This window comes from Telopea speciosissima, chromosome 7, assembly GCF_018873765.1.
Source record: "Telopea speciosissima isolate NSW1024214 ecotype Mountain lineage chromosome 7, Tspe_v1, whole genome shotgun sequence".
NCBI classification, from domain to species: domain Eukaryota; kingdom Viridiplantae; phylum Streptophyta; class Magnoliopsida; order Proteales; family Proteaceae; genus Telopea; species Telopea speciosissima.
The window spans coordinates 23,720,481-23,947,562 of record NC_057922.1 but is presented as its reverse complement, the minus strand read 5'-3'; the positions used below and the strand labels follow the sequence as shown (position 1 = coordinate 23,947,562).

General features: G+C 39.1%; 8 protein-coding genes across 16 annotated transcripts; 7 read left to right on the top strand and 1 right to left on the bottom strand.

Moving 5' to 3' along the window:
* Positions 1-21,786: 21,786 nt before the first annotated feature.
* Positions 21,787-44,305, top strand: LOC122667716 (transcriptional corepressor LEUNIG_HOMOLOG-like). 4 transcript variants are annotated; one of them, XM_043864109.1, is made up of 19 exons: positions 21,787-21,922; positions 22,065-22,188; positions 22,389-22,486; positions 22,767-22,876; positions 22,978-23,273; positions 23,373-23,448; positions 23,562-23,673; positions 23,765-23,814; positions 23,904-24,039; positions 24,130-24,218; positions 26,824-26,898; positions 27,062-27,289; positions 27,556-27,697; positions 27,771-27,880; positions 28,102-28,251; positions 42,246-42,404; positions 42,508-42,624; positions 42,772-42,969; positions 44,041-44,305. In XM_043864109.1, exons 2-19 carry the CDS (start codon positions 22,157-22,159, stop codon positions 44,182-44,184), a joined length of 2,322 nt encoding a protein of 773 aa, XP_043720044.1. In that variant the 5' UTR covers positions 21,787-21,922; positions 22,065-22,156; the 3' UTR covers positions 44,185-44,305. The 4 variants fall into 4 exon arrangements, with proteins under 4 accessions (XP_043720044.1, XP_043720043.1, XP_043720042.1 ...); XM_043864108.1 differs by having other exon boundaries at positions 24,130-24,220; positions 26,820-26,898; XM_043864107.1 differs by having other exon boundaries at positions 23,904-24,218.
* A 3,446-nt stretch (positions 44,306-47,751) lies between these two features.
* On the top strand, positions 47,752-68,059 carry LOC122669725 (E3 ubiquitin-protein ligase PRT1-like). 2 transcript variants are annotated; one of them, XM_043866566.1, is made up of 8 exons: positions 47,752-47,915; positions 50,531-50,559; positions 50,643-50,822; positions 51,650-52,009; positions 52,113-52,304; positions 54,838-54,956; positions 61,600-62,071; positions 67,719-68,059. In XM_043866566.1, the coding sequence occupies exons 1-7, from the start codon at positions 47,785-47,787 to the stop codon at positions 62,065-62,067; spliced, it is 1,479 nt and encodes a 492-aa protein (XP_043722501.1). In that variant the 5' UTR covers positions 47,752-47,784; the 3' UTR covers positions 62,068-62,071; positions 67,719-68,059. The 2 variants fall into 2 exon arrangements, with proteins under 2 accessions (XP_043722501.1, XP_043722500.1); XM_043866565.1 differs by having other exon boundaries at positions 52,113-52,319.
* A 20,745-nt stretch (positions 68,060-88,804) lies between these two features.
* On the top strand, positions 88,805-91,920 carry LOC122670033 (cyclin-dependent kinase inhibitor 5-like). Its single transcript, XM_043866973.1, has 3 exons — positions 88,805-89,400; positions 91,284-91,487; positions 91,592-91,920. Exons 1-3 carry the CDS (start codon positions 88,901-88,903, stop codon positions 91,659-91,661), a joined length of 774 nt encoding a protein of 257 aa, XP_043722908.1. The 5' UTR covers positions 88,805-88,900; the 3' UTR covers positions 91,662-91,920.
* Positions 91,921-99,202: 7,282 nt separating this feature from the next.
* Positions 99,203-105,136, top strand: LOC122667691 (inactive protein kinase SELMODRAFT_444075-like). 3 transcript variants are annotated; one of them, XM_043864074.1, is made up of 11 exons: positions 99,203-99,429; positions 99,533-99,687; positions 99,793-99,887; positions 100,304-100,501; positions 100,587-100,843; positions 100,922-101,527; positions 101,736-101,899; positions 102,070-102,146; positions 103,278-103,425; positions 104,025-104,174; positions 104,262-105,136. In XM_043864074.1, the coding sequence occupies exons 1-11, from the start codon at positions 99,237-99,239 to the stop codon at positions 104,682-104,684; spliced, it is 2,466 nt and encodes an 821-aa protein (XP_043720009.1). In that variant the 5' UTR covers positions 99,203-99,236; the 3' UTR covers positions 104,685-105,136. The 3 variants fall into 3 exon arrangements, with proteins under 3 accessions (XP_043720009.1, XP_043720008.1, XP_043720010.1); XM_043864073.1 differs by having other exon boundaries at positions 99,784-99,887; XM_043864075.1 differs by lacking the exon at positions 99,203-99,429 and having other exon boundaries at positions 99,548-99,687; positions 99,779-99,887.
* A 2,606-nt stretch (positions 105,137-107,742) lies between these two features.
* Positions 107,743-118,865, bottom strand: LOC122667694. The gene is made up of 5 exons (XM_043864077.1): positions 118,617-118,865; positions 118,388-118,509; positions 116,683-116,780; positions 108,187-108,338; positions 107,743-108,017 (listed from the first exon to the last, which is right to left on the bottom strand). Exons 1-5 carry the CDS (start codon positions 118,813-118,815, stop codon positions 107,980-107,982), a joined length of 609 nt encoding a protein of 202 aa, XP_043720012.1. The 5' UTR covers positions 118,816-118,865; the 3' UTR covers positions 107,743-107,979.
* Positions 118,866-121,863: 2,998 nt separating this feature from the next.
* LOC122667692 (zinc finger HIT domain-containing protein 2) lies at positions 121,864-129,049 on the top strand. Its single transcript, XM_043864076.1, has 6 exons — positions 121,864-121,970; positions 124,937-125,007; positions 126,095-126,167; positions 126,565-126,709; positions 127,733-127,774; positions 128,064-129,049. Exons 2-6 carry the CDS (start codon positions 124,943-124,945, stop codon positions 128,939-128,941), a joined length of 1,203 nt encoding a protein of 400 aa, XP_043720011.1. The 5' UTR covers positions 121,864-121,970; positions 124,937-124,942; the 3' UTR covers positions 128,942-129,049.
* Positions 129,050-131,539: 2,490 nt separating this feature from the next.
* LOC122670124 (protein ALWAYS EARLY 2-like) lies at positions 131,540-202,683 on the top strand. Of its 2 annotated transcripts, XM_043867090.1 has the most exons (19): positions 131,540-131,668; positions 132,509-132,607; positions 133,329-133,391; positions 135,854-135,931; positions 145,007-145,196; positions 153,315-153,580; positions 153,677-154,046; positions 164,132-164,209; positions 174,456-174,742; positions 175,006-175,068; positions 185,084-185,392; positions 185,479-185,657; positions 196,622-196,904; positions 198,198-198,434; positions 199,209-199,370; positions 199,917-200,060; positions 200,175-200,393; positions 201,355-201,657; positions 202,382-202,683. In XM_043867090.1, exons 1-19 carry the CDS (start codon positions 131,564-131,566, stop codon positions 202,544-202,546), a joined length of 3,600 nt encoding a protein of 1,199 aa, XP_043723025.1. In that variant the 5' UTR covers positions 131,540-131,563; the 3' UTR covers positions 202,547-202,683. The 2 variants fall into 2 exon arrangements, with proteins under 2 accessions (XP_043723025.1, XP_043723026.1); XM_043867091.1 differs by lacking the exon at positions 175,006-175,068.
* Positions 202,684-209,147: 6,464 nt separating this feature from the next.
* On the top strand, positions 209,148-220,716 carry LOC122670040 (BTB/POZ domain-containing protein At5g48800-like). 2 transcript variants are annotated; one of them, XM_043866983.1, is made up of 4 exons: positions 209,148-209,522; positions 211,363-211,429; positions 212,395-213,573; positions 219,922-220,716. In XM_043866983.1, exons 1-4 carry the CDS (start codon positions 209,449-209,451, stop codon positions 220,435-220,437), a joined length of 1,836 nt encoding a protein of 611 aa, XP_043722918.1. In that variant the 5' UTR covers positions 209,148-209,448; the 3' UTR covers positions 220,438-220,716. The 2 variants fall into 2 exon arrangements, with proteins under 2 accessions (XP_043722918.1, XP_043722919.1); XM_043866984.1 differs by lacking the exon at positions 211,363-211,429 and having other exon boundaries at positions 209,149-209,522.
* Positions 220,717-227,082: the final 6,366 nt, after the last annotated feature.

Sequence of the window (227,082 nt, the reverse complement as noted above, 5' to 3'; positions counted from 1 at the left end):
GCTTATCTCTTCCTGCACCTTGCTCTGGGCATCCCCCATAGGAAATGTAATAAGTTTCATGAGTAAAAGTTGATTTTCCAGGAATATGTTTTTAGTTCAAGCCAAAAAAAAAACTAGCAAACTCTACCCTTTCACCGGATTACTATATGTGTAGAGTTTGCTAGTTCAATATCTTTCCTCACCACATCAAACCATGTCCACTTTGCTCTTTCCAGTTCTCTCACAAGAACCCTCCAGCCAAACCATTGCCACCCTAATTAATCCATTTGAATTTTCAATGGTGGTGACAGACACACTGACATGGTTAGGCAGTGTTATGATTTGAAAATTAGAGTCAGGTGAAACTACACTTCATAGCTAAAGTGAGCAAAAAGTTAGAATGAAGTGAAACTACAATATTTCAAGGTCAAAGCTAAACAAATAAGCATACTGAACCAAGGTAAATAATTATCCAAAGAAAAAATTATTGTGAATTGGAAAATATGACTTGTGTCCATTATGACAGCTAAACAAATAAGAATACTGAACCAAGGTAAATAATTATCCAAAGAAATAATTATTGTGAATTAGAAAATGTAACTTGTGTCCATTATGACACTAGCCTCCTTTATTTGTAATAGTTTGAAGTAGGGTAACAACAAAGAGTAAGAAAAGACTATACTACCCTTGCATCCATATTACACCCATACTATAGAACCAATATTAGCACACATACTATATTACAATACTCGCCCTCAAGTTGGAGCATAGATATCACACATGCCCAACTTACACAAAATAGGATGAATGATTTTACTACTAAGCCCTTTGGTGAGGACATCTACTAACTGCTCACTAGACTTCACAAAAGGGGTGCAAATAAGACCCAGTTCCAGCTTCTCTTTGATGAAGTGGCGATCAATTTCAACATGCTTTGTACGATCATGTTGAACTGGTTTATGAGCAATACTGATGGCAGAATTGTTGTCAAGTACAACATCATGGGAAGACGAACAGAAATACCCAAATCGCAAAGAAGACCCTGAAGCCATAATAACTCACAAACACCATGTGCCATGGCACGAAATCCAGCCTCTGCACTTGATCGAGCCACCACAAACTATTTTTTACTACGCCAGTAACAAGGTTACTACTAATAAGAGTACAATATCCAAAGGTTGATTGCCTATCGTTAGGAGAACTAGCCCAGTCGACATTAGTAAAGGCCTCAACACGCATGTGATTATGAGGGGGAAAAAAAAAGAATACCCTTCCTTGGAGCTGATTTCAGGTACCGAAGAATCCGAAAAATAGCTTCCATATGAGAGGCATAAGGGTCATGCATGTACTAACTCACCAAGCTCACAACAAAAGCAATATCAGGCCTAGAATGAGACAAATAAAAAGTCTGCCGACTAAGCATTAATATCTTCCTTTAGCAACCGGTTCACCGTCCTTAGCCTTCAAATGTGAGTTAGCTTCAAGAGGGGTATCTGCACGTTTACAGCCAAGCATGCTTGTCTCTAAAAGAAGATCTAGAGTACATTTTCGTTGAGAGAGAAATATACCTCTAGTAAATCGAGCCACCTCAATACCAAGGAAGTAGCAGTAGCTGCACAAGGTCTTTGATCTCAAATTCCTTGCCCAAGTATGATGTAGATCCCATGGCTGACCAGAAGAAGAAGAAGAACCAACGCCCATCAAACCAGATCCAGATGGATTAGAAGTGAACCAAATTTTGAGCCAAGGATCCTTTTAGCAACCCCTATACTTGGCCCAAGTTTGATCATCATCACATGGCTAGTTTGGCTATAAGCCCTAACTTTCTAATTTTGAGTTTGTTCTCTTTTCAATTTTCTGTGGGTTTTTTGGGACTAGTCTTCTAGTCTTACATTAAAGTAAGCTTTCAAAGTAGTATTTTAGCAGGGTCATTTCTAGTGACCACTATGTCATCAACATAGAAAACTAGGATGGTGAGCTGATCACCTACCCATTTAATAAATAGAGTGTGATTAGCATTGCTTTGCTTTTAGCCCACTAACACCATAGCTCTATGAAATCGACCAAACCAGGCCATAGGGGATTGTTTCAGCCCATATAATCCCTTCTTCAACTTGAGTTCCCCAGGGAGAAACACATTCTTGACATTGAGTTGTTGCATTTCCCATCCAAAATTCACTCCACATGAAATGATGACCCAGATGGTGTTCATCTTGGAGACAAAAGCAAAGGTCTCCTGGTAGTCGATGCCATATGTTTGGGTAAAACCCTTGGCCACCAAACGTGCCTTGTATTGATCTATAGTCCGATTAGCAAGCTATTTAAAAGTGAACACCCACTTGCAACCAACAGGTTGTTTAATGGGAGGAAGAGGAACGAGATCCCATGTGTCATTTTTCCCTAGAGCGTGCATTTCTTCAAGGATAGCTTCTTTCCACCTAGTGTCTGCAAAAGCTTCCTGCCAATTCAAAGGAATAGAAAAAGAGGACAAGAAAGAAATAAAAGACATATATAAAGAAGATAAGAAGTCATATGAAACATGGTGAGAAATGGGATGTTGTGTGCAGGACCTAGTCCCTTTACGGACAACAATAGGTAATCTAGAGATGTATCATGATTAGATGGGAGAATCTCATCATGGGAAGGAAAAGAAGAAATATTACCAGGCAAAGATGTAGACACCGGATCAGAGGGAAACACTTGAAGTGGTACAGTGGCAATGGTATTTGTTTGAGGTGGTGTGACACCTGCATAGGTGTCTTCTTTAGATTTTTCCTAGAGAAAACACATAACAATCTGGGCTCCCCCTGAATGGGGGTTTCACTATCTGTCTTCCCATTCTTAACCAAGGGACAGCCTGCCTCAATAGGAGCAACTAGTGGCACATCCTCACGTAAAGCAGTAGACTCCCCCCTGAAGAGGGGCCATTCCAGAATAAAAGACCTCTGTGTCATGAAACACCACATCCATGGTTACCAGCATGTGGCGGGAAGGAAGATGGTAGCACTTATACCCCTTCTGAGTGGCAGAATATCAAAGGAATATGCAACGGAGACCACGAGGATCATTCCCATGAATGTGATGATTCTGGGCAAAGCAAACGCAACCAAAGACCTTGGGGGGCACAACAAAGGAGGAAGATCCAGTAATAATTTCCACAGGGCAGCGGGAAGCCAAAATCTGAGAAGGCATCCTATTAATCAAATAAGCAGCAGAGAGGACAACCTCACTCCAGTATTGGGCCAGTACATGCATCTCAAATACAAGGGAGCGAGCCACCTCAAGTAGATGACGATTCTTATGCTCCACTACATCAACACAACTAGTTTGATATATAATGCCCATGTTTGCAAGATATGATTGAAAGGAACCATCCAGGTACTCCTTCCTATTGTCAGACCAGAGGATCTAAATACGAGCATCATACTGATTTTTTACCAATTCATGAAATTACTTAAAACAAGCAAAAACTTCATTCTTCTGACGCATCAAATAGACCATAGTAAGGCGAGAATGGTAGTCAATAAAAGAAACAAACCATCGGTAACCAAAAATAGACACATAACGGGCATGGCCCCATATATCAGAGTGAATTAAAGAAAAGGGAACTGAACTTTTATTGCCCAAACTAAGGTAATTTGTTATAGTCTGCTTTGTAAAAACGCCATCACAAAAAAACTGGGAAGGATTACATCCAGAAAATAAACTGGGAAAAATAATAGATAAAGTGCCCCACGGAGGATGCCCTAATCATTGGTGCCATAAACGTAACTCAGACAAAGTAGCAGTAGAGGAGTCTGTGTGATGAGCTTGGGAAGAAAGAACCAGAGTACCACTATGATGCAGATTTATCACCAAACTGGGCTTCTTTTATTAGGAATAAGTCTAGGGTTGGGTTATATACATGTTGGGCCTTTGATCCCATGGGTTTTCTATGTAACAGGTCACTTTTATGGGACTAAAATATGGGTAATTAGGTTGCACACGGGATTAGTTGTTTTAATTCCATACTTAGTTTTATTTTGGTGTTTTTGTTCATAAATTGAACCGGTTCAACCTATGATTCAATTTAAGTGACTTTAGTAGTTTTCTTCTAAGTGTTTAATGGGGCTGGATTAGGACTCTGTTTTGAGTCTATTTCAGTTTCCTAGTGAGTTTAAGTTACCTAATATGTGAAGGATTGGGTTAGGCCTTTCCTTTTTAGTGTAGGAGTCTATTTTTTAGTTTTTTATATAAGGTTGTAAGGGGGCCAAGCATTGAACACAAAGCTTGTTAATGAAAAAGCTTTTTGCTTCTCTCTTCTGTTGAAGATTTGTCTTGTGTTTGATCAAGGCTGGTGGGATTGGTGTTTGATCCAATCAACATCTTGCAGTATGAAGCCCTGGTGGTTCGTTGGTGGGATTGGTGTTTGATCCAATCAACACATTGCAGTGTGAAGCCCGGGTGGTTCTCTTCAAGTTCTACTTTCTAATTTCAGTCACAGATTCAATTTTTATTCAAGTTCTTCCATCAACAAGTTGTTGTCAATAACTGTTTGCAACTACAAATTTGGAATAATCCCCATCCCCAATCTTTTTCTCCTAATCCTCTACATCCCCAAGGCCTTCTTAATCAATCAGGGAAAGCTTGTAGTGACATGACTATTGAGGAAAGGATTGGAACTGCAGAAATATAGAAGGGAATGCTCTTTTCAAAGATGAGAAACTTGAGGGGTACTTATGATTTATTACCCCAAAATCCTAATTTTCCCACCCATCTTCCAAAATTCTAAACAAACCATCCAGCTAACAACACCTTCACATAATTGGATCGAGTATTCTCCTGCACAATTGGAATACTCGAACCAAGCTGTTTTCCCATTACCCCATTCTAACCACAACATCCCACCTATTTCTGGAGATCATCCCATTACCCAAATTCTTCACAGATCAATCCAACCATCAGAAACACACCATACCTGAATCGAATTTCATTTCCTACATTAGGGATAATTGATCCAAACCCTAGCCCTAAATTCCCATCCTAAACCCTGGATCCCTCTCTTGTCCTCTTTTCCAAAACCCGAAACCCTAACCCTAACTTGCTGCCCATTCAAATTTACATACTTCCATCCATCAAAACATCCCAGGACTTTCACTGATAGACTCCCCTACCTTGACTTGACATAACCCTAACATCAAACCCTAACCCTAGTTTCACCAAAAACCCTATTTTGACCTAGACGATTCACCTGTTCATTATAGATCCTGGTTTACTGGCTCCTAGTTGGTCTCCTACCAATCTAGGACTACATTACACTGTCTAGGAGGTAGAGACCACCATGCACTTTACCACTACCAATCATTGCCTCGCCACCATGTCCTGAAAAATACAGTAAGAAGGAAAAAAGGTTACTTTGCAACTCAAAGCTTGGGTAATACTACTAATGGAAAGAAGGATAGTAGGAAAAGATGGGAACATGTAAAACAGAGGAAAGAGATAAATTAGAAAGTTTAACAACTCCCTTCCCAGAAATAGAAGAAAGAGAGTCATCTGCAATGCAAACTTTCTCCTTACCTAAGAATAAAGAATATTGAGAGAAAAGGCTGGGAGAACCAGTCATATGATCTGTAGCACCTGAATCGATTATCCAAGGAACGGGTGTCGTCGAATCATTAAAATAAAAAGAAATACCTGAATGGGTAGAATGGGACTCAGAGTGAACAGGTAGGGAAGCAGCTAGTGCAACAGACGACGGAGAAAGCTGAGTCATCATAGTACGCAGTATAGATAGTTGCTCTTGGGAAAAAGGAGAGTCAATGGCAGGAGCAGAACCGCCAGCTGTATTCTCCGTGTGATGGGCAAGGGGTGGTGTGCCATGGCCATGACCTCCAGTAGAACCACCATGCCCACACCCACGACCAGCAACAGATTCAGGGCACCCGTGAAGTTTCCAGCAATGGGCACAGGTATGGCACTCTTTACCACAATAATTACACTTCAAAATTTATTTCATGGGCTGGTTGCGATCTCCAGATCGGTTGGAAGAACTTCCCTCCATGAAATGGGGAGCCAGAAAGCAAAGCCGACCTCTCTTGGGCATTCAACTGTAGCATAGCAATAGGGTGGCTATCTTCAGACTAAACCAATGCATAGGCTTGGGCCAAGGTTGGGAAAGGTTCACGATTCAGGACATGTGTCCTAATCAGATCGAACTCAATGTTTAGGTCGGTATAAACATGATGTTTGTCTTCCCATTTCGTAAAAACAGCAGCATCACCAGGACAAAGGGGATGATAATCTTCATAAAAACCAGACTCTTTCCGCATACCGCGTAACTCGGAGTAGTCCTGAGAAAGTGTCATCTCCCGTTGTTTGGGTATTGCTGATTTTTTTGTTTCAACATTCCCTATCTGGGAATAAGTCAATAGCAACCTACCAAATCTGCACAACAGTATCAAGTAATAAATTGTTACACCCATGCCCCAACCAGTACTAATGTGAAATTGGTGTAGGTACTACACTGGCAACTGTTAACACCGGATGAGTGGTCTTAGGTAATCTAGCCGTGTAGCATTAACCTATCCATGCATGGTAGCTTACAACATTTGATGCATACTAAATATTACTATTTTGGATGTGTACGAGGGTACTGGAGAAAGTCCCGGCTCAATCGGAGCTAAAATGAACTCATAGGCAGATGCAGCCATGACGAAGCGGTTGATCACCTTGACCAACCGCATAGATCTGCCTGTCACCATAATCCACTATGAAAATAGGTCAAATGGTTGTGGGACCCACTGGGCTTTGTGTGGAACACATCCCAATGATGTGGAAGTTATGCCCATGTCATCACACCCCTTATGATGCCAGATTGGTGGACCCACAAAGCTCAGAAATGAAGTTAAAAGTGTTTTAGAATGGAAAATAAACACTTTGGCCAAATAGGCCTCAATGAGGTTTATGACTATAAATAAACATGACCTCTTCAACCTTTCTCACTTATCACAACACCAAAAACTGTGGAGAGGAGGAGAAGAAGGAGAAGAAGGAGAGCTGGAGCATCCCCCCCTTGTAGTCTCACCTTGGGTAAACCCTTCCCTCACACTCTCTCACTCCATTTCTTTCAATTTTGGTTTTGGGATAGGATTACTAATGGGGTTTGGGGGTAGAAACCCAGGTCTACTTGTTAGGTTTATATGGAGGACATTGAATTAGGGCTCAGAGACTCCACTCCTCATCCCCAACCTCACCCCATCTAAATCCAATAGCCATTGATGGGTTTGTGACCTAAGAATTTGGGGATTTTAGGCGGAGAGCTCAAATCCAATATAGCACCTATGGATACATAAGAAATGTATCGAATCAATTCTTTGAAAATTAAAATAATAAATCCATTCCATTTTGACAAAAGACCCACACCCGAGTTCTTTGGGTGTGGGATTGATTCCTACAAACCCCTTTTAGCTCATTTGTGCTTGGACCAAGAAGGAGCTCGAGCTCTTGTTGAAATATAGCATACTAGGGCTGCAACAGGGTCGGGTTGGGCCGGGCTTTCTAAAACCCTAGCCCAACCATGAGTCCCCATAGCTGGGCCCAAACCCGCCCTAACCCTGACTCAAGGCCTAAATACCTTGACCCTAACCCTGACCCTGACGGGCTAAGCCAGCCCAAGCCCGACCTAATTGGCCCTGGCCCTGTAATAATTAAATTAAAATAACAAGTCTAGGGAAGATGTGAGAGAGGAGGCTTGAACCCAAGACCTTTTGGTAGCAAGAAGTTTTCACACAACAAAAATTACCAAGTGTGCTAAGGACTTGTTTGGATAAATAATAGCTTCTGTTTTTTAATAGATAAAGAAATTTCTTCAGGGCCAAAATCAGGGTCAAAATCAGGGTCAGGCTGAGCCCAAGGTCTCAACCCTGACCCGACCCAACCCTGACTCAGGGCCAGGAATTTCTGGCCCTAACCCGCCCTCAGGGCCAGAAATCTTAGCCCAAGCCCTGTTCGGGCTCAGGGAGGGCCAGGGCAGGTTCGGGCCGACAAGGCCAAACTTACAGCCCTACAGTATACTAATCCAAGTGGCAGATCAATGATCAGCCACAAAAATCTACTGCTCAATCAGAAACCAGAGCTTGTTAGACTCGGTTGTATCAACTGCATGCTCCAGTGATCAACCGCTCCCCATACCGCTTGGTGCAAATCAGCAGTTATGGGACAGGTATTTTGGGGGTGTTATGTAAGGATGGTTTGCAACTAATTACACTATTAAAATCTGATATTTAGAGCAACTACAAACCTCCGATAAGGACGTAAGGGTACGCTAGGGGCACACGAAGTGTGGGATTGAATCGCCAAGTCTTAAGGACTAGGTGAGTGGGTTACATTGACTTAAATTGAGGAGTGTTTTTATGCATGTGGAACCTTGTGTGTTGCACCCATACATTCCTAGTTGATGTGTATACCCAACCCTCACTATGTATGCTTAGTTAATACCATTCATGATGCTCACTATGTTTGCCTTAGTTTAGTGCTATCTTAACTCTCACTATGCATGCTCATTATGTATTATTGTTTATATGCTTTGAATTGTTAATATTGTGATGGATGTGAAAGTTGTGTGGGAAATGGGATACAGGAGCCAAGGAGAATGTCAGGCCCATGATTGTTATATTGTAGGTAGTCACATTGCATTCTAGACTAAGCTTGGAAACGGGTTGCGGTGTGGCCAAGGGATAATTTCGGTATCGAATTCACTACTAATTGTTTTAAATTGATAATTGTTGCATTACAGATAATTGCTTGCATTAGGCTTGGAAACGGGTTACGGTGTGGCCGATGGAGAATTTTGGTACCATATTCATTGTACTTTTAGTATATGTATGTATATGTTAGAAGCGATGGGAGGATAGCGTGGCCGATGGTGGTTCTGGTACTATGATCTCGGCCTCTGAATATAGATGTACGCATGCGACTCATGTCATGTAGATGTATGTTGGCTAGGATGGAACAACCCAGTACTATGACCCCTTGCCAATAGGAGGATAGGTATTGGACAACCATAATGGTAGCCTTGATGAGATTTTTTGAGATACCATTTCCGCGGTACGATGTGATTATTGTTGGAGCGGATCGAGTTCGGGTGACCGATGGGAATTCCAAGACTGAACGCCAGGTCAGGATTGTTAGGGCCTTCTGGGTGACCCATAACGCATTCAGGGATTGTCAGGCTCCCGTTCACAACTAGGGTTTGAAATTGTTAGGTAACCGATGACGACGAGATCAGGGATACTACCTAATGTGTTGCAGTAGTACCTAACCCCCAAAACTAGAATTTGTTGCTTAAGTGGAAATTAAAATGAATCAATCCATGCATTCATGCACTTTTGCACTCATGGACTATGTGTGTATGCTTGCATGTTCTAATTTTCTCACTGAGCTTAGTGAAGCTCACATCACGTGGTGCCATTTTTTTAGACTGTGATACAAGACTTAGCGTGCCAGTGGGCACAGATGATACTCCCGTTGCTGTTGATTGTGGTGATGACTAGTGGACTTCAGAGTCCGAGGGACATGGAGCTGACTGTAGTTGCGATGAGTATGCTTATGGAGCACAATGATCGAGGATGTGGTCCTCATAACACTTTTTGATATATTTCAGTTTTGATGTAGTTGGTGGGCGTGATCCCAACATTCCCTTTTAAAGTACTCTCCCTTTTACTGTATATTTTGTGGATATTTAGTACTTACGCCCTGTTGAGAACTTTGAATTGTTTATGATGGATAAACTACACATGGTTACTTATATGGTATTACAAAATGGCTTCCAACTTCAAATTTATACCATTATATTCTATTCCACTGCTTAGATTTATGATTATGTGATTGTGGAATGTATGGCTAGCTATTGCTTCTGTGATCTTGGTGGTTCGGTAGAGTGTTTACGTACATCCTATTCACACTACTCTAGGTATAGGGAGAGGGGTGTGACACAAATACCCACAAGCAATATGAAGTTGCATCGAGTTCAAAAGAAAGGCCATAACAAGAGAGTTATCAGAATACCACTTCTCTTGGGCAACATCACTGGTAGGTTTCTCCAAAGCACCCGTGAGATATTTAGAAAAACCACGAGAACTGATAGAAAGAGAGCATGACTTAGACCACATTAAATAGTTGCTCCCATCAAGCTTAACAGAGTAGACAGGGATAGAAGGAAAATCATCACAGGTGTTTCCTCCATCCAAAGTAGGGGATACGGTTGAAGTCGCTGAAGTATCTGTGCCTTCCATGAGAAACCAAAAAATAAAGGCAACCACAAGAACAAAGGGTGTTTGAAGAGATCACCAAAGCATGCCACAAAGAACAAAGCATAGCATGAACACAAAAAAAATCAGATTTGAGAATAAACCATCAGATTTGGTTTAAACCATATAGGTCGGCAAAAAAGGACCCTTGGTGGGAGAAAAAAAATCACCGCTAAGGGTGGGAAAAAAGACTCACGATTCCAAGAAGGAACTGCGAGAGAGATAGAGAGGCGAGAAAAGGGAGCCGGCGGGAAGAGGCGGTGGCGGTGGCGGTGTCGAGTGGTGGTGGTTAGGGTATGATGAAGGAGAGAGAGAGAGAGAGAAAAGAGAATGGAGGCTAGGGTTTTTTCGGATACCTAGGTGGGTCTCTGCTCTGATACCATGTTGTGAATTGGAAAATGTGACTTGTATCCATTATGGCAAAATTCTCCTTTATTTATAATAGTTTGAAGTAGGGTTACAGTAAGGTTACAATAAAGAGTAAGAAAAGATTATACTACCTCTGCGGCCCTGCACCCATATTACACCCACATCATAGAACCAATATTAGCATACATGCTATATTACAATAAAAATGAATCAAGGTAAGTAAATGAACACTCACATATAAGAGTCGCCATTGGGCTATTCATAACTTCATTTGGAAGCTGCAGGATATAGTCTGGAATGGTGACACCCATTAAAAATTGTGCTAGTTCATTGGTAAAGTTGTTGCAGTTGTGAGTTAGTAAGTTGTAAGTCCAAACTGTGTAACGGGGGCTTATCTCCTGCAAATAATCCTCAAAAACCTCCTTGGGGATATGTGTAACACCCAAGTCCACCACACGGATTGGTGTTCCATATAGTGTCTTTCCAACTGGAGAATGGTGAATGCCTCCGCCAAAGTAGTATTCACTCCCATACACAACTATGCCAATGTGCCTGTCATCATCCACAATAGAAGAAATAAATACACTTGGATAAATTACCATACAAATCAAATAAAAGTCAAATTCCAAACATCTTGCCTGCCACGTATATAACTACAACATAAGGATTGTAGGCAACTCCTTGACTGCAACCACTATATTCATCATCACGTACTACATTCACTGGAATTTTTGCACGTTATTGAAGCTATTTGTTCGGTCAATTGTTACCACTATTAAGCAATTTTAAAGAATATAAAGAAGCACAAAACTGATTTAGAGATTATCAAAATAACTACACACTCAAATCATAGGTGCAAAACTTGGTGGTAAATCGAGCCACTATTCCATCCACATGTTCTTGGTCAAAGATTATATTGAATTCCTCTCCAGAACAGCATTTTTATGTCACATTTTCATCATCATTATCATCATAATAATTTGTTTTCTCCTTTGATAGGAAAGACTATGAGATATTTTATCAACATCCACTTCATAAAACATATAAGACTAGCATATAGTATAAACTCATTGTCACAGAATAGAGATTCGATTCCAGTATTATTTATAAAACTCTAAAACCCTCTACTCTCAACCATACTCTGTATGGTATCCTTACCTCCAATCCTGCTCCAGCCTTTCACAGTTTCACTTAATTCAAACTCTAACTCTAACTTATCGCTTTTCACTCCTTAATTTCTAAATTTAATTCAAAACCCATTATTTTAACCTCTCCTTTTCACATCTTGCCTGACTATTTTGAAGAGTCCATTAGTTTATCAGAACCCAAGCCCAAAATATTAAAGCACTGACAATAAATTTTTTTAAATGCCCGTATCCAGATCATGTACAAAAATACATGAGCTACTTCAATAGATATATTATAAAACACCTACTTTTTCAACCTAATACCATTTGCTCTAACTGTTAACACACGGCAACTGGAAGGTGCTCTGGCATTTGAATATCCCATCTAAATTATCAAATAAACCCCCCATAATGGCCCCATGTTATTAGCACAACTATTGTGAAAAATTTGGCCACTGCAAAATCAACTGCTGCTAGCAATATCTTAGCAAATTGTGCTGGATGCATTTATCACGCATAGTAAATTTCAGCATTCAAATATACAACTGCCAGAAGCATCGAGCCATTGGTGCACAAATTTAACTTACCATATGCCTTCTATAGATTTCCCCAAGAAGGTCGTAGACAGCTGGCGTGCAAGTCCTTTACTTAAATCATAAATATTCAAGCTCACTTTGTAACCATCCTGTAACAATTTAACTGTTGTCAGCATAAAGGGTGCATGTACAAAGGAAGACAAACCCTAGTAACCAAAGAGCAGGGGAAAAGTTACACATAACATATAGCCCGGGAATAATAGCAGATAGGTGTAAGAAAAATGACTTTATACCTTAACCATCTCCAGAAAGCCCAATATGCAAGTTCAGAGTAAGAAACGTTGGGAAGTGCTAAGGAAGGATCAGAACAACCTATTTCAATTGGATAAAGAAATTTGATAGATTCAGTTGCAGAATTAAGCTGAATAGCGTGATCATATCCATCATATAATTCAAACTAACAGCATCAAACGTTTGTTTTTTAAACGGCTTAGCCATATGCATTGCATATGCTCTTCATACCGGATAAGAATTAGGTCTCTGAAGACGCAACAAGCATCTACAAAGGGAAAAAAGATTTCAACAGATGGCACCAATTCTTAACCAACTAGCCTCGTACTCGTTCGATCAAACGAAACATCAAAATAATAACACAAACAACTTTCTGACGAATCAATTTCAAAATCAAGAACACTAATTTTTAACAACAAATCATAAACTTTTAATTAATTTTGGACTTCAAATTTGAAAGAATAATTAAATCTTGAACCCAAAAACTACCACACAAACTGAAATATATATGAGAAAAAGAACCAGGCACAAAAATGAACATATATTCTGCTAGAATTAGATTATATCCCGAAAATGCATATAAAACAAATCAAATATCCCCCCAAAAATATAAATTTGGAAAAAATATACATCAGCAGTAGAGATGGATAAGAATAGAAAACCAGACCTGTAGTCTATTGTCTTTCCGACTTCTCTTGAGAATGTTTGTGAATAAATTGCAAGTGAAATGAACTAACTCAACAAACAAAACGAGTTCGAGGGTGGACAAAAATAAAAGATTTTATGTTCTTCTTCTCTCATTTCATGTTTTATAATTAAATCATAATTAGTCAAATACTCAAATGTTTACCCAAAAAAATCAGAATTAATCAAATGGTAGACCAATGTTATGTTTGGTACACATTCTTGGAATACATTAATTAAATCATATAAAATACAGTCTTCATTTCAAAAATCCATTATACGATTTAAAACATTCTCAAAGTATTTAATTACGATTTAAGTTGAGATCTTCAAGGGATGGGATGCCCAAGACCCACAAAATGTTGAGATTGAGAAAATGAGATGACAAATATATGTTAAATAAATAGTGGATCCAGATGTTTAAGATCATTGGAACACAGACAACTTTCTGACGAATCAATTTCAAAATCAAGAACATTAATTTTTAACAACAAATCATAAACTTTTAATTAATTTTGGACTTCGAATTTGAAAGAATAATTAAATCTTGAACCCAAAAATTACCACACAAACTGAAATATATATGAGAAAAAGAACCAGACACAAAAATGAACATATATTCTGTTAGAATCATATTATATCCAAAAAATGCATGTAAAACAAATCAAATATCCTTCAAAAAATGTAAATTTTGAAAAAAATATACCTCAACAGTAGAGATGGATAAGAATAGAAAACCAGGCCTGTAGTCTATTGTCTTCCCGACTTCTCTTGAGAATGTTTGTGAATAAATTGCAAGTGAAACGAACCAACTCAACAAACAAAACGAGTTCGAGGGTGGACGAAACTAAAAGATTTTATGTTCTTCTGCTCTCATTTCATGTTTTATAATTAAATCATAATTAGTCAAATACTCAAACGGTTACCCAAAAAAATCATAATTAATCAAATGGTAGACTAATGTTATGTTTGGTACACATTCTTGGAATACATTCATTAAATCATATAAAATACAATCTTCATTTCAAAAATCCATTATACGATTTAAAACACTCTCAAAGTATTTAATTATGACTTAAGTTGAGATCTTCAAGGGATGAGATGCCCAAGACCCACAAAATGTTGAGATTGAGAAAATGAGATGACAAATATATGTTAAATAAATAGTGGATCTAGATGTTTAAGATCATTGGAACACAGACAACTTTCTGACGAATCAATTTCAAAATCAAGAACACTAATTTTTAACAACAAATCATAAACTTTTAATTAATTTTGGACTTCGAATTTGAAAGAATAATTAAATCTTGAACCCAAAAACTACTACACAAACTGAAATATATATGAGAAAAAGAACCAGACGCAAAAATGAACATATATTCTGCTAGAATTAGATTATATCCCGAAAATGCATATAAAACAAATCAAATATCCCCCCAAAAATATAAATTTTGAAAAAATATACCTCAGCAGTAGAGATGGATAAGAATAGAAAACCAGGCCTGTAGTCTATTGTCTTTTCGACTTCTCTTGAGAATGTTTGTGAATAAATTGCAAGTGAAACGAACTAACTCAACAAACAAAACGAGTTTGAGGGTGGACAAAAATAAAAGATTTTATGTTCTTCTTCTCTCATTTCATGTTTTATAATTAAATCATAATTAGTCAAATACTCAAATGTTTACCCAAAAAAATCAGAATTAATCAAATGGTAGACTAATGTTATGTTTGGTACACATTCTTGGAATACATTCATTAAATCATATAAAATACAGTCTTCATTTTAAAAATCCATTATACGATTTAAAACACTCTCAAAGTATTTAATTACGATTTAAGTTGAGATCTTCAAGGGATGGGATGCCCAAGACCCACAAAATGTTGAGATTGAGAAAATGAGATGACAAATATATGTTAAATAAATAGTGGATCCAGATGTTTAAGATCATTGGTGGAAGATTAATGTTGCATTTGGCATGATTTCTTGGAATGCATTCCAAGAATGCAGAAACCAAACGTAACCTTAATTTTTCAAAATGCAAACTATCGATGGGATACATGATTTTTTCTTGGGAGAGAACACCACCCGGTCGCACCAGACATGCCGCCCCTACGTCCTGACAAAGGGGCATGTAAAATGACTGTCGCACCCTTAATCATTTTTTAGGTTCTAAGGGGTGCAACGGTCATTTCGCATGCCCCTATGTCAAGGTGGCATGCACTACATGACTGTGTGACGTTCTCTTTCCTTTTTTTTTTTTTTTTTTTTTTTCAAACACAATTAAACAATCAATTAAAAGCAATCAAGGAAATATATGATTAATATAAATGTGAAGCTTGACAAAATACCAATCTAAATAATTCTTTCAAGGAAAGGGAATCACTACTAAGTTACATGGCCCTTGCACCAAAGCAAGAGCTAATGAAAGCGTACAAACACAGCCAGCAGGAATGACAATTTTCATTTCAACAGGGTGGGGGCAAGGGCAATCATTTTGTATCAGGGCGCAAGAACCACGTAACAGCCTGACAGACTTCTTTTTCCCCTCTTTAAGACAACGTTTGGTAACTCTCCAAGAGAACAGTTCTTTTGTTCTTCTGTGCTACGGGAACAAAAAAAACACTCAAAATGTGTACAATTACAACATCATCCACCCCATATGACATAACTAAATATTTTTAAGCAGAGGATATACTGACACCTAACCTGCTTAACTCAGTGGGTCACTCAAATTTTTGTAGTCCCATCTTTAAATCAGAGGATTTTTTTCTTTCTAAAGTATTCTACAACTTATCGACCAAATATACTACACAAAGCCTGGTCAATGCCGTGGACATGACCGAGTGGTTTCGTGGCCAGTTGGGTTTCGCCCCTTTTCCTTCTCACACCACTACATGGCTGATTTACTGACGTGTTGGATGGGTCAGCAATCACTGGCTGAGAGTTATATGGGCCCAATGTGCTTTTCTTGTTACTCAAGTTCAAGCCTAGTTGGATTGACTAGTCCGATACTTACTTTTTAAGTAATGAATTGACTTAGTCTGATATGAATTCTAGGCTGTGTTTGGCATGCATTTTAGGTAGATTTTGTATTCTCATAAAAACAATTGTTTATCGTCCAAGAATGTGAAATAAATTTGGAATGCATTTCAATAATGCATAGCAAACACTACCCTAATTTCTAACCCCTTGATTTCCCTTTACCAACAAAGGCTCCGTTTGGTCGAAAAGGGAATTTAAACTAAAGACGAGTAAAAATTTACAAACCTAATATTCAAATAAAGATTTAATTTTTATTTTACTTTGCAAATCTAACAATGAACTTAGATGCAAAATGAAGTGAAATTTAATAAACTAATATGAAGTGATCAAGAATTAGTAATATAATCATGTTAGGTAATCATTAAAAAAAAAAAAAAAATTTCTAGGTTTGAAATTTTCATTTTTCTTCCCTTTAACTTCCCTTGCAACCAAACGAAGCCAAATAAAGATTTATTGAGTGATACACTTCTATAAGGTATCTCTTGATAGGCATTTTGAAAATTATCTGATCATAATCTTAAAAAAGATTTGGCTCTCCTCCTCTTAAACTCGAGCGATCAAAATTTTGTGAAACTACATAAGGATGACAACTAAACTCTGACAATTGGTTTTTCAAATTCCAGTGAACAATGATCTAAATGTTGTGATCAAACTACGGTAATAGGAAATGTGCAACTATGAGACCTTTGTTCTTGTTTTTTTTTTCTTGTTAGTTTCAATAAACTTGTTCGTGGGTGATTTTTCTAACAAACGGTTTATCCCAAGGTTTAGGTTTCATGTTTAATATATCATGGAGCTTTGACGGCGTTTCTTCCACTAAACGGTTGTAAAATGATGGAAGAAAGCAAGGAGGAAAGAAAAAAAAAAAGGAGTTTTTTTTTGTTTTTTTTTTTTTTTTTGGGGGGGGGGGGGTTAAATCATAAGGAGATGATTCAATCGATAGGTTTTTTTTTTTTTTTTTTAACCTCGAATATTACCTGGAACCCAGGGTGGCCCCTGGGATTTTATTGATAAAAAGGCTAAAGAATACAAGGGGAGGACATAACCCGCCTTACCCCAATCGATAGTTGGTATTTAATATATCCCCTAAGAGATTTCGACCCTCCCCAAACTCCTCAGTGGCGGGAGCCTTGTGCACTGGGTATACTTTTTTGTACATTTTAGAAGTGCACCTATAATTTATAAAATAAAATTCTTTTTTTTTTTGGGGGGGGGGGGGAGAAATAAGCACATGATGTTGGAGTGTGAAGGAATCTGCATGCCCTCTTACATAATGACTCATGGGGCATACATTAACACTCTTTGCTCAATGAATAAATTGACCGCTTTATCGAATGATTCGTCTCCCCACACTCTCATTGGTGCGGTCTCCCAGTCTGGCGTCATGGGCAACTTTGCCCTTATTATTTTTTTGTGAAAAAATTACTTCATTCAAGAACAAAACACGCGGCGAATACAAAATATTATAACGATCATATTACAAAACATTAGAAATAAAAGGGCGGGGGGAGGAACCTCATATTACAAAATTATAGTGTTTGGGTGCAAACGATATTTACCAAAAAAAAATTGTAAAAGATGCTAACAAATCTGCCACACTATTGCTTTGCCGAAAGGTGTATGAAAGATGGGGTGACTATGTACAAATACATCCCTTAGTGTACGGGCAACAGATATGATTCTTGGATGAGTCACATCCTTTAGTGAACGGGCAAGAGATATGACTCTTGAATGAGTCACAATGCCGAGCATTGCCTATAAAATGTGACATTGTCAGGTTTACACATCAATAAACAAAAGGTTCAGTTCGACGAATTGTTTGTTCAACTCGACATTGAAGCATGTTCATGGATATGGCTTCACTGTAGAACCAAGCTTAATTGATGTTGATTTCTTGGATTGATATTGTTTTAGTAGTTGTGAACAGTGATCTATTTTTTTTTGGTAAACAAGTGAACTGTTATTGACTTGCATTTTTTGGTGAGGTGATGAGTTCAGATATGGCTGGTCGACATTTTTTTAGTGGGTTTCTTCTTAGAAGAATGGGTTCTTTCTTTTTCTAGCCATTTTTTTAAATGGTTAGACAAATTAATGAAAGTGTATGTAGTTCGTGTGTGGGTTTTGGTTATATAGAATTTCTGGTTGATATTTGTTGATTTTTCCAAAAAAACACCTTTTTTTTTTTCTTATCACAAACAATGTTACTACTCTATGTCACAAGAGCCTTACCGGGTTTGTTGGCTCAGACTTTCAAAATCAACCTTAGTTTGGATTTGATGAAATTAATTGGATCCAAATTCCAAATAAAATGTCACTAGATCCTTGTTTCGATGACCCAATATGATTCAAATACTTCAATTCTTTCTTTTTGTTGGTTAATAAAAAGATTTGGATTCCAAGCATCTTACTATATTAATATATCACTATTACTCATATATCTTTATAGTATATTTCATACTCTAATGGAAATGATTTGTAATATTTAAAGGTGATAAACATGAAGGTTTGATTGGGGTTTCAAACATGGCATGCACACTGCTTTCGCCACTAGTAAAAGAAAAACTAGTTAAGTATAGCAGTGCACTTGACCAACTTTATTTAGACTGAAACTTAAAAACCTTTGGTAATTTATTTAAAAAAAAAAAAAAAAAAAAAAACTCTGTTGGGTTAGTTGTTCACAAAATTTGCCGCAAAACACAGCTGTGTCACTATCCTTAGATGCCAAATGAATGGACCTATCGGTTGTCAATTATTTATCTTACTAATATAATAAGTGAAAGGCAATGGTTAAATATGATAAATTTCTGACAAGGTAAATGTTCTTGGTAGAAGTTGAGTGTATGTTTACTTTGCTAAGTTGGCATGATAGATCAAATAAGATACGAAAAACAAGAAGGTTGTCAACAATTTATCTTACCAACATAGTAATGTAAATATGATAAATTTCTGACAAGGTAAAGGTTGTTCGTAGAAGTTGAGTATATGCTTACTTTGCTAAGATTGTGAACTTAGTGGTGATTTATGCTATAGGTTTGCATTACTAAAATTGTTTATTATTGTCATTAGTTGTTTTTTTTAAAATATAATATGGAGGCTCACCAAGTAAGAATCAACCATCACGTAATGTTTTATTAGTGAATCCTCTTTTCTCTAGTGAATCTCTTAGTAGGATCTAAACCCAGATAAAATTTTGACCATCCGTCAGAGAAAAAAAACGAATTAGGTGAGATGACGATTCGTACCTCCAACTCTATTTATATCGATCAAATTGAGATGGAATGTAATAACCACCATAGTTTATATTAGGAACAAACACAAGAAAAAGAACGATAATAAGCCAAAAAATAAAGTTAAACGTGCCACCATAGAGACTAGTAATTATATATTATATAAGTGAAAGAGCAATCTAAGATTGAAAGTATCTCTCTCTCCCTCTATATATATATATATATATATATATATATATATACACTAGCTAATGGATCAGTTGGCTCTCCTTTGATCCCTTTAATATTTAGGTTAAAATTCGTTTAGACGGTCCGGTCCGTCTTGATAAGTTTTTCAGACATTTTATATTTTTGAGCAAAGTAGGGGTGTAAGTTTGGCCCTATCGACTTGAGCCCACCCTGAGCCCAAACAGGGCTTGGGCTAGATTTTTCAACTCTGAGGGCGGGTTCGAGTTGAAATTTTTAGGCCTTGGGTTAGGGTCGGGCTAGGCCAGGGTTGAGGCTTTGGTCTAAGCCCAGCCCAGCCCAACCCGACCTTATGTTAGGTTATGCTTTACAATTTATTGTTTAAATTTTACAATTTTAGTTTAGTATCTAATTATCTATTAAACAAAAATATTTACAATTTTTAGATTGGGTTAGGTTTTTTAATCCAAAGAAAAGTATAATTGAGTATGAAACAAACAAATGCCCAATCACATGTGTCTATTTTTTTAATGCATAGGACGATGTAAATGGCAAAAAATCAGGGCAAATCAGGGTTAATCAGGGCCAACCTGACCCAGCTCGGCCCAATTAGGATTGGTTTGGGTTGGACTGGGCTGAGAACCTAGGGCCGGGTTGGGTTTGGGTTGAGCGAAAAGGACTAAGGGTTGGTCTATGATTTTAAAATACCCGGCCTTGATTCTCCCCCAAAGCAAAGTAAATTATTTTGGCCAATTGATCCTCAAATCAAATTATTCATCTTATGGATTAAGTGACTTGTCAAGTTTCATACTCAAATTCAACCATACTCAAATTCAACTAGATAAATTTTTTTTATTGGTAAAATTCATTTCAACCAAGTATCATTCATGTATGTTCATGCATGGTTTGCTTTTTCAATCATTTGCATCCTCTCACATAGTCCCTAGATTTCTAAAACTCTATTTTACCACATGTCGAATTTCATTTGAAATGAAACCTAGCACACAGAGAGAGGGACCTTTGAATCTATTTGTCAACAAAAATTGAGTCCATTCTATAGACCATGTGACAAATATTTGCACTCAGAAACTGATTTGGATAATTTTGCCCTATAATTTATTCTCAACAGCTGACTTCTACAAAGAGTCAAGGTAGGGATTGAGGATTCAATCCAAGTACAGAATCAACCCTCAACTATATCCACCGCAGGCATTACCTTATGCAGCACCCTTCATAGAAAAGGTCCTTTTTTGTCTATTCACATAATAAACCCAAGCTAAAAGATTAGAATATTCTCACAAGTAACCTCTAAAATTTCTAAATTCCCTAAATACCCATCCCATAAAAATAATATATAAAATAACGTAGTTTCCCGGCTCGGATTATAAAGGGTGTAATCGTCATTTACAGCAAGGTTGGAGACCGAAAAAATCTAAACGACTGAATCTGGTAATTGTCCTCTACCAAAATCAGCAAATCACCCGCCAATTCCAACAAAATTACTTCGTGAGCCGTCCTGTTAAACCTCGAGCATGTTACGTCACTTCTCAGTGTCTGACGTCACTAATAGAAAGCTACCACGAGACCAACCGGCCGTTATCCTTCGCCGAAACTCGTTCGATGTTTACGATCTGTCTGTTCCGAAGCTACTAAAGTCCTACCTCGCTAACGAGCTTCGGGCCTTCGTAATATGCCTACGAAACCAAGCCACGTAGGTTAGCCACTCAGGTTCGGGCTTCGGACAGAGCTTGGCTTAAATAAACAGTTTTCTCCATTTTTGATTTTCTCTTTAGGCGGTGAAGAAGACGAAGAGAGAGATTTTTCTCTCCGTTAAAGGGCGAACAGTTCTACTTAATTCAGCTACTTCTTTGTCTGAATGAAAAACCCTAATTGTTGGTAAAAGATATGAAATTGCCTTCTCACAGTAGTTTCTGCGTAAGAATTTTGCACCAAAACATTCTAGTTATTGGTTGAGGTAAAGTCTATCTACAAAATTCTTGGTGAGTCTTTGTTCTTGTTCCGATGATCATGCGTTTAGATTAAAAATTTTTACCTTCTTTTTTTGTTTTTGGGAAAGATTTAGTGATTTTTAGTTGTTGGAGTGGATTTAGGGTTCGGGCTATGGAAATTGGTGTTGCCTGGAAGCCAGGATCGGTAATGTAGGCTGTGATCCGTCTCGTTAGTAGGATCAGAGGTCAGTAGTATGAAAGAAGTTGTTAAAGAAGTAATCTTTCTGCAAGATTTTCCCAATGCTTCTGGTCAATTTTCTTGTTTGAATTGAAGTTGTTTGAAATTCTTGTGTAATATATCTAACGCGTGGATGGATGTTCTTGCAGCTGCAAGGTGTGATCGTTTCAGCTCTTCTGATCTATTTTTAAGCTTTTTTCTTTTGACTTTTTATGTTCTTTGTTGGGTTGGAAATCTGGCCATGGCTCAGAGTAACTGGGAAGCGGATAAGATGTATGCACTAGTCTTACTCCTTTTTCAATAATTAGGATGAAAAATAAAATCCATGCTTTCTCTGATAAATCAGCGGTGAACTTGTTTACCTTTTTTGCACCCCCCGCCCAAAAAAAAAAAAAAAAAAAAAACTTTTTGCCCTTTTTAACCACTGGTGTAGTTCTAATGTAATTTTGATTTTGGCATCTAACTTTCACCAGGCTCGATGTTTACATTTATGATTATTTGTTGAAAAGAAATCTGCATGCATCTGCAAAGGCTTTCATGACCGAAGGAAAGGTTGCTGCAGATCCAGTTGGTAATAATGCTTACTGATGCTTAACAATTTTTAGTTTATATCAGATATATGAATTCCTACTTACATGCATCTATGCTTTTTAAAGTAACTGTCAAAAAGAAAATAAACTACATGATTGGTGTAAGGAGAGAAAAATTAAACCTTTTAAGGACAATTATGTGTGATAGAATTGTCTAGTGAAAGGTGAAAAGGAAATTAATTTACTGAAGGGGGTATTTAAGGGAGAGCAATGGAATCTTTGAAGACAACGTTTTGTCTAACTTAGAGCTTGAATATGCAGCAATTGATGCTCCTGGGGGATTTCTGTTTGAATGGTGGTCCGTCTTCTGGGACATTTTCATTGCAAGGACAAATGAGAAGCATTCCGAGGTTGCTGCAGCTTATATAGAGGTGCCTTTTTGAGTATACATGCCTCTCATGTTCCCTTTTTAGAAGGTTTTTTTATTTGAGTGTTGTAGTGCAACCAACCCAGATTTTTTTATGCTGCTCAGTCACAACAAATCAAGGCGAGGGAGCACCAACAGCAGATGCAAATGCAGCACTTGCAACTTATGCAGCAACGGCATGCTCAATTGCAACGAAGAGATCCTAATCATCCTTCGCTTGGTGGGCCGATAAATGCAATGAACTCTGAAGGAATGCTGGGACAGTCTAATGCTAGTGTCTTGGCAGCAAAATTGTATGAAGAACGAATGAAACATCCTCACTCAATGGATTCAGATGCGCCGCCACAACTTCTAGATGCTAGTAGGATTGCCCTCCTGAAATCAGCAAACACTCATCCAGGGTAATCTCTTTGGTAATAGAACTTTGTCGGTTCACATTCTTTTGTTACCTCAGGTTGGGATGAAGTTGTTCATTTCTTTTGCTATTCTTGCTGACACAGCCAGTTGGTCCAAGGTAACCCGGGAACTGTCTCTGCAGCACTACAGCAAATGCAGGCACGAACACAACAGACAACTGTAAATAAATGAACAATATCTTCTTCCCTCTGGATACTTGTCTATTCCTTTTTGGTTTGTTCATCTTCTTCAGTTCTTCATAGAACTTTAGTCATATTCTTTTGGCTTTGTAGGACATCAAGGCAGAACCTAACTTGGGTGTAAACCAAAGATCTTTGCCGATGGAACCATCATCGCTTTATGGACAGGGGATTATACAGTCAAAATCCGGACTAGGCAGTGCAGGTGAGTATGATTGATCATCTGGAAAGAGAACAATCTCATTGATTGAAAGAATTAACTTATGTTCTTCAATATGTATTCTCCTCCTATTCAGGATTGAGCCAAGGTGTCAGTGGTCTTCCTTTGAAGGGTTGGCCGTTACATGTAAGTTGTATAATGAGCTTTATCTGTCTTTTTTTGTTGCCATTTTTGTTGCCATCAGCGGTTTGACCAGCAGTCTTTTAATTATGCAGGGCATTGATCAAATACGGCCAAATTTAGGTGCACAAGTACAAAAGCCATTTACACAGAACCCGAATCAATTTCAGCTTTTGACTCCACAGCAACAGCAACAGTACTTGGCACAGGCTCAGGCACAAGGCAACCTTGGTAGTGCACCTAACTATGGAGATATGGATCCTCGAAGATTTAGGGTTTTACCTAGGAGTAACTTGAACTCAAAAGTTGGTCAACCTACAGGAAATGATGGATCTATAGGTTCGCCCATGCAATCAAGTTCACCAAAGGTTAGAGGGCCTTCTCAAGATCAAGCAGAATATATCATGAAGGTTAGCATTAAGGACACTTATGTAGATGACCTGGAACCTAATGATCAGTGTCACATGGAACTTCTCTTGTGCAGTTCAGATTTCATGTGCTAGTGCTTCGATGAGCTATTTAAGCCTAGTATAGGAAAAGGAATTTATTCTTAAATACAATTTGTAGGGTTGGGAGTGTTAAGGTGTAAGATTTTATACAAAAATATCTGCTTTGTATTTATTCTTGAGGATAAATGTTTTGGTATTGGTATCTTCTTTGATCAGATCAATTTAGAGATGACAATGGATGGTCTCACGATTGGATCAAGGTTGATATAGTAATCCTTGATATATGATTGAGCTTGAATCCAGACCTAGTTCAATTTGATCAAGTACTGATTAAATCCTAAAAACACTAGTGTGTGCTTTTGTATGCATGTGCATGGACCTTGTCTGACAAAACTACATCTTTTTTGGTATAGATTTTATACTAACATAAGTGGACATATGATGTGCTTAACTGGAAATTACGCCTGATATGGCAATTTAGCATGGTAGTGTAGCTACTTATAAAAAAATAAAAAAAAGTAGTGTAGTTAGCAAACCCTGAAACCTACCACTTTTCTTTCCTCCGCATCAGCATTAAGAGAGATGGCAGCTCTATCCTGTTTTTCTCTCATTTGCCACCTATTATACCTCATTTAAACTAAATCTTTTAAAATCTTGACAACCTAAAAACTCTCATTAATAACTACCAAAAATTGCCTTTTTTTAAATCCCCCCTCACATACCATTTCTTTAAGTGGATTTCACTAGGTCTCCTGAAATCCCTCCTTCAATCATTTATTTGTACTTTTATGATTTTTCATATTTGAGGTCTTCTTTTGTATGGCATATTATTAAATAAGGGTAGATAACATTTTCCTGTTCTTGTAACTGAATATAATCTCATAATTATTGCCAAAATCAAATAATAGTTAGGAAAAAGAAGGCTGCCGGGCTGCGTGGCACCTGAGCTCAGACACAGGAAGGGCGAAATAACCGCCCTGCCCCACGTGAAATAAAAAATCCCACCCTTGTTGGATGCCCACACGTGCGCTCTTATTGCGTGGGAGCCACACAGCCTGGCAGCGATCCCCCTCCCTAATAGTTAATGATCAAATAGTCGTTAATGGCTTTGTATTTGATGTCTGTTATATATGCAATGAATTTTCATGAACTTGGTAAACTGAAAATGATTGGCAAAATTAGAGAATGGAAAAAATACTCGTGTCAGGAATAATTATTAATGTTATTGTGTCATGGATAATGTATGATGGTTATTATTTCTAATGCTATAACTAGTCATAAAATATTAGATTATCCTATTAGTTATATATGTAATAATTATTTTAATTCAAAAATTTTATTAGATTTTAATTTGTATCATGATGTATAATTTTTATTTATGAAGATCTTCAGAAAAATCCAGTGAGAGTTTAGATTATTATTCTTCAAAATAATAATATTAATAGAAGCATTATTTTTTTAAACAAGCTTAAAAACTAATAAAGTGCCCATTCTGCGTTTGGGCATATTGCTAGTATTTGTTAAGGATGAAATTAATCTATAATTAAGGGGCTTAAATTCCCTAAGCACCATTCTGATTTGTCATGTTTGAATTTATAAAATCCCTTCTATTTAGATATGGTTGGGTTATAATTTTTTGTTTTGTCATGTTTCTTTCCTTTCTGGTTTTGATCTGTTTTATTTCTCTCTCACATAATCAATACGTGGGTTTCTTAGTCATGCACTCATGCTAGCCCTGTGTGTGTGTGTGTACAAGGAAGGGTTAGAAGAGAGCTTACTACTCTGTGTTTGCGAGTTCTTACTTCTCTTGAATCTGATGATGTTGTTCAATTGTCATGTTTTTCCTTTTCTGTTTTTGCCTGATTTTGAAAGACCTCGATTCTCTCTCTCTCTCTCACACACACACACACGTGGTTAACATCTGTTAATTTGATTGGATACGAATTCCAGGTTTTTAAAATCATTGGTGTTTTCTATTTTGAATCCTCATGTTTTAAGTGTAAGGGATTGAATTCAGAACTTCTATCCATTTGCAGCGCTAGTTCTGATGCTGGAATGACCAAGTAATTTGTCTTACACAGTTGCACCTCCTCAAAGAAACTTCTAATTTATTGAACACCACTTAGTCAAATTGGAAAAGAATCAATCCACATTAGTGGTGCAACTCGAGCCAGGACGAGTGGGGCAATTAATTAATTTTGAATGGCCTGGGGTCCACAGGTGGCAATGCATTTTATACTTCGATGTGAATATTTGGGTTGGCAACTCCTAAACATCCAAACTCCGTCTTCTGGCCTCTTTTGTCTCTAAACTCAGGCACTGGCAACTAGTTCTTTCTTCTTGATACTTAACAGTGGTTTCTTGGGTAGAGGTGTAAATAAGGATCACTGGATAGAAATTGTAATTAGATGCATAGTTTAGAGGAATGAAATAAATGGACAATATTTCATTGTGCCACTGGCCTAGAGGCCCTTAACTGCAATGGTGGCCAAGTAGTTGCTAGTTTAACTTGTATGTTTAGTCCTTTGCTTTGGAATCAGTACTGATTCCGGGAGTTTTCAAACAGATGAAAATGGCCCAGATGCAGCAGTCTTCCTCTCAACAACAGCAGGATCACCTACAGCAACAACAACTGCAACAGGTTAAACTGTAATATAAAATGCTGTTTTCCCTCTTCCTGAGTCTTCAGATGTTCCATTAAAAATTAATATTCTTGAAGGAGCAACAGAGGCAGCTCACAGACAAAAAGTATTTTCCCCCTAGACTATGCTGATCCATTTCATTTGTGATTTATTGTATAGCAGAATAACAGAAAAAGGAAACAACCAACTTCTTCTGGAGCTGCTAACAGTACTGGTACTGGGACTACAGTGGGCCCTTCCCCTAACTCCCAACCATCTACTCCATCGACTCATACACCTGGTGATGCGGTGGCTATGCCTGGTGTTCTACCGCATGTCAGCAGTATGTCAAAAAGTTTGATGATGTATGGTCCAGATGGGACAGGCCTTGCATCATCTTCAAATCAGCTGGTATATTTTTTTGCTCTTATTTAAGAGTAGCTGTATAATTTTTAACACCATATTAGCTTTTCCAATCAAGTGAAGAGGGGAAAAATGATGTGCCATGTGAAATGAAATTATTTAAGATATTTCCAAATATTCATGATCAAGTGTGTCGTCTGTTGGAATTAGTATATTGGGAATTCCTCTCCATATTGAAAGTTGAACATTTCTGTGTTATTGCAAGCATTTGTCATTTCCAGATAGGTTTTTGCTCACATGATTTCATATTACAGGAGGACATGGAACATTTTGGAGATGTTGGTTCATTGGATGATCATGTGGACTCATTTCTTTCGCCTGATGAAGGAGATGGAAGGGATCTTTTTGGCACATTAAAACGAAGTCCAGCTGAGCATAATACAGAATCTACTAAGGGTAATCCAGCTTCTTGTTTGTGATTGGTAAATGTAGACCTCTGTATGTGCAATGGTTGAATTTTTCCTATTAGGTTTTAGCTTCGGTGAAGTTGGCTGCATACGGACAAGCAATGGCAAAGTTGTCTGCTGTCATTTCTCATCAGATGGAAAATTGTTGGCTAGTGCAGGACACGAGAAGAAGGTATGTAGCATTATATGTCATGGTAATTTAAGCGAACTGTTCAAATTGTTGATTATCTGCATGTGTAAATGTGTATATTTCAGAACTATTCATTGGGTTCTATCTGAGGACCTTATGTAGGACATTCACTTACTTTATCCCCCCCACCCCACCCAATACCAAAAAAAAAAGTTTAGAAAAGGAAAAATATGTGCATACTAAGTTGTGTTTCATGTCAGTAGGCTGTTCTTTGGAACATGGACACTCTGCAAACGGAGAGCACTCCAGAGGAACACACTCTTATCATTACAGATATTCGTTTTAGACCAAATTCAACTCAGCTAGCTACATCTTCATTTGATAGAACTGTGCGACTTTGGAATGCAACAGAGGTAGTGGTTCCACCTCCACCTTCCTACACTAACCTCTTTTGATGATTTTGTGATTCCTTCACGTGCAATATTTTAGTGGATATCGTTAAGTCCTTTCTTAAGTTCTTTGTTCATTTAAACTTGTTCTCTCTCCTCCCCCCTTTTCTGTTTTTGTTTGTTGGAAGGATTGCGGTTAATTCCCGGTACCTCTCTATACTAATTGCATTTCATACATGTAGTGGCTAGTCATTTCTCACCATTCTCTGCCGTAGCATTAGGTCCTGATCTTCTACAGAGCCAATTGTACAAAAACCTGTAAATTTGCCAGCCACAGCACTGTGACTTTCACATGCATTGACTTTGTGCAGTTGTAATGCTGCTTCTTCATTGTTGTCTACCCCTTGCTCCCCTGTTTTTTAGTGTTTGCTTTAGCATCCTCCTGTGACTGAATGTCATCCGAGTACAATATGGAATTAAATGGGCTCTGTTGTCATTTTGGCTAATTGCACTCATAGTTTGAAAACTTGCCGAAATCTTGGCAAAATTTTGCTAATTTTGTTAATTTCGACATGGCCGAGATGAAGCAGCAAGAGAAATCCAGAATCGACACTGTTTTGGGCGAAATTTCAGACGTTCCCCCCCCCCCCCCCGGAAATAGCCAACTGAAACTCAAGGCAAAGAATGCACTGTTTCGGCCAAATTTCGCCAATTTCGGTCTGACCGAATGAGTTTTAGTACTATGATTGCACTCTAGTGTCTGACACGCTGTATCCAATTTGACTGTGATTGATCTGTCCGTCTCAAAGTTAAAACCAGTTGGAACCCACAGAGTAAATTGATGGTCTGATTTATTTTTTTTTCAGCTCAGCAGAATGATAGGCGTAGGATTGAAGAAATCAAATAGTAGAATAAATGACTGTGCTCAATACCCTAGTATTACATATACTTGCTCTCAATTCCTACTCCACTATTGCCTCTCTCTCTCTATCTCTTTTTTTTTTGGGGGGGGGGGGGCATCTCTTTTTTTGACCTGCATCATAAAAGGACAAAGATCCCTAAAAGCAAAAGCAATAAAAAGGATAACAAAATGCTTTGGATAAAGAAAAAACCAGGGAGTTTCTAAGATCCCTAAAAGCTAAAGCAATAAAAAAGATAACAAAATGCTTTGGATAAAGAAAAAAACAGGGAGTTTCATTCTGCTTTCACCCCTCATTTTATTTTATTTTATTTTTTAATCCATTAGTTGTAATTAATATGAAAAGCTCGTTGTTCATGTATTTATGGATATATTAATAAATCCTGGATTTATGGCCAAATAGTGGATCATGATCGAACATTAGTTCTGATGGGACTAGGCTCATTAAACAGCATGTTACACCCAACCCAATAACGGGACCGATGGGTAATGTGATATGGAAAGTATAACCCTTATTTATCCGTAACAACAGGAAATCGGAAAAACCCTTGATCGCTAGGTCAATACACTGTCAAACTGATGTAAACAGTAAATAATAATCCCAATATGAAATCCTCAAACTCTCAGTTGCAATAGATAACCAGAACTGAGATTATAAACTAGTTCCCGAAATATTAAGGAAGAACCAGCAGTAACAGTCTAGGTCACCAATGATGGGACTCAAATCACTGTCAATGGTAGGGAGTAAGGGTACCTTGAACACTTAAAAAATTCAGCCACTGATGATAGCTGGATTGCAAGTAAGGGCACTTGTTCAAAAATACAAACTCAAACACAGATTTAGTAACTTACATGATGCAGGTGTACTACCTTGGACCAATCCAAACTCGTTTGGGAACCTAGAGGAAGATGAACCGAGTACAGTTTGAGTTTTTGGAATCTAGTAGGATTTTTGGAAGTTTATTTACTTGGGAAAATTATGTAATCTTTTATTTTGGGTAGGATACATAGGCAGGTAACTTGGTAGTTTCCTAGTTGGATATGTTTCTATTTCTGTATTAGATTACGTATAGGGTTATCTTTTCCTATTTATATGTATGTTGGTACTGATCAAAGAATCAGAGATTTGAGAATGAATTGAAAGTTGAGCTTGAAGAGCTCGTGTGGCTGTGGTTGTGCGATCTTCTTCTCTTCCCCACCCTCTTCCTATGTGATCTCTTCTTTCCCTCCCTGCAACTCTGAGACCTCTCAGAATCTTCCCCTTCCATAACCGGCCCTCCACCAATTTGGCATTAGAGCCGAAGTATCCATCTCCTTCCTTGTCCATCTCTCTCATCCCATTCTCCTTGCCTTCTCTCCCTTCCTATTACTGTTCACCCAATATCAGCCAAAAAGAAAAAGCCTGCGTAACACTTTCCATCTCCCACTCCTCTCCTTCGGCCCCACTGAAACCCCAACCTACCCCAACTTTTCCTTTCCCTTCTTCTCTGAAACAGAGAACCCAAAAAAAAGAACTCCGTCAAAAAACAGAGAAGTTGAAACCATACCCCATCCCAAATCCCTCTCTAAAACAGAAACCCAAATCCCCCTTCGACTGTCATTCCCACCCTATCCATTCGATCCCCAGTGACACCCTTCCCACCACCTCCTTTTTTATTTTTTTATTTCTCACAGCTTTGCTCAACCCTCACTGCCCTCGATCCCTTCTAGGGTTCCGCCAGCATCCAAAATTCCTTTTTTTATTTTTTTATTTCTCACACCTTTGCTCAACCCCCACTGCCCTCGATCCCTTCTAGGAGCATCCAAAAAAAAAAAAAAAAGAGTGGAGGAGAGAAAACGAGAAGCAAAGAATTGAAAAAAAAATCTTACCTGGTTTTCTGTCTTTCACTCTGCACTCCAGTTTGTTCCATTGTCACAGTAAGAGATAGTGCTGATTTCGACACCTTATCGCACTCGGATCAACCATCGCAGTTCGTCGACTTCCTCATAGAGAGTCGATTCTCCATATCTGGAGTGGTTGGCGTGAGAATCGAGCCTCTCCTCACATCGCACATCTCCTCTGTCGCAGCAGCGTCATCCTTGCTGGTTTCCCTCTAGTTCGACAGTAGAAGACTCCAGGTCGAAGTCATCTACTCTTTCCTCGATAAGTCCACTTTTATCCCCAGCTTTCCCATTTTGTTCCCCCCCCCTACATAACTCTGTTGACACCCATGTTGGTGTACTTAAAGGATTATTTCCCTTTATGGTGATTGTCCAAAACTGCCCCTTTATTCCACCTTGTCCTTATTTTAGCTTCAATTCGTAGATTGCCCTCCATCTTTAATTCTTAACCTTATTTCATCCTTCCTTATTCTGATTTCCCAATAGTCCTTTGAGATTCTACTTATTTACAGCAGAGGCGAACCTGAGGCTATATCATGGAAGTTGATCGATATGATTTAATCCTTTCGATTAGAGATGGTTTCCGTAAATTTCAAACAAGACTTCTTGATTTGAAGACAGGTTGTCGGGAGCTTGACGAAAGTAATAACACCTTCTATGATAAGGTGTCAAACATGATACAATCTTCAGAAGACGGATCAGAGGTTGAAGAAAATGTGGACAACGAAAGCAACGATCAAACTGAAGTATATGGTTTGATCAAGGTTGCAATTGAAGAATTGATCAATGGTCTAACGACCATCACAAGATCGTGACGATTGATCATGAGATGCGTTGGATCATCGCCCCATCAAAGTCGATATTTGTGGGTGCTGATTGAATGGTGCTGATTCTCTTGTTATACAAAACTCGCCCACGAGTTTTTCTTAACAGTGGGGGAATTGAAGCAAGTGCACTACCTTGGACCAATCCAAACCTGTTTGGGAACCCAGATGGAGATGAACCAGGTTCAGTTTGAGTTTTTGGAATCTAGTAGGATTTTACGAAGTTAATTTACTTGGGACAATATTATGTAATCTTTTATTTTGGGTAGGATACATAGGATCCATGTACCAGACCCCATTTAGCTGAGATCCTACGGACTTGCTGGGCTGTGCTTCTTTCCTCTTACTTTTATCTTTCGTTAACTTTCTATTTTTCATCTTTCGTTTGTCATTTTCCATTTTTCATTTCTCATCTCATTTCCTATCCCTCTTTTCCCATCTCTTTATTCCCCTTTTTGTTTAGACCTTAGTTTTCCCAACCTTATTTTATTTGGATCCATGTAGCCGACCCCATTAAGTTGGGATAAGGCTGAGTTTGTTGTTGTTGTATACATAGGACGGTAACTTGCTAGTTTCCTAGTTGGATATGTTTCTATTTCTGTTTTAAATTACATTAGGGTTATCTTTCCTATTTATATGCTTGCTGGTACTGATCAGAGAATTAGAGATTTGAGAATGAATTAAAAGTTGAGTTTGAAGAGCCCGTGTGGCTGTGGAATCTTCTTCTCCCCACTGCCCGCCCCCCACTTCCTCTTCCTATGTGATCTTTTCTTTCAACTCCCTGCAACTCTGAGACCTCCCAGAATCTTCCCCTTCCCTAACCTGCCCTCCACCATTACAGCCACAGGGATTTCTAGCCAAGGGGTGGACTTGAAAACACTGTCGAATGGAGGCAGGGAGATGGCCAACATGATATTAGGAGGCCTTCAACTGATGGATGGATGAAGAGATACATTTATTTGAAGTTTCTGCCAGAAATCTGATGCTGCAGTATGATTCAACCTCAAATCTTCAAACCTCTGATGGAGCTCGATGGACAGACTGTGGAGCATCAACAGCATATCAGATAGCATTCATATTGTGGCTTGAGCTCTAGGGGCCCTTACAAATATGTAGTGTGCTGTAGGGAATAAACAAAATAGGGAAACAACTTAAAAGAGTCCCATACATAGTGTGGAGGACTTGTACAACCAGAAATAAAATAAGAAGGAAAGATCTCCTAATATCTAAGTATTATCTACCCAAAACTGAAAATAGGAACTAAAAAAAAAGATAGGAGCTAGCTGATGCAGGTGCACTACCTTGGACTGAACCAAACCGTTTGGGTATCTAGATGGAGATGAACTGGGTCCAGTTTGAGTTTTTGGATCTAGTAGGATTTTAGGACTTTTTGTTTTTGGGGAAGATAATGTCTTTTGACTTTATTTTATTCAGTTTATTTTAGAAGTAAGATACGTTTGCTTGTTTTAGTGTTTATTTTGGGTTAGGAATCTTAGGAGGTTGTTTCCTTGTTTACGGCTTTTATTTTCTTATTTATATGCTTGTAGCCAATGTATTGGATAAATTGAAAATGAATTGACGTTGAAGAAGTGGGGTGTGAGCCTGTGTGGCGTGTGTGAGCTTCCCCCCCTCTCTTCTTCCTACGTGATTTCTCCCCCTCTCCTGCAACTTTGTGACCCCTCTCAGGTTACCCCTTTCTTTCCTAATCCGCCCTACACCAATTTGGTATTAGAGCCGAAGGATCCATCATCCTTTCCCATTGATCTCTCTCTCTCTCCCATTCCATTCATCTTGCTTGCTTAGTTAACGATAGAATATTTTTGCCAAGAGCTGAGACAAAAAAAAATCCGTGTTATCAAAACCACCCTCTTTATACTTAACAGGCCCTCTCCCCACAATCCTCAATTTCCCTTTCCCTTCTTCCTCCGTTATGACAGCAAAAACCACAAAAAAGAGAAACAAAAAAAACCCACAATAAAGCCCCTACTTCCCTCCTGACACCCCAATCTCCCTCGATTTATACAGAAAACACCCCACCACCCCCTTTCCTTCAAAATTTTGATCCCACCCCCTATAACATAGTTGTCAAGGCGGTGAAGCAACCCAAGGCGCCTCCAAGTGTTATTTTTCATTTCCCCCTTTTCTAACATTATTTAGTATGCTACAATATATACTTTATATCATCAAAAATCAACATTAAGCCACATTAAGTCACATCAAGTCATCAAAAATCAATATTAAGCCATATCAAGTCATCAAAAATCAACATAGAACTAGAAGACTGCAAAACTGACGAAGCAAACTATTGGAAGTTTGAAACAATCAAACATACATTTGGTTTATATTAGTCTCACATTTGGTCTATACTATTCTTAGAAAATATGATCTTATCTGTAAGTAACTAAATTGTTCTCAGTTTAGAGAAATGTTCTTGTTCTATAAGAAGTTTGACTAGTAAGATGGTTTTATTTTTACATGAGACTTTTAGTATTAGGTAGAGCACAAAACCAGCTTTCCAACAAATCCAAAATTGCTTAAATCTGATTTATATTGAAGAAGTTATGATCAGTCAAACCTTATTTGGTATGCACGAATGCTGTCAAAATCTCTCTGAATGAAAATATTTTTTTAGATATCAAAGCAAATGAATATTTTACCGTACTTTTGGTTTTTAGCAATGTTTTACCATATTAAGATTTATAGAATTTTTAGATTTGAGAAAAACCTCAGCATAAGAAAGTTGAAATTTTCACCTACCGCCTTATCCTTTTGGAATTTTTTTTTTTAACTATTTTTATTGGATTCAGATAGGGGGGGTATACCAGTGCAAGGCGCCTTGCAATAAGGCGGAGGTCGCCTAGGCCCCAACAAAACCGCCTGGACGCCTTGACAACTATACTCTATAGGGCAGGCCAGTGAGAAAAAAACCCCTCCCACTCCCCAATCACCTGCTATCAAACTCTCCCCACGATTCCCAGAGGTCACTTCCACTGTCCTTCCTTTCTCCAATATCTTCGATTGATTCTCCCTCCCTGCTTTAGGGTTTCGCTAGTAATAACCCAAAAAAAGAAAAGAAAAGAAAGAGAGAGCAAAGAGAAGAGAAGAGAAAGCGAGAGCCAGCGAGCGAAAAAAACACGTACCTGGTTTTGAAACTTCCCGTTGTGAGTCAGTCTTCTTCTGTCAAAGTCGCATTCTCCTTGCCGAAGTCCTATTCGAACTCTCCAACTGCTGGTTCGACTCAAACTTCTTGTCGAAGTCTGAAGTCTTCTGCCATTCCCGCCACTGATTGTTCCGCTGGTAGAAGACATGTTCCACCCCTCCTTTGTCGCAGCACAACGTTTTCCTCGCTGGTTTGGCGTAGAAGACTCCAACTAGGAGACTCCACCATGGTAACCTGTTATACGAACACTCCTCCCCCTTTCCTTCTTTGTTCGACTGCATTCCTTCCCCCTGATTCCCCTTTATCTCTATTCTTTACTTTGTTTATTCCTAAACTGCCCCTTCCATTCTCCCTTATCCAAGTTTACCCCTCCCACCATACGTGACATTCCTTTTGTGTTTAGAGTAGAACTCCCCATATTCACGGTACTGCCATCCTTTATGACTTATTATTACCATAAACTTCGTTTTATTCAAGGGTTTTGCCACTATCTCCTTGATTTGAGTATCCTCTTATTTGTGTGGGCCCATAGCGATTCCAAATACAAGTATGGCCATGGATTCCTTTGTGTTTTGGTTGAAAGTTCGCTTGCCCAACGGAATGCTTGCTAATCTATTTATTGATGAAAGGAAAAGCAGCAATTTTGTCTCGTGCTCTGTGATCGAGATGCTCTCAAAGACGAACCAGATCATCTGAGGATTATGTGTTTGTTGAATTCTCTGTTTCTCAATATTGTGACGGTGCATATTGTGAAGTGTTTGATTCTCCTCAGTTCATTATTAAATTTGGGTTGAGAATGGTTAGAAGAACGAAAAAGGCATCATTGATCATGATAGAAACTTGTGCACCCTACAACCTTTTCACATGTGCCAAAGATTCATTTTTCATGGGTTAGTTGATGAAGTTTGCTCAAAGCTGAGAGAGGCAGCACCAATAATACAGACCCAACAGGAACAACTGATATGACAACAGAAGGCAAGAAGATTGACGAGCAAGTAATGATGGAAGCTAGTGAAGTGAAAGTCATTCTCCACCATGAGGTTGTTCTTCCCCACAATTTTCCAGCCATGGATACAACCCCAAAGCTTAATAATTTAGATTTTCTTCAAGTTGCAGACAAGGAGCTGATAGCCCCCACTCATGAGCTTTTATTTATACCGTTCTGCAAAACTCGTCCACGAGTTTCTCTCAACACCGGGGGAATTGATGCAGGTGCATTACTTTAGACCGAACCAAACCCGTTTGTAATGCAATAGTCGATCTTGAACCAGGGAAACCAACAGGAGATCGATTGCAGCAGGATCAATACAACAAAAAGAACAAAAATTAAATAACTAAAACTCTTTTATTGCTATTTTCTGTTTACATATGAGGAAGAACATAAAGGATAAGAAGGAGAAGAAGGGATATAGAAGGGGGGAAATAGGATCAGCTATCTCAGTCTCAGCCCATCATCCTCTCACCTAGGGCTTCTCACCCATGGTATCTCACCGTTGCTGCATCTCACAGCTTCATCAATAGCTTTTTTCTCTTCAATCCCTCTCTTTTTTCTATTCAGCCTCATATTTAGTTATAATAACCCAATTACAAAAGCAACCCAATTCTAATCCAAGGAAGAAACTAATTAATAAAACCTATAAAATAGAAACTAGATGTAGATTCTAATTAGGATTCCCAATTAGGATTACAACTCAAATAGGAAACTAAATAAGTGTCTAATAAGTAATAATAAAAAAACACCAAAAATAAATCCTCTAGGTCAGCAGTCCATATCATTCCCCAACTCATTGTTCAGGTGAACAGTGACTCGTGATACTGTTCATGTGAACAGTAACTCTCTCTCTCTCCCCCCCCCCCCCCTCTTTTGGTCTTCTTCAAGTTTTGATCTACATCAGTTTGGGTATCCAGACGGAGATGAACTAGGTCCAGTTTGAGTTTTTGGATATAGTAGGATTTTAGGAATTTATGTTATTTGGGGAAAATAATGTCTTTTTACTTTATATTATTCAATTTATTTTAGAAGTGGGATACGTTTGCAAGTTTTAGTGTCTTTATTTTTGGTTAGGAATCTTAGGAGGTTGTTTCCTTGTTTAAGTCTTTTATTTTCTTATTTATATGCTTGTAACCAACGTATTGGACAGATTGAGAATGAATTGACGTTGAAATTGTGTGGTGTGAGCCTGTGTGGCGTGTGCGAGCTTCCCCTCCCCCCCTTTCTCTTCTTCCTATGTGATTTCTTCCCCTCCCCTGCAACTCTGTGACCCCCTCTCAGGTTACCCCTCTCTTTCCTAACCGGCCCTCCACCACTAGCTGTCTCCCCCTATGCAAGAACTTATTGATTGATCACCCAATGGGCTTGAAGTTAGGCCCATGACTGGACTAAACTACACCCAAAAGGCTGGCCCAATACTGATGGCCTGCTGGGCTTGATGGGCCCACTTCTTTCTCTCCTCCTTCGAGCTACATCAAGTTCCTCTCAAAAAAGATTGTTGAAATTATTGAAAAGTGCAAAGAAGTTTCCTCCTAAATACCATGGTATTAACTAAGCTTACGTGGTAGATCTATGGATTATCTACCGATCCATAGACACATGGGAAGTTTTAATAAAAAATATGGGGAGAATTACACCCCCTACCCTTTGTTTTCAAAAATTACATTTGTACCCTCTAAGGCTGATGGTGTTAGGCAGGCATTAGTTGTGAAATGTAAAAGACCATTTTGCCCTTTTGTTCATCTTCAACCGAAACATTCTCATGCTCTCCCCTCAACCCTTTCCCGGCAACCCCGCCCCCACCCCTGCTGCCGTCTGCCGGCGCAACCTATCTCTCCTCCTCTCCCTTTGGTCTATCTGAGAGATAAAATTTGTAAAATCATATCCAAATATTGACAGTAGTTGTGATGTTCCAGGAAAATGGATGTCTTATTTCAAATTATGAGTAGATTCAAAAACCACATAGCTGAGAGCACAGATATAAATTTGTTATTTCGTGGCATTCTTTCAATGGAGCTCAGGTGAGGGTTGAGTAGATAACAAGAAGCAGATGGAATACAGGCCTAGAAGCAAGGGCCCATCGTTCTCTTCTTGTGCAAGCTTTAGCATATCAGTGTGCTTTAGCAATTCTAGCTCAAATCCATTCACCTCTTTCATCTTTCCCAAGAGTGATTAATGCTCGTGGCTAATCTTTCCAGTATGAACTTGATCATCGCATCCAGCCCTATCAGCTCTGCAGATTGCATTTCCAACCTAACTACCATTTTCTTCCTCTGTACCATATAATCACAAACATAAGGGGGAAAAATTCATGAAATTTAAATTCAGGGTCTTAAGCAAATATAATAAGGTGATTTCATCAGAAGAAACAATATGAATTCTCCCGTGACAGAACTTAAAATTTGTAAACATGAGTAGCTTTCAGTTGCACCTGTAACCACTTCTTAATTAGCTGAATCGATTGAGAGATGGCTGCTGCATTGGCTCTTCCAATCTCCTTAGTTCTCATCAAGCATTGGCCATTGAATAGCGATGATGCCGTCGATGGTTAGTCCATCAGAAGCCTTGGGTATGGTAGCGGCCTGAGAAATGAACCAGGTCAAATCTACTCATGTTTGTAGAGCGCACCATCTTTTATTTCTGCCTTTATCTTCTTGATTTCGATATTGTCCGGCAAAGCAATTCGAGCAATTCGTCTAAGGAAGCTCCCGTAGCTCTTTTCAGACATCTCTTCCTCCTCCATAACCTTTTCCATCATCTGTTGCACTGTTCAACAATCACATTCATTACAATTATGGTCATTCTCTTCTTCCACTTGTAAATTTTCGCAGTTATGCTATTACTTACCATTGTTACCAATGGGCACTCGCACTACAGGGGTGACTCTCCTCTTTTGCTGTTGGTGGTGTTGTGTGCTTTGATGCTTGCTTGCTCTCGGCATGTGATTGAGGTTGTCTCTTCCTTCTCCTTCTGCCATGGCCATATTATCGTTTCCATAACTTCTACTGGTCAGGCTGAGAAGGGACGGAGTTTCGGTGGTACAGGGAAGTTTAGAACCAATAGTTATCTCTGGTGCAAACGGATGAGGTTTAAGAACGATGACGAAAACAAGAGATGAGAAGGAAGAGCTTCTGAATTCTACTTCTAGTGTGTTGTGTTTGGTGAAACTGTGAAAGAGCTCAACTGCTCAATCATGGTTTGAGGCATCGTTATCGGATCTCTCGTATCGAACGATCTGTATCTGTATTGCAGCCTCTCGATTCTAACATCAGAAACACTCTTCTTCCCTGGCGGGGTAGATGGCAGCGTGGGGAGGGAGCATGAGTTGGGGGCAGAGAGATGGGTTGCGCCGGCAGCAGGGGTGGGGTGGAGAGATGGGTTGCGTGCAGGCTTTGCAGGTCATTGGTTAAGCTTACATCGGCAGTGAATGGAAGTTAGGAGGAAGAAGATGAAGCTTTCCCTAATTTTTGAATAAAGGGTAAAAAAGTAATTTTACACCATACAAGGGTATTTTGGGGATTAAATGAGTTAGCCCTTACTGACGTCACCACTTAAGGGAGACACAATAACGGATTGGGGCTGTTTGTAACATATTGTAAATTGTAGGGGAGGTTTGTGTAATTTTTGAAAACACGGGAGGGGGTGTAATTAGGGCATAGTTCAGGGGAGGGGGTGTACTTTTCCTAAAAATATGTTCTTCATTTCTGATATTAAAAAGTAAATCCGTAGAAAACTTTACCTTGTTAAACTGAAGTATTAGAGTGTTACATCTTGGACTTGGCTCCGTGAAAATTGAATCAACAAATTAATTTAATTTCTATGACAACAAAAAAGTTGCAAAAAATATTCTATTTAAATGTTTAGGTATAAGGCTAAAGTAGAACATAGAAGTTGTATGTATGGTATGGATCACCATTGAGCTTGATAGTTTTTCTTATAAACTTGGAACAATAATGTATCAAAATGTTGTCATTTCCAAAAGAAATATATCAAATTTCTAGATTATTTGAGACTAATATCTATGAACATGTTCTTAGATTTTGTGGCTTTAGTACTCTTGTTTATCTGCATTGACCTAGTGTGAAATATGCTAAATCATACATACAAGTGTGACAGTTATTCAGTTCCATTTGCCATTCTTACCATGGTGTCAAGCATCATTATTGGGTATTGTATCAGAACGCTAGTTTTAAGATTGTCTCGGAGACATATCGGAGAGATGCTAGATATGTTTTGATATGCACGGATATGCTTATGATACAATGTAACTATTAACAAGAAATACTTAGCAACAAACATAATTATATCTTATATATCACAAATCATTCAAGAGTTCCTAAATGTATGCCAGCTTTCTATTTTAACTGTTATACTTGGCAAAAACAAGCCCAAAAAAAAATTTTAAGATTTAGGCATATATCTATATTTTAACATACTTCAACCTGCACAGCTTTGATGAACTTTAGTGCAAACCTCCACCTAGGTTTTGGCAAAAAAGTCAGTGTAGGAAGAATTTTTTTTTCTTTCAAGAACTGGGATTTTTTGGGTTTTAGCAGTCTGTGTATCGAGTGTATCAGTCTATATAAACATACTACCATAGTTTGAAAACTCGTATCAGAGGGCCATTTCGGCTAGACTGAAATTTTGCCGAAACATTGAATATTTTTCTGTGAGTTTTGCTTGGCCATTACGGGGTGTAAAAGGCCAAAATGAACAAAATACCGAAATGAGTGACTGCAATTTCAACGAAACGGTGCATTTTTTCGCCCGAAATGAGCGAGATTCCGAAACGAAATGTGAAATTTCGGTTGAAACATTTGTCTGTTTTGGGTTTTGACGTTTCGTATGATGTTACGTCTAGGGGGGGTTCGAAATTACCAAAATATTCAAAATTTTGCTGAGTTTTTGCACTATGCATACTACTAAGTATTAAGTAACATTCATTAACCATACTACTACTCTGCTAGTAACATATTAAAAATACATGAAGTGATAACAATAAGTACTTAGCAACAAACATAATTAGAAGTCAAGATTATCCAATCTAGGCCAGTTTTCGGGTATAAATCTTATACTTGGCAGAAACAAGTGAAAAAAAACCCCAACATTCAAGGCAAAATAAATCAAACTTTTTCTTTTGACACACTTCAACATACAGCTTTGATGAGCTTTAGTGCAAATTTTTTTCTTGTTTAATCACTCCTCCTGTGTCGTTTTTGAGTGTTGATGGGATTCATTAGGTTTTGGAAAAAAAAAATAATTCAGAGTAAAAAGAATTTTTTTCAAAAACTGAGATTTTTGGGTTTTAGCAGCCTGTGTATCGAGTGTATCAGTCCGTATTGGTTGGTTCTGTACATACCATGGTTCTTAATCTGTAGAAGCTTCACATGACTTTGCCATATGTTTTTCTTATTTAGTAGGTGAGGTTAAATTTAAATTTAGCCTTGGCAGCTGACTATACAAGCTGCAATAACAAACTCAGCCTTATCCCAACTTAATGGGGTCAGTTTCATGGATCCAAACAAAACAAAGTAAGGAAAACTGCAGACTAAAAAAAAAGAGGAATGGGAAATGAGATGAGAAATGGAAAATGACAAATGAAAGATGAAAGTAAGAGGAAAGAGGCACAACCCAGCAAGTCAGGATAGTCTTAGCTAAATGGGGTCTGCTACGTGGATTCTTGCCCTCCAATAGGCCCTATATGAGGTCATACTTGGCTCAAGGCCTAGACTATACATGTACTTCCTCGCAACTTTTCCTATAGTCATTTTAGGTCTGCCCCTAGCTCTTTTAGCTCCTTCAATCAGAATCATATCACTCCTCCTTACTGGGGCATCCCTAGCCCTCCGTTGAACATGACCATACCACCTCAACCAACTCTCTCGGAGCTTGTCATTGATCGGGGCAACTCCTAAGTCAGCTCCAATGCGTTCATTCCTTACTTTATCCTTCCTAGTTTTTTTTGCACATCCATCTTAACATCCTCATCTCTACTACACATAGCTTCTCAATATGACACTTCGTAACTGCCCAACATTTTGCCCCATGCGATTCAGTTGTCCACTTTACAAACATCTTTTTTCTTTCTTATGTGATGAGTTTTTCAATGAAGTGTATTTCAAGCATTTGGCTTCACTGTCAACTTCTTGTGATCATATTTTTGTATTATTCTTCCATCCCAAATATTTTTGAGATATGGTTCCGCAGATATAATGGTTACACATTGACTTCAATTTCTTGCAGCCAAGCTACTCTTTACATACATATGCTGGTCATAATTCACATGTGATGTCACTTGATTTCCACCCGAAGAAGACAGATGTTTTCTGCTCTTGTGATGGTAATGGCGAAATTCGCTTTTGGAATGTCAACAATCAATATTCATGTACAAAGGTTTTCAAGGTTAGTTCTTTAACCTTCATATTACTTTCGCTTTGGTTCTTAGTGCTCTTTGGTTGTAGTTTCTTCTTGTTCCTTTCTAATTCTGTCATTTGCTGGATAGCAGGGAGGCATGGCACAGGTGAGGTTTCAGCCTAGAATTGGGCAGCTACTAGCAGCAGCAGCTGAGAATGTTGTGTCCATTTTTGATGTTGAGAGTGACAGGCAGACACAGTCCTTACAGGTATTCTTGATGTGTGGGCAGTCTTTGTTAGGGACTCCGAAGGGAGATTTTGAAGAGAAAATCGTAGTTATTGTTACCATTGAGTAATGTAATCAGATTCCAGCTCATTCTAGTTATGATATGACTCATTTATTTATTTATCCTCAGGGGCATTCAAAAGAGGTAAACTCAATCTGCTGGGATACAAATGGAGATTATTTGGCATCTGTGAGTCAGGATTGTGTGAGGGTGTGGTCTTTAACTTCAGGCGAGTGCATACATGAGCTTAGCTCCAATGGGAACAAATTCCACTCCTGTGTCTTTCATCCTCGTTATTCCACACTCTTGGTGATTGGGGGTTACCAGGTAATTCTTTACCGTTATTATGGTGATACATCTTGTTTAGAAGTTTTAATGAGAGCATAAACATTAAAAATGAGAAGTAAGCTTAACCTAAAAGCGTAGTTGTCAAGGCATCACCTAGGCAACCACCTTGGCATCCAAACACCTTGACAACTAGGGTTGCCTTGGTCGCCTGGACGGGTGGGTATCTTGGTCGTCTTCTTGGTGTCGGTTTGCGTCAAGGACCTTCCAATGCCTTGGGTCGCCTAGATGACTTGACAACTATGGCCTATAAAGACAGACATATCTTTGTAAAGTAGTGCAAACAAGATTTTGTTTCCTTTTCCCTTTTTATAAAAAAAATGGTGTAAATGTGTAGTTCAACCGTTGTTCCACTGTTTTTATTCATTATGTTGACAATGAATAGCAGTGGCAATTATGGTTAATTGGTTATTGAAAACACTCACAACCTATTGGCCTAATAGATAGTTACTTATAATTAATATATTGTTGGACTGAACTCAACTGAGCCTTATCCCAACCAAATCGGAATCAGTTACATGAATCCAGTTTCTTCATTCAACTCTATTCATTCTTAAATGCATAGACTACAGACACTTCTTCCACTTGTCCACTCACCCCTTTCTTTGCCCTCTCGACATGTATGCCTTTATACACCTCTGTTTAGCCACATTTTATCTTCCACTTGAAATAAAAACTATGAGTCAGACAAATACTGATTCCTCTTTTTGAGTTGTAATGAACTATTTGACCAGATGGATTGAATGAGCCATTGATCCGGACTAAATATCAACTGTCTTTCCACTTAGAAAGCTTCCATCAGTGGAGTCAATGGAGGGGAGGGCTGTAAATGTGAATTGAATGGAACAATAAAGATCCATTGATTTTATCCTGTTGTTCAAGTTTCATGTACCCATTAGCTAGTGGCTTACAGCACGCACAAAGCATACCACTTGAGAGACATGAAATAGGGCTAAACATGGCCAAGTATAAACCAAGAAATAGGAACTAGGAGTTGATTTTGAAAGGATTAGAGATTTGCTGATATCTGTATTTGCATATTGTTGTGCACAGTCGTTGGAGCTGTGGAACATGGCTGAGAACAAGAGCATGACGGTTCCTGCACACGAGGGCCTGATTGCAGCAGTGGCTCAGTCACCTGTCACTGGGATGGTTGCCTCTGCAAGTCATGACAAATCCGTTAAGCTATGGAAATAAAATGGTTGGTTTGGCCCCCCCACCCCCCCAAAAAAAAATATCCCCACGGTCTAAGAGCATTTGGTGTTGCCCAGTCAATTCCCAGTGTAAATTAGAAAAATTGCCAAAATGTATGATTGTTGTATTTTCCTTTTTCTATTATCATTTTCGTTTTAAATCAAATAAACTGGGAAATGAGGCCCCCTTCCTAATATCAAATGGTGGTTTGTTGAGAGAGACTGTATGTGAAAAAGGCTGCTATCGGTAGTATAAGTTGTTTGCGCCAAATTACAGAGGGATGGAATTATGAAGGAGAAACAGGAGGATAAAGTCCAGTTTGTTCATTGTTGTTGAAGGGTGAGCTTGTGCAGGGATATACAGCAAAAGTGAAGGAGGAGATCAAAAGGTGATTCTGGCTACTGCCTTGGGGATAGTTGGGAATTTGAAATTAGTGTTGGTTTCAGTTGTGAAATATGACTGGGATACCTAGTGATACTTCCCAAAAATTTTACATATTTAATGTATCTTAATCATCGTCTTATTTCAGTGCATCTGGATCGTTTGTTTTTCACTTTTTCACTTGTTTACTCTTAACATTATCTAGTTATTAGCTTTAGTTATTGCCTTATTGGAGATATAATTGTTTTTGGATTTGGTGCTCCTTTAATTTCCTATCCAACTCAAAACCGTCTCGTTTAGCCATCTTTCTCTTTTTAAATTTTTAAACCCTTTCGTAGTATTAGTAATCCTTTCCAGACAAAATAAAAAAACAATCCTTCTCGAAGAGAGATCAGTATCTAAAAAGAAATAGACATCATGGAGATGGCATGCGAAAAAGTAGATCAATTTAATATCTGCCTATTGTTTGATGATGATACATTTCTACATGGCATGATGGCCCCTTTTAAAAGATTAATTAGCAGAACAAAAGTCTCAATTTATTTATTGGGACAGTCTAAATGATCTGGATAATCCTTGTGTGATAAAGGTTTTTTTGTTTTTGTTTTTGTTTTTGTTTTTGTTTTTGTTCTTTTGTCAAGAGTATATGTAGTTTTTCAAAAATAAAATTTTCTCATTAGGTTATTATTAAAAAAATGGGATAAATTACACATCACCCCCTCGTTTTCAAACGAAACTCAAATCATCCCTTGATTTTTGAAAAAACTCAAATCACCCCCTCTACTGTAATGGTGTTAGTGTTCTGTTAGTTATTGGTGTGAAAGGATTATGTTACCCTTGTACTAAAACATTAGAATTAAATGTACAGTACTACCATTCAAAATCTATGTTTGGATGTCAAGGGTAGTTTAGAGATTTAAATTTATTTAATTGACTGACATCATCATTTAGCAACATAAAACTAACGGTAGGGACTAATTTGTCATATTGGGGTCTAAACCAGGGGGTGATTTGAGTGTTTTCAAAAATTAGGGGGTAATCTAAGTTTCGTTTAAAAATTAGGGGTGAATTGTAATTTATCCAAAAAAGTGTCATTGTTTTGAATCCATATGTTAAATGATAGTATTTATCTTTGGAAAGAAAAAAAAAGGGTTATAAAGTGAAGTTACAAAGTATTTGACTCTTTAAGGGGTGTTAAATTGTCAACAAGAAAATCCCTAATCTGAGCAACCTATTAATGTTTGTTCTTAGACAGCCCAATTAAATTGGATTTCTTGTACAAATCTAATATTTCTTGATATTAAGTACTTGTTATTCTTCTTGTATCCTGCTCTTTCCAGCACATTCGCATGGAGAATGATAGCATTGCTGACTCCCTGATCCGGAGGGCAATGTCCGTAGCGTTTGGCATATATCCTCTCCTTGGTTGTCTGATCTCTGTAATCTTGACACTTGGAATTGGTTAAGCTTCAGTAAATATATCTCATTTAATCAAAAAAAAAAAAGAAAAGAAAAGAAGAAGAAGAAAGGAGGTTGTGTTATTAGATAATAACTTTGTAAATAATTTTCAAAACATTGCAATAGATCCAGATTTCTGTCCGATTATACATAAATATTCTCTCTCTCCTCGATATTCCTCAATTAAGGGCAGTGGATTATATGTTGAACATATCTTTTGTCTATGATATGACACCATGAATCTAGAACATCGATATGTAGTCTGAGGGGATATCAACCATTGGTGCGCTAAAACCGTTATGTTATTGCAACGACAAGGACCTCTTAGGTCAAAGGGCAAACCAAATTCTACAAAAGAGAATCTCGTTCATCAACTACTGACCATAACACATACGAGACTCTAACATGATTTAGTTCAATACACACTTGTACTCACATCTTTTTCTTGGAATCACCATTCTAAGAAGCATATAATGTGATGATCGTATGAATAAGGTGTCCAACCTTATATTTAGTCGAGAACGTTTTACGTAAAAACCTAAAGACAACCATAGCCCGTTAATAATTTGTCATACATTAAATAATTAAATTAATTTAGTTAATTAAAACTCGGGTTTTATGGACACATAATTCCAACAATCTCTCACTTGTACATCACAATCAACTTCTCATGTACTTTACACCCATACTGTCTATATGTTTCTCAAACACAATAGGAGAGAAACCCTTTTTCATAGGATTGGACACATTGCTTGTAGAGTCAACCTTGGTGATGACAACATCACATTGTTGAATGATCTCTCTAATCATATGATACTTCTGTTGAACATATTTGTTCATTTGATGAGCTCTGGGTTCCCTTGCTTGTGTTATCGTTCCTTGCTAGTGATTCTCCTTTATGTATTTGAAAGTGGCTTTTGACACTAATTTTTTGGGACAAAGTGGTCATTTTTACTTTATAGTCTTTGGATAACCCATATAGAAGCTTCATTTAGGCTGAGGCAAAATTAAGTGTGTACAGAATGCCGTTCTTTAATTGAGGACACATTTGTGGATGTAAACCAAAGAAAATGATTCTTCATTTTGTCCCATCTGGTGTGCTTCCACCCTTCCCTTGAAGGTGCAGAAGGATGATTATTTTATAATTTAAAAGCGTAATACTTTTTATCAAAAAAAAAAGGCGTAATACCGGGGATGAAATTATGAATGACCAACATAATGTACATGGTCAAATGATATGTATGACAAACGTAATGCACATTTTAAGAATGGAGGTACAATGTACGCCTTAGACTCAAAGAGCCTTGTCCCTATATGTATATGGGAGCGGTTGAATGATACTTTTATTGGTGTACTTAGAACTTGATACCTCCTTTTTAATTGTCCATTGTCTTATTTTTTCAAAATTCATTAGAATAGGGGTATAAAAAGATTTTCAAAATAATTTGACAATGAGATTTCGTTAACTTATTATCAAAAGGTGTCATCGTCATGCATGTTTTTCTAGAATACATGTGAAATTATGCTTATCATGACAAAAAGGAAGAAACAATGACGTAGAAAATTCCATTCATATATATATATAAGTATTTGGGCCAATGGGAGAGTAAGCCTGGGTATCTACCTAGGGGCTGAGGCGTCATTTGATGGTGCCTGTGAGAGGGCATAGAAAACACTACCATATTTTTCCCTATATATATACATGAATTTTTATCCTCCCTCGTTAACTTTTGTTTGCATCTACTCCTTTCGCTCCGGTTCGCCATGGATGGAGAAAAGGAGCATAATGTGTCGCCTGTAACTTCTATTACAACTTCTCTCCATCATGAAATCCTAGATTTTGGCAATGAAGATGACGAAGAAATCTCTGAATCCTTTGTGTGTTGCGTTTGCCTGTAAGTCTTTTCTACCTTATCACCTCCATTGCCAATCCTCTCTCTCTCTCTCTCTACATGTCTGGAATCATGCTTCGGGATTTTCATTTCATGTTGTTTTTAATTCGTTTTTGGTTGGAGCAGCTGAATTGAATTGTTTGAGAATTTGGTGTTAGTTGCATTCTTTTCCTGATTCGTTTGGCCTTCAGCTTGGATAAGATGTTCGTATCGATTCATTGTTGGGACTTTATAGTAGTTGAATTGGCTATAAAATTTTATTCTCTTACCTTATTGGATATGGAGCTCGAATTCTTGGGAGAAAATTATGAAGGTGTTTTCTACTTAATTAGTTCCATGCGAAATTGGTAATTTGTTGAGGGGAATGTACTGTTACGGGCCTATATTCTTGGAGTTCAGTGATGCTCTATTCAGGTTGGAGCGAACTGGAACAGCGGTACTTACAAATAATGATATCTAGCAAATATTTATGTGTTTTCTCTTTTGCTTTATGGATACAATTTTTTTTTTAACTGGAAAGTTTGGGTTGGGGGGGGGGGGGGGAGGGTATTAGGTTCTAATCTGGACACTATAGCGTCAGAGTCATTAGTAAAGGAAACCTCCCAGGGCTCTGAATTATACCCTGTGAATGCTATGATCCTATCATATGCCACTATTAGGATCCAACGCAATCTCCAGGATAAGAGCTCTTTTTCTCTTTTCAAATTATTTATTTATTTATATTGTTTTGACAAAGAAAAGTATATCAAAAAGTCATCAGGCTTTGGGATGGAAAGATGGTTAGAGTTTTTTTAGGGGTACATCTCCTACAAGCGCAGAGCTGATAGCTTTAGAGACTGGAGTTGATCTCTTCATGGGCAAAGGGTAGCTTCATGCCATAGTGGAAGGGATTCAGCAAATGTGATTAGATGGATGACCGATTTAATGGAAGCTCCTTGGCGCTACAATCATCTAGTAAGGCCTATTTAGAAGCTTACAGCCCAAGACGATATTGAGTTCTGTTGGCAACCAAGAAGTGCAATGAGGTGGTAGATGATTTGGTTAAGCAAGGGATGGTCAGACTCTGAATCTGGTTTAGGGATTCTATTCCTTTGTGATATGTGAAAAAAAATAGATAGCTGTCCTGGTTTGGGGTTTAGTGGGTTGGCCTTTTGAGGAGGGCTCTAGCTTTTCTGTTGTATTACTGTTTTGTTTGGGTGAATAATATATTCATTACCAAAAGGAAAAGAAACAACAAGGGGGGCCCATAAGGGAGCAGGGCAAAAAAAACAATACTACAGACAAGAGAGAACCCTTATGGGTGGGGGTGGGGGTGGGGGGGGGGGGGAAGGGAAGAGGGGAGGCCCCAGGATACAACAATATGCCTGTTCCTTGGGGAGGGAATGCAACTAAGAGAAGTCCTAGGAACTTTATTGATGACATCAAAAAAGATGGAACCCCAAATCTGACGAAGAGTTATTGAGTTGGAGGTCCATCTTCTTATATTGCGCTCCATCCAAATCGAATAGTTGAATGCACCAAAAGCAAGTTTCCCAATTAAATCACAGATAGTATTTCCTGCAAAAGACATATCCACTCTCTGTTGAATCGAAGAAACCTTCGTCTTCTAGGCCGGCAATGGTCTAATACTCCTGCCCAAACTGATGAGGAGAATGGGCTTTCGAAGAAGAGGTGATTGACGTCTTCCAGGGTGTTCTGACAAAGGCAGCAAGTAGGAACAACTGGGATGTGCCGATGGAGAAGGAAAGATTGTGTAGGAAGACAATTGGAGAGAGCTCTCCACACACAAAAGCTGTGCTGAGAGGTGTGGCCTTCAAACCAAATGATCTTTCTCCAAGGAATGCTGTGATCCTATCATATGCTACTATTAGGATCCAACGCAATCTCCAGGATAAGAGCTCTTTTTCTCTTTTCATATTATTTATTTATATTGTTTTGACAAATGAAAGTATATCAAAAAGTCATATGATGTTGTATTACTGTTTATTCCTATGTATCCTATGTACTACTATGTATTTCTGCCTCTTTTTCAATAATCAAAACCTTCATATGGCACTTCTTCTAACTATTATTAAAAACAACTGAGGGTATCAAAGCTATGTCAGTCAGTGCATTTACTAATAGGAATTCTTTCTAGTTGATTTTCTCCCTCCACCCCGGGGCAGCCAAATGACAGTTACAAAAGTTTTGGTACTTGAAAACTGATACGACTTAAGAAGTCTTAATAAAAGAGGTGCTTGAACTCCTTGGACCCATTTGCACTGTGGAGATGAATAGTAAAGCGTTACTAAACAGAGGACAACTGCGCTAGCAGTTGGTAGGAACTTGGTGTGGTAGAGCCCAGGTTCCCAGAAGGTCTCGATTTTGAGTCTCCTGTTCCTCATCTTATTCCCCCTCATATCCCCCTTTGTCTCCCCCCTCGATCCCCCTTTGTCCCCCCCCCCCCCCAATCCCCCTTTGTAACATTAAAAAAAGCATTTACTTAATGGAATGAAGTTTTGGTTAGCTTGTATTTGTTTCTCATGTGAAACACTCATTTGCTGTTTTATGCTAGTTCTAAGATTTTTTTTGGTGGTGGGAAAACTATCCAAGGTAACATGTAATTTTTTTTTTGGCAGGGATCTCCTCTACAAGCCTATTGTACTTGGTAAGGATTAAGGATGATGATTGATGACCATAATTTGAAATGGAATTGGTCCTTTACTAATATCTATGTTTCTGTCATTACAGCTTGTGGCCACATTTCATGTTTCTGGTGTGTTCATAAAGCCATGGATGGTTTGGGCGATTCTCATTGTCCAATATGTAGGTGCCCATATAATTATTTCCCTAGCATCTGCTTGATGCTCCACTACTTGCTTCTGAAGATGTACCCGTTGGCCTATAAGAGAAGAGAAAAACAAGTGCTAGGTGAGCTTTAATTTTCTGGACTTGTTCGCTTGGCTCTCTCAAGTCTTTATGGAGGGTCATACCCCTGCTTCCCTTTCTTTTTTCTTTTTTTAATGAAACTTGTTTCTGGTTGGACACGTTTGAATTCGTATCGCTTTTGAACTTTTACTTCACCATTATGTGTAGACAGTGATGCTGCTTGTAAGTTTCCTGAGTTATTACATGAGCCATTCTATTTGGTAACTGTCTAACAAGAATAGTAGTATAACCATATAAAATGAGCCACTTCGCTTATAGACCATGTTGTGCGTACATGTTGGCAATGAAGTTTGATTGAGCTCCATAAGAGTGCGTGGAATGCAAGGAAAGATGGCAGTTTGCACTTGGAAAGGAAAATCCAGTTGTCCTTCAAGTTTACTGCCAACTAAAGTTTGAAAAAGAACATACCTTGCTTTTGTTTGGCATCCTCAGAATCAGTCTGAGTCAAACATGAAATGTGTTATTATCAGTTAAGAAAGTACCAGGCACATACATAGGAGATGTTTCTTTATTTGGATGCATTTGCATTCTAAAGTAGACAATTTTATCATGAGGGTGTTAGGAGATTATTTTCTTTTTAAGGAAAACTTTCTTCTGTTCTGCAGCAGTTTTACTTAAGCATTTATTTCTCAAATGTCATCCAATAAGTGTACATTACTAATTTTCTACAACAGCACCAAAAGCACTTCTTATGGAACTTACTGATGTTTTAATTCTATTGAGTATTGAAGTTGTTATTTATTATTTCATTCGGTTATTTTTAGTGGAACTTTATGAATCATATCATCATCAATCTTTGAATGTTGCAGAAGAAGAAAAGGAAAGTGGCTTCTTTTCTCCTCAGATTGATGACAATTTTAGCGGATCGCATACTAATGAACTGAATCTGCTCGGTCATTGTTCACATTCTTCCACGGGTTCTCTGCCTGACTTCTACTCGGACAGTTGCTCCACTGGGAAATTGAGCCCTTCTAAAATTGAAGAGCCATTAGAATTCAACAGTTCATGGCATGAAAGTGAAGGGGACACTGAAGCCACTAAAAAGTTGGCTGATGAAGAAATTGAAAAATATCAGGCTGCAACTTGCAGGCAGGTATCTGCCTTTGATGTACTGTGTGCTGCTTGCAAGCAACTGCTCTTTCGACCTGCAGTGCTTAACTGTGGCCATGGTAAGCTTTTGAGTTGTAATTTTTCATGGCAGCTGTTATCAAGACACAGCATTAGGAAAGTCCAAATCAGTGCATGCTCATTTTGATGTTTCTTTCTCTGCAGTATATTGTGAATCCTGTATTGCAACTCCGGGGGTTGAATTGCTTAGATGTCAAGTTTGTCAAAGTTTCCATCCAACAGGGTTGCCAAAAGTATGTTTGGAGTTTGATCATTTCTTGGAGGGACAATTCCCTGAAAAATATGACCTGAGAAGAGAGGCAGTTCATTCCTGTCAAAGTGGAAGACCATCAGCTTGTATGTTTCAACCATGTAATATGGTTTTTTCTTTGACAAATGATGATATAATTTATTATTTTCATATTGAATAAACTATACATGAATGCATGTGGGTAAATATTCTTGTTCTGGGTAATTTTGTAATCCAGGTCTCATTGAACAAAGTACCCAGTCACAAGGTACATAACCATACAAATTTTAGGAGATTGGTTTTGTTTGTTCGATTTGTATTGGTTTATTTCTCTGAAGTCCTTTGGTTTCTGTTGGGTCCTGATGTAGCTTCCTTTTGTGTGAAATTAAGTCTCCATTCCATTGTATGACTAGGAATGGCAACGGGTGGGATATGGAACGGATGTCATCAGTACCATACATGGCCCACTTACAAAAATGCAAAACCGTATCCTACTCTGCTCCATAAAAGATGCAAGGGGTTCCCTAACTTTACATTGTAATCGGGACAGGTGCCCTCGGGCTAAGGCAGGTGGAGCAGGGTAGGTACCTTGAGCTTTCAAATACCATACCCGACCGTAATCCAAGAGTGACCATACAATACTGATCACCTTTATTTATTGGTTGTTTTATATGGATGGGTGGTCATATTTCCTTCCTCTTTATGAGCTTCCTGAAATTTTCCTGTTGAAAAGAAGGCTGATATCATATTACCCCGTCCTGTGGTGTCTGGAGGGAAAGAATACTAGGTTTTTGCAAGACAAATTTGCATCGACTCCTAAGGTGGTACTCTTGGAGCAGGAATTGTTTTTCTTTTGGTCATCTGTTATGAGGTTGAGGTGGTGTAATTAGGGGTTAATATGTTTTTTTTTGGGGGGGGGGGGGGTTGAGGGGTGTTGTTATGTACAGCTCTTTCAATAGTCACTGTTTAAGGTGGGGCTATTATCAGGAAGTTTATGAGATTCCGAGGACTTTGAGAAAACAAAGGAAATATTTAAAAACATTATAGAAAATTGTAGGGTACTAGAAACAAAGCATGACTATGTACTCTAAAATTGAGAGAACGACTATTTGAGATATAGATAACATTATTAGTAGCTAAGAGATATGAATGGTCTGTTCAATCTAGATATCTGAAATATGCATTTATGTGTTGAAATGTTTTGTAAATCATGTTAATGAAGTTGTACATCCATAAGACAACCCCCATAGAAAAAAAAAGAAGATATGACATAACAAGGCAACACTGTTCAATACCCATCTAGAATTACTAGATAGCTCGACGTTCAAGGGCATCTCTCTCTCTCTCTGTTTATGGAAAAGGGCATCTTTTGGTTCTCATTGATGCAATTTAGGGTTGAGTTCTCTGATAATCACAGATGCTTGTTGATGTTCCCTCAAGTGAGCCTCCTTTTACAAGGTCAAATTTACTTGTTTTGTGGTGCTCCGAATACATGCTAATATTCAGAACAGCAGCATATGATAGTGTTAATAAAAGGAGGAGAAGAGATCTCTAGGCCAAGCCAAAACCACCTAGAGTTCCATTACTAATCATAAAATGTAATTTGATATTAAGTCTCCAAACATAGATCTAAACCTTCATTTTTCTTTTGCTGGAAAATTAGAGCAATTACTCCAGGATTATTTTACTCTTATTTGGGCCCACTACTTGTAGGATAGTTTCTCCCTAGCCTATCCTTGTCAGTTATTATCCTCTTCATTCGTAATTAATTTCACACTCTTAAGATATGTCTTCTGCTAGCTATGTAGCAATGATCAAGCTTCTTCTTCCTCCATTTCTTGCTAGCACCTATTGCTGCGGTAGCCATTAGGGTTCTACTTGTGTTCCTCCTCTGTAGAATACATCATTGAAGACCTTGCCTGGTCAGTGCATCCTGTCACCATCCAACAAGATAAACTTCCAGAAACTTTGTCCTCTTTCAACAATCTACAGAATTTCTCCCGGTTAGATCTTAAATTTTTTTGATAACTTAAGTGAGATCTTAAAAATTGTAAATTGCAAACATACATTTTGGGGAAAATAGGAAGTCAAAGCAAAAATGTTGAATTTGTAAAACTTGGGGAATCGGAGGCACACGTTCCTTGTGAACACCCCCACCCAGGGGTTGCCTCAACGTCTAATCTAAACTAGTGATTTTGATTTCTTATTCTTCAATTTTTTTTTGCTGTATGTAATACTGTTCATTTCAAACCTAACTTCAAAGTAACTTTGACTACTATTACTTGACAAAACCAGCTTGTAAACATTGAGAAAATAAAAATTCAGTAGAAAAAAAGAGTTGTCCAATATTTTAATAAACTGACCTTGAATAACTGGAAATGGTTACCAAATATCCCGAAAAATAATGTGACCTTCCACAGCAAGGGGGTCACAGAAAACAATGCAGATGTCATGATAATACTGTCTGTGCAGGCTGAACATCCCACAACTTCTATCCTGCTGCTGAACAGATACTTTCTATTTATATGACGGCACGCCACTGCTACAATTTGGCCCAAAAGGAATGCAGTTGGTCTTTATTTGATGCCACTATGTCTTAGCACCTTTGTCTCATTTACTAAAGTTTATGTGTGCTTTCAGCTGCAACACAAGATGTAAAGCAAGATGCAAAGTCGTCGTTTCCACACAAAGACTTGTTTAATTGGTTGAGAGAGCATGGGTCAAAAGTTCACATTGGATTTGGTTGTGATTCTTGTGGGGTATGCCTTTGATATTCCTGTTATTCTTTGCATATACTCTGATACCCATGTTTGGTCAAAGTCTGATCTTATCAGCTACATGCTAGGTACTTGCTTTTTGAATATGTGTGTGTTTATATTGGAGTAGAGCAATGTCAGATGCATCATTCCTTTCCATAACCATAAACTATTGTAGAATGTATGATATTGGTTCTTCTATGGCACCATTTCATTGTTGTACAGGTGATATCTGTCATGGTAACCAGTACTGCTTGCTGAAGGGAGCTAAATGTTCACTTTTCACTTTTGGGGTTCTAAATCATCTCAGGCTTAGGAATTCAGAAATCCCTTAGAAAACCAGAAATAGAATCACAGGAATTTAGGAACCAAAACCAGTTATGAGAGAAAATCATAATACATTCAAACAGGTCTGATGTGGCTAAGATTCTAATCGAGTAGCCTGTTCAACAGGATGAATGGTTCTGCAGAACAAGATCTGAATCCAATGGTTGGATTGAAAGTTATGGTGGTTTCCTACTGAGATTAGGGGGAAAATCCAGATCAGACAGTGAAATCGATTGCAGTACTTTCAGGAATCAAACCAGAGTATTATTTATGAATTCATAGTGGAATCAGCAGAGAATTAAACCAATAACAGAACCAGAATATTAACTGAAAACAGATCTCAGAAAATAGAGATTTTAAGAAGTTGACAAGAAGTAGGACTCTTGAGTTTGACCAGAAATTTAAGGTTTTTGTTAGCAGAATTGAGAGAACACAATGCTTGGATGGTTCAAACTCAATCCCAAGCCTTCTATTTATAATAATTAAAACTTGGAAAACAAGTAAACTGGAAACAAGAATTCCTAACCATACTAGACTCCAACTAGGATTCCTAGTAGGAGTCTACTGTAACACAATCCTACCCATACCAGAATACCCCCACGGTATTCTGGTTTACATATAATAAAAAAGAAAATAAATAAATAAAGTGTAAAAGGACCAGAATACCCCCACGGTACTCTGGTAGAACATAACAGAGAGAAAAAGACCAGAATACCCTTCTCGGTACTCTGGTAATAAACATATTTCAACAGTTTTCAAAACTGAAGTTAAATCAGATCCTAGAACTTATAACCAGAACAGCAAATTGAAGGAAAGAAAGGTAGAATTTTTAATGAACAGACTAATAACCAAGGAAAGAAAACAAAATTAAGAGAAGAAGAGGATATGTGTTAGCATCCCATCTGAAACACTACTTTGGAATCATCACCAGGTACCTCCTGACTCACCACAGAACCGATAGGCCGAAGCCAAAAATCCATTAAACAAATTGTTTGGAGATGTTAAGCCTTAAAATGTATTTATAAAATTGAAAAAGACAAAATTCAGACACACTAAAAGTCCTCCATTGACCAGCAGTCTTTTGGAAGGTATTCTAACTTGACTCAACCACCTAATAACAACACAAACTTGGTAAGATAATCTCTTCCCGTGTGCAGGTTAAGAGGAGAGTCTTTAACTGATTAAATAACTTGATAAAGGGAAAAAGATTGCTACACTGCCCTTGCACAGATTCCTTTATACCCCCCTCACATGTAAACAGTGGGACCCACTCTGACATTTCTATCCCTCTCCCCTATTCTGATCATGTGGCCCCATATGAATGATACCATTTTCCAACCCCTCATTGGTTGTAGTATGCAGATTCTTTCTTACACTGCCCTTGTAGGAAATTCTCCCCTATAAAGAAAGAAATAAAGACCCAACTGAAAAAGTATACTTCTCCGTCTGACAGACTTAAAAGAGAGGAATTCTAAGCTGAATAAACAACTGAGATAGTAATGTAAGACTGTATGCCGAAGGTAACAGTCCCAATAATAATCCTCAAACTCCAATAAACTTAGGTGAGAAAACTCACGTTTAGGTAGAAGAAATTAAACAATCAATTCTGAGAATAAAACTTTTTTTTTGGTGAATAAAAATTCTATAACCAAAACCCTAGGAAGGGGCGGGGAAAAGAAAGGGGGAGGGGAATATACAAAGGAGGAAAGGAAAGGAAAGAAAAGGGGGGGGGGGGGGGAGAAGCAAAAGCCGTAAGCCTCAAGCCTACCGAAGAAGAGGAAGGAGGCTGCAAAGAAGAAATATCTAAACCCCAGGATACAAAAATATGCTTGTTCCTTGGGGTATAAAAAATGGGCCTATGAGGGATAAGGCTGAGCTTGGAGGATACATAAAAAAAGATGGCTTTCCAAATCAAATCGGAAGATTGAGAGTTGGAGGTCCATCTCCTAAGATTCCTCTCCATCCGGATGTGGTAAATAGCGGAGCCAAACACAAGTTTTCCAACAGTGTCACAGATAGTGCAGCTAGAGAAAGTCATGTCCAACCAGAGCCATTCTCTATCAAAGGGCAAGGATCTCCTGCAATGAGGCCAAATGGTCGAAAGGGCTTTTTTCTAGATGGTTGAGGTAAAGGGGCAGGCAAAGAAGAGGTGGGCAATGCCCTCAGAACCATTCCAACAGAAGATGCATGAAGGGGAGAGATGGATGTTTCAAAGGAAAGGAAGGCTTGGGTTGGGAGGCAAAGGCTAAGGGTTCTCCAGGCTGTGAAGCTATGGCGAGGGATGAGGCCTTTGAACCTGGCTAATTTGTGCCAAGGGACAGACGGGCCAGGCTTTCGAACAAAATTCCAAACCGATCTAAAGCTAAAAAGGCCGTTGGAGGAGGGAAGCCAAATAACCTTATCCGCATGAGCTAGGGGGGGGGGGAGGGACGGCCAGATCTGAGAGAGAATAGGGATATGGAGGGTGGGGGGGGGGGACTAAGAGCCATGAGAAATGATGGAGGAGAGGGGGCAGATTTGGGAATGCTAGAGGAATATATCGACCTAACCCCAAAGACATTGTAGAGGACCCCTAGAGTCACCAGACTCAAGAAGAGTCAGAGGGGATTGGAAGAGTCCAGATGGAATCTTTTTTGAGAAGATGGGAGTAAACCCAGTTGACCCAGATGGAGTCATGTCTCATGTCTAGGTGAGATTTTCCAAATGAGCTTTAGGATACCCGTGGTATTGGAATCGCGGATGCGACGAATGCCCAAGCTCCCTTTAGATTTGGGGAGACAGATGGACTTCTAGCTAATTGGATGGAGAAATTTGGAAGCTTCTTTCCCTTTCCAGAGGAAAGCACAAAAAATGTTTTCCATTGCTTTGATGGTGGCTTTAGGGATACCATAAATGCCACACTAGTAGATATAAGAAGATTGGAGAACTGATCTAATGTACTCGAGCCTGCCAACATAGGAGTGGAGTTTGCTTTTCCAGGGCTGGAGCGGTTTGCGGATATTGTTAAGCATGGGAGTACATTGGTGACTAGAAAGCCTAGCTAGGATGAGGGGAAAGGCCAGGTATTTTATAGGGAGGGCTCCAATACAGAAGCTAGTCAGACACAGGAAAGCATCTCTGTCAAACTCGGGGATTCCAGAAAGAGATTTTGGATTTGAGGAGGTTGATGCGGAGGCGAGAGAGATTCTCAAAGAGTTGAAGGGAAGACATGATGGTAGAGATAGAAGAGGGGGAGGCCTTTGAGAAGATCATCAGGTCATCAGCAAAGGCCAGGTCAGTAAGGTTGAGGTGTTTGCATTTGGGGATAGGGGAGATTAGGTGAAGGTCAGTTTTGGTTTGGAGGCTCCTTGAAAGGACTTCCAAAGCCAAAGAGAAGAGGAAGGGGGAAAGGGGGCAACCTTGGCGAATACCAGCTTTGGAATGGAAGAATCCGGCGAGGGAACCATTAACAAGAACCGAGATGGAGAGGGAGGAGATGCAAGCAAAAATCCAGCGGACGAAAGAGGGTGGGAAACCCATTTGAGAAAACACATCGCAGATGAAATCCTATTGGAGGGAGTCAAAAGCTTTGTGGAGATCAATTTTCATAAGGGCCGCAGGCAAATGAGATTTACGATCAAAACCACGCATAATTTCAGAGCAAAGGATGATATTGTCCGCAATACTTCTGCCAGCAATGAAGGCAGATTGATTAAGACTGACTAAGGAAGGGATGACAAGCTGAATCCTGTTAGCAAGAATCTTTGCAATGAACTAGTAAAGAAGATTGCAAAGAGAGATAGGTCTGAAGTCAGACAGGGAGGAAGCTCCATCTTTTTTAGGGATGAGGCAAAGGAAGGTCTGATTGATCCAGGCAAGCTGGCTGGGGTTAAAGAAGAAGCTACAGATAGCTTTGAAGAGATCTCCTTTGATAGAGTCCCAGCAACTAAGGAAGAAACCCATATTGAAGCCATCAGGCCCAGGAGCCTTATTGGATTTATTGGAAAGAATAGCCTGGAAATTTCATCATTAGAGGGGATGGCAAGGAGGGAGTCAGCCAGGTGGGGGGGGCGGGGGGGACAAACGAATAAAACTTGAACAGGGAGATAAACCAGATTACTCACACAGTAGGGCTTCAGGGTAAGGGCAGCAGCAATTAGGAGGACTTAAATCAATAAGACAAAGATAGGGACCCTCATTGGCACAGAGGAAATATAGGATAAGCAATAGCAGGTCAAGCAGGGCCCAAAACTGGTTCGAATGAAGGGTTGCAGAAGCAGCAATAAGAGAAAGAGATAGGGGCCACCACAAAGATCGAGTGCCCTTCTCTAAGGGTAGAATAAGATCCCAAAACCCTGCAGAGAGTAGGCCCCAGATCAAGAAATTACCGAGGATCAAGTTCTGCAAAGGAAACCCAGGTTCAGCAAGATGCAAGTGGTCCAAACAGACTTAAGAATAGATCGCCAACAGCACCTTGTGGAGCCTTCTTACACAGCAACAGACAAACTCGATGGAACAGAAAAGATTCAAATAGTAGCAGCAAAAGAAAGAAACAAAGAAGAAGAGAACTCGAGATAGAGGTGGGTGATAGAAGATAAGAGAAAGGGGGTAGGGTTGGGCTTTCTCAGCCCTGGGTCTCTCACCCACAGCTATCCCAGCTGTTGAACAGGGAATGTTCTCCCATAACCGATGGCAAGCATGGCTTGAAATTTTCATTATTCAATTGTCATTCTTCCTTACAATAGGGGGCCTATTAATAGCTTAGGCAAGCTTACAAAATAGAAGGTAGAAAAATAAAAACTTTCAAAAAATAGAAAGTAGGGAAATAGAAACTGACTGAAAATAGAAACTAACTAGAATTAGGAACTACTAAGGCTTTATAATCCAGCCACATGCAAGAATAATCAAAATAGAAACTAATAAATTTCGTAACTAAATAACTAGGATTTGACTGGTCAAAGACCAGCATCCTTGTCACAATCGTGGGGCATCTTGGATCTTCTAGAAGGCCTGCTGGGCTGGCTCGATCTGGTCCTGCTAGACTGGCTCGAGCTGGTCGAGTTCTGGTCCATCTGAAGCTGGTTTGATGGGCCTTGGTTCTTCTTCTTCTGGCCAGTCGTGGGATCTACATCTGATAGAGTTCAAAACTGATCTAGAATTTATAAGAGGTATTCCAGTCTATCTAAACAACTTAAACACTAATAAAATAAAGGAAATAAACTCCTAAAAGCTAGTCCATGATTTGGAGAAGCTTGGTTTAACCAGAACTTGAATCTCCCATAAACCCATTCTAGGATTAGGTCTATAGTCCCAAAAAAAAACTAGAAAATGAAATTCTAACCCAAATAGGAAAAGGAATCAGAAAAGAAATAGAGAAGATGCTAATTTTTTGTTTTTTGAGAACATGAAAACTTAAAAGAGATATTGCAGTAGATATACCAACGCACATCAGAATTGCTCCATACTCTAAATGATTCTGCTGATCCTAACAGAAGATCTGACTAAAAGAAAATGGATGTCTCAATACTAAGATGGTATGACAGGTATGGTCTGGGTACTGTTCTGCAGAACAGAAGATCCAAGATAGGTTTGAGTGCAGGTGATTTAAGAGGTCTACTGGTGGTCGATATGATTGATAAAGTAAACAGTTGACGGAGATCAAAGTAAAGGTGCAATACAGGCTGGGCCTGGGTTCCCGCGGTCACTTACTCCAATCCCAGCCCGGCTAGGCCTCCTTTAACCTTGATCTGGGAATTCCCATACCTAGCCCTGCCTTTCTAGTTCAGCCTGGCCCAACCCTACATAGTCCAGCCTGCCAGGAAAAAAATAAAAAGAAGGAAGGTGGCCAAGCTTGGACTTAGGTTCTTAAGGCCCAACTTTCACACACCAGATCAAAGAGAGGGTTTAAAATGGAAGCCAAATCAAGCAAGAAAATTTCAAGTAAGACTGCTGGACAGAGAAGCAAGTGATGGGAAGACAGGGATCCTACTCTAACTAGGAATCCACCTAATACTTGAGCAACATAATTCAAAAGACCGAAAAAAGTGGCCCATGTCTGGGACCTACTTGTTATGAAGCTACCTAGGAGGATGCCCATGGCAAGCATAGGTTTAGCCTTCTTTATTTTTTGAATGTCCAGAACTTTTAAAAGTTCCTATGGTTGATTTTCCTGGCTTGATCTGACGCGTTACCTGAAACTTATTTCTGATTCAAAATAATTCCTTCTTAATTTGCTTACGAAATTTTTTTGGGCTAATTGACTGACTGTCTTGAAGATAATTTAGTCTATTTTCTGCAAAGGGCTTGGAAGTACTGAAAGTTTGTGGGTTCATCCCTGCAGATGTTTCCAATAATCGGAGAGAGATACAAATGCAAAGACTGTATGGAGAAAGCAGGCTTTGATCTGTGTGGAGAATGTTATAATACTTGCTCCAAGCGACCAGGCAAATTCAATCAACAGCACACACCTCAGCATACGTTTGTGCTTGTTCCACCATCACAAAAGTTTATACGGAGGATGCTGGCAACACTATCTACTGGTGGTCCTGCTTCTATTTTCTCTAGTGATTCTTCAGAGGATTCACAAGAGGCTTTCTCTGATCCTTTTCATGGTGATGCTCTGGAAGTTCCAGAAAATGGTTCTGTTGCTCCCATAAATTCCTATGATGCTCCAGAGGATCAAGAAGATGATTTGCCTGTTCCCATGTTCTATGGTGATGATCTAGAGGTTGCTGATAATGGTTCTGGTGCTCAAATCCGTTCTGATGATGCTTCAGAAGATCCAGAAAACACTCACACCACCTTGTAAAATTGTGAGTAAACTCAAACTTACTCTTAGAGCTTCTGGCTCTAATGATGGGAGATCATTATGTGAACATCTGAAATTGCATCCAAGAACTTTTCTTTGAATGTTGCCCCTTGCTGACAAATAAGCACAAACCACTGCACGAAGGACTCCTCATTCCCCTTTTTATTCAAACATTTGGTAAACAAAAGCTACCCATGTGGCAATACATACTTTGTATGATTGGTATAACTTTTTTTTTTGTAATAGATATTAGCCTTTTAAGCCAAATCAAATCTGCCTCAATACTTCGAGAAAACCTGCTGGCAGGACTGTAGCTTAATGGTGGTTGGGAAACTGATATGAATGAATAGTCTGAGCGAAATTCTAATGTCCACTTTCTGTTACTGCATTCTAGTGACTTCTGGATATTTTTTCAAGAAAAAATTATTACCCTTCAGTGATGTTGATATAGTTCAGTGAATATACTTTTCTGTTGTGTTAATTTGTTTTTATGTTTCCTGATTTCCATTCTGTGCTTTAGGTCTGTGTTGCTCTTTAATTAGATATTCCTTTGTAGCTAGTTTTGCTTTCTAATGTTGGCATGCTTCTCACTATGTGAATCAAGTCAGTATGCTTCCAAACCTTAGGTCACATATGTTGAAGAATCCCTACCCCACCCCAAACAAAAGAAAAAGAACAAAAAAGAAAAGAACACATGTATGTACTAAGGGATAAAAAATTAAGTCGTTGCCATTGTGACAAGTTCAGAAACAGAAAAACCAGTCCCTGTGCAGAGAAGAAGAAAAGAAAGAAAGAGAAAGAAGAAGATGAGCTGATTGATTAGGGTACGTTTAGATCCCTAGTCGACAGTAATAAGTATATTTATATTATGAATAAGATATCTGACTACAATAAAGCCCTCAGTATATGAGTAATTACTCATACATCCTTAAAACAAAAGAAATACCACAAGAATACCAAGAACACTCCTACAGTAGCTATAACTTTATCACTTCTCCTCAGACTGGAGCATAAATATGTCCTATGCCTAACTTGGAACAACCTTGAAGAAAACAAATTCGAAACAAGGCTTTCGTAAACAAGTCACTAAGTAGATTAGCAGAACTGATATAAATACAGTGAAGATCAACTTCTACATCACAACATTTCTCACAAAATGACAATCGACTTCAATATGCTTGATCCATTCATGAAAGACAGGATTACTAGAAATATTGATAGCTGCCTAATTATCACAATACATGTCAATAAGCTTGTTAACTGGAAAATCGAGCTCCTAAAGAAGAAACTTTAACCACATTAATTCAGCTGCAGTATGAGCCATGTTTCTATACTCGACTTCAGCACTCAACCTAGCCACTGTAGTTTGCTTCTTATTCCTCCGAGTAACAAGATTACCACCAACAAAACGTACAGTAGCCAGTAGTCAACCTTCTATCACCTTCAGCACATGCACAATCAGCGTCACAATAACCAACAAGATCAATATGGCTATGGGGTTTATAAATGAAACCCTTTCTTGGAGCACCCTTGAGATATCTCAACATGTTGCCTCCTAGTGAGCCTACTTGGATTTCTCCATGAACTGACTTATAAAACCAAGTGCAAATGATATGTCGGGCCTGATCACATCAAGTTAGATGAGTTTATCAACCAATCTTCTATATTAATGCTTGCCTACAGACTGCTTATCATCATAAAATCCAAGTTTCTAACATGGATCCATAGGGGTATCAACAGGGCTTAGAATCTAGCATCTTAGTTTCAAATAGATGATCAAAAGCATATTTCCTCTGAGACGGATTAATATCCTTCTTGCCACACAAATCCTCAATGCCCAAAGAATACCTGAGAGCACCCAACTCTGTCATCTAAAAGTGTTGTTGTAAGTCGACCTTGACGTTTTTCAATACCCTTTTTTTATGACATTATCTCTGTAGCAACGATTTATCTGAGACGGATTAATACCCTTTTTTGATGATATATGTGCTTGATCAAGCTCCTGGTGTTTTTTCATCTACAAGGTGACCACTTAGGCTTCGCCTAAGCACCGTAGGCATGCATTAATGACATGTAATATAGCAATGATAATTTTATATAATCATAGTTATATCCAACATAGAAGCCATATCAATGTAATATGATATAATTATGCTAGTAATGGCCTAATATGAGAAAACTAACATATAATAAACAAAGCATAAGATTTAATATAACCATATTCATTAAAAAAAATAGAACAACAACAATAACAACTCAGCCTTATCCCAACTAAATGGGGTCGGCTACATGGATCCTTGCCCTCCAATCAGCTCTATTCGAGGTCATACTTGATACAAGGCCTAATGTATGCATGTATTCCCTCACCACTTCTCCTAAGGTCATTTTAGATCTGCCCCTAGCTCTTTTAGTTCCTTCAATCTGAATCAAATTACTCCTCCGTACTAGAGCATCCAAAGGCCTCCGTTGAACATGGCCATGCCAGCTCAAACGACTTTCTCATAGCTTATCATGTATCAGAGCTACTCTAAAAGACCAACTATAATATGATCATTCCTTACTTTATCTTTCCTAGTTATGCTACTCATCCATCTCAACATCCTCATCTCTGCTACACTGAGTTTATCTATATGATGCTTCTTATTTGCCCAACATTCTGCACCATACATCATAGGTGGTCGTATGACTATCCTATAAAATTTTCATTTAATTTTTAAAGGAATATGCCGATCACACAATACTCCGAACGCACCTCTCTAGTTCATCCATCCTATTTTAATTCTCTATGAAACAACATCCTCTATATTACCTTCTTTATTTATGATTGAACCCAAATACCTAAAATAATCACTTTGCAGAATCCCTCTCATCAATTTTACCACCTCATTATCTGTCCTAATGTAACCAAAGTTACCCACCGTATACTCCGTCTTCGTTCTGCTTATCTTAACACCTTTTGATTCCAAGGTTGATCTCCATAAGTCCAACTTGACATTAATCCCTGTTTTTGTCTCATCCACCAAAACAATGTCATCAACAAAAAGCATACACCAAGGAACTTCATCTTGAATGTCTCTGGTTAAATCATTAATGATAAATGCAAACAAATAAAGGCTTAAAGCTGATCCTTGATGTAACCCAATTATAATTGGGAACTCACTGCTTTGACCCTTAGTTCTTACACTTGTCACCGCACCATCATACATATCTTTAATTATGTCCACATATTGACTTGAAACACTTCTCTTCTCTAGTACTTGCTAGATTAACTCCCTAGGGACTTTGTCATAAGCTTTTTCTAGGTCAATAAAGACCATATGGAGATCCTTTTTGCAATCTCTAAATCTTTCCATGAGTCTCCTAAGTAAATAGCTTATGTCATGTATCTTCATGGCATAAAACCAAATTGGTTCTCTGTAATGGTACTTTCTTGTCTCAAGTAGGTTTCAATAACCCTCTCCCATAATTTCATAGTATGACTCATTAGTTTTATGCCTCTATAGTTATTGTAGGTCTAAATATCACCTTTATTTTAGTAAATCGGAACCTCGATGCTTCTCCTCCATTCATCTAGCATTTTCCTTGTGCTTATAATCTTAGTAGATAACTTAGTTAACCAAGATAAACCGCAGATTCCTAAGCTCTTGCACACTTCTATTGGGACTTCATTTGGGCCTTGTGCCTTGCCTACTTTCATCCTCCTTAAAGCTTCTTTTATTTTAGACACCCTAACTTTTCGTATATATCTGCGACATGTGGTGTTTTGATGGGTAATGCAGTCTTCTAGAACACTATTACTTGAAGTGTCTTCATTTAGTAGGCTGTAGAAATAACCTTCCTATCTCTTCTTAATGTCCCCATCCCTTATTAGTACTTTACCATCTTCATTTATAATATATCTAACATGGTGGAGATCTCTACTCTTCGTTTCCCTCACTTTATCCATCTTCTAGATAGCTTTTTCCACATCCTTTGTGCTTAGATTGTTATAAAGATCTTCATATTTCTTCGCCCGTGTTTTTTCCACAATCTTTTTAGCTTAATTTTTGGAAAATTTATACCTTTGTAGATCCTCTACATCCTAAGTCCTTTGTCATGTTTTAAAACTAGTTTTTTAAGTCTTAATTGTTGGTTGAACCTCATCATCCCACCACCAAGTCTCTCTAGAGGAATAACGTTTCCTTTTGATTCATCTAGGACATCTCTACAACCTTCTTAATGCAAGGTAGTCATCTCATTCCACATCGTATTAGTGTTTACCTCAAAGTCTCACTTTCCTCCTTTGACCACTTCATCAGTATATGATTTCATAGTATTTCCTTTTAAGCTCCACCATCTTATCCTAGGGCAAATAAGCTCACCTTTCTTACGATTTTGTGTAGTGAGACACATATCCATGACCACTAATCTATGTTGTGTTGTTAGGCATATAAATCGAAGTAAATTCATGAAATGTCAACAAGGTGTGCTATTGTGTTGGACCCAAGAAAGAGCCTGGACGCCTAAACGACACCTCGACAACTATTCCCCTTGAGCAACATACCTGGAGGTTGCTCCATATAGACCTCTTTAAGTAAATCATCATACAAAAGAGTATTTTTTATCTCAAGCTAAAATAAGGGCCAGTCAAGATAAATGGCCACAGAAATAAGAATGCCAGCAAAGCATTATCAGAACGAAAGACCAGTCCCTACTGAGAGAAGAAGTAGAAAAGAAAGAAAGAAGAAGATGAGCTGATTGATTAGGGTATTTTCAGATCCCTAATCGATAGCTGTAAGTATATTTATATTAACAGTAAGGTACCTAATTATAATAAAGTCTCAGTATATGAGTAATTACACATATGCCCTTAAAACAAAAGAATTACCACAAAAATACCAAAAAGACTCCCTATGGTAGCTACAACTTTAACAGTCATAATGGTGTGCTTTATATGGTCCTGGTTTGACTCTGTGCAGTCTAGCGTTACTTCAACTACCATGGTGCACACCATCCTTTGTGCTACAAATTAAGATATCTAAATTTGGAAAGGTTTCTTTTTTTTTTTGGGTGGGGGGGGGGGGGGGTTGAGCTGTCACTCTGCAAAATTTTGAGATCAGGATGAGATACTCGTTATCAGTGCTGTTGCACCATGATCATTTCATCTTTTTGCTTAGTTGGGCTGGGTTATTATGGTGGTAATTTAGTTGGTTCTGGGACTAAATCCGATTTGCATGGTGTAGAATCTTACTGTCATCGGGGTTGAGCACATCAATACCTGTCTAAGCATGTATCTGCAACTCTGATTAATTGTGCATATTCTTCTACACATTATCTTGCCTATTACATTTTTTCTGATGAGTACGAAAATACTTCTCGTAATGTACTATTTTCTCTGTTCATATGCTCTTTAAAGCTCTAAACTAGATTTCTTTTTTAGCCCAAAAGCTGTATATTCCCTTTTAATGTTTTCTCCATGTTGAAACTGGTAACAGTGAGACTGGAACGCCTTCTCCCCCCCCCCCCTCCCCCCCTCCCCCACAACAAAGTCTCCACAACCAGAAATGTAGAAATAATTTTTTTTTTTGTTGGGGTTGGGGGTGGGGAGGGGTGTTATTTGTTGCAAAAATGAAAGATAGGACAACTGATTGAGCTTTACACCTTGGAAATAGAAAGAGAGGGGATTATGAAGCATGGCAGAGTTGGAGGCTTTAAAGGGCAAGAATCAACAGATGAACAGCAATAGAAGCGAAATTTTTGCATCATAGATTGGGTATTGGTGCTCAGTCAGCGGGACAGAGATGACTCAAGGACATGAAGTACAGAAGATTCTCGGTCATAGCTTATACCCAAATACAGATACCATCACATTATGCAAGTGGGTGTTCATATTATTTGTCTACTTACATTTGTTTTTCTTCTTGAAATTCTATACCTGCATGTATCACAAAAATGTCGTTTACTAAATAATGAAAGTAAAATAGTACTTTAATTTAATATAATAAATTACTTTACTGTTTTACTTTTACCTACATATTTTTGGACATTTATGTTTTAATAAGAATAATTTCAGGGACCTGTATCTCTGGGTATGTGTTGCATGGGTTCCAGTGTCCACTTGCTTATCTCTCTTTGTCTCTTCCTGCGAAGCACCAACCATCAACTTATGGGTTTTCCTTTCTTTTTTTCCCTGGTTAGAGAGAGAGATTATCAGATTATGTTGATATATCTATTTGAAACGTTAAAATATCCTAGTGTAATTTTTTTTTTTTTGGGTAGAATATATCCTAGTGTAATTCGATATTGGAAGTTCACAAGGCTCTATTTTAGTATGATTTCTATTTCAATTTCTGACTTATTTATAAGAAATCATTTCTGATAATAATTTATGGATCAACAATAGAAATGTTATGGTTACTAGATAGAATAGAATCTAGAATGAGAAATAGGTTTATAATGCTTACGTGCAAAACAAATTTTGTTACACTAGACCATCTGCAACTTCTCTCTCTCCAACCCATACACTCTCTGCAATTGCAACAAATCTCCACCATCCTTCTCTCGGGTCTAACTAAATTCAACCTGAAAATTTCTGAAAACTCACTAATACGCAGATTCAAATTGCAAGATCTCAATAGATCCCAACAGAACACAGGATTAGTAGACTAAAAAAAATAAAAATTGAACTCAACAACAAAGCAAATAACTTAAGAAATCAAAAGCATTAGAGAACTCTGCAGAATCTTCAGCTCACTTTCTAAAAATCACCTTCACACACTGGAAGAAACACTTACTCGCGAGAAATAAAACATAAAACCAAATAGCACAACTGATCGAACAAGTCCCCTCTACGAATGGATTGCCGGAATCTAGACATGGTCGTCTAGCATTTTCTTCAGTCATGTGGAGGGCTCTTTTGATCAAATAGACTGTTGGTTAGAAAGTCCCTTTAGATCATCGATCAATCATGCGTCAAGTTTGAATCACATATGTATCAGACTTCTGCATCTATTTTCAATAATTGAACCCCAAGTGTTACCCTAATGCAGCCAAAGTTGAATTATTAATCAAATTTAAAGTCTTCATAATATCCATGTGGGAGAATTAGATACTTTAAACTTCTCAAATTGATATACAATTAATGTAGTTAATCACAATATTAATTTGACTTGGACAATATTATTTGAATGTGGAACATAGTTAGTAAATCCATGTCATATATGCGTATAATAGGCGGATCCAAACATTTAATTCAAAAACGAGTGTTTTCTCATATAAGTCGTTGGAGTTGGATTTATATGTGGCTTTTATGGTTTGAAGTATTATACACGTATAAATAACATATAATACGTTCACGTTAAAAAAAAAAAAAAAAAAACGAAATTAAACCCAAAATGAAATAACCGTATATCCCGACCCTTGCCTTCTGCCCTAATCCCTTCGAATGAGTGAAAACCCCAAATCCATTATTCCATCTCTTCTTCTTCCTTTCGTCTGATTGACTGAAAAACCAAATCCACCCCTTCTTCCATTCTGTTCTGTCTCCGTTCCTGACGGCCGGCGATTCAATACCCCTTGCTCCCTTGCTTGGCGCGAGGGCGACATCTCCCTTGTTCTTCTTCTCCTTCTCCGTCCAGCCAATGAGTCTATTATCTGTGAGTGGAATGGATCTCTCTCTTTCTCTTTAGAATGGATGCAATCTGTGAGTGACTGTATGGCTAAATGCACATGTTGAATTCAATTTTAGCTGCCTCATTATTTGCTCTAATAAAAAGGGAAGAATTATTGTCTGCCATTTCCAGTTATGTTTGAACAATGGAAAACACTCGTACAAAATATTCAGGTTATTCTATGGTTTCCCGTGACTCTTGAAAAGAAATGGCAGATTATGGGTTATATGATGACATAATGTCAATGATGCTATTTTTTATTTGTTAAATGATTGTACACATGCTATTATTATTATTATTATTATTTTATTTTTTTTTCTGTCAATAATTGTTCATGAAAGCATGGGAGAGTAGAATTTAGTTGCAAACAATATCTATCAAAAAAAGTTGCAAACAATCAATTTTAGTTCATTCTTAATACTAGAATAAACCTGTATTTTTGTTCTTGGATTTTTATAGAGCAATTGTATTAAACATGTACCGTATCACTGTCGTACGTGTTTTACTGCGTCGACTTTTTGAAAAAGTGTCGTTGCTATCTGACCTGTTTAATTGTCGTACGTATCCATTCCCGAACTTACTAACTATGGTGTGGACACAAGATGGGATGAAATGACTACCTCGTTCCCATGAAAGGTGGAAATCCCACCCTTATTGATGCTTCATTGTACACTTTCATTAGCTCTTGTGCTGATGTAGGGACCATGGTCCAAACAAAGATCCGTGTATTTTTATTTTTATTGGGCGAGGGGGGGGGTTTGGAATTCTTATGTTTTCATTGACTTGGCATAGAAAAGCCATTATATTTTAACCCGTCCGCCAAATTGTTTTGATTGCTTGATAAATACAGTAGAAATAGACAATTTGACCACTGGGTCAGCCTTTTCTCTAGCCTACGCGGACTATCGTTGAGCTAGGAACCATATAACACTTGCGGAGGGAAGGGGGGGGGGGGGAGATCTGGCTCCTCTTTAGTGAGCCCGCTACCCAGAGAGTTCCCAATGAGACATCCAACGACTGGACTGATTGGCACACATCCTGAGCGCACGTTGAATATCTGGATAAAAAACCAACCTGGCCCAGCTTGAGCCAAGATATCTCAGTTTGACCTTGGTCTGGGCTAGGATGGGTTGGACCGCGCTTAGTTAAAGAGGCCTAGAATTGGGCTGGTGTTTTAAAAAACCCAACCCAAACTGACCCACTTGCACCCCTAATGGGATTACTCCTAGTTCTTAATATTTTTTTGAGTAAGAACATTAATCAAATGGTTGGGATAACTCAAAAAAGCAGATTTACACTGGATTATTATCCCCTCCAATGCCTTAAGCTTGGCAGTGCGATAGTGCTAGGTGAAGATGCTGACACATGGCAGTGCTTGGATGTGTATTGACGCATTGCCGAGCTTTAAGGAATTGAAGTGGATCATTTTCCTTTTACAGTGGCCCAAAATTACTTCATCTCCATTTTACCCAAACAAAAAAAAAAACTTCTGTCACAGGCAAATCCAAGTGTGTACGTATGAGGGACAGAGAAAAAAAACTTTTTCTACAGAAGGAAAGTAGTTGAGACTTGAGAGAGACAGAGAGAGGGGGAGAGCTCAGCAAAGATTTTACCCAAAAAAAAACCAAGAGAAGGCAGCAAAGACAGTACTGATTCTCACGTAGATGTTAGAGATGTGTCCGTTTGTTAGTTTTTAATAAATATGGAGTGACGAGGTGAGAAACAAAGCTGGGGGGGAGGGGATTGAAATACGACAAAACCAGTGACCCCTTTATTAATTTATTATTATTTACCAATCTCCACCAAATCGCCGATTCTTTTAGAACCCCTCAAACTAAATTACTCGCCTCAAAATTCTCATTGGATTCTTTTCTTCTTTCCTTTCCCCCTTCCCCATCCACTTCTTTTACTTCTTGTTGTTTTCAATGAGACTATCCTAACTTAATTACCACTTATGATTGTCTTATCTTCTTCCTTCCATTTCACCTTTTTTTTCTTTGAGGACTAGAGCGAATCAAACCTTTTGTCGCATACTAAACACATTGGTAGGATCCACATTTCCATAAATTCTTATCCCTTTCAAAGTTCTAACGAGAGAGAGAGAGAGAGATTTCTCTATCAAATCTTCGGACAAGATAAAAATAAAATAAAAGGGTTGGCGTTCTCTGTGCGGGAGCATGGCCCCTGTGCACACACATGTTCAATGAAAGCATGTGTTGGGATGGGAAGTGGGATTTCTATCTTTCATGGGGTGAAGTGGTCATTTTGTTCGTTTCTGTGTTGAACAGAATGGGTGGTGCACAAGTCCATATTTGGTTGGACATTTAAGGGTTTAGGGCTTACCTAGCCAGCTTCAACCCGACCCAACTGTGGATCCGACGGGCTAGTGCACCCACCTTTAATCCTAGTTTGTACAGCCACGTAGTTGCTAATTTAAACCCTGGGGTTTTGAACTAGAATAATTATCACCTCCAATTCCTCTAATAGAGGGAAGTGGACCCCACCTTGGGCAGTATTTTCGGGCAGGAGATAGGGTGGTCATTTCTGTTCCCATGTGAGGAATTGGAGGAATTGAAAGGAGCAGTGAATTGAAGGAGATAACGATTCGAACTAAGAGGATTGTTTTTTTATTCTTTCCTTTATAACCAATACTATGAGGTATTAGCCAGATTGATTAAGTGGTGCACACGGCTCAAGGCCTATATAAACACACTCCATTACAAAATGGGCTGTGCTAGGGCATGCCAACCCATACCCATTTAATAATTGGGCTGGTATGGGCCAGTGACATAGCCCTAGTAGACATGCAGCCTCAACTTGCTAGAACATGTCCTGTTGCCAACCCTACTTGGAATATTTTAAAGGAATTTTTTTTTTTTTTTTACATTCTTATATATCTTACTATTTATACCTTTTAAGGATCAAACTTTTTATACCCTTTTCAATATAACATTCAATTTTTGTTTAACTAGGGTAATCGTGTAATTTTATATGTGTACTCGAAAAATATGCATGACAATGACATATTTTCATAATGTCGTTATAATATATAATTTTTAAATTATTTTGAAAACCTTTTTATACCCTTATCTTAAAGAACTTTTAGAAATAAGACATACCAATTAAAAAAATGTGCTAATAACACTACCAACATGTACACTCTCTCTTGGCGCACATGCGCTTTTGTGTGCCTCTCCACAATCAAACACCATAACAATCAAACATGAGAGGTTTTCTTTAGGCTCTTTGATTGCAATGGAAATTAAAAAGAAACGGAGTGAAAATTTCAAACCTTAAAAAGAAACTTTTGTAATCATTACCCCATGTGACTATATTACTAATTTCAAATCATTCCATATTTTGTTTTTGTATTTTAGTTTATTTTACATTCAAATTCCTTTGATTTGAAAAGTAAATTAAAAATTACATGTAAAATGTATCATTACTAAATATGATAAGATATTTAAGTAGTTTATCCAATCACATGAGGTATCAATTACAAAAGTTTATTTTTAAGGCTTGTAGATTTTCGCTTTCCTTCCCATTAACTTCTCTTACCACCAAACTTAGTCAAAGTACCTTTGCGATTTTCACTTTCCTTCCCTTTAATTTCTCTTACAACCAAATGTAGTCAAAGTACCTTTGCCATTCGGGGAAAAAGCACTCAATAGAATTACAACACATGAACATGTGTATTTCTATGTCCTATGTCCCACCTACATGGTTTCAAAATTTGGATTGGAATCGATGGAATTGGTCAACCCCGATTCTGATTAATGCTGACTCCTACAAACTATGCTCTAATCAGTCATAAATGCTCTCTGATCTCCATTTTTGATCTTTTTTTTTTTTTATCTACTTTAATATGAAAAAGGCAAGAGATTGTTGTTTGATTGTGTAGGTCCCTACACCAGCGCAAGGGCCAATGAGAATGTGCACAAGGTCATTAACATGGATGAGATTATGATTTCAAGGGGGGTAGAGTGGTAATTTCATGCTCTTCTATATCAAGACGCGGAGCCACACGACCAATTAATGTTATTTTACCCCAAAAAAATGGGAGGGTTTCCCATGCTAAGGAATCTATATGATACCATCAATTAGTGGTCTAAAAAAAGTATCAATCCATATAGATCCCACATTTTCAAAATAAAACTATATATATATATATATATACATATGTGGGACATGTGGGGGCCTTCACCTTGTGTGAGAGGGCATGGGAAAGAATAAGTGTGCGGATCTTTTTTCCAAAAAAAAAAATACAGGAGAAAATTATTGAAACGTACCTGTGATAACAATATCTACAAGCTGTTTGGATTTTTTTAAAAAAAAATTCAAATTTTAATTTCTGAATATCTGATTCAAATAGTTATTACCGAAAAAAAAAAAATCTGAAGAAAATTTTGAAGAAAATTTGAACATGGGTAGAGGAGTAATAATGAGCATAGGATCCTAGAAATCTTTCTCTCCACCGCATGTGCATTCAGAGTGATAATACGCATCCATCCTCACCATTTAAACAATACCTTGATCACGTATCGAGCTCTGAAAATGCGTTGAACATTTTCCAACGCACCCATGCACCTTAGAGAAGCTCGATCAGGAGAAAAACATAAACTCTCTTTCCATCGGTGTCTGATCTTCATGGAGAATTACATATAGGGAAAATTACATGATTAGCTATTTTTGGGTTTTCATTTACAAAATTGTTCATTTTATGTTTGAGTTAACAAAAATACACAAAAACAAGTTAAGGTTTATAAAACTGAACAAAATAGTCTCTCCCTCTCACACTTACTTTTTTAGACATTTTTACCCATGTCATTGCCTTCTCGTCCAGGCATCCTCCGTTCCTTGCAACCCTACCTTGTCCCAACTACCGTCATTCTCTACTACCCCAAGTAATAGAGGGGAAAAAAAAATATTTTTTCAAAGGGGAACTGTCGAAGAAGGAAGGAGAATCGCTGTTTTATTTAATTTTGTAAAACTAAACTTGTTTTTGTCTATTTTTGTTAACTCAATCATAGGGTGGACAGTTTTATAAATGAAAATCCAAAAGTAACTAATCATGTAATTTTCCCAACAAAGAAACTGTTGAAGTGACATTTTACGAAGATGTAACACCCAAACAAGCCCTTCGCTCTAATCCACACTAACAATGATCCAAAAGTGGGAATTGCAAATTTCCCATCAACTTGATGTGATGGTGCCACGCAAAACCCCAATCACTACCCTTTGTTTTTTATAACACCCAATCACTACCCTCCTTGGCCAAAGGAAGAATCTCAAAACCTTCAATTATTCTAAACACATTATCCAATGGGAAAAGAGTGTACAATGTGGGTCCCATCCGTTGTTAACTTATTCTAATTCTACGGATGAAGGAAGGAGATAGATCCATGTGGGTGGGTGGGTGGGTGGGTGGGACCCGACAAGTGTTTTATTAGTAATTTAATCTGAATTTGACTTCGCCGATTATTTGGTGGACGATCAATTGGACGGACCACCTTGAGTAGAGCAAAGAATCTGAGAAGAGAGAGAGAGAGAGGGAGAGAGAGAAAGACAGAGACATGTGATTGGTTGATATTTTTGGAGGGAATCGTTAGAGGTGGTTTGGGCAGCGTGATGATTAGCGTAGACAATCACACGTTGGCCATGTACGGCGGCCTAACACCGACGAAATCGAGGTGAAAGGGTCCATGAAATCCGTGCCTTTTCCCTCGTCACCATGAAAAACCCTAGGGTTTTAATAGGGTTTCCAGTAGATTCTCTTCTCTCTATAAAGCTGACCCTTTTTTTATTGTTCTAGGGTTTTATGACAGAAGGTGGGGTCATTCATTTCCCACTCACGGACCCACACAGTGCTAATAACCCTTAAAACATGGTTGATGACGTGGCATGATCTTTGTCTTGCATGGACCAATGAGGATCTTATAGTTTTTTTTGGCGGGAAAACATTTTGAGAGAGAGAGAGATTCCTTTTACGTTACATTGGGAGAAGAGGCAGGAGGGCTTAGTAATTGTGAATTTTGAAACAATTGACTTGGTTATTGTGCTCTCCCACAAAAGAAAGAAAAAGCCCTAGATTTGGGGCAAAGATGGGGATGGGCTAATGGGCAAGGGCAATGAAAGGTATTTTAATTACTTGGTAACCCTATGTTTAGACTTGCTTAAGAGAGAGAGTTAAATAATTATATGGTATTTAATGATTTAGGTATTCAAGAATTGAAGAAAATTTTATAGAAAAATAATTGAATGAAATTTTGAATCTCAATACTTTTGGGCATAGAGGAAAGATTCTAATCTAACGGCCTACGATTGTCAAAACTAATGCATTTTGGTATTTTTTCTTTTTTTGGATAAACAAATTTTTTTTGGGGGAGGGGTGTTATATACAAAGTAACATTGATTGGTATGAACATAATAAATAGTATGACCTCAAAAAAAAGTGAGTTACCAATCAGTTATTTGTACTCTCCCATGTAGAAGATTTTCTTAGAGAAAAATTCAATGCAATAGTCAAGAATATAAATGCTAAAACTCAACTCATCAAATGGTTCAAACTTTTTGGTAAACAAATCGTTCAAAATTCAAACTATCTTCACAACCCATCGAGTTCCCCAACCTTGGTAGTAAATTCACATAGATTCTTCCTTCCAGCCTTATAATCTTTGCTTCAAATGATATTGTACATGAATTTTTCTTATTTTTCAGTGTATATATATATTTTTTGGTAAAGTAATTTGTATATGTTATTATTCACCTAAGTCGAGTTAAAAAAAATGGCAAAATCTGATCAAGAGTCATGGAGATTAGTTCTGCATAAAAAATCACGACATTCGGTTTGGGGGAGTTATTGTCTATCGTTGGCTTCTATGGGAGAATGAGTTGGGGAGGCCTGAGAGGCAGTGGTTTACCTTGTGGCAGATGTCAGCGATTCAAGTCTGCTTAACTCCAGCTCGTGAACTTAGCTGATACAAAGGTATATGATAGCACCCAATATTCCTACTTCTGCAGCTATAGGATTGCACTTTTACCTGATATGGGAAGTGGCATCCGTTGATGAATGGTTATACAATGGTCGTCCTTATGAGCTGATTGTTCTACACTTCTTACTTGGTGTAGATCCTTAATAGTCATTTGATCAGGACATAGCCATAATGATTTGTCCGAGATGTCTAGTTGTTCCCAAGCACATACGTCCAATGTCAAGGAAACTGGTTGTACTTCCAAGATGTCTATCTAGTTGTTGACTCTATTCATTCCTTCCAGGATTGGTCAGTAGAGCTTCGTTCATCTATCTGTCCACATAGTAGAAGGTGAAGAAAGAGGTTCCTTTCCAGGTGCTACGATGCGAGAACTTTCACCTCTTTGTTTTCTGTGCTAGTCCAAGTCACATGTGACTAGGTGTTTTTATCAAGTCAATGAAAATGCCTCCAAACCGTCGGTATCGGTTAGGCCAATTGTTGAGGATATCCAGTTCCTATGTTCATATTTTGATGAAGTCACTTTTCCTTTTATTCCAAGGGTGGCCAATGCTTTCGCGGATACCTTGGCTAAGAGGGCACAGTCCGTTGCGGGTAGGACTGTTTGGCCTACTTCTGATCCCTGTTTCTCTATGTCACGTAACACTGATGACAGACGTGTTTCCCATTTCTATTAATAAATGTTCTTTCTACCAAAAAAAATTGAAATTTGGCCGAGTTTGATCTCTCTCTCTCTCTCTCTCTCTCTCTCTCACACACACACACACACACACACACACACACACACACACACACACACACACACACACAGAGCCAGTGTTGAAGCCTCATTGATGGGTTGTTTGAGGGTAGACCATCATCTTTAGGCTAAAGACACTCGCTTCACACAATCGAAAGTAGTGTGAAGTAGAGTTAGCGAATAGACCCTGCAACTAACGCAAGCTAGGATGGTTGCGAAGTTTTCTTATCCAAGCAATGTCTTCCTTGCCTTCGACAACCTACTGAAACATCCTAAAATCGAGTACCCATGAGTGTTCATCCTCTTGGCAACCATAGTCCTTGACTTCTGTAACTCACACCCACACACGCATTGGAGATCTCTCTCTCTCTCTCTTTCAAATTCCTATAATGAGATCTTATTTCATAAGATGTGATTTCAATCGCCTGGCAATCATACCAATTAAATTGTCAATCAAACAACAATATTACTTAAATAAAAAAAATATCATGGAAAGAGGTAGGATCCCAATGGGATTCTATTTTGAATGGAATGTTAAATAAGTATATGGTAATTAATGATTTAGTTATTCAAGAATTGAAGAAAATTCTTTATTACTCAAAAAAATTGAAGAAAATTGTATAAAAATCAATACTTTTGGGCACCAAAGAAAATATTCTAAGCTAAAAGACTAAGATGGTCAAAACTGTTGCATTTTGGTATTTTTCTTCTTTTCATTCTTAATTTGGACTACATGGATCATTGTCCTCCAATCATCTGTATTTGAGGTCATATTTGATACACGGACTAAGCAATGCATTTCTTTCTTCACCATTTTCCCTGTGGTCATTTTAGGTCAGCCCCTGGCTTTTTTTAGTTCCTTCAATCTAAATCAAATCACTCATCTGTACTAGAGCATCCAAAGGTCTCCATTGAATATGGTCATTCTACCTCAAACGATTTTCTCATAGCTCATCATGTATCAAAGCTACTCCCAAATTAGCTTGAATATGATCATCTTTATTTTATCTTTCCTAGTTTTGGCTCTCATCCATCTCAGCATTCTCATCTCCGTTACACTAAGTTTGTCTGTATGATGTTTTCTAAATTGCCCAATATTTCGCACCATACATCATAACCGGTCATATGATTGTCCAATAAAATTTTTCTTTCCAATCACACAGTACTCAGAAAATCCTCTATTTCATCCATCCTATTTTAATTCTCTGTGAAACAACATCCTCTATATCATATTATCATCTTCTTTGTTTATGATTGAGCTTAGATACCTAAATAATGACTTTGAAGAACCTCACTCTCGTCAATTTTCACCCCCTCATTATCTATCTTGGTGTAACTAAAGTAACACACCATATATTTTGTCTTTGTTCTACTTATATTAAAATCTTTTGATTTTAAGGTTGATCTCCATAACTCCAACTTGACGTTAATCTGTCCTATCCACCAAAACTATATCATCAGCAAAAAGCATACACCAAGGAACTTCATCTTGAATGTTTTTGGTTAAATCATTCACGATAAGTGCAAACAAATAAAGACTTAAAGCTAATACTTGATGTAACCCGATTGTAATTAGGAATTTCTTCACCTCCACAATTCTTATACTAGTCACTATACCATCATATATATCTTTAATTATATCTACATATTTACTTAAAATATATATTTTTTCTATTATTTGGTAGATTAACTCCTTAGGAACTCTGTCATAAGCTTTTTCTAGGTGAATAAAGACCATAATGAAATCATTTTTGCAATAGTCAAATCTTTCTATAAATGTGCTAAGTAAATAGTTAATTTATCGATCTTCCTAACATAAAACCAAATTGATTCTCCATAATAATAGTTTCCTTGCATTCATTACTTTATCTTAAATTCTTCTACACTTCTATTAAGACCTCACGAGGGCTGTATCAACTTTCATCTTCCTTCCATTGATATGATCACATCTTTTAAATAGCTGTCTGTTTTTTTTTTTTTTTTTTTGGTGCCTTTAAATTATAGTTAATGAAGGATGTTAGAGAATTGTTAAATGAAAATTTCACTTCTTCATAAGTAAGAAGTGGGGCCGGGACACGTTTTCAATGATGGTTATGATGATGAAATCTTTCTGTCATTCATTCATTCGGGAAGTTCGTCCCATTCCAACACCAAATAACACGGCATCATCATTTCTTTTCTCTGTTAAAAATAAATAAATTGGCCTCTAAAAGGATTGTTAAATTTTGAGTTTCACCACCAAAGGCTCTTTATTCAAAAGGGCTAGTTTGTCATTCATCAGCGGAGATGTCTTATGGTAAAAAAGGGGCTTATCAATGGACGAGGCTCCCGGCCACTACGGGTTTGAGGAGGGGCATAATGTATGTAGTTTATCCTCGCTTTGTAGAGAGACTGTTCCAGGGACTTGAACTCATAATCATTTCGTCACAGTGGAGCAACTTACTGTTGCACAAAAATCCACCCTCAGGCCATGTGGCTGAGAGCAAACCTTCCCCCCCCCCCCACCTCCCAATAAAAAAACAAAAATCAAGTAGTTTTAAGTTCGGAAATGGTGACCAAGGTTTCAAACAATGGACTCGGGAATTGAATCAATCATTGTCGATTATGATTCGAATCGATTGAAATTGGTCAGAATTAGTCAAAAAATGGAGTAGAATTGGCAGGAATCGGCTGGTTTGGTCATGACTAAATCTAATCCGAATCAATAGATTTATCGATCTGATTCTCAATTCTTAAAACCGTGACGATGACATGAAACATGAGTGGTTCCTCCAAGTAGAAACAAACTCCTTGAGAGAGAGAGAGAGAGAATTAAATTTTCAAACAAAAGTAATTGCATCCACTCTTAGACTCTTACCATCAACATAAAAGGAATCAAACCCTGCATTATTAAGGGTGGGAAAAAAAAAGGGTTCTCTAATCCTTTATAAAACTAGAGAGAATGTGTGTCAAACAAAATTAATTGCATCCACTCTTAGGCTCTTACCATGAACAGAAAAGGAATCAAACTCTGCATTATTAAGAGTGAGAAAAAAACAAGGGAGGGGGAGGGGGGGGGGGGTTCTCTAATCCTTTATAAAACTCTGAGAAGGGATGCTTAGTGAAATCTAAAACCCATAAAGAAAAATTAATGGAATCTATAATGGACAATTTAGTTTTGATTTCTTTGTTGAAAAATTGTATGGAAGTGATTTAAGAAATAATTGTATTTGTCAACCCAACACTGATAACATGGTTGACAGATTTTAAAAAGCAGTGCCACCACTTCATGAATAGTCAATTGACTCATGCTGGCCCATTTTAGCAGTTCTAATACCACAAAAATTTCTATGCCAGTTTGTAAATATTCCATCCACCACTAATGGGTTTCTTTCTCTGCATTGGAAATTTCTATGAACTTTGAATCTATCAAACCCAAAATGAATAGGGCTTAACCTATAGTCTTTAATTTTTTTTTTCTTCCAAATCTTCCATTGTGAGGCATGAAAGGCTTCTTACCAACTAAATTCAGTAGGGATAGTACCCTTTGAAGGAGTTCCACCAGAAGGGTATAGTGACATAAGTAGGTTTATTAGCTATTATTATAAGCTTAGAGGAATGGTGGTAGTGGAGAATCTGGAGAGTGAACAATATTTCTTTAATGGGAGTTGAAAAAAAAAAACAGCATTCTCTTCCCACCTATCCATTAAGAGAAGGTATCCAATGACTTGGCTATCAAGTCATGGGCTTGACTGGTATGGTACTCATATCGCGAGAAATTGAGGGTAGCTTTAAAAAGAGTTATTGTTTAAAGGAAAAATCTTTAGAAATATCTGATTTGAAGGATTAGAACTAGGATTAGTTGTTTTCTTTCTTTAAGATTGTTATTTAGCAAGCTTCTTCTATTGTAAGCAAATTTTAAATGCATAAAATAGCGTACCCAGTGCACAAGACTCTCGTCACTGTAGATTCTGGGGAAGGTCATAATGTACGTAGCCTTACCTCTGCTTTCGCAGAGGAGCTGTTTCCAAACTTGAACCTGTGACCACTTCATCACAATGGAACAACCTTACCATTATATCAAGGGCCACCCTCGCAAATTTTAAATGCATGTTTTACCCAAATATATTTTTTAAATGCATGTTAACAATTAAAGTTTAGAAAAATAAATATATTTTGTATCAAGGAGGAGGGGTTCATTAAGATGCGAGAGTATAGTTAATTTTGAACCAATGAGGGGGGAGGGTTATGATTCGTCTAATAGGAGTGAGAATTTAATGAGGAGAAAAGGTGCGGAGTCTACGAGTGGACTGTGAGAAGGCGTGTGCAAAAATCTGCACACTGGCGTCAGTTGTTCCATAAAAAAATAAATATATTAATTATAGTGATCAAATAGCACATATCACACAATAATCAACTTAGGCCTATAGAAGAAGAAAAAAATCTTGTATGTTCATCCAATTTATGAGACAAATCAGCCATAAAATTATATTATTGGGATATACATAAGTTTGGTTGAACCCATGAAATCTATAATGGCCATTTTGGTTTTGATTTCTTTGTTGAAAATTGTATGTAAGTGATTTAAGATCTAATTCTATTTTGTCAATCCAACACTGATAACATAATTGACAGATTTTAAAAACGCAAAGCCACTTCAAGAAGGAAGAGTCAATTGACTCATGCTTTCATTTGTGAATTTCAACTTTCACAGGCTCTTTAGCACTTATTCTTATAGCGAAAAACTTATATGCAGTTTGTTAGTATTCCATCCACCACTAATTAATGGGTTTCTACATTGGAAATTTCTATGGTGTTTAGTCTTTGAACTTTGAATCTATCAAACCCAAAATGAATAGGGCATAACCTATGCATGCTTGCCACGTGTTATTGAACTCATAGTCTCTATTTTTTTAAATCTTCCACTATGAGGCATGAAAGCTTATAGGGATATTACCCTTTGAAGGAATTCCACCAAAAGGGTATATATATATATATAGTGACACAAGTAGGCTTATTAGCTAAGTTCATTTAAAGAAGTGATTATTATAAGCTTAGAAGAATGGTGGTGGAGGGTCTGGAGAGTGAACAATATTTCTTTCTTTAAAGGGAGAGGTTAAAAAACCAACATTCACTTTTTCTACCTGTTCATTAAGAGAAGGTATCCAATGACTTGGCCATCAAGTCATGGTCTTGATTGGTACTCATATCGCGAGAAATTGAGGGTTGAAAATTTTTAAAAGAGTTGTTGTTTAAAGAACAAATCTTTAGAAACATCTAATGTCAAGTAGGGAAAAAGTTCTCTGTCCGGGAGTGTGGCCTACGCCAGCACTGTCAGGAGTCTATCTCTCTCTTCTCCATGTGAAAAGATACCTCTACCCCCTTATTTTAAGGAGGAGAGAGATAGACACATGGGAGTAAAGTACAGAAAATTGCTTCCCTTTAAAGTATTAGGAATAGGATTATTTGACTTTTTATTTTCTTACAATTTTGTTTACACATTCATTCTTGTTATTTAGCAAGGTTTTTCTATTAGATGCAAACTTTATATGCATATTAACAATTAAAAGTTAAGAATAATAAGTACACTTTTAATAAGGAGGGTTTGTTGTGTTGCCGGTGTAAAATTTTACACCAACGAAGGGGGTGGGTTACGAATCATTCAATACAAGTGGGTATTTAATGAAGAGAGAGTGTGTGGAATCCATAGATGTGATGTGAGAGGGTGTGCGTAGGAATATGCATACTTGTGCCATGTTGTTTCTTTTCTCTTTGAAAAAAATATGTAGAGCTATGTCCAAATATTTAGATAGATAAACGTTTTGATTTTTATTTTTTGGGCGAAAAGTTATATGTACGGCCATACATGGTGCACAATCATACATATAATTGTGAGATGGAGAGAATGTAAGGGTTGAAATGACCAATAGTCACTGCCCCTTATTTGAAGAAGCTTTCAATCATCATATGTGACTGTGCATGCACCCCTTCAACCCCCACCCCCTTTTTTTTTTTGGCAATTTGAGATAAATAAGTCTACATTATATTTAGGGGAAGGGGTTCATGCATGGTCACACATGGTGATCAAACCATTCGTAAAATAGGGGGAGGGGGTTTTGATCATTTCAATCTCTTATTGTCCTCATCCGACGTTTTGTGTATGACCGTGCATGGTAGACAGTGGTGCATAAAACTTTTGGTCTTATATTTATACATAAATTTGATATATTTTTCATGGTTAGTTATCAAAACTATACGATATTTATTCTTTTGGTACTTCTTTTATATGCTGACTATGCTTGTGGTGTTAGAATCGTAGTAAAAAGTGTAAACCAATTCATACACTTGATTATGTTGAAACATATTTTAATAAAATGATTAAATCTCTTTGTACCATTGTTGTAACACCAATATTTCTAACTCTTGCCTTCAACAAAACAGTTAAGACAAGGCTTGTTGACAAAGGTCGACCCTAGACTTGTCCCAAATACAACATTAGTATAGACCTAAATTTTAGTATACTTATCATGGCCAAAAGGGCATCAACTGATAATTGTCTACCCTTAAGGTACAGAGTCTAAGATTTGTTCAATCAGAAGAAAAAATATATATATTGTCCAATCAAAATAGCAGCCGAATGTGACTACAAATCCTTTACCAACCCATGGTGGACATACTTAATCTATCAAGCATCAAAAGAGATGAGGCCATAACACTTTTCATTCATCCAAAAGAGTTTCCTCCAAATGATGAATTTTCATCCTCTCAAGTGCCAAGTGTGGTGCACTATCCAGTGTACCTTTAAAGTGCATCAGACGGTGGTCATTGCACTTGAGAAGATAAAAATCCAAGTCTCAAGTGTGATGCACTGTTCATCGATCATAGAAAATCCGAATGACATGGGTGAATCAAGGTGTTGATAGCAACCCAAATGAATTGGAATGGATATCAGATACCTTTCTTATTTAGGGAGCATTAATAACTTCAAAAATATTTTTCCCAAAGGTAGATTATATAGACCTCGAACCCTTCTTCATAGGAATGTTATAGGTGTTCTTACAAATGAGGTAGTTGTTGTGCCTTTTGAGACATTGGATGTTTATGTTTGTTGACATGCTAGTTTTGATGGTTCGTAAGTGAAAAGATCTTCTTTTTTTTTTTTTAATAAAAGTGTAATTTCACAAACCACATACCAATCCCAAAAGGTTAAAAGATCATTTTTATTGGTATATCTATTCTCTCTTAAGTTTCGTACCGTGTAGAATGGTTTGTATACATAGACATGATGAAGAGAAATCAAATGGTATGTGATGAGTCATAAAACCACCCCCCACTCAAGAGGTGACAAGTGGATGAATCCGGTCGAACCTGAGAACCGAGCCGAGCCGAGCCGAAGGGCACGGCACCCCGGAGGGAAGGACGACCACCCTGTTCCACGGCATGGCCGAGCACTATGGCCGAACATTAATTCCACTGAGCTCTGAGTTGAGCCCTCCCTAATCAGCCATAAAGCCAAGGACCGCCTAAGGAGAGCGCGAGCGCCGAGCCGAGCACCTGTGTGGTCCGAGGGCGACTGAACTGAGCACAACGCTTATGGTATCGCCGCCTGTGCCGAGCACGAGGCCAAGCCCCAACAGCATGGCCGCCCGAGGCCGAGGCCTCTCCAAAAGCGATAACAACGACCCGCCCAGGATCACGGAGCCACGTCAGCACGCCCCAACAATCATGGGATACTAATCGAGTCGCAATCCCGCGATGGAATCAAATCACACCCCTACAAGGACTCTTACCTTATTAAGAGTCCGACTCCGATAATAACTCTTCTGATCACTCCATATGGATGAGCCCAATCAAAAAAGGACTCTTACCATACAAGGACTCATCCGGTTGCTTCAACTCATCCTATAAATACTTAGGTATAGAGCTCAAACGCTCATCTCACTTTTCACTAAGTGGTTACGCTGTTGCGACAGAGACCTAACTTAAGCATCGGAGAGTCCTTGGCCGGAGTCACACCGGCTCTATTGTGCTCACTCGATTTTTGCAAGCTCATCCTTGGGCGAACCGGGTGACGGAGGTTTCCATACGCAACACTATGATCAAACTTCCATCAGTAAGACCCAGTGTTGAGATCGTCATATTCTTCAATTAAGTCTAAGAGCTTCAAGAAGAAGTCTTCATCAAATGGAAGTATCTCTTAGACTTAGGATTATTTGTATTATTTCTTATATATCTCTTTATAATCCTATGCATGTTTGTATTGTTATAACCCAAAAAGACCTAACCCTAGCCTATTTGGTATGTCTTATCTTAGACCTTTGGGTAAACGAGTCTCAGGTGGCTACATGGCCTAAATTGAGTATTTGTGACTTAAAACACATCAAAATTATATTTGAAAAATATGTTCTAAATACACATCCATAATCTGGCTAGATCTTTATCTCCTCCAGTTCCTTGCCTGACCTAGTTCCCCGGTTCCTCTAATAGGAGGTTGTGGACCCCATCTGGGTAGAGTGTTTGGGCAGGGGTAGGGTGGTCATTTCATTCCCCTTTGTTAGAGGAACTGGGGAACTTGGCCGGGCAGGGAACTGGAGGAGATAATTTTCCTAATCTGGCCTGGGGAGCATCTGGTCACTTTATCAGTTTGTTGGTTTGGTACCGGATCCATTACACTCGAGAGCTTTGTGGAGCAACCGGCCACTTCACCAACTCATCGGAATTCATCTGACAGCTAAAGCATTCAAAACCAAATCCACAGAGCCCATATTTCTCAAAACCATTTATGTCTATCATTTGTCAATAGTACCGAAAAATCTTTATTCTAATGACCGAATACACTAAAAGCAAAGTAATTCTGAAGTTATAAAAAATCTCGTATGTTCATCCAATTTATGAACAGATCACCTGTAAAATTATATGGAAAAAGAACGTTGCTTGATCATGTGGATCTTCTACTCAGACATAGGAGTGCACAAATTTTTCACCCAACCCCTCTTGAAACCAAAAAAACTCATTTGTGTTGATGCCTTGCAGGTGCTCTCATTGACTACCACATTGTTGTAGGGGCTACATGACCAAGGAGGGATCTCTTGCCCAAAATTATATTTTGGAAATTCATAAACTTGGTTGGATTATGTGTTATTCTCTATATACTAATGAAGTACCTAAAAAATAAATTTATCGATAGAAAACAAAGATTTTGTAATAACGAATCATTATTTATATATATACTTAGTGGTGTTTCTTATGTTCTCTCACAAGGCACTGTGAGATGACACCTCTACCCCCTGAGTATATACCCAGGTGTGCTCCTCCATTGGCCCAAACGCTTGTGTAGAGAGACAATGTGATCAAGTAGAGATCTCTTGCCCATATATATAATGCTAAACTACCTTATACGCATGCAAAACCTTAGTGAAAAACAAACGATAAGAGCATTCAATGAATTTTTTTCCTATTTGGTTCTCTGCCCAGTACGGTTGTCCAGTTCCTCTCATAGGGAGGCACCACACTCGGACAGTTTGTTCGGACAGGGGGTTAGGTCGTCATTGTTTGGCCTCTTATGAGAGGAACCGGACAACTGTACCGGATAAGGAACCAAAGAAGACATTGATTCAGCATTCAATAGCTATTTTACACAAAAGATAATTATAAGACATCGAATAATTAATTATAAAATTCACCATGAAATTCTATCTCTGTCTACCCAAGGTACATTTCATTTTCTTTTCCATATCTACTTGACTAAAATGGCAATTCACAAAAAACAAAGATTTTGTTTCATTAAAAAGAAAAGATTTTGTAATCAAGAAGCATTATTTAGCTAAAAATGCCCACCAACCTATGCTCATGCGGGATTGAAGAATGAATAATCAACAAAAGTGTCCCACAAAAATTTATGCTCTAATTAACTATTAGACATGAGATATCATTCAAGGAAGATTTGATTTCATAACTTGCTATAAATACAAACAAAATAAGATACCTTTAATTTTAGAGGAAGAGCGTTCTATGTGGGGGAGTGTTGGGGCCACACGAGTGTGGCAGCCAATGAGAGTGTGTGTGGCATCTCAGGGGTAGAAATTCTACCTTTCATGCGGGTGGGACGATCATTTGGCCCCACTGTATCCGGGTGTGGCCTACATCTTAGACAACAGTTTCCCAATTTCAAATTATATTTCTTCATTTAATCAAGGCATCTTATGTACCGCTGTGTAGTATATGATCAACCATTGGATGGGAAAGAAAGATATGCTGTTATTACATATTTACCCTCACCTTCATCCAATTATTGAAAGGCATAATTTATTTATTTACTTTTTTTGGGGGGTGGGGGTGCCGAGGGGAGGTAGAAAAACAATTCCAAATTGATATCTCATTTTCAATTCATTCAGGAGAGCGGAGCCAAAATGGTTTTAGTGCACGGTACCAAATAGAGTGTTAGTCACCTGTAAAATTGATATGATAATCGATACAATATCGGCATGGATCAGCCTTATCAAACCAAATTTGCTTCTTATTTTTCTTAAAATAAACATTTTTTTTTATTGGTATCCTTGTCCATACCAGATACAATATCAGAATCAATGATCAGTAAAAATATACCTGTAAAGGTGGTAGTATAATAGAAAAGTCTTCTTTTAATATATGACCATGTGGGTCTCCTTCATTAATGTGCCTAAAATATCATGTCTTCTACTCTTTTTTAGGGTGGCTCAATGTGACCGACTTAACTCAGTCGGTTGACAACTCACCATCCACCCAGTTGGATCGTAATACAAACCGATCCAAACTATAAAAGAAACTGTGTCTAACAAAGCTACAGGTATTTACATTTATTACTCTTTTCGTATTTCACACATATTTATTGTTGCCCAGTTTTGACTGAATCATCGGAATTACCACAAGTTGACCTCGGGTTCATTCGATCATTTTCCATCTTTCTTACAAATCACCCACTTCAGCCCAATCGTAATCAAACGGCAACAATTAGCAAAATCAATACACATCATCCGATACTGGCGATCCGATAACCACACATCAAACCATGAGTGGGGAGGGTTTTTTCTTTTTGGGTAAGAAGAGGGTTTTTTCTTAAGAAACCATGAAATTAGATTCTAAAAGATATACACTCTATGAAATATATATACAAAAATATCGCGAGAAATTGAGAGTAGAGAAGGTCCTCCAAAACCCCAATAAGTACACCAACCTTACTTTTCCTCTTCAACTGGTACAAATACAGCCCTCCTTCCCTTCTTTCCCTCCCTCTCCCTCCGTTCGATATCTAACCACCAAACCAACCCAAACCCGTTCCTTCCTCTCTCTCTCTCTCTCTTCCACCTGTGCATTTCTTGGCTCTGTCACTCTGTTTCTCCACTTGGGTTCTTTTCTCCTCACTCTCTGCAACTCTTGCATTTCATTCTCTGTAATTTTGCGTCTTCTATGAAAGCTGTGTAAGCTGAAGAGAAGAATAGATGGGGAAGTACATGAGGAAAGCGAAAATCACAGGTGAAGTTGCAGTCATGGAAGTCGCGCAGTCGTCTCTTGGGGTTCGGACCAGAGCCAAAACCCTAGCCTTACAGAGACTGGAGAAGTCGACGATGGCATCGACGGTGAGCTCTGGGGCTTCTTATTTACAACTCCGAAGTCGAAGGCTTGAGAAACCTCCTCTACTTGCGGCGAGTAACCATGAGTCGAAGAAACAACAAAACCCATCTCCATCCCCGACAGCAAAAGTGACCGCCAAATCAAACCCAAACCCTAACCCTAACTCTCGAACAAGTCCCAGGTTGGTGGTGGATTCTGAGTATTCTTGTTCTGTTGCTTCGGTGAGTTGCTCCAAGAATGAAGAGGAGTTTTCGATGAAGGAGGGAACTCCTGTCGCAGTCGAAGAAGTGTCTCCAGAGAGCAAGAACGATGTGGGTATAGAGGCTTCATTTGGAGAGAATGTTTTAGAGACCGAGGGAAGAGAAAGGTGGGTTTTGCTTCATTTCTGTATTAGAAATCTATTTGTCGTTCTTTTTGTTTTGGGCTCTCTTCTTCTTTGAAGAGGGAAAATGGGTTTCTTCTCAATCTCTGTATTTTGTTTCTGTCCCTTCAAGTGATCTCTGGCTCTACGTGCCAACCCTGCCTATTCTAGGGTTTAAGGAAGAAGAACTTAGGCTTGCTTCTTTATTTTGTTTTGGGCCCCTGTCTTAGTTGTGATTTCAGGCTTGATCCTAGAAGTTATGAGGGCTTATGCTTGATTTATCTCCCTATTTTTTTAAACTTTTCTTTCAAATTTCGCTGCTCTCTTGGCTTTTCTTTTTGTTTCTTTGCAAATTAGAAGATTTTATGTTTCTATTCTCTGTTCTTCGTGTTCCTTTTTCTATTCTTTCGTGTTTTATTTTTCTAATTGATGATATCAAGGAGCTCTAAAGCTGCTCTGCAAGATAGGGGGTATTTCAACCTGAAAAGGAGGTTTCTTTAGCTGTTTGTACTCTGCTGTTCTAAAGAACCCATTTTATTTAAGGATTCTTTGCTAAGTGGGCTGAAAGTTTTTACCCCTTCCTCCTTGCACCTTTCCCCTTTCCCCTTTCTTTCCTTTACTTGATCATAGCTTTTCTTTTAGTTGTTTTAGTTCCTTATGTGGCTTGTCTCTGAAACTCTACAGTGAAGAGAACAGTTGTGTATGGAAATTGATAAATATTTATTTTTCCTGAAGTAAAATTCCATCATGTTTGTTGCTTGGAAAGCATGCATGCTAATTACTTTTTTAAACTGTTTTTGAATCCATGGTAATACAGGAACACCTTTTTCATGACTGGTTCACTGGAAGCTCTTTTTATCCCCCCCCCCCTCCCTTTTTTTTTTGTAGACCAAAATATATTTTGCTGATATTTTCTATGTATTTATTTCTTCTATTTTGGTGTGCCATGTTTCTTATATTACTTGGCTAGTATCATAATATGGGCTAGAAGTTTGGTAGTATTTGTGTGTGTGTGCTTCTACCTTTTGTATGTGGTAGAACCATTTTTTTTTTCATTTGAAGATCTCTGGGTTTTTTCTATGCTTCTGTTTCTGGAACTTTTTTCCAGTGTAAAATTATTTTTTGTTCAAGGTTTAGAGGTTCTGTACCTGGTATGTGCGTGCCACCCCTATTTAAAGTTATTTATTTCTCGACTTGTTGCATCACTGCACTCAGGAAAAAATTTTGATTTAATGACCTTTGTACAAAAGATATCTACAGAACAGAAAAAAACAAAAAACGATTTTTAGAAGTTATTGAGTTGATATTGGGGGGGGGGGGGGGATCTCGGAAGCTACCTCTGTTTCTAGTTCTTAATTTCTGTCTAATCTCGGTTGAATGTTCAAGGATGGTAAAGCTCTGTTATTGCTGTCCGAACGAGCTTGGTTATATTAAATTTTTCTTCACCCTTCTCTGATTCTTTCTTTCTGTTTTCATCCTAAAGTAAGATTTTTCTAGAGTCCGTGCTGAAACTCCCGTGCTTGAAACTGAATTTTGTTTGTTCTCTCTCTCCTTGTGAGGTGGGAGTGTGTTATATGCTTTCTTGGATTTGCTGAGGTATTATTGACTGGTACATAAGCAGACTAAGGGCAGAAATTGCAGATAATATATTTCTTTTTAGATACATCACTGCTATATTTTTTGAATTCAATTTTTATCAGAGTTTGAATTATAGTCCCTCCCTCTCACCCCGCCCCACCAAACAAATAAATTTTTTTTTTTTTTTTTTTTTTTTTTTTGGGGGGTGTTAAAGCCTCATTGGCCATCGCTATTGTAATCTTGTTTTTTCTATTTATTCTTAAAACATGTTTCGTTTCTCTAAATATTAGTGTCTTTGTTTTGGTACTCAGGAGCACAAGGGAAACCACACCTTGCAGTTTGATAAGGAATTCAGACACCATAGGAACTCCTGGTTCTACAACCAGGCCTACCACCTCAACTGCAACAAATCGAAGAGTACAGAATGCAATTAGGAGAAACTTCCCAACATCACATGAGATGGAGGAGTTCTTCGCAGGTGCAGAGCAACAGCAACAGAGACGATTCACTGACAAGTACCAACTCATTTCTCAGTCTGTTTCATTAAAGCTGATTAACCCATTATTTATATTTTGATGTAATGTCTTCCACTTAACACCTAATTTCACTGTTTGTGTAGATACAATTTCGATCCAGTGAATGATAGGCCTCTTCCTGGACGATATGAATGGGTGCTAGTGGAACCATAAGTTGGGGTTGGTGTTCCATCAGGATTTCGTTTCCTGCAGCTTCTCGATCAATCTCTTGCAGAGGATTTTCGAAGCAGTAGGGGATGGGGTTGATCATTGATGGTCTTAATGGCTGCGGTCCCGTTTTCTGTCTACCATCATTTCTTGCTTTGTAAAAAAAGGAAGAGCAGTCAAATCTTCTGTGTAGCCTAATGATCTGTAACATAACAGAGCCGATGAGTTCCTTAACAAAATATAAATCCAAAGTCCTTTTGTTTAACCAGATCATTTGGAGGGGAAGGGAAATAGGGTAGGGTTTAGGTTTCTTTAAGGTAGTCCAGTGCAAGGGTCCAGGAAATTACCAGATTATTTTTTTTTTCCTTTTCTTTTTTCCTTTTTGTTTATACTGGTACTGATGGAACCTGATGAAAACTCTCTTGGAATAAACATAACCTATAGCCCCTATTATGTTTTGTCTTCTCAAGTGATAGCACTGTTAAATTTCAGTATTTGGTTGGTGATGGCCGGTTAACTTTGTAATCCTTAAGAGGCTGAAATGGGGTTTTTTTTTTTTTTTTTTTTTTTTCTTCCAGTTTTTAGAACTTAAAAATTGTGATGCTCACACTAAAATTCTAAGTGGCACTCATTTTTTTTTAACCTGATACGAGAAATGTGTAGTTTGTGGTTGTGGTGGAGTGCTCTTGTGTTGGATTTGACGAATCCTCCGGGGTTGATCTGATGTTCTCTATTGGCACAGATTGTTTTAACCTGTGGTGGGGGTAAGATTCCTCTCTCCTGGTTTCTGCAAGTGGGCATTGTCTCATTGACTGTTCATGATCATGAAAGATCATTACAAGTAAAATAGCTTCTTTCACATGGGATCTTTACAGTTGAATTATTTTTCTTTTACTGTCTCTTCTAAACATTGATGAACTTGGATTCTGTTCTGTTGAGAAAAGAACACATTTTCTTTCTTTTTCGTTAGGTGGTCAACCCAATATTTATGGTTTTTGGCCACTTGGTGGTGGTCTGTGGTGAGTCATTAAACTTGGACGTATGTGCCATGACAGTAAACAGTGTTAAGCACAGACTTTTGTGTCCTTACGCAGGTTAACGGATATAGGATTGTACACCAGTATATGGCTCTCTATGAACCATGCATCGAGAAAGGAATAAGCTTTTCTTACCATGAGGGAGGGCTCTGTAAACAAAGCATCATCCAAGCTCAAATTTTCAGAAATTGGAAATCGGTGAACTTTAATTTTGATTAATGTCGATTCCTATATAACATGTTTTGTAATCGGTCACAAATACTTTTTTATGTTTAATTTTCATCAATTTTTGTTTCCTTCTTTTAATCTCTGAAGTAATAGAAAATTTGTGAAACTTATCTCATATGACTGGTTGTTGGGATTTCTCAGTCAAAATTTCAATGCTGGTGTTTGTGATCTTTTCTATCTTTAGATGATATGGGTAATGGTTGGGAAGATTGTCGCTATCAAGTTCTTATCATGTTGTCCTTTGTGGGTTCCATCTTCCATGGGGAGCACAGGCATCTACGAGGGGAATATAATTTTTTACTCTCTCTCTTGATTTGTGCAAGATGTTTGGCTTTAATAATATTTGGTCTACTCAGTTTCACTCCTAGCAAGGGATGGCTTAAATGGTATAGAATTGTTTACTTTGATTTGCTCAAAAAAATTTAGAGAATGTTATGATCAGCTACAGAGATTATGATGTGAGTTTAAAACAAATCTTACTGATAGGATTAGTTTAACATCAACCATTAAAATAGATGAGGGAAGGTGGATGCCTGAAGTGTTTGGATCTCCACCCATTCAAGGATGGTTTCTCAAATGGGTTAGAGCATAAAAGCCCTTGCCACGGCTTCAAACTTCTCTCTACAATAATCTCACATTACCCATCGATTAGGAAGGTCTTTGGCATATATAGTGGGATAGTTCTTCTCCCTAATCGATTCATCTTTTGGGGTGATTGGATTAAAATGACACATGATATTAAAACCAAACCCAAAGACGTGGGCATGTGAGTGTAGGAGTATTGTGGTGTGGGTCCCCCTGAAGAGGGTGACCAAGTATTGAACGGAGAAGATTGTCATGGGCTTAAACTCTCCTTTCTAATAATCTCACATCCCCTACTTATGGAGAAGGTCTTGGGTTTATATAGTGAGATGTTTTTCCTCCCTAATAAATGTTTTTTTTTTGTTTTCTTTGGTGTAGGTGATTGAACGTGAAAGATTGTCACAGCATTAAACTCTCTTTCCCAATAGTCCCACATCCCTTAATTGCGGGGAAAACTTTTTGAGCATATACAGTGGGATTACTCTTCCGCCTAATAAATGTTTATTAAACTCCCTTTCCCAATAATCCCACATCATATCCCCTGGGGAAGGTCTTGGGCATATATAGTGGGATTACTCTTCCCCTTAATAAATGTTTCTTTTGATGTGGTTGGGTCAGACCATGACAACCTGCATCCAAGGTTGCCTCAAATCTATGTTCATGGCTTCTTTTTTAACTTTTTTTTTCAATAAAAAACTCTTCATAAAATGAAAAATTGTAGGACCAGGGCCAAGTATAGAAAATAGATATGTGAAGTATTAAATCCAATTGTCATGTTTCCTTGAGATATTATTACTTATTTGTTTTGGGAGGAGTAATAAATGACTCCATAATGTTGAAGGGGCAGGGGTCCTTCAGAATCTGATGCTTCAGACTTCTAAGAAACATTTACTCTGTGAAATGAATCTCTAAGGAGTTGAAATGAAGTGAAGAATAGCAACTTTTCAATCGGAATTGAAGGCATAATAACCCTGCAAAGCCCATTCATCTTCTGCCCTCCTTACCCTGCAACTGACAGAGAAATGGGAATATGAGACTCTCTCTCTCTCTCTCTCTCTCTCTCTCTCTCTCTGCCCAGTAATTATAAGTTTTTTTTTATTGGGCAGAGATGTTCATTTGTGATATCAAGAAGCTCCTCAGAGAAATCAGGAGGATTCAGAAAGATACAAAGTTATCTGCAGAAGGACTGCACCTATGCATGAAATGATGAGGAAAAGCAGGACAAATCAATCAGTAAACAAACCAAACTTTACCAAAAAAAAAAGATAACAAACCTAGCTGCTCTGGATTGGTCATTGGAGGAGGTAAAAGTTCAATACAGTAGATCAGTAGAGTGAAATGTTCCCTAGCTTTGGTGGGGTTTGATGTTGGCAGTGAAATCAAACACTCAATCAATGGCAGGTGGGTCACATTTTCACCTCTATATGTTCACTGTTTAGTGGTCTCAGCAGGTAGGGTCCATGTAGGGGTGTAAATGAATGGAAATCAGTTGTCTTCGTATCTGTTTAGCATTATCTGAATCCGTTCGAAAGCTAAACGAATGCGGATACGGATAGGCTATAGTTATCTAAAAAGGTGGAAAAACTATATTTACTTGTAAATGGATAAAATATTCGTTCCATATCCGTGTCCAAATCTGTTTAGCACTATTCGAATCTACCCAAAAGTTAATCGGATGCGGATGCAGATATAACACTATCCGAACTGAATCCGATCCGTTTACATCCCTAGGCTCATGTCTGCTCCATTGATAAGCAAACTCCACACCTTATAGTTACCCATCTCCCATCCCCTACTACCCATTTATATTTTAGTGGTCTATTTAATTTCTTAAGTGAATTTTTACTTGATTTGTATATTAAGCCTTTGGTAATTTTAGTTTGGGGTGAGGATACCAGTAAGAGTGCAAGGTATATACCTTGGAACAGCTATAACCATCACTTGGGGAGTTTGGTTAGCACTAAAGTTCATTTTTAATGTTGCTCATAATATCATCTAGTCATGGTTAAATTTTGAATAAAATCTTTCATGGATCATTGTAATGTTTTTAAAAATTATTTGAAAAGAAAAAAAAAAAAGGGTTAAATGGATAAACGAAATTGTCGAAAAAATAAAGACAAAAAATCAAGATGTATAGATCATATGGTTGAGATGGATCATTAAATTTGATATGTGACCAATCAGACAGATTCTTATCTATATGCACCATGCATGGTTGATTAAAATAGTCCAATTTGAATCGAAATAATTAAGGTTGACTTCGATTTCCACATACTTTGCATCACGAAAAATGAGCTTGTCAAAAAAGTAAGAAAATCTCATTTTCTAGTTTTTATCTTCTTCTTTTAATCACCTAGAATATAGAAAAGCGAACAAAAATGGAGTTGCAGATCTGATTTGTGGGTTTAAAGCGTGTATCGGTTGGATCAGCGGGCTTGGATTGCCCCACTAGATCGATCCACCTAACCTCGAGCTGGAACGATGGGAATTGGGATTGGTCGTGACTGATTCCAATCCAAATCAGACGATTCGATCAATCCGAACCTGATTCCTTAGACCATGGTGCTCTCCTTCTCAATCCTTGAACTTTATCTCTGGAGTAACAGTCAAGTGTCTTCAATCAGTTGAGGATAACCCATCCAAGGACAAAGAGTCTGCTTCAAATTGTTTCGAGCATCAGTTGTGCTACCTTGTCCATCCTCTCTCTCTCTCTCTCTCTCTCTCACAGCCAAATGATTAGGAATCCAGATCAGCCAATCCAGTTCTGATTCAAGTAGTACCGATTAGAATCAGTAGAAATTGGGATCGGTGTAAGCCAATTCCAATCCAAATTACCTGATTCACCAATCCGATTCCCAATTCTTGAAACCATGACCGTCACACCCCCATCTCATTGATGCACTTTGGAAGCACAGGGTGCAGTAGTGGCACAGCAATACTTCCCCTTCCCCCACCCCCCCCAAATAAAAAAATAAAGCACTATCGGCCGATAATTTTATTAAGAGAAGCAGTTTTTTGTCCGGGAGTGTGGCCTACACCAGCACTCCCATATGTCTATCTCTCTCCTCCTCAAAACAAGGGGCCAGATGTGTCTTTTTACATGGGGAGGAGAGAGATAGACTCATGAGAGTGTTGGGTAGGCCACACTCCCGGACAGAGTTCTTTTTTCCTTTTTGTAATTCCGAGAATCTAGTGTAAGATCATATTTCCCATATCCCCTACCTGATTCTTTTGAAAGAAAACCAAAAGACAAAAAAAAAAAAAAAAACATACAGAACAAGTACTTCTCAGCCCATTGGGCCAGAAAATGGGCTTTCTTATCCCATGTTTCCGCTCTCAATAGTTGAAGACTTTATCACTAGGACTTGGCTCTAGTCAGAACACCTTAAAGAGATGAACTTTTCCAAAAAAAAATATGAATATTATTTTAGGACTCAATTTGTATTTCACCCATGGTGAAGGGAGAATCTCTTAATACTAGGAATCTGAACTTTCTATTGGAATTGGATTTATGTAAATAGGGACCTGAGCTAGAAAATGATATTTACTATTCCAAGGATCTAATCATAGTGTCAAATCACCTTGGATGAAGAGATTCTCTCTCTTCATCGGAAGGGAAATTTTTCTTATGATGTTATTTTTACATGACTCAATATAGAAATAACAATGAAAGATAGATAATTTTATCAACACAAAAGTATGTAATATAATAATGATTATAAGCATTTTAAAATTAGTAATAAATTGAACAAAAAAACGAAAAAAATCGAGGAAGGTTATGGCATGCAACAATGTAGCATGGAGCCATCAGCCATAGACACTGTAATCACATAGTTGAGAAAAGGGAGAATAATCATGAGCAGTCAAACTGACTCATGAATCATAGTTAGTTAAAACGGAAACGGCTAAAAAAGGGGATACTATAGTTACAATCGATCCAATATCAATCAGAAAAACAAGTCCATGAAGGTGTAGAGCTATCTTTGGTTGTTGTGGACCAGATCAGATGGGATGCTACGGTGAGAGAAAAACTTGATAGGTTTCCCTTGGGGGAAAAAAGGAAATTATGGGCTAAGAAAATTTGTATACATTTGCTTTGATTTATCCTAATTAGAAGCATTATGAAACAAGTAAGCTAAGTTCCCAAATTATATTATTCTTTCTTAATTAAAGAGAAACCAAAATGTAATTTGGATAATGAAGAATATAGATTAAACCAGATCAGAAGTAGAGGCAACCATGAACTTTAAGAGCCATGTTTTTCTTGCAAACATGGATGTTAGATCTCTACAATTGACCAGGAAAATCGTTTTTTAAGCTCTCGGAAAAATGTAATTTTGTAAATTTTGGATCTAATGTAATTCGATACACTCACTAATTAATATATATATTTTTTCTCATAATAAAAAACAGATCAGAAGCAGTCAGATATATCTTCCAATTATTTCACATTGAAATAAATCTAAATCATTGAATAGCTCCGTTGTGTGCATTGGGTCCGTGGGTTTAATCCCACATCGGGTGTGTGTGTGGGATGTGTATTGTGTATATCTACTATTCTACGGTCCTAAAAGTCGATTAACCTTTTGAGATTGATGTGTACTTTGTGTGATTACACTTTCATCAAAAAAAAACAAAAACAAAAAAAAAAAAAAAAAAAAAAAAACCAAAACACTGAACCATTGAATTACTAGATTGAATATGATAGATGGACTTAATGTATGATCCCAACCAGCTACTACACAAATTCTATTTCTTAAGCTTAGAGTACAACAACAAAAAAACAAAGTTGGGATCATTCAAGTGGGTTTGTCCTTACATTGTTATATCATTCAAAGTGAATATTCTGTGGAGATGCAAATCCAATTAAAATAGTGCAAAATGAGAAGGTGCCCATGAAAATTTCCACCATTTTTGGGGGTTTCAGAAATTAACCAAATGATACTTTGTCTCCATTTGCATTCTGATTGTTTCAGGTCAGAAACTCTAGTTTTATAATGAAGAAAACAAGTAGAATCCTATGTCTGACTTCTGTAGTCTGTAAAGTAAACAGTCATAGGGAGTTTGAACTAGCAAAACAAGAGAAGAAAAATCAGAAAAACAGTCCCATCTGTGAGTTTCATGTCTTTTCTAGGGATACTTTTGATCCACTGTCCATGCAAAACAAATCAAACAAGAAAAGACAGAGAGAGGAGAATATTTATACCTATTCTGAGTTTTTTCCAGGAACTGATCCATTAACAGCGAATTAGAGACCTACTTCTTTGATGGTTTGAAGTTCCAAGAAGGAATCCAAAGCAGTTTTCGTTCTTCAATGACCCATCAAGGAGAAACCCACTTGATTGATTAAGAGACAGATCATGTTTGAAGGGTAACTGACCAAAATATCAAACTTACAGACAAGAGCTTCACATCCACTACGTTTGAAGGTAAAGGGTGGGCATGAAAGTTCCCAGGTGAGTGGACATCTCCCTAATTCCAAAAGAATACTGCCAGAAGAACAGATGAGAATGGCACCTTTCAGTGACTCTTTCAACCGCATCTCCCTAATTCCAAAAGAATCCTGCCAGAAGAACTGCTGAGTGTGGCTCCTTTTAGTGACACTCCTTCAACCTCACTATCATAATTCTTTGTTTTGCCTTTCCAGCAATACTTACTACTCCACCATAAATATTTCAATCCAAACAAATCGTCGGAGTAATGACATTGATGTTAGTTTCATAGTTGGATTCCGATGGGAGCTGAAGTGGTATTAGTGGCAATTGATGCAAGTAAAGAGTTGACAGACTATGCCCTAGAATGGGCAACGCAGAATGTGATCAAACCCATGGATTCCTTAATTCTACTTGCCCTTCTTCCTGCTTGTCCACATCCTTTTGCTTCTGGGAATTGGACCAATCAGGCTAGGTTTCAGCAGTTTGTAACTCGTAAGTGTTCATTGCTTTATAATTAATTTGGAAAGTTACTTCCTTTGATAGACTACTGTTGCACAAATCATTTATTTATGTATAATTTCTTTGATCATTCAAGGCCTGGTAAAGAAATGGGGTCTATATCACAACAGGGAAGATTCTTCCAGTCAGACCAACCTCATCAATGGAGTTGATCATGAATGGTCTAATAGAATGAATGAGACCTGTGAGAAGATGATAAAGCAAATATGTTTGAAAAACAGAGTTAAACAGGTAAGGATGTGTTGTATCATGATAGGGTATAGCAATAATTAATGTAGATTTTCTGTTTTTGGTTGGACTGATTTATATGGACTGTAATAAGTGGAGGCATTCCAGGTGAAAATGCAAGCAAAGGTTGTTTCCAATGCGCTGATGGGCTCAGTAGCTACAGAAGCTAAAGAACTCAAAGCATCATGGGTAGTTCTTGATTGGTATGTACATGGTGGATTAACCCACTCAACTAATTGGAAAACTAGAAGGACCTATCCTGTGGCAGAGCCGAGTCAAATAACTACTTAGCTTACTCGTTAAGACTAGCCATTATGTCCCAACTACAGTATATTATCATTCTGACTAGAACCAAATCAGCACCAAACTCAAGCACTTTTAGTTTTTAGTGTAAAAGAGAAATACAGAAGCCTACACTTTTATCAATTTCTATTTTTCTATACAATGACAGTCGGGTGGCCTTGTCTGGTTCATGTAATTTCTCTTGCTGGACAAATTCAATTTCCTGTTTCTCTGTGGAAAAAGGAAAGGAATTAAACACTCATCTATAGAAACTTCAGTTTTTCTCGCAGTTCCATTGTGCTAGTTCATAATGCTATGCGATGTATGCACACAACAGGCACTTGAGGAAGGAAAGTGGTTGCTGCTTGAAACAACTGAATTGCAACATCATTCTCATGGATCACGCTACCCCAAAAATCCTAAGATCAATTAACTTTCAATTGTCCAAAAGCATTGACATGCATGAACTTCAGAATGATCCCATGATAGCCTACAGGTTGGGTGTTGCTCCTGCTTATACTCTCAATAACAAAGGGTAGGTTTACACTTTTGACAACATAAAATGGGAAGTCTTGGCCTGGATAGTGTTCAATTACTGATATTTCATTCACTTTATCCAGTACGGAATATGGAAATTTTCACGGAGTCCCCACTTCCAGCACTGAATGTGATCCTGCAAAGACTTTTTCTCATCAGCACTTGCAGTTAATGAACCATGAAGTTGTATCTCAAGCCACATATTGTTCTACTCCTTGTATTAAATCACAACCACTGAATAAGGTATCTTTGTTCAATCCTGATGGAATGCCTTTTAAGTCCTTACCCAGCTTCATGAGGGGAAGAAGAAGTTACACTGGTCTGTTAAATACTGAGAGTGGTAAGTAAGCCTTAATTTTGTAGAATTATCTTCCAAAGAATGACTCATCCCCTGAAATTCTTTTTGGAAGTGCAGCAGCTAACAACCAAGGGGAAAGTGTTCAAGTGCCAGCAAGAGATCCTTTACCAAGTAGAAAGTCAACAGAATCACCACGTTTATGGCATAATTTTGGGAGACTGACTCAGCAAAAGAAACTTTTGATTAGTAGAAGAGGCTCCATGGATGAGAGTGAAAATTACACAACTGTGACACTCTCTGCTCCAGCAATCAGTAGAACATCAAGCATAAGAAAAGCTATGTCTCTATCCATCAGAAAGCCTGAAAATCCTCCACCACTTTGTTCTGTGTGTAAGCACAATGCTCCCATCTTTCACAAGTCCCCAAAGCAGTTCAGTTACCAAGAGATTGAAAGAGCAACAGATGGATTCTCGATTGAAAATTTCTTGGCTGAGGGAGGACATGGTCCTGTATACAGAGGTGTCTTGCCCGATGGGCAGGTTGTTGCAGTTAAACATCATGGGCTGGCAAGTGCACATGGAGCATCAGAATTTTCATCAAAGGTTGAAGCACTGAGTTGTGCACAACACAAGAATTTGGTGATGTTGGTAGGCTACTGCATAGAAAAGGAATGGCTCCTTGTCTATGAGTTTGCTTGTAATGGTTCCTTAGACAATCACTTGTATGGTAAGGTGACAAAATATTGCCATATTCTCAACCATCATTTTTTTTTTTTTTTTTTTTTGGGGGTGTGGGTGTGGGGGGTTACTAAACCATCATAAGTATTGGTTACAGATCAGATCCATTAGCATTGGTAGGTTTGTCAATTATCTTCTTTAGGAAGCTACAGTTCAATGAATGCATAGGCTTTAGTGGTGTACTCATGGTTTGGCAGGAACAAAGACAAATGAAGTAATGACTTGGGCTAAAAGAATGAAGGTTGCTATTGGAGCTGCAAGAGGTTTAAGATATCTTCACGAAGATTGTCGAGTGGGCTGCATTATTCATGGTGACTTCAGACCAAATAATATTCTTCTCACCCATGATTTTGAACCCTTGGTCAGCTCAGCTCTATTTTTACTACTTTCTGTTCTCTCAATTCTCTCATGCTACTCTTTGTTTTTTTTCTCTTAAAGTCTCTTGATATGTCTTTATGGTTCTGCAGCTTCTGCCACCTCCCAAAGCCATGAGATTTTAGTAGTGGTCAATTATATTTTCCATGCATGTAGGTTGGAGATTTTGGCCTAGCAAGATGGAAAGTGGATGGTCAATCTGCTAGTGAGACATGCATCATTGGTTCTTTTGGGTAAAATTGTCTTCTATCCAACTCCACACTTCTAAATTGAAACAGTCCATAGGTTTTCCACATAACTTAATAATATTTGTCAATGTAAGTGTAACTATTTTTTTCTTCTCTATTGAACTAATTATGGTAGAAAATTTAGAGCAATATAACTATCTGGGACAATATTCTTGTACCCAGTAGTGGTTCCTGGAACTGTTCTGATGTGATGTATATCACGAGGGCAATGATTCATTTTGTAGTGATAAGATTTCTGATTCAGTTTCCATAATCATTTCATATCCTTCACTTTTTACGTTCTGTTTATTGTGAGACATGGTCAGAAAATGGGGTTAACTTACTGCATAAGTTCAGAGTTCTGCTAATTTTTCCATGAAATCAGTTTTGAGGGCTGAGTGTCATGAACTGAATCATGAAAGCTTCCTGCAACATAAAAATGAACAGTTCAGCTGATTTGGTCATGAAATTAGTTTGTGGGCACCTGTGCCTGAAGCCTCAAACAACATAGAATTGAAGAAAATGGCGACAGCTCTCCTTTTTTACGCTTATGCATATCTGGATAGACAGCTCTTCATGTTGGACTTCTTAGCTTAACATGGGAATTTCTACATATCAAAACCAGCCAATGTCTATAACACCTCAACTTGTGAGATCTTTATGGCTGACATGAAGCTTTTATGAACTGGTTCAACCATGAATGTGATGAATTGACCATGAACATTTTCTCATGGCTGGCTTTATTTATAGAATACTGAATGTACAGTTAGGGAGAGGTTTACAAGGAAATATATGTAGCTAAACCAGTAAACAAGTCAATCACTATCCCTGTAACTGCACATAGGAAGACTCTAGAAGAGATGATGTAGCAATGCTGCTATCCTGCTGATGTGGTATGAAAGCTATGCTATTTAACCAACTAGTCCTTGGATAAATCAAACACCAACTAATAAATCACCAGCCTATCTTGATCATGGGCTCCAGGCTGGTTGCTCATCATTGATGTAGAGCACCTAACTGAAGATTGAATTACAATAGATTGATAGGACCTTAATTATATATACAGAAAATCTATAAACTAAATTAAATGGACTTTCATGTTTTGTGCTTTCCACTTACCACATAATATTTTTGTAGGTACCTAGCCCCGGAGTACAGACATACTGGACAATTAACAGAGAAAGCTGATATATATGCTTTTGGAATTGTCTTAATGGAACTCTTAAGTGGCCTAAACAACATTGATTCATCAAGAAGTGAGGAATACCGAATATTACCAGAATGGGCAAGTCTCTCTTTCATTTTTACACCACATTCTGTGAATGAGAGTAAATACCGCTAATGTTGATAATCTTCTTTTTCAATGTAGAAGTACACTATACTAGTACAAATATTGATCCTTTCAGTATACTGCTTTAGTGCAAATATACTCCATCTAACAGACCATTTTACCATTCTCCGTTCTGTTTTTGAACATAGACATTCATACTCTCAAATCCTAACCAGCATCCCTCATGAGTGGAACTGTTTCTTTTTATGACCAAACTGATAAACATGCTGTACTATGATAATGTCTTCCATATAAAGGAGATCACCTCTTAACAACTGTTAAAAAACGAAGGTACTTTCCCCAGGTAATAATCACCATATTCTCAAATTTAAATTTACAAACAGAGCATCCATCAATTGATCTTTCATAAAAGAATCTATCTTCCCTCTTCATCTTGTATTCCAACTGCTGAGGCTATGTAATGTGATCTAACGTTTTATCCACTTGAAGTTTGCCTGAACGACAGAAGTGGATCATTTTCTTTCTCAATATGACCCTGAGTAAGCTTGCATTGAATAATTTCTGGCTAACTTCTTCAAATATGCATGTGGCAGGGTTCTCCATGTATTGAGAAGAAGATGATCAGAGAGATGATCAACCCTTGCTTGGATGGTAACTTCATGAACAAGGAGGTTGAGTGCATGATGTATGCTGCCAGTCTGTGCATCTCACCCGATCCTGAAAGAAGGCCACCAATATCAAAGGTTCCTAATTCATGCGTCTCAAATTGATTATGCTATTTTATCTTTTATGGAAATTTTCTCTTCTCATACAAATGTAACAATGTGCAGGTATTGAAGATATTGGAAGGAGACATGTCTGGTGATATAGCTTATCAGTGTGCAGAATGGAACACTATTTTAGAACTTCAAAGGAAGAGTAATTATGCTGCAGATGCATCATTGGATCTAATTCAAGACTCCAGCCCTTCCTATCAAATGACTCCATCAGTGCATCATGTGAAGCTCTCTCCATCTATTCATGATGTGTATGGAGGCAATGGATGCAACAGCAATATTGACAGAACCTATTTGGAAGATGGAGATGGATTCTTGAATCAAACTCCGCGAATACAAACCAACAGTCCTTTGCATATGATTCAATCAGATGACCTTGAAATTATGAAGCTCTCACCATCCAGTATCAATGCATACAGAAGCAACAGTAGCAACAGCAATATCAAGCAAACATCCTTTATGAAATGGAGATATTAAGCAAAAGTTGAGGCTTGAACCAAATTGTTCAGCTTGTGGATAACAAACATAAAGCATGTCTAAGAAATTTATGGAGCTTGCTGATGAAATAAGAAGACAATGGAATTCACAAATCCATCAATTCCATTCACTCATTTTACAGGAATCAACCTGTAAAGCTATTAGAACATGCCTCAACAATGATGTTGGGGCTCTGGTTCTCCAAATTTTGGAATTAAACAGTGTCAGAGTGTTGAAAAGTGTATGAGCTTTAGAAATTAGGCTATGTCAGAGTTATATACAACCATACCCCTCATACTATAAGGGAAAGACCATGTCAACTTGATAACCATCTTTGACATTAAATTAAAATTTTAAATTTTAAATGTTTGTTGTAATTGGATATCATTGTTGTACCTTGTTTGTTGTAACTCCTCACATCAAGAACGTTTAAATACAGAAAATCTCCATACTAAAGTTACTGCAAGTTAGAGCATCCTAGTATCCAAGTTTTCTTTATTTAACTAATAAGGGAACGCTCCCCATCCATTACTGAAAATAGGGTTCCCTGTCAGAGGGTTGGAACTGATTTTTTTTTTTTTTTTTTTGAGGGGGGGGGGGGGGTGGGGCGGCGGTCGGGGGAAGGGGGTGTTTGGAATCCTCTAATCCTACACCTCATTTTTAACATAATTAGTACCTCTAACCTTAGCATTTTAGAGTTATGTTTATGTGCTTTATAACTTTGCATTTTAATGTTATAGATCATATACCTATCTTATGAAGTCCCTCTTAATCACTTCAAAAGGATGGCTTTCATAACCCTTTCATGATCAAGGCTGAAGAACCAATGTTTGATTCCACGTACATCAAATATTATGTTTTGCCTGTCTGGACTTTAAAGCCATTGTTGGTCTGGGCTAATGCTGTGGATCCAAATACTTCATCCCTTAAGTAAATGGAAAATTTTCTTGCCATTAACTTCGATTGCAGGGAGGAATCACAAGCTGGCAACAAGTAGAGCAAACTTTAAACAGCAAGCAGTAATGCTGAGCGACTCAGACAGTAGCTCATCTAGTTAAAGAAGCTGGCTAGCTCATGAACTAGAGTCCCAAGAGTGCCTTAAATGGAAGTACACACGGAAGCATCAAGCGGGGCGCGTGGGGGAGTGTGAGAAACCCTGTCCCTTAAATTTTGGGGAAGTTTTCCTGTGGGGGAACGTGGCCCCTACGCATATCTGGGGCTAATGGAAGTACACACGGAAGCATCAAGTGGGGCGGTCATTTCGCACTTCATGGGGGGCGGGGTGGTGGTCATTTAACACCCCCCCCCCCAAAATGTGTGGACGCAGGCACCACGTTCCCCATAGAAACCATTTTACCTTAAATTATATATACTTTGTCCCCAAAACTTTGTGTTTCTCCCAAACATCTGAAATTATTATCAGAAATTATGTGACTGTTATTACTTCCTTATAATTGGATTATATTTCTTGGGAAAAAGAACGCTAACCAGTCACATGATTCCACGTGACATTATCGCTCAACCCACCCACCCAACCCCTTCCCCCCCCCCCCCCCCCAATGAGCTAAAAATCTCATTCGGTCAAATGCTCCTGCTCGCTCCTTACCCATATTTCTTTAAATAGGCCTAAAATCTCAAACGGGGTTTTTTGAATCATTTTATTTATCTTTGTTGGTCTTTATATATCTTTCTTTCGGACAACTAGAGGAGGTAGGAAGGGGAGACCATGACTTCATGAGTGGTGTGGCGGTGAGTTACGGTTTTTGCTACTGATTGATTTGTTTAGGACTGGAAAGCTTGTTGCTTGGCTGCAGAACTGGGCCTTCACCATTCTGTCCCAACCTTGTATATAGTGTTCTATCCTCACCCCTATGCTAAGCATAACCTGGTTCAAAGGATTGGACTAAGTTTAAAACATCTCCTGCAGCTACTCAATTCAATGTCTACTGCTATAGCAGAAGGCACTCTCAAATACTGTAGAACCGATTTCTTTGTTTTGCAATTCTTATGGTGCAATGGAAAAATATCCAATTAGTGTTCCAATGTTTGGATATTTGCTTAGACCAAACTTGTACAAGTCTATTGAAGGTCCCCGTGGGCATACGGGATGAGAGGATCTGGATCCCCATGGAAAAGGATATTTTGAAAAAGGTATAATATTCTCTGTGCCGCAGCGCAAGCTGTGCCCAGGCACATGGACAGCCTGTGCAGGGGGGCAGGGTAATCGTTGCACCCACCCCCATGTGTGATGTGCCTGGGCGCTACAGAGAACAGCACCCCTTTGAAAAAATATATACATCCAATTGTAACACTATAACAAGCTTGGAAAAAAATCCTCTATTGAAGATGTTAAATCCAATGGTGCAAAGCTCGAGAATAAAGAAGACAAAAAAAAACCTGGGTCAATCAAACTAGACACCATTGGATTTAGCATCTTTCACGTGTCGAGCTCTCAGCCCTGAACTGCACCGCACTGCACTTTTGGAGAAGACTGGGACTAATGGAATTAGAAACGGGTTTCTAGACGATTAATTGTGACCGTCAATTACAGAACCAACTCATCAGCTATCTACTATTAGACAGAATGTGTGTTGGGCCGGCACAAATGAGAATGACTCAATTTGGATCAAATTATCATCCATCAATGAATGTTGCAATGCCTTCCACTGCAGTACTGCACCAACTAGTTCGCATTAATTTAAAAATCTCAATCTAAGGATCTGTCTGATATACATTCTCGGAATAGATTCTTGGTCAAGCACATATTTTGAAGCCTGATTCTTCTCTATTTTTTGCTTCACAATGCGTTTTAGTCCCAGAATCTATTCCAAGAATGCATACAAAACACAGCCTAATAGTCCACTCTTTCTGGGTAGCTTGCAAAAGTATTATAAATGATATTCGCAAATATTATTGAATAACATCTGCTTCCTGCAAAGTGGTGATCTAGAATCAGGTGACTATGCCATATGAATAAGCAAAAGGCGGAACGAGAGAGAGAGAGAGAGAGAGAACAACCAACAATGCACTTCACAATATTTCCGGAAGATATAAAGGATGAGAGATATAAAGTACTCATGCATTCAATGTACAAACTGATCATGCTGTTCAGTGAAAAATTGCAAGGAGAACTAATTAACCAGTGTAAGTTGCAGAGTCAGTTTGGAAAATCACAGTGTCTGGAGGTATATATGTCACAGATCTATCAGGGGAACCAGCCCAAGGGATTGAAAGATAGATTTGTCATATAAATTTCATCATGACTTATGTTCTGCAAAATGATTTCCTTCATAACTCACTTCTCCAGAACACCACCAGAGCTTGGAATCTCATCTAAGCAGGGGGGAGGGGGGAAGAAAGGGGGGGGGGGGGGGGGGAGAAATGCCATTAGTATGATTTGGTAACAAGTATCAAGGTAGTTGCAGTAAAATATCTGACTGGGCGCCACAAACATAAACAATTACAGAAGGAATTCAGCAATCGTAAAGAACAAATTTGGAACCTGAGTCATTATCCAAAGAAGCAGGAGGTGACACATTCATTACTTGATTTGCCTCTGCCATCTCCACTTCATTTGCTCTCGTGCTCAATGACTTCCCATCCTCCATCTCCATCCTCTTGAGTTTTGCCCTTTGTATTGCACGTATCTCATATCTGATATTCACCAAATGTCAAGAAGGTATATTTTCTGGAGAGGGAAGCAGAAAAGACAAACACACAGTACTGAAGAAAAGTAACCAAAAAAAAATACTGAAGAAAAGGCATATTAATTTGTGTCTCACAAATCAGAGGAAGTCAGTACTGTCTGATGATAAAAATTTAAAAAGTAGCAAAAAAGTTGTATGACAAATGGATGTAGTCTACTACTGTAAATGATTGATATTTTCCAAACGAAGTCCCAAGAAGACCATAAAGGTTAGCATCTCCAACACCAAAACTGGCGCATGTACTCGCACAAGCCATCTGTACAAATCAACTTCACTCTAGGTTATTCACACAAGCTCCCTCAGCTCAGACATTGGGCATGTCCGTGTGAGCTCTACGCCACAAGAAAGGTAAACTACATCCAGCTATCTTCCATGACATCCTTGACAGCAATCCCACGGTACCACAATTTGCATGCCTATTAGGTAGGGTCCATCTATATAGCCCACACACATCATCCCATATCACAAACTACAATATGTGGGAAAATAGCATGAACATCAAAATAATTGACCTAATAAGGATCCTGCAGCAAAGTCTTAAGTTGGAAACCTAAAATAAGCTTAGCAAGTGTATCAGCATCAATGACGTGACCTGTGACCTGCCAGTGGAGAGGAAGAGATGCCAAATCTTGTAGATGAATAATTTTCTTACTCATTTTATATGAGCTGAGTAGCAAGCCAGGAGCCGAGTCAGGAGGGGGGGGGGGAGAGGTAGAGTAACCAATTAAAAGCATCAAACCTTGAGGATGCCAAATGGCGTATATATATAGAAGGCTGCATTACTCATCTCGACACCACATGACGTAGATATATATGCAAAATTAGGGTGTATGAGGTCCCAATTGAGGTGTTGAAGAGCTTAGGAATTTGTGGTTTATCTTGGCTAACCAAGTTGTTTAACAAGGTTATGAATATAAAGAAAATGTCAGATGAATGGATGAGAAGCATTGTAGTCCCGATTTACAAAAATAAAGGTGATTTTCAAAGCTGCAATAGCTATAGAGGCTTAGAGCTAATGACTCATACAAAGAAGTTATGGAGAGGGTTATTGCAACCCACCTGAGAAAAGGAAACTACTATTTCGGAGAACCAATTTGGTTCTTGCTAGGAAGATCCACAATGGAAGCTATTTTCCTACTTAGGAGACTCATGGAAAGATATAGCGAGGGAAGAAAGGATCTCCATATGGTTTTTATTGACCTAGAAAAAGCCTACGACAGAGTAAATAGAGAGTAAATCTGGAAAATATTGGGTGCATTACATTTATTTTTGGGTAAAAGACACGTACCACGTTGTAATGCACCCAATATTCCTCGTACCCCCTTAAGCTTTTGATAAGTCCACATACCACCCCTCAATATTCCACGTACCACCCCTGCTTTACCCCCCTAATGCCAGACAAGTCCAAACCGTTAAGTTTAGCCGTTAAGTGCTAAAAACTTGACCATTTTACCCTTTCTTCGATTTTTATAAATTTGAAAAGACCTAATTGCCCTGACTTATTTGTTCATAATATGAATAGACCTTTTGGCCCTAACCTAAATTGAAAAGACCATTTTACCCCAACTATTTGTTCTTAAGAACCTAACCAAACCTAATATTATTGTTGCATACCCAGTGGAGAGAGAAACGAAAAGCTTGGGAGGAGAACCTGCAGCTCCAGCGAGGCGTCCAGCTCCCTGCTCCGAGACCATTGTTGCTCCGTCTACGACTTCCTTCTCCGGCAACGACAATCTTCTGCAGGTAACTTCTTCTCAGCTTCTCCTTCTTCTACTTCTTCTTCTATGCTCTTTCTTCTCTGCTCCTTCTCTGTTTCTTCTTCTGCTTCTTCTCTGCTCCTTCTTCTGCTTTCCTTCTTCTTCTCCTTCTTCTGCTTTCCTTCTTCTACTTTCCTTCTTCTGCGCCTTCAATTAACTGATTTGCTTCGTATGATTTCAATTTAGGATTAAATTTTAGGGTATCAATTTTTCTGCTTAATCCTCGATCTACTCATCAAACAGATTAAGCTAAGCCTTGTCCCAATGATTTGGTCTTGGCTAGCTACTGAATACTACTGTTTTGTTAGCCCATCTCTGTCAATTTTTCTCGTTGCATCAATTAAAGAGTTTTTATAGAATTTCTGAACAGCAAGAATGCTCAAGACCACTATGGAACAAGAGTACAAGATGCGCCATGATGTTTCTGGGCTTCTTCACCAAACGGGTCTCTCGCTGAGTCATCTAATTAGCAGCATTAATTAGTAGGACCCATTAATAGTTTCCCAAGTAGGGATATGGTGGTGACTGCACCTTTCAAATTGTTTGCCATTTTATTGTTGAGTTGGTGGGTCAATGGCTTTCCACTCTACATTGGCTCTGATTGGCATCTTAAGCTGGTTTAGTATAAGCTAGACATTAATAGAAACTCAATCTGCTCAGAAAATGTCCCCCTCCCCACTCTTCTCTTTTCGGGGTTGGAGTTGGGCGAAGTGGTTGAGGCCTTGTGATGTAGCTTTAAAACAAATGATCGGAGAAGATGAAGGGGAGCTCCAAGCTTCCCACGACTTCAACGATCGGAGAAGATGAAGGGAAGCGCACAACCTCCAACGAGTTCAACGATCGGAGAAGATGAAGGGGAGCTCCAAGCCTCCCACGAGTTCAACAATCAGGGAAGATGAAAGGGGGTGCCGCTGGTTGAGGGAGTTCAATCGTGAAAGTGAAAAGGCAATTAGGGTTGAGGGAGGTCGATCAAGAAAGGAGGGAAAGGGTAAAAATGGTCTTTTCAAATTAGGTTAGGGCGAAAAGGTCTATTCATATTATGAACAAATAAGTCAGAGCAATTAGGTCTTTTCAAATTTATAAAAATAGAATAAAGGGTAAAATGGTCAAGTTTTTAGCACTTAATGCCTAAACTTAACAGTTTGGACTTGTCTGGCATTAGGGGGGTAAAGCAGGGGCAGTACGTGGACTTATCAGAAGCTTAGGGGAGGTACGAGGAATATTGGGTGCATTACAGGGGGTTACGTGTATTTTACCCTTTTATTTTTTGCTGATGATTGCTTATTCTTTGCTAGAGCTGGTGGATTGTAGTACTATTTCAGATATCCTTAGAAGATATTGTCAAGCATCTGGCTAAGACATTAATCTGAGGAAATCTAATATTTACTTCAGTCCAACTACCAGACCTGGCAATAGGAATAATATTTGTGGTATATTTGGTCTGGCTGAAGTTTCTGATTTGGGTAAATATTTGGGAATCCTTCCTCACTTTGAGAAATCAAAAAAAATCAGTTTTTGCTTAGATTATGTCTCGAGTCCAAGCTAAACTTGCTGGCTGGAAAAATTCCCTTCTATCCCTAGCAGGAAAGGAGGTTTTGATTAAGTCTGTTGCTGCAAGTCTCCCATCATATATAATGTCAATGTTCTTACTTCCTTCCTCGGTATGTGCTGATTTGTCCAAAGTTGTGAACAGGTTCTGGTGGAAAAACAATGATGAGAAAGGTTTGTTTTGGGCTAAGTGGAATCTTTGGTGTTTGAATAAAGCAAATGGGAGTTCAGGATTTAGAGACTTTAGGTGTTTCAATTTGGCTTTTTTGGCAAGGCAAGGATGGGAATCATGAATAACCCAGATGCATTATGGGTAAAACTGTTCAAATACAAATATTTTCCTTCATCAGATTTTCTTAGTGCGCCTATTAGGAAGGGATGCTCTTGGCGGAGGAAGAGTATACTAAAGGGTAGGGAACTGCTACTTCAAGGTTGGAAAAAGAAAGTTGGTACGGGTGCATCAATAAAGATCCTTGAGGATAGCTGGGTCCCGTCTCTCCCTGCTGGTCGCATTTTAGGTCCAATAAGTGGTGGTTTAAATAAGGTCTCAGATTTGATCCTACCTCAGGTAAATCAGTGGAATGAATCTTTAATAAACAAAAAATATTTTGCTACAACTGATGCTAATGCTATACTTAAAATTCCACTTGGTTTGCATGTTCACAATGACTCTTGGATCTGGTACGCTGCTAGTAATGGAGAGTTTACTGTTAAATCTGCTTATCACTTTGAATTATCTCTGGATATGAATAGACAACCTGGTAGTTCTTGTAATGCAGCTGATCCTATTTGGAAGAGAATTTGGAATCTACCTATACTCCCCAAACTTAAACATTTCCTTTGGCGCTGCTGTTCAGATACATTAGCTGTTAAATCTTCCCTGTTTAAACGTTGTGTTGCTAATGATGCTATGTGTCCTGTGTGTGGTGGCACAGAGGAATCAGTTTTACATGCCGTCTTTCATTGTTCTTATGCTTCTTGTTGCTGGCTTGCTTCTCCCTTTAGATTGTCAATCCATAGCATTCAAGGTAATTCTTTTAAAGAGGTATTCTTCTTTCTTGAATCAATCATCTACATTTCCTGACAAAATTGATGTCTATATGGGTCTCTATACTGTAGCAGATTCGGAAATCTAGGAACTCTTTTCTTTTTCAGCATTCTGACCACTCTCTTGATAATATGATTCAAGCATTCTACCATACTGTTAAAGAGGGAAGGTTAGGTTTTTGCAGGGATAAACCATCTTATCAGAGATCCCCTGTTGCTATTAACATGAGTTTTCCTAATTCTAATTCTGTCACTTTAAAATTTATATAAATGGGGCTTGGAAGCTGGATTCATCTAGTGGGGAACAAGGAGTCATTATCAGAAATCATAAAGGATCTTTCGTGGTGGCAAAGTGTAAATTCAGTTGCAGCTTTCAGCTACCTCAATGGAGGCAGAAGCGATTAGAGATGGATTATTACTAGCTCTTAGTCTGAACTTGGATAGAGTTACTGTGTTTCTGATTGTAAATCTTTGGTTTCTTGGTTGAATGGATGTTCTGTATCCCTTGAATGGGCTGCTGCTGTAGTGGCCTCGGACATCTTGTTGTTAAGCCAAAGCTTTGGTTCGGTTGCTTTCTTGTATCTTCCTAGGTGTTTAGTTAAAGATGTCCATGTATTAGCTAAAGGCGCGTCTATTTTCTCTCTATCTTCTGTTTGGTGGATAAAGCCACCGTTTTTCATTGTAAATCCAGCTATTCTGAAAAGCAGGGACTTTGCTTCTTGTTTTAAATAAAGTTGAGGCCAAAAGGCCTTGTTCTTGACCCCAAAAAAAAAATGTGGACATTATTAAAGGTATGTATGATGGTGTAGTGACTAGCGTAAGAACTGTGGGGGGTCAAGGTAGTGCATTCCTAATTACAATTGGATTGCACCAAGGATCAGCCTTAAGCCCTTATTTGTTTGCGCTTATCATTGATGATTTAACCAGAGCCATACAAGATGTTCCTCGGTGTATGCTTTTTGCTGATGATTTTGTTCTGGTGTATGAGACAAAGGTAGGGATTAACGCCAGGTTGGAGTTATGGAGATCAACCTTGGAATCAAATGGTCTTAAGATAAGTAGAACAAAGATGGAGTTAATGAGGTGGCGAATATTGCTGAGAAGGAGATCCCACAAAGTGACTATTTTAGATATTTGGGCTCAATCATAAATAAAGAAGGTGATATAGAGGATGATGTTGCACAAAGGATTAAAATAGGATGGATAAGTGGAAAGATACATCCAAAGTGTTCTGTGATCAGTGTATTCCTTTAAAGCTTAAGGGAAAACTTTATAGGACCATCATATGACCAGTTATGATGTATGGTGTAGACTATTAGGCAGTTAAGAAGAGCCGTGTAGCGACTCCGTTGAATCTTCACTTACGCTACATAGCAGACGCGTAGCCTTGCAATAACTGGGTAACCTACTTTTACCACTTTTTAACTTTTTTTTTTTTTTGTTTTAATATTTAATCAGCCCACCCCTACTCTTCTTCGTCTTCTTCTTTCCAGACGAAGACCTCCTCCACCCACCCCCTCTATTCCTATTTTACCCCACCACTGCCTCCACCTCCGCAACCCCCCACCCCATCCCCTGCAACGTAGCCAAGTCCCTGCCACCATTGCGTGCTCGCTTTGCTCGCGTAAGGCCAAAGGCCTTACACTTTTACTATGGTATAAGCGATGGCTCCAAGTACTTAATTTATCAATCGTTCGTCACAGTGGTAGATCACCAAGAGGGCGGTGATTTTGAAGGAGGAAGATCTGGGGGCGGATTGGGAGGAAGATGGGGATTGAGGAGGAAAAACAAAGTAGGGGTGGGGGTTGGGATGAGGAAGAAGGGGGCGGGAGGGATACCGAAGAGAGAAGGTGGGAGCATATGGTAAGAGGGCGGGGTTGGGAGGAAGAGTAGGAGGTGGAGCGGGGTTACAGAGGGTGTGGCGGTGGTAAGAGGGTGTAACAGATTATGGGGGTGGGGCAGTGGGTTGGAAGGAAGAAAAGGGGCTGGGGAGAGAGATCAGGGGTGAGGTGGGAGGAAGATCCGGGGGTGGTGAGGGGTTGTAGGTCGTGTGGTGGGGATTGTAGATTGTGGAGTTATATGTCGGTTAAAAAAAATGAAAAAGCTAAATTAAAAAACAAACGCAAAAGAGAGAGAGAGAGGATTGAGATCGAATATTTAAAATAAAAAAAAAAGATACCGTCAGAATTTGGTGGGATTAACTAAAAAATAGAGAAAAGATAAACGATAGAAGGAAGAAAAAAAAAAAAAAAAAAAAGGAGAGAAGAAAGCAGGATGGTTGGAGGTACGGTTTTTCTCCTGCTACACGTCAGTTATGCAGCTTAAGTGAAGTGGACTCCCACTTCACGTAAGTGATTCACCGGACTCATAGATAAACTAAGTGTAGCGGAGATAAGGATGTTGAGATGGATGTGTGGCAAAACTATGAAGGATATAGTCATGAATGACCATATTAGAGCTGAGTTGGGACTAGCCCCGATTCATTATAAGCTACAAGAGAGTCGTTTGAGGTGGCATGGCCATTTCCAACAGAGGCCTTGGGATGCTCCAGTACGAAAGAGTGATTTGATTCAGATTGAAGGGGCTAAAAGATTCAGAGGCAGGCCTAGATTAACCATAGGAGAAGTTGTGAGCAAAGACATGCATAGCTTAGGCCTCGTATCTTGTATGACGTCGAATAGAGCTGGTTGGAGAGCAAGGATCCATGTGGCCGACCCCATTTAGTTGGGAATATGGCTATGTTGTTATTGTTGTTGAAACCTTGACAACTTAATTGATGGTCCATGATGTGCATGAAACACGGAAGAAATCCTAATTAAAAGGTTGTTGACTGTCCACCCGGTATTGGATGTAGGGTTCAGAGTATAGTGCAATCTCTACCAAGTGCTTCTGTTTGCATTAATCGCGTGCTCTGCGAGCTATCCCCAATAAGTAATGGAATAAACTGAGCAATATTTCCATTAAGATTTTCAATCCAAATGCCAATGTCAATACTACATCCACTTAACTTAGTTCAGATATGGTATACAAATAGGAATGCTCCTTATAATAAGCATCAGAAGAATTAAGTAAATAAAATGGAAAACAAACGATGCAGCAGTATCAGGACTCCATATCGTAATTCAGAAGTAGAAATCTCCTACAGGGGTGTGTTCATCAGGGTAATTGAAAACATAGTTAGAAAACTCGTCTTGACCAGGTCGAGATCTTGGCGAGTTTTTTTGGAATGAAGTTTCGGTAGTTGATTCTGAAACTTTAAAGGAAGCTTTATAAACATATTTAAATCTTCAAATTGAAAGGAAAAAAAAACACCCAATTTGGTGTTTTGGATTTGCACCCTTGGTTGGCAGTAAAGGCCAACCCATAATGTAATATTGTCTATTCTACACATTGTTTGAACGATATGAGACATAATTGGCAAGTGAAACAAGTCAATTATGCAATAATGGATGAAGACACATAATATTGAATAGTTGTTTAAGAAATAGTTACTTAAAGTAAAAACTACAAAGTAATGTAAACAATGCATATTAAATAGACACCCAAGTACAATGAACAATGCATATTAAATAGACACCCAAGTACAAATAGTATTATACTATGACTCTATGAGTACTGAGGAGGTCAAGATTCTCAAAATATTCGAGATTTCTCCAATATTCTCGAAATATTCAAAATTTCAGTCGAGTTATTCGAAACTGTTCATGTTTTATGCCTCGTATGTCATCCCGTCTCGAGGAGCTCGACATTCTCGAGATATTTGATTTCTCGCCAAGTTTTCGACAAGTTTTGGAACTATGATTGAAAAAACTGGCGTGGACAACTTCTCTGCTAATAGAATTCTTATTTTTTATTTTAAAAAAAAAGTCTATATGATCCCACAGGTTTTCTTCTGCTTTAAAATTTCATTAACAAAAAAAAAGAAAGAAAGATGCTTACGGAGCTACATAATCCTTGACAAGCTTGAAATATATTCTCCAAAATTGTCTCTCCTTCAAGTGGCGAGGGCAGACAATATATCTTAGTTGTGAAATTTCCTAGAATAACCAAAAAAAAAAATCATAAGGTAAATAAGCAGAGCACCACTAGTTATTTTCATGAAGTTAAAATAGCCACAACTGCTAAAGAAATGTAAATATTTTTCAAATAACTCAGATTGCATGAAAATAAATGGTGTATAGACTGTGCTAGTTCTTCTATATCATGTATGTATATGTATTTATGTATGCATGTATCACGTATATATATATATATATATATATATATATATATATATATATATATATAGAGAGAGAGAGAGAGAGAGAGAGCTAGCCAAACCAAATGCAAAGACAAGAACCACCCGTACTTCCTGGCTTCCATTTAAACAATAAATTAGATCTGCTAAACTAGATAGCAAAATGGAGCTCATATATCAAGCATAACGGCCAAGGCTCATCTAAATATACCTCAAAATTTATATCATCCGTCAAATCTCCCTCTATTATCACATGATTCAATGCCTTATTAGTCAATGAAGCCACCCATACCTTACAACTAAACTCAACTCAGCCTTATCCCAAGTAAATGGGGTCAGCTACATGGATCCTTTCCCTCCAATCAGCTCCATTCAAAGCCATACTTGTAACAAGGCCTTAGCTATGCACGTCTTTCCTCACCACTTCTCCTAGAGTCAATTTAGGTCTACCCTTGGCTCTTTTAGCCCCTTCAATTTGAATCAAATCACTCCTTTGTATGGGAGCATAGAAAGGCCTCCATTGCACATGTCTATGCCACCTCAATGACATTTTCGCCGCCTATCATGTATCATAGCTACTCCAAAATCAGCTCTAATATGATCATTCCTCATTTTATCCTTTCTAGTTTTACCACCCATCCATCTCAACTACACTAAGTTTATCCATATGATGTTTCTTTACTACCCAACATTCGGCTCCATACATCGTTGCCGGTTGTATAACTGACCTATAAATTTTTCCTTTAAGTTTTAAAGAAATATTGTCGATCATACAACACTCCGGACACACCTCTCCACTTCATCAATCCTATTAATTCTCTATGTAACATCATTTCCTACTTGATTGGCCATTTGCAACTAAGGAGTTCAATTGGATTGCTAGGTTTTTCTGCATGAATTGGAGAACTGTTGTTTAGGTGTTTGAGGTCCTTCTTTCATATTCTTCCTTTTGTACATCCCTCTGTATATCATTGAAAAGGAAGTTACAAACACATATACTACATGTATACAAGTTCTTTCGATATCAATAAATAATTGTCATTCTAAATCGAAGCAAAAGAGGAAAAAAAATAATAATATTGGAAACCAATGCTTCAGGATTTACTGATTGATTCCCAAAAATCTTAACTAGTTCGATCCCTACAGAACAGAAAATTTTCTCTTAAGTACGAAAAGTAGTCTGGATTCTCAAGGTCAAGCATTAATTCTATTGCTCTGGGTCCAATTCAACTGATTACATGCTCAATCTGGACTGTGTTGGAGCACGAATTTGCATTTGGATTACTTAATCACGTAAAATAGGCAAATCAACTACAAACACTTCATACGCGCAATCAGTCAGTGATCATAAAACAAAAAAAAACAAAAAAATTAAAAGAGTGGGTAGGAAAGCAACATCATCGCAACCTTGACTCTGGATAGAACGATGATTGCATGCCGCTCCTGCCACTCTGACAGATCCTGCCGAACATTAGAGGACGTCGTCGATGCTGAATCGCTGGCGTTGTTGTTGACAGTTCCCTGATCATCTGTCTGCACCAAATCCATTACAGTCCAAAAACAACAACTGAGGCAGAAAAAAAAAAGCAAACGATTTGAAAATTTTCAAAAAAATAAAATTGGAACTCCGAGACACCTTGGAGAGGGAAATTTTTGAACGTATCTACAGAGAAGGATTTGACGAAGTTCTTCAACTGCTCCGTCACTCCAAACTCTTCATCTTCTGTAAGGGCTTCTACTTCTGCAGTTTCCTTGTGACTAGTAGGATCTGTAGCTGCCTGTGATTTCTTCTTCTTCCATGACAGAGATTGACGAAGCCATGACGAGTAGCTCATCTCGTCCGCGTTCAACTAAATTGCTCTGGCCGATTGAAAAACAAAACCACCGGATTAATGAAAAGATATTGACGTTATCTACCAGAAATCTAAATGGCGTAGGATACGGGATCATAAGGTTGCTTTCGTGCGAGCGTTGTGCGTCAGTCGGGCCGATCGAAATTAACCGGTTCAGCCAAAACGGAATCGAATCAATTCCTTATATATATAAGAGGAATCTATTATCATTCTCTTTCATGTTCTCCTTTTAGTGCATATAATTAGCAATGGGAGCTATCGTTCATAGAAGATGGGATAGAGAGAAGACTAACTAATGGCTTCCTCTTATCAAGGATAAACCCCTTAATTTATGACTCAAATTCTCTTAAATAAGTAACTTTGACCTAAAATTGGTTCATCTTATATGGGTGTTCCTTTTTTTATAAGATTGGGTTTTGTCTTAAGTTTGGTTCATTTTATGATGGATGTGATGAGGCATAAAACACCCCACCTATCGAGGTTGCCACGTGGCCGACCCGACCTCACCCCGAGAACCGAGTTGGGCCGAGCAGAAATTGGGCCGACCCCATATCCGATAAGTCACCCGACAAAGCCGGTTGGAGCGAGCCGGCGGTGGATCGAGGCCGAGATTATACGGACAGCCAGGGACTCCTAGCCGACCTCATGGCCGAGACCAACCTCCTCTCGGCCGACCTCCATTGCCGACCCCACGGGTCGACCTCGTAGGCCGAGCCCTCCTCCATTGAGGCTCCCATAGCACCCCACCGGGATCTCCGGCCACGCCAAGACATCCCGAGAATCACGGGATAAGGACCGAGCCACGATCCCAGCCGCAAATACGTAATCACACTCTACATGGACTCTACCTTAATAAGAGTCCGACCTCGAAAATAACTCTCCACTCCGCTCTACGCGAGGAACCTTCTCAAAGAAGGACTCCTACCATACTAGGACTCTCCCAACCGTCTCATCTCCTCCTTACTCTATAAATACCCGTGCATGGAGCTCTATCCCGTCTCTCGGCTTTTTAATAGGTAGTTACGCTGCCGCGCTTGAATACCCGACTTGAGCATCGGAGAGTCCTAGGCCGGAGCCACACCGCCCTCGTGCGCTCATTGCTTGGTTTTTGCAGTTCATCCACGGCGAACCACTACCGGAGGTTTTCACACGCAACAGGATGTTTCTTTATTGAAAGACCAAGTTTTGGCTTTAGAGTGAGATGTATCTTTCTATATAAGTCCACACCATCGACTTTAGTATATCTTGTGCTTAAATGGATATATCTTTGATTATTATGTACGTTCATTCTTAATTTTAATTTTTTTATGTTGATTTCATATTTGTGGTTTTAGACATCTTATATTTGAGTTGGAATTAATGTGATGACTATATAAGTCAATGATCAAGTAGTAAGAATATATTTATTTGTGATTCAAGATGATATCACGTGCTTTGATATTTAACAGACTTGGATTTATCATATTGACTTGCTATGTAAGATCAGTTATGACTTTTAAGTTGCCTGTTTTTAAATGATTTATTGTATGCACTCATTATAAGACTATGTTTATAAGCATATTCTTGTTCTTCAATAGGGGGATGGGCAGTGGCAACGATCACAAATGGGGTTTTTTCCATTTTGTATATAATGGGAATGGTCATTTCAAGAAGTCTGGATCCTCATTGCTGCAATGAGGATCAGACGGCTAAAGCTATCTGACACGCACCCTAATGACAGCTCCATCCGTCCGATCCTTAGTGCACTCAATGGTATGCAAAAGAGGATTTTTACACCATTTGGCTTTCTCTAGTACTCTAGTGCAAACTGCGTGGAACCGAGCAACATTCTTTTTCCCTACAAATTGTCTGAACCTTTGTTAGCAAAAACAGTTTGTGTTTTTTACTGTTTAAAACGCCGTTTGCCATTTGATTGCGCAGTATACAAGACAAAACGGCAAATGACAGACCTCTCCGTTTTAGATGCGTATTTGTTTTTTAAAGGGCAAAAATTAAAATAAAATAATAAAAAAAAGCCCAAATCACAAAACCTCTAAAATTGACTCCCTTTCCCTTCGGTCTTCCACTCTTCTAACTCTGCACCGTTTTCTTCAACTCATCCCCAAATCAAAAGAAGAAAAAAAACCCTCAGATCTGAAGTCTGAACTCCGCGGCTCTGAAGTCTGAAAGCAATATTGTGAGAATCGTTGAACCATTGTGGCTCTGAAGGCAATTTGTGGCTGGTAACAGAATCCTCTGCAGCTTTGCTAGTCTACTCTCCTCTTCCTTCTACAGTATACTCTGCTCTCTTTTCATTGTACTTTTACGAGAAATGAGCATGTTTTATGGCCGAGAGATAGAGAGAGCCATGACATAACGTACTTGGGTTAGTTTGCTCTGAGTGGAGTGAGGTGTGAAACTGAGAGCTACCTCAAGTATTTTTTACTAATTTAGACTTCAGAGGCAGCAAGCAGCATAAGCTTGTGTTACTTTCTTTTCTTTTTTTTCTTCTTTTTATATAATATTAGTATAATTACAAGGTTGTTATACACTTCTACTTCCAGACATTACTCTTTTATTAATATATATGAAATTTAAAAGGAAAGAAAGATGGGGAAATATATTTGGAATTGATGTTGGATGATATTAGATGACATATATTGAAAGTTTGGATTTTAGAACTTATAATAGGTGTGGAATAAATTTCATTAATGTTGGATATTTAATTTTTTTGGACATTAGATGCAGGTGGTTAAGTAATATTTCCTTGGTTTATAGGAACATACTGGCATCATTTTTGGAAGCTACGCGTATCGTCCGTTTTTTGACCGTATCATTTGTTATTTAACACCGTTTGAAACGCATACCGTCTCCATTTTTTTGCCGCTCCCTGTTTGCTAACTATGGTCTGAAATCTGAATCACGCCAACCGCTGTTCTTTAAAAAAACCGAAAATAATTCGCAGGAACCGTATTTTATACGAATAATTCGGACATATAAAAAAAAAAAAAACGTTGGGGTAGGTTTTTCACAAAACTTCAACTCACTCTTCAACAATTCTTCATTCGTAGCAGGCTCGAGGACTCGAGAACGATTGAGAGAGACGAGGAGCCGACGACCGACCGGCCACTGCTGCAACGTGCAATCCGGCGGCTCAGGTAAGGCCCTGTTAGTCCATCCTCTGTCTGTCTCTCTCTCTCCCCCGTTCCCTCTGCAACTTCGCTTTCGGTTCCCTCTTCCCTGTTCTCTGCGAGTAGTCCAAATGTTAGGGACCTGCGTTTGAGAAATGCATTGCAATATATGGGTCTGCTTGTTGATTAGTTACACAGCATGTTCTCAATCCATCATCTCTTCAGTGACTCAGTAGCACTTTTTGTTGTTTTCCCCCACGGGAAATGGATCCAGGAGACTTATCTTTCTTCAGTTTTTGACATTACCCAGAGCTCCTGAAGCTGGAATTCATTTGAATTGGTGAAACTTTCAACCCCCTGTAAAATAGGGAGAAACAAAAATCAAAATATTACTTTGGTTTCTGTTAGTTTTAACTTTTATGGAACTAAGAAGCTGACTTGAATCAGCATTAATTAGAAAGAAATTACTCCTCAGCCTTTTAAGTGAGTGGATTTGATCTATCATATTTCAGGTTTCTATTGATTTGCCCCCTTTTCAAACACAACTCATGTAATTTTTTTTTATTTACATTTTTGGGTAAAATATCTTTATTGCAGTTTTTAGTTTTTATTTTTATTTTTATAGTCTGTATTCATGCTTTGTTTTGGTTGCCACCAATGGTGCTGCATGTCTAGAATTCCCTTGTTATTGGAGGAGTTGCAATGTTCTGCAAATTTCAAAACTTGAATTGTTGTTCATGGGCAAGATGAAACCAGATGAATTTTCATTTGAATGTCATTGTGACACATTGGTTAATGGACATCTGCCATTTTTTCCTGCTAAGATATGGAGACTTAGTTCGGAGCATACCACAAGTGGGTTCTTTGAAAGTTGTATGGGGATTTAGTAAACATCATCTTTTCTTGATTCAGAACCCCTTTGAACTGAGCCTACACTGTCTTCTTTTCATTTCCTTTATGTTGTATGATTCTTGCAAAATGTGTTTATTTTCCAAAGAGTTAGGTGGAAGTTTGCAACTTGCTGAACGCTTGTTTCCCTGCCTTTTTATTAATCCCATGCCATATTCATGTCCCTTTGCCTGTCTTGAAATGGTTCTTTTAACAAGCAGCAGGTGAAGGATGTAATCAGAAGAGCAAAAGTGAAAGGAATGCCTAGCCCTTCACTTGTCCTAAAAGTGCATTGTCACATTTGGTAGTAGCTCTAACTGCCTTTTATTAATTTTGCTTGTTGGACTGAGTCACCTGAGCAAAGAGATAAAACTAGTTAAGGAAATGGAAAACCCACAAAATATTCTTTGTGTCTCTCCCATGGGGTGCCACCATTCTTGATAACATAAGGTTGCTAGCTCTCTCCACGTGTTGTCGACTACTTGGCATGTAAACACCTTGTTCGTCCCATCTCAGCTCTAGCCTCAAGTTGTGGTAATTTTCAATCCCACTAGTGTAATTGCTATTTCAAATGGATGGTGTAGCCTTTAAAAAGACAGTTGGGCACCCACATTTTTTTTTTCTTTAATGTAATCTGTGAGTAGAATAACTATATTCTTGGCAGATGGTGGGATAAGTGTTGAGATGTGCCTTGCTGATATCATAATTTCTATCAATTATGCACATATGATAATTGATTGATAATGTGAAACATGTGCTACAAATATTTAAAATAACATCCAAATTTTTTTGCTATTTTTTTATGGGGGAAACGAATAATTCCCGAATCTGAATCTGTATTGTATTTTGCCCTTTTTTTTGGAACCGAATTCTTAAATTAACCAAATGAATTGTTCCGAATAGTTCTGCGTCCAAATATTCTGGAATCTGAATTTGCTAACTGTGCTCTGCTCTGAGCCAAGGCACTGAAGAAGAAGGTGACACCTGCAACAGTCGCTGATTAAGGACACAAAATAGCAAGGGGATGTCTACTGATTCTTTACCACTCAACTCAGTAATGGATCTCTCTCTCTCCATACAGACACACTCTGATCGTGCTTCTTGCTTCTTTTTTTTTTAGTCTGAGTTGGATGTCTTTGATGCATTCTTGATATGAACTGATATTTGCTGCTTGATCAATGGCATTCTCCAAATATTATTTCCTTGTCTGCAAGTTTAGTAAATTCCAGTTAGGGATGTAAATGGATATTCGAAAATCCGTATTCAATCTGCGTTTGTATCCGTTTAGGAGAATCCGAATCCATCCGAAACTAATCGGATACGAATATGATAATCCCCCTAACCGACCAATTATTATCCGATTCGTTTAGCAATCTGACGGTAATAAATATTTGAAATATATCTCTGTTTTTGTCTATCCTTTTAAGTTACCTTATTGGGTTTTGTTATCTTATTTTTATAAATTTATAAGTTTAGATAATGTGATTCTTTTTCTAGATTTGTTATTGCTTTATATATATTGTTTTATGCAATGTGATACATGGAATCACATATCTATTAAAATAAATACAAGATATAATCAAAAGTAAAAAACGTAAGAAAATCAAAAACCAAGAAGAGTAGAAGAAAAGGTAGTTGTTGAACTCTCAAGTCTCAACCCTAACCCTCATCATAAAAATGGTAAAGATGTCAACGAATAGTCGAAAATTCGTATTCAATCCATGTTCAAATCCATTTAGGAGAACCTGTATTCAAAAAATAACTATCCGGAAATTATCCGAATCCGTCCGAATATAATCGGATACGAATATGATAATGCCTCTATCCGACCGAATTCGATCTGTTTACATCCCTAATTACAGTCCTGATTTGTCTTCTAAAGTACTTCCTTAATTTTATTGATTTTTCTGTTCAGTCACACTTTAATCATGTTATTAATTAATTCCATTTCCATATTGTGCTATTTTAACTTAAATTGAATCTAATTTATGATATGTGAGAATAAGGAACTGTGATTGTTAGCATGGATAATGTGTCTAATATTTCAAACCACACACAACTTCCCCATCTCTATTACTGATCTTACCATTGTTGCAATTGCGCAGACAGTGATGACATCTGAGGAACCCACAATTTCCGCCCAATTGGCTCAAGCAACCAGGATTATCTGTCGAGTGTAAGTGCTTTTGCCTTCAATTTCTCTTTATTTTACTCTTTCTGTTTCTATGTTGGGTATTTCCTTGTTTTCATTGTCTGTTAATTGTGCTCAATGGTACATTAAATTGAAATCTGATCAAGTTTGTTTGAGACCTTTTCATATTTGTATGAGTATCTATTGAAGTTCAGAGATACAATAGTTTGTGCCTTCCAAAGGTTGTAGTTGTTCAAGTCCTTCAAACCCATTGCCGAATAGTGTTATTGCTGTTGTAGGTGATTTTTTTTATTGTCTCCCTTCTGAGCAATCATATGATTCCATTTTTGGGATCTAGAACAGTTGAATACTGAAGGATAATATAAATTCTTACTTCTCTTTGATTAGCCAAATGTTGTTATGGATTTGAATTCTTAGATATGTACATCGTTATTGGTTTGTGACTTTAACATGTTGATTTAATCCAATTTGATGCTTCATGGCATTTATTGGAGAATTATGCATGAAGAAAGATGGAATTACTTTTATGAAACTCCAGCCAAGGATGGTTTATCAATTAAGATCAATTATTGACTTCTCCAATGGACAATGGAAATATTCTAGAGAGTGTAGGCACTGGGCACTCATAGGATGGGTGGGGAAGCCCAAATCTGCTCCATTCGCTGTAACTTGTTTTAGTTTTAAATGAAATGTTAGGCTTGTCATACATAGTTTTGGGTTATCAGTTACCACATCAAGGGGCCTAAATCTCAGGGTTCCAGATTGATCATCTTGCTATATGTATGCACCTAATCTTGGAAGAAGATAAGGTGCTTCAGACAAAATTGGCTGGTTTCGTTTCGTTGATTTTTGAGCTCTTAAGTTTGTCCTTTATATTTCAGTCACTTCGACGGACTTGTTACAATCTGCATTGTAGTTTTCCCTTATTTATTTTGGGAGGGGGAGGGGTTGAGATTATTTGGTCTCATGTCTTGGTTTGTTTATGTTTCAGTGGATTGAGATTTAACTACTTTATCATACTGCTAGCCAATGTTTACATCATCATGCTTTTTGCCAACATTAATATCTATAGAATTGTTGATCCATTACAAATATTGTTTCTTTTATACAGATGCCAAAAGCAATTTTCAAAGTACACTTGCCCTCGATGCAATTCCCGATATTGTTCACTTCACTGTTACAAGGTGGGTGAAAAAAGTAGTAAGATCCTGTTACAGAGAACCAACGAAGTGGTTTCTTATGGTTTTAGGTGCATAGTGATTTCATGTGGTATTGATCTTCTTCTGTTTTAAGGCGATGCATTCTTAATGTCAACTGTTGTCGTGTATCAGCGTGAGCTATAGTGGTATATGGATCCTGAAAAAACTAGGATTTCTCAGTTTCATATTGTTTGTTCTTTATTCTGTTTGTGGGGCCTCACCAAGTTGCCCATGGTTATTGGATATTTGACCACTCACTTGTCAATGTCCATATAAAATATATAATGATCACTATGTACAAACATTTCCTCTGGAGATTACTGTAAGTAGTACAGGATTTCTGTGGTTAATTTGTCCTTTGATTTTATTATTTTTCTTCCAGGCTCATAGTCTCCGTTGCACGGAATCGTTCATGCGAGAAAATGTTGAGGAGGAGCTCCGACAACTGCAACCTGATGATGAAACAAAAAGAAAAATGCTAGACATACTCAAACGACATCACACAGAAGATGAGATGGATGAAGACGGTGTGTTACCTGAACTGCAATTTCTTTTACGTCAATTTTTTGCCTCTGGTTGTAAGGGGATAGATAAAACTTGAAACAGCTGTTACTCGTTCGATTCTTGCACCAACTTGTCTTTACGTTTTCATTCATTTTTGTAAGCTTTCTTAGAGAGAGGAGAACGAACATTAAGCAAGTACAGATAAGGAGATGCAGCCTAAGTGGAAATGCAAGGGATCAAAAATCACTAAAGACCATCCACCTCCCCCCTCCCTCACCAAAAGAATTTAAAAAAAGAAAAAGAAAAAGAAAAAGAAAAAAGGAAGAGAGAGAGGAAGCACACATGCATACACAGACTAGAGACTAATCTCACGTACCAAGATCAGTGCCAACATATTGAGATCTAGCTTTTTGCTATGTATCATTAATCCATCCAGATATCCAATGAGATGAGTTGTTCTTCATAGATGCAATAGACTGCTCCTTCCTATTAAGTTGTGCAGGTTTCTAGGGGAAACCATATAATGCCACCCTAGGAGCCTTGATGTTAGTTGCCAGCTTCACTTGTCTGCTTTTTTTTACCAAATTTTGGCTGCTTTCTTCAAATTAGGAAAGCAATGTAAACCCAAAATCCAACCTCTGAATATTCTAACTACGAACATGGCCATACCCAACTTCTTGGTGTTGGATGCACTTCCTTTTGGAAGTAGCATGTTGAATGGTTTGGCTAGGTTTTATGCTAGTGCCGGCTCGAGATTCTCCTCACTAAGCTAGGCTTGGGACCACCCAAAAAAAGGGTACTAAAGTCGTATAATTGGAAAGTTGTCAACTGCCTACCCAATTGTGAAGAGGGGGAAAAAATAAAGGAAAAGGAACAGGAGAGAGAGAATGGATGATACATTCTTCAGACCCTCATTAGTGTAGCGTTTCGATTCCTTACACTGGTGTCGTGGGAATCCTTCCCCATATAATTGCAAGTTTGCCAATTTTCACCTATTATATAAGATGCTGAAGAGGGTAGTTACTAATATTTTTTCCTTTTGGCAGACTCTCCTCTGTCTGAAGAGACCATTCAGAAGATTTTATCTGGTAAGTTCCCATCACTTTCTTGTTAACTCGCATTCTTCTTGTATTCTGAACAATACATGTCAGTGTACCCTTTCTGCAATTTGAAAATATTGCAGAAATCAATAATTTTTCTCTGCATTCCAACCCTATTGTCCTATTGGCTTATCCTTGAGTTTGGGGTTTTTGCGACCGTTGACCATCTTGCTGGGTGAACTAATTCTTGTCTCCCCCCCCCCCCTTCTTTATTTTTTTTCTTTTTTAAAATTTTCTTCCTTAAAGTTTATCTTAGTCTTTCTTTCACGATTCTCAGGAAATGAAGTCAGTTTAGATGAATTATCTGCAGAAGAAATGAAGCAACTCCAAAGAGCAGTTGCATCTGGAGAATTAAGCAAAATGATACAGCCTTGGGAACCCTGGTGGTTCAAGCATTCTGCAAGAATGATTTCTCTCAGCCGTGAGGGAACTAAGCTTGTTCAGCCACTTAATGAGGAAGATGTCAGAAAATCAACAGAAGATGATTCTGAAAGCGGCCAGTCAACTATTATACCGCCTGGGCCTGAAACTCCACTGCCACCCGTCAGCAAGCTGAGTTCCATAGCGCCATCCCCTCTTTTAGCAGTTCATCTGGTTGACACTATATACTCCTATTGCTTCACTCTACGTTTCTACAATGGGGATTGGCAATCTGATGCCCTTGGTGCGGCCATGGTGGTATTGAATGTCTCCTCTGTCTTGGGTGAAGGTGGACAGCCAGAGACAGTATCACAAGCACTTTCCCATTGCTTGGAGCAGACATGCTCACCTGCTTACAGGCATGCTGGTGGCTTGAGTTTTGGGATATGTCTTCTTGATGATTTAGTAAAGCTACTTTCTCTAGGTGGAGCTGCTTTAGTGTGCCTGCTCTGTGATCTACAGAGGCTGATTCAGGCTGGACAGAGGGAACTGAAGGCTGAAAAACCCAGGAAGCTGAAAAGGGTGGAAGTGGGGACTAAGCTTAAGCTTGCTGAGAAGAAGGTTTACTTTTTGATGTGTTGGGTTCATGAGCAACCAAAGGAATTTTGGTCTTCATTGATGACCATTGTTGGGGTGGAGAAGGATTTGATTGCATCTGTGGGACATGAAGGCAGTCATGTAAAAGTGGATGCGAAACCAGAATCCAAGGGTAAGGTCATAATTGAGGAGGTTTAGGGAATTCCTCATTGGAACGGTTTAATGTAAACCGTTTTGTATAGATGGTTAAGCTTATCATGTAACACATCTTACTCAATTGAGACGTGCATTATCCAATAAACATATGGGCAAGAGATCGCTGCCTGGTCGTGTAGCCCTTCATCAATGCGGGTCAATGAGAGTATGCACAGGGGCATCAATATGGATGAGATTTTTTATTTCATGGGCCCGGGATGGTATTTTCCCGTGAAATAAGTTGTGAATAAGATCGATCCAAGTCAGTAAGAAAACGCTAGAACTAAGGTGTCAGTTTCACTTAGCAAGTTTTTAGCTGGGTGAACCGGATCAATCCAAGTCAGTTGAATCAAATTGGGATCAGTCGATTTTGATTTCAATCAGGCAGTTCTACAGATTTTGATTCAATTATTAAAACCATAGCCAAAATCCAAACAAGACCACTCATAATAGAGTATTGCATTTTCTTTTTGAGTAAGCGAAAGTTTTCTTTCACTAGTGGGGGAAGAAGAATCCCCACAATAATGCGACTAAATGTATCAATTTTGGACTTGAACTAAGAACCGGATTAAATTGACCTGTTAGGAAGCAGAACTTATCCACAAATAGCTTATTCATTTGGTTCTGGTTTTACTGATTACATTATTGGCCTACCAAATGGTTCCAAAGCTGATAGACCAACTATGAACCATTGGGATTGGAACAAATCCACATCCTAACCCTATCTATTATATGGAAAAAAAGAACATTCCCTGGTTGTGTGGTTCTTGCGCCCAACATAGGAGCGTGCAGAAGTATTACCCCACCCCTCTTAAAATCCAAAATCCCATTCATGTTGATGCCCCAAGGCGAACTCTCATAGTCTCATTGCCCCCTTGTTGGTGTAAGGGTTATGTGATCAGACAACGATCTCTTGCCCATATTAAATAATTCTTAAACCCTAGGGTTGTGAGAGTTAAGGTTAATCATTTTTTTTAAGTCTTTCAATTTTGACTGGTTCCTCTTGTCTCATATAATGTTTTACCAAAGATTCGGTTGTTAATGTAAAGATGCATTTGAGAATACTAACTTAAGAACATGCCTTAAAATAATCTTAATTTGTGAGGGAGGCAATGTTTTTACTTATTAGTTGAATATAAACAAGAGGCACTATGCTACTATGGACTAGTTATATGATTTGAAGAAAAAAAACGATGGTGGGTTGCATATCTCATTTGATTGAAATTAGTGTTTTATTATTAAAAACTTAAAATAAAAGAAGAAATTAGAGTTTTAATAAAAAAAATGTTGGTGGTAAAAATATTGATAGCTGTCCTTGTACAAATTCCTTTAGACTCTCCTCATAATAAATAGTGAGACCCACATTGATATTTATCTATTCTATTAAGATCATGTGGGTCCCATATAGGCTCCATATGGATGATGCCATTTTCCAATCCCTCATTGATTATAGTGTGCATATTCCTTTCTACACTACCCTTGTAGGCACACTACCATTGTAGGAAATCATCTTCTTTATAATAATATTGAATAGGGAAAAGATCTCTACTTGGTGGTGTTTCCCATGCCCTCTAACAGGGCACTGTGTAATGATGTCTTTGCCCCCTCGGTAGATTCCTAGGCGTGCTCCCCCATTGGCCCAGGCGTTTCTGTAGAGACCATGTGACTAAGTAGAGATCTTTTCTCCGATTGAATATATGTAGTATGTGTTAAGGAGTTTTTTCTTTTTTTTTTGGGAAAAAGATCTCTATTTGGTGGTGTTTCCTACGCCCTTTCACAGGGCACCATGAAACGATGCCTTTACCCCTAAATAGATACCTAGACGTGCTCCCCCATTGGCCTAGATGCTTGTGTAAAGACCATGCAAGCAAGTAGAGATCTCTAACTTATGGGAAATCCCCTTAACGCATGATCTTTCTTTCACAAAACAAAAAGGATTAGGGAGGTTCTTATTATTATTATTTTTTTGGAGTACTTGGAATCGATTAAGAACTGAAATCGACCCATCTATTAGTTAATTAATTAAGGGTCCTCCTCAGTTTGAAACCGATTAGTTTATTGGGCCGATTCTAATCTAGATCTTTTACAACCGAAACCATCAATGAACAAGACTAATAGCCCACAACCAGACCAATTAACAACCGTTAGATGTGATCATTTGATGAGACTTGTTTGAGGTCGAAAGTAACCCTCCCCTTGGCATCCAATGGCACCGATGCCCTGAAATTAGCGGAATAAGCGCACGTGGATTTAAGTGTTTGGCGCGTATTTTGGTTGGATTGAAATCTTCAATTGGTCTTTTCCTTTCCCAAATCCCAAACCCAGCCATCCCCCTCTTTTTCTTTTGAAGGGAGCTCTGCAGTGTGGGTTTAGACCCGCGTTATCTTGTTCGGTAGCGTTCGAAGTCAATTGTTTTCCTCCTGTAAAAGACGCACAGACGATCAAATCTGGAAGCAGTAGATGAAAATCTACTAATTTTGCTTTTCATTTTGGTGGTGCAACCGTGGAGGAGTATTTCTTGCATTAGATTTTTAATTTGGTATTCGTTTTTTGTTTAGGAGATTTGTTGAATTTTAATTCTGTGTTGTACTTATGCCATTTCTCAGATTCTTGTGAAAATTATTCATGGCGCCTGCCAAGAAATCAAAGAGTGTGAAGAAGCGTTTCTTGAATGTTAACGAGGAGTCCCCTGATAAGGATGGAGGCAACGGGGGCAAAACTAAGCAACGGGTAAGTTTTGGATTCTCATGTTTGAAGTTCATATACAGAGTAAAATTAACTTTTTCTGTCTTCGTCATACTTAAGCTTCCTAATATCTCACTGTTGTCCCAATCTATTTTCCCTTTATTTGGTTATGATTGGAGGCAGCCATCTAGATTGGAGGCAAGTTGTTTTGATCTGTAAACAAACCCCGCCCTGACATCTAGCTTTGACGGGGGCATTTTCCGACTATGAAAACGGGTGAATAGTTGTGAATTTGGTCATGGTTGTTAACCTTGTTGCAGATTATGTTCTCATTCTTTCTCCCCTTATATATTTTTAATCTATGTTTGAAGAGTAATATAATCCTGAGGATTAAATATTTACTTCAAGGGTTTGATCATGTACTCAATAAGATTTCACTAGGTTTTTATGTGTGTTTGATAGAGAAAATATTTGAGACAAAAAACCCCCCTTTAAATATCCTTTTTTTTTTGGAAAAACCTTTATTAATTTTTGTGTGTATAAAAGTTGTTCATTGGGATGGTATATGGTTCCCTGGGATTTGATCATGAGTATATGACATACTGAGAGATTATTCTTGAATTATGCTTATGTGGTTATGCTCTCTTTCCCTGGTTCTTTTTCAGACACATTATCTCCCTGTCAGTGAGTCTATTGTTCATCAAGCTGCCTTAAGTTGCTGATTTTCTGTGGTGTTTTCATTATTTCAAATAAATTACATTTAAGCCTCTAGATATGGTGCAGGTTGTTATGCATTCCAGACTGAAAAATAGTAACTGAGTTATAAAGTAATAGTTTGACTTTATGAACATTCCATAATGTTGAGCACAATCCTTTAATGTGCAGAAGAGGAAATTTCCTGACATGTTAGGGTCTCAGTGGAGCAGGGAGGAGCTTGTGCGGTTTTATGAAGCCTACCGGAAGTATGGGAAAGACTGGAAGAAGGTTTGTTTCAACTTTCGGCATCTTGAATTGCATCAATTTCAAAGATAGGATTGCTAGTCTGTTTTCTCTCTCCAATTTCAGGTTAATTTTTTTTTTGTTTTTTTAATTTCTTATTATAAAATTTTCATTTTTAAGCTTTTAATTATAGATAGGCAAAAGTTTTTATGGTCCGGCTAGACTAGAGAGTATCTCATGACTGACACCATGTTTTGCCACATGGAAGGGTGATATGAGAATCTTGACTGTATGCTATCTAGAAAATGATTTAGATTGGTCATATGTCAAACTTCAGACCTAGATTCAACCATATACCCTCCCACGCATTGACATATTCCCTTGTATTTTCAGCCATCCATTTCTTTTCTGAAAATTTTCATTTTTCAGTGGATTCTCAAAGCCTTCTTTTACCACTTCGCCAACTCTGTTTTGGCTGAAGCTTGACATGTGAGTATGGGATTCGGTCCACCTGTCCACAAAATTTCAGCTCTATATTTGTGCCAGTCCAGAGAACTTCTTTATACCTGCTGGACTAGAAAACCTTCGTCCAGATAGATATTATATTCTGTTTCTGTAGAAGTACTCACTAATGATTTAAAAGAAAAGGTGACTATTGGACGTTTTATTTTACTTATATGTAAAGCTGGGATTATTTGTATTATCATGAATTAGTTATTTTAGCTCTTGGAATCTTTTAGTAGTCATTGTTAAAATTGACTTACAGGTTGCTGCTGCAGTACGCAATAGATCTGTGGAAATGGTGGAGGCCCTTTACAATATGAATAGAGTAAGCATGGTTCTTGATTTTTTTTCTTAAAATTGACGAACTAAATTTGACCATAATTTCTGTTATTTTTTTGTTATTCAAATTTTAGATACGACGATTGCTTGTGGAATAGTCATGTTTAATATTTCCTCTGACCTGTAATCAGTAGCTGCATCATGATTATTGTTGTAAGTTGTAACATATTTTTCTGCTTTAGTTTTTGTTGTTTTGTTGCTTCTCATGTCCGGTGTTCGCTGTAGCCATATTGCATTGGATGTTTTGCTTGTACAAAATGATTTTCTTGTCCCTTTTGCTTTATTGGATTTCCTACTTGTAAATTAGTTTATAACATATCATATAAGGAAATGGAACTGTTTTGGACTAAATATCGATGGCTATTGAATGTGGAAGATATGAGGTCTTTATTGTTGACAAGGGCTGCCTTGACAGCGTTAATTAGAATTTTCTTGATTTTTCTTATGGCTCGGTGTGTTTCGGTGTAAATTTTTTCATGTTGAAACATTTTCCAATGTTTGTTTCTAGGAGATAAAATATGATGTAAAAACTAAAATGTCATTGTAAAATTTTCCAATGTTTGTTTGTCATTTATTTTACATGGTAAAATTATTTAAAATAATTATGTAAGAAGCCATTATAACAAATTTACATTAGGCAGCCCATATTATATATGGTTGTAAAAACCATGTATCGACACAGGGCCCACAAACCTATATATGATCTTCAATACAACTCAGAAACATTAACCCAGTTCACATTACAAAAGAAAAGGAACAGTAAAGAACAAAGTGATCTTCGAACTGTCATGGAAAAGGAAAGCAAAAAAGAAAAACAAAGCGCATGTTGTCAGGAGAAACAGGAAAAAAGGTGAAGGCTATACCTTGTTCAGATTTCAGACAGATGCCACTTGAATTCGAGCTGCTGACTAGAGCTTCTCGCTATTCTTACCTATATAGAAACCCTAAAAGAATGGAAAATTTATTGATCAATAATCTGGAAATTAAAGACAGAGAGAAATATAGAGACAACTCAAAGAAGAAAAAAGGACAAGTCTAACTGAAGAAATCGAGATGTCTGCATTCCACCTTTTATCTATCCTTGTTAATGTGTTTTTATGGTTTTCTTCCATAAAAAAGGCTTGGAAGATGTGATCTGACCCCTGACAGTTTTGTTCATAATATATAGATCAGATTCAAGCATGAAGCACTGTTCAAAGGTTAAAAAACCCTCAAGAGAGAGGAAGAAAACATAGATCAGAGAAAAAATGAATGAAACCAAACTCTTACGGAAGGATGGAATGAGAGGAAACTGATGAGATCCAAGAGCAGAGGATGACCAGAGCTGTAGATGCACAAACTGTGGTGATCGTGAGTGACTGTGAGCACGAGGGCAGAACTCTGGTTATCGTGTTGAGCAACACCCAATATTTTTGAGGGAACATTTTATGGACAAATGGGCTGTAAAATTACCAAGGTTTAATCCAGAAAATGTATGATCTTTGTAAAATTTTCCCGAGGAAAATTTCCATATAACAAAACAAGCATTAGAAATTTTAATTTTGGAGTAAAATTTGTTTTTTTTTTTTTACTATTTTATGTCGAAACAAACGGAGCCTGGAAAGAAAGTGTTAAGTCACCATGAGAGGAAAAATTTAAATGGTGGATAGTAAGTAGAGAGGTACAACTCATTCTTACAACTGAAGCCAATTCTATTTCCTTAAGTATATCAAAACCATGGGTACATAGTACTTAAATAAAAGATAAGTTAATTCTATGAAACAAAGAAAATAGAAACTGAATTCTCCCTAATTTGATACTTGATACTAAACTTATTTGAACAAGTAAAGCCTCCCACTTTTGTAGCTTCCCTCTGAAACTTGCTTAGTAGTTCAGTTGGTAGAATCCAGATAACAGATTAAAAAAGTTTGAAAAATCCCCAACTCCTTAACCACTTAAGGAATTAAACACTTTTAAATATTCCAAACTGGTACGATATTCACAATTACCAACATACACTTGATGTTTTGAGCACTATAATGAATATGAAATCAGACTTTTCTTTTGCCCCTTCATGATAGTCACCCATACTTGGCAGCTTTTAGGAATTGTTTGAAATGTGGTTTGGCCCAGAAGGGTGCTGAACCAGACCAGTACCATGTTTGGCCTTATTCTTAAAGGGCCAGTGAGCCTAATTGTTCAGTTGTGAAAACAAAGGCTGGACACTTAAAGTTGAGCTCAGGTCACACTGAAGGAGTCAAACAAACTCCCCCAAGGCCCACTTTTCAGAATTTCCAAACAGCACTGAAAATTTGTTTTATGCCATTTTTGTGGTGGATAAATAACTTCTTTGTTTGGGCCTGCATAAAATTAATATATTATGGGTGGTACAGGAGCAGAGAACTTATCTATTTGCTATGCCTTTGGTTTATGATGTTTGAAAGCTTAGATTATGTGCTGTGTTTACAGGCATACTTATCACTTCCAGAGGGAATAGCATCTGTTGTTGGGCTAATTGCAATGATGACTGATCACTATAATGTTCTGGTAAGTAACAAGTCAGATCTCAACCAAGGCTTTTGCTGTTTTTTAGTGGTTCATAGTTTTATGACGTGCTTAATGCTTATGAGTGCAATTTTGAGGTATGCTAACTTTCTTAAATACTTGGTAAATGTAGAGATGATGAGTTGATGACCAAATAAGTGTTATTTTAGGGGTTTAATGCTGGATTAAGAATATGTAAACATATTACCTTCAATCTTGTTGAATTCCATGAATACTGGCTTAGTCAGAGTGACTACAGCTATTCTTAATTTATAATATGAAATAGAACAATCTAGAATAGGTACAAAGACAATATTACCCCTATGACAATTTTACCCATGAACCTGTATTACAAGTTACAACACTCCCCCTCAAGTTGGTGCATACATGTCAAACATGCCCAACTTGCCCTAATTACAGAACAAAATAACTTACTACTAATTCCTTTAGTAAGAACATCAACCAGCTGTTCACTAGACTGAACAAATGGAATGCAAATTACTCCTTGCTCCAACTTTTCCTTGATAAAATGCCGGTCAATCTCAACATGTTTGGTACGATCATGTTGGACTGGGTTGGTTATGAGTGATACTGATTGCTGACTTGTTGTCAGTTGTCATAATAGAATCGCATAGGTAGATCAACACCTATACCCAAATCTTGAATGAGCCCCTTGAGCCAGAGAAGTTCATAGATACCTTGTGCCATAGTTCTAAATTTTGCTTCCGCACTAGATCGAGCAACCACAGCTTGTTTCTTGCTTCTCCACGCAGTTAAATTACCTCCAATAAAGGTACGATATCCAGATGTTGACCTTCTATCATCAGGACTGCCTGCCCAATCTGCATGAGTATAGGCCTCTATCTGAAGATGACCATGTGGAGAATACAAGATTCCTTTTCCAGGAGATGACTTTAGGTACCTCAGTATTCTGTATGCTGCCTCCAAGTGAGAGGAGTCAGGAGTGAGGGTCATGCATGAACTGACTCACGATGCTCACTGCAAATGCTATATCTAGTCGCGTATGGGAGAGATATATCAAACGACCAACTAGTCTTTGATAACTACCGTTATCCACAGGGTCATCTTCCTTACTCTTTAAGTGTGTGTTGGGCTCTAGAGGTGTATCGGCTGGTTTACAACCAAGCATCCTTGTATTACTCAATACGTTAAGAGTATATTTTCTCTGAGAAAGAGATATACTTTTAGCTGAATAGGCAATCTCGATTCCCAAGAAATACTGTAATCTTCCTAAATCTGTGACTTCAAACTCAATACCCAGATAAGTCTTCAACTTCTGAATTTCTTGTGCATCACTACTAGTGATCACTATGTCATCCCCATAGACGATCAAAATTGTGATATGTTGTCCCACGCTTTTGACAAACAATGTGTGATCAGCATTGCTTTGCTTATAGCCATTAACAATCATGGCTTTATGGAAGCGACCAAATCAGGCCCTTGGTGATTGTTTTAGACCATATAAGGCCTTCTTCAACTTGCATAACTTTCCCTGAGTCTCTGGAGTATCAAAGCCTAGAGGTATCTCCATATAAACTTCTTCTTCCAATTTTCCGTGCAAGAAGGCATTCTTGACATCAAGCTGTTGGAGATCCCAACCGTGATTTACAGCACAAGAAATAATGACTCTCACCGTATTCATCTTTGCCACAGGAGCAAAGGTCTCTTGATAGTCGATTCCATGGGTTTGGGTGAACCTTTCACAACCAATCTTGCCTTGTATCTCTCTACTGTTCCGTTTGATTTGTGTTTCACAACAGAGACCCATTTGCAACCTACGAGTTTCATTCCTGGTGGAGGAACCACCAAATCCCAGGTTTTATTTTTCCCCAGGGCATGCATTTCTTCATTCATCGCTTCTTTCGCCTTCTATTCGGCTATTGCTTCCTGCAAATTGTTCGGAATAGTAACAGAAGACATGGAATGAAGGAGTTAAAGAATTATATGACACAAAATTTGAAATTGGGTGGTGTGTAAACTCCACTTTGGTTTTCGAATAGCAATGGGTAAATCAAGACTAGGATCAAGAGTAAGCTTACCAGAGAGATGACTAGGAGTAGGACTTGTAACAGGTATTGATTGTGTGGGAGCAGTGGTGGTAGTCTCTTTGTGCCAAGTTCCACGAGGAGGAAAATTTGTTCCACGAGAGAAAGTCTTCAACTCTTTCAATGTTCTAGACTCCCCCTAGATTATAGTCTACTCACTTTGTCCTTGCTCTTGTTCCTGACTTGTAATTCCATCTTCCAATTCAACAGATACATCTTCTATGGTAGGGATATTTACATCCAGAGGAGCAATCAAAGGTGCCTCTTCATCACTTAGAATCTCCCCCTGGAGAGGTACCGGCGGTGCAAAGTAAGCCTCAGACTCCCGAAAAACCACATCCATGGTGACAAACAATTTTCTAGTAGGAGGATGGTAGCACTTATACCCCTTCTTGGTAGCAGAATATCCCAGAAAAACACACCGAAGACCCTTGGGGTCGAACTTGCCATGGGCATGGTGATTTCGGGAAAATAGCATACAACCAAAAACCTTCGGAGAGACAACAAACATGGAGGAGTTGAGGAGAACATCCAAAGGGCAGTGACTAGTCAAAACTTAGGAAGGGAGCTGATTGATAAGATAAGTGGCTGTAAGCACTGCATCCCCCCCAAAACGGGGAGGAACAACCGTAGTAAACATTAGGGAGCGAGCCACCTCCAATAAATGCTGATTCTTTTGTTCAATAACTCCATTATGAGCAGGAGTGTCCATGCAAGAGGTCTGGTGTATAATGCCATGAGAATCCAAATAGGAGCGAAAAGCACCATCCATGTATTCCTTGCCGTTGTCAGACCGTAAAATCTTCACTTTGGCATCAAATTGAGTTTGAATTTTGAACCATCTTATGAAATAAGGTGAAACGATGAAAAATATCACTCTTATTGTGCACCAAGTAAACCCATGTAGTGCGACTGTAACAGTCAATAAAGGTGACGAACCACTGGAATCCAAAAGTAGAAACACACTGGGTAGGGCCCCACACATCAGAATGTATTAAACTGAAAGGAGTCACACTTCTACTATCAGAAACAGGATAAACATTCTGAGTTTGCTTTGCCAAAGTGCAAGCATACCAAGAAAAATTATTGGGATTACATTTTTTAAATAAACTAGGAAATAGAATTGACAAAAGACTCAAAGGGGGATGTCCCAAACAGCGATGTCATTTATTTAATTCCAGTAAAGCAGAGGTAGAATCAGAAGTCAAGGTTTGAGATTGCAATGCTGCTGGAGAACCATCAAGCACGTACAGACCACCAACCACTTTACCACTTGCAATCGTATGACCCGTGACTAAGTCCTGGTACACACAGTTGTTTGGAAAAAAATGTTACTTTGTAGCTTAGGTCCCTAGTTAAACTACTAATGGATAATAAACATGGTAAAAAATTTCGCGATATATCGCCGAAATTTCGGTAATTTCGACACTACCGAGACGAGAGACGAGATGGCCTTCCGAAATGAAAAAAGTTCAAATTTCGGCATATTTCGGCATATTTCGGTATATTTCGGTATATTTCAGTATATTTCATAGAAATACTGTGTATTGAGCAGTATATTTCGGTAAATTTTGTAAAAATACTGTGTATTGAGTATTGAACTATTGACTATTATGAAGTTTATGAGTTATGACTTATGCACTTATGACTTTATGAGTTTAAACTTTAAAGTTTAAACTAAAGGCTACATTTGACTTTATTTTTGTTTCATTACTTTGTTTAAATTTCTTATTATGTCTTTTAGTACTTAAACAATATGAATTTAACTATTTTATACAACAGGGTCCGACCGTACACAGTCAATCAAGGGTGCAAACCCAAAACACCACTTTGAGTTCATTTTTTTTGCAATATGAAGATTTAAATGTGTTTATTTAGCTTAAATAAGGGTGTTCATGATGTATCAGGCCTAGATATGGCCAAATACCCACCGAGATGGACTCCCGAAAAATTGCAGAAAAAATGCAATATTTTGGCGAAATTTCGCCAAATTTCGGATATCTCGGTAGGCCCGAGGTACCGATATATCGCGAGATATAGTACTATGATAATAAATTAGTAGAAAACTTAGGTACATGTAACACAGAGGAAAGGCAAAGAGAAAAAGTGCACTGAACAAATCCCTTGCCCGAGATAGAAGAAAAAGACCCATTAGCAACACGAACCTTACTATGACCAGATAAAGGAGAATATTGGAAAAAAAGAGTGGTAGAATCTATCCTATGGTTGGTTGGACCAGAGTCAATAACCCAAGAGTTGGGTATGAACGAGGTGCAATTCCCACCAAATAAATACTTGTGGAAGGAGTGGTAGAAGAATCAGAAGGCAGAGAAACAACCGAAGCAGCCAGTGAAGGAGATGCGGATGCCGAAGAAGATGTATCCAAACGAGTCGTCATGTCCCGAAGATGTTGTAGTTTAACCACTACTTGAGAAAGTGATTGGTCAGTAGACTGCTCCTCAGTAGAGACCTGATTTGCACGGGCATTGTTGGAACGATTCGATCCACCCTTCCCACACCCACGGGTATCTGTGTAGGTCGATGCTACGGTCCATGGGATCATGGTGGTTCACCATGGGAAACTAATAAATTATATTTTTTGAGTTCCCTGTTATAGGGAACTCCAGGGTTGTCCATAGGGAACCCTAGGGTTGCCCTAGGGCACCCTAATCAGGTTTGAGTAGCCTATTTTCAATTTTAGGGTTTTCCATGGTCGCCCATAGTGCTCTGCTGGAACCCTATTAGGGTTTGGTATGACAAACCAATGCCCAGTCCATCTCTTTAACGTCCCGTAAAATTAATGGGATCCATGTCATAGAGAAAAATCATCCCTATTCCATCTCATGGATAGAAGGATCCATCCCACACCCGAATGCGCAGCGGAAAACAATCGATTCGGGTCACTTTCACATCCCTTAAATAATCAATACAATAAAATCAACAGGAATTAGCATAGAATTGCTAACCTGATGAGCCTCAAGTGTTGCTCCTCCATTAGACAATGGTTCTTCCTCTAATGAGCGCTCTAAGCAAATAGATCTGAACCTCCAATGGTGCAGCCAAGGTTCTTCAAGCCAATCCTAGATGCTCTTTAGTTCTTCGAAAACCCTAACTCTTAAACAAAGTAGAGAGCAAGAAGAAGGAGAAGAAGAGATCACAAGAGAGAGAGAGAGAGAGAGGGAACCAAAAATCATCCAAAGGGGGGGGGCAGCCAAAAATGTGGAGCACTGCCCCCTCCTGCGTTTTTGGTTATTTTTATAATGTTAGGGTTTCCAAAACCCTAGATGGGAAAAATCCCAGTGAGAGTCTGACTCTCTCTCTCCTTGTTGGCTTTCCTGTTTAAACTCAAAGTGCTTCTAATTGGTGAAGAAGCAGAATCTAATAGGGAATGATATAATTAATTAATTATTTTAATTTATGGATAATTACAATTAGCACCATATCCATTAATTAAATAAAGAACCAATTATTTTAGCAAATTCTAAATAACTCCCTACATGATAATTTTTACATGATAATAAATTATCATGTACAACCCCCCCACTAATCAACACCATCATTATGGAATCTAGGGCATGTACACTTGTACTGCCAAACCCCATTCCATAGCACATGTCCATATAAGAGTGTCTGTGTAACTGATCGGGTCCCGTAAAACTCGATAAAACACTTTAATCAAATAACTGTATATAATCTGTTATTTTATGTAAACTAGGTTTTGCAAAATCCATTTCCAAAACGACACTGGATCCAGATTCTGATCCGACCATACACAGACAACTTCAATCTCGGTGTTCCCCAATCGGGCAGTGGTGACCATGTTGAGTAACTCCTTCACTCACAAAGTGTTCGCGCATTCCCAGAACACCGGCTTTGACTTACTTGAGTCTCAGTCATTGATGAACCAAAGAATGCGGTCACACTGCGCAGTAATAGGGTTCCCTCAGGTAAAGGGTCTCGGTGACACATGTCTATCCCTTCCTACATCTGGCAGTAATATATGAGGGAATCGACAAAGGAGATTCTTCGCCAATACACACATCGATCATGTGAGTATTCGCATTCGTACCCTGACATCACATGTCTAGGCATACCCAATGCGACAACCATATGATAAGGGTGCCTAGCCCAAACCCTAGTCGTGACTACCATTTTAAGTAATACTTACGGACACATAATGCTCAGAAAATTTATATCGCATGTGATAATATTAAACCAAAATGTATAAAGGTTCAATACAAAGTAAAACCGGATTGAACCGGACTGAACCGGGTTTGATGGACACATAAATCCAACAATCTGTAGTGCGACCATGAAGCTTTCAACACCGTCTATGGTATGCCAGTCCTTCCTATGGTGATCACATTTAATAGGAGGGCGATCACCAGTCACACGATCACCACCAGGACAGCAGGAAGAGTTCCCACGAGAAGTAGATTGAGAGCCAAAGAGGAGAGCCGATCTCTCCTGAGTGATGGGATGAACCATGGCACTATGCCTACTGTCCTCAGTTGCAAGAATTGCATAGGCTTGCTCAAGAGTGGGTAGAGGATCACGGTTCAGTATATGTGTTTGATTGGATCAAACTCAATATTTAGACCGGCCAGAAAATCAAATACTCATAGACCATCTTCCATTTCCGGAAGGTTGTAGTATCAACATCATAGGTTGTAGTGAAGGTGCCCAAAAAGTCTAATTGCTGCCACAAAGTGCACATCTTGTTATAGTATTGGGACTTGGGAGAGAGACAACTCCAATTGCTTTGTCGAGTGAAGTTTTTGACAGAGTTCATAACATTGGGCGGCATTCCCTACCTGAGAGTAGGTGTCCTGGGCTGTCTTCCAAATCTTGGCAGCCGTATTAAGAAGAAGGTAGCGGCCGGCAATTTCTTGATCCATGGAATTGATCAGATAAGACATGACCAAAAAATTAATTCATCCACTTGTCTTGTGCAGAACCAGCATCGGTAGGCCTGATAGTTGTTCCGGTGATGTAGCCAGAGAGACCACGGGAACCAATAGCAAACAAACATGAATGAGACCACAACAGATAATTGCTTCCATTCAATTTAATGGAGCTGGCTGGAAACGAAAGAAAATCAAGGTGTGATGTGCCGTCAGTGCCAGAGGAAGCAATCGTAATCTTGGAATTGTCAGACATGGTTGCAGGTCAAAAAAAAATCAATCACTAATGAAATGAAAAAAAGGCCTCAAGGCATATGGTGGCAGAAAAAAAGGGCCCTTGGAGGGAGACAACTCACCACCAAGGGTGGAAAGAAAAATCGGCAAATGCTGGAGGGGACGACTCCCGCGAGAGGTGGTGGAAAGGTGGACAGGGGGGGAAGAGAGGCAGAAGGATGGGGGAAGGTGGAAGGGTGGCGGAAGTTTGGGGAGAAGGCGGAACGGTAGTGGTGGGTTGGTGGAAGGCGGTGGTGCCAAGGCGAAATCGAGAGAGAGAGAGAGAGGACAATATTACCCCTATGACAATTTTACCCTTGAACCCATATTACAACAAATCTATAACTTGGAAAATTTCCCATAGTTATAGAGAGGCGAACACAGTTGCAGATCTATTGGCCAAGAGGATTGCTGCTATTCAGGTGTCTCACTGTTGGGTTGAATCTCCTACTTTCGTTCATCATGAGATTGAATGGGACCTGCAGGAATGAAGTTGTTTCCGATTTGTTCAAAGTTGATCTTTTTAATTCATATTTTTTGGATTAGTTTGTTGCTTTAGGATCCCTGCTGATGGCCATGCCAAAGGTGGGGTTCTAGAGTAAATTTTCTAATATTTTTACCGCTCTAAGGCTCTCTGCTGAAGAGGAGTCGATTTTTTTGTTTTTGTTTTTTCCCCTGTTGGGGATTTCCTGAACTTGTATTTATACCTTTTCATTACTAATACATACCTTGCTGATCTTTAGCAAAAAAAAAAAGAATATGTAAACATGGACCCCGTGTAAGCACTTTCCGTTTCTGCATCATGGGATTGGTCATAAAAAGATCATCTGGTTAGATCCTTCCAGATATCCCAATATATCATGAAAGGGCAGCATTTTCCCTAGTACCAACCCTTGAGGACCATGGGGGATTTAATGCTAGTTCGTAATTGCATACTATTTTTTTGCTGCGCTTTTTTTTTTTCCTTCCTTTTTTGTATATATATATATATATATATATATGTATGTATGTATTTAAATTATTAACTTGCTAGCTTATGTAGAAATCGTGTAAGAATCAATATATATGTTATGTCCATGTATCCATCACCTAGTTGGCAGATCCTTATTGGCAGTCCTGTATATAAATCTTAAGGATCTGACAGGAGAGGCTGACTTGCACTTGATCCTTGTAACAGATCTTATGGTTATAATCTCCTACAGTTTGCAGTTCAGGAGTTCTTTTTTCAATGGGGGAGAGTAGGGCATCTGGAGACTCAACTCTGTGCAGCATGTTTTGCCTTAAATGTATAATGTGAGAAGCATGTCTGTGTGCATAGAAATGGAATTTAACAACATTAGAGTGAAGTTCCTTTATGGGTTTCTGTGCAGTGCTATTTCTACTAGTAGCTGGTCTCATTGGCTGGTTATTTATGTATCAGTTTGTAATTGTATATATAACTTCTTTTTGGGCAGATGTTGCTTCTTGAGCCTTTTTAGGTTTCATCCTTTCTAGTTTTTTGATCTCTGTTTCTCTCTGATCTTTTGTACTTTTTCCCTCCTTTTGCTGTGTAATAGGCTCTTACACTATGCTTTGATTTGCTTGATGTTCTAAAACAGCACTAGATTGAGTCACTTAGGTTCATTTTTAATATTTGCTTACTATAATCTTGGTATTTATGGAGCACCTTGTTGAAATAATTTATCGTAGATTTGTATTGGGTCAATGCTTGTCTGATTGAATCCTTTTATTGTTTGACTATTCTTTGGGACTGTTGCATATTCTTATACAAGAGCCACACTTTTGAATCTAAAGTATAGCATGCATTATTAAAGTGACTGGATTGTGAGTGGCAGGAAGGGAGTGATAGTGATCAAGAAAGTAATGATGCATCAGTGATATCTCAAAAACCTCAAAAACGTGCTCGAGGAAAATTTCAAGTTAATGTCTCAAAGGCGGAGGGAAATTTTCCAGATTTGTTGCATTCTCAGTCAATGTCATCAAGTTATGGGTGCTTATCATTATTGAAGAAGAAGCGCTCTGGTGGTAAATTCAAATAACATAGTTTTAACTTTTGATTTGGGTCATTTTTTTTTTTCTTTCGTGGTTGTATTTACGTTTTAATGTTTGTGCTTCAAAGTAGTAGTTGCTATTGACACTCCAAGGAATGTTGGTAAGTGTTATCTTTTGATTGGCAAATTCATTGATAGATATATATGTTGGTGAGGGGGGGGGGTAGGTAGGATGAAACCCTAGGTTCAGAATTACACACTCCGTTTTACAGGATCTCAAGAAAACCAAAACAGAATTTAGGTCAACAATAGGGTCAAAATCAACCTTTTCTGATGAATGTCAAATTTTGACCAAGGGTCACAAGTGTTAGAATAAGTGAACCCCATGATATAACAATGTTCTAACTGTCGGATTTGGGTCAAGAGTCAAGACAGTAAAAATCTGAAACCCATAATCCAAATTTGAGAGATTTATTGCAGCAGCAGATCAGCAGGACTGATCTGGATAAAATCCAGGTATCCAACAGAGGAAAGTAACATAGTCTAATCTCAGATTAATCCATCGGTTGGATGCTGAGATTGGACATATTCCTTGTTCAATTAAAACACCTCAAATCAGACTTGGAAATAGCAAGTTTAAGTTCATAGCTTGCAGGATTTAATGGAGTCATGAATATGTAAATGAATGGCAGTCAGTTATTAGCAACAAGGATTAGATTGTAGCAGAATTGAATCAACTCAAAAAAACACTGTTATTGAAATCCTTGGACAGGATATGGATTATGGAGTTGTAGAAAAACAATGGAGTACGTACTTGAAGTCTTGAATATTGATGGAGAAGGAAGACTAAAGAAGAAGAAGATATGACTAAGCATCCCTCTTAGCCTCAACTGGAATCTCACTAGTCATTAATGGTATCTCACCATATAGCACTGTATCTCACAGGAAATCTGAATTTCAGAGTAAAGAAAAGGCTCAAGCCAAAATTTCATTAATCAAATTCGTGTACAAGGCTGCACCGATGAAGGGGCATATTACCTGTGTCATCACCCTCATAAAAGTGTTGGGTGTGTTGTTGAGTTCGAATGGCATAACCTTCCATTCAACTAAACTGTCTTCCATTCATCGCGAAGACAAATATAGATCTCGTAATATCCACTCTTCAGATCGATCTTCGAAAAGATCTTTGCGTCGGATAACATGTTACAATGTGACATGCCAAGCATATCATCGAGTTGAGGAATTGGAAACCTGTAATTCACTATAACTTTGTTGATGGCTCGATTGTCGATACACATACGCCATGAACTGTACTTTGGTGTGAGGAGGGCTGGTACGGCGCACATGCTCATGCTCTCTTGTATGTAACCCTTTTTCAGCAACTCATCCACTTGTTTCAAGTTTCAACTTCGCATGCTCTGTGGGACTCAGACCATAGGCGATCAAGTTTGGTAGCATTGACCCTACCTAGTACAAGCCTACAAGATCAATTGCATGTTGAATGTCTTGCATTGGGAGCAGTTCATCTAGAAGCTCCTTAGGTACTAAATCTACAAAATCAGATAAAAATACCCGAATGGGTTTTGGAAAAGTTAGTTCAGGTGGTCTTGGCATCCGCCGTATCCGCGACTCCAATACGGCTGGAATTCTGAAACTTATTTGGAAGAACTCCTCTAAGCATGACTCCATTTGGGTTCATTGGGTCTATTCCCATCTCCTCAAGAATGACTCCATTTGGACCGTCCCCTCTCCTTCAGATTCCTCCTGGGTCTGGCGCAAGATCCTCCTCCTCCACCCTTTGGCTCTTAGAGCCACCTCCTCCTATATTGTTGATGGATCCTCCATCTCTCTCTTTGGCTTGACCCCTGGCACCCTAATGGGATCCTCTACAACTTCTTTGGGGCTAGATCAATTTACTCCACCTGCATCCCCAAGACCGCTCCCCTTTCCTCTATTCTCTTTCAGGGTTCCTGGTCCCCCCCTCCCCCCTTCCCCTCACTCTCTCCCTGATCTGGCATTCCCTCCCCCCTCCCCCTCCCCCAACGGCCTCTTTAGCTTTAGATTTGCCTGGAACTTTGTTAGAACTCAGGCCCCTACTGTCCTTTGGCATAAGTTAGTCTGGTTCAAAGGTCACACCCCTCGCTACAACTTCTTAGCCTGGAGAATCCTAAACCTTTGCCTCCCCACCCAAGCCTTCCTCCTTCACCGTAGAATCCCTGTCTCCCCTTCTTGCATCCTCTGTTGGAATGGTTCTGAAGACATTGACCACCTTTTCTTTGCTTGCCCATTTTCTTCTACCATCTGGCAAAAAGCCCTTTCTTCTATTTGGCCTCGCAGCAGGAGACCCCTCCCCTTCGCTAGAGAATGGCTCTGGATGGTCATGACCTTCCCTGGATGTTCTATCTGCAACACTGTTGGTAAGCTTGTGTTTGGCGCAGCCCTGTACCACATCTGGATGGAGAGGAACCTTAGGAGATGGACCTCCAATTCTCGGTCCTTTGATCAGATTTGGAAAGCCATCTCTTTGGATGTTTTCTCTAAGTTGACTCTTCTCCCCCAAAAGGCCTTTTGTGACTCCCTAAGGAACAGGCATATTGTTGTTTCCTGGGGTTTAGATAGTGCTCTTTTACGGCCCCACTCCCTTTCTTAGTTTGGTTTGGGGCTTTTTTCTCCCCCCCTCTGTTTTCCCCTTGTATATTCCCCCCCTCTCTCTTTCCCTCGTTTTGGTAATACATTATTTATCCATTAAAAAAAAAAAAAGTTAGTTCAGGTGGAGGAGTGACTTCCTTTGTGACCAAGGCCAAGATAAGGCTGGTCTGTTTGCTGGTATGTAAGAACATGTAAGAACGCTCGCTATGGTAGTGCTAACAGCTTAGTTGCACTAGAGTCTCCTTTCTGCAGATGCGTTTACAGGGTTGAACATGAAGCGTTTACCCTTAAATGTAAAAGTGCATTGATTTGCTCTGTCTCTATGCATCATATCATTGCCGTAGATCTACGACCTACCAAGAATATGTCTGTCATCTACATCGGTATAACATCACACCAGACTTCTTCATCGTAGGAACCCAATTTGAGTGGAACTAAACACCGTTGCTTGACTTCTAAGGTGTTTCCATTGAAGAGAGATACCGTATAAGGCTGTGGGTGTTTCTTTTTTCGAAGACATGTGATACTACATAGCACACAACTGCGTCGTCCACTATCAAATGTAGTACCTTGGATCTGCTGGTCATTCTACTTTAGAAAATACAATGTCATCTAAAGTCTTCTCCCTGTGATTCAACAACTAGAATGCTATTAACCACTTTAATTTCATAAGTTTGCATTCCATCGTCAATATACTCATCTGTTGGCTGATCTTTAGTATCATCCTCGAGGGAAGTTCATCATTAATTTCAACATCTTCTGTCTCAAGGGCAACAACAACATTTGTACTCCCTGTCTTTTATGGACAGAATTTAGCTAATGTTCCATATTTATTGCAATGATAGCACTTTGTCTCATTGTTTGCATTCATGGGAGCTTTCCCTTTATTAGCAAATGAGGGAGTGTTACTCGGTCTACCTGTGGATGGAGGTGGTTGAGTAGTAGCCGGTGCCCGGTGGTCTCCTATATTCCCCGGCTTGATTATCATAAGGTCTGACGGGAATCTTCAGTATGTCCTCTGTCTCTAATGCCCTCTGATAACAGTCTTGAAGATCAAGAAAGTAGTTGTTCCCATTGTTCTTCTAAACTCTGTTCCTAGCCCAAGCTTGTATCGAGATATCAGCTGCATGTCATCTTTTCCACTTCTGCTCGTGACAATGGACCATCAAACTTATTGTGTATTCAGGCACAGATAGTGTAACCTGACGTAGTGTATTCGGCTGATCTTGCAGGCAAATTACGAAGGACTGTGGAAGGTATTTGCCCTTTAAATCAACTTTCATATCATGCCAAGTAGTAATGGGCGTGCCTCTATCTTGGTTCCTTTGTTCGTGTCATCTTCACCACTCTCTAGCAGGTCCAACAAGTTTTGTCTTGACTAACTTGATCTTTTTAGCTTCCTCCATGTCATACCAGTCGAAGTAATCAATAATTGCATTTACTCAGACAAGAACCTGTGGATCAAGCTTCTCATTATATTCCTTTAACTCTAGCTTCACCTTCTGTGAATTATCAAACTGCCTAGGAGGGAAACCGATGGTGTTGTCGAAGTATGTTCTCACATGGTCCTCAGATGTAACCTGTGGTGCCTGTGGTATAACAGTTCTCTGTGGCAACCTTCCTTGGTATCAGTTGGTGTTCTGTAATGCAGCCGGGGTAGGGTAATGCTCACCTCTATGGTCCTCTGGAGTGGGCTGATGTGGTGACTGTGTATCAACATGTTGTGAGTCTTATGACACTGTATGCAGCCGTTGCTCCATGGATACCATTCAGATAGGTTCTTAATCATATCAGCCAGTTGATCCATAGAAATCTATTTCTCTCTTGAATTGTAGGGTTAGAACTTGGAGTAGTCATATACTCCTATCTTTGATAGCAAAATGATAGGGGTAGATAGGATGGACCCTAGGTTTGGCACCCCTATATAGGACCACAAGTAACTCAAAACAGAAATAGGTCACTAATAAGGTTAAAAGTCAACCTTTTGGATGGGGTTTCAAATTCTGGTCAAAGGTACGATGATGTTAGGTTAACAAAACCCCAAAATACTACGATAATTCAACAGCCAGATTTAACTCCAGAGTCAGAGCAGTAAAATCAGGAACCTAAAACTAGAATTTAGGAGAACTCTAATTGCAGCTAATCGATAACTTGCATCTGTCTTAAAGCCAGGTTGAGTTCAGTATTTAGAGGGTAGATGAGATACCCAAAAGCCACCTGTAATCCGATGGCTGGATACAGAAGTATGGATGAACTTCAGACAGATAAGGTGAAATATCCAGAATTTAAGGAACTAGCCAGATCAGCACATCTATGCACTTGATCAGGCTGATTTTCTGGACATAGGGAGGGCCCTCCTAATGGGTGATATCCCCAAAAAAATATTAAGCACCAATGGATGGATGCCAAGTAATTGCAAACTTCAGGTTACTTAAAAAGAAAAGAAAAGAAATAAACCTAATCTGTTAAGTCTTCCTAACAAGCAGTAAACCCTCTTCTCTGTCGCAATTTTAACAGCAGAAATTATACACCAGAATAGGGATTCGAACTTACCAGTACAGCAAGCTATAGGGGAACAAAGAGATGGGAGCTAAGACAGTAACCTGAGCTTCTCACTTGATAATTTCAGATCAGAATCCCACTGATCTCCTGGACTTCTTGCCCCTCACTGAATCCCACTGCAACTTCATAGAAGAAGGCATCATTCTTTTTGTTCATCAAAATTTTCAGTGAGCCTTGGCTATTACAATTTCTTTAAAGCAAATAACAAACTTGGTTTCCTACTAGGAAACTGAAAGCAATTAGAAGCTAGAAGGAATATGAAATAAAGGTCAAGAAAGGACTCCCCAACGTGGGAGGAGTATTTTTATACTTGAACTTCAAACTAAAGCTAGTAAGAAATTAAAAAGCAAATAAACAACTAGCTAAAAGCTAGTCTTGATAGTAGTTGGTGATCCCAGCCGCTATTCATCTTAAACAGCCTACTAAGGCTCATTTGGAAAAACAGATTAAAAGGGCCTCTTTAATGTCTGTTTGCTTCCAAGGCCTTTGAGGCCTGTTTGCCTCTCCTGTGGGAGTAGGTTTTAAACTCCCCTGCATCGCTTCCACTTGTGGGCCTTGCTATGCCTTTGAACCAAGCAATATCCAGGCTATGAGTCAGATAAGAATGAAAAAACTGCAACACAGGCTCAAGATGAAACTAGAGCTTCTTATAGCAACAGAAGGATCAACTATAAAAGAACCAACGTACGGAGGAATAATACTTTGTCAGGTAACGATCATCGAATTAAATTTCAGTTTCCACTAAATCCTACTGATTTTAGAACTTGTGACCAAAAATCTGCAGTGCATGTTTACCAGGGAATGAATTTAAAATGTTGGACAGCATAGTGCTTAGCAAGGAAAATAGCACCATAATGGCCAAGACACTAAAATTGCAAGCAATAGATGATAAAGTCAGAAAAAAAAAAAAAAAAAAAAAAAAAGAAGGAAAAAAGGATTAGTTTATAATATTCAAGACTAAAGACATAAACCATAAAATCTTCAAGAGAATACTAGTGGATCAACAATCCCGCCATGATACAGTGGAATGTCCAGGAGATCAAATATGGCACATGTGTAAATTTATCATGATGATACAGTTGAATGATTATTCATCCAAAGCAATCCAAAACTGGAGCTACATTACAACTCAACATCCACCAAAAACATCATTCAACTCTTTTCGATTGTGTAGTAGGTGTGCTCCTCATGTTCAGCTGAATACACTCTTCAGACTAAATAAGAGCATACCCAGTGCACGAGGCTCCCGCCACTGCGGGGTCTGGGGAGGGTCATAATGTACGCAGCCTTACCCCTGCTTTCGCAGAGAGGCTGTTTCCAGACTCAAACCCGTGACCACTTGGTGAAATACACTCTTCAGACCAAGAGATGGAAATCTCTCTTTCTCTCTCTGGCCAGTGCCCACTTGGTCAAGATTTAATAGAATATATCTATGTAGGAGCTTGTTTCACTTGACAACTCAAACAAACAACTCACAAACAAATACAGAGAAACAAAAGGCAGAACTTAAAAAACAGAGAACAAAATCTCTCCTCATTATACCATAGTTCTTCATCCTCCAAACAAACTAGAGTCGTGAAGGAAACATGAATCTTCAGAATCAAACTTCCTTTCTTACATCTAAAATCCAACATACTCCGTATTTTTTCGGGTGAATAAAAAATTCATTACCAAAAGGGGAAAGAGATACAAGGGGTCCCTAGAGAAGGGGAAGAAGAAAAACTTTACAGAGCTTACAATAGAAGAAAGCAAAACCTAACCCTCTGAGAGAGGAGGTGGGGGGCTGCAGAAGGGAAAGGGGAAGGCCCCAGACACAGCAATATGCTTGTTCCTTGGGGAATCAACACATCGAGAGGAGACCGAAGAAAGCTTGCTTCTAACATCAGAAGCAATTGAGTCCCAAATCTGTTAGAAAGATCTGGAGCTGGAGGATCATTTTCTAAGATTGCGCTCCATCCAGATGTGGTTAATTGTGGCGCCAAACGCAAGCTTACCCACCTCATCACAGATTGACTTACCGTCAAATGACATATCCATCCATGTCCATTCCCTAGAGAAAGGAAGAATCCTCCGAGACCTCGGCTAGCATTTTGCAAGGATCCCTTTCCGTATTAACTCTACTCCATTGGAACCTTTCTCGAAAACCAAACATTGATACCAAGAAAGAACGGCCTTTCTGAAGATTAACCTGGAGGAGATGTAAATGAAGAGAAAATCAAACCTGAGAGCCCCAAAAGATAATGCTTTGGCGAACGAGCATGTTGGAAGTATCAAGCTCTTTGAATCTGTGCATCCAAGGAGTGATAGAGTTGGACATATTCCAGTCTGTCGAGAGTGCCTTTTTGTAGTTCTTTGCGGTGGCATTAATGGAGATGGGTTTTCTTTGGAGAGTGGTTGAAGTGGTCGGATTGAGCTGGAACTGGATTTGGTTGAAGACAGCTTCGGTTTTGTACCTTGGGCTCGGTTAGAATTTTGATATCGTAAAACTGCTCAACTTTTTTTTTGTTGCTCTTGAGGATTTGCTCCCAGATCAGTTTTACATCCGGTTCGATCTGCGGGAGCATAAGACCAACCGGATTTGCCAAACAGAATTCTGCTCCCCGCACCCGCAGAACAGATCTGTGGAATCACTACCACGGAGTGGAACCAAAACAGAGCCTAAACTTCTAAATACTTCTCACATGGGAAAATGAAAATCATGGCTGAGCTTTTGTTCCTCATGAAAGCATAGAAAGCAAATCATTTGCTGGATTATGAAAATTTTCTTATTGGTGTCAGCATTCTTGTTGTTCCTCGTTAGGAAGTGAATAAATTGAACCCTTTGTTCTTGTCATATGGTAGTTGCTCCAGATGGAGTAACTTTCATTTCTCTATCATAAAAAATGAATAATGAAGGTCTTTCTGGCTTTAGTTTCATATATTGTTCTTAAATCTTTTGTAGGTAGCCAACCTCGTGCTGTAAAAAAAAGGACCCCGCGCTTCCCTGTTTCATATACATATAATAGAGATGATAAGGAAAAGTTTCTGTCACCAAATAAACAAGGTCTGAGATCACATATAGATGCCAATGATGATGATGTTGCCCACGAGGTAGCATTAGCTCTAGCAGAGGCTTCACAAAGAGGCAGCTCTCCTCAAATTTCTCAAACACCAAACAGAAGAATTGAGCGTATGAGATCATCATCTGTACAGAATGGTGAAATGATGGTAATCATTTGCTTCTTTGGCTATTGCTTGTGTTAGTTTGCCTTCTATTGTTGCTAAAAGATATTAAATGATCTACAACCTGTCAATGGATTTTAGCGTGCTGAATCAGAGAGGACGACCACGGAGCTTGTTGGTATTGCAACAGATGATGACTTTTTGGAAGGAAGTAATGGAAGTAGGGAAGCAGAAAATGGAGAATTTGCCAGAGATGCCAATTACCCGATGGATGCTGAAGGTGGTACGGTAGAAGTTCAGTGTAAAGGGAAAAAGTTTCACAGGAAGAAGCTAAGAGTTGAAGGCATCGATAACAATCATTTTGATGATGTTAAGGAAGCATGCAGTGGCACTGAAGGACTTAGTTTGAGTAATATTGAAGGAAAAGTTGAAACTGAAGTAACAAATGCAAAATCTGAGAGGTTCTCTTCTCACGGTCCTAGGAAGAGAAGCAGGCAGCTCTTCTTTGGAGGTATGTTATGTATTCAATTCAAGTTTTTGAGTTTCCCATGTAACTGATATTTCTATTCTCTCTTTTTTCTCTGATTTCATGGGGTTTTATTAATTATGTTAGCTTCTTTTTTCCTCGTTTTTATATGCATAATTATTGCTTTTATCTTCAACCATCTTTATTGGGAAGCAAACTTAATAGATCTACATTTTTTTTTGGCCTTTGTGAATGGCATTGGCATTGGCATGAATCAGGAACACTGCTCTCTCTCTCTCTCTCTCTCTCTAATGCAATAGCGCTTGCATGGACTGGCCCAAATACATTTGTAAGCCTAGACTGGGATGAACATGAACCAGGTCCAAATATGATTTTTGTCTAGTTGGATATTTAGGCATTTTTTTGGGTGAAAATAAATAATTCCTTTCCAAAACGAATGAGAGAGATTAGGGGGGGTGGGAGGGAGGGACCAGAAGCCATGGGAGATGATGGTGGAGATCGAGGCAAATTTAGGGATACCATAAGAGTACACCGAACGAGCACCAACAATGGAATAGAGGACTTCGAACGGGTGCCAGTGGTCAAGCCAGAGGGAGTTGGATGTCTTATCAGTAATCTTGGAGATGGTGGCTCTAAGGGCTATGGGGCGGAGGAGGAGGATTTTGTGCCAGACCCGGAGGAGTCTGTAGATTGGGGAACTGTCCAAATGGAGTCCTTCTTGAGGGGTTAGGAATTAAAGAACTAAAACTTGGAACTTGACCAGGTTTTTTACCTTTGAAAAAATCGAGTAGACTCGAGATCTCGAGTTGGTGTATTTTTTTTTCCAGCTCGAAGGCTGGTTTCAATGGGTTTTAGACCTAGTTTGGGTCTAAAACTCGGTACTCAACCTATTTTAGGCCATTTAAACACAATGACACTATCAGATTTTGCAAAAAATAAGTTCAAATAGGAGTTTCACTTCAAACCATAGATTGGTAGGCGATGACGTACTAAAATACCGTACTCTACACATAATTTAGTAATAGAAAGCAATCAAAACATTCAATTAATGTAAAACAACTTAAATAAGCATTAGAAATATTAAAGTGTACAATACATCAATCTGTTTAACAATGTTACATTTATCATCCCATAAAATGTGATTGAATCACGCATTTAGTCCCAACTTGTGCCACATGGTCTTCCCATGTCATAGTGCTGCTGTAGTGTTGCATATAGTTTGCCACAGCACTCATATAAGAGTTGTCATCAACACATGCCAAGTCCCCTATCCTAGGGTATAGAAGAGGCGGTTGCCATGAGGCGTGAGTTCCACTGCTACTGTCATATTGAGGCATGTATGGGTGTGGTTGGTTTGAGACTGGGAATATGGGCCCAAAACCTGACCCAGTGCTTTGATTGTCGAACTCAAGTGCTGATTGCCCAAACTGACCATAGCCACTATATTTGAAAAAAAAAAAGATTTGGGGAAAAAATGGTTTACCTTTCAAAAGTTCTTCAAAATTGATGTAAAGAACCACAAATCATGCACTAATCTTGATGTGTGTAGCTGAATGATGCTGACAGCAGGTTCTCCGACGAAATCTAGCTCAAAAATGGTGAAAAACCAGTGGCAGCAGTAGTGGAACAGCCTCTCGGTTGAGATAGCTCGAGATTTGGAAATTTTATAAGGTGAGTTGGGTTGAGATTTGGGCCGACCAGAGATCTTATCTCGACGAGATATTGCACTTTTTTATTTTGGATGGGATCTCGTCTCGACCCTGGGAAAAACCGAGATATCGTGAGATTTAGTTCCATGGTATGAATAAACCCTGTTGACCCAGATAGAGTTATGCGTATAGGAGATTTCCCAAAGCAATTTGAGAATACCCGCAATGTTAGAATCTTGAATTCTATGCAAACCAAGGCCATCTAAACTTTGGGGAGGCAAGTAGCAGCCCAGCTAAGAGAGTGGAGGAATTATGAGGATTCCTTTCCCTTTCTAAAGAAAAGCATAGAATAAGGATTTTAGGGCTTTGATGGTGGATTTAGGAAGTCCAATGCCACACCAGTAGATGTAGGAGGATTGGAGAACTGATTTAATCAACTCAACTCTTCCAACGTAAGAAAGGAGTTTACCCTTCCAAAGCTGGAGACTTTTGCAGATGAGGTCGAGCATTGGGGTACTGTGATGACCAGTCAACATGGTGGGGGTCAAGGGCAGGCCTAGATAATTGACAGGGAGGGAGCAAAGGGAGAATCCCGTCAAGTGGAGGAGGGTTTCCTTGTCAGCTTCAAAGACACCCGAGAGGAAAATGTGCGATTTTAGAAGGTTGATATGGAGGCCGAAGAGGCTTTCGAAGAGGTGTGAAGAGGACATTATAGAAGAGATAGAGGGGGAGGCTTTGGAGAAGATCATGAGATCATCAGCAAAGGCAAGGTGGGTGAGGTTGAGGGCTTTACATTTGGGAATGGGGGAAATGATGAGTTGATCAGTTTTGGACTGAATAGTCCGGGAGAGAACCTCAAGGGTGAGGGAGAAGAGGAAGGGGGAAAGGGGGCAACCTTGGCGAATACCTACGGAGGAGGAGAAGAAGCAAACAGGGGAGCCATTGATGAAGACGGGAATTAGGGGGTGGAGATACAAGAGTGGATCCAGCAGACGAAGACAGGAGGGAAGGACATCTAGGTTAGAACGTTATAAAGGAAGTCCCAACGGAGAGAGTCAAAGGCTTTATGGTTGTCTATTTTCATAAGGGCAGCCGGGGAATGGGATTTGTGGTCAAAACCATTGACAATTTCTGAGCTGAGGAGGATATATTGGTAATACTTCTACCAGAAATTAAGGCTGATTGGTTAGAACTGATGAGGGAAGGGATCACCGACTAGAGACGATTAGCCTAGATTTTGGATATAAATTTGTAGAGGAGGTTGTAAAGAGAGACGGATCTGAAGTCAGCCATGAGGAAGCCCCATCCTTTTTGAGGATGAGACAGAGAAAAGTATGGTTGACTCTAAGGATCTGGCTGGAATTGAAGAAGAAGCTACAAATTTGATAAAGTCATCTTTGATGATATCCCAACTAGCAGTGAAGAAACCCATACTGAATCCATCAGGGCCTGGAGCTCGGTTGGATTTATGGGAGAGGACCAATTTATGAATTTCCTACTTAGAGGGGATAGATTGAAGGGAATCAAGAAGGCACGAAGCTACTACCTTAGTTTTGGTTCTCCCCCCTTCCTCGATTCTCCCATTTTGCTAACAACTGTGGATGCACAGGTCGACATGGAAATGAGATTGTCGTAACGGCTGATGTCATGGTGATTTCACCGGTTGGAATTGAAACAGTTGTGTCATTTCTTTTTTTTTTGGGTGAATAAAAATTTCATTACCAAAAGAGAGAAGAAAGGAGAATTACAAAGGGCCCCACAACAAGAGGGCCAAACCAGCCAGCCTAAGCATTTGCCGGAGCAACCAAGGAAACATTGGAGAGACCCCAGGATTGAACAATGGTCCTGTTCCTAGGGGAGTCTATACAAGAAGAGGGGGGAAGAAGAGATAACTTTGCTTTAATTTCAAAGGAAATGGAGTCCCAAATCTTCTGGTAAGTCCGAAAGTTGGAAGTCCATTTTCTCAAATTTCGCTCCTTCCAGATAAGGTTGAGGGTAGCACAAAAGGCCAGCTTCCCGATCGCGTCACAAGTGGTGGACCCAGCAAAAGTCATATCAATCCAAATCCATTCTCTGGAGAAGGGAAGGATGCGTCTTCGGGTAGGCCAGCATTTGAGAAGGACTCCCTTCCAGATTGCAGTAGCAGTTGGGCATTCAAAGAAGAGGTGGTTCAGGTCTTCATCATTGTTCCAGCAGAGGTAGCAGGCACGAGAGACTAAGATCTGGCGGCTGCGAAGAAAAGCTTGAGTAGGGAGACAGTTGTTGAAGACTCTCCAGGCTGTGAAGCAGTGCCTAGGAATGTGACGCTTGAACCAAAGAAGTCTATACCAAGAAACCAAAGGGCCTTTCAGACGAATAAGATCCCAGGCAGCCTTTGAAGAGAAGGAGCAAGAGCTGTTAGAGGACCAAGTAACACAATCTCCTCTAGAAACAGCCCTTCGAGTAACCGAGTGAAGCTCATTCCAGAAAGGGGTGAGGATGGGGCCAGATGTTGGAGGAGCCCAACCATTGTGATGTAGAATATTGGCCACCAAAGAAAGTCTATGAAGGCCTGAGGAGTAAATGGATCTTGGAGTAACCCGGTGAAGAAGAATTCCCATAGGATGCCAGTTGTCAAGCCAGAGGTAAGTAGATTGACCATCACCTATGCTGGAGCAAATGACTTGAAGGACCAAGGGGCTGCTGGCAAGGATTTTCCTCCAAACCCAAGAAGCATCAGGAAGAGCGGGAGCAGTCCAAATGGAATTGTGGCGGAGGGGCCCCGAGTAAATCCAATCCACCCAAATGCTCTTTTTTTTTAGGCTATCTTCCATAGAAGCTTGATGATGCCAGCTGAGTTCACTTCTTTAATACGCCGAATATCCAACCCCCCTTCCTTCTTGGGAAGGCACACAGCAGCCCAGCTCAAGGGAAGAAGGAACCTTGTGGCGTCAGAGCCCTTCCAAAGGAAAGAAGCCATAAGAGCTTCCATAGCCTTGATAGTAGACAGGGGGAGACCATAGACACCCGACCAGTAGATATAAGAGGCTTCCAAAACAGATCTGATGAGGACCAACCTGCCAGCATAAGTAAGAAGCTTGCTTTTCCAGAGCTGAAGTCTCTTCCGGATCATATCCAGCAAAGGAGTACAATGGTGAGCAGAGAGCCTAGCAGGGATTAAAGGAATTCCCAAGTATTTGACAGGCAGCTGACCCTTAAGGAACCCAGAGATGGCGAGGAAGCCGGCTTTGTCAATTTAAAAAACTCCAGCAAAGAAGATGAGAGTCTTGGAGGGGTTGATGCGAAGCCCTGATAACTCTTTGAATTAATGGAGGCAAAGCAAGATAGACTCTAAGGAAGCAATCGATGCCTTGGAGAAAATCATCAAGTCATCAGCAAATGCCAAGTGAGTGAGCTTTAGGCCTTTACACTTTGGCAAAGGAATGATGAGCTGCTGGTCAGTGCAAGTCTGAATTTGCCTGGAAAGGATTTCCATGGCAATAGTAAACAAGTAAGGGGAGAGTGGGCAGCCTTGTCGAATCCCCACAGAAGCTCCAAAGTACCCTGCCGGGCTGCCATTGACCAAAACTGAGAACTTTGGGGAAGAGATGCAAGAGCTGATCCAGTGAACAAAGGGCAAAGGAAACCCCATTTGAGTCATCACTTGAGCGATATAATCCCATCTAAGAGAATCAAAAGCTTTGTGGATGTCAATCTTCAGGAGCAACGACGGAGAGTGATTCTTTCTATCAAAGCCTCTGACAATATCATTACACAGAAGGATGTTATCAGAGATGTTCCTGCCAGGGATGAAGGCTGTTTGGTTGTCACTCACCAATAGGTCCACCACACTCTTGAGTCTTCTAGCAAGAATTTTTGCAATAAATTTGTACAGAAGATTGCAAAGGGCAATGGGCCTAAAGTCATTCATGGCAATAGCACCTTCCTTTTTGGGTATAAGACAGAGGAAGGTGTGATTGACCCCATTAACTTGGTTGGGATTAAGGAAGAAGCTCTCAATGGCAGCAATAAGGTCGGATTTGATGATGTCCCAAGCAGCTAGAAAGAACCCCATACTAAAGCCATCTGGGCCAGGAGCTCCATTAACCTTGAGGGAGTGGATAGCTTTCACAATTTCTTCTTCTTTGGGGATAGCACTTAAGGATTCCAAAAATTCTGGAGCAATGAACTTGTTGAGCAAATGGTTAGGTATAGGGAACTGATCCTGTTGAGGCCCAGAGAAAATGCCTTTGAAGTGCTGCAGTGCTAGATCCTTAATATCCTTGACAGTGTTAACAAGAGAGCCATCCTGTCGAGAGAGCTGGACACTAGAGTTAGCATTAACTCTAGCTTTGACAGACAGGTGGAAATAAGCTGAGTTAGAGTCACCCAAATCCAGCCACTTGATTTTAGATTTTTGTTTGAGAAAGCTTTCTTCCCTAGCTAGCAAGGTGGAGAGCTGGATAGAGACCTCTTTTTCTTCAACAGCAAGGGATTCATTGAGCAAATCAGACTGCAGCCTAGATTGAATGGAAGCAAGTCTGTCCTTACACTCTTTAACTTGAACAGTAATGTTGCCAAAGATGTTTAGGTTCCAGTCCTTTAGGGCAGCCTTGACATTCTTGAGCCTCTTGGAGAAGGCTATAAGAGGGGTAGAGAAGGCATGGACAGGCTTTTGCCAAGCTTCAAGGACAACCGGGAGAAAGGTTGGATGAGAAGACCACATGTCAAAATATTTGAAGGGTTCGGGCCAAAGGAAGTAAAGGGCTGGATAGCAATCGAGATGGGAGAGTGATCGAGAGATGCCTGGGTTTTCAAAAGAAGCATGGGAAGAAGGGAAGGAGTTAAGCCACTCTTCATTGACCAGAACTCTATCAAGCTTGCAGGCAATTCTACAGTTTCCAGACCTTTTATTGCTCCAGGTAAGGGGAAATCCACTCCATCTGAGATCATTAACAGCTATGTCTTCAATGCAATCATTAAAATATTCATAGCATCCAGGTCAATATGGTCACCCCCTTGCTTTTCATTACTGTAGCGGATAATGTTGAAGTCTCCTCCAAGACCCCAAGGCTGGGATCCAATTTGGCTAGCAAGGGACCTGAGATCAGCCCACAAAGAAGTCCTAAGAGTAGGACAGTTTTCAACATAAACAACTGAGAAGAAGAAGGAAAAATGGCCTAAGGAGTCGGAGAATTTGGTATGAAGATATTGAGAGGAGGAAGCAGAGAGAGAAATAGAAATTTTTTTGGGATCCCACAGAAGCCAGATACGGCCATTGGTGTGGTGGATGTAGTTGGAAAGCAGAGACCAACCAGGAGCAACTGAGGCAAGGATTTTGGAAGAGTTGGGCTCCTTAACATGGGTTTCCAGGAGGCAACAAAAACTCGAATGAGATGATCTAATGCGGCAACGAACAGCAGCCTGCTTCGTGGGAGAGTTGAGCCCTCGAGTGTTCCAGACAGTGCTGTGAATCATTGGGACAGAGGTTGCAGGGGCAGCGAAGGCTCAAGGAGCCTGGTCAGCACAACACGAGACCTAGTTTCACTATGGTGCCGCCGGCTATAAGAGCTACCATAGGGGGTAGAGGGAGTGGGAGGGGGGGGGGGGAGGTGGGCAAGAGATGAAACAGGGGAGCTGCAAGGAGCGGGTGAAGAAGATGATGGGTTCAACGGACATGGGCTAGGTCCCAAAAGAGAGCTTAGACCTGCCCGAGAAGAAGAAGAACTTAAGTTTGGACAACCCGACCCAATGGAGGAGTTGGGTAAAGGGGCAGATGGGTCTGGGTTAAAAGAGCCCGGTTCAAATGGATTAGCAGACAGCATAGAGCCCAAAAGGCCACAAGGAGGAGGAAGGTCAACTGGAAGGGGCCCCACTTGAGCCAGGTCAGCAAGAGATGGTGTCGCGGGGTTTGATAAAGCAAGAGAAAAATGAGAGAGGGTTACTTCGATAGCAGGCAGGAGCGAAACACAATCACCAGAGATCAAGGGAGTAGCAGAGCAACTCAGAGGAGCAGTCGAGGACTTAGAAGCCAGAGCATCATCTTTTTCTAAGCCAAAGCCAAGAATAGAAGGCTCGACAATAGGATCTTCTGCCATACGAGATCTGCTGCACGGAAGTATCTCAAACTGGGGTTTCCCGGGGCACGAAAGGGGCTCTGCATCTTCAATCGACGCCAGGAGACTGAAACGATTCTGACCATCAGCCCAGGGCTTCTGCAACGATTGAGACAGATCGTTGGTGCTTTCCGATGGCTTCTTCTTCTTCCGCCGCTGATTCCGGTGCCGGATTTTGGATCGTGAACGACCGCGAGAGCTAGAGCGAGCAACCTTGGAGTGGCGGTTTATCGTCTCGACTCCACCATTAGCCGTTATCGCAGCTCTATCCAAGGGAACTATACCAGAGCTAGCAGATCCATCGCCAACCAAAGAGACTGAGTTGCATCGAGGATCAGGGCCATCAGCCTCCAGGGGTTTGACTACCGGAGTGCAAAGTTGGGAGTCATGGCTAAAGGTTTTACAGACCAGGCACTGAGGAGGCAGCCAATCATAGTGCACTTCCTGTTCAAAAGAGTGGCCCTCACCTTCATTGACAGGGATGAACAAAGGTAGGGTCTCAGCAGCAGAAACTTCAACCCAAATTCTCGCGAAGGCTAGACGATCCTTCCTGCGAGTGTGCAAATCAGAGAACAAAGGATTTCCAAAGGCTGAGCCGATCAAACTAAGGCCATCAATGCACCAGAAATGAGGAGGCAAGCCTGGTAAAGTGATCCACAGAGGAATGGATGAAAGGTCCAGTCGCCGAAGTTGAATTTGTTGAGTCCATTGACGCAAGAAGATAGGCCTTTTACCCACCAGCCAGGGACCTCCTTCCAGGGCACGAGACTTGTCAAGAGAGGAGGAGAATTTAAAAATGAAGAAGCCATTGTCTAGCAGAAAGGTATCCAGAGTACCTTGGGGACGCCATTGCTTGGAAAGAGACAATTTGACGATGGGAAAGGGAGGACGAGGCCCTAGAAAGTTACCCACAAGGCAATCTTCCCAAAGTTTAGCTTCATTCGAGAGCAGGTCAGGAGGACAGAAGACCACCTTCAAAGAGCCAGCAGAAGAAGAAGGGACAAAATGCAGAGGGAGTCCATCAGAGGAAGAGGAGGAGCCTGCCGCGACGATGGAACTCCAGGGAAGGGGCTGGGAAACAGGGGGATGAAGAGGAGGAACAGGGGGAGGAGAGGGAGAAATAGGGGCAGAACCGGGGGAAGCCATACTAGGAAGAGATGACGAGGGGAGGATCAGGAGACCTGCCGGAGGGACCGGCAGGGAGAGACAGATGGAGGGGAGGAGCTCATTCGCAGAGAAGATCCTGTGGGTGGACTGGAGTCTTAAGTTCAGGAATCTTACCCAGACTGAAAATTGAGAACATTTGAAAAACCACTCATGGTACACAGTACTTTGTCCTTGAAGAGCTCTCTTTAAAAGCAATGTTATATCATACCGCTGTGTCATTTCTTAGTTGTTCTTAATCATCAGATCCAAATTTTGTATATGCAGAAATGAAAGATTATGAGAAAGTGAAACTGTTGGATTGGAATCCTTCATTTCACTATGACCTTTACTGAATCATTTCCATTCGTAATACAGTTTGATAAGCACTTCCTAATATAGTTCGATAAACCCTGTCTCTATTTATGTGTTTCCAATGCTCATATATGTTTTGATATGTTCTTGTGTTCCGAACAAAAAGAAGATGCTATTTTACGGGGAAAAAAAGTGGTAATGTATCAAAACTAGGTCTTAATTGAGCGCAGATTTGTGCTTGGGATGCAAGCCTGTTGGTGCTTGCTATGACAGAAAATATAATTGTCAACAACTGGCTCAACTTTGACTCAATGCCCAAGGCATTTATTGAAGCTCTGCAAACTACAAACAACTCTATTTCAGTCCATTGAAAGGCCACAAAGCAATTGGTCCATAAACCCAAAATGCAACCTAAACTAGGGCCCATAATCCTATTTATACTTTTGTCTCTCTAATTATGATACAGGTACTCAAAAATAACTTCGACTGCTCATATCTTCTAAATTACTGAACATATCCAAAATTACTTTCAACGTAGTGAATAACCCTATATAGTGGCAAATCCTGACTGTAAAAGACTCCTAGAAAGCATGCAACTCCAATTTGATTTCTTATTTCTCCCTTTTTTAGCTCTTGGATTTCCTCAGCATTTTGTGGCCTTAAAATATTCATTTTTGGCTAACCATGTGGACCCTGCATACGATCCAATGCCCTTTCTATGCATCATTTAGTTTTGCTCTATTTCTTTATCTCAAAATCAACTAATATGCCATTCTTGTGGTGCAAGGTTTTAATAGCATCCTTGTTGAGCTCTGATATTAACATCAAATTTTCCCTCTACTGTGTAAATCCACTGAAATTGTTAAATGTCACTCACTTTATTACTCTTATTTTTCACTGTTCATAGACGAAAGCTCCTCCTTAGATGCCCTGCAAACTCTGGCAGATTTATCTTTAATGTTGCCACCATCTACAATTGAATCTGGTAAGAATTTTCTGCTTTTTTGTTTTTAATTTGGTAAGAATATAAAAAAATGTCTTAGATATGTAATGGTTAGGGGTCAATTATAGGAGCCGTACACATATTGGACTTCTCTTTAAACATAAAGATACTAATAAGTTTTTAAAATGCATGTTTTTGAGTCACTGAGAGTCCTATTGATTGTCCTTTCAATCAAATGTTCAGAATGGGAACATTACAAGGATACAAAGCGGTAGCAATTACATATGTGATCTATGTGAATCTCTTTCTGCAGGCACCTCCTATTAATGACGTTATTTGTGCAGTCTCACAGGGGGCCCCACTAGGCTCAGTTCCAGCTGTTCCTGCAAAGGTGGGAACAACCTGGTGAAAGTGAAAAGGATAGACCAGCCTTAGGACATTGTGGTATAATGGCCCCTCACTAAAGGGGTGGGTGGGCAGGCTCAGATCAAGTTTAGGTTTCAGCTGCTAATAGAATCCTGTGAAATTCATTCTTCCCTTCCCGGAGTAGGCGCTTGTATAGAGCCCGGATTGTTGATCTAGGCATACACACCCAAATACGTTGGATTAAGTCATCCTATTTCTTCCTTGGCTTTCTAGGGGGATGCCGATTTCCCCCTCCCCCTCCTTCAGCTTCCCCTTCTCCCCTGTCTCCGCCATCATCCCCTGCTGGTCCGCCTCCTCCCTAGTGGAGTTCCCTTTTCAGCCCTGCCCCTGAACCCTCTAGAGAAGGGCTTCCTCTTTACTTCATCGCCCCTTCTCTTGTTGGATCCTCCAAAATAGCTCTCTGCCCCCTTGGTATACTTGACGATGAAGCCAAACTTTGGGAAAATTGTTTGGTTGGCCACTTTCTGGGCTCTCACCGTCCTTTCCACGAGCTCTCTGTGTCCAGGCAATGGAGAGCTCTTGGTAACCTGAAAATCTTCCTTTTGGATAACAGGTTCTTCGTGTTCAAATTCTTTGATGAGCCTAACAAAATCCGTACCCTTGAAAGAGGAACATGGCAAGTAGGGAAGAAACCAATCTTTTTCCGGTAATGGCCATCGCCAGCTTCAACTACGGCGGGTCGATTTGTCTAATGTTTGGATGGGGGGCTGAGGCCCCGAGTGTTGCAGATAACACCCTGGTTCATTGGGAAGAACAGGGAGGGTGCAGCTCAAGCCCATAGGGTCTGGGAATAAGGTTCCTTGATTGGGAGGAGCTTCTATGGCACCTGTGATAGGATCGCAGGGAGTAGTGGCTGGGAATGGGCGAAGGAAGAGAGCCATGAATGGGAGCAATGGGGTGAAGCAAGCCTGAAACCAGAGGGCTACGGCAAGATGGGCTGCAATCGGAGGGGGTATAGCCAGGTGAAGGAGGAGAAGCAATTGATGGGTTGTTAGTGGGTAGAGACCCGGGAGGGGAGACCCGAGGGACCATATGGGGGGAGCAATGGGTAGGAAGGCTAAGGGGCTGGCTACGAGATAGAGGGCCAGAAGTAGGAGGGTTAATAAGGTGGGTGGGGCCCTTGGGAGGGGGGAGGTTCGAGAAAGCTGTTTAAAAGAGGTGGTCCGCACCGATGAAAAGGGGATAAGAGGGGCATCACCTCACAATGGGATAATACCTGAAGCTTCAAGAGACGAAAGAGGTTGGGGAGCAACAATAGTCTGCAAGGGCTGCGGGAGATCTGACAACAGAGACGATGAAGATCGAGCCCCAGGAGAGTTTCTTTCAAGGTCAATTGCTGGAGCTTCAACCTGAGGGCGACAACTCAAAGCAAACTGATCATAGGAATCCTCGAGACTGGTGCTGGGGTCTGCAAGAGCGTCAGAAGATAGAGCTGTAAGTCTGTTCCGACCACAGGGTAAACCATTCTTGAGCTTGTGACTGACGGACAACCCTGAGGGAGAATCCGATGCTGGAAGACCTCTCTAGTGCTGCTTCCGCCAATCCGCCGGCGTTGTCTGGTTCTGGGCCTTCCTCTAGTAGGCGAGAGGTTCTTTGGTTGGAGATTTGGTTCGCTGTTGATGACACACTGAGGCGGAGGAGCAGTTGCAGGGTCGGTTCCTTGAACAGTGGCTTCATAGAGGTTTGCTGGAGTTGTATCGACCTTTGGGGCACAAATATTGGAGTCGTGACTGAAAGCCTTGCAAAACAAAAAGTGGGAAGACGCCAGTCATAGTGGATTTCTTAGTTGAAGGAATAGCCGTCTCCTTCATTCACTGTGAGCATCTGCAACAACATTAATGCAAATCCTAGCGTACACCAGGCGATCTTTTTCATATTTATTGCATCAGTGAAGAGCGGGTTCCCACAACCAAACCCACAGTACTAAGACCTTCCGTGCACCAGAAGTGGAGAGGAAGGCCTGCAAGGGATATCTACAGAGGTATGCTGCTGTTCGCTCCCGTATTAAGCTCATTCGTCCAAGTTTTTGTTGTCTCTTAGAAACTCACATACAAAGAGCCTAATGCCCCGAAAATTGCAATTTCTTTAGCCCCTGACTGGTCTCTAACAACCAACTACCCCCTCCATCCTAATGGCCACATTGGATCCTTTGGGACCCTTCTAAAATCAAAATATCCCTTCTTTCTTCCTCCCCTCTGTTTCTCCACTTCAATATCTCTGACTGCCTTGGTCAATCCAGTTTCTTGTTCACAGTTATTTATCCCTTCAATAGCCCTGCTGAGAGATCCTCCTTATGGAATGGCCTCCGTTTTATTGCTGCCCAGATCGGTACCCTTCCTTAGGGTTTGGGGGGTGATTTCAATGTGGTTCGATATGGTCATGAGAAGCAAGGGGGTGATCAGTTGGATATGGATCCAGTAGGTGCCTTTAATGATTGCATTGAGGATATTGGTGTTAATGATCTTAGATGGTCTGGTCCAAAATTTACCTAGAACAATAAACGATCTGGCAGTTCTCGTATTGCTTGCAAGTTTGATCGAGTGATATTTTAATGAAACATTGCTCTCCTCGTTCCCCTCCTCCCACACCTCTTACGACACTCCAGGTATCTCTGACCACTGCCGCATTTCCTTGTTCATTCAGCCTTACATCTCCTTTGGCCCCAGAGCTTTTAAATACTTTGATATGTGGTCTTCCCATCCTACTTTTTTATCCATTGTTAAGGAAGCTTGGGACAAGCCGGTTCAAGCTTTCTCCTCCCCTCTAATGCATTTGCCAGGAAACTCCGAAATGTTAAGTGTGCTCTCAAAGATTGGAATATTAATTCTTTTGGCAACATATCTCAGCAGGTTTTGGATATGTAAGACCAAGTTATCAGCTAAGCTTCAGCTCCAATCTGATTATCTTAATGCCCCTTTGGCGGAAGAAGAAAAAGTGGTTTCCTTAGAGCTCTCATCTCTGCTCTCCCAAGAGGAAAGCTTTCTAAGGCAAAAAGCCAGGATCAAATGGTTGGATCTAGGTGACACAAACTCGACTTATTTGCATTGATCCTTGAAGTCCAGAACAATGTCAACTCCATTTTGCAGCTAACGGCTCCAGATGGCTCCACCATTTTGCAACTCGACTTACTTTAAGGATCTTTTCAGGGATTCTTCAGTGGATGTAGATCCAATCCCAGATGATTTGATTAACAAAACCATTTCCAATGAGCTTCTCTCCTCTCTTTGGTTTATCCTCACAGAAGATGTAATTGTGGCTGCTATCCGTTCTCTCTAGGCCAATAGAGACCCTGGCCCTGATGGTTTTAGTTTGGGTTGCTTTCTAGCTTCCTGGGAAATTATCAAGGAGGATCTTATCAAGGCAATCAAGAGTTTTTTCTTCAATCCTAGTCAGATTAAAGGAGTCAATCATACTTTTCTCTGCCTTATTCCCAAAAAGGAAGGTGCTTCAACCATGTCTGATTTCAGACCTATTGCTCTTTGCAACCTGCTCTACAAATTCATTTCTAAAATCCTAGCCATCAGGCTAAAGGCAGTTGTGAATCTGCTTGTTAGTGAAAACCAGTCAGCATTTATTCCTGGAAAAAGTATTTCTGACAACACTCTTCTCTGCAGTGAGATTGTTAGAGGATTTAAAAGAAAATCTCACCCCTTGCTGCCCTTATGAAGATAGATATTCACAAGGCCTTCGATTCCTTGAGCTGAGACTACATTGTTAAGGTGATGGGCAGGATGGGTTTCCCTCAGGTGTTTATTCATTGGATTTACCATTGTATTTCTTCTCCCAGCTTTTCAGTGCTGGTCAATGGTAGTCCGACTGGCTACTTTGCATCGTCGGTGGGTATTCGTCAGGGCTGCCCATTGTCCCCTAATATCTTTACTTTGGCTTTGGAAGTTCTGTCTAGAAGCTTTCAATCTTGCACAGACCAGCAGCTCATCTTTCCCCTCCTCGAGTGTAAAGCTCTCAAGCTCTCTCACCTTGCCTTTACTGATGAACTCTTGATCTTCTCCAAGGCCTCAATCAGTCCTTTTGAGACCATCATGTCTTGCTTGTAGTATTTTGAAGATCTGTCGAGGCTTCACATCAATCCTAGGAAGTCTCTTTTATTTCTTGCGGGGGTCACTGAAGTTGAGAAAGCTTTGCTGATTGAAAAGTCTTGTTTTTCTATTAGCCACTTTCCTATCAAATACTTGGGGCTACTTTTGATTCTAGCAAGGCTCACAGTGCACCACTACTCTCCTATTCTTGATCTCATCAGCAAATGCTCCAACTTTGGAAAGGCAAACTCCTCTCTTATGCTGGCTGGTTGGTTCTCATCAAATCTGTTTTGGAAACATGTTATATTTATTGGTTGGGTATCTTTGGGCTTCCATCCTCTACCATTAAGTCCTTGGAGTCTCTCTTATGGCCTCTTTTCTTTGGAAAGGTACTGATTCTTCAAGATTCCTTCACCCCATCAGCTGGGCCTTAGTCTGCCTTCACAAAGAAGAGGGAGGCTTAGGCCTTCGCCGAATCAAAGATGTGAACTCAGCAGGTATCATCTAGTTGATCTGGAAGGTTGTTGCTAAAAAGCGAAGTATTTGGGTTGATTGGGTGTACTCTGGACCTCTACGTACCGACTCCATTTGGATAGTCTCTGCCTTATCAGATTCGCACAGACTCCATTTGGACTATCTCTGCCTTATCAGATTCTTCTTGCTCTCCGGCCAATTGCCTTTGGTGCTATTCGCTCTCAGATTGGAGACAGTATCTCTATATCTCTTTGGCTGGACCACTGACACCCTAGTAGTGGTCTGACTAGACTATCTGTGGTTGTTGATATTATTCTCGATGATGATTGGGCTCCTCCATCCACTCTTCACCTAGTGCTCAGTAATGTGTGGAATGCTCTGCCCTCTATTCTCAGAAGATCCTCTGGGAGGGGGTGACTGTTATTTGGGCCCTGGTCAGCTCGGGTTCTTTCAGCTTTAAAGCTGCTTGGGACTTTATTCGTTCTAGAGGTTCTCTGCCCCCTTGGAGGAAGCTTGTTTGGTTCAAGTACCATATCCCCCCGGTGTTGTTTCACGGTCTGGCGAGTATTCTTGAACTGCCTTCTAACACAGTCCTTTCTTTGTCATCGGCAGATTACGGTCTCTCCCATGTGCTATCTCTGTTGGAATGCTGTGGAAGACATCGACCACCTTTTCTTTGCCTGCCCCCTCTCCTCGTACATCTGGAAAGGCATCTTTGCCAAATGCTGGTCAAGAAGTCAGAGAATTCTTCCTTTTGCAAGGGAGTGGCTTTGGGTAGACATGACTTTTGCTGGTTCTTCTACCTGTGATACAGTTGGAAAGTTGCCTTTTTGTGCTGCCATCAATTACATATGAATGGAGCGTAATATTAGGAAATGGACCTCTAACTCTAGGCCTCTCAGTCAGATTTGGGACTCCATTTCTTTTGAAATTAAAGCCATGCTCTCGGTTGTTTCCTCCTTTTGTAATGACACCCCAAGGAACAAGCATATCGTTGTATCATGTGGCCTTCCTTCCTCCTCTCTTCAGTCCTCTGCCTCCCCTGTTTGAGGTGCTGGTCTGCTTGTGTATTAGTTCATTTGTTTCTTCTTTCCCCTCCTTTGGTGGCTGTTGTAGTCCTCGTTCTCTTTGGTAATGAATTTTTTATTCGCCCATAAAAAAAGTCATCCTATTTCATATTAGGAAGAACTTTTAAAAAAAGAAAAGGGTTTATGGGTCCAAAAGTCAAATAGAACACCAATATGCTCCGAAAGAAGTTCTATCAGTGGTTGAACCACAAACCTAGTCTATATTCTATAAGATACAAAACCAGAAATAAACAAACTCTAGGAATGTCTCCTGTATTTTGCAAGTCATCTATTTCATTTGCTCCAAATAGCCTATACCAACACAAGAGGCATATTATTCAGTGTAAAGTTATCCCCCTTTGACCCAAATGGATCACAGCTCATGAAGTACCAAAAATTTCGGTTCTCTTGGTTAGATTCATAGTACTCTGAAAGTCTATGTAATATTGCAATAGAACGGCTTTCTCACATCCTCAGAATGCTGTGCATTTTCCGCTTCTCATTGCTTTCTCTTGATTATTAAGACTCTATCTTCATTTGTAGAAAAGAAGTCGAGCAATTTACTGATAGGCAATTGGATCATAAATTCATATGTCTACTCTTCAGAGCTCAGACAGACTCCTTTAGAAAGTCAAGAAGATTTATGAGTTTTTTTTTTTTAACTGGCACTAACTGATTTTTCTTTTGTTGAAAATACTGTGATGAACATAGCTATACATCAAAATTGGTGAACCGAATAATTTACAGAAACTATCCAAAAATATGGCTTTACATCATGCCCAACTGGATAATGATAAAGAAAACAGTAGTTTCTCTATGTCACCAGCAGAGGAGTCCAAAGATTCAGTTAATCATTGATCAGAAAATCTTGAAGCCTGGGTACCGATGAGATCTTTTTTAGGCAGCCTACTATATAAGATATCAACCAAAGCCTGAGTACCGATGAGATCTTTAGGCAGCCCACTATATAAGATATCAACCATTTGCAATACAAATTGTCAAATTTTTTTACATTCTTCTTTTCTCTAAAAAAATTTCTTGTTCCTTTCCATCTACCAATAGTTGTATGAGGGAACTGATGCAGCCAACCAATCCTGACACCCGATTAGGAACCAAGGATTTGATTGGCTGCAACACAAGCCTAGTTTTATATAGATTTTCCTGACAAACCAAGGGTTAAGAGCTTGCTGGTTTGGATACTCCAGCAGCATGTGATAGGGAAAAGAAAGAGAGAATAATAAAGAGAAGAGAATACCCGTGAATGGTACCTGTGAACAGTAGTTAGAAGAAATGAGAGAGAGAGGATCTCATAGCTCATACACTTTAATAAATAATATTTTATTCGACTGTGTAATATGATAGGAGGTTACATCCTTTATCTGAAGAACTCAAAAGTTTAAATGACCGGTAAGTAATCTAATGGACTTAAACACTAACACTGACTCATAAAAGTATCCCAATCGCTCTCTTATACTATCTTAAATAATTAGACTCAAAACAGAACTCTATCTAGCTGATAAATATCCTAATCTAACTCAAACACTTGAGAAACTAATCTCGTATACCCCCTATTGACCTAAAATTTGGGCTTTCTAATTGGGCCCATAGAAATAAAAGTCACTCAAAACAAAATCCCATAATCAAGTGCTAGAAAAATAAGACTAATTTTTGGACTGGGCCTGCATTAGTATTGTCTCCTAAAGCATGCTTTCTTTTTTCTTTTCCAAATGGAGGTTGAGGCCATTGATGAAATAACATTTCTGCATCTCTAGTGGTTGTAGTTTGAATACCAACTAAGCTGAGAAAGTAAGCCCAGATTACTGTCTTTATATCACAACCAATTGTGTTGAATTATCCACCTACAACCTGTAAACATCCATGAAAGTATGCAAACTTTTCTTACTCCTGCCAAAATTATGCCTTATCTTAATTAGAATCTAGCCCTTAGACATAGAGTTCATGACAAATTCAGAACCATTACAGTATTACTAATTTTAGTAAGAACCAAAAGAGTGAAGGCTCCACTAATAGACTCTATTTCCTGGAACACTTCCTTAGTGTTAAGATACTTTTTGATGAGACAATAGATGGAGTATCAGATCTCACAAATATCTTAGATGAAACTACCTCCAACTTAGAGTCCTGAACTAAAATTAAATCTGCCATATATTCCCTTATCTATTTCTCATGTGACCTCAGTGTAAGGGATCCCCAAGATCACAAATATTGAAGAAATTGAATCTCGTTGCAAGGTTAGAATAAAAGGTTCTGTTCTCCCTTTGTTGAACGGCCTTTTGGGGGTTCTGGGAGTGGTCGGCAATGTTATTTCTTGTTTCACATTTGTCTATTGTCCTCTTCAATTATAGTTATGTTTGGATCACGTTATATATTAACATGTACAAAATGAGGTCTATCATAGCTAAAATGAATGCAATTAAAATACTTTCAAAAACCCTAAAAGAAAAAAGAAACCTTTCTAATGCACGTTTTGTTTAATTTCTATATTCATTAAAATCCTAGAAGACAAAATCTAGAGATGGCAATGGGAAAGAGTGGCTTGGAGTTTAACCAAACCTGAAACTGCTCCATTTAACATATTGATCAACCTGCTCCCGGACCCTTCCCCCACCCCACCCGAGCCCCCGCCCCTGCCCCTGCCCCTGCCCCTGCCCCTGCTCCATTAAACATGCGTAGGACTTATCAATTTTGCACGGCAACTGTGTTGGCCTTTGCAAGTTAAGGCAGGATGGGGGTGGGGCCCCTTAATTTTTTTTAAACACCACCCATTGATGGTGGTTTGCCATCCCTAATGCCCATTTGTTGCCGCAATGACTGGTACCATGATGTTCCATAAACATACTAAACGTGTGTCAATTTGTACTCCAATTTTCCTTTTGCATTGATATACACCTTAACAACTTGGGCCCAACACAAATAATTATTAATTAGAAGCTCCATTGAACTTAATGGTAGTAATCTGGATATTGACACTGTCCGTAGGAGGTTTAGAATCACCCATGGTATAAACAATGAGCGAGAGGAACCAACCAAATACAATTTAGGATCTCACAAAGGTACACACTGCACAGATGAATGTAGATAACCAACTTCCAGTATCAACACGGAACAACAAGAATATATCACCTCCAGATCATAAACAGATGACCTGCAGAAGGAGAAGATAAAACAGCCACCAAGGGCCAATACCACAAGAGATGACCAATAACCAGACCGGGGAAATACTTGTCCAGCAAATCAGAGCCTCAGATGAGGCCAGCCAAAGACCAGGTCGTGTAGGAGGTAGGAATAGGAGAAAATAAGCACAAAATATGAGGGCAATCCAACTGCTGGATGTGGAGAATAGTAGATGCACCAAAATAGAAACTTCAAAATTGCAGAATTAATAACTCTTCAAGATTCAACAGTCTACTCCTCTGATCGGCATCAAACTTGGAACAATAGGAGATCTTTGGCTGTATGAATGAACCTCAAAAAATATCAACCACTTGACGGTTTGATGGGGGAGATATCCTCAATTCACAGGTGCAGCCAAGGGGCCAAAAAACAGGGTACCGCCAGTTGTAGGAGCAGCAGCAAGGAAGGAGTGTCATGCGCATGGATGAGACATCCTTGTAGTAGTCTTCAACAGCATAGGATACCTAGTTGTCACGAGTTATAAACTTGGGTCTCAGACAAAGGAAGGACAGCATAGGTTGTTGTAAACCATAAGGAAGAAGGTCTTAGGAAGACCCTCAAAAAACAGAGATATGGATCGAAGTTATTGATTGCCTAATGCTCTGATACCATATAGTAATATCACATCAGTATACAATCAATTGGAGGAGAATATAAGGAGAGAAGAAAGTTGATGAAGAAGGGAAAATAAGACTCACGGTAGTTTAGAATAATCTCCAACCATGAGCAGCATTCATTATATAATATGAGAAAAAAAATTACAAGGACTAAACTACCCCCATGAGTATAAAACACAACCAAAGTACCGTTATTTAAAACAGAAGAATTTAAGTCCCAAATTACCCCTACCGATAGTAGTAAACACACTAATCTCAACAGTCCAATTTTGTGCTAACTAATACTTCTACATCATTTTGGCTTGCCCCAAAATTCCAGTGTTGATCGAATGTGGTTTTCTTTTATCTTTCTTCTATTTCTTTTTCTCTTAGAAAAGATTGTTGCCTCCTTAGAAAGAACTTAGTTTCTCACTATCATCCAACTTTGTGTCTAGATCTACTTTCTTGTTGATGTTTTTATTTGTGTTCCCAGAGTCATCTGTACAGTTTAAGGACGGGAAGAGAACTTTGGATATTGTTGATAAGCCTAGTGCACCCGGAGCTATGTCTGCTAACCAGAAAAGAGAAAAAACTAAAACCACTGCTGGTAGGGAGAGAGGGCATCAATCAACAGTTGGAGTTGAAGCCACTGTCCAAAGAAGTGCCCAGCTAGGGAGGGACTCAGGTCTCAATGTTAGTGCTCTTACTGAAGCAAAGCAACCAGCTTTCCAGTCTACCCCTAAAATGGGGAAAAGGAAATGCAAGTCCTTGGCATCAAAAGTAAGATTTGGGTTGGGTATCCTTTGGGCGTTTCCTAGTTGCACGATTATCTTGTTCCTTTTCCTTCTTTCCTCATAAACTCATCTTATTATTTATCGGAACAGTGGAGAGGAGGGGGGAGGGTGAAAAAAAAAAGAGGTTTGGGTTTAGCTTCTACTAAAACCTAGACTAGACGGATATTTCTTTGCTTCTGGGGCATTTAAAACTTCGTAATCTTCTTACATGTAAGGGGATATGGTGACCATCTCGAATTTGTTTACCAGTTGCAGAGTCCAAAAGGTGAAGTCCATGTTGATCCTTTTGTTGATGAACGTCCGAAAGCTGAGGTATGTAGATCTTACTATTTTAAAATTCAAGCAGTTTGACATTTCACTTTATTGTGGAAGCATGGATGCTTCTGGCCTGGTTTTAATAATGCATCTAATGTGCTTTGTTTGCATATTATATATTATTATTTTACTCTTGTATGATCAGCTGGGACTGTAAAATAGTCAGTGTTGTTGACAGTGGTGTCTCGATGCCTATACAACAAGGCTATCTTTAGGGGTAAGCTTTGTAAGCTTTCTTGGTCCCTAAACTACGTTCTTATCTTGATCAAATGCACACTTGGTAATAAAAGGGGGGGGGGGGGGGGGGAGGGGGGCTGGCCACATGCCCAAATGTCCTTTGGAAATTCTTTGAAGCTTTAACAGTTATAAAACTTCAGTGGATTACCCTCTCGAGAGATCAACATCTGACTATTAGTTACCTTTCTCTTGCTGTTCTATGTAAATTAATTGTAAGTGGTTGCAACAGCCTCTGAGCACAATAGTGGACTTTATGGGGTTTGTTATATGGAACTATAATTCTCTTTGAATGGTAGCCTATATAGAAAGATGACAAATTCCCATGGACATCCTGTAGCTTAAGATATGTAGTCAGAAAATAATTATAGTCCATTCAATGACCCTCCAACTGCAGGTGATTCTCCGTGTCAAATCATTGTACAATTTTCCTTTTGCAATCAATGAGATTATAAGAGAAAAGTCCTGGACCTTCATTGTTATAGCCCTTCTTTCTTCCTCCTGCAGTGGTAGGCAGAAGATGATTATGGACTCTCCAATCGAGAATCTTTAATAGCCTCCCTTAGAAGCACCAAAAGGATTTTTGTTGCTCATGCTATCTTTAGAAGCTCTGTTGGAATTCAGATGAAGTAGCCATAGCTGGTTGGAGAAGAACGGATTCTTCTGAATGAGGTTGTCACTAGTAATTAGTAAACTTTTCTAGGCTAGATGGGGTTAAAATTGTTTGGCTCAACAACATTGATGATATATATGTTGTAAAGTAAATATAATTTATTCTTTATGTGATAATTTGGTTGCAAGGAATTTTGTAGGTGAAATTGAGAAGGATTATGGTTCACAGTCCTGGATGTTATCATAGAATTTATGTAAAGTAATTATAATACATGATTGAATTGGTAGTTTGGTAACAAACATTTTGGTAGGTGAATTATAGGGGGTTAAGCATTTGAGTCTCACTAATAGCATATTGTAATGTTACCATAGCATGTGTATCTAGTCTTAATGAGTTTTTTTGTCTTTATTCAATGTAACAAGGACACACCTATTTATCATTTTGTGGCCATATCAACACATGTCAGATGCTAACAGAGCATTGATTTTGCTGGACACATTTCATGCATTGGTTTTTCTTGAAATGGGAGGGGGGGGGGGGAGGAGAGAGAAAAGAGGGAGGGAGGGATTGCATGTGATGTGGTTGTCTTATTGACGAGTTCTAGTAAATCAAAATAAGATTTTAGGAACAGAAATAACCACAGGACAGAACCACAGTGAAATAGCTTAAGTAGCTAAAGGGCAGAACTAGAAGGTTGGGTACCTACTAATCCAGCCAGCCGATGGGGCTAAAATTCTGGTCGAAGGTTGGCCCAAACCTTCTGGTCAAGTGTCTAAAATATCACAAATATCCAATGGTTAGATGGGAAGTAATGGTGTTGGAGAGAAATTAGAAACTAAGTGATTCAGAACCTGGGTAAAAAAAAACCTATTGGGTTCGCGTATGGACCCACCCAATCAATTAGAAAGTCCAAGCACAAGGAAACAATAGCAATTCCATAAATAATCTGAAGTTGTCAATAGGAGCAACAAGTAAAAGAAATAATTCGTATGATAGGGGAAAGGGGGTATACTTGGAACAAAGGATAAAATAAGGGATTAAAGGACTACGGTGAGGGTATTATTGGAAAGTGGGAATAAAACAAAAGCAACAAAGGAATCATGGGGAGAAGTGGGTTATCGTCTTCAACCTTGGGACGAAACTACAACTAGCAGAAACCAGATTTGGTCTCAAGGGAACTTACTCGACTGAGCTCTGTTTACTCTGATATTTCCAATCAAAGAAGCATACTTTAAAGCTGATGCAGCTCCAAGAAGGAAGAAGAAGAAGAAGAAACCCTGAAGGAAGAAGAAGAGCAGCCTTGACTAGGCTGAATTTCGTTGGAGCCTTTTAGAGTTTTTTTAGTTTTTTTAGGAAGGGCAAAACAGTCTTTTTATTATGTTTTATTTCTCTTAGTTCCCCTCAACGATTTTAGAGGGATAGGTATTTTAATTGTTTGTTGTTTTAACTTATACTCCCATTCAGAGTATAAGTCTATTTCTGTTTTATGCTTTATTATTAGGACTCAGATTAGGACTGCCCACTCCTAGTCTGACTAGGACTTGCTTTAGATTGATTATTTGTAAGGCCTTTGGCCCCCCTTTATTATTATAAATAGTAGAATCGTGGGAGGCTCCCCCACAACAGATTTGAATTTAAAAAAAAGTGTTTTTCGTGGTTGCTTGCTGCTCCTTGCTCTCCAAGAGTGTTTGCATCCTTGTGGGCTTATCAAGGTGGAAGGGTGGGTGGAATCCTGCGACTCCTTACGCCGTGACGGCTGGGAGGGTCTTTCTTCGAAGGAGATTTCATCCTTCATCCCTCAATTTACTGCTGGTGGAATCCTATGGTAAGTTGAGATTTAAATTTCTGTTTTTAGTTTCCTTCCCTCCCCCATTCGATCTCCCTTTAATTTCTGTCTTTTCTCATAAACCCTAGAACATCTAAGTTCTGCCCAGCCCTACCCTTTTACCCAAATCCCCTCCAATTTCAGGCGTGACATCCTTGCCATAACCCTCACACTCGATCCAGCTTTGAGGCTAATCTGATTAGTCTAAACCCTAATTCCCCATTGCTCCTCACAAACCCCAAAACCCTAAATTTCCAGGTTTCCCTCTTCTGACCAGCAAAACCCCCCCATATCAGGATCGAATTTCCCTCCCATACATCTGAATACTCGACCTTGGTTCCAGCCCTTAAATCCCATTAAGAACCTAGATTTTAGTTGTTTTCTTATTTACAAAACCCGAAACCCTAACCCTAATTTCTGTAGGAATTCAAAACTGTTTCAAATCCAGATATTTTTATATCATAATGACCCCCTAAACCTGCAGAATAAAACCATATAAACCCCATTCCCAAATTCCCATTCTAAACCCTAATTTTGCCCTAATCAGCCCCAAACAGCAGGCTTGACCAGACCTTGTTTTTACTTGGCTCCTAGTAGGATTATTTCCTATTCTAGGACTACATTAAAAGCCCTTATGAATCCCAGTAATATCAGATCCAAACAAACAATATGTTCCAAGCAATGAACGGCTGCAACAGATCTGGCAGAAGGGTCTCTAAACCAGATCTGATTTCTGTGTTTACTCACAATAGAAAAGCCGAATAGGGTAGGGGGTATTACTGTTTGAATTGCCCAGGAAAGGGGTTCCTTCGACCCTAATCACAGAGAGAAAGAGGGGAAAAGAGATAATGGAAACCAAGGAGGACTGCTGTTACTGCCTGGAACAGAGAAGGAACAGTAAATGTAACGACAGCTAGGAAGAAAGAGAGAAGGAGAAGAAGAGAAGTATCGCATGGAAGAAGAAAAGAGTGGGGGGGGGGTAGAAGATCGCACACACGCACAGCCACACAGGCTTCAACCAACACTCACAATTTCATTCTCTAATTTAAATCTTTCGTTGGTTACATGGTATAAATAAAAAGGAATTCCCCCAAATTTGAGAACCGATGGATATTTCAGAAAATCCAATTTATAAAACAGTTCTAGTGATAACCAGAAATATGAAACCGGAGAATTAAAACAACAAACTCAGCCTTATCCCAACTTCATGGGGTTGGCTACATGGATCCCCAACAAAACAAAGTAGGGAAAACAAGGGTAAGGAAAAAAAAAAAGGAGTCTGCATGGAAAGAGGACCACCCAGTAAGTCCGGAAAATCTGAGCTAAATGGAGTCTGCTACATGGATCCTTGCTTTCCAATAGGCTCTATCCAAGGTCATACTTGGTACAAGCCCTAGACTATGCATGTCCTTCCTCACACTTCTCCTATAGTCATTTTAGGCCTGCCCCTAGCTCTTTTAGCTCCTTCAATTGAGATCATATCACTCCTTATTGGGACGTCCCTAGGCCTCCGTTGAATGTGGCCATACCACCTCAAATGACTCTCTCGGAGCTTGTCATTGATCGGGGCAACTCCCAAGTCAGCTCTAATATGCTCATTCCTTACTGTATCCTTCCTAGTCTTTCCGCACATCCATCTTAACATCCTCATCTCTGCTACACAAAGCTTCTTAATATGACACTTCTTAACTGCCTATCATTTTGCCCCATACATCATAGCCGGTCGTACAACAGTCCTATAGAACTTTCCTTTAAGCTTTAAAGGAATACGTTGGTTACACAACACTCCAGATGCACCTCTCCACTTCATCCATCCCATTTTAATCTCTTTGAAACATCATCCTCTATGTTACTTTCTTTATTTATGATTGACCCCAGAGATCTAAAATAGTCGCTTTGCGGTATCCCTCTTTCCCCAATTCGCACCATGTCAGTATCCATCATAGAATGACTAAAATTACACATCATTTACTCCGTCTTCGTTCTACTAATCTTAAAGCCTCTTGTTTCCAAGGTAGTTTTGAAAAGCTCTAACTTGGCGTTAATCCCTACTTTGGTCTCATTCACCAAAACAATATCATTGTCGAAGAGCATACACCACGGGACCTCTTCTTGGATGCTCTTGGTTAGGTCGTCCATAATAAGCGCAAATATGTAAGGGCTTACGGCTGATCCCTGATGTAACCTAATCGTAATTGGAAAATTCTTGCCTTGACCTCCCACAGACTCACACTAGTCACCACCCCCTCATACATATCTGATGTAGTCCTAGGTAGGAATAGTCCTATTAGGAACCAAGGTAATAGGATCAAGTAACAAGGCTGTCCGATTGGGACAGCTTAGGCTAATTGGGGCAGAATTAGGGTTAGGGTTGAATAATGACAATAGGGTTTATGGAGTTTTAATGTGCAGGTCTCGGATGCTTTAATGGCATATAAATATTAGGGTTTGGGAAGGTTTTAAAATTCTGCAGTTCTGGACAGAATAGAGTTGCAGGTTTTAGGTTTAATGGAGTGGAGGAATGGAGGGGTTAAAGTGGGGATTATGGACTGGGTTTATGGTCGAGTGTAGGGAGAGGTGTGGGGGATATAGCCTGGAAGTATGGCTCAAAATTGATGGCTAGATCTGGAGTTATGAGGGAGTCCTAGTTGAGGTAGGAGTTGCAGGTTTAATGGAGGTTAGGGTTTGATGGATGGAGGGGAAGGATATATGCAGGAAACTAAAATTACTTACTGGTTTGATCTCCTTCAAAGGCAGCAGCAACAGCTTGAAGAAGCTCGATTGAAGAAGAAGAAGAACCTCCCGGTACTGGACAGACGCAAGGAGTTGCAGGAGTCCACCCACCCTATCCACCTTGAGATCCACAAGGATATGCACTCACAAAGAGCAGCAGCAATGGCAGCAAGCATAAAGCTAATTCTTATTAATCAAATTCGTATTCAATGCTGGCCTCCCTTACAAACTTATATAGAAGACTCAAAAATAGACTTAGACACTAAAAAGGAATGGCCTAACCCTATCCAGCCCAACTTACATCACATGACCACTTAAGTTGTCACATGACCACTTAACCAAGTCACATGATCACTTAAATTGAACCAATTGGATGTAACCAATTTGAACCGATTCAATTAAAAAACATAAAAATAAACTAAGTATTGGGCTAATCCCGTATGCAACCTATATACCCCTAGTTTAGGCTCATTAAAGTGGCCTATTACATAGAAAACCCTTGGGAACAAAGGCCCAACATGTAGATAACCCAACCCTAGGCCTATTTCTAAAGAAATAAGCCAATTTCTATGATGAACTTGCATTAACTCTCCCCAACTTGAAAAAATTCGTCCTCAAATTTTGCAGTGATGGGGGGGGGGGGGAATCAACATGTGATCAGCAGCTTTGACCATCCCCAAACAAAATTCCGATGAGGCAGGAACATTGGGGATAAAGTCTTCAATGCATGGAGCTTGCTCTTCGAAGAACCATGGTGGCATAACAAACTCTATGTGTTCTTTCTTTGAATCAGTAGCAACTATCAATGTCTCGTCCATAGAGCCTTCAGTGTTAGCAACCTTCTCATCTAATGCATGAGACACAAGCTCCACCTCTTTAAGAACAACATCTTGAAGGTCATTGTTTTCCTTTGGAATGCTCTCAATCAACTTTTCATCTTCTACTGTTTCAGCTTTGTCTACTTTGTTCTCTTCAATGTATACCTCTTCAGTAGAATCTTCTACAATTGTGTTTTGGACCTCCACATCAATTTGATGGCCGAGCTTCTCAATTATGATCTCAACTACTGGTGCAGCTTGGTCTACTTGAATTTCTTTAGCTATCGGTTCTTGAATCTCTTCAACACAAACTGCTTTAGTAGAATCTTCTGTTGGTCAATCCGCCATTGGTGAAATGTCAAACATAGTCGATACCACTTGCGTTTGAGTTGACATGTTCGGCAGTCCCTGTGGCTGTACAGTCGATGTGGTCACCTTTGGTTGTAACCCTTTTAGAGTAAACAAATGGTATAGACGGTGTCGATCAGGTAGGACACATGAGTTGTTTTCAAGTTCAATCCAACCTTGTCGCTCGTCCAACCAATTACAACCTACTGCAATAACGCTCCTTGGAGATGGTACCGGCTTACACCAAGCACCGTCAGAGTATGAGGAATACTCAAATTCAACACATACTTGACCTGTAGGGATGATGCAAATCTCTCCTGACTGGGACAACATATCTACCACGGATTGTGAAATAATGTTGTTACGTTGCCTCTCATCAATAATTAATATGGCTGTGCTCCCATTGGGTAGACGAACTCGGGTCTTAAAAACGAATGGAGGTGGGTCTTTCGAGGCTTGGTTGGAGCTTCCCTCCGCCATAGCTTTGATACCACTTGATGTAGTCCTAGGTAGGAATAGTCCCACTAGGAACCAGGGTAATAGGATTACCTAAGAAGGCTGGCCGATTGGGACAGCTTAGGCTAATTAGGGCAGAATTAGGGTTAGGGTTGAATAATGACAATGGGGTTTATGGGGTTTTAATGTGCAGGTCTCGGACGTTTTAATGGCATATAAATATTAGGGTTTGGGAAGGTTTTAAAATTCTGCAATTCTGGACAGAATAGAGTTGCAGGTTTTAGGTTTAATGGAGTGGAGGAATGGAGGGGTTAAAGTGGGGATTATGGACTGGGTTTAAGGTCGAGTGTAGGGAGAGGTGTGGGGGATATAGGTTGGAAGTATGGCTCGAAATTAATGGCTAGATCTGGAGTTATGAGGGAGTCCTAGTTGAGGTAGGAGTTGCAGGTTTGATGGAGGTTAGGGTTTGATGGATGGAGGGGAAGGATATATACAGGAAACTAAAATTACTTACTGGTTAGATCTCCTTCAAAGGCAGTAGCAACAGCTTAAAGAAGCTCGATTGAAGAAGAAGAAGAACCTCCCGGTACAGGACAGACGCAAGGAGTCGCAGGAGTCCACCCACCCTATCCACCTTGAGATCCACAAGGATATATACTCACAAAGAGCAGCAGCAATGGCAGCAAGCATAAAGCTAATTTTTATTAATCAAATTCGTATTCAATGCTGGCCTCCCTTACAAACTTATATAGAAGACTCAAAAATAGACTTAGACACTAAAAAGGAATGGCCTAACCCTATCCCTAACCTATTAGGTAACTTAAACTGACTAGGAAACTAGAATACTAAAGGAAATAGACTCAAAACATGGCTGGACTTATAGAGTCCTAATCCAGCCCAACTTACATCACATGACCACTTAACCAAGTCACTTGATCACTTAAATTGAACCAATTGGATGCAACCAATTTGAACTAATTCAATTAAAAAACATAAAAATAAACTAAGAATTGGGCTAATCCCGTATGCAACCTATATACCCCTAGTTTAGGCTCATTAAAGTTGCCTATTACATAAAAAACCCTTGGGAACAAAGGCCCAACATATAGATAACCCAACCCTAGGCCTATTTCTAAAGAAATAAGCCAATTTCTATGATGAACCTGCATCAATATCTTTAATTACATCCACATTTGTACTCGCCAACCGTCTCTTCACTGGAATATTCCGGATTAAATCTCTAGGGACTCAATCTTAGGCTTTTTCCAGGTCGATAAAGACCAGATGGAGATCCTTCTTGCTATCTTGCTATCTCTATATTTTTCCATGAGCCTCCTCAATAGGTAGATAGTTTCTGTCGTGGATCACTGGATCTACCTGAGATAAAGCCAAATTGGTTCACCTAGATAAGAGTCTCTCTTCTCAAACGGGCTTCAATAACCTTCTCCCAAAGTTTCATAGTGTGACTCATGTTGATTGAAGTCAAACTTGAAATAGGAAAACTAGAAATCTCTCAAAAGATGAAATTTCAAAACCGTAGTATACTTTAGAATAGAAACTGATTGCCAAGTATGGAAGCATAATTGAAACCAATGGTTAGATTTAAAGTTTTAGAAAATTCCTAGTTGGAGTAGGAATTCAAGAAACAAGAAAAAAGGTATGATTTTTATGTTAAGAACAGAATCAGAATTAGAAATTGATATAAAGAGAGAAGAGAACTGTAGAAACTAACCTTGTTATTAATAGAGAAGAAGAAGAGAAGAGGTCTGGTATACCAATCCATGAGCTTCAAAACTCTTAAAAAAAACTAATATTCTTTACTCAAATCATCTCTAATTAACGGGGATGTATTACATATATAAAAACCTTCTAAAATTCCTAAATTGACTCATAAAAGGACTCCTAATTACTCTCTTATACTAAAAGTAAATAGGCTTAAAGCAGAACTCTTAAAAGCTATTGACTATCCTAATCTAACTTAAATACTTAATTACTTATTCCCTGTACTAACTTTACCCCTACTTTATGGGCTTATAAATTAGGCTTATTACATCAATAAACCCAAAAATAACAAGCCCAAGGCTCATTAAACCCAACCATGAGCCAAAATAAAGTCTTCCGAGAACCAATTGGCTCGATTGGACACCCTTAACTGCATCAAGTATAGGGGCCCCACACAATCTATGTGCAATCTCCAAAATAATCTTCTGGTTATCCTCTGCACGCAAAGCAGCAACCATTTGCTAGAACACGGTCCACACAAAGGACAATATGGGGCCCACACAATGGGTCCAATATGGGCTTGGTTTTAACAACCGTGGGGGCTAATATGGGCCTGGTTGGACTGGGCCGCCGCCTTCTATGCTGGAATTGTACTGTATCAAAGAGTGTGTGTGAAAAGAGGGGGGGGGGGGAGGGAGGAGAGGGAGAGCTAAGGTATGCGATGTGTGGGTCTGTTTTGTGTGTTTCTTTTGAAAAAGAACCTGCGTTTATGTGTGTGAAACATTGTATCTCTGGTGACGGGGGCACATGTCCTTGTTTTTGTTAGTATTTATACTTTTGTAGATTGTGGTCTCGTATAATACAGCAACAGTCAATATATGTATTTTTGGAAAAGTTGTAACTACATGGGAGCATAATGATTTTAGGGGTTGGTTTAGTGATATTTTTATATTTTTTTAGATTGTAATCTTTTATAATCCTACAACAATCAAAGTATGTTGTTTCTGGAAACTTTGAACTTTGATGGGAGCTTGATGATTTTAGGGGCTCTTGTATACTGTTAGATAATCTACCTCATTGGATCCACTATTCTTTAAGTTTTTCTGCATTTCTTTAAGCTATTCATTGTTATTTTAATTATTTGTTCCAATTTCTCATCGTGTTTGTTTTTTATTAGTTTTTTTGGTGTTCAATTATATTGTCCATTTCCTGCCCCCTGGCCATAGGAAGATGATGATTTCATCTCATACATATATATTGTAGGCTTTGGCTGAGGAAGGAAAGAAACCCATTAGTAAAGCTAAACATACTAATCAAATTGCTCCACTGCACAAACAAGGGAATTGGGTCAGAGCTGCAGAATGTTCTTGTGCTACTGAGGCACAGAAGACAGGGGCCGATTCAGCTGCATCATCTGAGCAGGTTCCTACTGCAAATCCAGTTAACTTACCAACTAAAGTTAGGAGTAGGCGGAAGATGCGGAAGGAGTTGAAGTCTTCTGGGAGTGTTGGAACTGACAAACCTACTAAAAAAAATGCTCCTGCCCTTCATGACATGGCACTTGATCTTAAGGTTGGGAATGCTCTAACCTCCACATTTGCTACAGCGGAAACTTCAAGTTATTGAAGCTTTGACCATAATGTATTCTTTTATTGTAGGAAATGCTTTCTCATTGTTTATCATCACACTTGCTTCGTCAATGGTGTGCTTATGAGTGGTTCTATAGTGCTATTGATTACCCATGGTTTGCTAAAAGAGAGTTTGTGGAATACTTAAATCATGTTGGATTGGGGCACATCCCAAGGTTAACCCGTGTTGAATGGGGTGTCATAAGGAGGTATTTCCTTTCCAACTATTTCTCCTTTTCTTCTTTGATGGATTTTGTTGACCTGATACTAATAATGTAGGAACTATGGCAATGCAATATACTATGGCAATGCAATATCTTTAACTAATGAACCTTAAGTCTGCTTACTTCTGTGGTGCAGTTATTATACACGTAGTTGTTTAGGGATATTTATATAATTTGCTCTTTAATTTATCTTGTTGGCGTTAGATACGTAGGGAAGTTGATTTCAGAATCAGTTTTAGAGTTTGATTAGGAAAACTCTTTCTTTGTTTCTTTACCTTACATACGTAAACACTTACCTACATATATGATTCGAATTTTTGAATGGAATAGTTTACTGCTAAGGATTGACTAGATGTCTAGGTTCATTGTATGTTAGGATAAGAGCGATAACTCAATCTTATCTATCATTCCATATTTGTAATTGGTTGCATGTCTATAAATAAGCAATGACCTCTGTCATTCCTGACCAGCCAAACCATTCTCTCAACTCTCTCTCCTCTCTTCTCAACTTGGTATTAGAGCCCAATACTTTGGAGTATTTATTGTTTCGAAGAGAGATTGGCCCTATGCAATAGAGGCTTCAGCCTCCCAAGGCTGAGCATGGTCCACTAGAACATGGCACCTTCAGTTACACACTGACCATTGACCATGGCCACATGCCCTCATCTCCAACTGCGAGCCACCAGGGCTTTTGCAACCACCGCCGTCATCCGCTAAGGCACATTGCCCGTCTGTTCACTCGCTGTCAGGGCCCTCTGCCATTTGTCAAAAGTCACCGGGGCTTCCTGCCTGTCTTTTGTTTACTGCCCGACAGCGCTGGTACGACCAGGGCCTCCGATCCCCCTGTGCATTCACCACCAGGCGCCGGCACCCCTCCGCCATCTGCCAGGGCTCTTCGAGCCCCCTATCCTTTGTGCAACCGTGGCACCGCCACTTGGGCACCCCCTTCCCCTTCTGTCGTCCACCAGGGCTCCCTCAGCCCTCTGCTACCATCTACTTGGGCCCCCAAGCCCTTGCACATGCTCGTTGAGGCTCTCTAGCCCCTGCTGCCTGCCTGGGCTCCTACACCCCTGCCACTGTCCACCTAGGGCTTCTAGCCCCTACCACTTACCACTAGCCCTTCTAGACCTTTTGTCGCTTACCATCTCAGGCCTCTTAGCCTCCTGCTGATCATCGCAACCTTCTATAGTGGCTCTATCACTGTGTTGCCCGTTGAAGGCATATCTCCACTCCTCTTGCTAACTACTTTTGGGTTCCCTTGCTGCCAATCGGTCTATGTACTTCTGTGAGTGATCCTATTTCTGTTTATTTCATTATTACCTCATTCCATGGCGGAAAGTAGTGCTACTTTCACAAGAGGAGTTAAGGGTGGTGTGGTGGGTCGTTTTGGAACTCATGGCTATAACCCTGCTCTTCAGATTGGACCTACAAAATTGATTGGGATTTACTATCTTACCTGGCCCGGGCATGCCTTCTTACTATCCGAGGTAATAATCTTTTGGGATACTGCTGCAAAAACTCGCGAAATTTCGGTCGAGATATCGAATATTTCGAGTATCTCGACCTGTCTGAAATGAAACGCAAGTCCGATATGAAAAAATGCAATATTTCAAATATTTCGGAAATTTCAATAAAATTTTGGAAATTTTAGAAATCTAGTTTCGGAAATCTCGGTAATTTCGGTAATCTCGGTAATTTCGGTAATCTTGTTTTGAAATTTTCGGAAATCTCTGTCATTTTTGGCATTTTACACCCACAGAAAAATACCATATTTCGATGAAATTTGTCGAAATTTCGGTATCTTGGAAATTTCGGTCAGACCAAAACACCGAAACGAAATGAGATTTAATACCATGGCCCCAGCTTCGTCTTATAAACTCTGTTAAAGAACTTTGGGATATAGTCAAACAGACCTATGCATAGACTAAAAACTATGCTCAGATCTATGAACTGCGTCGCCAAGTCCGTGAGAGTACTCAGAAGGAGTTATCACTCCCTGCTTACTACACTTTCAATAACCTATGGCAGAAGTTGGATTTCTATCATCCTATTTCCATGGCCTGTACTGCTGATGCTAGTACCTTTTAGAAAGAGCGTGAGATGGAGCGGGTATATGATTTTCTCACAGGGTTGAACCCAGAGTATGATCAAATCCGAGTTTAGGTTCTTGGCTATGATAAATTTCCTACTCTACTGGAGGCCTACAACTTAGTCCAACCTGGGGAGCGTCGCCGCTCAGTTATGATGCCTTCTATTGCACCCACCAGAACAACACTTGTTACTACTCCTCAGGCAGATCTTAGTAATTCCCAGTAAACCGGCTGCTCCTGCCAAAGAGCCGGTTAAGTGTGACTATTGTGGGTGTCTCTGTCACACGAGGGAGGCTTGTTGGAAGCTTCATGGTCGCCCTAAAGGTAGGCGTGGTGGTAACAAGAGTTGTCTCGCCCTTAGGCTCATCTATCTGAGACTGCCGATGGTTCTTCCTCTATGGCTCTCCTTTCTCCTTAGAATAAATGACTGCTCTCCAATGAATGATGACTCAACTTGGCCGTACAATTCCCACCATGGCTTCTTCCATTGCACCAGCTTCTCATCTCGCCCAATCAAGTATCTTCCATGTATCCTCCCTTACTAGTCCATCCTGGCTTCATGATTCTGGAGCCTTTGACCATATGACTAGCTCCTCGGATATGTTTTGTACCCATCATCCTTGCTCTGGTAAGGACAAGGTCCGAGTTGCTGATGGTTCCTATCTGCTATCTCTAGTAAAGGTTCCGTTTCTCCCACTATATCTTTATCTTCTGTTCTCCATGTCTCTAACCTCTATGCCAATTTGCTTTCCATTTATCGCCTTAATGTTGCATTCACTTTTATTCTACCCATTGTGTATTTTAGGATCTGGCGATGGGAGCAACGATTGGATATGGTGGGTTACGAGATGGGCTATATTACTTAGACCCGGATATCAGAACATCATCTTCCCCAATTTCAACTCACATTCAACGTGAAGACAGTGCTCTTGCTCAATTCCATCAGTGGCATCGTCGCCTTGGTCACCCTTCTTTTTGAGTTTTAAGTTACCTAATTCCTTCCTTAATAAACATTATAATGTGGATCGTTTTGCTTACAATATCTGTGAACTCGCTAAGCATACTCAGTCCTCTTATTTTCCTGTGATAATAAAAGTACTGTTCCTTTCTCTATTATTCATTCAGACCATGAACTAAATCTCGGTCGATACTAAGAGATTTCGGTTTTCGCAAGAAACCGAGACGAGATGTCATGCAATTTTAAAAATCCCATGTTTCGACCCAACTCGACTAGTTTCGACCACATTTTGCAAGTTTCGACCTGGATACCTGTATACGTGTCACTTATCGCCATTGGAACTTGAGGAAACCTAGCTGGAAACCAGGACAGACACTTATTTATGCCAGATACCATTTTTGTAAATGGTTTTATATTTGTTATTTTATTATTCATAAATAAGCAAATACCCCCCTAATTGAATCTAATAAAACTAGTTAAAAAAATTAGATTCCAAAAAGATAAAAAGTCAACCCCCCAGTTCAAGAACAAAAACTGGATTTTTGGTAGTAGGTGCAATTTTTAACTTTCTAATGCTTGGGTTTTTCTCAAATTTAAAAATTTCATAAATGTTTTTTTGGGTGAATATAAAATGTATTAACGTCTCAAAAGGGAAACAAAAGTCCATAAAGGACAACAATACAAGCCCATAAGGCCAGTAAGAAACACAAAAGCCCACATGAGCATGTCCAATGCAACACAAGCCCACATGGGCATGACCAATGCAACATAAAAGCCCACATGGGCTCAAAACAAGAGCAATGAAGTCCAAAAGAAAGAAGAGGGGCAACAGTGTCAATTCCAATAGGGTCCCCCAAACCCTAACCAACTACTGTCAACACTTTCTTCTTCCTAGCAGTCAAGATGAAATCAGGAACCACCGGCATGAAGGTAACCAAGGCGGAGGGGCGCTGGCCTTGCGAAGGGCCACAGCCAAAAGAGCAGCTTGCCTAGCGAGGGTGGCTGCCATGACGGAGGCCAACGGCGAAGAGGCTGCTGACCGAGCAAAGTAGGCAGCTGGTAGCGAAACGACCAAAGGCCGAGCGAGCCAAGCGGAACCGGCAGGAGGGAGACCAAGCGAGGCTGGTGAACGCAAGGCAGCAAGCCAAACAGGCAGGCGACCAAGTGGCGGAAGGTTGCGAGCACCAGTGATGCAGACGACGACAGCGGAGGAGCTACCGATTGAGGGAGAAGCAGAGCCGACCTGCAGATGACGGAGAAGCTTGCCCAGCGAAGCGGCTACCGAGCGGGTGCTGTCAAATCGAGCCAGGGATCCGACGGGATGTCAACCAAGAAGGGCCGGCAACCAAGGGAAACGGCAGGCCTAGCAGAAGAGGCGACCTGCCAGACGGTGACCTTACAAAGATAGCGACCAGAGACTGCAGTTCGAGAGACTTCTGCGAAGTTAGTACCGAACATAGGAAGAGAAGTGGAGAAAGGGGGAGGAGGAGGAAGAAAAAGAGAGAGAGGAAGAGAGAAGGATAAGGGAGAAGGTGGGGGGGAGCAGCCCAGCCATACAACAGTAATTTCCAGTTCTATTTGCAAGGACTCGAATTAAATGCTAAATCACAACAGTGTTGTGGGTAGCATTACAAGTAATAATAGTATAGTGGCATATAACAAGCAAGATGGGATCAGTTTTAGGGTTTACTTTAGAAAAATTACAAGATAACTCAAAATTAGGTTTCATTTAATTTTATTAAACAACATTCATGTTGTTTAAAATCGCTCCGAATGAAACTATTTTTTTAAATATCAAAACAAATGAATATTTTACCGCACTTTTGGTTTTTAACAATATTTTACCATATTAAGGTTTATGAAATTTTTAGATTTGAGAAAAACCCAAGCATTAGAAAGTTGAAAATTGCACCTACCGCTAAAAATCTAGTTTTTTTCTTGAACTAGGGGGTTGACTTTTTATCCTTTTGGAATCTTATTTTTTAACTACTTTTTTTGGATTCAATTAGGGGGGTATTTGCTTAGTTATGAATAAAATCTTAAGTAAATGAAATAACAAATATAAAACCATTTACTTAAATGTTATTTGGAATAAACAAGTGCCTGTCCTGGTTTCCGGCCAATGTCCAAGAACATTATACACTATCAAACTTGGGTCAAAACCACAAGTACTATTTTGGGTGTTTTTTTTTTTTTTTGGTGAAAATAGTTCATGCATTGTGTTTAACATGTCAAAAATAATCTATATAGAAAAAATAAGAAAAATAGGCTGTGTTGCAAAAATCAGATCAAGAAAACCATTTCTGGGCCTTGAAAGCACTTCATCGAGTTGTCTTGGAAAAAATCCCTGGTTTCGACCATATCTCGGTTTCTGGCTGGTCGAAACCAAGTTCTTGAACCTTGATTCAGACTTATGGGGCCCTTCTAAGATTGTTGCTAGGGTGGGTTTTGTTGATCTGTCACCTCCATTGATAACTGTGCCTAATTAACATGGGCTTATCTTCTCCGGTCTAAATCAGAGGCTTTTACTTGTTTCCAGTCGATTCATACTATGATCAAAACCTAGTTTAATGCCTAGGTTCAGATTTTGATGAGCAATAATGGTACTGAATACATTGATGGTTCCTTCCTCCAGTATCTAGATGAGCATGGTATTTTGTCCCAAACCTCCTGTGTTCGTACCCCGGAACAAAATGGTATATCTGGGAACCGCCATCTCCTTGAGGTCACCCGTTCTCTGATGTCTACTACTACTCGTGTTTCCTAGTTTTATTAGGGTGATGAGGTTCTTTCTGCGGCCTTCCTTATTTATCAAGTTCCCTCTAGTGTCCTGGACTTCAACAGTCAAAACTCCAGTCAGCATGCTTCCGGATCCCTCTTTTGCTTCTCACCTACCTCCTTGGGTATTTGGCTGTGTATGCTTTGCACACAATTCCTCCGCTTCTAGTCCAAATGGGACCCTCAGGCTCTTCGTTGTATCTTCCTTGGGTATTCCGCTTCTCAAAAGGGATACAAGTGTTATCATCCTCCTTTCCACCATCTATTGGGCACCATGGATGCCACATTTCATGAAAATGAATCCTATTACCAGTCCTTTCTTCAGGGGGAGTCTATTGAGGAAGAGCTTCCTTCTCTTGTAGTTGACACTATTCGGCTTTAGGGGGAGACAAATTATGCAACTAGAAAGGGGGAATCTGATATCCCGTCCATATCTAATATCCCATCGGCACCAAAAAAAAAAAGGGATTTGATCATTTACTCTCGATGGAAAGAGAAAAGCCCATCTCTAAACCACTAGGTCCACCTATGCTCCTAGATCCAGGTCCTCCATCTCAGTTATCAGGTAATCCTTCCTATTCTGATGATGCTCCTATTGTTAGAAAAGGAGTTAAAACATGCACCCAACACCCTATCTCCAATTTTGTTTCCTATGAATCATTGTCACCTTCCTACTGTGCCTTTGTTTCCACGTTGTCCTATATATCTATCCCACGGGATTGGAAAGAAGCTGACATTGATCCTAAGTGGAAAGATGCTATGGTGAAGAAATGCAAGCCTTGAAGAAGAATGAAACCTAGGAGCTGGTCCCTCGTCCTGAAGGGAAAAAAGTCAGTAGGTTGTAAATGGGTGTTCACTCTAAAGTAGAAGGCAAATGGAACAATTGGGAGATCTAAGGCAAGACTGATTGCCAAGGGCTTCACCCAAACCTATGGGATAGATTATCAGGACACATTTGCCCCTGTTACAAAAATGAACTCTGTTCGAGCGCTGCTATCCTGTACTGCAAACCTTGGATGGAGTCTCTAACAACTTGATGTTAAGAACGCCTTCCTAAATGGTGATCTCGAGGAAGAGGTGTATATGGATATGTCCAAGTTTTTCCTCATCTGCAGTTGGCAAATTGTGTAGATTACGGAAGTCTCTCTATGGTCTCAAGCAGTTACCACGGGCTTGGCTCGGCAGATTCCAAAAAGCTATGTTTCAATTTGGGTACAAACAGAGCCATGTTGATCATACCTTGTGGTGTAAATTGGCTGTCTAAAACCAGCCGCAGGTGTAGGGATTCTTCCCTACACCAGCAGGAATAGCCATCGGGTTGGTGTAGGGGATTCCCTACACCAGCAACAATCATGGGTTGAAGTTAGGATTTTGTTTTGGTATTTTTTTAGGTGTAGGGAATTCCCTACATCAGCAGTAATTGGGTAGGTGTAGGGGATTCCCTACACCAACTTACCCTAACCCTATCATCAAAGCCTAGGTTCCATCTAACCCTAACCCCAATTCCAAAATTACACATATTTTGACCTAGCCGATTCCTCCAATCCTTAGCGGATCCTGGTTATTGGTTCTAGTTGGTATTCTACCCATCTAGAATTACAATATTTTGTTTGTCAAACACAAGGATGGAAAAGCTAATGCTCTTATTGTCTATGCTGTTGATATAGTGATCATGGGGAATGATGATGCAGAAATGTCCCTTTTGAAAAGTGAAAACCCAGTTATCTTCAGAGTTTGAGACTAAAGATTTAGGACCTCTCAGATATTTTCTTGGATCGAAGTAGCCTGTTCCGACAATGGGATCTTTGTTTGTCAATGCAAAGATGTCCTAGATCTTCTCAGTGATACAGGGATGCTAGGATGTAGACCTGCAGAGTCTCCTATTGAGGTCAATCATCAACTTAACTGCAACGGAGGAGAACCGGTAGGCAAGGAGTGATATCAGCATCTTGTTGGCAGATTAATATATCTCTCACATACCCGACCTGATATTGCTTATGTTGGTGTGGTGAGCCATTTCCTACATGCTCCCTAGACTAGTTATTTTGAAGCAGTTTATAGAATATTGAGATATTTGAAGTCAGCAGCAAGAAATGGTATTTTAGCAAGTTGAAGTTGGAATGTTTCACTTATGCTGATTGGGCCGGATCTATTGATGATCGACGCTCCACTACAGGATATTGTGTTGATGTATACATGGACGCTGCTCATCCCTAACAGTTTGAGCTTTTAGGTGAAACGGTAGCAAACATGGTATCAGAGCAGGGAGGGCAAGTGTTTGACTCCTGGGAAGTGCATCGGAAGGAAATGTCGCGTGAGCTCCACATTCAAGGACCATGGGATCTTGGCCTGCTGCTTGTGTGGGGGAGTGTTGATATATACATTGATGCTGCCCATCCCTAACAGTTTGAGCTTTAGGTGAAACGGTAGCGAACATATTGTATAGTCCTCGGTGTAATCTGGTTAACTAGCATTAGCAAGAAGCAGGCAGTCGTATCCAGATCCAGTGCAGAGGCAGAATATCGAGTTATGGCCCAAGGAGATTGTGATTTTATCTGGCTTAATGTTACTTGAAGATCTCGGGGTGATATCCAAGGAACCTATGAGACCAGCTAGTTGATGTATTCACCAAGGGCTTGACTTCTAAGTCATTCCATTCTATTGTATTCAAGTTGGGCATGAGGGATATCTATGTACCAACTTGAGGGGGAGTGTTAAGGATTGACTAGATGTCTAGGTTCATTGTATGTTAGGATAAAAGCGATGACTCAATCTTACCTATCATACCATATTTGTTATTGGTTGCATATCTATAAATTATAAGCAATGCCCTCTGTCATTCCTGACAAACCAAACTATTCTCTCAACTCTCCCTCTCTCTTCTTCTCTTCTGTTGTTCTTTCTATATCTCTGTTGCCATTGACATTGCTGAGCCAAACCTTACTCTGTTCTGGGCAGTACTTGACAGCACCCAAGTTTGAGGTCGATCTCCCTCATCTCCTCCCTTTACTTGCTAAGATTGGGGTGGCTCTGCTATAGGCAACCCAAACCTCAAGTCTCGGCCCTGAAGCCTTTCAATATCATGAGAATCGAAATGAAGATCAAAACTGGTCATACTCCTACTGCCAGTTCAGGTTTTAGACTTTAAAAACTTTTCTTCACTTACTGTTTGGGGTGACCAATAGTTGCACTTGAGAGGGTTATGGATTGAGAATCATACCCTGAAATCTCAGCTCAATCGGATTCCGCATGAGTTAGTTCTCTCATCTGGAACAGACTTGGGCTACCGCTGGTGCTTTTTTTTTAAATTTTTGTCGAAGGTTGAAGAAGGGGATTTATCGGGTATATGAAATGAAGTTTAGTTGTCCATTATTTTCCAATAAGTCCTTCCCCTCTTAAGTTCTCTTTTTTAGCTCTATCTTTCTAATGATTCCAGCTTTGCCCTTAACTCCTAAAATCCAATTATTTTTACATCCTAGTTTATGATTGCTACTTTCAAAAGAGAGTCCTATACTGTTTCTAATATTTATGAAACTGCCACTATTCAAATTGGGTTATTTGGCACATGGGCCCACATGACCTAAATTTAAGGATTTCGGAACCTGGGATCACATCATTCTCTTAGTATATTATATACAAGGGATTACATATTCCCTCATCTAGCTAATTCCTTCGTATCAGTAATAGTACAGCTAAGCACCAGGCTTGTTCCTTTTACTTATTGCCCCCCTTTATGAAATTGTATGACTGTCCTTCCAACCAGATAAATGGGTAATTTAAGACTTGAATATATCCACTCGGTCCTCCAAGCTTCCTACATCTACTGGACTGGTATCTTTAGCCAAATCCACCATCAAGGCTATTGAACGCATCTTCTGTGCTTTCCTTTGGAAAGGGACTGATACCCCCAGATTCCTCCACCCTACCAGCTGGAAGTCTATCTACCTCCCTAAATCCGAGGGAGGTCTCGGCATCCGCCGCATTCATGAGTGACCCCTTTAAAATTTACAAGACAAATTATTAGAAATATTTATTAATCTCCAAGAAGAAGAAGAAGAAGATCATCTTGGCTTCACACCATCTTGAATTGCATAAGATCCCTCATGCTTTCATTCCTTCCTTGCTTGTTTGCTTATCTTACATCTTCAAATACAGTCTTTTTAAACCCCAAAAAGGAAAAAAAAAAAAGAACCTAATAACTACTTTTCCAGCAATAACTACTACTCCAGAAATAACTCCCTTACAACATTACACAACAATTCTGGCCCCAAATAAAAATACAACAAAATAATAACAAAAACTACACATAATGCTGGTCATTGATCCATAATGAAGTGACATGTGGCTGCATAAATCCTTGAGTGATGTCGTCATCATATATGCTAGTGTGGTGGTAACCATTTGATGGGTAATAATAGACCTCAACCAACTCTGATGCTCCTACTTTGGATTGTTATATTTCCCTTTGCATATCATAATGGTCCTTTCTATGAGAACCATTGTTTCATATAGATGGAAACATATATTGATTTAAAATCATAATAGCCAATGATGGAAGGCTTTGGTAGCAATATCACTACAGCTGTGAATTTTCCATCATTTTATGGATTTCAAATTTTGAAGCCTAGAATTATTTTGACATTAGAGTGAATCTTTCTCCAAATCGTGTTGCATATTTTCTGACATCAAATGGCTTCAGAACTCAATCTTCAAGTGTTCTATTTCTTTCTTTGCATTAACCCAGCAATTAGCTTGGAAGGAATAATCTGTCTATGCTTTCTTTTACATCTGGAAATTGACATCCTCCTTGACTTAGCCTAATATCTCCAAGAAAACTCAGTGGTGTGAAACTTTTAGAGAACAAAACTTCTGAGTTCTGTAGCACACCCGCAATGGATGGAAAGAAATTCTCTTCTCTTTTCTTTTTTCTTACACAAAGTATATCAATCCAGAATAGACATATTTAATGTGATATCCAGTTGTTGTAAATTTGTCCAAAAGAGTCATTCACGATACCTCTAAAGTTTTTTGCGGATTAGTATAAATATTTCTTTTCCAGTGTTGAATCTTGATGAAATGTGCAGGTGCCCTAATTTTAAAATTGTGTTTGCTTGTTGATGTAGTTCCCTTGGGAAACCTCGGAGGTTATCTCAACAGTTTCTACGAGAAGAGAAGGTCAAACTTGAACAGTATCGTGAATCTGTCAGAACACATTATACTGAACTCCGTGCTGGTGTTAGGGAAGGACTTCCCACAGACCTAGCTTTGCCTTTGTCAGTTGGCCAACATGTTGTTGCTTGTCATCCCAGGACAAGAGAAATTCACAATGGGAGCATATTAACAGTTGATCGAAACAGGTGCCGGGTTCAGTTTGACAGGCCTGAATTAGGAGTTGAATTCAGGATGGTAATTCCTTATTAGTAAATATGGTTCTTTTCACATTTTTTTTTTTGTACTGTTAAAGTGGGAGGTGTTTGGAGTCTATGTTTTCTCTGGCTCATATGGGCACATGCTTGTGAATGTTTCTACCCTTTTTTTTTCAGAGGCGGGAGGGTTGGGGGAGGGACATGACTTCATCTCCTAATGTAGTTTTTATCTAATCTGTAGCTAATGATGCCTTACCTTGTTGGAAAGACATCTTCCTCGCATGTTCAGGTTTTCTGACAATGAACAGAGCACATTCAAAGCATCTTTGCCAATTTTTCTTCTTTTCATGTATGATTGATACCAATGTTTAGCATTGTTAGTAGTATGATTTTCTATTTCCATCGATTCACCACCCAAGGGGTTTGTCTTTGCTGAATATGGCCTCCAAAATCACTTCAGAGTTGCTTTCCTCAATTATCAATTCAATCTGAGTCAAAACCTAGTTTCTCAAATTGGTTCCATAACTACATAAATGGGAGAAGGCAAAAGTACTGTCCAGTGTTTACAACTACTCAACTTGGGAAGTTCAAAATATATTCTGTGAATTTGGTATACTTAGATGCTTGATAATAGGCACTGGTTATGGGTCATATGAGAACCCATAGGGATGGGGTTTACATTGTCAGCTGTGTCTAGTCCTGAAGCTTAGAACAATATTAGAATTGTCTATTGTTCTGGTCTTTGTATATTTGTTTTGTTTTCGTAAACAAGCCTTTTTTCTGTTTTGGGGGTGTGTATTTTCTCTCATCTTTTTATTTGTTGTCAATCAAATTCTGTTTAAACTCTTCCATTCATTTAAACAAACTTTCTATGGTATTTTTTCTGTTATATATACAGGTTGAGAGGACCACGATAGATATTCTGAATCTATTGTGGTTCAGTTCCTTCATCCTCCATCATGTCTTCTTCTTCTCTCTTCCTCTCCTTCCTGCTTTTGTGCAGATTGGTTGTTATTTTTCTTCATTGTTACAGTATCCTTTTATGAGAACAGCTGATGTCTGTTCATATGAATTTTACAAATCAATGTAACAATCTATCGTCTGTGATGCTATGTGCATGTTCTATATCAAATTTTGTGTTCATTAAGTTGTTCCTTGTTTTTGAATTTGCTCTGCATCTACAACACCTTGAAGATAATTTTTTTTTTAATATATATAGTTCAAACTGGTGTAGTAAATATTGATGTTTTCCCTCCCTCTGAACTGACTTAGTGTTGACCGAAGAATCTTTTGTCTTCTCTAGCAACGACACTGAATTTTCTTCTCATCCCAGGATATTGATTGCATGCCTTCAAATCCATTAGAAAATATGCCTGAAGCTCTTCAGAAACAGAGCGTCACACTTGATAAGTTCTGTGAGAACTTCAATGAGCATAAATTGAGTCGACCCAGTGACAGTAAAGAGGGAGGTTACATGAAATTTGCCTCAAGTGAGCTAGAGAATTTGAATGGTCTTCCATGCATTTCTTCGTCATCTTCTCCAATGAACACCTTACTGAAGCAGGGAAAGGTCAGTGAAGCCAATACTTCCAATTTGCACATTGCTTTATACGTTAAAGGGATAATGTCAAGTTATCGATATTCATGAAGCAGTGAAGCTCACACCCTCCACTTCTTAAAATCTTGTGAATGAAATGGAGCATCTGAATAAATAATCTCTTTCGTACATTACTGATTGTGTTAAGAATTCCTTTTTAAACTACCTTGGATATAATGATTGCCTAAGATTTTAAGATCTTGTGGTGAAATTCATAGATTACCTGGAATGTGTGATATGTTTCCATATGACGAGAGATACAACATGTTGTATTCACTTGTCAGATGCATGCTTTAGATTAAGTTAGACAATCTTTCATATATCTCTGGTTATGAACTATGACTACATGCCATTTTCATTAACAACTGCCTGTTCTATGACACCAACTTCTATGTACATGTGTTATGTATTGTGCACTTCCATCAATCACTTTCTTTTAAAAACAGATGTGCCATATAACTCTAGACACCTTGTAATGTTATTCGGTAATCGGCATCACCAACTGTTGTTGTTGCCTTTGCTAGTTGCTTCATAGGAATGCTACTATATGATTCAAGCATCTTTTGCAAACAGTTGTAGTTGGCAGATCATATTTTGATCACTGATAAAAATTTTACATGAACAAGATAGTATTCATGATTTTTTGGATCTTGTTAGCATCAAAGATGGTTTTGAATTGGACCATTCAAAACTTTGTGTGATGCGTGTTCTTGTCTGAGTTGTCTGGATTGAAACTATTTTGATCAGGTGGCCACAGCCAATGGCATTTCACAAGCTAAGGCTGCAGCTAGTGATATTGTTGATGCGCAAGAAGCAACATATACTCAGCCTTGTACTCTGGCACAGATTCAAGCAAGGGAAGCTGACATACAAGCGCTTTATGAGTTGACTCGTGCTCTTGATAAAAAGGTTATACTTCTTACATCTATGTGATTGACTGTTTCCATAATTAGATTTTATTTTGTAAATAGCTATCTAGATTTTTTTTTCCTTTTAATTTTTGTCACTAACTTTTGAATTTGAAACTTACACCGAGAAAGTTCCATCGTGTGCACTTGTTTGCTTGGTGGTTGAATGTGTTAATTGGAATCTTCAGCTGACCTCAGCTGACCCTATTTAGCTGAGATTCTCCTAACCTGCTGGGCTGTGCCTCTGTCCTCTTACTTTTTTCTTTCACTTTTCTTTTGTTTTCACATCATTCATTTGTCATTTCCCAATTTTCACTTCTCATCTCATTTCCCTTCCCTCTTTTTCTATCTCTTCATTCCCTTATTTTGTCCAAACCTCAGTTTTACCTACTTTATTTGTTTGGATCCATGTAGCCGACCCCATTAAGTTGGGATAAGGCTGAGCTGCTTGTTGTTGTTGTTGTTGTCTAGATGTCATTTTAGTTTGTTACAAACCAGATGGCTTTCTCTGTCCTAGAGATGAGATTACATGTCATTGTCGTTTCAGAAAGCTTTGGTGTTGGAGCTGAGACACATGAATGATGAAGTAGAGGGAAACCAGAAAGATGGGGAGAACTTTATTAAGGATCTTGAGCCTTTTAAGAAGCAATACGCCATGGTACTCTTACAGCTACAGGAAGCCAATGACCAGGCATGTAGCTTCCCTGAGCTCATATCCAGATTTGCACTTTTACTTGTCAATTTTGTCTGTTTCCTCCACTGCAGTTGCCACAAGCAACACTGAGGTGATTGTCCTTATGTTCAGGTTTCTTCTGCTCTGCTTTACTTGAGGAAGCGAAATACCTACCCGAGAAATCCCCAGTCTCCATTGATGAAGTCAGTTGCTAATTCAGTCAGCCCTGATGGGCCACCAGGCTCCTTTGATCATTCTGGATTTCTCTCTCCGGAATCAGGATCTCCTGTTGCTGAAATTGTTGAAAGTTCAAGATTGAAAGCTAAGACCATGGTATACACAGTTGTTCAGGTGCGAAGGCCTCTGTGTTCTGCCTGTTTTTTGACTTTGTTACTTCAGTTTTATGGACAAAGACTGTTTTATCAGCTGTTGGTCATTATTTTCTTTTCATAGACCCAATGTTTAAAATATGATACTTGATTAGTCATTCTTGAAACCAATTATTAATTTGAAACTTAATGGTTGTACTTAAGAGTTCTCTGTCTCTGATTCCAGCTAACAAAATAATAGACTATCATAACATGTCTTTTAATGGTGGGTCTTTGCTGCCTTTATATTCCACACTTCCATGTCGTCTATGTGTTTTCGTCTGGTTGTCCATTTGTGTGTGTGGGGGGGGGGATCTGGCTCTCCTCCAGCCGTGGCGGGAGCTAGAGGGTCCAGCCCAGCAAAAACAGGGAGGGAGGCACTTGGGTCCCACCTGTGAAATGACCAAAACCCCCTTGTTTTGCTGGGCTGGACATTCCAGCTCCCGCCACGGCTGGAGGAGAGCCAAATTGGTGTTGGGGGGGGGGGGTCTTTTTGCTAGAAAATCATTGAACATGATTTTAACATTTTAACCACTAGTCCTCTTGTCTAGTTGTCTATTCACTAAGGCTATGTTTGAATGCCAAGAAAAGTAAAGAAAAAAACATAATAAAACAAGAATCATGATGACACAATGCTCTCTCTCTCTCACTCTCTCACTCTCTCAAATTCATATTGTTTTGAATTTTTTCTTTTCTTGGCATCCAAACATAGCCTAAGGGGCGGGGGTTTTGAAGGTGATTGCTTGGGTATTAGAATCACCTAATCGGCTCATTTGGGCTGAATCATCCAAGATGGTGCCATTTATTTTGACGGTTTTAGATCTGTGTTCTTTCATCACTTGAAGGTAGATTTAATGGTCTAATCATCCGTTGTGGTGGGTACTCATCTTTTTCCTCAAATTCAGTGTGTTCCTAGTCTGAACTGCTAATCCTTTAAAATTCAGGCAATGTTCTCTTTGAAGGAAGGCAACAATGGTTTTGCAAAGATTGACGAGGCTTTAGATTCTGCAAATAATCTTCATTTTGGAGCTGATTCTGGCATACCAGCAACTAGATCTATTACCTCTCCAGATGCAGTCAATGACAATTTGATGGGTTCTCAGGATCTGTCGACTTCTTGCACATCAGAGCCGACGACAGTTGTACATCCATCTGGTCCAAAGTTGAATGGTGGTTCTGTATTGAATTTTGCACACATACCCTTGGAACTTATCTCTTCTTGCATTGCTACTTTGCTCATGATTCAGGTAGACTGGAGATGTTGAATTTCTGTGTTATGGAATATTCAACTATTTTACTGTTTCGTGAATGTGTAATACATCATACATCAAATAGCTAAACTAAGCAGTTCAAGCTTGTCTGCTTGGTACAGTTTTGCGGTTGTGGCCAATTATGAATTCATGAACCATGAGGGGACATGATTTTAATTTATTGTGTCAAGATAGATTTGGGTAAATGGCCCACCATGTCATTATTTGAAGAGTGAAGACCTACTTATGTAAACATCATCCTCTTCCATTGCATGAGTTTGGGTTCGTGGAGTTGAAACTTCTGGGAATTGAGTTTTGAATTGATTATCAATGTGGAAGACTGAGATCCAACTTGATTAGTCAAAAATTAGGTCTGCAGGGGCAGAAATCCCCAATATGTGAAGGCAAGTTTGATGCAAGAAAAACTAAATGCTTCGCATGCTTATTTGAATTCTTAGGTCCCAAACAAAGTATTAGCAGGAGGCCAAAGATTTAACTGCAGCATTTACAGAAACCTACGTGATTGTATGGGTTGTTATTTTTGACAAATACCACCTCCTCCCTCTTCCCTCTTTTGGTGTGTTAGTATAAGTGTGAGGATAGGCTTTCTGGTTGCAAGAGGTCGGGGTTAGATCTCTTTAAGTGAATCTTACATGTTTATATTCTGGAGCTTGTTATTTATATCTCCAAATCCTGAATTATCATTTCTGTGGTCATGCAGACATGCACAGAGCGACAGTACCCACCAGCTGAGGTGGCCCAGATACTGGATTCAGCTGTTAAGAGCTTGAAACCTTCTTGTTCTCAGAACCTTTATGTTTATGGAGAGATACAACGGTGCATGGGAATTGTCAAGAACCAGATATTAGCTCTTATACCAACATAGACCCCATCCATCCAACACTAGTGTCCATGTAAATATTTGACACTAGCAAGTGAATATATGTTATTTCAACTTCTCCATTCATCTCTGTTTCTGTATTAGTCTCTTGTTCTTCAATAGTGATAAACAAAACACATTTTAAAATTATGTTAAATGTGATCATTGTTGTTGCTCCCCTCCCCTCCATTTCTTTGTTTTCTTAATGAAATATTTTAAGCCTATGCACTTTTATATGTCAATATATAATAGATTTGTTTGTACTGATTCTGTTATTCACCGGTACATGGTAGGTTTTAGCCAAGCAAGGCATCTGTGATGATCTTATTTAAATATGAGCAGTAACAGTTATGCTCACTATGTGTATGAATGAGCAATATAGGGGAAGAAATAGAGGAAGTGGTGTCATTTTGAATTTCATGCAGGGTTAGGCTAGTAACTCGGATTACTTTTATGCTTGACATTATGGTTCAATAATGGCATTGGAATAAAAACTATATATACCATTGTCATTTTTCAATTGAAATTCAATATTATTTTTTGACTTAAAAGTTCTTAATTTCAGAAACAATACTAACAGCCCAACCTCTTGAAGGATATTCGACTTCAATTGATGCAGTAGCAATGTTATGGTTGGACCGGTATGATCTGATCTAGAAACCCAAACCAAGATGAACTGGTTTTTCGGTCCTAAAGGGGTTGATAGGAGATAATATTGTAATCTTTTATTTTGTTTATTTTAGAAAGTTGTGTAATGTAGTGAATAGTTTCATTGATTGAGTTAAGTTTTTTGGTTTCCTAGTTGAGTAGGTTTCAATTTTGCTATTATTTATACGCAGGTAATTTGCCATTGGAGTTTTAGAGACTGAATTTAAAATTTAGTGAGAGTTACAGTGGCCTTTCAATACCCTCCCTTTCTCTCTTCAATTCGGATTTTTGTTGCCTCCTGTTACTGCATGGTGCAGTGCTGCATCGTGCGGTGGCTGCATAGGCCATGTGCACCATGTGAGGCAAAAATGTGTACTGCAGATTCCCAATCATTCTATAAGATTATGGCGTACCCAGTACATGAGGCTCCTAGCCTCCTACAACTATAGGGTCTAGGGAGGATCATAATATATGCAACCTAACCCATACTTTGCAAAGCGGCTGTTTCAAGAGACCGAATCATTCTAAAAACTGCGGCGAAAAAAGTTTGGACTCCCATTCTAAATGCTTTTAATACGTGTTTTCTTGAGGTTTAAAAAAAAAAAAAAAAAAAAAAAGTTACTTGAAAATAATTCTCTTCACCACTTACCTCCACCCTCTTCTCCTGCGATGTAGGGTTAAAGTAATTGTCAATTTAAAATCGAAGTGTAAATCAACCGTTTGAAACCGAACTAAATTGAACCAAAATGAAATTTCACTCGATTCAGTTCTGGTTTTTAGACTGAAAACCATTTGTGTGAACCAAATCATATGGAATAAAATGTAACCCATTTAAATTGAACCTAAATCATACTAAACTTTACAACCACGTGTCTTTGTTTGAGCTGTATTCATTTGTTTGTATGTGATCTTCGTAAATCAATTCAAATTCAATTTGTGGAAAGTACAGCACCACAATGTCATTTCTCGTAGCAAAGGCAAAGCACAGCTAACTTCGCACCATACTTATGTATGCTTAGCCGAATTGTTCTGACAGCTAACCATGAGGGAATCATTCCTAAGGTTCGTTCTATTGCTATTGCTTCCCGACTTAGTAGCTACACCTGCTATTGGATTCTATACCACTGTTTTGATTGATTAGATAATCCACCCGAATCCCACAAGGCTTACGTCTGGATTTGGTTTTTCTGTAGCACGATACAGTGTGTAGTGCATCATTCGATGACCCGTAATGATTGGGCATGCAGTCCAACACACATCACGCCGCCTCTTACTACCAGTCATCATGAATTTCTTTCTAATCAGTAGGGTAAGCAAACGTGTCACGTCATCCTTTTGATGAAGAGTGATATAATACGAGAACCCTTCCTTGTTTTATGTCTATGAGATGAACTTTATGGGACCCACAGTCACTGAATTATTGAACCAATGTGAAGCCCTCCCTGCCTTTAAGCGTTACTTTAACTGCTTGGGACAAAATTGCTGGTTTATCTCATTGGCATCTTAATATAGCTTTAGTTAATCGGAATATAACTATGGCCCAATATTGTGAATCACAATAAGGGTCTTTTTTTGCGCATATATTATTACCTTTTTTTTAATCCTATGTTTTTCGAATATAAACGTTTTACATGATACATTGAATAGTTTTTTGGGAAAGTTTTTGTTCACCATGCAGTGAAGAAATCGTACAACCATACTCTACCCCCATTTTTACGAATGATCGATAATGTTTCCATTATTCCCCTATATTCTATAGACACCATCCGAACCCATTGGTCAAGAGATTCTCCTTTGACCATGTCACCGTGGGCATAGGAAAACTTGATTCTTTTTTCTTTTTTGTCGTTTCTATTATAACTAACTATGGTCACAATAGGTCTGCGATTTGTCTTCTCCCTCTTCTATCCTCGCTTGGGTGAACTCTGGAATCTCAACCTCTAATTGTTTCTCAATCGTGAGATTCAAACCTAAGGTATTATCTTCTTCCAAAAATACCCTTCTTTCTCATCTTTAATTCTATTGTGTCCTTAATTTATGTTAATGCGTAGTCTACCCCATGCCTTCAAATAATAATTCATATCCTATCTCTTCCCTCCTTATCCACCTAGGGTAGCATTGGGCTCCTTTGTAGCGTGATAGGGAGTGTAGCGCACATCCAACAGCCCACAGTGTTTGGGCACGCAACCCAACACTCAATCTGTATGTTGGATTACGTGCGTAAACACTGTAGACTGTCAGATGATGCGCTACACTCCCTATCGTACTACAAAGGACCAAAATCCCGTAAGGTAACCCTCTAATATTTTGTTTCTTATAAATTTACCATTCTCCCTTAAAGCTTGGAATCTTGTTGGGTGAATCATGAATTGCATCATTAACTGATTTGTTATGTGGGTATTTTATAATCTATAACTATTTACCAATTGAAGAGCTAGGTGTGGTATCTTCCAAGATCCAATTTTAATTTATTTTTATTGTACCAAATTAAAACTTCATTTTTTTTCTTGCCAAACACCACACCCTATTTACCTTGTCCCTTCGATAAAGTCACTTTCTAGTCCTCAAGAACCCATACCATATAGTGCCATTTTGTCTCAAAATAGTTAAATAAAAGATATAGAGACGAAAAATGAGCAGTTAATAAAGCAAAATTCTCCTAAGCTGCCATTGTCAAATGTTAAATTTTGTTGTTAAGCTCAAATCATGATTATGATGATGGGACTTCCATTCAAATCCCACTTGTTAATCCATCATTAACCCCCCTACATAAAAATTCTTTCGGTGATATGATTGATAGCCTTCATCCTTGAAAGCTATCCTTATGTGTGGTGTGAGAACTTTAAGCATTGGATGATTTTATTAAGTAAATAAGGTTTATAGATATGAGATTTAGGCACGATCTTTATCTCCCTCTAAATAATTCTAACTTTGATTTTTATTGGTTCTCCATCATCCATGCAGATAACAATGTTAATTAAACACATTCTTAAAAATTTCTCCTCCCATGAAAGGGCAAAACTGATAAAATTTTCAAAACTAGAGAGAGGGTGCATGAACATACATGGGAAGATATGACGTTTACACACGAATTAGGAAATGATTGAATTTGAAGTCAAAATTGGACATTAGATAATCCTGACCATTAATCACTAGATATCTAAAGATCGGATTTGCCACCGCACTTTTCCACATGATTGAATGAGAATCATGGTTACAATGCATTTGTCATAATATGTGGTGACCAAGAAAGAAAGAATCAAGTTTTCCTCAAGGTCTTGACCAGTGTGTTTGACTGGCCGGTGTCAATAGGGTATCGTGCAATCTAAGAGAGATGTTTGATCATTCGTAAATATTAAAACCCTAGGATGGTGGGTTTCTTTCACTACATGGTCAAGGCAAATTTTGTCCAAAAAGAAAAAGGGACAAGATTCGTTCCAATTTAATGGTTGAAAAAAATTGTGTAGGTTATTGACAAGATGCCATCAACGAATTTTCAAACTTATATTAATGTTTCTATAATCGAAGACAACTGCTTGCTCAATTGATTGATGCTTTACCAAGAGAGTGCAGACACTCATAAGGTCATGCCCTCTGCCCCTCTCTCTCTCTCTCTCTCTCTCTCTCTCTCACAGAGACACACATACACACACAGCTAAGCTAGTGTTGTTGGTGAAGCCCGATTTGGTCCAAAAAATGCGGTTGAGACCTTCGGAGGGCCACTTCGACCTCGAAACAACCTCGGAATGCCGAAAAATGGCTAGGCTCCACGCCAAAGGTTGGATTTGTGTTGGGCTCGTCGAGATCGTCGAAATGAGTACTTTTGAGTCATGTGTTATGTTTTGATTTGACTTAAGTTTTTTGGCATTTTTTGGGTTAAGGGTATTTGTGTACTTTCTAGGATTAGGGTTTTCTTATATATATTGTTCTTATCTCTTTGAGATAAGGTTATGAGGGTTTGTAACATTTTCAGAGAAAATAGTAAAACCTGTTCTATTGCTCAGTCATGGATGTAGCTTCCATCTTAGAAGTGAATCACGTAAATCTCTATGTTATGCATTGTGTGTGCTCTCTCTATTTTTGTTTTTCTTCTACAAATCGTCATTTTGGGCATTGTTTACTTAACAGCTAATGCATAGTCCATCTGATAGTTGAAAAAGCAACACGTCATGCGAGAGAATTTTCATTATATCACAAGGCTTACTTTTATATTATGACTCTAAAGAGAAAGAAGATGGAAGATGAGCTTTTGGCTTGTCTTGATGCTTTGGTGATGGCTTTTGAATGGTAGATTTGTAAATACATGAGGATTTGGCAACATTATTGTACCCTTTATATATATATAGAGAGAGAGAGAGAGAGATTTTTTCTTATATGCTTTTTTTATGTCCTTTTAAGACAGCAACAGAAGAAAGTATTAACAAAAGACAAAGTTATGCTCAAGGTCAAACGATGATAAGGTCTAGGGAAGTTCGTACCTTGGATCTGACACCCTTCTTCACCTACTAACAACTTACCACCAAACTACCTTTACTTTCTCACCCTTGTCCCATCCCTAATTGACAAAAGATATTCGTGATAGATTGAACTGTCACGACTTACCACAACAGTAAATATGGGGATCTTTATCACCTCCAGTTTTCTGTTCGGCCCAGGTCCTATAAAAGGGGGGGGGGATTGGAATGACTACCCTATCTCTTCCCAAACACTCTATCAGGATGGGATCCGCCACCCCCTATTAGAAGAACTAGGGAACTGAGCCAGGCAGAAAACTAGAGAAGATAATTTTCCCATATATGGTCAGACCATGTGAATCAATATTGGATTAAGGGTAAAAATATATAAAAAAAAAACTGTTTTAATGAAAAGTAAAAATAAAACCGTCAAATCTAGATCGATCTAAGCCAATACATATCAATATCGGTTGAGACAGATATTGTATCTGATACCAACACTGATACTGATTACTAAAAATCCCTGATAAGTGATAACAAGGTCTTTATATTTTATTTTGCCTTCTAATAATTCATCTTTGATCTGCTGGAATTTTTTTCCTCCCTAAAGTTCATACTGTCCTATTCATTAATCAATACCTGACATTATTATCAAGGAATTTCACTTTTTTTATTTCTTTTCTATAGAAAAGCTGGTCATAAGTTTTCTTACAAGATGTGACAAAGAGTATTATTAAAGTAGGGCCTCTTATTAGGGCAAATCCATCATAAGACACTAAGACCCACATCCCCCCAGTTATATGGTCTTAAATTCAAGATGTTTGACCTTGAAAATTACTTTGTCCCCTTGCAGATGAAGGAATGGATGTGGTAGTGGAAGATATCATATCCTATCAATTTCATTTGTACCTTCATTACATTATTATATGGGGTATAGTTACCCCCACCCAAACAGTATCCTTAAGATAGAACTAAATTCCTTACCCATTATTAACCGACCCATTAACCCACCCATGTCGAAAAACCAGGTTGAGTTCTTGCCCGGTTTGTTACGATCGACAGATAGACAGACCATGGCATGAACCAAATATTTATGCAACTGGGCCTTATCTTCGTTGCGTGGAGAGGTTGTTTCTCAATTTTGATTGGTTGGTTTAGGACGATGTATTTTGGTTACGGGGTTCAATTTCAACTGTCTGAGCTCATTGACTTATGTGAACTCACACTCTTAGGAATTAGAGAGGACTAAAATCCCTAGATACATAAATTTGGGTGGGTCAAGATTTGATCTGATCCATGCCATAAGCAATCCATAAGCAATCATTGAAAAACAGGGTCAGTCTCTTTTTAGACTTTTATCACAAATACCCGAAATTTTCTCCCGTTGTGCCTCCTCTGCTTTTCCGTTATGTTTCCGCTACCCTTTTTTAAAGTAATAACTACTCATTCCCGCTTTCTTTTGTTCTTGCCTAGTAACCACTAACCAGCTTTGGGTTTTGACTTGAGTGTGTAACTGTAAACAAGCCCAGCTTTTGCTCCTCTTTACAGGCCGTGTTGTAGGGCAATGGCTTCAGACAATCCAGGGGAAGAGCAAAAGCAAAAGCTTTAAGCTCTATATGACCCACCAATAGGGGTCATCCCTTGCACGTCAACTGTTTGCTTGACAGGAAATGGCCCGACACCGTCACCAACAACAACAGCAACAACTGGGTTTCAATTTTCACTCCATCTTGAATCTCCTGTTCACTCCACTCTATCTTTCCCCTTCTCTCTGCATTTCCTCACTGTTACTTGGGCTTCTGCGCAATGGACCGGAAGGACAAGCAGCATCCGCAGCAGCTCTGCTTGTCCAAATCCTCAAGGCTTCTTTGCAATGACTGGTTTGTTCTCTCTGGGTTTTTCTTTGCTTTCATGTTATTGGTGCTAATGCGCTTCGCTTTGTGGGTTTGTGTGTTTTTTTCTGGGTAGTTTCAAGTTTTTTGTTCTGGGTCTTATTCCGATGTCCATTTGAGTCTTTTGATGAGTTGGTTACAGTGGGTTTCTTGTAATACATTTTCATTGTAGGAGGAAGGTTTTTTCGTGGTCTCTACTTATACATAGGAGGAATAAGTAGTTAAAGTAAGTAGAATTAATGCATCTTGAGAAATAGGATTTTGGTCGGTATTAATTTGATTGTAGCAGAAACAACCATGAATTGTGCTTGCAATGGAGGAGGAGAAGCTTGTGAAGTGGTATATATCTTGATTCTTTTTTATTCAATGTTGACTGTAAATATCTTTACTATATGCCATCTAGGACAGGTTGCCTGCATGGATCTCAACTTCACATTGTTGATGTCTGATAGAGTCACAGGCATTTAGGTTCCCTTCTTTAAAATCTAACATCTTTGATCCCCCTGTTCTCTTTCTGCTATATCTCTTAGCAACCCCCATCCCTTGAAGCTGATGGAGTAGAAGAAGATACGGAATAAGAAATTAAAGTTTACAACCACAGCCATCTAGATATAATGGTTTATTATGTGCTGCCTGCACATGCTCGTGCTCTTTTTCTTTTTCTTCTTAATTCCTTTTAGATTTTCTGAAAACTAGATTGACCTCAATGACCAGGGAATTAATTGATTTCTCATCGTCATAATCATCAACATAGCAACACCTGTTTGTATTTGTTTGACACTACCAATCTTCTTCATCACAGTCTATCTAAAGCCATATCTAAGCCATATCTTTTAATATCATCCTTTTTCACCATATCTTGCATTCATGCATTTACTCCCCCCCCCCCCTCCCCCTTAGAGCTTTCAATATACTTCAAACCCCTCATCATAATCTTCTCAATGCTAACATGGTGTTTTTTATAATGTTATTTCCAAACCGTAAAGCATATCCATTCTTCTTGTTCTCTGACAGAACATTTCCTCACTTTGGTGTCCTTAGGGAAAAAAATACTCTCACAAGAAGGCATGTGCAATTCATTATCAGCAGGTGCACAACCCATGCATTAGTAGCAGCTAGAGCTCAAACTGGTTATGTTGCATCTTTATTATTATTAAAAAAAATTCTATATCTATTAATTTTCGGAGAACAGAAGGCAACCTGGGGATGTCAACAGCAGTTCTCTTTGCTCGTTGGAGAATTTAAAACTGACAACATTTGACTCTTACAATCCTAACATTCGCTTGTGGTTTGCTTGTTTCTTCCCAGTTGAATATGGTAAATAGTAGTGATGCCAAGATGAATGTCATATTATTAATAAACAAGTGTGCCTCTTCCAACATGTTGGTATAATTTACCGTGAACCATATAGTTTGTTTTCTGTTACTTGCTATTTTCTTTTTCCTTTTGTCAATAATTAAATTCTACAATGTAAGTTAATTACTCTAACAATGTGGGATTAGTTTATTTCCTAATATTGTAGATAATGGAGATGAGGATAACATGAATGTCATGGGAATCATGCCTAATTTTTATGATTGCTTAAGGTTGCAATTATTAAAGTACTGCATTCTTTCGTTGGGATGACATTTTTGCACGCATTATATGCTTAGTGTCTGCTCTTCAGTTCTTTTTTTTTTTTCACTCCACATTTTGCACCAAAATCACTTCCTTACTTCTGTACCAGAACCATGTGACACAATTCTGGTTTTGAGCTTCTACTCATTAGATTGTTAGTAATTTTCTGAGTTTTTTCTTCTGTCAATAATTAGCTAATTATTCATTGCAGGATCTTTTCGGATGTTCCTAGTGATTTTACTATAGAAGTTAGTGGAAGAACATTTGCGTTACATAAGGTAAATCTCTACACTTATTCAATTTTTTTTAATGGCTGTCTCATCCTGTGAAATCCATTCTGAAAGTGGGGAAACTATCTTGAATCTTTGTACGTGCTACTTCAGCACTTGTTATCTAAAAGCATAATGTTTGTTCATAAAATAATCATTATCTTATTTTTCTTCTGAGTTAATAAATCATAGAAGCACCATTGCTATCCCTTGAACAGATTCTGCTCCGAGCATAGGGAGTTGTGCGAGTAAAACAGCTTCATTATCTATTTTAAGTCTCAGCTACTATTGTGTCTAGTTGTGATTGTCAGGCATGGCTGACAGTTGTGAATACAGGAACAAATAAGATATAGTTAGGTACCTAGTACTTGGGACTCTAGAGAATGGACTGAGTTCCTTGCTAATTTAATTATCATTCTCACTTGTACTGCCTGACACTTCAGATTAATGCCCTTTAACAGCTTGACAATTATGGTTTAGAATCTCTATAAATATTATTTTATTTTCATTACTCTTCCTCATCTCCACTTGAATATTTTTTTTTTTTTTTGGGTAGAACTCCACTTGAAGTTACTGTAGACTTTACAATACATTGGCTTCAAGTTGCAGCCATCGTATGGCCAGGTCTATACAATGAAATAAACAGTTGGTTCAAATTATGAAAAGATGATATTTCCATGTTGAGCCACGCCGTAAACTGTTGCCACAGTAACATAGATAAATTCTTTTTTCAGATATTCTCAGAGATGTATGATGCACCGATGCATGTGAACAAGTAAAATGCCATGACCAAATGCTATCCTTGTTGGCATGTCTCCCTTAAGCTATCATTTTAATCCATTTGAAGATATGCTGCATCTGGCTTCAAATCTCTACCAAAGATAGTTCTCTGCCGGTTTTGGGTTGCTTCTTTTGAATGAAATGCATATTTAATGTTGCACAGGATTCTGATCATTTTAATTTGGAAAATGCAGTTTCCTCTGGTGTCTAGAAGTGGACGAATCCGAAAGCTGGTTGCAGAACATAGAGATTCTGATATTTCAAGGATAGAGCTCGTTAACTTACCTGGTGGAGCTGATTCATTTGAGTTGGCTGCAAAGTTTTGCTATGGCATTAACTTTGAGATTACATCCTCAATTGTTGCTCAACTGTGTTGTGTTTCTGATTACCTGGAAATGATTGAGGAATATGCAAAAGACAACCTTAGTTGCCGTTCTGAAGCATATCTAGATACTGTTGTATGCAAGAACCTTGAAATGTGTGTTGAAGTATTGCAACAATGTGAGAATCTGCTCCCTCTCGCTGATGAGCTGAAAATAGTTTGCAGATGTACTGATTCTATAGCTTCCAAGGCATGTGCAGAGCAGATAGCCTCTAGCTTCTCACGCTTAGAGTATAGCAGCTCAGGGAGGCTGCACATGAACAAGCAGGCCAGCAAATGTGAAGGAGACTGGTGGATTGAAGATCTGTCTGTTCTTCGTATTGACTTGTATCAGAGAGTCATAGCAGCAATGAGGTGTCGAGGGGTCCGTCCTGAGAGCATTAGTCTGTCACTTATAAATTATGCCCAAAAGTTTTTGACAAAGAAACCCAGCTTGTGGAATGCATCCACCCAGCCAAAAGTTGATTTGGTTGCCGATTCTGTTGGCCATGAGCAAAGACTCATGGTTGAGACGATTGTCAGCCTGTTGCCTGTAGAAAAACTTGCTGTCCCGGTTGGTTTTCTTTTTGGGCTTTTACGAACGGCAGTAATGCTTGATTGCACAGTGGCTTGCAGGCTTGATCTTGAGAGGAGGATTGGGTCACAACTGGAAATAGCTACGCTTGATGATCTTCTGATTCCATCTTTCCGACATGCTGGTGACACTTTATTTGATGTTGACACAGTTCACAGAATCTTAGTAAACTTCTCTCAACATGATTACAGTGAGGATGATATGGAAGATGAATCTGCTTATGAATCTGATGGCCTTCACTCACCCTCTCAAACTGCGTTGCTCAAAGTTGCAAAACTCATGGACAATTACCTTGCTGAAATTGCTGCTGATGCAAATCTTATGCTCACCAAGTTCATGGCCATTGCAGAGTCTCTACCAGCACATGCGCGCACTATCCATGATGGTCTTTACCGAGCAATTGACATTTTTCTCAAGGTAAGCACCTCTTTTGTCTTTCTATATTAAGTTAAAATTTGAACCGTAATTTATTTTTATGAATTCAAATGCACAAACAACAATAGAGAGAGAGAGAGCTCAATTTTACCTTACATGAAGTATGTGAACCATAATAAACTGTGGACAGAAGTAAGATTCACATGGTCTCTGTACAATTGTGAAGCACTGTAGTTTTTTGTTGCTTCTGTTTAATGTGATTTCCGTTCATGTTAAAGTATATATCGTGGGTTATGGTCCATGAGTGTTCCATGGGATAGAATTTAGTTTGTTATGTCTCTTTTGTCTTCTAGTCATTTCCTATTGTATTTAGACTTGGATGTTTATTGTAATTAGACTAGTCATTTCCTCTTTTATTGTAATCAGACTTGGACTCTTAGTAGGATTCCTACTAAGAGTTGATTGCTAGTTAATATAAAGGAGGGCCAGTCCATGATAAGTAATTTCATTCTATCGTGTTCTATTCTCTCCTCTCTCGGTTTTCTCTCTCTTCAGTTCTTCTTATTCCTCCCTCCATTGCTTGTTTTCTAAGATATTCTACTAAGAGTTGATTGCTAGTTAATATAAAGGAGGCCAGTCCATGATAGAAGTAATTTCATTCTATCGTGTTCTATTCCTCTCCCTCTCTCGGTTTTCTCCTCTCTTCAGTTCTTCTTATTCCTCCCTCCATTGCTTGTTTTCTAAGATTTGATATTCTTGCATGGTATCAGAGCTTTGTTACTCTCACCTTCTCTTGGATTCAATTCTGTTTTGGTTGTCCAAAAAGGATCTTCCCCCTTGGTTTGCAGCACCCTATGCTGCCCTATCTACGTTATGAAACCCTAGTTGTTGATTACATGAAAAGAAACTAGGGTTTCCCTTTAATATGCTATCTACATGAAGAAGATTATGTACTACAATTATTCTGTGGAGTTATTTCATCGAATTTTATGCAGAATGGTGGCAGTTTTTTCCCCTGTGGTACTCTGTTTATGGCTCTTTTCTGACAGAATCAATATCTTCTATTAATCCTCATCTGGTCATCTATTGGATCTGAGATTTCAGAGCATTAATAGCCCTACTGTTAAGGTACTTCTCTGCTGTTTTGAGGCTGATCCAACCACTGTTAATTACTGAAGTTTACTGGAGTTCCCTCTTGGTGATATCCTGTTTTGGAATGGATTGTTGCAGAATCGAAATCTGCAATTACTTTTAATCTGGCCTTCCGATTCAAGTGAGACTTTAGGGCATTATTGGCCCTCATCATTAGGCCCTTTGACCTTAATATCAAGCTGATCCAAATACTGTTTCTCTGTGGGATAAAATCTCCTGAATTCAGTTCAAATATTTCTGACAGAACTGAATTCTGAAATTACTTTTAATCTGACCATCAGGCTCGTGATAATTTGGGGATTTGTTGGGCTTCTTCATAAGGTCCTTCGACCTTAATATCAAGCTGATCCAAGATTCTGGTATTAAATCTAAAGATTCTGATTTTCTGGTTTCCCATACTGTTGCTCTACTATCTTCACTTGAATTGGTTATTATCATATCTACATTATGGGTGATTCAAAACCCCCCGTGGACTCTATCCATATCTAATTCATGTCTATTAAACTCAGTGGTGCATCGAATTATTTACTCTGGGCACAGGCTGTTTGAGTCTATATTGCTGTCAAGCGGAAAATTGACTATTTGACTAAGCCACCACCTGCTCTGACTACTACTGAGTATCTTGAATGGACAACGGACAACGCCACAGTACTTTGTTTGCTGCGGAATAGTATAGAGCCCTTTGTGGCTGCCAATGTCATGTTTCATACCACAGCCAAGGGTGTCTAGGATGATCTCAAAGTGAGTTTTCTCAAGATAAAAACATGTCCAGAGTAATTGATTTATAGGAGAAATTTTTCTCCCTTAGGCAAAATGGAAAATCAGTTGGTGACTACTGCTTTTCTTTAAAGGGCATGTGGGAGGAACTCAACGTTTATTTTCCTATGTCTACTGATATTGAAGTCTTGAAGTCTCAACGTGTTGAATTCTTAGTTGCTAAATTTCTATTTGGTTTAGACTTTGATCTTCAACCCATCAAAAGCCAAATACTTGCAAGCAAGAAGATACCATCCATTAATGAGGCTTTCTGTCGAATTCAACATATTGTGTCTCCCTCTTTCATTAAATCTGACTCGACGTACTCCAAGGATAATTCAGCTCATATTTCAAACAATGGAGGTCATATCCGTGTGACTGCTTTTCTTGGAAGAGGTCGCGGTTCATGGGGAGGCCGAGGCCGTGGTGGTGGAGACAAAGAATAACCACCGGAACAAACCACGCTATAGTGTACACATTGTGGGAAGATGAATCATATTGTCGATATATTTTGGGCAAGTATGATAAGCCAAAGTGGGCTCAACAACTATCTACTAATACTATTACTTCTTATCAAATTTCTACAACAGTATCTCCTTCTGATGCCAACCTTGCACCTTCTGGAGGTAGTCAGCATGTATATCCATTAACAGATGAACTAAATCAATTACGAGAACGAAATCGGAAAATTGAGACATTTACATCTACTACTACCATAGCTCACTTAGGTACTGGTGCATTTCTTACCTCCTCTTCCTCCACGCCATGGCTCGTTGACTCTGGTGCCACCTCTCATATGACTAGTAAGTCCAATGTCTTTTCTTCCTTTTAGAAAATTAATCACCTTTCTAGAGTCATACTCGCTAATGGCTCTTCTACTCAGGTGTCTGCTTCTAATTGTATCTCTTTACCTTTTTTTCCTATTTTAAATTTGTTCTTCATGTTCGTATTTCTTAACTTACCCTTAAATCTTCTTTCTGTTACTCAATTGACGAAATCATTAAATTGTTCAGTAACCTTTTATCCTACTTGTGTTTTTCAGGATCTCCAGACAAGGAAGATGATTGGTGGAGGGTGTGAGAAAGATGGTCTATTACTTTGACAACACCACTCCTACAGTTGCTTTTGCTACCTCTAGTGTGTCCTCTCCTCTTCAGTGGCATTACCGGTTGGGACATCTTACTCTTTCCAAACTCCAACAAATGGTTCCCAATTGCAAGAATATCTTTTTCCTTGAGTATGAAGCACGTAAGCTCGGAAAGCATCACCGTACCTCATTCCCATCTCGTGATGTTCCACACAGTTCTTCTTTGTTTTCCTTAGTTCACTTTGATAGATGAGTTCCGTGTCATGATAAGAGTCAATTAGGTTTTGTCTATTTTGTTACCTTTGTAGACGATCATTCTCAGATGATATTGTTATATCTGTTAAAGGATCTTTTTGAATTTTTATCTATCTTTAAACAGTTCTATTCTGATATAAAGACATAGTTTGGTGTGTCAATTAAATTTTTTCATTCTGATAATGCTTTAGAATATACCCAACGTGAAATATCTGACTTTTGTTTTCATCATGGCATGATAAATCAAACTAGTTGCACTTACACTACCCAACATAATAGTGTGGCTGAGCAAAAAAACTGACACTTTCTAGAGTTCACCTGTTCTAATGTTTCATATGCATGTTCCCAAGTATTTCTGAAGTAATGTGGTCTCTTATTGTTTGTTATTTGATAAATTGCATACCATCTATTATTTTTGATAACCTATCTCCCTTCTCTTTGGTTTTTCCCAAATCTTCTCTATTTGGTTTACCTCCACGGGTGTTTGATTGTACATGTTTTGTTCACAACCTTTACCCTGTTATTGCTAAATTATCCCCGCGTGCTACCAAGTGTGTGTTTCTTGGATATGTTCGCACTCAAAAAGGTTATCAATGTTATGATCCTCTTATGCGACAGCACTTTGTCAGTGCTACAGTTACTTTTTTTTTAAACTACACCATATTTCTCTCTTGAGATTCATCAGATGGATGTTGATTTACTTATTCCTCCACCTATTCCTACACGTATTCCTTTTATTGACTCTCCCACTACTAGTTCTCTGCCTAAGCAATTGCAGGTTTACAAGCATCGTCCCAAGTCGACTACAACGGTCCTTGTTGATCCTTTGTTATTGCCCTCTACTTCATCAGAGACTTTTCTGGGGGTTCTTCCTCTCCTGACTTGCCGGTTTCTCTCTGTAAAGATACTCAAACTTGTACTCAAAAGTCTATATTGTTTATCATGTGCCTACTAAGTACCAGGAAGCATTGTCACATCCTGGTTGGAAAAATGCTATGAATGTAGAAATGGATGCCTTGCTGGACCGTCAAACATGTTCTCTTACTGACTTCCCCTAAGAAAGGAGCTTGTGCGGTGTCGTTGGGTGTACACTGTTAAATACCTACCAAATGGTTCAGTTGAGTGGCTGAAAGCTCGCTTGATTACCAAAGGATAAATTCAGACCTCTGGCTTTAACTATTTTGAAAATTTCTCTCCAGTGGGTCGTCTATATTCTTATTTCCTTGGCTATGAATCTTGATTGGCCTTTTGTTTCAGCTAGATATTAAAAAAAATTTCTTTCTTTGTGGTAATCTTGATGAAGATGTATATATGGAGCAACCTCCTGGAATGTTACTCAGGGGGAGAATGCATCCAAAGTATGTCGTATTCACAAGGCTATTTATGGACTAAAACAGTGTCTTCGTGCCTGGTTTGATTTGTTCAGTAAAGTTATTGGTAGTTATGGGTTCACTCAATGCTTCTCTGATCACTGTATATTTGTTCGTCATCATGGGGCTAAGGTTTTCATCCTTGTTGTGTACGTTAATGATAATATCATTTCTGGTAATGACTTTTCTGGCATTGAAGATGTTACTGTGTATCTACACCGGCATTTTCAGATCGACTTAGGGATGCTCAGGTACTTCTTGGGAATTGAAGTTGTTCGTTGCAAGAAGGGTGTCAACTTGTTTCAGATGAAGTATGTGCTTGATCTTCTGGCTGAGGCTGCCATGTTGGGTTGTAAGCCTGTTGCTAATCCAATGGATCCTAATCTGAATCTTGGGGCATGCGATGACAAAGATTTTTTAGATAAACATCAGTACAATAGGCCGGTTGGGAAACTTATTTATTTGACTGTTTCTCGTCCCGATATTTATCGCAGGCCTATTACTAGATATTGCACGTTTGTTGGTGGTAATCTTTTAGCTTGCAACAGTAAGAAGCAGACTATTGTGGCTCGGTCGAGTGCAGAGAAAAGTATAGAGCTATGAGACAAACTGTAGTGGAACTGATGGGGTTGAAATGTCTCATTCAAGAGTTGGGGTTCTCAATTGCTAAACCTATAATGAAGTATTGTGATAATCAAGTTGTGATTTATACTGCCAGTAATCCAGTTTTCCATGAGAGGGCTAAGAATATTGAGGTCAACTATCATTTTGTGAGGAATGAAGTTATGCCAAGGCTGATTTCAATTCACTAAGGCATTGCGTTTCTTAGTGGTTGTTCCAAGCTGAGCATGAGAGATATATATACCAGCTTGAGGGGAGTGTTAAAGTGTGTCTCATAGCTTATGGTCCATGGGTGTTCCATGGACAATGTACCATGGGATAGAGTTTAGTTTGTTTTGTCTCTTTATATTTTCTATTGCAATTAGACTTATGTGTTTATCCTCTTTTATTGTAATCAGGCTTCAACTCTTAGTAGGATTCCAACTAAGAGTTGATCGCTAGTTAATATAAAGGAGGGCCAGTCCATGATAGAATTAATTTCACTCTATCGTGTTCTATTCCTTGACCTCTCTCAGTTTTCTCCTCTCTTTAGTTCTTCTTCTTCTTCATTGATGATTTTCTAAGCTTTGATATTCTTACACTACCAAAAGGGGGGGGGGGGGGAATGATTCATATGTTTTAGCACTATAATCAAGTCATCAATGGAAATGAGTATCCCCAAATAACCCTGGGAAAATAGGGTTTCAAAGCTTGGGGTTTCTTGATACAGATTCTCTGTAAGATTCCCTTTTCTGCTTTGGGGTGGGAGGGGGGGCTCCTGTAATCCTCTAATTGGGTATGTACCTTACTATCCCCAATTTTAGTAAGGTGTGGAACATTCCTGGTGTATGGTACATTCCAGGTGATTAGACATCGGATAGAATACATCATACCCCATCCCAACAAATTTAAGCTTTGTTGCTAGTTCTTTCAACTGTGAGAATTTCCACAAGTCTCTGGGGTAAAATGGTGGCATCTGATCCTTTCTTCTTCTGTTTTTCCCCGGTCGACATGCCAATTTTCTATTGTATACTGACCTGTCAGTCTGTAGAAGCCACTTGTTATCCTTAATTAATTTTCAAATTTCTACATGATTAATCTTAAGATTGGTCTCTATCTTTTCCTTTCATTTTCTACAAATACTAATCACTTTATGAACTTGTATTTCAGGCTCATCAGGGTTTATCAGATTTGGAGAAAAAGAAGCTCTGCAAACTGATTGATTTCCAAAAGCTCTCGCAAGAAGCAGGTGCACATGCGGCACAAAATGACCGTCTCCCACTCCAATCAATTGTCCAAGTGCTTTATTTTGAGCAGGTAAGGCTCCGGAATTCTTTATGCTGCTCTTATCCAGATGACGACCATAAACCAATGCACCAGTCATGGCGGATCAGCAGTGGTGCACTCAGTGCAACAATGTCACCCCGAGACAATTATGCATCACTAAGAGGAGAGAACCGAGAGTTGAAACTGGAACTTGCTCGATTACGGATGAGACTGAATGATCTGGAGAAGGAACACATTTTTATGAAAAAGAACATGGAGAGATCTAACTCTACCAAGTTTATGACCTCTTTCTCAAAGAAGATCAGCAAGCTGAATCTGTTCGGACATAGTTCATCCAGGTCATCAAGTTCTCCCTCAAAGTATTCACAAAGAACAGACTCGAGAGTTGGGAGAACATGAGCAGGCTTCTTAGGAAAGAAACTACTTATTTGGAACCTTCCTCTCTTTCTGCCATATTCACATTGACCTTTTTACCTCTATCCACCTTGTTTATGCGGTGGTGCCTTTAGCTAGAAACCAGTTGGGGCTTGTTTCTGAAAGTGATGGTTTTTCATGGGTGCATCTCTAAAATCCTTTTTCATGATGAAAAATCTTTTTCCAGACATGCAGAAAGTATGAATGTATAGCCATCATAAGTGATTGAATGTTCAAATTATATCAACGTACAGATTTTCCGCATTGTTCTGTTAGAATCTTTTTACTATTACTAATTTTTTGTGAAAAAATCTCAGTATAAAATGATAAGCACCAAACAAAATGCTCAAATCAAGTGCAGAAACGAAAAGCAATTAAGAAAGAAAAACTACTTCAGCTCTTGCCGGCGGAGAAAATAATGTATTTCCTTGCAATTCCATTCTCATTGATTATGAAATTCTCATGATGACAATTGCTCAGGTTTGTAGACAGACTTACATATTTAGCACATTGTAATTATTTGTTCTCTGGTGTGGTCTATTATGAGTGCAAGCAGTTTATCTGCAGTTGTGGCTGTAATAGTAGAAATAATTCACCCATTTAAACCATATTAAAATCAGGCCAATGAAGGCGCCGATACTAATAATCAGTGACTATTTTTCTCCTTCCACTCTATCTCTTCATACATTTCCCTATTAACCACAGCAAGAGTTATATTCAAGTTTTCCTTCTACTTCCAGTCTCTTTCTACCTTTCTCTTTTTACCCACTCATAGTTATTGCATAATCAGGTTTTCCTATTACATAAAGAAGAGGAATGTTTCCTCTTTATCTCTTAGGGGAGTTGGTATCCATATTAAAGTTTAAAGGAGAGATCTTGTATTCCGAAGTCTTTGTAGGGTGTCCCCTTAGATGTGCTGATCTGGAGTACAATGCCATACCATCCCTTTACCTCACTCACCTTGCAAGTTGAGAGCCTTTCAATTTCCCTCTAGCATGGTTCAATGAATCGAAATCAGATCAGTCGATCGATCCCGATTCCTACACCCTGTTTTGAATCACCATGTTTGATGTTTGATCTCCATTTTTGGCCATTGTTTCCTTCTAATAGTAAAATAGCACAAAATCAATAAAGCTTACCTCTTGTAGGTAGACCCCAAGCTTATTGTATCTAAAACTCCAAAAAAATCACAGATTTTGGGAAAATCTTTGCTTTTTCTTTCCAATTCAAATTTCTAGGGTTTAGGCCAATTCCGATATGATTGGATTGAAATCGGTGGAGGTGGATCCCATTGCTGATTCCACTTTCCTTGAACCATACCCTCTAGTCCTAGTTCCTAAACTCAATTACACAGGCTATTATGAAGACTTTATGAAGAGTAATCATCTTAAAGCTAGAGAGATATAATTTTTGTTCTTTTTAGGGTTTCCATTTTGAATTCCAATTATCAAGATTTTTTCTGAGAAATTACTTTTACGGTTTATTCTTTGTTACATTCAACTATTGGTCAGTAGTGTTCAAATGCATGTATATTTATCACAAGGGGAGAGGGAATGCAAGCAAAAGCAAGTTTGGGAATCACTGGAACCAAAGGGCCTGCCAGAACTTAATATTGGTAGGGAAGTTGGCGTATTCTGCTCGAAAGGTCTGGAATACTCTCTTTGTTTCTAACAGAACGGGCAAAGAGATGAAAAAAAATGACTCAATTATAAATAGGAAGAGGGATCTACACATTGCCTGCTTAAATTGACATCGTACATGTCAAGCCAATAGCTGGGAGCGAAACATTATATTTAATAAGGAGAGAGACTGTGAGAAGCTTTACCACCACCACCCCCCTCAAATCAAAAACAAAAAGAGACTGAGAGGGAAGTACATTGACAGCATGTACTTCCTTTCCCTAATAAATATTAGGGTAAATAACACTTAAGAGTACCTAACGTTTAGGGAAACTAGGGTATTTCACGTTTTTAAGATTATGTTTCAGATACCTTTTTTCATATTTCCAACTTTTCCTATACCTCCACCTCCATAAACTCCTCCCATCATCATCGCTACTGCCTCCTCCAAACAGAACAGACTTAATCTTTCAACCGAAAAGATTCAGATTTAGCTGTCACTATTAGGATCTTGCTGTACATGGAAAGGGATTTTCACCAAGAATCTCTATTTCTGTTTTTGTTCACTAAATTTCTCTGTAGCCCATTTGCTCTGTTGCGTCATCAATTGCCTTCTTTTGATTTACCAAAGCTAAGTAAATAGGTGATATGGTTCAGACAAGCTTCTATCTATTTCAGAAGTCAGCACCTAGTATGAATATATGGTGCCTAAAATGGTTCCTCAGAAAACAAGAAATATATTGAATTAGCAGAACTGGAGTCTCAAAACATGACATATGACAATGTCCAAAACAGCAAGATCTAAGAAATGGAGTGTCCTGACTGCCTAGGCCTTTATGGAATCACCTCAAATTTAATCCTATCACCTACATAAAGAGGATCTCTAGATATGTCTGGAAAAACTATTGTGCATAGATAAGTTTCCTTCGATTCAGAGTTTAGGTAGACTCGTTAAGCTTCCATGTCATAAAATCTTTGAGCACTGGACACACTTGAACATTTATGACACCATAGTTATTTTCATCCTGTTGTTTAGCAAGAAGGATGGCATGGCATGTCATAGTCATACCTAATAGTGAAGTTTTTGATGGCTCTCACTTGGGACAGTCCAGGAAAAGGAAGCATAGTTCATGATCTGAAAATTCTAAGGTAGTGCATCATATATTTCATTTCTTTTAAATGTACAAACACATAAAAGAAGAAATACATCAATTAATACAGACTACTACAGGATATTCACAATAGAAGAATGAAAAACAAGAAAAAACATCAGAGTTGCTTGCTGATACACATGCCAAAGGCATAAACATAAAAAATTTTATCTGAAAAAGCATGAAGACCACAATCTTGTGAATTTGAGATGATCAATGAGAAGCATTCCATCTTCAGTCTTTGCTTATTGATGATGCCTCCTCTTTGTGCACAATGAGCTAACAGCGAGTGTCTAGAAGTTTCACTTATTTGCATCCAAAAGCATGGCTTCAGCAACTCCACAAAAAAATTGCATAATTCAAAGTGTGGGTGACAAGAAGGAAAGAAAGGACTGCAGATTATCAACAAATTAGGTAATCAGTAGAAATTCATCTTTCTTCTTTTTTTGCTCCATGGGGGGCAATATGAAGGTCACCCTGCGACCATTTGATTTCCTACCATTGTCACTTTGTGTCCTTAAACATGACTTCCTTACATGGACCTGGCTACTTCCAAACTCTATTTGATATTCTTTAGGAGTTTCAACACTATCATCATTATCATAATCATACTCACCGATGTGATGAGGTCTCACCCCAAACAAAGATTTACCTAGAGATTCTCCTCCAACTTCTTGATTACGATGTTGCTGCTCAAGCCATGACTCAACCCATGAACGAGATGCTGGAGATAACTGCTTAATATTTTGATCATGGGTTTCATGCTTAAGATCCTCTTCAGCAGAGGACTCAAATGATAGCCCTTTTTCGAGAAATTGGTCAAGATCTTGGCCTGCATCTGTCCTTTTAGCCCGAGACCTGCCACTAGGCTCCTGCAGTAGATGTCGATAGGAGGTTTGTTGATCCGGATTCATCTCACTCCTAGATATTCTTGGAGATTGTTGTTTAATACGTCGATGCGTGGTAATCATTTTAAGCTGAGCATCGTTGGCTGAAAGTTGTTCTTTCAGACGAAACTGACCAGGATCTCTGTAAGATGGAATCTCCTTAGCTCCTGGTCCAATTGGTGGTGATCGTCTAAGATTTTGAGAGCTAAATTTCATCGAATAAAAACGGTTTCGCAATCGAAAAGCTTTGATCAAATCACAAATTACATGGTTGGGGATGATATAGAAGACTCTTCCTGGCTTCAGAACAGATTCAGGCTGGATGACAATCCATGGTTTATTCCAAAAATCTGGAAGAGTGATGCTGTGATGTGGATTCTTCAACATGACTTCTCGGGCAGTAATTGGTTCATAATAAAGCTCAACAAACCAACCCAGGAAGACCAATTTCAGAACACCATCCTCGCTTGTGACAGCTCTGGTTGGCATTGTTTCTTGATCTCAAGGAACAAATGGCCAAAAGAGGATATAAAAAAAATTTCTACTAATCTTTCTCATACAAATCTCTGATGACTCTGGTACCAAAGAACACAAAATCATGAAGAAGTAATTCTTCGAGGAAACACATTGCTGAGAAATTTCTCAAACCCAAATTCCACAGAATCATTCGGGAGGAATTTTCGTAAATTGAAAAACTCTGAAGGCCATGTGAATAATGAATCTTTCTTGGCGGGAAGACTCTGTTCTTTATATCTTAACGACTTTCTGTTATAGTTCAAACTAGTTGGGCTGGGCTTGGCTAAGGTTAGTTATTCGGATTGGATTAGTTTTCTATCTATGGGCTTTGACTCAAATAGTTTCAGCCCGACGAGCCCGCATAGCCATTACAAGTATAGTTATATATATATATATAACTGTTCTATTTGGTTCTTGGTTGCCCGTAGTTTGAGGGGGTGGTTTTTTTTTTGTGTTTTTTTCTTATCCAAAAATCTAAAATTACACTTAGGGGAAAGTTTTCATACACGGCTGTGTAAGCCGTGTATGTGAGAGGGTGGGAGTTTCAAGGCATTAATTAATGGGTGGAGGTTTATGACTTTTGCAACTCTTTATGAGAGGAGACACGACCGTGCATGCTTACATGACCGTGTATGAATACTTCCTCCTTACACTTAAAACAAAATTATCAAATTTCATTGCCTGGTCAGCCAACCCCAGACTATGATAGTTGAGTTTAGTTTCTCTTCGACTTTTGAGAAAAAGGTGTACTAGTTGTTGAGATTTGACACTGAAGATTAAGGAACCTACTAAAGATGAATCATTATCCCCTCTAACTTGCTGCCCCCTCCAATTTCCTCCAATTCCTCACATAGGAGCTGAAATGACCATCCTACCCCCTGCCCGAACACACTACCTAAGGTGGGGTAGGGTGGTCATTTCCGCTCCTATGTGAGGAATTGGAGGAAATTGGAGGGGGCAGCGAATTGGAGGTGATAATTATTCTACTAAAGATAGGGTCCGGGGGACTCATTCTGATTGAAACAAGGCCAACTACAACTCAATTGGAGGAAGCACACAAGCTAATCTATCCAATAGAGATAGCCAAATCAAGACAACTGGTCAATCTTTGAGATCTAATTGGCGATCGGACCACCTATATTGATTGGTGAACACTACCCATGAACGAACAATACGTGTGAATGAAGAACAACATAAATGAGTTATGGGAATTGGTACTTCAACAATGATAAGCATCACCGCATCTTTAGAATCAATACATTGGATTCTTTCAGATCCTAATTCAGGCAGTGGGAAGTGTTCCCAATTGATGAAGCACATAGGGGTGCAAGTTTGGCCTGATAGATACAATTTCAAGCTGAGAAATTCAAAGAAAATCTTATGAAAATGTTTAATACAATGAGTTCTATGATTACAATTAGGGGTATAAGTTTGGCCCGATGAGCCTGAACCTGACCTGAGCCCTACAGAGCAAAGGTTGGACCAGAGTTGAGATTTCTAGGCCTAGGGTAGGGTTGGATTGAGTCTAAGCTAAGGACTCAGTCTGAGCTCATCCCGACCCTGTATATATGAATATTAGTTTATATATATATATATATATATATATATATATATATATATATATATAGTACTACTATTAAAAATCTAAACACAATTCTATTTTTGTATACTTTTTACCATGACAAAAATACCCTCTTCAAATAGTCACGTCCCTTCTTCCTATATCCTCCCCTATTTTCTCTCTAACCTCTCACTCCAACGACCAAGTCTCTCTCATGAATGCATATCAACTAATCTCTTCTTCAAAAAGACACACCCCTTCGTTCTACATCTTCTCCTATTTTTTCTCAAGTCTCACTCTCCAACGATCAAGTTTCTCTTTCCTATTTTCCCCACATAACTACCATCTAAACTTTTGTTCAAGAAATCACCCCCCTTCTTCCTAGATCATCTGATATTTTCTCTCAACTCTCTCTCTCTCCAAGATAATTACAAAACAGCCCGTCTCCAACAATCAACTCTCCTATTTTCTATCAAGTCTCTCTCTCTCTCATGACCAATTCTCTCTCTACAAAATAATTTCCAACGAGTCCCTCTCCAACGTCCAACTCTCTCTCTCTCTCCAACTTTGACCCCCCCCCAAAAAAAAACTCTCTCCAATAAATAATTAGCTACCAAAAAAACTGGCGTCTCCTCTTGAAATAGAGACTCTTCTTCCTATTTTCTCTCCTACTTATCCTTTCAATTCTCTCCCTCTCCCCAACAACAATATTTTCTCTCAACTCTCCCTCTCACTCCAACGACAACAATCTTCAATATTCTCAGACAAAGGTGCAATTTTATTTATACTTATTTTTGTTTCTTATTTTTTCCTACAGATATTTTAATAATAAGGCATAAATTCCTATATTATACTTATTTTTGTTGCTTATTTTATCCCAACAGATAGTTTGATAA

What these genes read in the sequence shown, in the direction of transcription:
- LOC122667716 (XM_043864106.1), top strand. Translation starts at nt 22,157, where the DNA reads ATGGCTCAGAGTAACTGGGAAGCGGATAAGAT. An exon ending in CATCATCTTCAAATCAGCTG is followed by an intron (nt 27,290 to 27,555) that starts GTATATTTTTTT and finishes TTCATATTACAG; the next exon opens with GAGGACATGGAACATTTTGG. An exon ending in GTGCAGGACACGAGAAGAAG is followed by an intron (nt 27,881 to 28,101) that starts GTATGTAGCATT and finishes TCATGTCAGTAG; the next exon opens with GCTGTTCTTTGGAACATGGA.
- LOC122669725 (XM_043866565.1), top strand. Translation starts at nt 47,785, where the DNA reads ATGGATGGAGAAAAGGAGCATAATGTGTCGCCTGTAACTTCTATTACA. An exon ending in CTACAAGCCTATTGTACTTG is followed by an intron (nt 50,560 to 50,642) that starts GTAAGGATTAAG and finishes CTGTCATTACAG; the next exon opens with CTTGTGGCCACATTTCATGT. An exon ending in AGTGCTTAACTGTGGCCATG is followed by an intron (nt 52,010 to 52,112) that starts GTAAGCTTTTGA and finishes CTTTCTCTGCAG; the next exon opens with TATATTGTGAATCCTGTATT.
- LOC122670033 (XM_043866973.1), top strand. Translation starts at nt 88,901, where the DNA reads ATGGGGAAGTACATGAGGAAAGCGAAAATCACAGGTGAAGTTGCAGTC. An exon ending in GAGACCGAGGGAAGAGAAAG is followed by an intron (nt 89,401 to 91,283) that starts GTGGGTTTTGCT and finishes TTTGGTACTCAG; the next exon opens with GAGCACAAGGGAAACCACAC. An exon ending in CAGAGACGATTCACTGACAA is followed by an intron (nt 91,488 to 91,591) that starts GTACCAACTCAT and finishes CTGTTTGTGTAG; the next exon opens with ATACAATTTCGATCCAGTGA.
- LOC122667691 (XM_043864073.1), top strand. Translation starts at nt 99,237, where the DNA reads ATGGGAGCTGAAGTGGTATTAGTGGCAATTGATGCAAGTAAAGAGTTG. An exon ending in TGAAAAACAGAGTTAAACAG is followed by an intron (nt 99,688 to 99,783) that starts GTAAGGATGTGT and finishes TAATAAGTGGAG; the next exon opens with GCATTCCAGGTGAAAATGCA. An exon ending in CCCATGATTTTGAACCCTTG is followed by an intron (nt 101,900 to 102,069) that starts GTCAGCTCAGCT and finishes CCATGCATGTAG; the next exon opens with GTTGGAGATTTTGGCCTAGC.
- LOC122667694 (XM_043864077.1), bottom strand. Translation starts at nt 118,815, where the DNA reads ATGAGCTACTCGTCATGGCTTCGTCAATCTCTGTCATGGAAGAAGAAG. An exon ending in CAAAAATTTCCCTCTCCAAG is followed by an intron (nt 118,510 to 118,616) that starts GTGTCTCGGAGT and finishes TGGTGCAGACAG; the next exon opens with ATGATCAGGGAACTGTCAAC. An exon ending in TCGTTCTATCCAGAGTCAAG is followed by an intron (nt 116,781 to 118,387) that starts GTTGCGATGATG and finishes TGGTTATTCTAG; the next exon opens with GAAATTTCACAACTAAGATA.
- LOC122667692 (XM_043864076.1), top strand. Translation starts at nt 124,943, where the DNA reads ATGACATCTGAGGAACCCACAATTTCCGCCCAATTGGCTCAAGCAACC. An exon ending in ACCAGGATTATCTGTCGAGT is followed by an intron (nt 125,008 to 126,094) that starts GTAAGTGCTTTT and finishes TCTTTTATACAG; the next exon opens with ATGCCAAAAGCAATTTTCAA. An exon ending in CATTCAGAAGATTTTATCTG is followed by an intron (nt 127,775 to 128,063) that starts GTAAGTTCCCAT and finishes CACGATTCTCAG; the next exon opens with GAAATGAAGTCAGTTTAGAT.
- LOC122670124 (XM_043867090.1), top strand. Translation starts at nt 131,564, where the DNA reads ATGGCGCCTGCCAAGAAATCAAAGAGTGTGAAGAAGCGTTTCTTGAAT. An exon ending in GGGGCAAAACTAAGCAACGG is followed by an intron (nt 131,669 to 132,508) that starts GTAAGTTTTGGA and finishes TTTAATGTGCAG; the next exon opens with AAGAGGAAATTTCCTGACAT. An exon ending in GAATGGGGTGTCATAAGGAG is followed by an intron (nt 185,658 to 196,621) that starts GTATTTCCTTTC and finishes TTGTTGATGTAG; the next exon opens with TTCCCTTGGGAAACCTCGGA.
- LOC122670040 (XM_043866983.1), top strand. Translation starts at nt 209,449, where the DNA reads ATGGACCGGAAGGACAAGCAGCATCCGCAGCAGCTCTGCTTGTCCAAA. An exon ending in AGGCTTCTTTGCAATGACTG is followed by an intron (nt 209,523 to 211,362) that starts GTTTGTTCTCTC and finishes TATTCATTGCAG; the next exon opens with GATCTTTTCGGATGTTCCTA. An exon ending in GAACATTTGCGTTACATAAG is followed by an intron (nt 211,430 to 212,394) that starts GTAAATCTCTAC and finishes TGGAAAATGCAG; the next exon opens with TTTCCTCTGGTGTCTAGAAG.